The sequence below is a fragment of the Nesoenas mayeri genome (genome assembly GCF_963082525.1).
Source record: "Nesoenas mayeri genome assembly, chromosome: 13".
Classification (NCBI taxonomy): Eukaryota; Metazoa; Chordata; class Aves; order Columbiformes; family Columbidae; genus Nesoenas; species Nesoenas mayeri.
The window spans coordinates 20,489,605-20,769,490 of record NC_137550.1 but is presented as its reverse complement, the minus strand read 5'-3'; the positions used below and the strand labels follow the sequence as shown (position 1 = coordinate 20,769,490).

The following is a 279,886-nucleotide window of genomic DNA, read 5'->3' as shown; positions in this document are numbered from 1 at the left end:
ATATTTTGTATGATATTAGATCCTTTATGAACAGAGACATGTCTTCAGCAAGCGCCATGATCTCGGCACTTCAGACGGTGCTTCTTGCTGAATCTTTTGAGTCACCAATGAAAAAATAAAATATGTTCCTCCGCTTTCTGTTTCACTTTCCACCTGCAGTCAGGCTGAACCGAGCTCTGCCCGGTTGTACTAGTGAGATGCTGCTTTCCCCAGTATGTGTGGCCCAAGTGAGAAGCGCGAGTGCCAGAGCGCCGCGGGGAGCGCCCTGCGCGGCTCTGCGGCACAGCCTGAGCCGGGAGCTAAACCAGCGACAGCTATCTTCACCCACCCACACACACCGCGTGACACTGACGGCACTGGGAGATGCCTATGGCCATCTTACAAAACAACCTTCGGGAAGGTCATCCATCAATAGCTCTCGTCATGTGCCTTTATCCCGAGTGAATGAGGGATTTTGGACACATTCAGAGGCTGCTGACGGGCCATCCTCGGCTCAGGGTCTGATGTCACCCTTGACCTCTGCCTGATTTTCCACAGCCCCATATGCAACACATGGCAGCTCCAGGCAGTCCAAACCGGGACGTTGTGCTATGCCTGACATTAATGACCTTTTCTACCATTTCAGTTGAACATGATGTGGCACCTCGAGGCAGGACTGGAAGCAGACAGGTTAATTTGCAGACAGGTGCAGGCAACTGAGAGCAACATGATAGCAGCAGAAAGGTCCTGGGGATTCTCTGATGAAAGAGAAATATAGGTATTGCCCTCCACAAACTTCTCATTTCACACTCTGGGAGATTTAAACCGTGTCTCTCCAAGTGGTCACGAGCTGGACAAGCCAAAGGAGAGGTACCCAGAGATGTAGTCCCCTCTGAGGCAGCTGAGAGCAAGAGATGTGCTGCTGGAAGTGGGTGGCCTCCTTCTCTCCCACCTCATCATGGGATGAATTAACACCTACACTAATTGTCCTTATGGCAGTCGATGATGAAGACAGGAACATGGGAATGGTACAAACTGCCAAGCAAATCCTGTGACAAGGGGAGATACTTGCTTCCGTTAGAACTCCAGACCTGGCACCTCTGAACATTCGCCCCTGCGGATGCACCGACCCCCTAAAACACATTGTAGAGACCTCCCAGTAAAACACATTGCAGAGACCTCCCGGCCACACGCTGTCGGCACCTGCCGGCGCCGCGGGGCGCCAGGAAGGACGCGCGGGACAGGCTGCGCGGCGCACCAGGGAGACTTGGCATTTCTTCCACAACATCCCAGAAGTGCCTTGGTGAAGGAATGATTCACGGAGAGGCTGGGGCTGCTGCGGAGCTGTCTGTTGTGAACAAAAGGTCCACGCAGCATGAAGGCTTTAGAGACAGTGCCGGTTCAATGTGTTAATTATTGCGAGTGTGCTTCCAAAACCGCGGGGGTACTCCTGGAGTGGGCTGGCTGTGCGACTGTCGCTGCCGATCACCGAACCCCGTGTCAGACGTGTGTCCTGGCAATGGAGCCAGCTCAATGCACGCGCAGTACATCAGGTCTCGGTTACAAAATCAATTCCATATTTTTCAGTGTGCACGTCTGTCCTTGTGTTATATTCTCGAAAGGCAGCACAGGACATGGCAAACTCTAGCGCCTGATGTAGCACAGAGCGGTGAATACATTCTGGAGCAGGGGAGCTGGAAGGAGCAGGATGACAGGAGGTGCCCACACATTACAATACGTGTGTGTTCTGAGAGCAGCCAGGGACTGGGCGCTTGGGCCATTATCCTACAGAAGACACTTTCTGTTTGCCAAAGCTTGCATGTTGCCACTGCTGACCCTTTACTGAAATGCTAGGTATCAGTGGTCCCAAGAACTTGAGCAGAGGTGTATCGGATAATCGTGTTTTTCAATTAACAGAGATGATCAAAGCTGAAGGGTCACCCGCAGGTGTCTGGGGAATGCCACAGTCCCAGCTGAGCACCGGGTGCTGTTCCATGCCCCGTGCAGGGCTCGTGCCAGCCCGACTGTGCCGCCGAACAAAAAGGCTGCAGTTGTGCTTTTCCCTTCGACCAGGAATCTCCGGTGCAGTTAAGGCTTTAGCGCTGCTGGTTCTGAGGCGCTCAGTACGCAGAGCTCCCAGCGCTCCCCACGAAACCCCAAACTGATCAGAACGAGAGGGAGAGGTCTCGTTTCGGAACCGGGGAAGGCAGCGCTGTGTCTGGTTTGGCAGTTCTGCAGGGCTGGAGGGCCCGTCCCCGTCCCCTCCTGCACCTCGAGTGAGGCTCCGTCAGCCCTTCACAAAGCATCGCGGGTATTTTAGAGTCTCACCTATCGGCTGGAAAACAGCAGTACTGTTTACCTGCCCCAAAAGAACATCTCAGCTGTGACTGTCAACAGCAGCTCTTTTTAAGCTGGTTCCCTAAGTGAGCAAGGCTTTTCTAATTATAGCGCCTTTCTGTCCTTGCAGCCCTTCGTTAATAGCCCCCGTCACCTTCAGGAGCCTTTGCTAGCTTCGCTCAGACGTGGCTCCACAGCAAAGCTCTTACAGACACCGAGTCACTGCGAGTGCAGTGCGGTGGTGGTGGCAGTGACAAACGGGTGAGGTCCCCAGTAACGCTGTCGTGAACGGGAAGTGTGGGTGGTGGCAGTGACAAACGGGTGAGGTCCCCAGTAACGCTGTCATGAACGGGAAGCGTGAGCTCAGGACCATCCTGCGGGCTGGCAGCCCGGCAGGAGCTCGAGGGGACGCGGCAGCAGCAGCGGGTGGGCTCTGCAGGGGGAGATGTCAGGATGCTGGTGGGAGAGACGGAAAGGGGTGTGGAATGAACACCAGCAAAGCGACCAGGCGGCAACGCTCAAAACACAGCTTGTTTTCACGGGTTGCTGCCTCCTGGCCCACGTGGTGGGTACTGGAAGCCTTATGGAATTGTTTCTGTTAAGAGGTGAAAATGATGATGTGAGTCAGATCTTTTCTCAGTTCATTCCTTCCTATCTGCAAGTGTCAAAAGTTCTGTTTCTGTAAACACGGCAAAGGTCAGCAATAGCCAGAAGTTTCCACGTTAACAGTTTCCAAGTACACTTTTCTAGCCAGTTCTGTGCCCCTGAGCGCTCTTTTTGTTCTCTTTGTGCATCAGACTTCCAAGGAGTCCTCAGGCTTCCCAGCCACCCTCTGCCTGGAACACGGGGCCAGAGCCGCAAGGCCCTACAGGCACTGGTAGCCAGTTCCCTAGGAAAACATCTTGTCTGCACAGTTATTTCTCGTTCAGGACTTGCACAGCAACATTTCACTTTGGACAGCTGGTTCTACTGCTTATACCGTTGTTACAGAAAGGTGTCTAACGATGTCTCCCACTTAGCAGGATGAGAAGCAGCCACCTCTTCCACGAGCTTTGTCAAGAACTTTGGTTCAACCCCCTCATTAACTGCTATGAACAGTCATTAGTATCTTCTGGTATAACAGCTCTTTTTCCATATGGAAACTTAGATTGTGATTTCTACCGTTCTTCACGAGGTGTGTGAAGGAGGATTCCTCGTTCACTGGAACGCACCTCTCACATCATTACACGGCTGGAGAAACAGTAAGGTGAAAAACTACTTATTTTCCAAAAATGGATCTTTATCATGCTCCGTAGCTGAATTGTGTGTTGGAGCATGCACACAAGTCATAGATAACAGATATCCTCACTTTAGATCATAGTCTACAGCAAAACAAAGCTGAAATGTAAAACCAGCAGAGATTAAAGCCAGAAGGAGACAAGCACATGTTAATAGGAAGAGCAGAAAGCAACAGAAGGTTGTGTTACCTTTACGGGAAAAGAAGAAGAACCAGATCTGAAGAGCTGAAAGCGAGAGGACGTGCTGACTGATTTGCTTCTCGGGTTCCTGAGCAAACTCCAACACGTGCCTAGGTAATTGAGGGGATGGAATGTAAAATTGCTCTTTTTACAGCTGAAGCCTTCATGTTGATGTCATACACCAGAGCCTCTAACATGAAACAACCAGCCACGGTGCCATGCCGGCACTGCTGCCCGCCGGCGCGGGCTGCACTGCACCGCTTCGCACCGGCGCGGGCTGCACTGCACCGCTTCGCGCCGGCACCAGCAGCGGGGCCGAGCTGCGGCGAGCTCCGCAGAGACCCCCTGCTGGGCTCCAGTGACCCCCGGAAACGGTTCCACTCCATGGGAGGCAGGAAGCTCTGAAATGGAAAAGGTGGAAACCTTTATGCTGCTCCTCAAGTCATGCATTTTATGCTGAATTCTGCAGGCCATCAATGAAATCCTGCTTCAGGTGAGAGGAGGTTTTGGAGAAGATTGGTGGCGAGGCTCAGCTGGGTGCAGGGGGCCGAGCTGCAGCTCAGCTTTGTTTCTCTGGTGTGCGGGACACACGCGGCAGGCCAGGGGAAGGGGCAGGACCATAGGGCCGTCGAGAGGGCAGCGCCACGTGTCTGGAGTGTTGACTGTACTGAGAGGTCGCTGTCTGACCAGCCTGAGCGACAGACGCGGCTTGGGCAGGAATCCTGGACCTTTGGGAAGGAAACCAAGGAAAGGAAGCTAAAGCAAAACCAGAATATAGTGTGAATTCTTGGTCAGCACTGAGGGAGAGTTCAGGGGTCGGAGCGAGCCGGGGAGCCACGTGCGGACAGCAGCCACCTGCCCCGCCGAGGCAGCGCTCCTGCGCCTTTCCTGCTTGTTCTGGAAAGCAGAGAGACATCTGTGCAGGGCGGAGCTGAAAGGAGGACGTGAGACCGCTTGAGGGGCTGCGAAGAATGAAAGTGTGCTAATTGAACAGAGTGAGGAACCGTTCCAGCACAGCAACAGGATGGGCAGCAAGAAACCGGTGGCAACGGTGCTGCGTGGGGACAGAGGAACGACAGCACCCGCCGTCTCCAAAGCCTGGGACCTGCTGGTACCACCAAGGCAAAGCACGTAGGAAAATACCGTCATTTCATCAAGTAGCATCTAACTTTGTCACTCGAACTTGCACAGAATTAAAGAGGATTTGAAGCCCGAGAGGACCGGCTTTCCCAGGGGATCGGGCCCCCGCGCGCCGGCCGCAGGGCGCGAGCGCAGCACGAGGTGGCGCCGCTCCCGCGAGGCCGCGCGCGCACCCGGCCGAGCCTGGTGCGGTCACAGCGGGCGTGGTGCGGTCACAGCGGGCGTGGTGCGGTCACACCGGGCCGGGTGCGCTCACACGGAGCCGGGTGCGGTCACCCCGGGCCGGGTGCGCTCACACCGGGCCGGGTGCGCTCACATGGAGCGTGGTGCGGTCACCCCGGGCCGGGTGCGGTCACACGGAGCGTGGTGCGGTCACCCCGGGCCGGGTGCGGTCACACGGAGCGTGGTGCGGTCACACCGTGCGCTGCAGGGCTCCTTGCAGTAAGTGCTGCACGTGCGCGCCCGCCAGCGCTCTCACAAGGCGCTTTTTGGGCAGCTTTCCTGCAGTATTTACTCAACCCGAGAGCGTTTAAATAGCAAATAACGAGCACCGGAGAGCCGGGCCCGGGACCCCCGCCCGCGTGGGAGACGCGCAGCTCGGGCCCCGGCAGCGCCCTGCGGGGATTCACGCGGAAGATCCGCCGGGGAGGAGCCGCGCGGGGAGGGCAAAGGCGCGGGAGTGGGAGCGCGGAACCCGCCCGCGGGGGCACGGCCGGGGGCTCTTGGGAAAACCGGCACAGACACTTGTCCGCACATGCGCTCCGGGGCCTAATTTAAAATCGGAAGCAAGCTCTGCAGGCAGGTGTTTTCTTTCTGCCTGCACGTTGCTGCTTTTCATCAAACAGCCCATCCAGAGGTGTCACACACCGTTTTCTTCAGCCGCCCTCAGCAGGAGATGATGGTCGATAGCGCTTCTGGGATTTTTTCCTTTGCGCAGGTAAAATCATTTTGGTGTAGTACTGAACGTGCAGCTGCTGGAGCTCAGTGGAGACCATGGACACTTGCACCAGTCCTTAGTAGCACGCTGGTTTCTGCTTGCTGTGGCTGAGCTGAAGAAAATGGGTGCTCTGGTTTCAGCTGGCGGTGAAACGCTGCTGTTCTGCAGCTTTCCCGGGCCGGCACTGCCCGCTCTGTGCTGAGCCATCTAGGCAGCGTGTGATGGACCTGTGGGTAGCGGGACGTGCGGCCCGCGGCCTCAAGACAGCAGCCCCTCACCTTAAATAACCCAAATAGTCCTGTGGGCTCGTGTAACCCCCTGGGCCGTGCTGTGCATGGAGTCAGGTGCAAATCCTCCCATGAACGCGCAGCACCACGTGTCATTGCGCTGGGCTTTACCCTCGCGCGCTTTCCTCGTCTGTGGCTGCAGTGATGAACCCCGATGTGTCTCGGGTGTGAGGAGGGCGTTCCCCGCCCGAGGGGAGCAGGTCGAGCCCAAAGCACACAGGGCGCTGTTACGTCTGCCAGAGCTGCTCTGGAAAGCCCGTTCCAGCTGCCGTTGAGTGCCACACTATGGATTCAGCCATGCAGCCAATTCCTCAGCCCTCAAACAGTCCATGTTCTGTTTGCAATGTCTGGAAGTCATGGCTGGCCAACCAAACGGCCGCTGCCCTTCAGAACACACTCCAGGTGTTTTCCTCTGTGGCTGTGGCTGGCACAGCTCTCATAAGGCATTCTGAGGGCATCTCGCAGTTTGAAATGACGCCCGTGCCCTCCTCTGAGGCTGCTCGGTTTGCTGATAGTGGAACAAACAGTCCTGAAATGTTACTGCTTTTTTCCAGTTCTGTATATTTTTTCTGGTCTTTCCAAATATCAGCATAGTGCTGTAATCCTGCTCAGCAGTCCCGGAGTCTGCTCTTAGAGTTTGTGGTGAGAGACGGGTCCATCAGAATGCAAGAACATTTGTGAGTTAGTGCCATTAAAACCAATGCAAGAGACTTAATGGCCCCTTAGTCCCTGCTTTGTTTTTGAACTCTCCACTACCATAATTTGTTTTCCCCTCCGTGGAGCAGTATTTATGCTCCATATTTCATGCATAAAATGCATTCAGTTATCAATTCAGAACAAAAGAAGGCAACATTACCTATGCAAATTCTTTAGCTAAATGCTTTCCTCATGGTTCCCAAAAGGAGAAGGATGAGACCACATGTAGCCACAATGCCCATCTACAAAATGTCTGATCTTTAGTTTTGGCCGTACTCATTGGGTGCGCATCCACTTCCTACGTTACCCTGCTGGCTGTGAGTTTTCCCCTTGCTGCGGCAGTGTGTGCGCCTCGGGCTCAGCAGCACGGCCAGGTGCAGCACCGGCTCCAGAACGTGCTCCAGCGAACGCCCGGAGTGTGGGCTCACAGATCACCTGCTGTCTGGCTGAGGGACGTAACTTAGAGTTTGCAAAGTTTAATGTAAAAATGGTCTAAAATTGGGTTACTGAGGGATTGCTAGCAGCATTCCTAACAGTGGAAATTGGTTTTTTCAGATTCATTCTTCCGGGCTGTTTCCATCTCTTTCATCTCTCCAGAAGACGCTCAGAGGTGTCCGCTGGGGTTCAGCAGGTAAAAGACCAGCGACCTGCAGTGGGAGCGGGGAGCTGGCTCTGTTCTGTGACTTTTTATTCTTTTTCCCATACATTATTTTACTTTTAAACTTCGCCCATAGAAGGTTCCCTGGTCTGTAGGGCTGGGAGGGGCATCTCCCGCACGACCTGTTCCCCGGGCACGACCTGAGGGATTTACACGGTTCCAAAGGTGTTTTAACCTGCCTCGGAAGACTGTTGTGACAACCGCGTGTTTGTTCTTCCGCATATGCAATAAATGTACCTGTCTGTTTGGATGTTCTAAGCAGGGCAGCATCTGCTAGTACCTCTGTGCGTTCAGCTTTGTAATGCAGTTACTCTTCACGCTTTCACGTTTCACACGTCATTTTCAGTTGATGATGATTTGGCTCCGTTGCAGTTCGATTCTGTGCACTAAATGGCTGCTGTTCAGTGGCGCGATGGCTGCGGAGCGTCCGTATCGTCCGCTCTCGGGACGTACACGGGGCGCGCTGCTGTGGCATCTGTTTTGGGTCCCCGTTAGCAGACTGGGGCTCCCAGCATCCCGGGGAACCTGGGAGGGCTCCTGGCTGTTGAACATGTGTCTGAATATCATATACATCAGGTCTTTGAGGAATCCAGTTTGGTCTTGAACCCTGTAGCTTAAGATTCAATAGAACTTGTTGAAAGCTTTTTGGTGGAGAGAGTTGGCAATTGGCAAACTACCTCTTAGAGAGCAGTTCAGGTTTTAAAGCAAAAATGTATCTGCAATAAGAAAAGGAAAAATTGTCAAGGGATTTAAACTTTCTTAAAAATAATGTGATTGTGATTTAAAACAGATCTTTGAACTTGCAACTACCTGGCAAATTTTGTGTGCAAATCCACTTTTGTATATCTTCATACTAATGTGATAATTGACGGAGAACTTTATGGGGAAAACATCCAGAAGGAGCTTTCAATGTTTGTGTAACATGGAGTTCTGTTTAGTTAGGAGAATAGCTGTTCTCAGGCAGATCCTTATTTTGAAGGGAAATTCTGTGGAAGCGACAGGAACACACGCCGTAGAAGCTGTGGTTGCAGAAGGAGGTTCTGTAGGTCGGACGTTCCCGGCTCCTGGAGCAGCGTGGGGAGCTGGGGGGCTGCAGCCGAGGCGCCGCGGGCTGCTCGAGCTGGCCCAGGGGCATGTCGGGCTGGCCCAGGGGCATGTCGGGGTGGCCCAGGGGCATCTTGGGCCGGCCCAGGGGCTGCTCCGAGCCGCTGTCCCGGCGCCTCCTCTGGCCGCGCAGGAGCTGTCGGGGTAGCTCAGAGACCCGGACAGCTGTCCTTGTGAGCGCAGCCCGGAGCTGACGACACGCGCGGCCCCTGGGCCACCTGGCTCACGCCGCAGCCAACACGAGATGAGCAGCCAAGAGATCTGGGCTGTTTTGCCTTTTGTTGAATGTTTCCCACATGGATTCCATGAAAGCACAAGACCATAGAGCATGAGTCCTGTCACAGCGTGATTAGTCTAAGGTTTCTCAAAGGCCTGTCCTTCATTTAGGCCTTGTTTTTTTTCCAGATGAGCTTTCCTCTGCTATTCTGGCAGCATCCACCAGTAGTTTTCTGTATTGACACTTCCTGGTTATTCAACGTGTCAGAACCCTTTGAAAATAGAGTTACCTGTTGTATTAGTGACAGTTTTATGTATTCTATTTGTATACAATGCAGAGGTGCTGGGAAGTGGCTCGGGGCTGGCTCGGGGGCTGCAGCGCAGGACCCCGAGGTGCTGCCCGCGCAGCGCGGGGTGAGGAGCAGCCCCTGGAGTTGTGCAACGCTCCTCGGGCTTGGGATCCGACACCTGGACTTCATTCCGCTCGGCTTCGTCTCCAGTTGCTGATGAAAGACTCATCAGTGCAGCTGGTAGCAGTGAAACGAGCTTTTGTAATCCTTCTTCTCCATAGACGTTTCATGGGAGCAGCAGGTTGAAATGATGCCTGCTCCCGGTCTCTCTGCTATTTTAGTTTAAATGACTTGCATTGTGTTCTTCTGGGCCCTGTCCTGGAAGGCTCCAAGAAGACATTAATTTCCCAGCCAGCTGTGCTGCCTGAGGACAGCCTGGCGCAGCTGCTGGCCGCGAGAGCAGCGCGGCGGCGAGCGGGAGCGCGGACCCGGCGCGGGTGCCGCGGAGCAGCCCGGCTGCACAGCCAGGGCACCGGCGCCTGGGGATGGGTGCTGTCCTCATTTACAAACACACATTTTCATTCCTGGGCTGTATACAAACACTACAGAAACAAACCAGCCTTTGAAAGCAGAATCTGGAGCAGCTGCTGATATGGACTTACCAGCTCAGCACTGTTTGTGTAAGGTCCCCGACAGGCTTATCGCATGGGAGACCGCGCAGGGTGTGCCGGAGGGTGCGTGTCATTTTGGTCACACACAACAGACCCGTTCCTGGCGATGGGCACTATCATGGCTTTACCATATAGGTCATACTGGTCCAGAAAATGCAGCACAGCTCACAAAACATGGCAATAATATGCGGCCTTTAAGGAGATCCGTGCCATGTCTTGGAATTTAAAAAGCAAGCTGTTTGTACCTTACATACTGGATAACCTGAATTCGCTTGTGATCCAGAAATTTACCAGATTACCTAGCAGAGACATCTTGGACCCCAAAATAAGGTCCTAAAATCTTAACTTTTCTGTCAGTGTATCACCCTTATATTGCTTCAGCATAATACCAACAAACCCAGTGTGATTTATCTTCACTCTATGTGTTGGACTAAGGAAAGAAAAACCTTATGGAGCGGCAGTTCCTCGTGCAGGATTTGTAAATCAGATGGTCAGCACACCTCAGGGAGGAGCGTGATGGAGACGCAGGCGCAGCAGCGCTAGATTTGCTGGTGCTGGTACTCCCTGACCAGTTTGGACACATGAAGGTTTATTACATCTTTGAATTAAACTCCAAATGAAGAAACGTAACCTTTTTGTTCCAGATTTCTCAAGTCATCCACTGAGCAAAGACAAGAGTGAGCAACTGGCAAATGATCTCTGGTTGTAGTTACTGGTTTGATGAAGATTTTGGAGATGTCCAGCTGGTAGAAAATGAAAATGGGGGTGCGCCCGATCACCAGCTTTGGAGAACAAGTGCCGGCGCTCCCTGGCCGCGGCGCTGCTGCTGCGCTGGAGCCGGTGAGCGCGGAGCGGCGTGTGCACCGCACGTTGTGAGCCCGCGTGTGCCTGTCACCCTGAGGGTCCTGTGCAGCGTGGGCAGTGTCTGGGCTCTCTGCTGCCTCTGCTCAGCTGCAGCGAGGTGGGGGGAGGTTTGGTGTCCGAAAGGTCCTTCCTGCCACGCGCCGGGGGCTGGAAGAGGAGTTGAACCCAGACGATGGGTTTCTCAGGCAAAAGTGTCATTTGCTGAGCCAGGCTGCAAAATGGGATTGTCGCTGTCACCCCCTTGTTGACGAAGCAGTTGTGCGTGTGAAGGGTGCGGGCACGCTGCTCTCGGTGCTGGGATGGCTGCGAGTGCTGTGGGTCACAGCTGCAGCTGCGGGTGTGGGCAGGGAGGACGCAGCGCCGGGGCGGCCGAGGAGCCCGCGATGGGGGCCCATGGCTGTCCAGAGGAGAGTGCGGAGTCAGAGCGGATCACAGCCTGAACCCAAAATAAAGTCTTACTGTTTTAAAAAGACCAATAATATGATGTTTAATTAGGAATCCAGCCAGCAAAACAGCTGAAGTAGTCTTGTGGCTCAACTAAGTTTTGGTAAAGCCTCAAATAGAACAATTAGTTGGGGCTACTCTCCAAAGAAGATATGAACTGGCTGGAGAGCCAGGATAACAAAAAGTCATCAGAAATCCTATAACCTGTCTATATGACCTATAAAGACAGATAACTGTCTGCAAATATGTAAAATGCTGTTACACAAGGGAATAATCTGTTCTCTGGGCTCATGCTGGATAAGACAAGGAATGATGTGCTTGAACCACAGCACGAGTGATTAAAGCAAGACATAAATTTTTAGAAGTATTGGCAAGAGGCAGTGAAACCATGAGCACAGATTGCCTGGGGTGGTGGCGAAGTCTCCATTGCTGGAGGCCTTCAGAAGCAGGTTGGACGTGCATCTCGCAGGAGCTGCTGGTCTGATCAAAGCTGGTGTAGCAGCGATGGGTGATGTGGTCTCTGACCCGTCTGGGCTCTGTCCCGCTGTTCGCACACCAGTGAGCCCTCTCTTGGTGTGCTGGGGACGTGGGCAGCAGCGTGAGCACATTCTTCTGACCCTTGTGGTGTGGCGAGTGCTGCCAATGTGTGCTGCCAGTGTTTACACATTCTGTAACCGAGAGTGGAGCCTAATGAGTTTCCACTAAGTTATCAGGGATCTTTTCCGTTCATGCATAAGATGTTCCAGATACAACGAAAACAGGATAGCTCAGATGTTTTTATGAAACCTCAAAACCATGGATGTTTTTGCCTTTCTCTACGATTGCAGAGCAGTGTCATTATTCATTTTCTAGACTAGGGTCTTGTCAGCTTGCTTGTCCTTTGCAGTTCTGGGGCATCCCGGGTCTGGCTGCCCCCTTGCAGCAGCGTCGGCACAGGATGGTTTGGTGTTCAGATACCCTCCTATGAGAGCTGTGCGAGAGCAGGAGAGGTTCAATTGAGACCAAGGGTATCAGCGGACAGCACGGAACTAACGTCGTCTTCATGTCATCTTAGTGAGAGAAGACCTGGGCGCGGGTGTAGGAGAATGGGGGCTCCGTTTTATCAACTCTGCCCCGGTCACCTGGTTACAACACAGTGGGATTTACACACTTAGTGACACTAAACCGCTCCGGTCCCTCGGGGTTTGCACGTACGCACCTGGCTGAAGGAAGCCAGGGAGCTCCAGGGGAACAGACCATTCCCGAGCTGGGAATCACAGCGACCGGGCAGGGGACGGTGACACTTCATTTCCCTGCAAGGGAGCAGGTGGGACACCGAGCGCACAGCGCGGGCAGTGCGGACGGACACACGGAACAGCAGTGCTTCGGATGTGGGGGACAACAGTATCGAACTTCCATCCCACCCCCTTCCAAAAGCTGCAGTAAGAGGTAGCATAGCCGAAAATCTCAGTGATAGTAGTGATAATAAAAACCTCAGAGTTGGGACAGATACTTCAAGCATCAATGCAGCCGAACAGAGTGTACTGTGGTAAACGTTGCTGCACTGGGCACTGGCCAAACTGCTTCATTCCAGTGACCTTTGGTTACAACCGATGCCCGCCCTGTAAAAACTAACTAAGAAATAAATAAAGGTTTGCAGTGGTTAGCTGATCAAAGCCATTGTTTGTCACCATGTCCTCAGCAGAAAGCAATGTTACCACCTGCAGACTGGAGATGTTTTTGTGCGAGGTCTGATGGAAACTGATAATTCTGTAGCCCAAGAAGCTGAAGAGGAAGAAACAGATGGATATCAGCGGTTTGGGTTGGGGTTTTTTTCCCACAGTGGTTCTTTGTTATGTTTTTGAGGTTTGACTTTCACGTATCCCATATGAAAATTTTGTAGTGTTAAGCAATAATTATTTGTATAAGAAGCCAGATTGGAAACAGAATTAATTGGTGTCACAACTCTGTCTTGTGTCATTGTTCCAACATGTTCATCTTAGAAGTAGATTCTGTAATTAAACTTCAATCTGAAGCAGGTGTGAAGGAAGAACATTAAGGTGTCAGGGAAACAAAGCGCCTTATATCCAGACACAGTCGTACGCAAAGCAGCGGCTGCTGTATGGGCTGAGTGTCTGAGTCACCGTTACCTCAGTGCCTTGAGAACCAAGGCAGAGAAAATGCTTTGTGCATAAGTGTGCCCTGTTCCTCTTCCAGGAGGAGCAGAAAGGAGGAGGAAGAACAACCGGATTGCCTTTTACAGTGGTGTTTGATGAATTTCTGAATGGGGTTACGCGATATGGTGATGAAAAATACAAAGGGCTGTACCTAATGATTTGCAGTATCCCGTGTCCTCTCTTCTGGGGAGTTTGTGCTGCCAGTCTGTGCTCTTGCGCTGCACTGGAGAACCTTGAAGCGAAGACTGTGTGCTTTTCAACGGGACAGAGCGACAGAGCCTCGCCAGGCCCGCAGACAGTGCTGCTGCGGCTTCTGCGCTGTTCGTACGCGGGGGGTGAAGGAGGGGACCCACAGAAGGAGAAACAGGAGTACTTATCTCTGATGCTGGTGTCCTGAGAGCTTTCACTTGTGCTTTTGCTTTTTATCAAGAAAAAACATGCAGATATGATCCCTGGTGAGATCACCGTGGTCAACATGTCAGAAAAATTCAAAGTCCCTCGTTATCGTCACCTTCCACCCTTGGGCCAGTGCAAAGCTCTGTACCGTGTCCCAGCTGCAAAACGGCCAAGAGCAGTGCGCGGGCAGGACGCACTGGGGAGCGCGGAGGGGACTGCAGTAGCTCCTGCTCTCAGGCAGCTGCGTGCCCTGGGACGTGGCCGGGGCCCGAGCTCTCTGACATTCTGCCTCCACTCTTCCCGCGGTCACGCTCAGAAGTGAGGTGGTGTGTTTTTATCTCAACAGGCAGAGCGCGCAGAGAGGGCGCGATGCGCGCAGGGCTGCGTATGGGGCAGGCACCGTCTGTCCTGCCTCTCGCTCCAGGGCGAGGGACCGCGGACCAGCAGCCGAGCCCTGGGGGGACAGGGGTCAGACCCCAAAACACCTGATCCAAAAGAAGGAAACAGTGGAACTGCAAAGTCAGCATCGCGGTGCCTGTCAGATTTGCACCCACAAGTACCGTATTATAAAGGCAAAGACACACTAGAAGGCAGAGCCAGGAAATTGCAGTGCAAGTCATTTAATAGAGGATGCGAAGAGAAGGTAGCTCCTTCTTTCCTTCCACGCCACCTCACCCGTCCCCCACATACACACATTTCTATCAAGTTTCCAGTTCATTTTTTCAGTGAACAGAAGCTGGTGGATACACGGCATGGGCGGCCGAAGCTGGGAGCGGATGGAACGGGGGACACGGCACCGCGGCGGGAGGACAGCCGAGAGTGACGGTGCCGGGAATGGGGCAGCGGGGGGGACAGCATGGAGTGGTGGGAATCACGGGGTGTCTGTGGGAATCGCAGGGTGTCTGTGGGATGGTGACGGAGCTGTGGGAATCATGGTGTGTCTCTAGGAGTCACGGGGTGTCTGTGGGAATCGCAGGGTGTCTGTGGGAATCACAGTGTGTCTGTGGGACAGTGACGGAGCTGGGGGAGTCACGGTGTGTCTGTGGGAGTCGCGGTGTGTCTGTGGGAATCACAGGGTGTCTGTGGGAATCACAGGGTGTCTGTGGGACAGTGACAGAGCTGGGGGAGTCACGGTGTGTCTGTGGGAGTCGCGGTGTGTCTGTGGGAATCACAGGGTGTCTGTGGGACAGTGACAGAGCTGGGGGAGTCACGGTGTGTCTGTGGGAGTCGCGGTGTGTCTGTGGGAATCACAGGGTGTCTGTGGGACAGTGACGGAGCTGGGGGAGTCACGGTGTGTCTGTGGATCACGGGTGGGACAGCACCGGAGCCGTGGGAATCACAGCGTGTCTCTATGACCGTACCCAGTGCTGTGCAGGAATCTGAGATGGAAAGGAATAAGCTTTTGCCGTAGTTTTTGCCTGAAGCAAGTGAAGCTCTTATCTGAGAGATGTATCACTAGAGAGAATCCTGGAAAGAACAGCCTGTACCGTTAATTGTGTCTCATAGAAGCGTAACGAAATGCAGGGGCTGCGAACTCCAGTCGAGAGGATGCACTTCAGGAACATGCCGGGGATGATGAGCGGCGGGAGGGCAGCCATGGGGACAGGCTGTGGAGAGAGAAGCTGTTCATTTTCAGCACTCCAGATGGGGAAATCAGGACGGGAAGCCCTTCTCAAAGGTGTTGTCCAGTTCCTTGAGCAGCGCTGGCGGCTGGTGCGGGTTTATTTGCGCAGCAGGCAGGCTGTGTGCTCGGCCCGTGCTGGCAGGGTGGCGCAGCTCTGGTTCCGGAGATGGGGAGATGTGGCTCCTGCAGCCGGGGGTGCGGAATGGGGGGAGACACAAAGCGCAGAGGTCGGCTGCTCTGTGCAGTGACTGTTCTCTTGCAGCAGGCAGGTTTTCACCGCCGTGTAGGACATGATTAGGGAACATGGCCATAGCTAGTATAGCTGTGTGGAGATACAAAGCTGGTTAGGATGTCCCCATGAAACATTCACGATAGATTTTGTTTCCCGTAGAAGAGTGTTAATGACTCTGTTAATTATGCAGCGCAGAAGCAGCTTACAGTGATGTATACCCAGAAAATCATGATGGCTGGATGTTGAAATATGTCTTCCCACAATGTTTTTGTAAAAGTCCCATCGATTTGATGAAATTTGTGTTGTGTTTCACTGTTTGCTGAGGAGAGTGACTGTGGTGACTGAGGAGCCTCAGGGGACCATGATGACCCAGGTGACTCCGATTTCTTTCTTGCTGTGTTAGAAGAAAAGAAACTGTACAACGAAACGTGTCCTCTCCACGGCCAGGCACGGTTGGTCAGTCAACCACATACACAGGTTATTAACGTGTAGATACAAACGGGGGATTAGGAACCTCAGGCTTGAGCTGATAGCCTGGGGGAGAGCAGAAGTTCCTCTTACCTTTTGTGTGGTTTGTACCCAGTGGAAATGGCCATTAGTCATTCTCAAAAACTGTTTGATACAAGTAGACTGAGAGTCTTTCCCAGGATTTCAGTGTCTAGATCACGGCAATCATGTTTATCCACTTTTAGAATCCATTTTTCAGTGACTTTTAAGAACTCCTGCCTTGCTGCATTTCCTGCTTTGTCCTGTTTGAGCGTGGGCTGGCGAACACGGCACCCGGGCAGAGAACGAGGCAGAACCACAGCATCTGGGAACAGAAGGAACCCGTGAAATCCCCCGTTCACCCACCTCTGCCCGTAGATAACGTTGTGATGCTCACTGCTGGGCGGCTGATGGATGGATGGGTTTTTCAACCACTTTCAATAAGAGATAATTCCGCTGTCTTAAAAACACATCACTATGAAGAGCTTCCAGACATTCAGCCCTGACGGTCTCCTCGAGAAGAGCAGAGTGTGTCCTACTGTCCACTGTGCAGCTTCAGAGGCTGGAACAAGCCGTCCGCTCTGCCTGGGTTCTCACCTGAGACCCCCCCAAAATCGGGTGTTGTGTCAGAGAATGACGAACGCGCTTCATTTTCTGTGTTATTTAGTTTGCTGAAGATTCTTGGTTTCATTTTGTTCACAGCTTTTGAGTGGTAATTTAGGAAGGGCTGAGAACTGCTGGTTTTCATACTGTAGGTTTTCTTTAGCCATGTCAGTGCATTTCCTTGAAATCCTGCTCCTAGTCTGTGCAGATGGGCAGAGGAGGAATGTCTGTTTATATTTAGACTTGTTCCAGCCATGAAATTAGTAGAATAAACAACGATAGAACTAGAAAGATAAGAGAGATTTTAATTTGGTACAGCCATCATTAATGGTTTATTTGCTTTTTGATCTTGGAACTTGCGCCATCCCTTAATAAATAAAAATGCTCCATCGCAGCTACAAAGAACAATGGGGAAGTGGAAACAGAGCCAGAAGTAGTAGAAACGAAGCAGGCTGGACAGGTATGGAAGTCAAGAGCAATGGGCCACATCAGCACAGCTGGTTGTGCCTGGCGTGGGTGAAAAGCTGCGGATCACACGGGGGCAATGGGCCGTGGGGCTGCCTGTCACCCCGGCGTGTCACCGGCAGCGTCAAACCGAGTACATGGTGCCATGTGGTTGGTAACAGCATCGTCTTCTTGACAAGGGGTTGGAAAGCGCTTCCTCGGCATGACAGAGCTTAACACGGGTGAGCCCTGGCTGTGGACGCGCCCGCTGCGGCCGTCGCTGCCGCGCGGGCCGGGTGAGCCGGGCCCCGCACCCAGCACCGGGCCCCGCACCCAGCGCCGGGCTGTGCCCCGGCCCGGTCGGGACACGGCGCGGGCGCTTGTGCCGCCCTGTGCCGGTACCCGTGCCGAGGGACCTGCCGCTGCCGGCGCTCTCGGCGCTGCGGGTCGCTCGGGCGCTCTCCGCAGGCTCCAGCCCGGTCTCTGTCCCTCCCAGGCAGCGCTTGGCCATCAGTACCGCTCCAGGCCCATCAGTACCGCTCCAGGCCCATCAGTACCGCTCCAGGCCCATCACTGCTATTCTTTTCTTGATTAATGCTCGCGGTCCAGAAGAAGGATGAATTACAATTGCATAACAGAGTTCATTAACTTAAAAGCACGAGCTGGATGAAGCAATGCTATACAGAATAATTCTTTCCCAATAATCTAAGTAACTCTAAAGTTCAAATTCCCTTTCATCATAGAATTTCTCTACCAGCGTTCTCTCATGCGTGCGATTGAACTCCATCCATGGAAGCGGCACAGTTGACACAGCCGGTCCAGGGAATGCAGCACAGCAATGGATTAGTCATGGCCGCATCGTTCCAGGGCTGCGAGGGAGAAGTTACTAAATCAGTCCCTTTGTTCTCTGTGCCTCGGACGGTCTGAGGTGATTTTGGCAGCCGCTCCAGCCTTCGGTTTTCCAGGTCGCCAAAAATCCTGAAGTCTGGTTGATGAATGGGTGCTGTTAGCCCTTGTTGCTACTGAGACACTGGCTCCTATTTCACATTCAGATATTTTTTGAGAGAGTATACAGTAGTGATGATTCCTTTTGTACTATAGCCTTTTTCCCTCTCTTATTTGTACCCTAGCTGCTTCCCAATACAGTTGCCAGCTCTCGGGTGTGGATGACTCAGTTACTGTTTGGGGGTTACGTGCAGTCCCCTTTGCTTTGCACGCCTTGGTATAAAAATGCGACAGGTTTTCCTGAGGAGCAGACAGCAGGATGGCACGGGCGGCGGAGCGCTGGGGCTGCTGGGGCGGCGGGGGCGCCGCGGCCCCTCGCAGGGAGCGCCCGCACCCACCCGCCGCCCGGGACTCTGCTTTCCAAACTGGGGCTTCGAGTATGTGATTGAACATCTGGTAGCAATATGGATAATTGCAGAAGTATCTGGCAATGGAAGCTGTATAATGTCATGCTTGCATGTCACTTAATAGCAGATCTCTCTAGCTACACATGAGCCAGGTGGGGGCCATCAGAGCAAATGCAGGGTGCAAAATCGCAAATGGGAAGAAAGTCCTGATGTCAATTATTTACCAGCAAAGCTCCCCACACAACCATCGGAGCTCTCCGTGGAACTGATGCTCATTATCTGCCAGCTCATGTGCTGAGAGCGAGACCCGCTGGGCTTCTTTACCTTTCTGCCAAAAAATATCCCTTCTCCTGCCGTCCAGTTTCCGACAACTGTAACAGAACAGCCGCGAGTGTGCGCTGCGCCGCTCACCCGCTGCCGAAGAGCCACCCGACTTTGAAATGCCTGATTTTGAAAAGACGTAGCTATTAAAATACCCCCCAAACCGATCAAAACATCTGAACACAGATGTATAGGAAAGGAAGCAGCTGCCTTTGTTTTGGGATTGCGTTGTTGCCCGCACACACCTGGGCTCGGGGCAGAGCGGCTGGTGCAGGAGCCGGGCGGGTGGCGTTTCTCTTCCTGGAAAAGGGTTTTCCTGGGGTTTAAATGTATTTTAGTCTGTGCCCCAGGTGTCCATCAGACCTAAGCACGTGTCTTCTCTGCGCGTTCAGCCGTGCAGGGCGGGATGGAGATGAGAGCGGCACTTTCCCTGACTCCCTGCCCCTTGGCCCAAGCAGGTGCCCTCTGGCTTTTCTTATTTGATTGTCATTGCGAATAATGTCAGAGGGAAGCTGTGGCAGACATTCGTGGGACATCTGAGGCTGGACGCTAGCTGAGCAGTGCTGACCTTCTCAGGCCTCTGAAATTAAGAGGCTGTATATTGGGCAGTTCAAAACCAACTAACCAACCAACTAACTAACCAGCTAACTAACCAACCAACCAACCAGCTAACTAACCAACCAACCAGCTAACCAACTAACCAGCCAACCAACCAACCAACCAACCACAGACAACTCCAAAAGGATGCCTGTGCTAGCAGGCTTGCCACAGTGCTGTGACCATTTCAGCAGCTTTATTTATTACTAGCATTTTGGAAGAAAGGACAGAAGTGTGAGCCAGAGGATGATTAAAGAGTGAGCTGAGGAAGTTTAGACTCCCTCAGAATAAATCTGAGTAATGAACAGCATTTATTATGTCTGGTTAAAGGCAAAATAATAAGGACAAAGGGTAATCCTGTGCTAACAATGAACTGTGAATTTTAGTTTGTACTTGTGAGCCACGGCCACAGAAGATGTCTATTCTTGCTTGCCAGAAGTACTTTCCAAGCCCACGATTTCTTCTCGGGCGAGGGGTGGATGAACACGCCACCAGCGTCCCCAGCTGCGGCCATCGGGATGCACCCGGCGTGGAGCGCAGCTGGTGCTCCCCAGGAAGCGCTCGCTCCCAGCTGAGTTCCTCACTCCGGTACCTGCTCACCCTCTGCCAGCATCACCGCTGCCAGGCGCGGCCCTCAGCTGCCCTTCTGCCTCCCTGGGGACCGCGCTGGCTGCTCTTGCGCTCTGTAAAGCAGCACCCGCCTGAATATTTCTGTCGTGAGACCTCAAAGGTACCTGAGGTCAATTAGAAGTATGGCACGCTCTGCCGTTCAGAGTGGTGTCTTGCTCAGGGGCTTGCAAAGTTTTGTACACTGATTGTTTTGGACAGATGCTCATTCACCACAGAAGTTGGTAGTTGTAAAGAAAGACCAAAAATAAATGAGGCTGGGGTGTAAACTCCCCTCCAGAGAAGTCATAGCTCACCAGGTAACACGGGAAAACCAGACCGGTTTCTTTAACATGCTGCCTGCCCAACAGAAATCTTTTACCATGAAGCCACTGGCACACGGCACCAGCCGTCCCGTCAGCTGCAGGGGAACATCCCTGGTGGCTTTGGAACGCAGCTGCTTCCGCGCTGCAGCGGGGGCTCAGCTCCTGAACAGAGAGCTTCAGTGCTCAACGTCTGGGTGTAATTCCCGAGCTGTGGCAGCTCTGGTCAGATAGCAGAGCTGGCGGCAGAGCAGCCTGAGGTTGGGTTTTGTTAGACAGTGCTCGGGGCAGCGACATCTGCCACGGGACTTGTTTGGGGCTCCCGTGCGGTGCCTGCGTGGCACGTGCCCCGGCTGCGGGCTTGCAGATCACGTTACGGTCACAGGTGTCCAGAACTCAGTCTTCTGTTTGAGTCTCTCTCAAACTGTTTGCCTGCAAATAACATCATGTGTGATCTCGATGGGATTATTATATATGCCTAAGCAGACCGAGTATTTCCCCGTTTGAGTTATTGGATTTGTTTTCCCAGTTCAAACTTTCATCCAGTTTTCAGACCATGACCATATGTTTTCTCTCCCCGTTTTCTCTGACTCGCACTATTACCTACTAAACATACAGCGTGTTTATGTTGGTCAGCAGCTTCAGAACCTGTATGTGGCTCCCATCCTTGCGCAAGTCACTCTGCTTTGCAGGATGATATCTCTCGCCACTGTTCCAAAATACCAACCAAACCGTACAGTTTTATTTATCCTGTTGAATTTACTCATCATTTTGCAGTGACTGCAACCCAGATAAATTACAGTATTTCCTTTGTATTCATTCCTGAGCTTGGGCTGGCTGCTTTTTGCTGTTCCTTTTAGAAGTTTAAGTAGGAATCCAGTAGAAGATTAGAAACTGGATTCCATTTACATCGTTTCCCTGAGCGCAGTAGTATTTCTGATCTAAGAGCAGCAGCCACAGACCCTCTGACCGGAGGAAGACGCTGTTTCTGTTCTCCGCGTGCCTCTCGGCGCCCGCGGGGCTGCACTGCGGGCCCGGCAGGACGCGGCAGGTCCTCGAGCTCGTTACCTGGCTGTTGGGGCAGCGCTGGGACAGCAGCGCTGGGTCAGGCCCCCGAGCATCCCACACCCGTGGGGCTCGTGTCCTCAGAGCGTCTCTGTGATACAGAACAACGGTGGTGCAGTGGGTGGAGGAGAAGGGCTGTTTGATCTGCGCTGGATTGCCAAATGTGTTATTGCTATTGCTGGTCTGTCCCGTGTCTTCTAGAAGGAGGCATGAGCACGTCACCAGCTCGAAGATCACAAAGCTGCTGTATAGCAGATACTTTTAGAAAAAGAATAAACAGATCGAATATCCCTCCTCATCTTGAAGATTAGGAATTCATGGTTTATCATCACGAGACCCTTTTTGTAAGGAAGCTGTGGACAGACTTCCTCTGCCTTCGACCAGAGGAAAGACGTACATATTTTGAACGTTGACTGTTAGCACTCTTGTGTTTGCTGTAGGCGCACGGCCAGATGTGCAGGAGCCTGTGCTGCCCCTGGAGCAGCCTGGCCCGGTTGGTGCTGGGTGAGCTGCAGGACGGGTGGCAGTTCTTGCAGACTGTTGTCTGCAGGGCGCGGCGGGGCCGTGCGAGACCCCCGTCCCTCCCACGCACCGCGCTTCTTCCCCTTTCTGTAGGCAGGAGAAACCGCGTTGCTGGAGAAGCAAGAGCATGGGAATATGGGTCTGACAGCCGTTCCAGCCTGCCTGGCGCTGTCTGAAGTGAACAAGCCGTTGCTCCACTGTTAACTCTGGTTTCCAGCTGCTGGGAGAACCTCAGGGAAGCTTTTCCTGACGGTCCCGTTTCCAGCAGGAACTGTCCTCATTCCACACGCAGAGCTCACAGTCAGCTGGAACTGCGGTTCCATTACATCTAAGGACGATATTGACCCAGGGACTGTGTTGAACAGCAGTGAGATTTTTGCAGAGGGCTCCGCAGGTGTCTGTCTGGAGCAGGGTGCTTGCCCTCCGCACTGCTGAGCTTCAGGAGGCTGAAACCCAACTGCTTTTGAGTTTGGGAAGGGATACACAATTTTCAAGAGAAGTTCAGATCCTATAGAGAGAATGAACATAGTCCGCTGTATGTAGCGCTATTACGTATGTAGCACTATTATGTATGTAGTATGTATGGAAACGCTGTGCTGCTTTCCTTCTCCTTCCATCAGCTTTCAGATGAGAGCAGGGCGGCAGAAGGGCCGCAGAAGGGCGGCAGAAGGGCTGCAGAAGGGCTGCAGAAGGGCTGCAGAAGGGCTGCAGAAGGGCTGCAGAAGGGCCGCAGAAGGGCCGCAGAAGGGCTGCAGAAGGGCTGCAGAAGGGCTGCAGAAGGGCCGCAGAAGGGCCGCAGAAGGGCTGCAGAAGAGCGGCAGAAGGGCCGCAGAAGGGCGGCAGAAGGGCCGCAGAAGGGCTGCAGAAGGGCCGCAGAAGGGCCGCAGAAGGGCTGCAGAAGAGCGGCAGAAGGGCGGCAGAAGGGCCGCAGAAGGGCGGCAGAAGGGCCGCAGAAGGGCCGCAGAAGGGCTGCAGAAGGGCGGCAGAAGGGCGGCAGAAGGGCTGCAGAAGGGCCGCAGAAGGGCCGCAGAAGGGCTGCAGAAGAGCGGCAGAAGGGCCGCAGAAGGGCGGCAGAAGGGCCGCAGAAGGGCCGCAGAAGGGCCGCAGAAGGGCTGCAGAAGGGCGGCAGAAGGGCGGCAGAAGGGCGGCAGAAGGGCCGCAGAAGGGCGGCAGAAGGGCGCAGAGGCATGGGGCTGGAGATGCGCGTTCCTGGAGGGACGCGGCGTTCCTGGCGGCACGGCTGGGCGAGCGTCGTTCCTGGGGTGCCACCCGGGGCTTCTCGCCGGTTCTCATGGCCAGGCTCCATTTTCTCTCTTGTTTACTCAAACAGAGATGTATTTTCTTCCTCCCCTGCCCCGGTCCCGCCGCGCGGCCTTGCTGCGGCCGCGGGCTGCCTTGGCAGGAGCCGCTCGCCGAGCGACGTGCTTGCCAAGGCTGTCTTTATTTAGACGAGGTTTCTGCGGGCTGAGATCTGCAGGAGCGGGGGCTCACAAGGCGGCTGTGCGGCCCCTCCAGTTCCATGGTGAGCTCGGGAAAAGCGCCTTTGACAGTCCTGCCTTCTTTAGCTCCTTCTCTCTGTTTTTTATGGGGAAAACAATCACTTCTGAATAATTTAGCAGTGTAGCAGACACTAAGATGTTCTTTTGCTTTCCTCCTTGCTACCAGGAGAGATGGTGGTCGGGCCAGGACCTGAGCTGGGCCGTGCCGCAGGCGCTCCTTTCCGGGCAGGTGACCTGGGGTTGCTTCCCCCGCTCTGTGTGCGGCGGCAGGCTGAGCGCAGGCGGGGGATGCGCTGAGCGCAGGGGGGGGATGCGCTGAGCGCAGGCGGGGGATGCGCTGAGCGCAGGCAGGGGATGTGCTGAGCGCAGGCGGGGGATGCCCTGAGCGCAGGCAGGGGATGTGCTGAGCGCAGGCGGGGGATGCGCTGAGCGCAGGGGGGGGATGCGCTGAGCGCAGGCGGGGGATGCGCTGAGCGCAGGCGGGGGATGCCCTGAGCGCAGGCGGGGGATGCGCTGAGCGCAGGGGGGGGATGCCCTGAGCGCAGGCGGGGGATGCCCTGAGCGCAGGCGGGGGATGCGCTGAGCGCAGGCGGGGGATGTGCTGAGCGCAGGGGGGGGATGCGCTGAGCGCAGGCGGGGGATGTGCTGAGCGCAGGCGGGGGATGCGCTGAGCACAGGCGGGGGATGCGCTGAGCGCAGGGGGGGGATGTGCTGAGCGCAGGCGGGGGATGTGCTGAGTGCAGGCGGGGGATGTGCTGAGCGCAGGGGGGGGATGCGCTGAGCGCAGAGGGGGGATGCCCTGAGCGCAGGCGGGGGATGCGCTGAGCGCAGGCGGGGGATGTGCTGAGTGCAGGCGGGGGATGTGCTGAGCGCGCCCGCGGTAGCTGGTGCTGTTCCAGCAGGGGCCGGAGTGGAACACATGGGCGCAGAGGCACCAGACCCGCGGGCAGGATGAGATAAGGCAGGTTACAAACCGGCATTAAAACAGCAACAGAAAACAGATTTTCCCAGGCAAGTGGCAAAACCAGGAATGGAGTTTCAGATCCTATGTGTTAAACAAACAACCTTTCCTAAATTTATACCAAATGGGCATAATAGATTGACTCAGGCTTAATATGGTCAAATTCTATCCATATTGGTGGCATTTTCTGGCTAGATGTCAAGCGTAAACCGGGGAGCTGAGATACGAAACCAGCTATGTATCATAGAACACGTTATTTAGCTGGAAGCAGGGCTCGGGGTGTGAGCCCGGCCCTGGGTCTGGGCTGCGGTTCTGGTCAGTCTGTGCGGAGGACGGGAGGAGGGCTGAGCGCAGGTGTTGGTTTCATATCCCCACACAGAGGATTTGGGATAAATATTTCATCGGTTCAGAAAGGTCTTGAGAAATATGCATGATAAAAAGTAGCAGTTAGTTTGAAAGAGATTAACATCTATTTAGAATAGAGTAGGTTTCTTGGGGCTTTCAGCTTGATAAATCCGGATGTCTTTCCTCATTCCTCTGCCGTGCTCACTCAGTCTCTTCCTCTCGCAGAGGTGGGGAATGGCGGCCCTGGACAAAACAGATGGTGTTTGGTCAGATAAGGATTTAAATCGGCCAACTAATGTTGCTGGGATTGCCGCCTATTCCAGGTGCTTATGTGCTGGGGCTATTTTGCGGCAGACAGGTGGCTGTGTCTCTGGAGCAGACCTGCCCGGCGCTGGCCAGCCCGGTGAGCGCGGTGAGCGCGGTGAGCCCCGTCTGCGTGTGCTGCCCGGGGCGGCAGCGCCGGCCCCAACCGCCTCCCCACGCCGTTTGTGTGACGGGCGTTCGCACCAGCAGCGCCTGAACACTGCTGCTCATTCACCGGACACTGGCAGTGTCAGTCATGTCACTGCGGTAAGTCAGAAAGCTGGGACTGGCTGTAAATATAGCATTTTCTCAGCTGCGTGCAGAAGTCAAGGTACAAATGCTATTTTTACCATTAGCTTTGCTGCGACTGAGTTACTGCACCGATTAGGTGCATGATTTTGCTTTTAAATACTCCTAGATGGAGGTTTGTGACATGATGGGTCAGTAGTTTACTGAGGGCCAACCAGACTCACAGACTCGCCTCCGTGTCTCCTGACTCCTCTGGAAACTTAAATATTTGAATTTATAAACAAAACCGCTCTGACGTGGAAATTCTGTGATACAGACGCTGCGGGAACACCCATTGAAAAGGTGAAGTTTGCGTTTGGTATCCCCATGTGTACAAGGAGAGGTCCCATCCACACTGTGCAGCGCGGGCAGTGGCTGCGCAGGGCCAGGAGGGCGTGCGGGCTCCCTGCTTGGTCGCTGTGGGAGGTGTTCCACGCTGCGTGGTCGCTGTGGGAGGTGTTCCACGCTGCGTGGTCGCTGTGGGAGGTGTTCCACCCTGCGTGGTCGGCGTGGGAGGTGTTCCACGCTGCGTGGTCGCTGTGGGAGGTGTTCCACGCTGCGTGGTCGCTGTGGGAGGTGTTCCACCCTGCGTGGTCGGCGTGGGAGGTGTTCCACCCTGCGTGGTCGGTGTGGGAGGTGTTCCACCCTGCGTGGTCGCTGTGGGTGGTGTTCCACCCTGCGTGGTCGGTGTGGGAGGTGTTCCACCCTGCATGGTCGCTGTGGGTGGTGTTCCACCCTGCGTGGTCGGTGTGGGAGGTGTTCCACCCTGCGTGGTCGCTGTGGGTGGTGTTCCACCCTGCGTGGTCGGCGTGGGAGGTGTTCCACCCTGCGTGGTCGGTGTGGGTGGTGTTCCACCCTGCGTGGTGGGCGTGGGAGGTGTTCCACCGAGCCTGCGGGAGCTGGTGCTCTCAGCGGGTGCGTTGGCGCAGTGATGTGATCTGCCCTGACCCGGTGTTGGGGAATGGAGCGTTTTCAGAGTGTGACCTGCAGCCGAAGCTTTTCTGTCCCACGTTTAGTGAATGTGTGACACCTGTCCCTTATGGGACTTCTTCGGGGACTGAAGGGACTGCAGTCACACTGCAGCTTTTCACCTCCAATGGCTCATTAGTAGGTCCTCCTGCCCTTACAAATACACTGTTTTCACAACACTGTTAGGATTTAACTTTGTGCCCCCCTGGGAATAGTCCTGCTCCATCAAAAACACCTGAGGCAGCGAGAATAGCCCCACGCATGCACGTGTACGGACGTACACAAGCAGATACACGACAGCGTTAATTTAATTGCCTTAGGGAAACAGGCTGAAGAAGAGGAGGAAGAAGAAATGTCATTTGACCTTCCCAAGTCAGTGATTTATGAAATAAACAAACATGGAATTAATTTGTTTTGTACTGCAACATGAAAACAAAATGAAATCTATGTGGGAGATTAGATTGAAACACAAACAGGCTTTATAAACCAAACCCAAAACAAACGAGGCAAGCAAAGCCGCAGGCAGAGCGCAGAGCCGGGGCAGGGCCGTGCCGGCGGGACGGCTGCTCGGCGGTGTCCCGCGGCGCGGGGCCCTGTGCCCGCTGTGCCCGCCGTGCCCGCTGTGCCCGCTGTGCCCTCTGTGCCCGCTGTGCCCGCCGTGCCCGCTGTGCCCGCTGTGCCCGCTGTGCCCTCTGTGCCCGCTGTGCCCGCTGTGCCCGCTGTGCCCGCCGTGCCCGCTGTGCCCGCCGTGCCCGCTGTGCCTGCTGTGCCCTCTGTGCCCGCTGTGCCCGCTGTGCCCGCTGTGCCCGCCGTGCCCGCTGTGCCCGCTGTGCCCGCCGTGCCCGGCGCGGTGCTCGCACACACACGGCGCTTCCGGACGCAGCCCCGGGGCTGAACCCTCGCTCTCCTGGTTTGGGGCGTCTCCTCAGCTCTCTGCCGACAGCAGGAGCGCCTGGAGCAGAGAACAGGCAGGAGCCTGGGCTGGCAGGGTGCAGGAGAGGACAGACAGTGTCCCGCGGCTGACGAGGTTCTGACTCGTAATCTGCAGTGCACCTCACGGCTCTGTCTCTCTCCTGTGGTTCTCACATGCTGTTTGTTCTCCTCATAGACCTTTCGCTGACAGGACATATGTTTGCTGACATGGACATTCTTTGCTTTAGCTTTTTGTCTTTTAGCCTGTAAATAGTTTTGAGCAAAAGGCGCTCACACACTGCACGTCTGTGCTGCCCTCTGCCCAGCACATCTGGATGCCGGCAGGGACATCCTCAGCCCTCCTTCCCTCCCACAGCATCCCTGGTGTGCCGGGAAGCCCTTGGGAGCCACCCGTGTGTCACTGGTGAGGCGGGACAGATCCTGTGCCCGCAGCTGGCGGGCTCAGCATCGCGCTTGCAGAAGGCTCTGGCATAATCTTTGCTCTATTTTCACTTCTTCTAGAGCTTATTTACACCTTTGCTTTCCAATGCGAACTGAACATCAAAACCTCTCTGCACAGCAAAAGGCACATGATATGCGTCATTATAAGAGTTTTTTCCACAAAGAGTTCTTAGTGTTATTTGCAGCTTTGAACTACAGAATTTTACTTCAAATAAATTTAAATTTCAGACAAAACTTAAGCTTGTGCCACGTAAGTTATGAATATTCTCATTAGAAAGTCTTGGAAGATTTTTGGGATGATGAAGTCAGTTAAAAAGTGCGGGCATGCAGAACCAGGAGGCTGCACAGCCCGGTTCTCAGTTCTCTGCTCAACAACACGGACCGCAGCGTGTCCTGTTTCCAAACGCACCGCGATTGCTGGACCTCAGGATTGCTCATGCTCTTCTAAATCTAGAACTACATTTGGTGTTAGTTGTGCAATAAGGATTCCTGATCAGTTTTTTAGCAGCTAGAAGTCCAGCAAACTCCTCGCAGCTGGAAGCAGCGCAGGCGCGGCACAGCTGGGAGCCCGCGTGCGGGGGGGAGCAGGGCGGGGGGACGTTCCCTGCGGGGAAGCGCTGCGTCCTGGCTGCTTTTCTTACACCCCTTGGGCAGCGACTGCTGGGTCGCCCTGGGCACGTACCTGCGGTGCGGGGGGCTGCAGCTCGCCGGGTCGAGCTCTGCGGTGGCGGCGGGGGCTCGCCAGCGGCTGCAGTAACAGATCGCAGCAGCTGGCCAGCGCGAGAGCAGGAATGACCTCAGCACTGGCTTTGCAATCGCGAGCTGCTTTAGCTGACTCGAGGGAAGGAAGAGGCGAGGAGGGGTCATGAGAGCGCTCCCAGGGGTCTCTCTCATTTGAAGAAGCGCTGCTTTCGCACAGGGCCAAGGCGAGAGCCGCGGCGCTGGCGCTGGCGCTGGCACGGAGCGCCGGCACATCCATCTTGCGATGAGGCCGGACAGGCAGCAGCTGCCAGCAGAGCCGCGGCCAGCCCCGCGCACAGACCCCGCTCTGCAGGGACGGGGATGAGCTCAAGCCCAGCGCGAGTCAGACCCGGCATTTAGTAAGAGATGATGCTAGAAATACCTGGGGAAAACTTCCCAGCCGCTGATGACAGGCAGAGAAGATCCTGATCCCAGTATGACAAGGGCCAGGCCCAGAGTGCAGCACCAGTAATGACGATTCGCTGGCGCACGAAAGTCTCTCTAGAAAGTCCAGGCCTTGCGGAGAAACTTCCAGCATGGATGAAACCTCAAAATGCTGAAAATTCAGATCAGGGATTGTGAAGTGCTCTCAGTTATTTGTTACCCTCCCTTCACACAAACACAATACTCACTATTTCCTCTATTTAATTGCATTCTTGGGCAGAATTTCAATTGCATTGATTTGTTTTTTCGTCACAAACGAGTAGTTTGTAAACCTTTTGTAAATATCTGCATGGATCGTTACCTTTCACACACGTAGCAGTTCCCGAATTCACACCACGAACTAGAAGCCAGACAGAGAAAGGGGCTGCAGCGGTAAGAGCTGATCTTCGCGCTGTCTGCTGGGTGACGCCTGAAAAGCCCGAAGCCCCTTGTCACACACAGCGGGTTTTGGAGCGTCCCTTGTCTCTTTGTCCTTGTGAACACGTGTATCTGTCAGTTGGCTGCTGAATCCCAACCATAATGAAGTGATTTGCCTTTTTTTTTTAATGCCGCACAGCAGGGCCAGATGTGCACAGGTGTGAGGCTGCCCTGCCGCACACTGTGGCCAGATGTGCACATGTGTGATGCCGTTCTGCCACATACCATGGCCAGATGTGCACAGGTGTGTGTTTGCCCTGCCGCACACTAGGACCAGATGTGCACAGGTGTGGGGCCGTCCTGCTGCACACTAGGGCCAGATGTGCACAAGTGTGTGTTTGCCCTGCCGCACACCAGGTCCAGATGTGCACACGTGTGTGTTTGGCCTGCCGCACACCAGGGCCAGATGTGCACACGTGTGTGTTTGCCCTGCCGCACAGCAGGGCCAGATGTGCACAGGTGTGGGGCCGCCCTGCAGCACACCAGGGCCAGATGTGCACACGTGTGAGGCCGCCCTGTCACACACCAGAGCCAGATGTGCACAGATGTGGGACCGCCCTGCCGCACACCAGGGCCAGATGTGCACAGGTGTGAGGCCGCCCTGCCGCACACCAGGGCCAGATGTGCACAGATGTGAGGCCGCCCTGCCGCACACCAGGGCCAGATGTGCACAGATGTGGGGCCGCCCTGCCGCACAACAGGGCCAGATGTGCACAGGTGTGTGTTTGCCCTGCCGCACACCAGAGCCAGATGTGCACAGGTGTGGGGCCGCCCTGCCGCACACCCGCTGCGGCTCCCCGGCTGCACCCGCGCTCGGGCAGCTCCGGGGGCCAGGAGGCGTTTGGGGGCTGCGTGGTCACACCAGCGCCCTCTCCGGTGACCTGGTCTGCCCTCCCTGTCAGGACCGGTGCCATCGACACCTCTGGCCATGCTGAGAGCCGCCGCTGGCCGCGCTCCCGGGCTCAGGTCTCTGTTTCGTCGTCACACACACATAGCCTTCTACAAAGCATTGGCTCCGTGTCCGTAGGTTCCCTCGCAGGCCCGGCGGCCCCGCCGGGGACTCGGGCCACCTTCATGGTCACAGGAACAGCCAGGCAGCTGCTGCTCTGGAACCGAGTGTCAGTGCCCACTCGGAGGAGGAAAAATCAAGAAGAATGAGCTGCACAATCCTGGCCCGGGCAAGAAACACACAAAGGTTTCCAAGTGGCATTTCTTTTTCCAGGGAAGCTAAATATCAATTACCTACTTTAACTCTGGTTTCTCAGCCGCAATTGCCAGCGGGAATAGTAAGAGTGTGGGTGGGTCCTGCTCCATGGGATCGTGTTCATCAGCAAACACACTCAGAGAGCCAGCACCTGCGCTTGCTGACAATCCTTCTTGTAAGCGTGTTTCTCAGACAATAGCTCGTTCACAATCTTCACTTTTTCTGTGCCCGCTTCATAGAGCAGAACATGCTCCTTATATATTCCCCGCGGCACTGATATCCATCTCCATCAAAACAGTCGCAGAAGAATGAAAGTACAATCAGAGCGCGGGGTAGAATTACAGCACAGCGCCTTGGAGCTGAGCAGTGACAGCTTAATAGACCTGCAGTAAATGAACAGCAAGACAAAAACAATATGCTGTGGGAACCATAAATATGTGATTATGAAATAACAAACCAGGTTTCCCTAAGTGCCAACAACCTTCTGGCATTCCATTTAAAAACTATAAATCTGCCATGGCCCAAGTTAAGTAAATTTCCCTCAGTGTATTAAATTCTTTGTTTACAGGGAGGGTAATTGTACCGACTTCTAGTGCAAATACGAGATGTCCACTGCAGAGCACGTAAAATTAAACAAGGACATTCAATGGAAGGTGACAAGCCCCCTCTGACAGGGCGGGCGCGGGCTGTGCCCGCGGTGCCGCGCACCTGCGCCCGGCCCTGGCGCGGGCAGTGCGGCGCGTTAACGGCTCCGGTCCCTGGTGATGTGGGAAGGATGGATCCTGCTCATGCCAGGTGTGAACTGGTGTTCTTCGGGAGGAGCAAAGTCAGATCCCAGGGACAGGACATAAGGATTTCTGAGTTTTAACCTTGATTCTGACATCGGCTCTTTTATGAGCTTGGAGAAAACAGAACATCACCACGGACACAGGAGGGATCAGAAAGCTCACCAGCCTTACAAGGAAGTTTTGCAGGTTAATTAGGGTTTGTTTTCACAGCACTCTGTGTGTGAAGATGCTAAGAGATACACTGATAAGGAAGTTTACAAAAAGCCACAGATCAAACCGCAGCTGAGAACGCTATTATTAGTTGCAGATTCAGTGGCAGCAACAGGAATGGCTCAGCTACAAGAAAGGAATGGGAATAGTATAGGAAACCAACTGGATTTCCAGTTTCTGAACATGACCCCTCTGTAGGTTGTGAGTGACAGTGTTGAGCATTCGCTTCCACTGTCGGCAGCATCGACTGTTAAGGCTGACGGGTAATTACCAAATGGGCTCTCAAGGAGACTGTGCAACCAGTGCCTGATAGACGCATCTGGATTTGAACTGAGCAGTGGTGAATGGGCTTAATTGTGCTTGGGGAAAGAATGAAAGATGAAAATAACATTGACGTCAATCTCATGGTCCTCAGGAATAATCGCGCAACAGCAGTTGTGGTGACAAGGAGGGCAGAGGGCACGGTCTCCGTCCCGGCGCACGGGACGGGCGGGTGGGCAGCGCGGCTGGAGAGACCCCGGCCACACGGCATCCAGCGCGAGCCGGGATCCTGCCGTGGGCTTCATCCTAAAGGCATCGTGATCCTCTGCACTAGAGGTTTATCCCAGGTGCTCGTATCTTTAAGCAACATTCATGCAAAATCATCTTTATTGAATTTGAATAGTGACAGACAGAAGAACTAAGTTTAAATGAATGGAGTGAACTGAGATAAACCCTGATTCTAGCCTGCGCTTAGTGCGCTTTAAAAATAAAAAAGAGTCAGTGTGCAATAAGTTCTTCCATTAGCTGTACCCCAGTAACTTCATTAGACTGCAAGTGAACTGAGACATATTTCAGGATACATTTCCTTTAAACTCTGTGAAAGTTAAAGAACTCCTGTTTGTTTCACAAGAAACTATGTCCCTAGAACAGTGTAGTTCTGAAAATCTCAAGGAAAACAGGCCGTGATTTGCAGTGCGTCGCGTGCCTGGAGTCAGATGGTGCCGAAGTGCACATGAATTAGCTCAGTGGCGAGAACTGTGGACAGATGGAGGAACCTGCGCTGCAGCTCGTGCAGCGGCAGATCCGCGCACACCTCGGGCCCGGCTGCTGCCGCCGGAGCTGCCTCCGCTCTTCCCGCGGGCCTCGGGGTCTGCGCAGAACGGGTGGGAAGAGCCCAGATGCTAGAATCTTAGCTGTTTATCTGTTTATTTACCTGTCGATATCGCCAAGCGACCTGTCTGTCTGTCTGTCTGTCTACATGGCTGTTGGCTGGCAGCCTGGTGAAAGGATTTCATATTCTTGAGCTGATTTATAATTGCTATGTTTCTTCATTCTTCCAGCGAGGTAAGAGCCTTATTAGCCGCATTAGCCACCGCAACATGTGGAGTGGATCTGGTGACAGGAATCGCAGGCAATGAGCCATTGGCAGTGCGGCAGCCAAATGAGCAACAAATGTAGGAAGCTGTCGCAGAGACCGCGTTTTGGCCCTTCTTCTTCCTTCGCCTGCTCAGAGGCACTGAGCGAATTCCAGCAGCACTGCCAGTACCTTTTGCAACTGTACGAAAAGCGATGGGGCTGTTTCTGTGGAGAGCGCGGGGGGGCCGGTGCTCGGCGTGGCGGCGGCGCTGCGATGGGTCGGCCAGCCCGTGTGTCACCGCGTGTGCACAGTGCCCCGGTTCCAACCAGAAAGACGTTGGGTCAGAGCCCCAGGGCCGCGAACAGAACTGCAGGGGCGAGCCTGTGCTGGGGGCCGCGGGGGCGCGGGGCGCTGCGGGCGGGACGCGGGGCCTGGGCAGTGCTGCTGCCGGGGGCGCGGGGCGCTGCGGGCAGGACGCGGGGCTCGGGCAGTGCTGCTGCCGTGGGCACGGCGCGCTGCGGGCGGGACGCGGGGCTCGGGCAGTGCTGCTGCCGGGGGCGCGGGGCGCTGCGGGCGGGACGCGGGGCTCGGGCAGTGCTGCTGCCGGGGGCGCGGGGCGCTGCGGGCGGGACGCGGGGCTCGGGCAGTGCTGCTGCCGGGGGCGCGGGGCGCTGCGGGCGGGACGCGGGGCTCGGGCAGTGCTGCTGCCGGGGGCGCGGGGCGCTGCGGGCGGGACGCGGGGTTTGGGCAGTGCTGCTGCCGGGGGCGCGGGGCGCTGCGGGCGGGACGCGGGGTTTGGGCAGTGCTGCTGCCGGGGGCACGGCGCGCTGCGGGCGGGACGCGGGGTTTGGGCAGTGCTGCTGCCGGGGGCACGGCGCGCTGCGGGCGGGACGCGGGGCTCGGGCAGTGCTGCTGCCGGGGGCGCGGCGCGCTGCGGGCAGGACGCGGGGCTCGGGCAGTGCCGCTGCTGGGGGCGCGGGGCCAGGCGCTCCATGCGGCTGCGTGGGGAGCTCTGCCTCCTGTGGCCTGACATGCAGGAAAGGGAACTGCCTTCCTCCTTGACAAGGCAGCTTTGGCAGGACAGCAACACCCTACTTATGCTGGGGAGGGCAGGGCTGACATCTGAGGTCTCTCTTCTCCGGTGGGTGTTTGAGTGTCATTCATCCACTTTTTTTTTGTTTTACTTACCATCCTGTTATAGTCTCTGCAGCTGTTGGTCCCCCATGTTTCTCTCAAAACTTTTAATTTCATCCAAAATCAATAAGGTCCCACCCTTAAAAACGACTGGAAGCATTCCCTGAAACTGATTGCTTGTGAAACGTTCTTGCGTGGCTGAGAAGAAGATAGAGCTGGATAAGGAATCACATTTTGCTTTGCCAAGTGAGTCAACACAGCGAAGCCAACAATCAGCCCATAAACACGAGGCAGAACCTGGCACCTCCTTGCAGATAGACAGAGAGATAACAGTATGGAGGCAACATGTCCCATATTACCCAATAGGCAGCTAATATGGATTTGCAATGTCCTTGCTGAGGGATGGAACAAGAGCAGAGAGTTTGTGGAAAAGAGACTTAGTTTGCGGAGAAAAAGATGAATTAGAAATACTACGTTGGCCCGCTCAATACCTTGGAGACACGCTGGGATTCTTCACCTCTCGCGCTGGTGAAAACAACAGATTCCTTTCAGCTCATTGTTGTTCTGAGCTCTTACATCTTTTTCCAAAGAAGAACATGGGTAACGCTTCAATCTTATCTTCAGCACTATTCGTCTGATTCCTCCTTCTGGAAACCAGGTCTCTGGTTCCTCAGGCCTGGCCGCGTTCCACCGCAGAGTACAGATGGCTTGGACCTCGCACAGCCCGCAGAGCCCAGAAGATTGCAGAGGCTCGAAGACACACGGCATCTCGCTCTCAGACTGCCCTTCCCGCCCGTCCTCGTCTCTGTGCTCATCCGTTACACGGAGAGCGAAGCCAGCCAGTTCCAGCTGCCTCCTTGTGTGTCATGCGGCTCGCTGATCTAATAATACTAGATGGGCTTGTGCTTCCAGGTCTGACAGAATTATTTATACATAAACCAGCCTCATTCCTGTTTGTTCAGATCAGTTTTCTCCTTGCACTCGAGTCCAGTTTTATGACAACAGAGTTTTAGGGCTGGAGAACCTTATGAGGTCGCTGGGACACCCGGGGGGACGTTGGCACTGGTGTGTGGCACACGAGTGCGGCCCCGGCACCGGCCCCTGTGCACGGCTGTCCCGTGGGGTGCAGAACACCGCGCTGCGGGTGCGAGGGGAACGGCGGCTCCGGCGCCGAGGGGCGACCACCGCCGGGAGGACAGCGACAGCAGCCTGCGGTTCGTCTCCTTCTTCAGCTGCCAAAAATCGTGCAGCCATTTCCCTTTTCCTGGGGTAAAGTCATTGACATCCAGGGGGAAGGGCACCTGCTTGGCTGCGCTGTGGTCTCTGGGACGTCCACCTTTTGCATTGCTTCTGAACTTGTGGGCTAAAAAGGCTGGAAGCGTCTTGGTTCTGTGTGGGTTGGTTGGTCGGTCGGTTGGTTGGGGTGGTGTTCTTGTTCTTGTTGTTGTGCGGGGATTGTTTTGTTTGCTGTTCTTTGTTGTTGTTGGGGTTTTGTTTGTTTTGGGTTTTGTGTCTTTCTCTGCCACATTAAACCCACGTCTGTTCAGCTCACGCTCAGCAGACAGTGCAGGTGTGAGGTACCGGAGCTCAGTGGGGAGGCAGGACCTGAGCAGGGCAATCTGCTTGAAACAGACGACTCTAGTGTGTTTCTGGCTCAGTGTGTTTGGTTAACACCAAAGGGGGTTGTGTCTGGCAGCGCAGAACCGCTGTGGTGAGCGTGCTGCTGGTGACACGTGCAGAGGAAGGAAGCTCTGAGCAGTCCATTGAAACTCTTGGCTTCCCAGAAAATAGTGTGAACAGGGTTGTCAGACACCTGACCGAGATTCTGCCGCGAGGGAATTCCACTTTCCTTTTAAGCTGTGTTTTCTGCACCGTGGATGTTTCCGCAAGCCTTCTGCTGTGGATCGACCAACAGAGCGCTCGTGCTCCCTGTGGCTGGTTCCCACCCGTAACCCCCCCGAGCCTCCGCTCTCACAAGCTGGTGGGCACGGTGGAGTGGGCGCTGCAGGGGTCACAGAACGTACCAGCCTGAAGGAAATGTCGAGTGTGCCGCGATATGCTGGACCAGCTTTGTTATCTGCCTGGGCTGAACTGCTGCAAGGAAGATCATAGAACAACAGGTTTATATTCTCTGAGGCTCAGTGACAGCTGTCTGTCTGGTGCAAACTAGACCAGAAAGTTTGTATTCAGGTTGACTCCATATAGGTGAGAACATGACGCTGCATCAGTTTATTTTTGCATCTAGATGGAATAAAAGTCATGGAACAGAGTTCATCAGAATGAACAAAGTGCGGCTGTGCCGGAGCTGACAGAGCCGCGAATGCACGGCTGGCTCCGGCCAGCCCGGGGGGCCGCGTCCCGCGGGGAGCCCGGGTGGCAGGAGCGGGTCTGGCGCGGTGGAGGCGGCGGGACGGGCGGCCCCGCGGGGCCGGGAGCGTTCGCAAACCGGCCGCACCGAGACGCCGCCTCTGGTCTCTGCTTCCAAAACAGCGCTTGTATCAAACCAATGGGCTCCTCAGGGGAAAACTGGAACACAACAGAGTGCTAATATATGCAACTACTGAAGGTTTTTCTTGTATACTTGGGAGCTACAATAACAACAACAAGAAAAATGTTGTTATTATTATTAAAGCTGCCAGTTTCTTGATTTTTCAGAAAAATGAGAAATCTGCCAATAATTTAGAAGCACAAAGGACTCCCCAAGTGAACTCGCAACAGCAGTTTATGAAAGCACCCAGAACATCACATGATGAGCAGTAATCAGGTCTGACAAGGAGGCTTTGTACAATATGGTTCCAGTTACAGTTATATAAAATGTTGAAGTCAATAACATCGTTATTGGTTGAGTGAGACACAGACCAACAATCAGCTGCCCCGCTGCATTCTGCTATTTCCTATTCTACAGAAAATTTAAAAACATAAACCTTGAGACCAGTAGGAGGTGTAAGGCGGCTGATACCCACAGCCAGGGGCTGCGGTGGCGGCAGGGCAGTGCTGAGCAGGGACCGTGCCCTTGCATGGCTTTTCCTTGGGGTCTGCAGGTGAAAGCTGAGGGCCCCAGCGGGGTGCTGAGCACCCAGTCCCGGCCAGTGGCTGCAAGGTCCGTGTCTGGTGAACAGATGCCACACCACAAACCCATCATCACAAGCGCCTCTGGTCAACAGCCACGGCCAGTTTAACCGTCCCCGCAGAGGAGCTGGGCTCGGGGCGGCCATGGTGGCTCCGCTGTCACGTCACCGCCCCGGCTGTCACCCCGGCGTCCCCGCGGAGCAGCCGCCCGCTGTCGCTGCCGCCGTGCCCGTGCTGTGGGACAGCTCTCCGGCGGGCTGGCTGGCGATCCACCGCTGTGCTTGGGAGCTGGAGAAAACAGGCGCGGAGGGGAGGTGTCCCTCCACACCTGCGCGTCACAGCCCTTTCACTGCCGATGGCTTTCTTTTCCAGGTCATCTGCATGAGGTTTCCCTTGCCAAATACTTTTCATCTCTACTGTTTCTCCCTTGGGGATGCACTGCTTTATTTTTCCTCGTCATTTATTATACCAGCATGCTTCTTCCTTCCTGCAGGAGCCGGGGCAGTTCTCAGACAGGGCACAGGAGCAGCACAGCCTGGCCAGGCTGGGCTGACCTGCCCAGGACAAGCCCGTGGACATGTCCTGTGTGCCCGTCCGTGCTGGGCTGCAGTGGGACACGGCTGCGGGTCCTGGCCCCACAGCGCGGGTCCTGCCCAGGGCAGGGGCAGCAACGCGGCCACACAGGGAGAGCAGGAGGGACAGACGCTGTCCCTTCCGCAGCTGGCCCTGCTGTGCGAGGGGCACGGGCAGCTCTGCGGGGAGAGCTCTGTGCTCGGGTTCGGCAGGCACGCAGCTCCGGAAGGACTGTAGAGGGGACTCAAGGTGCAGGAGGAATGACTTGAACTTGGGGTGGGAGTGATGCAGGGTATCTTGGTGCAGCATGCACAGACAGATGAAACAACTGACGGTTTGCATTCATGCATTGGGTCACCGGCTTGCTGATGTCTGGATCACAAATTGCAAAGGTTTTCAGAATGAAGGATGGATAAGGGAACTAAAGGGCAAAAATCAGGAAAATCGATTCTCCTTACGTGCATTGTCATGAGGTTTGGGGGACGCACTGTGTGGCGCTGGCTCACCTGTGTTACAGCAGGCTCTGTGACAGCGGATCTGCCCAGCTGTCCCCTGTCACCGCTCTGCACAGGTGTCCCCTGTCACCGCTCTGCACAGCTGTCCCCTGTCACCGCTCTGCACACACACCCTGCAGCACAGACCGGCTCTGCACAGGTGTCCCCTGTCACCGCTCTGCACAGCTGTCCCCTGTCACCGCTCTGCACACACACCCGGCAGCACAGACCGGCTCTGCACAGCTGTCCCCTGTCACCGCTCTGCACACACCCTGCAGCACAGACCGGCTCTGCACAGCTGTCCCCTGTCACCGCTCTGCACACACACCCGGCAGCACAGACCGGCTCTGCACAGCTGTCCCCTGTCACCGCTCTGCACACACACCCGGCAGCACAGACCGGCTCTGCACAACTGTCCCCTGTCACCGCTCTGCACACACCCTGCAGCACAGACCGGCCCTGCCCGAGCGGGTTTTCCGTCCCAGGCCGCAGTCTGTGTGTGCTGCTGCCTACAGATTCAGGAGAGACACAAAGTGCTAGTGCAGGAGTAAGTGTGCCGCACTGCCTCAGCTTTTAACAAAGGTCTAGGGCGCCTTAGACTGCTTCTTCAGCCACATAATAGATTTATGATGAAAGAATGGACTCCTCAGTGTCCAATAAGCAGTGAAAATCTGCTTACGAAGTAAATTGTGTAAAGTCTTACACCTCCAGGCCATTGCATCAGTATTTTTGTGACCTGCACTGTAACACCATCATACAGCTGTGCAGTCACAACACCATGTATGATCTCCCCAGCTCTTCAAACTCTGCCCAAAATGCAGTTGTGTAAGACACGATAAATGGTAGAAATGTGTGTTTCATTAGGCATGAAGTTTCTTAAAGTTCTCGGCACCGCACTGATTGCGTTGAATCAAATGGGCCAAGCACTTCAGTCATTTCCTTAAGCTGCATGAACAGGCTGTTCTGAAAATCTGTCTCCAATTTGTAAGAGAAGGAAAATACATTAGTGATTCTTCGGAGGTGACAGGGATGAATTTGGGCAAGGAGAAGAAAAACATTTCAGGTGACTGTAACTGTTCCAGAAATATTCCCTAAGGCATCTGCTCAGTCCTGTGTTTAGGGCAAGCTTGTTCTGGGAGGTGTGACCAAAGGCACCGAGAGCCGTGCGGTCTGCGCTCCCTGTGCGGTGGCGCTGCCAGCTGCTGAGCAGCCTGGCCGTGGCCTCATGCTGCTCCGGGGCAGGGGCCGGCCGCGGGTCCTGCGCGTGCCCGGAACCCATCGCAGCCATCTCCCGAGCGCTTTCTTCTGCAGAGGGGCCGCTGCTCCGCCAGCTGCCCCTGGCTGGGACCGGGCGTGCGGGGTGACTGCCAGACAGAGCCGCGTCCTCTCACCAGTCTCTGCCACGAACACCATCAAAACGCACAGGGGCAGTGGCGAGGAGCCGGGCAGTTCCCCTCCCCGGAGCACGTGAGGTTTGGGCTTTCTTGGGTAAAAGCAGCATGAGCATTGGACGTCAAGGACAGGTACAGGGAGCATTCAGCAGCCTGTGGTCCTGAGTTGGAAGGATGCAACACCTTGAGCAACAAGAGATGTAAGACGTTCTCGCCTTTCAGAACTGAAATACATGAAAGCCAAAACATTTTCTGCACCCGTCTGCAAAGACAGTTTTTGAAGCCTCTTAACCCGCCCACGTGAGCTCACACGTCTGTCTAACGAGACAAGGCAAAGTTAGCAGTCCAGGATTGACACGAATGGCCAAAACATTTGAAATGTTAAGAAGCTCTGTGTAGCACCGGCAGCCTGAGAACAACACGCTCAGTTAGGTAAGGAGGCGTGTGGGCGGCAGGATGAGGCTGGATGCCCGCGGACTCCTCGTTTCGCTGTGGGTGCTGGCGGGGGCGGCCCCGGGGCCGGCGGCTGTGCCGCTGGGGCACGATGACGCTGCGCTCCCCGCGCTGCCCTGCGCCACGGCGTCCGGAACACGTACAGGGGAGACCTCACCTGCTGCTGTGGGTTTTTCCCCCAAATTACATGGTCTTCATTGCTTCCCTGTCATAATCACATGAGAACAGTAACAAGTTCAAATCCACACAGGCACAAACGCCCGTGGCTGATCACGCTCTGCCACGAGGGGAGCGCGATGCCGCTTGTGCTCGAGATTCTCTTTCAATATTTGCTTCGTTATTCTAAATGCATCACAAGAACAGTTCTTAATTTTCTGATACAGGCTACTGTGGTTGGAAAGGACTCTGTTATTTCAACACTTATGGGACATGAATAAGGAAGGTCTTCTGCAGCTATACCATAAGTAGGTTAATCAGCTCATAGCTGAGGTAGCACAAAAGAAGTAGGACTGTCAAAGTAATACTGTTGGCAACTGGCTAATGGGTTGTGCCTGCAACTTGCCTCAAATGAGTGGGAGCAAAACTGTTGAACTATGTGCTGTCGGCCTGATTCTGCTAGAGATTAGTGGCTGCAAGTGATTGATTCTGCTCCTGGCAAGCTCCACGGGAGCACGATAACATTTGGGCTCCCAAAGGCTGTAGAGTTGTGCTCCTACAGATCACCTGGTGTGGACATCTTTTTCAGGAAACGAAAGGAGCAGTTGTTAATTTTGAGTCTAGGCAGAAGGTTTTAAATGGAATGTCCCTATCTATCTGAAAAAATGTTATTTGCTGAGGTTCTGAGCAGCCAGAGGATTTCATCAGAAAAAGTCTCCCCTTGGTGTCTGATGTATTTGACAGCACTGTAAATAATCGTTTTGGTACTGATCCAGCAAAGCACTTAAGTGAACCCTTAGCGGTAAGCACATGAGTATTTCATACGATCGTGGCCTGGGTTGGGTGGGGGGGCCGCGGGGCCCGGCGGCCCCAGCCCCGCGCGGGCAGGACCGTCCCCAGCAGGGTCCCCAGAGCCCCGGCCACCTTGACCGTAACATCTGAAATATTCCAACGAGAACGATGGTTTCAGTGCTTAGGCTGAAACAGAAACTTTACAGACGAGGTTTGAACAGATCTCTCGCAGCTGGTTTAAAAGCAGCAGTTTTAGGAGCATTTTGTGTGCTGCAGACAGGCACGACGAGCTCGCTGAAGATGTGCGACTGCATAGGAGAGGGAAACAGAACATTGCACGCAATAGGATTTTCTGTCTGTGGTCAAAGTGGCAGAAGAAACGGTGTAATTTCCTCTGACGGCCGCATTCAAGAATAACTAACTGTCCCCGATCTACTGTTTGTTGTACTTGAGCACAGCCTGAAGAGTATTTATAGCTGTTTTCCTGTGGCATGTACAGAGCATGGAACATTTTGAGCCAGATTCTAATACACAGCGCTGCACTGAATAGCCCTGCAATCACCTCCTTGGAGTAAGTTCCTGTGTGTAAGATACTCACACTAACTCTCACCTACCCAGCTGCCAAGACTGCTGCCAAATCCTGCTCCGACATGTTTAAGTCACACAAAGGCGAATACTATAAGGATTCCTAGTTAATACAATTAGAAAAGGCATCCCAAAGGACTCGATTACTAACTTGTATAGTTAGCTCTGTATAGGATTAAATATGTGAGTACTGGGAACCCCTTCAGCCAGCAGAGGCCAGTCCCAGCACATACATCTTTTGCAGGCTGCTGTCACTGGCGTTTCCCTGTTACCAGCTTTCATTTTAACTTCAAGGCAATTCTATCCAGCAGCTAAAATACTGCGCAAGGGTGAGAACCTTTTAAATGTGCAAAGGCTGTGTGGCAATGGCAACCGCACCTTCCCCGGCGTTTGTAACGGGTGCAGTTCCCACCGCAGCACCTGACGGGTGTACGCAGCTACTGCAAGAAACACTCCTGCTGCTCCCCCGTGCTGAGGAGTCAATGCCTGCCTGATCTTTCTAGGGATGAGCAGTTGTACAATGGCTCCGGAGAGCGTTTTGGGCTGTTACAGAACTGATCTAATGCAGCTGCTCGCCAGGCGAGCCTCCCTGCAGTGACCTCCCCGGCTCTCACGGGGACGTGTACGTTCCGGATCAGTAAGATCGAGTCTCTGCAGAGCCAGCTGCCCCGTCCCAGCAAACAGGAGCAGCGTGTGCAGGGGTGGGGGCCGGTCCCTGTGGGGATCCCGGGCCGGGGCTGGGGGGCAGCCAGCAGGTGCTGTAGCCAACACCAGCATCTCGGGAACCGAGCATTTGGTGAGGACTCAACATGGTGAACGCTAATTAGGGCTGAAAGAGCCAAGCTTTAACTTTGTGAGCCTGTAGGTAGCGTTGAAAACAAAGCCAGAAATCCCTCTGGTATCAGCAGTGCAGAACAAGCTACAGAAGGAACGTAGGAAATATTTCTGTAACAGCTGGAGTGGTGTCTGCAACACCGGGTGGGTTTGTCTTGCTGTCAGTAGCACGGTTTCCTGGCTAACATCCTACATTTTCTTTGTAAAGCCCCTTCCTCGAGCAAGCGGGGTCAGTCATGAAGACACGAACACAACTGGGTTGTGAAGGGCAGCGGTACACAGTGTTAGTGCAAATAGTGTCACACTTTGGGATTTAACGGAATTAATTAGTCTCAATATTGACTGTCTTCTTGCGGCTGGCAGCACTAGAGGAAAGCTGGTGCTTTGGCAAGAAGAAAGAAAGAAAGAAGAAAGGAAGGAAGGAAGGAAGGAAGGAAGGAAGGAAGGAAGGAAGGAAGGAAGGAAGGAAGGAAGGAAGGAAGAAGGAGAAGCAAGCTAGTGCGATGGCAAGAAGTAGCTATTCCCTTCTTTTTGCTGGGAGGAGGAGGGCCGGGGCCGGGGGGGCGGGGATGCTGTCATGGGGGTCGTGGGCAGTGCTCGGGTGGGCTCTGAGCTCATGGAGACACCGGCAAACCTGAGTTCCCCATCATTCCGGCAGCTGTTTTGACCGTGCCCCAGGCTCCGCGCGCCCGAGGCCAGCACCGCGCAGCACCGCGCACGGGACAGGGCGGCCGGGGAGGCGGTTTGAGCTCAGGGCGGCAGCGGGTGTCTCATCGCGGCCCCAGCGCAGGGGACAGCGAGGGGACAGCCCAGGGCCGTGCCGGGCCCAGTGCCTCCTGCCCGGGGTGGGAAGGACCCGTTGCGCAGCGATGTTACACACACAGATGGTGTCTTATGCATTCCCATTGTGTTCCCACAGGATCCGCTCCCTCCGCGTCCCCAGCCGAGCCCGCACAGGCACCGTGTCCGGCAGACGCGTCACCGTGTCACCGTGTCCGGCAGACGCGTCACCGTGTCACCGTGTCCGGCAGACGGTGTCACGGGGGCTGAGTGGGGGGAGCAGCCAGGAAAGAGAAAAAAATGGTCAAAAATCGCTAAAACACTGCAGGGCCCTGGGAAGGAAACGGCAAGCTTATTAGGTCAAATGTTAACTGAAATCCCTCATTCTGCTTTTCGCTGTATCCAAGTGATAAATAAATATTTTAACATTCTTTACGATAAACTAAAACATAAATGATTTGGTCTTGTATGAAAACAGTTAGAAAGCAAATATCAGACATTTGTGTTGGTAAACAAGCTCGTATGAGTACAAACAGGACTTATACAACAGAGCTAACATGGAGCTGCTTTTAAGAGTCCCAGAGGATTTATGTCAAGTTTTAATGTATTCTGTTTGGGCAAACTTTTTGTTACTCTGACATTAGTAATCAGTAATGGCCATGTGAAATCATTTCAGTGTCAGCCCCGCGAGGGGTGCAGTGCCGCGCAGCCCAACAGATCCTGATTACACGCTCGGTCCCTGCAGAGCACGTTGAACAAATCCAGCTGGACCGTAACCATCAAGGTTCCCAGCAGTAACTGCGGGAAGTAACAGTTTGCTCCATTTGCTGGGCTATCTCTAGGATGTGCACGGCGAGAAGAACGTGTTCTTTTTAAATATTTCTGGTGGAGAAACCATTTGTAAGATACGTATAGCTTGAATAACAGAATACATGCAAACTGCTTTTTTAAATTAGGAGAAGAGAGAAAAATCTGTTGAAGGTTTTACAAGTGGGCTGCGTTACTGAATGTCCGTTTCGTGTTGCGAGTCGTGCTGTGAGCCGGCCCCACGTTCTGCCCCCCCGCTCGTTACCCGCCGCGCCGGGTTTTGTGCTCTGTTCCACACGCACACATCCCCTGCTTTTCCAGTTGACTTGTGTTCTGCCAAACAGGCCAGGCTACCAGATTAATCAGTATCAAGAGTTTTAATTCTCTATTTAGGTAAGAGAAGCAAATCTCAAACATTGAACTGTATCTTGGTCAGCGTTGTATTTTTCAGATTTTTCTGAACACTTATTACATTAAAAAACAGTGAATGAGTTCTTTCTTAATTACAGTATGATTATTCCTTTTGTTTGTCTGCTGTATCAAGCTGCATTAAAAATCAGTTAAAATATAGATGCAGACTTTTGAGATCACTTTTATAGTTAAAGGAAATGCTATTAAATTCTGTGTATGTAAGAACATGGTTATTTTAATGTGAAAAGTATTTCAATAGATAAACAAAGCGCTATCCCCATGCAGTGCATCTCATCACGTTAATTTCAGCGCAGGTGCGATGGGCTCCCGGCCCGCGCGGGGCACGGGACACGCGGGCTCTGCGTGGCGGTGCCGGCCTGCGCGGCGCGGCGGGCTCGGCCGAAACGGCCCCCGGCCCCATGGGACACTTGGAAGCAGCGGTTTCACTTTGCAGTAAACTTCAGTTTTTGGTACGTGAGCAGTGAGCTCACCTGGCAAATGTAAAAATGTCTTTACGATCTTGGGAGCCAATACAGAGAATAATAGCATGTTTTCTTTAGTTTAACATATTTTTATAGACTATATTAGGTTTAGACATGAATCTAGGGTCTCAATTTTTTTTAAATTAATCAACATGCATTTAGTTTACATCAGTAAACTCCTCATAAAATAAAGGAAAAAGTGATGTTTCTCTTAAAATTATTTGACACATTATTTTATCATCATTTACCATCCCGGGGTCACCTGCGGGAACATCTGCTCCCAGAGCTCCGCTAAACCCATCCATCCTGCGGGGTGTTCCGCCCAGCCATTGTTCTGTAACAAAAGCCACGTGTGCCTCAGTCAGAACACAGCTGGTTTGTGAACAGCCCCTCTTTTCACTCACGGTTAATTTTCGGTGGGGCGGATGGTTCGCGGGGCGCGGGGGAGACGCCGCTCGCACCCGGCACGGCTCGGCCCGGCAGCGGCTCCGCCGCGTCCGACCCGCCGGGCCGGCTGCACCCTCGAAACGCGTTTATCTGATGGAAATGGCGGCACTCTTACATTGGATGTCCCCTGCACTGTCTGATTTTAATATTATTTTACAACAGAAAACAGTGTCTCATCATTCTTGCACTCAGATTTAATGAATAAAACCAAACACCGCTAGAACGCTAGAAGAGAACGCGTCGGTATCTGTGAGACAGCAAAGCGAAACAAAATGCTTTCAGCCCGCCTTAGTTCAGCAATTAACCACAATCAGATGCAGGAATACCTCAGCACCGGCCCCGAGAGCCGCACGACGTCCCGGCAAACAATCCACAACACGTCCTGCAGCTTCGTCCTGCAGCAAAGCTCCGGCGGGGCTCCGAGCAGCGCGGTGCCGGCGCGGCAAGGCTGCCGCTGCTCGCCCGTGCGGTGACCGAACCCACGGCCCTGCTCGCACGCAGGAACAACGCACACATGCAGATTTTGCCTCGTCCTTCCATAAACAACGCATATTGTACTGTGTAAAACGCAGTGCTCGGAACTGAAGATGGAAGCTGAGATTGAGCTTGACTTCTAACCTCTGGAAAGTGGTTTTATGGAGAGGGTTTAATTAAACTAGTAAAGGAACTTTGAAACACTAAAGAAAGTTACATTTTAATATGTGTAAGATAGTAACTGCAAATAAAACATTCTGTGCATTAAAAGTAAAGATTTTCCTTCGTCAACCAGGTATAAAGATTAAAATACGTGAAGCCTTTAAAAAATAGCATGTGCAGCCATGCACACACACACAGAGAAAAGGACACATGAATGCCAGGGAAACAAAATGCTCACAAGATGCCTTTTTCGGGAAATAAATTTTAAAAAAATATATTTACCAGCTTCTTCAAATTTATGTGAAGATCTAATCACAAAATTGCTTCTAAAATAATACGTCTTAACCACATGGACAAGCAGTAAAAGCCGAAGCGTTGTCTCTGTAGGCTGAGAAGGACGGAAGCGGTTTTGCCGTGTTCTCCCGTGCGCCTGTTGTGACCGGCGGCTCCAGATGCAGCGGCCGGCGGCCGCGCGGCCACCGCTCGGGCCGCTGCCAGCGCGCTCGACCCGAGCCGGAGCGCTGCGGTCAAACCCAGCGCTTACACAGCTCCTTGGAATCGCACATCTGAATAACACACTTTTGTTTAAAGCACAAACACATCTGTTTCTTAAGTAATAATAGACTACGTCTCGATCCTCAGCTTTTTTCCATACAGTTCTTGGTACTAATCACGAGAACCCTCCCTTTGATATTTTGCAGAGTCCATATATTCCAGTCCAGAGGCCTGAGAGCTCCTGGAGGATGGAAGAGCAAAGACACTGGAATCTGCATCCACTTGGCGGGTATCTGCATGGATTTGGGGCAACGGCTGATTTTCTGGCCAGAGGTGGGGCATTTGCATTATTTACAGGGGACACCACAATAAGATTCAGTTGCGAATCCTGGGTTTGTGCCTCTAGGTTTTTGCCATAGTTTCTGAAGCGCGGAGCAGCTTTGCAATTCAGCTGGGCCATCGTTACTGCTGCGTAGCTGGCGGGAGCAGCGGGTTTGTACACTCAGCTGTGCCCAGGAAAACATATATATATATATATACTAATGGTACTAATCTTTTAGAAAATCCAGTTAAGCCTTTTATACCAGCTTTTTGAAAAGCGATGCACACAACCTTATTCCCGCAGGAGACGCTTCTTTCACAAGTCTCCCCCACGCTAAGGCTCTTCCCCACGTGGGGACGTGGGGAGCAGTTTGTACCGTGGTGAGCACGTGGCCGCACAGAGTCCTCCGTGTCTCTGCAGGTTTCTGTGCCCGGGCTGCCCGTGTCGCTGCCGCAGGGCTGCAGCTGCTCGCTCCCCAGGCAGCGCGCTGCCATGTGCTGGACCGAGCTCCAGGGTGCGGGCGGGATCGCTGACACCTGCGAGTGTTTGAACAGGGACTCCACACCTATTTCACAGTGTCTCCCTCCATTTTTACCCTTTGAGGGTTTAGCTGAGCTTCTTTATTATTTTAGGGGCTCTATTACTTGTCAGTACAGACCGGCCGGCTTCTCTGCGTCACAGGCAGCATGGAGGACGCTGCCAAATTTTGCTTGGCTGGATTTAGTTTTTATTTTTATCTTCCATGGCTTGTAAAAATGCTTTTAAAAGGCTGGACATGAGTCTTCACTTTCCCGACTGGCTCCACTTCTCCATTTGCAACAAATCATTACTTTTTTTCCCTTTGTGCTGAAAAGGGTTGAAATTAAGGGGCTTGTTTTAACCTATCTTAAATGAGTATCATTCCAGTAATGGGTTCTGTTATTACGGGACCAGTAAGGGGAGCTCAAGTGTTGTTTACGGTAGGTCCTACACTAATGATGTCTGCTGGCTATTTGGTCTCTTTCAAGCTCACCTGCACCCAGAGCAGTGGTGCAGATGCACCAACCTGCTGTTTGTCGCAGGTGGGGAGCGGGGATTGTTGCAAGATGCGGAGCAGAGGAAGGTGGGAGCGAACTCTCCCACTGGGTAAGGAGAGGGCGGCTGGTTCCCTCGGGTGCCAAGTGGAAGGTGCGCAGGTGCTGGGGTCACACAGGTGCCCTTGGCCAGGCCCAGCCGGGGGAAGCTGCTGAGCACCGACTGCACCAGTGCACTGCGAAAAGGAGCGTTTTTCGCCGCTGAATCCGGCTCGGCCGTGTGTCCTCCCGAGCTGCGGGCGAGGGGAAGGCGCCATCCCGGGAACCGGGGCCGGCGCAGCCCCGCTCCGCCCCGCTGGGCCCGGGCGCTCGCCCAGCGCCCGTGGGGGCGGGCGCTGTTCCCCGTCCCGTCCCGTCCCGCTCCGCCCGCGGGGGCCGGCGCGCCTGCGGCGCCGAGCCCAGAAATTGCAGCTCCGCAGCCGCGCAGCGTCTGGGCCGCCCCGCGGGGCTCCGCTGCCGCCGGAGGGGGAGCCGCGGGCAGGGCGGGTGCCGCTTTCCGCCGCGGCGGGGACCGGATTAATCATTGCAGAGCCCTCGGCCGGCGGCGCGGGGCGGGCTCCCCCGCCGCACCTCCTTCCCCCGCAGCCTGCCTGCCGCGCTGCCCCCGCCGCCGCTCACACGGGCCGCACGCAGCTGCTCGCTCCGCCGGCTCCAACTTTTTCCGCCTGTTGCGCGCTCCGAGCGTCGTGCCCGCCGCTCGCGGCCCGCACGGCGCTCCGGCGGGGATGGGCGCCGCGGGGCAGCGCGGCTGGTAGCCCGCTGTGCGGGCGGGCGGCCGGGGGAAGCCTGCCGGCGCTCTCCGCTCCCGCCGTCGCCGCTGTGGCTGCCCCGCGCTCGGCAGGCATGGAGGTGCAGTTGGGGGTCGGCCGCGTCTACCCGCGGGCGGCGGGCAGGACCTTCCGCGGGGCTTTTCAGACCTTCTTCCAGAGCGTCTGCGAGGCGTTCCAGGCGCCGCGGGAGGAGCCGGGCACCAGCCAGCAGCCGCCGGCGTGCGCGCCCTGCCCGCCGAGCCCCCAGCCGCCGCCGGGGTCGCCCGCCTGCCTGCCGCCCCAGGAGCCCCGCGGCGCCGGGAAGGGGGTGCCGGTCGCCGGCCCCGCCATGGGCTCGCCCTTCCCCGGCTCCGGCGAGCTGAGGGAGCTGCTGTGCGAGGCGGGCGCGATGCCGCTGCTGCCGCCGCCCGAGGCCGAAGCGGAGCCCAAAGAGGACCCGCTGGGCGACAGCGCCAAGCAGCTCTGCAGAGCCGTGTCCGCCTCCATGGGCCTGGCCCTGGAGGCGCCCGGGGAGCCGCTGCCCCGCGAGGACTGCATGTTCGCGCTGCCCGCCGCGCCGCCCCGCGCCCCGCGCCCGCCCGCCGACCCGCCGGAGCCGCTGCCCGCCCCGGCCGCCTTCGCGGGCGCCGAGGCCGTGCTGGCCGTCGACGCGCCCGCCGGGCCGGGGCTCTACCGCGGCTCCCCGGGGCCCGCGGCGCGGCCGCCCGCCGGCTTCAGCGTGGCGCCGCCGCCCGCCCGCATCAAGCTGGAGAGCCCGCCGGGGCCGGCGGCGGGCGGCGGCTGGGGCGTTCCGTGCCGCTACGGCGCCGAGATGGCCCCGCCGGGCCCCGCGTCCTCCTGGCCCGCCTTCTTCGCCGATGAGGAGCAGCTGTACGGGCCCTGCGCCGAGCCGCCCGCCGGGCCCTTCGGCTGCGGCCGCGGACCGGCCGCCGACACCGCCGACTTCCCCGCCGACGCCTGGTACCCGGCGGGCCGGGCGCCCTTCGCCGCCCCCGCCTGCATCAAGAGCGAGCTGGGACCCTGGGCCGAGGGCTACGCCGGCGTCTACGGCGACGTCCGGTGAGTACCTGCGTCCCGCCGGCACCCAGCATCCCGCATCCCGCCGGCATCCTGCACCGCGCATCCCGCCGGCGCCCCGCACCCTGCATCCCATCGGCATACCACATCCCACCGGCATCCCGTGCCGGGCATCCCACCGCACCCTGCATCCCTCTGGCACCTCGCACCCCTCCAGCCGCCCCACCGCCTCCCGCAGCTGCCCCGGCAAACGCCGCGGGTCCAGCCCGCCTCTGTCCTGCCTGCTCCCCGCTTGATTCACCTCTCTGCTGCCGGAGCCTTCCCTTTTACCGAAATGCTGTCACTTGTGACTTATTAGGCAAGATTGTGCCAGAAATACTCCCAGTATTCTCCACTGGCCCCTAAAGGTTGAGCGCATTTGTCTAATTTCGTTACGCATCTGTTATCCCTCATCTCTCGGCTGCTGTAAGCGTGCGGGAATCGGGACGCTGCGCTTGAAGCACGGACAGATCTTGAGATCAGGTTAAAATTCTCCCTGCCCCTCGTTCTGCCGTGAGCTGGACAAATGGGCAGTGAGCTGTGCAGAGCAGGCTGCGACTGCTGGATATATAGGCAGAGAAATACCGTGTGTGCTCTGAAGCTCTGCTTTAGGTACAGGCAGAACTTGTGTTTTGAAGTAGAGATAGGAGTACAGCAGAGGAGAGGTTTGTTTGTGAAGGGTTCATTCAAAAGTAATTTTTGCGTGTGGATTAACCCAAGGAAAGGAGATTAACTGTCTCTGAAATAGGTGTACACCATCTAGACCAGTGGGCATACTGCATCATCACCTTTCATCATGGCAAATCACATTGCTGTGTGAGAATCGCTGCAGCGGACAGAAATATGACTGAGAATGTGACTGCAGGAGGGTTTTCCTGCTGGCTCGGAGGCAGCCCCCACCACAAGCGGTTGGTGTGGCCTGCGCCTGGGTTTGCATCCGCGGAGTTCCACGTCCACATGCGAACACTGTGGAATTCTGTCTGGTGGGAGCAAAGATTAAAATTAACAGCTACATTTTCCCTTTAAATTAGCAGAGGGCAAATGCATCACACTTGTGTGTCTGTGCTTGTTTGGTGCTTTAAAATGCTCTCAGCTTTATTCAGGCAATGTAGTGATTATATTCCACACAACAATTTACTTGAGGGTTTTATGAAGGAGGGGAGGGCTTGGCAGAAAAGCTGGGGTAAAAGTAAGGATGGGTCCTAGCGAGTCCAGCGGGCAGTTTGCGCGCCCTGGCTGTGCTCCTCTGGAGCCGGGTGGATCTCTGCCGAAATCAGTGCAGAGTGGGCAGGGATGAGTGGAGTTGGAAAAGCTCAACTGCCCAGGTGCTGGCAATGGAGGAGGCAGGTTTTCAATAGCAGAAGGCTCAGCCGTGCGATGGGTGGTTTGCCCGTGCAACGGAGCCATGTGCCGAAGGGGAATGTCGTGTTGAGAACAGGTTCTGGCTCTTGGGGTGGTCAGCAGGCAGGCTGGACCTGGGCAGCAGGTAAATTTTGCCCAAGTCCAGCCTTAGAGATAAATGATGTTCTGTGGGAAATGCTGTGTCCTCCTCTTCCTCGCAGTTCTGTTCAACGCGTTGTGTCCGCGTCCCCGTGGCACAGCGGCTCCAAAGGGCCGGGGCTCCCACTGGCGAGTGTCTGCAGGATCGGTGGAGCTGGAGCCAGCACAGAGAGCTTCAAATGCCCTCACCTTGTTCCTTGAACTCCGTTGCTTGTACAGCGTTACCCAGCTGCTGCGACCGAGCCATAGACTGATAGTATCTATACCCTGCTCTGGGTTCGGATGCAGTTTTTAAATACTGTAAGGAAAGCAGAACACTCCTTTGTGGTCTGGCTAAAGCCATCTAGGTCAATTGCTGCTAGGTTTATATTTCATCCCAGTGAAGTCTCCATTTACTTTACCATGTGCTGCCTGTTAATTGCCGTGGTGTTTAATTTTCCCCGGGTACGAGCAGTGCCAGCGCAGCAGAGGAGAGGTTTTTTGCAGAGAGGTCCCTCTGCAGCCGCGGCGCTGCCGGCAGCGGTCGTGCTCCAGCTTCCCAGGCAGCAGCGCTTGCGAGGAGAGGGTTGGGGGGGTAAGACGCTTTACTGTAAGGCTCCCTCACCAAAGGGTGGTATGCTTTGGATCTGTGCTCTCCTGCTGGCTTCTAGTGCCAGGTTTAAAATCCTGCCCTGCACAGCATTGCACAGAAAGCTTTGCCCTCTTAGCCTTGGAAGAGTCATCTTGTCGTTTTGCTGAGGGCAGGTCTGTGGGCTCGGTGCAGCCGCGCCAGCCCCAGCCCTGCGCCGAACCCGCGCGCTGCTGCATCGCCGGCAGCTGCAGGCGCAGCAGTGTCGGCCGTTCGAAGGCGTGTGGCTCCTGGCTCTGGTCGCTGCTTTGTGCCAGGGGCTTCGCATCCCTCCCCTCCCAGGAGAACCGCTCTCCACAGCCCCGGCTCTGCCCCAGTGCAGTCCAGGTCTGGTGTAAGTAGGTGTTTTTTAAGGTAGAAACAAACACCCACTCTCCAACATGACTTTAAAGCATGAACAGTTTCTTAATGTTTGGGGAGAGTTATTTACGTTTTCCCTGTCTATAAACTGCTGTCGGTTTGGGTGTTGGGGTGGCTGCTAGAAGAGTTTCCCCCGAAGCTGTGCGAGCCAGGGGCTGGGCGGCTCGCGAGTGGGAGGGCAAGCGCGGGCCTCGCTGGGTCGGGAACGCGGCAGCGCAGCCTCGGAACAAGGGGCGGTGGGACGGGCGCTGCGGCGGCGCCGGCGCGGGCCCCTCGCTGCTGCCGGCCCCGTCCATGTGCGCGGGGCGTTGTCTGGGTATAGAGGCACCCAAACATGACAGAGGAAACAAGGGCATCAATAGAATTTGGTTTAATGTAAAGCTTTTGATATGATGCACCTGGTTGTGCCAGTAATGCTTATTTGTAGTTAGCAAATTAATACAAGCTTTTGTTACACTGTGCACTTGTAGCTGTTAATCTTTGTGCTCTGGTTATCACATAATTATTACCAGCAGTCTTTGAGGTGACTCAATAACCTGTTTTAAGAGTGAGATGCAGCACTTATAGAATATGGCTTGCAAGACCAAAGCACAGCACTGGTAAGGGGCGTAGGTCAGTTTTGTTTAGGCTAAAATGGTCTCAAAGGAGTTATTACTGAAGCAATGGAAACAAAGGTGATAAATTTAGGCAGTAATTGGCTCAGAAAAATCTAGCTGTCCATGTAGCTTCAGACATTTCTCAGTGGCACTTGCTGTTGCTACTGTTACAGGTTTGGTATCGCTGTATTTGCTGGTTCCACCTACCTGCGGGTCCCTTTCCTCGGTTCAGCTGCGATCAGCTTGGGCGAACGCCGTGTGTTTATGTATCTGCCGTAATGGCCAGATAATCTCTCTGTGGCCAGCTATGTAATTGCGATACCGCATGCAGATAATACCTGTAATAATGTCTCTGTACTGAAGGAGGAGATAAGATTCTGATAAAGAGATCAAGGGCGGGTTATTGGGCTGGCAGGTGGGAGGGCAGCGGCTGCTCTCCACGACGGCCCCGTCCCAGGGACTTGGGTTCTGACCCTCAGCTCTTCGCTGCGGGGCCCAAAGCCCTTGGGAAGGGGATGACCCTCCCGCTGCAGTTGTCACCGAGGCCTTTCTGCTCAGGGGAGCTCTGTGTTATGTAAATACTGCTTTTGAAGACAAGCTGTGCGTGGAAGAACGTGGCTCCCGAAGCCGGTCCCTTGGCCAGCTCTGCGATGCGCGCTCGCGGTCTGCAGCTGCTGGTGCGATCGGCAAAGCTCGGGGAGCCGGGACAGTCACTGCTGTGCTGGAGCTTTCTGATGGATCCTGGTAAAGAGAAAGCATTAAAAACAATCTTCCTCATCACCTCTTGACTCTGGTCCCCACTGGCAGGCACGGGAAGGCTGTTTGAAACCCAGAATAAGGCGCCAGTCCTGCACCAGTGCTGTGTGTGGTTCAGAGGACTCAGGACCCCTTTAAATGTCAATTGGTGCATTACCGAGCTGTGACCAGGGGCTGGTCACGGCTTGGGGTCAGGTTGTGAAACAGCGATGTGCTGGGGCCGTGCCAGGAGCGGCCGGGCTGTGCGGTTCTGGAGCCGGGCTCTGCGGGGAGCGGCCGGGCTGTGCGGTTCTGGAGCCGGGCTCTGCGGGGAGCGGCTGGGCTGTGCGGTTCTGGAGCCGGGCTCTGCGGGGAGCGGCCGGGCTGTGCGGTTCTGGAGCCGGGCTCTGCGGGGAGCGGCTGGGCTGTGCGGTTCTGGAGCCGGGCTCTGCGGGGAGCGGCCGGGCTGTGCGGTTCTGGAGCCCGGCTCTGCCGGGAGCGGCCGGGCTGTGCTGTTCTGGAGCCGGGCTCTGTGGGGAGCGGCCGGGCTGTGCTGTTCTGGAGCCCGGCTCTGCCGGGAGCGGCCAGGCTGTGCTGTTCTGGAGCCCGGCTCTGCCGGGAGCGGCCGGGCTGTGCTGTTCTGGAGCCCGGCTCTGCGGGGAGCGGCCGGGCTGTGCGGTTCCGGAGCCGGGCTGTGCGGTTCTGGAGCCCGGCTCTTCCAGGACCGGCTGGGCTGTGCGGTTCTGGAGCCTGGCTCTGCCGGGCTAGTTACCTAGACTCAGCCCACAGGGTGCGAGAGCAGCAAGTGCCACTTTTTTAAAGGCTTTTTAAAGACTTGGTCCAGGGAGCACACTGAAATCCACATCGGGAGCCTGGGTCCTGGTGACATGATGCACTGAGGGACCGGCTGTTTGCCTTTGGAGGCGCCCAGAGCCACGCAGCAGGCGCTCTGGAGCAGAAGGATCTCGGTCCTTGTGTTGACACTGGTGAGCCCTGTGGTGACAGGAGCGCGGTGCTCGGGGCGCTCCCCGGGTTCGCGGTGGCCGGGGCCATGCGGGAGGCGGTGAAGCTCTGTCCCCTCTGCCACTGAACTGGGGTTTACGGCTGCAGCAACGAATGAAGATGGAGGAGCCATCTTCAGTGCTCTTTACTTTCCAACTGGCACCGTGGAACTCGGAGCTGAACGGTGTCGGGGTCTGTGCGTGGTGGGAAGGGAGGGGAAGGGGTGATCCCACCCCTGGTCCTGAACCGGGAGGAAAACTGGAAATGTTGCTGTTTCCTGCAGGAAGAAATTCCAACATTTCCTAAAATGTTGCAAGTTTTTGTGGTCATATGAGAACATTTTGTTTTGGCACGATATAAGCAGTTTCATTCACAGAGTTAACAGGAATTTGTAATATAGAGCAGTATGTCTGTTCTCTGTATTTTTCTGTCATTTATATTAATTACGTTTTTATCTTCGCACTGAGCTTCATTCACGTTTTATGAGCTGCTGATTTACAAATGGCCATCCTGACTCGCCGCGCTGCGCCGTGTGCGCTGCGCAGTGAGCGCTGCGCAGTGAGCGCTGCGCAGTGAGCGCTGCGCCGTGAGCGCTGCGCCGTGTGCGCTGCACAGTGAGCGCTGCGCCGTGAGCGCTGTACAGTGAGCGCTGCGCCGTGTGCGCTGAGCGCTGCCGCGCGCCCAGGCGCCCGCTCCCAGCCCGGCTGCTGTGAAACCGATACTTCCCGCTCGTGATCGCAGGCTAGAATTACAAAGTTAAATATAAAATATAAACATTTTATCATCTACTGGAACATTTTAAAGTTATCAAAGGAGCATTTACTGAAGGGAAACTATTCTGTGGGGGACTTTCTACTTCTAGTAAAAACCACTGTTTGTTTTTCTGAGCTGATCCCGGAGATGTGTGCAGCAGTTGTGTGGCTCTGGCAGCTAAACGCTGGAAGTATGTAGAAAAAATGAAGTTGCTCCTTGCACAGACATCGAGCCCGAGGTCTGGGAGCATCTTTCCCACCGGGATGTTCCCGGCTGGGGCTGCAGCGTTGGCTGGGGCTGCTGTGCCGGTGTCACCGGGGCTTTCCCGCTGTCACCGCCGGTGGCTGGACATGGTGACCTGATCTCCTGTCGAGGTACGCAGCCTGTTACTCCTCAGTTAAGGGACCAGAGTTAATTTAGATGAGCGAGGCTGTTGTAGTGTTTGGGAGCCTGGTGTAGTTGGGAAACAGCCTGACCAGAACTGGCTTTATTTTTTAACAATAGTAGTTGTATGAGCAAGCTCATTAAAATCAAAAGGAGCTGACCCAGTTGTCATGGCGAAGACTTGTGAGGGAGGTTCTTCATCCATATTCCTCGCGCTGTATCCAGCGCTGCCCCTGTGTTCCCCACCAATGTGCCTGTGCTGCTCACCCCCCGGAGGAGCGAATCCTCCCCAGCTCGGGGGGCGCACAGCGAGGGGAGGGGTGCACAGCTGAGGCGCTCGGCTCACCCGCGCGGCGCCTGCAGCGCTGCTGCAACGTGTTTGTGCTTTATTCTGCTTTTAAAATAACCTTCACAACCCCTATTCTTCTCACGAGTATTTTCAAGTGAAGTTCAATGCATCCTCTGACAGTAATCAAAGTATCACCAGTAGCAGTACTCTCTGCTTTGATGGCACTTTCCTTCTGGAGCACGTATGAGCAGCAATTCATTTAGCCTGCGAGCAACCATGCAAAATAGATATTATTCCTTTTCCATAGATGGAGTGAGATGATGACACATCCTCAGAAGCAATAAGACTGATTTGGTGGGACACAGATTAAGTGATTTTGCAGTAGTAGAAATAATCTTAAAAACACAGCCCATCTCTGCGGGTATTTATAGCCGGTGCCCTTTCCCGGCAGCGGGCGCCGGTCCCGCTGGGCGGGAGTTGGATGTCACCTGCTCCGGGCATCTTGGGCATCCGCACAGGGCGAGTGACAGCCCGAGCTCTCCGCAAGGCTGCTGGTGACTTTTGTGTGTGATCAAACAGCAGAATGGAGCACACCGTGATAAATAAGGGGCAGTCCTGGTAAAGAGCGGTGGATAAGCCCGTATGTTTGCTGGGTGGCTGGTTGGTGCTTCCACCGCACTGCTCGACTGTGGGGCTGCTGAGGGGCTGGTGATGCCATGGACCACGTCGAGCTCCTGGGGCTTGCAGGCGAGGTGTCTGCTGCTTCCAGACCAGCTCTGGGAGCAAAGGAGAGGTCTTAAATAAGGCTTAGAAAGTCAGCACAGATCTGCCAGTATTGGGACACCAGTAGCGTTCGTGTGGGGCATCCTGTGCTGCGAGAGCGAGGGAGCGTGGCGGGCAGCGTCCCGCGGGTCCCCGGGGAGCAGCGGGGCACGCGTCACTGTGCGGAATGTGGGGGACCTGGGGTCCGCACCACAGAGAGCTGGAGCCCCTCCAGGACAGGAGCCGCTGCTGGTGTGCTGTGTTGTGATGATCTGTCTTTGACTTGTTGTCAGCCGGTGCCGCGGGGAGGGATGTCCCTGACACCGGCTGCCTGGCCAGGCTGCCAGCACCGCTGCAGAGCTCGGGGCTCAGTTTTGCAGGAGTCTGGGGCTCTGATGTGCCAGAGACTTGTCTGAGGCTGGGGGTGCAGGTTGGGGGTGCAGGCTGGGTGCCCTCTTCCTCCGTGCTGATGTTCTGCCGGGACTGGACGCTGGTGCTGGCTGTGGCTTTGGGAAGAGCCCTGGGGGTCCATCCCACCTTACAACAGCATCTTGGTCTGTGCTGCGGCCGCCACCTCGCTGGGTGTTCCCCCCGAAGTGCCAGAGGGGAGGCTGCAGGTTTCCTGAAGTGCGTTTCCAGAGCCGCTGGGACACGATCGGCTGCCCAGACAAGGTGGGAAACCCTGGGCTTTGCTTCCTCCCCGTGTTCTCGCTGGTCAGGGAGGCCTCATAGGGCTGCTGCTCGTTGTCTTTCCCAGGATGATACTTTACTTCTTTTTCTGGTGTTTTCTCACCAGCCCTTCAGCTGTTTGACTGGTGTTACATATTTTAGCTGCATTTGCTTCTTTGCTGGTTAGAAATGGCAGAAAAAAATGCTTTGACCTTGGCCCGTGTGCTGAGAACAGAGTCCAGGCACAAGGTTTTGTATCAGTAATTTCTGGGGAAGGCTCCTGCCTCCTCCCCCTCCCGCCCGCAGCGGGAGCAGCGCCCGCGCGTTTCCTGATGCGCCTTTGGACGGGCTGTCTCGGCAGCTTCTCCTTACTTTTGTAAAGAGAGAAAAGGAGAAAAGTAATTTGCGTGCAGATCAGGTTAATTGCTTTCATCTGGGTGGCAATTAGGTGCATGAACTGGAAAATGAAATACCGCATGCAAATATCGATCAGATGATCTACATTTTTCTTGGATCCCGTGTGTTTGTGGGCACGCACCACCCTCTGCCCCGGACACCGCGCGTGCGTTTTGTGTGCGCTCTCGTTCAGAGACCGTGTCTGTCCCTCGCCGCGCTGCGTGCAGCAATCCGCCTGCAGGGGAGATGGGGAGGGACGGGCGCTTTGCACCATCCTGCCCCTGGGTGCTGGGCACAGGCACCCCAGGGACACGGGGCTCCTGGAGCCTCTGCACAGGGACATCCCCTCCTCTTGTCACTGCTCAGGGACAGAGCTGAGAGCCCCAGGTCCCTGCGCTCCCTTCCCTGCTGTCTGGCAGCGCTGTCCCTGTGTCTGGGTGGCACGTGTCCCGTTCAGGTCCGGGTCCTGGAGTCGTGGGCCGATCGGGACCATGTCCCCTCCTCGGCTGGCTCTGGGTTTGTCCCTGTGCGTGCTCGTACACTTGGGAGCGTGCGGGGTCGTCCCAGTGAGTTCAGCCTGCCCACACAGATTTAGTTTTCTGGCTTTCAGGTTTTTGCTTTGCTTTTATGTGTCCTCTGGGGTTGGAAAGTCTCTCCCTGATAACACCATCTTCCACTTGCAAAGGAATTTGTTACTTCCCAGTCTGCTCCCAAGTCCCCAGGAACATCTTTAGATGATCAAATTGAGAAAAAATAGCAGCACAGGGATCTTTTCCCCCTTTCTTGTTCACAGCGCAGCCTGTGCCAAACGACAGGTCCTTGATCCGTGGTGAGGGCGGCTGTGTGGGGGAGCGGCGCCCGCAGGATGGAGCATCATCATCCTCCCCTGCAGCCGTGGGACCAGGCTGGGCTGGGGTGGCAGCTGAGAGGGGCCCGGGGACAGCGGTGCTGCCTTCGCTCAGCTCAGCTTGCTGCTTAAAAGCTTGACTTATGGCCTGAGGCCTTATGGCCAGCTGCCCAGGCCCCGGGTATAAGGTGTCACGGGGCAGCGGGACCGTCCCTGTGTGTTCCGGTGAACAGAGGGGACTCCGGCTCCGTGTCCCCTGGGGATCCCCTGGGTCGGCGGTGACACGTTTGCTCCCGGCTCTGTCCCGCGCACCCTCGCCTGTCCAAGCGCTGGGTCAAGGTGGCGCTCGGCCGCGCTGTTCCGAGATGATTATCTTGCTGCATGTTTAAAAGAGAATTCAGAGAACACTGTCAAGGCTAGGAGGCCTAAAATTAGATGTGGCATCTGTGTTTTGGTTTGCAGGCTGGATTAAAACGGTTCCTGGCCGCTCTCGTTCTTCGCCTGCTCAGGAGAGCGGAGCAGGGCTGGAGCAGCGCGCTGGGCTCCTGGCTGACGCACCAGCACCCCGGCGCTCAGCATCGCTGCCCAGCGCGGCCGGCGCCTCCGCGGGTTGCAGCGGTCTGCCCGTGCTTCGGGAGCCCGGGAGCGGCCGCTCCCTGCTGCAGGGCTCTGCCCGCGCTGTTTCCCAAGAAATGCTTTCAGCCGCCAAGCACAGGTCTGGCTGCCCGTGTCTGGTGTCCAGAGGAGCACACCAGCATCGGGGCTCCCTTTCCTGGGCAGATGTGGGCAGCTGTGGGAGGCACAGGCGCGGGCAGGGGGCCCGGCGGTGCGCCCGCCGGCTGCTGCGGGATGCCGAGGAACGCGCCTCTGCTGCCGAGATCAGGGCTAAAAGTGCCAAGAAGACCATAGATATGTGAAACCTTCGTTATAATTTGTGTGTTTACTCTTTATGAGATGACTCAAAGCTTGATCTGCTTTGAGGGCATGGGGATATGATATTCTTGCGTAAGTTGTGAAGTCTCTTCTAGAAAACAAGTGGTTTGCCAGCAGAGTTGAAGAGAAAATTTGCAGAGAGAGCTTATACCCATTTAGGACATAATAAGGAAAAGCATTTTTGTGTGCTTGGAGCTGTGTCTCTGCAAAGGTTTGGTCTTGGTGTGAACATGCCTACAAATAAACCAGTTCTGCCAGAAAGTTCCAGGACCAGCTGAATCACAGAATCATTTCAATTGGAAGAGACTCTCATGATCATTGGGTCCAACTGTAACCTAATTCTAGCACTAAACTATGTCCTTAAGAACCTTTCAAGCTCCTCCAGGGATGGTGGCTCCTGTTGTTTTGCTGCCCGTGCGTCAGGTCTCTGTGCCCACTGTGTGTCCCTCCCGTGTAAGTGCCATTTGCAGTCTTCTCATTTCCCATGCTGGATTCCTCCCTTGTCTTCCTCTTCCCATTTCAACTCTTGCTTCATCCAGTAGAGAAATACAAAAGCAGAATTTGCAGCACCGGTTTCCTTAGCAATAATTCTACTGCCAGATGAACGGGGGAAAATGTGACACGTGTTAAATGTCCGAGTCTGGAACTGAATCCTGACATCCCCCAGCAGCCTGGCTGGGAGCCTGCCTGCCACGGGCTTGTCCTGGTGGCCTGAGCTCTGCGCGTGCTGGGAGGGCTCTGCTCTGCACCCCTGTTCGCACCCCCTTGTTCCTGGGTGGAAGAACCAGGACCGTCACACATGTCCCCAGGAGCTCCCGCAGGACCGGGACCGGGGCGGGGGCTGCGGGACCGGGGCGGGGGCTGCGGGACCGGGGCGGGGGCTGCGGGACCGGGGCAGGGGCTGCGGCGGTGGGACAGCTCACCCGCAGCAAGAGCAACGCGCTGCGAGCGGGGCAGGTGTGGAGCCGAATATCCACTTCCTCATCGCGGAAGAATGTGGCCACTTGTGTTTACCAGAGCCTGTGAAACTCACGGGAGGTCAGTAAAATATAATGGTGGGTGGTTCGCGGGTTTGCGGAGGCTCGGAGGAGCCAAGCTCCCAGCAGAAGTGGCACCTCAGCACAGGAATTCACTGTTGCTAAACCAGCTCTGGAAAGTAGAGAAAATGCAGTTTATTCAACCGGTTCAGTTGAAAGGCTCGTCATTCAAAACAGAGATCTACTCGGGGCTGTGAAAAAGCCGGAAAATGCGGGAGGTTTTCATCCAGCCCAAGTAGAGAATGAGGCATGGGACAGTGGTGTCCCACGGCTATTAAATCTTGGCGTTCCCTTAGAAAATGGCCCATCACAAATAAAATATTAACCTAGAATCTAATAAAGAAGAAATGTGACATACACCATTTCTAAGTTATAGAATGCAAGCTCAAAAGTCATGACAAACTGTAGAACTGCTTCAAAAGGCAATGTGTATTTGTGGAGCAGGAGAAGGCTCTTGCTAATGAAAGAACTGTCACATCCTCTGCAGAGGCATCAACAGCGCCCTGTTAAAATGAAAACGTTCTGCACATTGCAAAGAGAAAATGTGAAGGTAGGGAATGTTACCGAATGCGTTCTTCAGGGAAAATCACTGCAAAGGGAACGTTACCAAATGCGTTCTTCAGGGAAAATCACTGCGAAGGGAACGTTACCAAATGCGTTCTTCAGGGAAAATCACTGCGAAGGGAACGTTACCAAATGCGTTCTTCAGGGAAAATCACTGCAAAGGGAACGTTACCAAATGCGTTCTTCAGGGAAAATCACTGCAAAGGGAACGTTACCAAATGCGTTCTTCAGGGAAAATCACTGCAAAGGGAACGTTACCAAATGCGTTCTTCAGGGAAAATCACTGCCAAAGGCAGATGGAGAAAAGATGGAAACTGATTATTTAAGTAGAGGGGTCCTTGTTGCTGAATTAAATCCCGGTCCCTGGGCTGGTGAAGGGCTGGCGGTGCTGGTCCCGCTGGGGGTCCCTGGGCTGGTGAAGGGGTGGCGGTGCCCGTCCCGCTGGGGGTCCCTGGGCTGGTGAAGGGGTGGCGGTGCCCGTCCCGATGGGGGTCCCTGGGCTGGTGAAGGGGTGGCGGTGCCCGTCCCGATGGGGGTCCCTGGGCTGGTGAAGGGGTGGCAGTGCCCGTCCTGCTGGGGGGTCCCTGGGCTGGTGAAGGGGTGGCGGTGCCCGTCCCGCTGCAGGAGTGTCCCTGAGCACGGCGTTGGCAGCAGCCCCGTCCTGCCAGCCCGTCACCCCCAGCAGCTGTTGTTTCCTGTTTGAGACACCGCGTCACTTGGTGCATTGACCCAGTGATTTGTGGAGATACTGCGGGGGCCAAGCGGCCCGTTCACAAGGTGCTCGGCTGCGCCTGTCACGGGACACGGGTCCGTGCTGGTCGCCTCTGCAGCCTCAGGTGTCCTGCCCGACAGCGTCTCTGGGCAGGAATTGTCCTACAGAGCATTGTGAGCAGGGGCTGCTTGTCTGGTTTATAAATGCAGTGCTGGCGTGGGATCGTGTGCTACAGAAACAGAAGGAGCATCCAGGATGCTGCCAGGATGGCGAGGCAGGGTTCCCCATCCAGAACAGTGGCAAGGTCCCTGGAGACAAAACATATGGATCAAGAGTATCTCATTATTGGTGATTTTCATGTAGTCACATTTTCTTTTTGCCAGCGGAGGAAGTGGACTTGAGAATGGAAGATTATGGTGTGGGTTTACTTTAAAAAACATCAGTCAGGACAGACGGTTTCCTTGGGCAATAAGTAGGGCTCTGTGTGCACCGAGGACACCAAGGGCTTGTCCTTGGAGCTCCAGGTGACTCCGCAGTCGCCAGGAAGACACGGTGCACGGTGCTGATGGCCTCGCCAGGGCTGAACCTCGCTTGTTTTACTCATTTTGCTTTTTGTCCCCTTCATGTTTCATAATCAGGTGAATTCCCTTCTTAAGTAACCTTGCAATACAGTCGTGCTGTCTCTTTTTGTAGATCCTGCTCTGCCTGGGGAAATCAAGTGTCTCATCTTCTCTGGGCTGATTTAAGCTGCGCCCTGAGCTCACTGGCTGGAGATCAAGTTTTGAGGCAGAAGGTTTGGTCTCAGTACTGTATCCACATCGCAGCAGCTGCTGCTGCAGAGGGACCCAGGGGCTGCCTGCGGGACCCAGGGGCTGCCTGCGGGACTCAGGGGCTGCCTGCGGGACTCAGGGGCTGCCTGTGGGACCCAGGGGCCGCCTGTGGTACCCAGGGGCTGCCTGTGGGACCCAGGGGCCGCCTGCGCCTTTGCATTTCAGGGGTACCGCATCTGCCTCCTTTCACCCTTTTAACCTCGTTTTCTGCTGCTTTCTTGGGGATGACTGGAAGGTGGGAGCCAGTGATGGTGGTTGAAATCGGGAGACTCGGCGGGGGTTTGGGTTCTGCCGTGGCCTCTGCTCTCCACCCATCACTAGGTGTGCCGTGGCTGTTGGGGACTGTCCCCAGGGCTGGGACAAACAGCCCCAGTCTCTGGTAGAGATGGGGCTTTGGTTATGGCTGGGACCCAATGTGTGAAAAATAAACTGACCAAATTAGTAAACAGAGCATTTGAAAAGACAAAAGATAATTCGGTTTGGGAGGTTTGAGGAGGGACTCGTGCAGCTGTGCTTGCAGAAGCCGCTGTTGCCCGGGCCGGGAGCAGCCCCGTCACGGGGAGGACCTGCCCCGGGGGGCACTGGCTCTGCCTGCCCTCGCTGCCAGGGATGTTTGCAAAGCCCATTGTCATCTCTCGTGTTTGTTTAAATCCAAAGGAGATCGAGTTCCCTGTGCGTTTACGGCGGGCTGCCCCGCTGCTCACGCTGTGCTCCGCGCTGCTCTCTCCCAGATGCTATCTCACCTCTCCGCCTCCAGCGGTTCTGCATGAAAACAAGACACGGTCAGTTTAGAAACATAGTCAAGGCTATTTAGAAAAAAGGAAATAAATTCAGTGTACAAGGCTGCATGTTTATAGATTAGACTGCTCAAAGCATGTTAACAGATGGGATGCTTTAAAGTTTCCGTGCAGACCTCGTTATCTGGGTCAGCGCAGCTCAGTGACTGTGGAGAGGAGATTCAGTTCAGCTCGTGCTGAAGCCGGTGGCAGCGGAACGGGAACGTGCAGGAGGACCTGAGGCTCCTGCCCGAATGAGCAGTCACGGCGCCGGCTGAACGGGGACCTGCGCCCCGGTGTCCCCCACAGACCCCGCTCCAGGCATCCGCCACGCAGCTCCGGGGATGGGAAGCCAGTTATTTTTGATATTGTACTTGAAAATGTCATGCACAGATTGTGCCCTTTTAAAGGCAACATTTACCACTGATAACATCACAGAATCTCAGAAATAACAGTACTTGAAATGGCTGGACAGGATTCTGTGTCATCCAGGCTTGTGGGCAAGTGCTTATTCAGTTCATGGCTCAGCCTGTCCTTGGCGTGATGGCCAGGCTGCCGATAGCCGTGCCGTTGTGAAGGTGCGGAGCCCCAGGACCTTCCCCGGGGTGAGCGAGCGCGGTGCCGTGCTCCGGCGCCTCCGGCCGTGGCTCCGGGGCGGGACGCGCTGGGCACGCGGCAGCTCCAGGCAGGATTCTCCAAGGCCGTTCCAGCCACGTCCCCGTGTCTGCGCGTCCCCTGCGTTGTGCTTCAGCTGTTTGGATGACACCGCTGAGTCCCAAAGCCAAATCAAATGCAGGAGTGAAGGAGGTGGAAGTTGTGTTTGTTCAGTTACGTCAGACTGATGGAAAACAGGGAGTGTGAGGAATCTGCATCATGGTGAATTCTTAATGAATTAATGTGGCTGAGCAGGCAGCACGGGCTGCAGAGCCGTGCAGATAAGCACAAACACACGTTCTCGTGATGTGTCCTGGGCGTCAGGAGCCCTGGGCAGCTGTGCTTGGCTCCCTCTGGACCATGTGCCGTCTGCTGTTGGGGTGAAAACCCTCTTGATGGGTTAGGAGAAGTGGCTGACTTTTCTCTTATCCGTGGTTGCCCTTGGCTTTCTGGGCATGTTGTGAAATCTCAGCTGTTTGGTTAAATTAACTATTGACAAACAAGTGCTCCTTGCAAAATTGTAGTTCCTACTCTACAGAAATATTTGCGTGTGGCAGGAGGTCAGCAGACTCTTCATTTCCTTAAAGAACCCTCTGAAACAACAGTAAAATTCTTCCTGCAGCCATCAGGGAGATACTGAGGTTGTTTTTCCCCGGCCGCTCTGTGCGCAGCCCTGGCCTTGGCCTTGGGGCCGTGCGCCGGCTGGAATCGGCCCCGACGTCACGGCTGCGCCAGTTGTGTCTGCCCACGCCGCGCTATCTCCTGCTTTGGCTTTCGGACCCGCTGTGACACTTGCCACATATTGTGCAAACTACAGTGGCGTATTCTGGAGCCCCCACGCCACGCTTGGTGCTTGTTTTGGTCAGAGCTCCGTGTTTCTGTGGCTCTGTGGGGTGGGTACGATCAGGAGGTACCGACACAGTGAGAATGTCTGCTGGGAGCAAAGCGCCGAGTGCACGCTCTGGTGCTGGTGCTGGGCCACCCCTGGTCCCGGTGCAGGGACAGAGCAGCTCCTGGCGCCGCTGGTCGCTGGGACCGTCCCGGTGGGTGTCCGGGGCTCTGCCCGGGCAGCTCCCGGTCTGCACGGCCTCCGAAGCCGCCTCTGGCCCATGGCAGCGCCGTCAGCCCTGTGCTTTGAGAACGCCCTTAAAAGGTCACTTGGAAACTGGAAAATAGATTGTTAAAGCTCGCTCTGAGTTGGTCACATTTCAAGTTTTATTTTTCTTACAATTTTCCCTCTAAATACAAGAAAAAGACAAATTGACATATTTTTAAAATCAAGAGTGTTCCTGGGCAAATCCTTCCACTCTGTGGACAGTGTGCTGCTGGTAGTAAAGGCACAGGGGCGAGCTGGAAACATTGCTGGTGCGAAACATCCATCTCCCGACCCGAAGCGTCCATCTCCCAACCTGAAGCGCCCATCTCATGACCCAAAGCGTCCATCTCCCGACCCGAAACGTCCATCTCATGACCCAAAACGTCCATCTCCCAACCTGAAACGCCCATCTCGTGACCCAAAATGTCCATCTCCTGACTCGAAACGCCCATCTCGTGACCCAAAGCGTCCATCTCCTGACCCAAAACGCCCATCTCGTGACCCAAAACATCCATCTCCCAACCCGAAACGCCCATCTCGTGACCCAAAGCGTCCATCTCCTGACTCGAAACATCCATCTCCTGACCCGAAACGTCCATCTCCTGACCCAAAGCATCCATCTCCTGACCTGAAACGCCCATCTCGTGACCCAAAACGTCCATCTCCCGATGCGAGGGGTGCGCGCGCTGCCCAGCGCAAGCCCCTGGCGCAGGAGCGTTACCCGCGGCCCCGCAGCCAGCACCAGCCTTGGCGTGGGCAGCCCCGTGTCCCGCCTGGCCGGGCTGCCCCGCACACAGGCGTTGGGGTTTGCAGGGGCAGCCCCGGTGCCGCGGGGCCGCGCTGCCCAGCACCCCTGTGGGCAGGTGCACCTCTATAGGTACACGTGGGCACAAAGGTATATATGCACTTGCACAGCTCTTCTTGTGGAGAAAGAGCTGTTTAGAAAGCACTCGAGCCTTAATTAGTAACCTACTTTGCAGTTTTAAATAATTACGCCTCAAAAGTACTCCGCGGTCTTCGGGGGGTCCTGCTTCTGTCATTGCAACCGCTGCTGCTGCGAGAGCCACTTTGGCTGATTTCTGATCTGAAATACATAGTGCAAAGAATTGGGAAAGCACAATATGGAAAGCCTTGTAGAAAAAGATAAAATAGCTCCTTTCAAATTTCTGGTTGCGTGGAGAGGAGCAAAAAGGTATCAAGTCGTTAGAGGAAAGGTCTGGTTCTGCTGGAGTCTAAAACGTTGCTGGATATATAAGATTTTTAGCAAAGCTTTTCTATCTGCTGCTGGTTATTTCTCAGTGGTGCCAGCTCTGCGGTGGCTCTGGAGCCGAGGGCTGGGGGTGCGGGTGTCCCGGGCCGGTGGGACCGTGCCGGGGACGCGGGGTGAGGCAGAGAGGGCGGTGTTGCATCTGGCTGAGGTTACGCAGCCCAGCTGGTTGTTCACACAACAGCAACAGCCCCTTAAACTCCGGTGGAGGAGCCTGAAAGCTGCAAGGCTTTGCCCAGGGTTCACAGTAGGGGTTCAGGCCGCCATCGCACGTGGCTGTTTTCTGTTTCGGTGGATTTGGGGTTTATTCATACTGTGGGTACAAACGGGGCTCTTCTGAGCATAAAGATTTTTCCCAAGAAGTCCCAGAATTGTCACATTTGCTCTTGATGTAACTTGATTTCTGAGAGCTCGCCTGCAAGCGTTCGAACAATACCAGAAACCAAGAGCAGATCTAATTTTGACCAAAAAGTTGCAGTGACCTGCTAACTGTTAGAAGCTAATTGCCTCATCTGGTGCTTTGACAAAAAGCCAGTTTTCGCAAATAACTTAAAATGCTATTGCTCCCCATTCTGCCTGGCGTGCGTTGACTTGTAATTCTGATAAGCAGCTCTCCTGCTGCCTTCCGAAAAGGCAGCGTCTCCAACGAGCGTGTCGGCAGGGAGGCGGCAGGACGGGCAGCAGCGCGGGGCTGGGGCTGGGCGTGCGATGGAGGGGGTGTGAGGAGCACGGTCCCGGAGCAGCGCTGGCTCTCGGAGCGTCCCGGTGCTGCGGTTAATGCGGCACTGGCGGGTGAAATCCTCTCCCATGGTCCTGGACCACGGGACCCTCCTCAAGTTGCGCCAGGGGAGGTTGAGGTTGGATCTGGGAACAATTTCTTCCCCAAAGGGCTGTGGGGCATTGGAACAGGCTGCCCAGGGCAGTGCTGGAGTCACCAGCCCTGGAGGGTTGGACAGACGGACATGAGGTTCTCAGGACAGGGATAGAGGGACTTGGTACTGTTAGGTGTACAGGTGGACTTGATGGTTTTAAAAGTCTTTTCCAGCCTGAATGATTCCATGATTCTATGACCAAGTCCCAAGGCCAGAGTGAGGTTTGGCTTAGTCCTTGCTTGCCTCCTTCCTGATCAGTGCTTGGCTTGTCCCATCGCTCAAATTCTGGGGTTGCCATGAGTGTCCTCCCAAGCGCCATCCACTGTGCCCAGCAATAACTCGTCCCAGCCTCGTGTGCTCACCCTTTCCCTTGTTCTCTTCCCGTTTGACGCTGCAGGTTGGACACTGGCCGGGAGCACGTCTTGCCCATTGACTATTACTTTCCGCCTCAGAAGACTTGCCTAATCTGTGGAGATGAAGCCTCTGGGTGCCACTACGGAGCCCTCACCTGCGGGAGCTGCAAGGTCTTCTTCAAACGGGCGGCTGAAGGTAACGCGTGCAGAGTAAAATCAGTCCCAGCCCAGCGCGGGCTTTCTCGGCAACGCGGCTCAAAGGTCGGGTGCTACCGACACCAGTTCTTGCTCATCTGCAGTCAGGTCACTAACGTGTAAGTGCTGGAGGCATTTGCAGCATCACGATATCTGTTCCTCCAGCTGAAAGGTTAAGGGGGAATGAGAGAAGAGTAGTGGGAACAACATCTGGTGGGTTTCTAAGGCCTCTTAAACTAGTAAAGGAGAAAATTCAAGGATAAATTCATTTCTTTGTCGTATGTTTGTCATTCCACGTTGCAGATGGCCCTCAAAAAGTAGCCACACCAGTTTGCCAAAACACAAACCTTTTCAATGACCGATGGTCTTGGTGAAGCGGTGGGACCCCAGAACAGCCAGTTCTGCTTCTCCTCTTGACTCTCAAGGATGCTTTAAGTTTCCATCAGCCCTCCTGTGATCTCAGAGCCACAACTCCAAGTTTAGGGGATGCTTTTCCTCTTCCAGAGGCTCAGTTCTCTCAATACCTGCAAAACCACAGAGCCGTTTGTCCATGGAGAGCCGTGCTCTGACCTCGGTGTCCATGATCTCCCTCCCCAGCCCCTGAGAAGGCAGCAGCTTCTCGCCCAGGCTGGTAGAGCCAGGCTCCCAGGGGTGTCGGAGCCCAGGCGCCCCTCTGGGCAGCAGGGGCTGTGCGCCGCCTTTCCCTGGTCGGCGGGCGCAGGAGGGCCCGGCTGTTCCCGCACCGTCTGGTCTGCCGCTGCAGCTCAGGGTTGCGGTTCCCTGGCAGCACAGTGGGACTCTCCGCTGTGGAAACCCAACTGTCTGCTGATGGAACGTGCCGGTAAATCACACACCTGACTGGTTTTCTGCAGCGATGAACCCAAAAAGCCATCATTCTTCCTCGGTGCTAACGTAATGTATGTGCTGCGCTGGCGCAGCGCTGGGGGTCGGTGTCAGGGCTGTGACCGTGCCCTCCCGCCCCTCCCGGCACCCTCTGTGGAGCGGAGGTCCCGGGCTGGCGGGTGACCTGCCGCTGTCACAGCTCCGCCTCTGGATTGATCCCAGCGTTATCCTGCCTGCTTTTGGAGTCACATTTTCCCTCATTCGTCTCTCATGCCAGGAGTGAGCTTGCCAGCACTGGTTCAGGGGAGGAGTGGCTGTGCCATGGAGGGCAACAGCTTACTGCTGCCAGAATCACACAGCCAAGTCATATTCATAGATAATAAGTTTGGCATATTTTTCTCAAGTAAATAATTTACAGATAAGTCCCTTTGCTGTACACCAATTCTGGATTGGCTTGTGCAGCCAGAGTAAATAACAGATGCTTATTTAAGTCAGCAAGTTATTGTTGATTTATAGTAAGTGGAATCTTGGCTCTCTTGGTCAGATAAAGGGCTGATGAAATACCCCATGTCAGCAGGCGAGTCCCGGTGCTGCTGCTTGTATTGTACACCAGCGTGCGCTCCATCCTGCTGAGCAGGGATGCAGGATGCTGGGGGATGCTGCGGGGTGCTGGGGGATGCTGCAGGATGAGGCAGCTGCTTGCGCTGCTCTTGATCATGTGCTGTGGTGGTGGTCCCTCTCCCAGTTGTGTTATATCATTAATGTAAAGCTTTTAAGCCTGGGGGCGTCACAGGGGTTAGAGGTGCCGGGTTGTGTTAGCGTGGGCAGCAGCACTTTGCCTTTCCCCCGGACGAGACCGTGGAGCGACAGCCTGGGCGTGAGGTTTCATCTGTACCATGAGGTACAAGGATAGAGCCTTTATTCTGGGAAACAGACAATAAATCTGACTCCTTTATAAATACTGGGTGCAGGGCAGCGGTAGGTGATGAGTGCTGCCCTAACTGTACTGAAGACCTTGTGGTTATGTGACACTCGGGGGAGTCACTCCCTCAGAAAGCCTCAGAGAGCCCCAGCTCTTAGGATTTGGTTTATGCACTGAAATACAAGGAGGACGAGGTCCCTGTCCCTGTCCTCATTCAAAAGGCATTTAATGGGTTTTCACATTCACAATCATAAATCTTCCTCCAGACTTAGCACAGATTGCTTTGCTTTCTGGAAGGGAAAGCTACTCTGGGCACAACTCAAGTGACAACAAGCTTTTGGCAAAACACCTTCTCTGGACTGAGCAGCTGATCTTTCTCCTTGAACCATTATTTTCAGTCGAGGCTGGAGAAGTGCTCCTGCCCGGCTCCACTGTGCTCGCGGCAGGTGACGGGCGGGGGGACATTCTGGTGGCAGAAGCGTCTTTCTGGCGGTGTGGGTGGCACAGGAGGGGACACGGGTGTCCCCAGGGAGGGCAGGGCACAGCAGCGTGTTTGGGGCCAGTTAGCGGGGGCTTTGCCGGGACACAGTGTGGTCCCTCTCCCAGGTCCTGGGTTTGTTCCACAAACCGTGTCCACAGCTGGGGACAGCGGTGATGAAGGCGGCGAGTTTCTGCAGTGATTAAAAGGGGGATCTCTGCATCGCTTGGAATTAGGACAAGGTGAGCAAGCAACTTGTTCTCGTGCTGAGCAGCAGAGTCATGAACAGCCATTTGATGACCATTTGTTTCCCTTTTTGTTAATGGCTAACAGCTTAAAATAAACAGTGCCAGCCTATGCGTGTACAGTTAACAGAAAATGAGTTCCTGCCCCAAAGAGTTTATTTTGTGAACCGGGAAGCAGGTGCTCACCATTTCAGCAGAATCACCGTACCGTGACCGTGGGCCCAGCTGTTGGCTGCAGCGTCACAGCTGGCGTTCAGCCCGGCCCATCGCAGGGGTGCAGCTGCCGCAGGCCCCGGGATGGGCCCGTCTGTGCAGGGTGAGCGGGGCTGCGGGGCGGAGGCTCCTGCCTGGTCCCTCTGCTGCCAGATGGGTCCCTGTCCCCGTCCCTTCCCAGCTGTGCTAGAGGTGGCGGATGCTGCTGCACAGCTGGAGGAACACAGCACAGCTGTGTCTGCAGCCAAATCTGGTGCCGCCCTGCTCCCCCCAAGTGGTGCCGGGGGGACAGAGCGGGGTGGGGATGCTGCTGGAGCCTGGGGAGAGCGGGGGCAGGGCTGGGGGTGCTCCTGCTCTTGGCAGGGGAATTGAGAGGGGGCTGTGCCTGACCCTGGGGTGGCCTTAGGGGTCTTGGGCAGTGACTGTGTGCTTTCCCTTGGTTCAGCCATTCATGGGCAGGCTGCACCTTTGTAAAGATCTTGAGCTGCAGTTCAGACCAGGGAGGCGAGCCGGGGAAGGGGCAGGAGCCGGTGCGCGAGGAGAGCGGGAGGGCAGCACCGCAGCCCCGCGGGCTCGGCCGGGGACCGCGCTGGTGCTGGGCTGGGACTGAGCCTCGCCGGCACCGCAGCGCCGGCCGGGTCACACTCATGGTTGTTCTGCTGGACTCTGGAGCAGCCCCCGTCAGACGCTGTCGGACAGGAATCCTGCCGTGCAGCGGGAGGGGAAGGAGGGTCTGATCCCCTTCTGCTCCCCATGCCTGGGAAAGGAGAGCGTCTGCTCCCGTTGGATGTATGCACGGAAAGAGGGCGAGTGGAGAGAGTGTGGCCTCGGCACTCGCTTCCCATAGCACAAAAATAACTCCAAGTAACCCAGTTTCAGCTGAAGTTGTTTATTACTCGTCCTTCTCAATGAACTGTTGAAAGGGAGGCTGGTGCTTGTGTTCTGAGGCTTGTCTGAGTGTCCTTAACACCGATAATGAGCAAAGGGAGGGGATGAGAAGAGCTGCTGATGAGAGCAGTGTTAAAAGGGTTGATGGAGGTCTCACGTGCTGCAGGTAATGCGCTCGTGGCCCATTATGTCTCCAGTCTGAACAGCTCAGGCGCTGGGCGGGTGTAGTGATCAGCTTTTAATAGGCATGACTCTAAGAAGTTCGGGCGTGTAGTATTTTGGCAGCTCTAGTGCAGTCCTGTGCACGGGCAGGGTGATGAGGAGTTGGTTATAACCAGCGCTACGGTGACTGTTCCGCACCCTGCGATGGCTGCGGGGCTTTGCAGCCGCACGGTGTCACCAGCCAGCGCTGGGGGACGGCGGCACCTTCAGGGTTTCCTGCTCGCTGGGGCTGGGGGTGATGGGGAAGCAACAGGTGGTGCCAGGGAGGTCCAGGACGCCAGGCTGATGAAACCTTTGTGCTTCTGATTCTGGTATCTTCAGAAGTTGTGGGTGCGTGTGGGGGAGGTGATAAATCAGTGCACCACACTGGTGCAACTCTTCTCAAAATTGGTACATGAAGCAGTTAGATGCAGCCTCATTCTTCTAATGAATCTCTGGTGACTCTAAAGGGCCATTCCTATATGAATATAGAAAGCAGACACTTGCAGGATGATGAATGAAGGTTAGGCCGGATATAGACGGAGTTCCCATGTAGGCTGGTTCTGCAGAGTCTGAGGCGCACAGCTCTATTATTTACCAAGGCTGGTTTAGTTTGGAACAGGATGAAGAACATCAGATAAATCCTGATCCAGTAAACGTGTTTAGACTTGACAAGAAAACAAATGATGAGTCAGGAAGGAAAGTTCACTCCAGCAAATGAGGCAGTTAAAAATAAAAAGGAGCTGAAATTCGGAGCTCTAAGGGCTGCTCTGGGAACAAATGGAAAGGCAAGTCTGAAATATTGGTTAGTCTGACAATAAGTAACTTCTAGCTCTGCATTTCCTGCCTGCGGCTGCGCAGGGTGTCCCGCACAGGGTGTCCCGCACAGGGACCCCCCGGTCCCGGTTGGCTCCAGCTGCCGGGGCAGCGCTGGGACGGGGCGGCTGGTGCCGCACACCCGCGGCGGCAGAGCCGGGATGGGGCGGCTGGTGCCGCACACCCGCGGCGGCAGAGCCGGGACGGGGCGGCTGGTGCCGCACACCCGCGGCGGCAGCGCTGGAGCCTGCGCACAAACCCAGTTAGTGTTAGTGGGTGGCACAGAGAACAGTTCAGCCCCTGAAGTGCTGCAAAGAGTGGTGGCTGTGGAGGGAAGGCCATTGGGGACCGTGTTCAGCAACGACGGGTAAGTGCGGTGGCAGGCAGATCAAACCGTGTTCTGGGAGAAGAACGGCTCTTCGCAGCAAAAAGCCAACCATGAGACGTGCGGTATTTAAAAAATGAGAACCAAACTATCCATGTTTCATTGCCTTTTAGTGGCTATTTCTTGCCTGCCCTGCGGTGCCACACAGCGGTTTTGCTCCTTGGAGAGCAGCGGGGACAAGAGCGGTGCTGGTTTCCCAAAGGATGCCAACTTCCAACTTAAATTTCCTGGTGGGAGGTGAACTGGGAAGCCAGCGCTGACGTGGCCCCTCCTGTCCCTCCTCCCGTGGTGCCGCTGACCCTGGGGACACTGGGGACGCGAGAGCCCATTGCTCCTGGTGAACCCGGGCTGGCTGGTGCCCAGCACCCATGGGCTGTTTCCTCTGGTGTTTGCAGGTAAACAGAAGTACCTCTGCGCCAGCCGGAACGACTGCACCATCGACAAGTTCCGGAGGAAAAACTGCCCGTCCTGCCGCCTGCGGAAGTGCTACGAGGCGGGGATGACGCTGGGAGGTACGGTCTGAACACCCCGCGCTCCAGCACCCCGGCTCCGCCATCTGAACACCCCGGGCTCCTGGGTCTGAACACCCCGGGGCTCCAGCACCCCGGCTTCTCCATCTGAACACCCCGGGCTCCTGGGTCTGAACACCCCGGGGCTCCTCCATCTGAACACCCCGGGCTCCTCGGCTGGGCTGGGGCAGCCGGGCTAATCTGCAGATAACAAACCTACTTGGCATATTAATAGTCACTAAATGTCTGGAAAAATGAGGCTGATGGAGTGTAATGAGCCTTGGGAAACATTTGCAGGTTTCTAATACCCAGACTGCGAATTTCATTAAGCTTTTGTTTGAGTTTCAGGAAACAGTCTTTTCCTTAATTTAAAACCTTGTTAGTCTGAAAAAATGCAAGCGGCTGGGTGAGCGGGATTCTCACTCACACTGAAGCCTTCAACACAGCAATCCCATTTTAAGAATATTTTTCCCAGGCAGAAAGGGGCATTTTCCTTTATAACATTACAGCCCCAGTATTTTTCTTAGTTGAAGTTGCTTCTCTGTCCTTGGTAAAGATCCTTGTTGCTGTTTTTCCCAAGACTTGCAGCTCCACCAAAATGTGACAATGCCTGTATCCAAAGTCGGAGGTTTTCTGCTCGAAATCTAGAAGCTACAATGTAGATGACCGAGTGGCTCGTGGTTGAGTTCACTTCACCTGAGAATGAGCGAGAAACCACCCTGAAAAACGGGGCAGATGCACCTGCCCCGTGCCGAAATGGCCCCTGACAGCGGAGGGGCGGGGGGGGGTTACCGGGTGCTTTCTCCAGCTCGTTTCCCAGTGTCTGCCCCACCGGTGCTGCCCCAGCCCATCACCCGTCCCTGTCCCAGCCGGTCACCCGTCCCTGCCCCAGCCCCGTCACCCGTCCCCGCCCGCGGGGCTCCCAGCGACCCTCGTGTCGGTGGCCGCTGGTGGCTGTTGGTGGCCATGGTGACCATCCGTGTCCTGCCGGGCGGGCTGGGATGGGCACGCTGTCACCGCCCTGCCCGTGGTGGCGCTGGGCCCGGCGGGGACGGGCGAGGAGCCGGAGCAGCGCCCCGCGCCACCAGCAGCACCAGCGCGCGGCGCCGCCGTCCCCAGCGAGCACGCTCGGATTTTTAAGTGCCTTTTTCTGGTGACATTTCCTTAAGTAAGAGAAGACATACAGCAGCGTAACCTTCTGCAGGACGCACTGACAAAATTAACGCTAATACTGCTAGCCCCCCCCTTTTTTTTTTCTTAAGCTCTTTGGGTCACCCTGACCTGTTCTGCCTGGTCTGGTTTACATTTGTTTTCAATGTCGGTTTAAGGCAATTGTTAGAAACATGCACGCTATGAGTTTGTCCACAGTTATTTCTCCCACAGTAGAGAGGCAGAGCATTTGAAAACCCTTCGAAAATCCCAGCAGTTGTTTTTAACTGCCTGTTAATCAGCAGTCAGCGCAGGGTACAATAGAGCTGCGTGACCAGCAGAGCCGCTCGGTGCGGGGAGCAGGGGGAGGGGGTGACACGCTGAGTACCTGATTTAGGGCTCTCTGCTTTGGCACAGACCGGCAACACGTCGAAGCACTTCATTATTGATTGGGATCACTCTGACCTGCAAGCTGAAATCCATTCAGCAGAATCTTCTCTCCCGACCAACACTGTAAAGCCAAAGAGAGGGGAAAAAAAGTGATAATGCTGGTTTTCTGTGCATGGTTCTGCTGCTGCACGGTCCTGTCTCCCTCAGCACCAGCGCAGGTGCCTGCACGGATCCTGTCCCTGTGGTGCTGCACATGCGGTCACACGGATCCTGTCCCTGTGCTGCTGCACATGCGGTCACACGGATCCTGTCCCTGTGCTGCTGCACATACGATGACACAGATCCTGTCCCTGTGCTGCTGCACATACGATGACACAGATCCTGTCCCTGTGCCACTGCACATGCGGTCACACGGATCCTGTCCCTGTGCTGCTGCACATACGATGACACAGATCCTGTCCCTGTGCCACTGCACATGCGGTCACACGGATCCTGTCCCTGTGCCGCTGCACATACGATGACACAGATCCTGTCCCTGTGCTGCTGCACATACGATGACACAGATCCTGTCCCTGTGCTGCTGCACATGCGGTCACATGGATCCTTCCAGCCCCCGTGCGCACACGGGCACCCAAAGCCCTGCGTCCTTTCCAGTGCATGCGAGGTCCCTCGAGCACCTGCTGCCCGTGCCCAGCTCTGCCCAGGGACTGCTCGTGTGCGTCCGTTCTCAGGGCAAAACCTCCCACATCTGTAACATTCAGTTCGTTCCGCTGGTGGCAGGGCTAGAAAGCTACTGTAGGAGCTGCCAACAGCCTGCGAAAGCCCGAGGCATGAGTCATACCTGTGTTTGGTCCTAATTCAGGTCCGGTTGCTGTGGTTAAAATAGAGCTCATGTCGTAAAAGCCCATTTGATACTGAGGGAAGCGTTTCCAGCAGTGGAGCGGCTAACACATTTTTTGCTGCACAGTTGCAGTGGTTAATTAGGTTCGGTGTTGTGATGGATGTACCTTATTTTTCATCTTGTCTGTCCTTGATTTCCAGCCACTGGATCTTTATTATGGCTTTGCTTGCTCAATTGAGAAAACGACTTGTATTGCATTTCTGTCCCCACGGTGGGGATCTTGGCTGTGGCTTGGTAACTGTTCAGCCTCGTGCCCAGCCACCTGGGCAGAGCTCTTGTCTTCCTCGCTCCAAGGTGCATTGTCTGGTCTTTCCTGTGCTTGTGGCTCCCGTGGCTGGACGTGACTGTCTAACCAGCAGCACCGGTACCTGGGGCTGTGCTGAGGGGCGTCTCCTCCCGCCCGTGGTTCTGTGTCCCCTGGACCTGCTGCCAGCTCCCAGCTCTGTCTGTCCAGCCAAGCTCTGTCTGTCCAGCTACTTTCGGGGGGTTGAGGCTGCCCATGATGGAGTTCCATTTTCAGCGAGCTCAGCTCACTTTTGCAGTTGCTCTGTATAGCTGTTTACAGTGAAATGTAATTTCCTTTAGCAGACTGAGCTTTTCAGCAGACCTTAATCAGTCTGTTCAGTTATCAGTCTTTGATGTCCGTTACTGTTTTCCCATCCTTGCGTTGTCATACAGACCTCGGTAGACTTTAGTAGACATGGTTCATTTTCTTTTTGGAATTCACGTAGATGTTCACTAGCAACGGGCCATGAACAATCATCATAAGAAACAAACTTGATGTTGTTTCAACATTTATAGTTCTTTTTGAGATGTACCACCTGAGCGATTTGAAATCATTCAGCAGTACCATCTGATTTTATATCATTTGAGTTTTTTAATTCATGTGAGCCAGACTAACTCAGATCCCCTGAACATGTATGCTGTGCTAGTTCTGTTGTAATTATCAACTAAAATTATCATGCCAAGAAAGATTGATAGCTTGATAGGATCTGGTTTTGACAAGCCGCATGTTGATGTTCATACCGAATCTAAAGAGCAGACTATAAGTCGAGTCCCGTTTCAGCCCCTGCCGCTCTGCCTGCAGCCGCAGCGGCGCGGGGCGCGGGGGGGCTGGGTCCTGCGGCTGTGCGGAGCGGTTTCCTCCAGCCCCCAGCCCCGCACTCAGGAGCAGCTGGTGCTGGAGCCCAGGGTGCTCCTTCAGCAGCTCCAGCAGCGGGAGCGCGGCCAGGTGACGATGCTGATCGGCTGTCACCTCGTCATCCTCTGTCCTGTGCTCCCTGGACGTTCTCACCGGTGAATATTTTATTGTGAGAACAGCTAATTATGTCCTCTAAGCCTTTTTCCCTCCAGTCGGAGCAGACGCTGTTCCGGGATCCCGGTGTCGCTGTCCCCCCTCACAGCACAGTCACACTTGCTGCGGTGCAGCCTCCTGCCTGCCTGAGCTCACCCCAGAGTTAAAGTACAACAGATGCCTTTAATTTCTATTTATTTCTGGTTTTGTTCCCAGTGGCTGCTGAGTAGTAGGAGCCACCACCAAGCAGGGGTTTTGCACGGGCACTGAACGTAAGGTGGTGTGTGCCTCCGAAGCGTTTCTCATGCAGTACCGCTGGCATTTCGGCGCTCTGTGCAGCAGCTCCCGCGCAGCGCACGCACAGGGCTCCGGGACAGGAGCGGTCCTTGTACCACCCGCCTTCACCGCCCTCGCGCACGGGGCGGCCGGGCTGCGCTGCCAGCCCAGAGCCAGCGTGGCTGCTGCTTGTTCTCCTCGCGCTTCACATCTTTTGGTACTAGATAATTCAATTTTAAGAAAAAAAAAATGTTTAAACCAAACCACGTGTGTGTTCTATACAGCGCTGGTTTGGCTCCATTTGGTCTCTGATTATCCACCGTTGGAAGATACAGTTTGGGGTTTATTTCTTCCTTTAAGCCTCTTCTCCCCGTGCAGCACCCCCACCTCCGAGGGACCGTGCCAAGCGCCGCGGTGAGCTGTGGGCTCTGCCCCAGGTTCCGCGGGCGGGACGGGGCTGGGTGCCCCGGCCGGGCTGAGCGGGGTCCTGCCCGCAGCCCCGCTCCCCGCGCTCTTCCCTTTGCCGCTCTCTCCTCCTTCCTTTACAGAGCAGCCTGTCTCACTTAATTGCTCGTACAGTAGATCACCCAAAGTGCATTACTTAAAGATCAACGTTTTGATTTACAAAGCTGCACTTTAACTTGACATTTTTATGTTTCGCTGCTTATTTTTCTAATTACAGCTGAAAGGAAACTTGAGATAAGTATCATGTAATGAAGGAGCCAAAACCCCAAGGACAATTGGTTTGATGTTATATTCTCAACTTGAATTAAACAATTGGCTTTTGTTCTGTAATTAATTAGGGTTTATTGGAGTCGGTAAGGGGCGAAGGCTGTTCCCGTCTGCGCTCGCCTGCCAACCTGTGCTGTGCTGAGCACCGTCAGGGAGATGTCAGATTGGTGAACACTGACTCCCAAAGAATTCTCAAGTCCCACATCTGAAGCTCTTGGTGTATCTCGCTAGCAGATTAGTGTCTGCAATTAACGCTGAGTGCACAGGAGACACCTCATCCCGATGACGCGGGCACAGTTCCCCGCTCAGCCCCAGTCCCCCAGCCCGTGCTGCTCCCGAAGCGGGTGAGCAGACCCCGGCCACCCCGCCGTGTCTGCTCCTGCCTGGGGGCTGGCTGGGGACACAGCTGGGGCCGCCGTCTGCCGTTACCGTGTGTGTTCCACCGTTGGCCAGCAGAGCGGCTTTGGGAGCCGGGCCGGGCGCTGCGGCAGCGCCAGCAGGGACGAGCCTCATCTGTTTCATCCCGTGTCCGCTCTGGCCTGGGGTGGAACAGTCTGACTTGAGCGTCCAGAGGCAATGCCTTTTTTCCTTGGAACGTGACCTACTGAGGGTATTTGCTTGCGCTGCTTCCCTTTTTAATTGCACCTGAGTAGTTGTGCAAATTGAGTCACCTCTTCTCTCTTTTCCCCAGCTCTTGCACTCCATTTCTGAGTGGGAGTTAGTGTGAGGCCAGTCACGGCTGAGGATGTAAATGATGCTTCTTTTCCATATAAGATGAATGAGCAGATGGGTTTCCCTGTGCTGTGCATCCTCCCTTTTGCCCTTACGTGAGGTCCGCGGTGCCCGGCACTCTGGGCAGCGTGCGCTGACGGAGGAGCTGCTGGTGCCCATCAGGTTCCCTTTCCTGCTAAATATAAGTGATGGAGCTGGAGGCCAAGAAACCTCAAGTTTGTCTGTTTGTTTTACTTTTAAATGTCACACTAAGATGCGTCATTTCCACAGCCCGCAAGCTGAAGAAGCTGGGTAACCTGAAGACACAAGACGAGGCGGAGGCAGCCAGCTCGTCCAGCCCCACGGAGGAGCAGGCGCCCAAGATGGTGATGACGCGCATCGACGGGTACGAGTGCCAGCCCATCTTCCTCAACGTCCTGGAGGCCATTGAGCCCGGCGTGGTGTGTGCCGGCCACGACAACAGCCAGCCCGACTCCTTCTCCAACCTGCTGAGCAGCCTGAACGAGCTCGGGGAGAGGCAGCTGGTCTACGTGGTCAAATGGGCAAAGGCCTTGCCAGGTGAGAGGAGAACTGACTAACGGACTAACTGACTGACTGATGAGCCCGTCCCTTCCCCGGCACTGTCCTCAAGGCCCCGCTTGCATTGCTGGGTGGGTTGGGAGGAGGGGTCCCCAGCCTGTGTCCCCCATCGCTCTGCTCCTCGGGGAGCACCTCCCCGTGCACCCATGTGTAGCATCTCCAGGAAGCAGCCGCGGCAGCCCTGGCTCTGTCTCCTGCGGGTGGCTGGTGGGCGGGAGAGGTGACGGAGTCTGCAGAAAGGGGTGGGCGGGGGTCTGTCCCCGCGGTGCGGACTAGGGGGCTGCTGCTGTCAGCGCTCGGGCTCTCGCTCTGCTCCCGCCCCCGTGCCGGGTTCTGCTCCACGGGCAGGGCCGCGGCCACCAGGCCTGCAGAAGGCTTCTCAAAACCGCCATTAGCCCATCCCGTAACCCACAGGGAGTGGTGATAGTTCCCCCGGGTAACTCAGACGTGTGATATTTCATGATGTGAAAGTGAGATGGGAGAAACTGGGCTGAAAGGAGCTGAGGCTTGAGAAATGGAGGAGACCCTTCCTCACCTTTTCTGTATTTCATAGGCCAATTAATTGTAAAATGGCAAAAGAGAGATATGAAATCCCAAAGAGCTTCTTCCTGGCAGTCAGGTTGCTCTTGTGTGACAGGCTGCTGGAATATATTTATGATGCATTCAGAGTTGTGTTATGGGAGTACATTATGGCTGGAAATTTTCCAGATAGTAATAGCTCTCAGGTGCTGTAAATGAAAACATCCTGGTGACAGATGTGTTTCACCGAATACGCGCCGTGGTTCTGAGCACAGAGGTTTCCAGTCTGTAACACGCCGCCTGTTGTGTGTCGTAATCCTGCCAGGGAATGAGTGAAATTACAGAGGACTGAGAGCACCGTGGGCGCAGCGGGAGCCGCTTCACCGCCCGCAGCCCCGGGCTGGGCGGGGGCTGGTCCCGGCTCCCTGCTCCCGTGTGCAGGTGCTGTGACCAGGGAGGGCACCGAGGCAGAGGAAGTTTGCCACGATGTGCCAGAACCTGGCGATGGGCTGCAGTCAGATGTTTGACGTTCCCAGAAATGTGGCAGCCCCCCTGGAAGCAGCTTCACTGGTGGCCCTAGGGGTGTTAGTCTGCATATGCTTAAATGTAGAGTAGCCCCTTCTATTTCTTATATTCTTGAGTCAGAAAAGGTTCACCTGGCATGTGAAGCCGGGGACAAATGGTGCTTTTTCTGCTGGCTTACCTGTGCCAGACATCAAGACTTTTCCAGAAAAGTACACAGAGATACGGCCAAACCTGACCGGCAATCCGGGGCTGAGGTTGGACAACTGCGGTAGCGCTAATGGAAAGGGAGAGTGCTTTGAAAAACAGTTTTCATCATAACCACCCCCTTATCAAAGGCTTTTACTCTCCTGTGCTGCAGCTGGTGTCTGACCCCGTGTGCGTGGCAGCACTGCGCTGGTGCCCAGCGCGCCAGCAATGGCATCTGGGCAAAACTATCCTGCATCTGGGCGGTCACCATGCTCTGGGCGGTTACAGTATAACCACAAACCCTCCGCAGGGCAGCGGGTCCTGTGTGGAGCCCAGCTCTCCTGTGCGGGCAGGCTGCGGTGGGACGGTGCTGCTGGCTGCCCCCAGCTGCGGCCACGGAGCATCACAACTGGTGCTGGCCTGATCGTTACCATCACATCTGGTGCAGGTCTGACCATTACCATCACATCTGGTGCTGGCCTGACCATTACCATCACATCTGGTGCAGGTCTGACCGTTGACATCACATCTGGTGCTGGTCTGACTGTTGGCATCACATCTGGTGCTGGCCTGATCGTTCCCATCACTGCTGGTGCAGTGAAGGCACAGCCCGTGTGTTTTCCCCAGCTTTTCCCAGCAGCTCCCTCACGTGTGCCGGTGCTGGAATTCAACAGCAATGGCCACAAATTCGCCTCTTAGCCATAGTGCCGATGTTCTGCAGGGAGGCAGCGAGCAGCCGCGTGGTGCTGGTGTGGGGGTGGCTGCGCAGCCCCCGTGCTGGGCAGCAGGTTCTGCTGCAGGTTCTGCTGCAGGTCCTGCAGGTGCCGGGGCTCCCCGGGCGCTGGGCGAGGGACAGGTGGGGGACAGACGTCTCTGCCCAGCGCTGCCCTGCCCTGCACACGCTGTGGCTGCTTTGCTTTTTGGGTAGACATGCAGAATCCTGCCCCCCAGCCAGAGGTGATCTGCTGGCTGTAGTTTATTTAAATTACATTTTGGTTAATGAAGCAGAGGTGTGTTGGGGTCCCAGCCCGTGGGCTGGCTGGGCAGCCTGGCGCTCGGCGGGCGCGGGAGGCAGGTGATGCGGCTGAACGTGCGCAGGGACAGAAGTAATGGAAACAAAACCTGAGCAATTTAAACCAGCGGGATGCAGTTGTTTTTACCAAAACAGAAAGGTCTTCCCGCAGTGCACTGGGAGGCTGGAGGCTGCTAATGAAGGCCGCTGCTGACGAGGTGCGATGGGAGCAGAGCGGAGGGCGGGAGCAGCACAGGCTGCCTGGGCTGGGGGGACAGCGCCTGGGGTGACGCCAGCAGCACATGGCACACATCACATCAGCACATGGCACACATCACATCAGCACATGGCAGTGCTCCCAGGCTCCGTGCACAGCCCCAGGGGCAGCCCAGCGCCTGCTGGAAGCCACCCGGTCCCCAGGCAGGGCGGCAATGTCCCCCTCCCCTCTCCCGGTTAATGAGGCACCAGCATTGGCTTCACTAAGCACAAGCAGCCCTGAGCATCAGTTAAGAGATAAATCAGTGTAAAGGTTTTAGTTTCCAGTGGCTGGTGCTGCTGGGGGGAGCGGGAACTCACACCTGTAACATCTCAGCCTGGTAGTACTGGCGATAAATTAATATTGGTTAATAGGTGATTGTTGACCTTGCATCCTGCAATGAGCATCACCTGTATACCGAGTGATTAGTACACAGCATGGTGTTGCTGCACTTCTTACAGGGAGGCTTCACCGACACCCTAGGAAGAAAACAGCATTAGGTAGGAGTGCTTCTGAATTCTGTGTGCCTGCAGTAGCAATATCAGCCTCTGTCCAGCGGAGAAAATTTACTGTATGGCCCTATGCAATTGAAATTCTGCATAGGAGGAGGTAGAATCAAACTGTGGTTTCCCTGGAAATGAAAGATTAAATAACCACAGCTTGCCAAGGAAGCTGCTGAAACAGAATGAGAAAGTCTGATTAAATCCATGAAATCTGTCCACTTCAAGGTAGGTGGAAGGAGTAGGTCGTTTCCCTTTTCCATATGAATAAATTCAGTGAAGGTGTTAATTTAGCTCAGCACTCAGACACATTAGTTTAAAGATAATTGTAACTGGCAGCAAATGCAAAGCCTTCAGTTTGTCCCCAAAGCTGTCAGGAAACAGTCTGTGACAAACGGTGGGTCTGCAGGACAGGGACGTTGCTGGGGACAGGGACAGGGACGCTGCTGGGGACAGGGACAGGTGTGGCACAGCAGCCACAGCCCTGTGGGTTTCGCAGCTGGCGCAGCTGTGATCGGGAGGACCTGGTTATCAGAGCCATCCCAGTGTGCGTGTCCTGGGTGGCCAAGGTTTGTGGGGCTCCAGGCCATTGCTAGCTTTCCTGTTTCAAATCTGTTGCCTCATACTCTAACTCACCCTTTAACTATAAGGATACAACTGATGGTGCATCCTTTTCCATTCTCTGGACAATAGCATTTCCAGACACAAAATGAGTATTTTTTCATATTAGAAATGCTACTTTACGGTAACGAGATGTTGCTCCGCTGCTGATTCCCAGGAGCTGCCGCTCTGGCACAGCGGTGCGTCAAAAGGGAAGATAACGCATGTGTCTCCAAAGCAGGCTGCCTTGGGACCATTCACAAGGAAAAGGTTGTGCATTGATCTTTTTCAAATCATCACTAATTTAATTTCACTTTTGCTGTGATTCCTTTCTGCAGAAGGCAGCTTCTCTTGGGGCTCTTCAAACCGTGCCCGTACTAACAATTTAACAATGTATTGCGGCATTAGGTTAGTATTTGTTTCCATTTACAGTGACTTTGGCCATAGCTCATCCGAGATGCCCGCGGGGGGAGGTTCCCAGGAAACGATATGTGCCTGATCTCTGAACATCAGTTTTGTTTCAAGGCGTTTCAGCTCAGGAACTGGAAACAGTGATTCCTTTTAGAAAAATCGGCCACTGTATTTCTAGAACTTGTTTTTGTGGACAAGCAGAGAGTGATCTTAAAGTCTTGTAACAACAAAGCCCTTGTGTTCAAGCACCTTTCCTTAAACACTGATAAAGCTTGCACAAATATTTTTTTTCAGCGAGCGTAATTACAAGGTAATGAACGAGCGCAGGCAAACGCTTCCCCTGGCACCGGTGAGGCGCAGCGAGCCCTGAGCGGTGGGCCGGGGGGGGGCGGGGGCCGGTCCCCGCGGGCGGCTCCGGCGCTGGTTTGCCGGGAGCACCGCGGGTCCTGCCACGCGCGGTGGCGCTGGCAGCAGCTCTGCCCTCAGCGCCTCTCGGGCCAAACTCACTGGAAGCTCTTGTGTCTCTTTTGAAGACAGCGCATCTGCTGTCACAAAGACGTTCATGCTAGTGGGATTCCCTTGCCCACGTGGCTCAGAGCGTCTTTCCCGGGCGCGGGTCCCGGCCGTGCCGCGCTGAGCCCGGCCAGCGCCTCCTGCAAACCGCACAGGGTTTGCCCGTCGCTCTGCGCTTCCGTCCGCTGCTTCGTGTCCGCCCTTAACAGAGCTTGGCTGCTAATTCCCGCTGAGGACAAGAAGCCTTTTTCCTTCTAAGAGCAATTTTAAAAGGGAAAACTCCACCTTATGGACTGGGGGGTGAGTGTGTAGCGGAGCGATGGGACGTTCATCCGTGTCGCCGTGCGCCGGTGCGGACCGTTCCCGCGCAGCGCCGGCCGCCGGCTCCTCCGCAAGAGGCTCCAGTTCTCCCCATCTCTGCAGAGACTGAGCCAGGAGGAACGACAGCGGCAGGTCCGGGACGGGAGCTGTCGCTGTGGATGGCCTGGGCCTTCCCAGGCGCTGAATGAATCTCTGACCAAATGTACTGGATAAACAGAAAGTGTTTTGACAGCATGCGGTAGTGTAATTAAATTTGAAACCCCGATTTCGACACGTGCGCGAGAGGAGTGCGATGGGTTCCGTGACGTCCGCAGTCTGCCCAGGTGCCGTGTCTGGACTCGCGCTGCTGCCGGGGCTGGCGCTGGAGCGGCGGCTGAGCCGGCGCTGGAGGTCACCGTGCAGGCCGGTGCGGCGCCATCGCACGCAGCCTTCGGCTTTTCAATCCACTGCATGAAAGATGAAGGGAAAACTTACAAACATGAAGCAAGTTTAGTCAGCAATAAAATGCCATGTGCCCAGTTGCAGTTCACAGCATCCCAGGCAAGAAACAGACGCTTGCCGCAGTGGATCATAATGATATACCAGAGGCGTTAGAATTGCTTTAATATTTGATTGAAATAACATATGACTTTCTTGAAACCAGATTGTCACAGAGGTGCACCAGAACTAACCCAAACAAGTGATAAGCTCAAACAAACCTTATTTCTCAACAAAGGCAAAACCAGGCGACAGAAAGCAATGAGAAACAGGGGTAATCCAAAACAAACCAGCACTCCCATGGCGTTCAGCCTGTTGCAGGTGCTGGTCGGGGTGCTGTTCCTGCAGGTGACACCCCAGAGCGGTGATCCAGCCTGTGCACACACCGACACAGGGAAACGCTCTGGGGGGTGCCTGAACACAGAATCGCTGGCCTGAGGGCCAGGGCTCCCGGGGACGTACCCGCTCCACCAACTACAGATATCTGGAAAAATTACAGTGTTGGGGTGGTGTTTGTGCGTGTCTTGCAAACACGCCTGGGGTTTAGCTGTGCACCGCCACCTGGGAATGCTAATTTGAATTTAATTGATGCTTTTGGTTAGCCTGCGATTCAGCCGAGGTTTTCATATTCATTTTTATAGTAATTAGATAAATGCATTGTGTATTTGACAGAGAAACTGGAGCAGTCTGTAACCCTGTGATGAGACCTCAGGGTTACTCACTGGTTGCTCACATCATCGTGACAAGAGTGCTGCAGGAGAGCTGGGTCTGCACAGACAGCCCTGCTAGCTGCAGCAGCCCAGCACTCCTCTGTAACATCCCCCTTTCCTTTTTCTAACAGGATTTCGCAACCTGCATGTGGATGACCAGATGTCAATAATCCAGTACTCTTGGATGGGCCTGATGGTTTTTGCTATGGGTTGGAGATCTTTCACCAACGTCAATTCCAGGATGCTTTACTTCGCCCCAGATTTGGTCTTCAATGAGTAAGTGCAAAATAGCAATCTAATATTGTGCTCTGTCTGGGTCAGGCTAGATGAGAAATGAGAACGAGACAAGGAATTTGCCTATGAAATGTGCAGCGTGAGTCATGGTGCTCTCAGAGAGCCCAGCAGCGCCCAGGAGGGCCCTGTGCGTCCCCTGCAAGCACCCTGCAGGGATCCCAGGAGCCATCAGGAGAGCTGTGGTGTCCCTGCTGGTCCTTCCTCCTGGTCTGTCAGCCTGGCCGTGGACCAGCAAGGTGGAAATGTGTATTGTAATGTGTATTATAAGTGCCAGGGGGTTCTCTCTGATAACTTAGAGTCGGGGAAGGCTTATTGACATGAAGGCAAAGGAGCTTAAACCCAATAACTGGGCACAGCAGCACGTGAACCCAAACGTGCTGTGAGAGCTGCGAGCTCAGCTCTGTGTCCCCGCGGCCAGCCAGGTTTGGTGACTCGCTGCAGCCTGTCTCAGGATGGCAGGGGGTCGCACAAACCCTGCGGTCCCAGGTGGACCCCGTGGTGACACACGGGCGTTTTGGACAACGTTCCCCTCCTGCACACAGGCCCGTGGCTGCGGGCATTCCCCGAGCAGCGCTGGGCTGGGGCCGTGTCCTGCGCCACGTCACACGACACTGTCGCCTCGAGCCGTGCCTGACGCGTCTCGCCCCACAGGTACCGCATGCACAAGTCCCGCATGTACAGCCAGTGCGTGCGGATGCGGCACCTCTCCCAGGAGTTCGGCTGGCTGCAGATCACGCCGCAGGAGTTCCTCTGCATGAAGGCTCTGCTCTTCTTCAGCATCAGTGAGTGCCGGCTGCTCCGCAGCCCTCGCTGTGCCACGCCGGCCGTGTCCGGTGCTGGCCCTGCGCACGCGCTCCCCGGGGTGGCTGTGGGTGCTCCCCTCTCTGCGGCATTCTGCGCTGCTCACAGACGCGGCGCTGCTGTGGCGAGGAAGCCACGAGCCAGCCCGAGGTGACCCGTCCCGCCGCTGCCGAGCACAGCACCTCCCCGGGGGTGGCTCCTCGGCCTGGCCACTGTCACCACGGGGACCTCTGAGTGTCACCTGCTGAGTGGGAGAGCGGTGCTGCAGTCTGTTCTCTTGCCTGTCTTGTATAACGAGCGCTGAACACGCATCCCTGGGCTAGCAGTAGTCCACTGAGCTGGGCAGGGGCCCACAGCTGGTGGGCAGAACTTTCTTCTTTGGTCTGCGCTCACCACCTCCTCAGCCTTCCTCTTGCTCTTGTGTTCTCTTCACTCTCTGGGTAACCCTTGCTGTTTCTTTACCGTGTTCCAGTTCCAGTGGATGGCCTGAAGAACCAGAAGCTCTTTGATGAACTTCGAATGAATTACATCAAGGAACTCGACCGTATCATTGCTTGCAAGAGGAAGAACCCTACGTCCTGCTCTCGGCGCTTTTACCAGCTCACCAAGGTCCTGGACTCCGTGCATCCTGTAAGAGAGGACAGTGAAATGTCTGTCTATAGACGTAAGAAACAATAAAAAAAGCAGCTCTTTACAGGGAGAATGATCCTTGTCTGGAGATGTTGGTTGTCCCCACCAGTGGAGGTTTCCAAGATGCGGTGGGACAGGGCACGAGGTGGTCTCATCCACGCTCCCTTTCCCAGGAAGGGTTGCACCAGGTGACCTTTCTATGTCCCTTCCAGTGTGAGCTGTTGGATGATTCTGTGGTTCTTTGGGTTGCACTCTTGGCACACCTTTGCCGGGTCAGCATTGCCGTGTGCTCCCAAAGTAAGCGACAGGGAAAAGACATGCTGAGTGTGCTGCGGGTGAGTTATCTGCGCCTGTCACCGCCTGCAGTAACCACTTGGGTTTATGGGCTTCCTTTCTGAGCAATGAAAAGCTCTTTGTAGGCAATACTTCTCCATTGCCAGCCTAGCAGAACAGCTCAAAATCTCAGTGCCCCTAATGAGTCTTCTCTGATTATAGCAGTGAAAACAAATTCTCTGTTTGTGACTTGGTTTTACTGGTGGCACATGAGCTAGATCTGTCCTCTTTCCTGGGCCTCAGCTCCCTGCACGTACAGCTGTAATTCTTAGCGAGTGAGGTGGGCAGCATCTGCACACAGTAAGATGAGCTGCTGTAGGACTGAGGAAGAGCCATTTTTATACGTTTTTGTGGGACTCGGTAATGTCTGACTGTGAGGGATTGTGGCAAAATACGCGGTGTGCTCCCAGGCTGGGCAGCGCCTGGCGCACCCTGGGGACACGAACCCGCGGCTGGGCACGGGCAGGGCAGCGGTGGCCAGAACAGAGCAGGTCCTGGCACGGGCAGGGCAGCGGTGGCCGGAGCAGAGCAGGTCTGGGCGCAGGCAGGGCAGCGGTGGCCGGAGCAGAGCAGGTCCTGGCGCAGGCAGGGCAGCGGTGGCCAGAGCAGAGCAGGTCTGGGCGCAGGCAGGGCAGCGGTGGCCGGAGCAGAGCAGGTCTGGGCGCAGGCAGGGCAGCGGTGGCCAGAGCAGAGCAGGTCCCGGTGCAGCCAGGTCCAGCACCCGCTCCACGCTGCGCTGGGTCCTCCCGGAGAAACTGCTGCCCAGGGGCTTCTCACTGACCAAACGCTCTTCCTTTCGCAGATTGCCAAGGATCTGCACCAGTTTACATTTGACCTTTTGATAAAGGCGCATATGGTGAGCGTGGACTACCCTGAAATGATGGCCGAGATCATCTCTGTGCAGGTTCCCAAGATCCTGTCTGGAAAAGTCAAGCCCATCTACTTCCACGCACAGTGACCTTCCTGAGGGACCCCGGTTGTGCCGCCGCCTCGGCCACGTCCTGCCGGTTATTTCTGCACTACCGCACTGCAGTGCCTTGGGGAATCCCGCCGGCCCAGCGGACGGACGGTGACGGACGGCGACCTGCTGGGATTCCTGAGATGTCTGTTTTTCCTGAGGTACCTCGGAGCTGAGCTGCCCACCACGGCTTCGGCCCAGTCTGGCTGGCCGTGCTGGCACAGGGACGGTGGCAGCGGCACTGTGTCTACATTCTCTTGTTCGTGTGCTTTTCGCAGTGACTTTTAGTGGCCCAGGGCCACGGCAGAAATGCCAGCAATTGTTGGGTTTGGGCTTTTGCTAAAAACAAGACAAGAAGCAGTTGGAACCTAGAAGCTGGAGTGCGGGTTACCTTGCTGGCCTCCCTTGGGACTTCTTATTTGCATTATGGTGCTGGGAAGCAGGTGAATTAAAATACTGCAGTAGAGAACCAGAGCAGAGTTCTGTGGAAGAGGTGAGTTTGCATCCTGATGACCTGGCAGGACCTGCTCTGGGTCGGAAGCTGCCGGGCAGCACCGCGAGCGCAGCGCTGCGGCCCCGCGGACCAGCGTGAACGGTAATTGGCTGATGCAGCGTCACAGGGTCGCCGGCAAAAGGGCTGGAGGTGACCTGCGGAGATGCCCAGCGATGGCGGATGGCTGCTCTTTTCCACCTGGGATGTGTCTCCTACAGCCCGTCAAGTGCCTGACGCCCTCAGACCTCACGCTGTCCCCTTCTGCGGTGGCACCGCGGCCCCTGCCCAGCCCCACACCGGCTCTCCTCCCCTCGGTGTCCGCAGACCTGGCTTTCCAGCTACGGATTTTCATTTGTCACAGCTGTTCTTTCTGCTGCCAGCAGATGCACGTTCCCAGAGCAGAGCAGCAGGACCTGTGAGGCCACGGGACGCTGGTGGTGGGTCCTGTCCCCGGGGAGGTGGCTGTGGCACCTCCCGTGGCACTTCAGGGGTTTGCAAAGGAATCGCCGCCAAGACCTAATGCTTTCCTGAGCGATTCGCGCAGCTCCTGCTAATTGCAGTGCTTGATTGCAGCCCAGGGTGGCACCGCCCCGCGCACGCCGTCCCACACCTGCTGCCCCACGGTCAGAAGGAAACGCAGACTCATCTGATGCTGATGTTCAGATCTGTTTATTTGCTGAGCTCCACTACGTCTACAAGGTGCCCTTATGCCGGCAAGTCGGTGCCAGGGCACGTTTGGTTCTTTGGCGAGCGAGGGTTGTGCCGCTGCGGCACGGAGCGATGCTCGCGGCGCGGAGCGATGCTTGCGGCACAGCCGTGCCCGCCCGGAGCAGCCCCGTGGGCCTCGGCACAGAGCCGAGCCCCGTCAGACGTGTGTGAGACGTCGCACCGCGCTGCCCTGCGTGACAGCAGCTGCTCCTGTTGGTCGGGTGTGTGTAAAAGCGCAGGGAAGGAGGTTTGGGCCGCTGGCGACCGTACGGGCGGTGCAGACAACAGCGCTGGTGCCCCTGCTGCCCGGCGGCTCGGGAGCTGTGTCGCGCTCAGCTCTGCAGGTGATGCCCCACGGTACGTCCGGGTTCTTTGCGAACTCCCAGTAAGAACAAACACTTAATTTTTCCTAATACTTTTCTGTCATGCTATGTGATTTTCATTAAAGGAAGGGGTAGGGAAAAACAACTCGAAACTATTGAAGGAGAGGATCTTTCTTTGTGGTTATTTGTAATGGGTTTTCCTCCCCTGCTGGATACGGCTCTGACCGTGCTCTTCCTCCTGAAATCCCTTTGTATAGGTGGCAGCAAAATCTGTAGATAACCTTCCTGAATGATGGTGTTCTTAATAACTTTTCCTATTTTAGAGGGCAGCGAGCATTTAAAACGTTGATATGATCTACTGATACTTGCAAATGAACCAGTAAAAAAGATCCTGCTGTTGCGTTCTTCTCTTCTTGAACATTTTATGGCTATTAGCAGGATACAATAAATAACCGGGTTGGCAGTGCCCTGATCTCTGTCATCAACAGGAGGATGTTTACGAGCACTCTGAGCAGCTCCTCTGGAGAGCTTTGTGTTCTGCACAGGCTCGTGTCAGTGAGGTTTTCATTAGCTAATGACACTGGAGGTATCCTGCTGGGTAATTTTCTGCTGGGAGTTTGTGAAGAAAGTAAATAAATTAACAAGGATTTGCATGCGCTGATGTGCTGGTGGAAGCCTGGCGCAAACGGGGCGGTGCGTGTGCTGTCTGCGGAGGAGGCTGCGGCTCCGGCACCGCGTTCTCTGCCCCCCCAGCGGCACATACGCTGCTGCCACTTCTTAGTCAAAAGGTGACTTTTTATGATGTTACTGGAGGGATGAGTGGAGGATGTGGGAACCAGGATCACCAGCACCTCTGTGTGTATTTGCTGGGGGGGTTAATGCTGTTGCCTTGTTTATTTTCATGAGCTGCTGCAGGAACTGGGGAAAAAAAGAGACTTAAGAAATACCAAAGTCCAGATCCTGCCATATGTCTTTATACTTTGTGTTTTCTTGTCTACTTTTGCTTTAATGAAGCAGAAGACTGTCACCATCTTCACAATAATGCAGAAGCTGTTGCTGAGGTTTCCCAGCCGCTGTCCCCATCCCCAGTGGTTCCTCCGCTCTGGTTTAGGTAGGAGCTGTCTGGGCTTTTGTGCTGGCTTAACCCGGGTCCTGGCTCAGACCAGCAGCTCCTGCCAAAGGCAGGAGATGAGGAACACGAGTTGCGGTCAGCCCGGGAGCAGCTTTTTTGCACAAACAGGTACAATTTCCTGAGCTACAGGGCACAGGTGAGGTTGTCCTTGGTTATCACTGCTGCCGTGGCGCTGGTGCAGGTGAGGTTGTCCTTGGTTATCACCACTGCCATGGCGCTGGTGCAGGTGAGGTTGTCCTTGGTTATGGCCGCTGCCGCGGTGCTGGGGATGCTGGGCTGGGACCCGAGGTGTCACCTGCCCGCACCGGCTGTCCCTGCAGCCCCTGCACTGTCACTGCACCCACAGAGCTCGCTCCCTGGGTGGTTCACTAACGTATGTTAAACAGATATATAGAGATATATATATATATATGAAGGCATGCCCCATTTTATATTGCTAAAGATGGTATCTATTTAATGCTCTAAGAGAGTTTATTTTCTGATTGCACATTGATTGCAACTAAACATCCTTCAGGAGATGAGTCAGTATGTGCCGATATTAATGGAAACTTTTAATGGAATGATTTTTTCTGGTTGGGTGCAGCCCAGTTTCCAAAGGTCCGTCCGTCAGTGCCATGAACGCAGTGCAGCCTGGCACTGTCTGCTCTCAGGAGCTGCTTCTCCAGCTCTCTTGTAGCTGATTCTGGTTAGACAGGGACAGTATTTGCACCCGAGGGATGACAGTGTCCTTTATTTCCGCCCTCTTCAACTGCACAAAGTGTCCTTGCACTTTCGGGCACAATCCTGGGATTCTGAGCTGGTCGCTGTTTTCTGAGTGTTTCCAAGTTGACTTTTAAGGCACAGAAATCCCTTCTCGACCATGAGGGTGGCCCTGTGCCCAGGCAGCTCACGGGACTTGTGTTCATCCCCGGTGAACCGCAGGGGAACCTGCACTTGGGATGGAAAAGCTGAGTATCTGCCCCACACACACAACCACAGCAAATTCACAGTAAGCTGCTCTCTGTGCCAGGTATTTTGTGTTCCGTGGCAATTTAATGCTGGTTTTATTAGTTAACATGTCTCTGTAATAAAAAGAGTTCTCTATATTGATATATTTTGTTCTCTTTGTAATAAGCCAAAAAGCTCATTGCTGGTGCCTTTTTGCCTGGGAAGGACTCCCAGCGCACAGCTGTGCTCATGGGGTAACGAAGCAGGACGTCTCTGCAGCGGCTTGTTGTGCCGTAGCTCAGTGGAGTTGTGAAGCAAACACTGCGGGATTACCAAAGGAAAACGAACAAGCAGCCGGTGGAATGGGCAGAGACTTCCAGGTGCGACGACGTGGCTCTTTCCCCAGGGGTGCAGTGCCCCGCGCTGGGCTGGCAGAGGCCGTGGCCCCGTCTCGGCGGGACGCGGCTGCACCTGCTCCTCTGCAGGGCGGGCGACAGATTCGAAGCACACACGTAGCATTTTATTATGGTTGCAACCCTGCAGTCTTTTCCAGTCACCTTCCAGAAATGGCAGCGTTTTGCCTAAATTAATAGCATCTGAGGCCAAATTCTGCTCCTAAAGAAGGATGATAGTTGGATTGCTGCCACTGCTCCTTTTTGTTTTAATTGGACTATGATCTGGCCCTGAATGCGCTGGATGAAGAGAACAGAGACCTACCGTGTTGCCTGGGGGATGTTTCTTCTCGTAAGGAAGGGGAGCCAGCCGGCAGCGGGACGGGGACGGGACACGCACATACACACCCGCTTCTGGACCGGTTTAGTCCTGGCCTGGTCCCAGGCAGGTGCTGGGCCTGTGCCGCAGCCCAGACCTGCTCGCTTGGTGTTCGGCTCCTTTTGTACCCTTAAAATCTGCTGTTGTTCTAAGCACAATGAAGGCAGAATCTCGTCTGTTGGGACACTGCTCTACATGTGTATTTGGCTTCTGTTTCAGTATGTGCATGAAAAACGTTATCTGGTGTGATGAATATTAGCTCTCAAAGATGCCAGGGACAGTGGGTCGTTTTCCAGTGGACAAGGCTGTATGTGGGGTTATTCATATAGGCTGTTTTCAGTCAGATTTTGCTAGTAATCACGTCTGAACTGTTTATTCATTTACACATCAATTGACTAATCCTTTCATATATGCCTCTTTGGGTCTTTTAAATTGAATTTCAGTTGATTAATGTATTTCTCAAAGCAAGGAGCTAATAAAGGCCAGTGTCCTCCTCCTTTTGTTGTTGTTTTCAGTATCTTTATGAGCAGTTGTAAATCCATTCTGCTGGAACTTTGTTATAAATTTGACCTGCGCTCTCAGAGTAATAAAAAAGACGGCTTATCATAGCCCGCGTTTCAAATCTAAAGCACAGATGTGAATGCTGCTCAGGGCCAAGATTTCGTTCACCGGGAGACAAATCAAAGAGCATGGGAAGAACATAATATCAGTGCACAAAAGCTGGGGATGTCTGGTGTGCAACTGCCCAGCGGCGGGACAGGCGCCGCTACGGGGAGCAGAATGTGCTCAGCAGCGCAAAACCCCTCCCCGCCTGGAGAAGTGTCACATCAGTCACCTGCAGAGGCTATGATCCTGTTCCTCCATTTGAGCCACGCTTAAAAATGAATGCGTTATTTCCCAAGTTCACCCTTAATCAGCACTGAACAATCCAGCGCTGTTCTCAAGTACCTGTCAGCAGCGTTTAGGCCCAGTGTCCTCCTGTCCTGTCAGCATCCTTTAGACCCAGTGTCCTTCTGTCCCATCAGCATCCTTTAGGCCCAGTGTCCTTCTGTCCCATCAGCATCCTTTAGGCCCAGTGTCCTCCTGTCCCGTCAGCATCCTTTAGGCCCAGTGTCCTTCTGTCCCATCAGCATCCTTTAGGCCCAGTGTCCCTCCGTCAAACTCTCACGCAGCCACTAACATGCCCCGGGACGTTGCGGAGCGGCTGGTCCAGCACGCCCTGGGGGGACAGACTTGTCCTCCAGGTGGCTCTGGGTCTTGCAGCCCATGTCCTGCTGGCTCCAGCCCTGGTGGCTCTGCAGTTTCCCTGAGTCGGATCTTCTGCAGGGGGTGGGTCTGTCCAAAAGGGCGAATTCGCTTCACCTGAACTGGTTTTGCTCCGTCACGTTCCAGCCGTTTCTGCTGCGCGTCATGATCCGCCCACCCCGTGTTCGCCAGGAGCCGGCAGCTCCCCTGAGCGCCCCCAGCCCTGCGTGCAGCCGGCGCGGGCGCAGCGCGGCCCCGAGGGACGGGAGGAGCGCTCGGGCCACGCGCTCCGTGCTCGGCAGCTGTCCCGCTCCGGGGCAGAAACCCGCTTAGTCTGCACGACAGCCACGCAGTTCAGAGAAACAGCACCTTGCAGGGGGAGCGGGACGTGCTGGGGGCCTGAGGGCTGCAGAGCTGCCCTGCTCGCTGGCTTTGTCGTCTGTCTTTGGGTCTCCGCAGTCCCGCCAGCAAACAGCCGCTGTCCCCCGTGGCTCCGGCCCTTCCCGGGCTTTGGGGTGACAAGCGCAGTGGGACCACGTCAGCCGAGCCTGCGGGGCTGCTGGGACACGGCCCCTCTGCCCCTCAGCAGCGGGAGCTGTGCCCGGCAGGGGCATCTGAGCAGCACAAACCAAACCACGCCAGGAATCAATCTTGCTGCCTTTTTTGTTTTTTTTTTTCCCCTGAAAACATCTGTCAAGCAGCCCTAAAATGGCTCCATGCTGCAGAGCCGTTCGCTCGCCTTTGTCCTCACAACAGCCAGTGGGAAATCTTCAAAACATAAAAACTGTTCCATTGCCTAAAGGAGTTGCTGTAAACACATTTTGGCAGTGGTTTGCCTCCCTGGGAGCGCTGCACACACCAACCCAGCTGCACCAGCAACCATCTCCCATCAGCCTGCCAGGTTTATGGGGCCCAGGGTGCACCGACCCCCCCAGGCTGCCCCAGAGCGGGGAGCTGCTCTGCAGGGGGCTATTTCAGAGATGTGGACGGGACACAGCAGGCACAGCTCGAACCCGCCCCCACAGCCCCACGGACACCCACCAGTGCCGAAGCCCCACGCCGCGGGGTCCCCGCTCCTCCAGCCGCAGTCGCAGTGTCACCGTGCCCTCGGGCGGCTCCTCCGTCCCCTCGCCCAGCCGGCCTTGGCCCCGTGGCTGGATCAGCACATGGATGGGGAGAACAACGCTGCACATGCAGCCCTGGCCATGCACGTTGTGCCTCAGGATCCGGCCATCTAGCTGTCCTGTGGCTGACGGTGTCCTAAAGCACCCACTGATCCTGGTCAAAGAACAGAAACAGGGCCAGGACCACCAGCTTTCTGTGGGCCCAGGACTGCAAAGGGCTGTTCAAACACAGCAATTGCAGACTGTGGCTGGAGACGGCTGTTGTTTGTACAGCCCCCGGTGGTAAAGGACTCCCAGCTGTGGGAGGGTGTGCCTGAGACCACAGGGCCTGCTAACGAGCAGGCTGTTTATTAAGAAAGCCCTTTAAATTTAGTTTCCCCAATTTGCACAGCATAAATTTTGCAGCTCCCGCCAGGTCGGGGCAGCGCAAAGCCCAGGCCTGCCCCGCTGCCCGCGGGGAGCCCGGCTGCTCGGTTCCCGCCGCTGCTGCAGTTTGTGTCTGGGCGCCGCTGGCACCGCCGTGTCCCGCGGGGCTGGAGAGGCGGCCACAGCGGCCGCAGGCTCAGGGGTCACGCCGACCCCGCGCCGCACCAGGGCCGCCGGCCAGCGCTGGGCTCCGCTCCTCGCCCCAAACCGCTGCCGCTCCCGGCGGGCGGGCGCCAAGCTGGGCGAGCGGAGCGCGGGCACGCGGCGGGGCCAGGGTGTCCCCGCGGGGCCGGGGTGTCCCCGCAGGGCCAGGGTGTCCCCGCGGGGCCGGGGCAGCGGGGAGGGACCGTGGCGTGCAGGACACGAACAAAAGGTGCTGGAGCTGTGAGGGGATGGGGGTCCTGGGGCAGCGGGAAGGGGTGTACTCCTCCGAGCCTCCATGCCAATGGTAACTTGTTATTAATACGTACGATTTCAGGAGTCTGTGGAACTTCTGCCTTTCGGGAGCTCTCTCCCAGACGGCGACAGAGGCCATGGAAGCAGTTCTTCCAGGAACTTCTGAAAATACAAGGAAAATAAGTACATTGCACCTTTTACTGATTTAAAGCATCTTGTGATTTTTTTAAGCCAACTGCAGGGTTTCTGTTTTGGTGGCCCGACTCTTGATTTATGGATGTATGGGCCAAGTAACGCTCCGGAAGGCTGCCAAGAAAATGTCTGGTGCAGAGAGCTGCTCCTAAATCAGAGCATTCAGCTGGTTAATTGTGCAGAGAGCTGGGCCAGTGAGAATTATGGAGCTTAAAACTGACTCTGATCCTGCAGTAAGTCCCGCGTGGGCGGATTCCTGGGCGCTCGTGGGTCTCTGTGCAGCACATAAATTTAAGATGCCAGTGCTCGACTAAGTACATTTCAATTCTAAATTTACCATATAGATGTGTCTACCGCAGTGTGCCTTTAACCTCCAAACCCCTCCCCGGGGAGGCGCTCAGGGGGCTCAGCCTCCAGCTTTGAATCTTCTTGTTTTCATAGCTTTTCTCTGTATAAACACCTACAAGGTTTTACTTATGCTAGAAAAATATTTTCGTTGCTCAGATGAAATCCAAACGTTTCCGTAAGAAGCAAAACCACGCGGCCGGGCCGGGACAGCGGCAGCGCTGGGACGGTGCCCCGGGGCTCGTTCCAGTCCATAATCCTTTAATACAAGGGCCAACGGAAAAAGAAACCGGTTTCTTTCTCTGAAACTCGGTTGTTCCGAAGGAAGCCACCCCTGGAAGGATTACAGCAAACTTTGCAGAGGAACAGGGAGCCACGAACAAACAGCCCCCCAAACCTCGAGCTGCTGCCTCAGCCGGTGCTGCCGGGGCCCCGGAGCCCGGGTCTGTGCAGGCGGGGACCCCGGGGGCGGCGCAACACCCCCAGCGCTCAACGAACAAACAAAGCACAATTAGACTCGTCTTTCTTTTTAACTCATGGAAACTTTATAAACACTTAGAGTAGCCTACGCTTTACATGACAGACGGCTCTGATGGAGACGGCCAGGGCCCTGCACGGGGCCAACCCCGCGTCCCCGTGTCACTCCATGTCCCCAGCAGTGGGACTGCGCCCCATGGCCCCCGCACCGCCCAGCACCGCCCAGCACAGCCCAGTACATCCCAGTACATCCCAGCACCGCCCAGCACAGCCCCACTGCCGCTGGTCCCAGCCCTCCGCTGTGCACGCAGGAGGAAACCACCACAGGCACACATGACAAATGACTTCAGGAGGTCACAATGAAATCCATTTCTAACAAGCTGTTTCCCTCCATTGTTCACAATGACAGATTGAAAACCAAACTCCCCCACGTTTCTCCCTTCCCACAGACCCGGCTGTCCCACGGGGCGGCGCTGGGCAGGGGACACAAGTGTCACCATCCATGAGCAGCGGGGGGACACAGCAGCCACTGTTCCCAGCAGGACGGGCACTGCAGGTGCCACCAGCAGAGCCACCCCGCTCCCTGGGACCCCGGCACTGCCCAAACCCACAGGCACAGGGGACGGTGCCAGGGAAACGGCGGCCTCTGGGACAGCCAGCCCAGGAGGAGGTGACAAAGCCACCCTGGGAGGCGTCCCCAGCACCCACAGCCGTTCGGGGCCGGTTGGAACCTCTGTCCTGCCCCAGGCCCGCGGGCTCACAGCCTCGCCTGCCCTCAGACACCCGAGCAGAACAGCACAACGCAGTTGGTGCCGCTCGCTCCCCAGGCGCTGGCCAGCGGCGGCTGCAGAACGGCTCACCCGAGCTTCGCAAAGCCCTGAGATGCCAGTGTGTGTTACACAGTCCAGGCATTGATATCACGTTGGTTTTTTAAAGCCACTTTTACATGCCACTGTCCAAGCAGGGGCACAGGAGCGAGCAGCCCGCGGCAGCACCATGGACACGACACGTGTGACCGCAAGGCCAGAGTTACATTCAGCGGCAGAGCAGCCGGGCGCGGGACACGGACAGACGGCGAGTGGCAGGACACAGCGCAGCAGGGACCGCAGTACATCCCCGGGCACAAACACACGGCGAGCGGCAGGACACGGCGCAGCAGGGACCGCAGTACATCCCCGGGCACAAACACACGGCGAGCGGCAGGACATGGCGCAGCAGGGACCGCAGCACATCCCTGGGCACAGACACACGGCGAGCGGCAGGACACAGCACAGCAGGGACCGCGGCACATCCCCGGGCACAGACACACGGCGAGCGGCAGGACACAGCACAGCAGGGACCGTGGCACATCCCCAGCAAACCACACCGGGAAGGGTGGGATGCTTGAGGGATGGAGCACCCAGGATGCAGCTGCCGGGGAGGTTTGGTCACTGGTTTGGGAAGAATGGTCCCAGCACCCATGGAAAATCATTCAAAATGGTGAAGCTGCCTTTGGGCTGGTGAGGGAAGCGGGGAAGGCGCCTGTTGCCTATTTACAGGGAAATGCTACGGCTCGGAATGAGCCCTGGTGTCAGCTGGAACCACAAACAAGCCTGCACTCTTATCAGGGGCCTGGCAGGAGAAACCCTGGCAGACCACAGGGCATCACCTACACAGTCGCTGCTCAGGAAAAGGAGACTGGACATCTCCTGGATTGGAAATCGATCTAACAAGCAAACAAGAAACCGGGCGCCTCTTTGAAAAGCGGTGGGCTTTGGCCTGTATTGGGCAAGTGTCGGCTCCCCATCACCTCCGTGCTGGCCCACCAGAGTCACTCTGGGCACAGAGGCTTCTGGGTGGGCCCAGAGAAGTGGAGCTGGTGGGAGAGCGGCTCACGCGGCGGGAGGAGGAGGAAGAGGAGGATGAGGACGACTAGGCGGATGAGGAGGATGATGGTGACAAGGAGGAAGGCTGCCTGCTGCCTCCTCCCAGCTGCGCTCTCGGAGCCGCTGGCCCACTCAGCAAAGCCGACCCACGGGCAGGGGACACGGCCCCGCGCAGGCAGAGCCCCCGGCACCGCGTCTGCCGGGACGGGGCAGCTGACACCAGGAAGGACATGGAGAGCCGTCTCCAGAGCTGAGCACGAGGGTCCCACAATCCCTGTCCTGCCTTAGCACAAGCAGCATTTCCAGTAACATGCGCTGCTCTCCTACACACTGACAAACACACGATAGCTTATTGAGCGAGGAAAACAACATAAAGGAGGAGCTTCTCATGGGTAGGGGCCAACCCAAACTCCGGTCGCCCTACCCCTGGTCCCGGCACAGGGAGTCAGCCCTCGCGCTTCCAGTCCAGCGTCAGCCCGAGGTCACCCCGGCCAGGGCGCGTGTCCCAGCACGGGAGCAGGACCACGGCCGCTCCCACGCCCGCGGGCACACGAGCGTCGTCCAGCCCGCATGGAGTCGAGGGGTGGCAGATGGGGAAAGTTCAAACAAACGTGTGCGTAGGGTCTTCTCTCCATCTTCATCTCCCTCTCTTCTAATTTCTTGAGCCACTTCTAACAGCATGCTCGGGAATCATCCGGAAAGTTAGCTGCTCTCAGGGGCACTGGAACTGGCAGCGTCTCAGCTGAGACACTTCTGTTCACAAGCACAGAAAATCTTCCGAGTGTCGCTGGGCTGAGGTGGAGACACAGGCTGGAAGAAGAAAACAAGGATGCTCTATGCAACAAATTCACCAGCGATGGCAAAGCCACAAGCAGACAAGCCCTGAGCACTCGTGCAGCTTGGGAAGGGCAGAGCAGCCCATGTGCTGCTGGCCGGAACCCCAGCCCAGGGTGTGAACCCCCTCGTCCTCACCCTTCCTTCCGCAAGGGTCTCCCACGGGAAGGACGTTGCTCCTGATTGCTCTTTGAGGTTCCCTTTTCCTCCACTGCACTCCCGCCACCCATAAATGTTGAATTGATGTCATGTGTGCTTGGTTTATTGTCACAAACACGTACCTTCAGCATCAGCTCTCATCACCTGGGATCCTGCCTTGCGGTGATGGAGAACTGTATTTAAGGAAGCAGAAGGAAACAGGAAAAAAAATTAGCGCAATAAGCTCCAAATCAGACCCACAAACATAAACAGAGGGCTGGGGAACAGGTCAGGGACGTATTTTTCAACATAACAAGTGAACCCACTGTCAGCACTAGCAGAGAACGTTTATCACTGACAGGATAAGCTCACACTTTTGGCAGAGGTTGGGGATCTTTAAAAGCGGGAAGTCGAGCTTATCTGAGCAGATATTACTGCAAATGAAACGTGCTGTCACAAAGCACAAGGGCTGCGACCCAGAGCGCTGTGCCCCAGCCCGGCCCCACGGCTGCGCTGCCCAGGAGCGCCCGTCCCGGCGCAGGCCCCGCGGTGGAGCTGCACCCGCACCTTGTGCGCGACCCACCCTCTGCTCTCACGCCTCTAATCTGCCCAGCCCTCCTCGCATCTCCCAACACCTTATCTCTGCTCCTCACAAAGGCTGAAGGCAAGTACAGCGTGTACTGCGCTGAGATCCACACGCACGATAACACGATCCAGAGATACGTTCGTTGCTTAGCTGATTTACATTCAACTTATTGTCTGTATCTGGATTCTGGATTCGCGTTTCACACTTTGTGCCCCGTGTTGCGCTGCAGCAGCGCCGCTGAGCGCCGCGTCTGCCGGGCAGGAGGGCCGGGCGCCCGAGCCGCAGCGCCCCCGCCAGCCTCACCTGCCGCCCCTGCGCGAAGCCGTCTCAAAGAACTTGGTCCTAGAGGCCACCCTGCAGAGAGAACACGGGAGGTCACTCCAGCTATCTGAAAACGCCATTTGCTGATTACATCTCATCTGTGCCAGGGAAAAGAGCGGTATCAGCGGCGGACGCCGCAGATGGTCACCTTCGAGCGGTGTTTTTCTGCGGAGGCGGCTCCCGGTGCTCCAGCTCCGTTCCCTTCGCCCCCACACCGCCCCGGCCCAGCAGCCCCAGTGTTTTTCTCTGGCTGCTTATTTCCATGCTCCTGCTTATAGTACTACATGCTGGTTTATAAACCCGCATCCGCCAGTTTTTATGGCCTCTCCTTCAGTTTTTATGTGCTTCATATTCAGCTTCGGACTCTCCTCACAGAAAGAAAAGCTTTATCGAGTGACTCCGGGGGGCAAAGGCAAAGCCCGTTCTGCCCCGCGGGTGCTGAACTTCACAGCAGCTTTGCCGGACTAAAAGCACAAGTGCAGGGTTTGGCACGGCAGCTTTCCGGGACTGCCCCAGAGCGGGACCGGCGCGAGCGGCCTGGGCAGCCGCGCCAGGGCAGCCGTGTCCCCCGGCGGGGGACGGGCCCTGCGGGCCGGCAGCTCCGCAGCGCAGGGACGGCACAGGGACACCGCACCGCGTGTCACCGCGGGTGGGGCCCAGGGGTGCAGAGCACAGGGTGAGGGGTGTTAGCACAGACCTGCGGTGCTGCCCCGATGGGTGGCAGGGACCGAAACGCGCCCCTTTGCGGGCTGCACGGTAGCACCCAGGTCGCAGCCCCCACCGAGCCGTCCTGCCTGCTGGGCTCAGCCCCCCTGTATTTAGTCAGCCTTTTTTCTTAATTCCCATTGAAGCCAGCAGAGTTTCTGTCCCTTTAAAATCTGAAAGAAATCTGATGATGAAGCTGAACATCATCCAGCTTCCTTTTGAGAGCTCCAAGCTGGATCCCGTCCTTCCCAGGAAGCGCCGGACTCGAGCGCCCTGCTCAGAGCCGGCCCGGGCTCCCCGCCTCACCCGAGCAACAGCAGAGGGGTGACGGGACCGCTCAGCCCGGGCTGTGCGGGGGAAGGTTCAGGGCTCTGCTCTCCCTGCGTGTGTCTGCGTTTCCCAGGGCAGCTCTCCCCCCAGGCCCTGCCCTCTGCACAGCTTTTCCAACACCTAATCAAACCCGCGCTTGCACCGGGGTCGGCAGGGACACCCATGGGCTCCAGCCATTGTACAGCACCGGAGCTGGAAACCAAAACTGCCGGTAGGTGACACCAGCTCCTGCTGTCCGGGCTGACCCCGTTGCGCCCACACCTGGCACCACCCGCCTGCGAGGACGCTGACTTACACGGATGAAGGCGTCTCCTCCGCTGTCCCTGCGATCAGATCCGGCCTCTGCTCCAGCCGGGGGGGGACAGGAGTCCTGCACGGGGGGTCCGGAGGTCTCACGGGGGGACGCGTTATCACGGGCTTATCGCCATGGGATCGCGGCTTGGGGACACCGTCGCACTCGCCTGCAAGGGTGGGGACCACAAACACTGAGTACGAAGCTTTGGTGGAGCGCTCGATGTTCACAAAGAGGCATTAAACCAGTCCACGAGCTTCATTCTGCCTGCCTGCCTGGCCCAACACCCTCTCTTTGACAGCAGCCAATAGCCAGGATTTGGGGAAAAAGTCCCAGGAAAAGGCAGTTCCCATCCTGCCCGGCACTAACAGGCGCTGACGCTGGACCCTCTGATGACAAACTTCACGGAGTTGTTCACTGCAAAGATGACACTGCCTGGGAATGACAAGTTTTCTTGAACAAACCCTGTGCAGAGCTGCTCTTGCAAAGCCAGAGCAGCCCAGAGCTGCTGTGTCCCAAGCTTTGACCACAGACGGACACACGGCCACCCCCGCTCGCTGCTCTGTCACCAGAGCTCCTGCCTCGGCCGCTTTTCTTCCCCAGGACCCAGCGAACCCCCTGGTTCACTTCACCTCCACGGGGCAGCAACCCTGCCTGCCTGGCCAGCCACGCAGCTCCCAGCCGCCCGAGGGCTGCGCTCCCGCTCCTTTAGACGTTTCCACCGCCAGACAGTCCTGGTTCTCATTAGAAATCAGTCAAAGATGTTTCTCTGTTTGGTGAGATAATTAATTGTTGCAACTACTTAACCAAGGCTTTGTCAACCCCTTAGCTACACATTATTATGTCCCAGTGTGCCAGTTCAAACACCAGCCCTTAACCAGCTCTCTTCTATATTTGCATTTGTAAATTCTGATCATAAATTTTCTCCTCAGTAAGCTGTATAACTCGAAATTCTCAGGAAAAAGCCTGTTTTCTAATCCTTTAGAAAAGGACTTCTTGGTTTCTCCAGCTTTTGAAAATGATCGCCAAACCATGCACATTAGAAGCTCAGACCGCGTCCCAGCACCTTTGCAGCAGCAGCAGACGCACTGTGGCGTTACCACCACCTGCGTGCTGTGTGTGTGCTCAGGGATCAACGCAGCCAGCTTCGCCACGCTCAGGACACGCTGTCAGCACTGCATGTGTGATAATGCAAATCCGTAACACTCAGAAGCGCTAAATGCAGCTGATGTATAAACCAACTTTAAAAGCGATCTTACGCTTCCAAAAGCAGAATTCCACCTACCATTTATGCAACCAATTTAAATTAAGGCAGCAGTGTCAGTCAGACAAATCTGATGTTTGTGCTCCCCAGTCGGGCCGTTTTTCTTTCTCTGCGTTGCACATGGGAGTCATTTGTCAAGCACGCAGCCTGGTTTTCGTTTCCCGACCCCGGGGCTGTGAAGCTGTCAGGGTACGACAGCATCTGAAAAGCACTGGGAAGTGCACAGGAAAAGCTGGCAAATTGCAGAACACAATACAACTTCTATTATGACCTTCGTAGTTCCTAGAACTCAGCATGAAATATCTGTATTAACATAGTGCGCACGGTCCTGCAACTGCTGCAAACGCCCGTCTGCCTCCTCCGCAATGGGCAACGCCAGCTCGGAGCGGGCCCCGCACTAATTGTTTCTGACTGTAATGAATTTCTGAGTAAAGCTTATTACAATACAACTAATAATCATTATTTATATTTAACAACAACAGATGAACTGTTGAAATACGTGTTCCCAGCAAAGCCCTGGTAAGCCAGAGGCTGCATCACGGGGCCCTGACACACAAAACCATCAGCAATCAAAATGTGACTTGAGCCATTTTTCTCGCCCGTGCTGCGGAGAGCACTGACAATGCTGAGCGCTGACGGCCGCTTACGCTGGGTACAAATTGCCTCGGCTTTAACGGCCTTTATATTGCTACTCAAGTGTGAATTTTATGGGTCTGCTGAGCTGGGCTGAGCTCAGTGTGAGCAGAGGCTCAGCTACCGCATGGAAAGCCTGCTCTGCTGCATCTGATGCGCTGGCATCTGGAGAGGAGAGGAGAGGAGAGGAGAGGAGAGGAGAGGAGAGGAGAGGAGAGGAGAGGAGAGGAGAGGAGAGGAGAGGAGAGGAGAGGAGAGGAGAGGAGAGGAGAGGAGAGGAGAGGAGAGGCGGCACCGGCACCCAGCTCTGCAGGCTGCTCCGAAACCCCGCAGCCACCCCAACAAGCACCAGCCCGGTGGGACCCACTGTCTGAGCTAAACGGGAGGACTGGGGAGGCCACGGCTGGACCGAGCCCAGGGGTGCAGGCCCCTGCCCACCCTCCAGCTGGGCTGCGCCCCCGCCCTCGCTGAGCTACCCCAGGGGCTGGAGCTGAGAAGCGCAGCGCCCGCTCCGGCTGGCCCGGCACACCACGTCTGGCCCGGCACACCACGTCTGGCCCAGGCGCCTCGGGCTGTCCCCAGGACGACACAAGCCCTGCTCACCCTCTCTGCCGTGGATCCCCGGCCGCGGAGCGGGTCTCCTGGCCTGCAGCGTGTTGGTCCGCAGGGCCGGGTTGGCCACCAGCCCGTTGGCTGCCTTGCCAGGCTTGGCTGCCCCATCCTGCAGCCTGGCCACCAGCCGTCCCACCTCCGCCTCGGGCCGGCCCTCGCTGGGGGGACGCGGCTCGTCGCCCCCGGGCCAGGGCGCGGGCAGGCGGCTGCGGAGCAGCGGCTTGGGGACCTCGGTTCCACCGCTGCCGTTGGGGGTCTGGCCGTGCCGGTCTCCTGCAGGGCCAAGGACAGACAGACGCAGGTTAGGACGGAGCACTGAGGTGTCCTGGTCTCTGTCCCCGAGCTGTACGGTTCAAGCAGCACCGCGGGACCAGCCGGAGGAGGCGGCTGCTTCGGCAGCCATGGACCTTCCCTCCAAGCACAACGCAAACAGCAAGTGGCTCACGGGAATGCTGAGGAATACAGAAAACAGACACAACGCTGAATGTAACAGAAGATACTTCTGTGTTTCTTTTCAATTTCCAGCGCTCTTGCTCACGAGAGGCTGTGTGCTGTGCTTCCGTGTACCTCCCAAGCCCCTTGGCGTGCCGCAGACCCTGTGCAGGACACAGAGGCGCTGCCATGAAACCGCTGCGCCCTGCAGCCTCGGGCGGCCGGACGCTAACGCTTCTGCTCCCCGTTCCCACAAACATGTAAATGCAAGGCCGCTGCTAACTACTGAGCAGCGTTGTGATTCTAAAGAGCAATTTGAATCAATTATATTTTGCCAGTGCCAAAAAGTACACTTGTAGTATTAAGCCTAAAACATCATCAAAGCTCTGAAAACTGTAACAGCGAAAAAGACTTTTCATTTCTTTGGTGATTATGTGATCTAGGGCACAGCTTACAATGACAATTAAAGCAAATTGGGTGCAGAGAGAAACACAATTTTAAACTGATGTGCCCTTTGCTATGATAATAAGGGCCTTACCATTTCCTTAAAATCAAATGAGCTTAACAGCAGAGTTGTACTTGCTCTGGAAAACCCTATCCCGAGGTCCTGAAAAAGTGCTCGGGTGTTCTTGCTCTGGCTGCACCGTCACCTGCGGCTGAGCCAGCCCCGCTGGGGACACTCTGGGGACGGCTCCGCTCTGGTGAGACGGGCAGTGCCCCCAGCTCCCATCCCACCAGCTCCGCTCCCGCGTCGTGTTTGCAGCACTTTGCATTTCTGCCTCTGATGCTGCAAAACCTTTCCCCTGGGCTTCTCATCTCAAGAACCCGTCCTGGTTTAGCAGAGGGAGAGGCTGCAAGAAACACCCAGAGGGTCTGAGTTGTGAGGTGGTGCAACCCATGTGCGACTATGGTTTTGCTTTCCTTCCGCTGTGCCGTGCCCACGGGAAGGGCCGCCCGCCGCTCTGCCTGCTGCTGCTCTGCTGCTGCTCTGCTGCTGCTCCGCTGCTGCTGGAGGGAGAGCAGGGCAAGCGAGGGAGGGCACGCAAGCAGCTGCACTGACCTCCGCTGTCTTCCACAGAAGCTCCGAAGAAGACGGGTCTTTCCCTCAGAGGGCGTTTGGAGATGGTGATGGGCTTGTGCCGCCGGGCAGCCACCCTGGGAGGGGGCACCGGGGGGGCGGCGGTGTCTTCGGGAGGGCCGGAGTAGATCTGGAAAGGCAGACACGGTCAGACGGCCCCGCCGGCACCGAGGGGCTGTCACCTGTCGCCCCCCAGGGCTGGGACAGCCAGGGCTGCCCAACCCGGCCCCACAAGAGCGACCACTCCAGTCCCCGTCCCCATGTCCTCCAGACCCTCTGGAGGGGGACAGATGGCAACACCACTGCACGTACACCCCCACCGCACCCACACCCCCACCGCACCCGCACCCCCACCGCAGCAACGCCAGCACCAAACTCATTACTGCACCAAATCACAAAAACAGACAAAATGTGCAGGGGCAAATGATCCCCGAGCGATGAAGGAAGCTTTGAAGTGACAGTTTCTAAGAAATATTAAGTTTTCCACACCAGTGAGGCGATATAATCTCCAGAAAGCACCCATACAAACCACCGCATTGTTTGAGATCTAATGCTAAAAACCTTTCGGCTCTTGGCTTACAATGAAGCGTGTGGTACCACAAAATGATCTTGGATGAAATACTGGCATAAAAACAATGCTGCTAAGGAGTTTTATCTCTTTTTCTCACTGGTCATATGGCACCTATTTCGCTTGGTTTGATTTATAGGCTCTTATTCATTATTTTTAAGAGCTGAGAAAGAGTCAGGCTCCCAGGCAGCCTCTTGAAGATCTGAACCACCACATTAAGGACCAGCCCAACTGCTCGTGTGTTTTTCCCGTGGGTACTAATGGAACAATTTCTCCACCACGAGGGTGGCGAGGCGCTGCCCCGGCGCTCTGGAGCGCTCAGCGCCTTGGGAAAGCTGCTCGGGGACGCTGTCCCTGCCCACGGCAGGGCTGGAAATGGCTGATCTCTGAGGTCCCTTCCAGTCCGACCAGTCCATGATTGTGTGAATTTATATCAGGCTTTAAAGAGCAAGTTAATACAGAGGGGGTGGCGGGGGCTGCCGAGGCCACGCTGACAGAACAACACCTTGTCCTTCGTGCTCCCCGGCCGAGGCAGCGTGTGCCGGGGCAAGGACGGGCAGCAGCAGCCGCGCTGTCACCTCCTGTCCTGGGCAGCGCGGGGACGAGGGGGCACCTGACGTGTCCCAGCCCAGCCTGCCCAGGCTTTGGTACAGACGCCAGGCGCTCGGGCTCTGCTCCCGACTGCACCTGCCCAATCTGCACCGAGACAGGGGCAACACCCCCAGAGCAGAGCCCCCCCGAGCTCCAGACCCCCAGCTGCTAGTTCCGGCTGCTTTGCTTTGGCTGCTGGGGGCCAGCGGGGCTGCTGGGGGCCAGCGGGGCTGTTGGGGGCACAGTGGGGGCACAGCAGGGCTGCCGGGGCTGCTGGGGGCCAGTGGGGCTGTTGGGGGCCAGCAGGGCTGTTGGGGGCACAGTGGGGGCACAGCGGGGCTGCCGGGGCTGCTGGGGGCCAGTGGGGCTGTTGGGGGCCAGCAGGGCTGCTGGGGGCCAGCGGGGGCCGTTGGGGGCACAGTGGGGGCACAGCGGGGCTGCCGGTGCTCAGTGCTGGGCTCTCTGCCCTTCGCGGGGCCAGCACACGTTCTCTGCTCCAGAACACCAAGCGCGGTGTGCTCCCCCTGCCCGGATTCAGAGGAATTTGCTGTGACAAAACAGCCCATGATGTAAAAGCAGCAGCTCACGCATTATTAAAATAGCAAAGGATTATCTGCAGCAGGGCAGCGTTTTGGAAACATCAACCTCATTCCTGTATCTTGACAAGAGTCCAATATTGTTTTCCCCATGGATGCTTATACAGGTACCACAAAAAGCTGTTCTGATGAGATGCTTTTCAACATCTGAAACCCATAATAAAACCCACCGCAAACTACTCTGCTTAAGATGGGGGTGCAGCCTCTGCTTTGCTTCTGCCTTCCAAATGAAAACCCAAGTTAAGCAACCTGAAGGTACAAAGATATTGACAGACCCTCATAGTTAGAAGGTTTGTACAGGGAAGACAGTGTTTCCAGAGTTATCAACTTATCTAATTTAACCATGGCACTGAAATATAAGCTGTGGAAACAGGAATTGTCCACAAAGACTTCATGAACAGTTACTTTGTCCTCGGAGTGTTCACAATGCACCGTATGAACCACATCCCGCCCTTCCTCCGGGCTCATTTAGAGTGTTTGCTCATGTGTGAGCTGAAGACACTCTCAACTCCGATGCTGCGCTTACAAGCTCAATCTAATAAATGTCACCAACTTAATCTCATATCTGAAGAAATTAAAAGCAAGCAAAGAGATGTCTGGCTTAATTAAAGCTGTACGTGCAGCCCTCGGAGGCGGCAGTGTCAACGGCGTGTTGACTCAGCGGGGGCGCGGGCTGCGCGCGGGGGGACGGGCGGGGGGTGCAGCGAGTTGAGAGAGCACCCGACACAAACGAGTCACTGTTCTGCTGCGGGAACCTACGACAAGCATTCGCAGAGACCTACGAAGAGCCCGGCTTGTGATCTCCACGAGCTTCTCGCGTGGATGCTCAAAAGCCTCTCTGAGCCCTTTCATCTCGTTTCTCTGGTGGGAACCCCTGCACCACAACCAAGTCCTGCGCACCCCTCTGGTCCCCGCGGGGTTGCTCCCACCCCACAACTGCTTTGGCAAGAACTCTGCTCTCTCAGCTCTGGCCTCATTTCCCCTTCCCAAAAAGGGAGCATCACCTCTGCATGGGGCTGCCCTGTCTGCTGGGGGCACTGCCCCATCGCCCCACAGCCAACAACGCCCTTTAAAGGATGCTTTCCAACTTCCCATCCCTTTAAAGGATGCTTTCCGACTTCCCATCCCTTTAAAGCATGCTTTCCAACTTACTTCCCATCCCTGTAAAGGATGGCTTCCAACTTCCCATGCCTTTAAAGGACACTTTCCAACTTACTTCCCATCCCTTTAAAGGATGCTTTCCAACGTCCCATCCCTGTAAAGGATGGCTTCCAACTGTCTTTTCCCCTAAAACATAAGAGGTTGCTTGTACACTCTGTAACATCAAGCATTATGAACAGCTGAAGGACCAAACTCGCTCCTCCAAAGCCAGTGCTGTTGACAGGAGAGCGATCTGGTCCCTGGAATGCTGATCCAAATGCAAATGCTGCTCAAGTTTTAAATATCGAAATACAACTCTATCATCCTCCGCCACCCTGAAAACTCTAAGCCACTGTATCAGACAGCGCAAGGAGAAAGCACTAATACAGAAGCCAGTGGAATATTCTGGTTTTTCGCCTGTATTAGTAGTTGTAGAGTGTCTCATCATGGACTGTGCCCATTGAAACCAGTTATGCTCTGGTCTGGCTCCTGCCTTCAGCAAAGGAACATGTACAGGCCTGCCTGTCATCTCCAGGCACAGAATAGGTTATTTTTTTCAATAAAGATTCCTCTTGTTTAAAAAGAAAAGCAAAAATCCCTAGCGTCAGAGCTTCTTTCAGAACTAGCTAAAGGGAAGCGCGAGGAACACATCTGCAACACTTTGTGTTTCCTTCCCAAGCATTTCCGAGCAGTGTATTATACAAACCCCGCGGTCCCCGCGGAGACTCCGGCAAAAAGAGCCTGAGCTCCCTCGTTGCCGCAGCAACAGCCGCCGGAGCGATGGAGCCGCCGGAGCGCTGGAGCCGCCGGAGCAGCCCCTACCTTCCCAAAGTGCTCGATGAGGATCTCCACCACGATGTTCTGGAACTTGATGTTCATCATTGCCGCCACGGTGTCCTCCTGGGCCCGCATGAGCGTCGGTCCAAATATCACCCCCATGTTAGACGGGGACATCAGGTTCTCCCGGCTGTGCTCACACACGCTGCGGAGAGGAGGGAAAGAGGAACAGGGCTTGGTTTGGGCTTTTTCAAACAGATCTTCCTTCCAGCAATAGAAAACGATAGTGTAAGGATCAGTCATTCTGTTCTCTTCATTCTGTTTCGGCAGAATTTGTTTCCCAGCTCTCCCAGAGATAAAACATGTCTCTGGCTATGGCACCCGTGTTTGGGAGAGCAACACGCCGACAGCATTTTACGTGTCCCTTCCCACTCCCAGCTCTTCTCACTCTGCATGAAAAGTCATCTGCGCAACACACACACAAAAGGAACCATTTAAACAGGAATATCCTGTTTATCCAGAACCGACTTTTGGTTTTAATTTCTCCTCTGTCTGCAGGAGGAGGACTGAATGTAGGGCACACACTTTGGAGGTTCGGATTAATCTCTGCAGCATCTTCTTTCTGAAAGAGCCCCCGATTTCACGGGGCAGAGCTGGGTCCCCAGCAGCCCTGGAGCTGTGCAGGACCCTGAGGGCCGGGGCAGCACCGGCCGCCCCAGCGCTGGAACGGGGACAGAGGGGCCCTGAGCCCGCGTTTGCCCCGCGCCGCTGCGGTGAGAGAGGTTCCCGTCAGCACACAGGGACAGGGAGCAGGGCTCCAGAGGAGACACCTTACGGAATGAACACAACGACCACAAGTGAGGGTCAGCTTCGCCGGACACGCAGCCCTGCTGCCCGCCAGGAACGGGCTCTGCAGACCGCACACTGCGCACGGGCAGCTGGAGCGGGACGGCGGGCAGGACCCCAGAGACGGCGGGACCCCCCAGAGAGGGCGGGACCCCCCAGAGAGGGTGGGATCCCCCAAAGAGGGGCCCTGGCACCAGGGGCCAAGCACTCGCCTTCGAGTGTCGGGCACGGCGATCCCAGATCGGCCCTGCTTATTTCTGATACGGTTTTAAGAGTCTCCTCCACAGTCCCAGCGCGATCCCTGTCACCCCAAAGCCGTGGCCCCTGCAGGGGGCACAGACTGGCGCGCTCCAGCCCTCGTGCTGCTCGGGGGGCTCAGGACACGGAGTCCACAGAGCTGGAGATAAAGCCAAAGCATGCTGCGTGTTCAGCCCACGGACACGGGTCCCACAGCTGTTCCCAAACACCAGACCTAATGTTCTTGTTAGCTGGAGTGAGAGGTGACAATTTATAGCTCTGTCACCAGAGGGTATTTTCATTTAAAAATTATTTCCTGGTTGCTCTTGTCAGAGCGGGGGTGAAAGTGGCAGCAGAAAGAGAAGCAGCGCTCAGCGCAGCGGGCAGCACGCACAGTCATACCACTCGTGCCCTCCAGACCTACATTCCTAGGGGGACTGTGGTGGATACGGTTTTGCAAACCTGACACAAAAAGAGGCTTGTTCTGCTGATTCCATCATCCCCCTTACTTGGGCTTCAGAGAAAAACATCTGCTTACTTGACAAGGTGTTGTATGAGGAGCTCCAACATCTCTCTGTTCTTGTCAGGCAGTTTATAGACCAGAGCGTGAATGGCTCCCAGCCTGTAATCCAGGTTCTCGGACTCTGGAAAGCGACAACACAAGGGAAAGTTTGTGCCCTCCACTTTCCAAGTAAACACATCAGAGAAAGATAAAGCCAAAGAAAACGTGTGGGAGCTGCTCCTGTGCAGCGTGGGGCTGGCCGGCCCAACCCGCGGGAAAATGAGATCACACAGCAACAGGGTAATCCTTGTGAGGAACAAAATGGAGCGGAGAGAGGCCGGAATGAGGCGGGACCGGGAGCCAGGGCAGCCTGTGCGGGCGGGCACGGCCGGGGCCCCGCACCCGGAGCCTCCGCAGGCGCCTCAGCAGCCCGGGCACACATGGGTGACAGACACAGTAACACAGTGGGAAAATAATAGTGGGGCATCGTCAGAAGCTTAACGTGCAGGTTTCTGAGGTAGGGCAGGGAAGGGATTAACGGTTTTGCACGTACCCAGTCATTGGTTTAACCAGTTCTGAAACTAATAAATCTTGGGCTTGAGTACAATCAGTAGGTGGTGGAAATTTTTTCCTTTCCAGGAAAGAACAAATGTTATTGATTCTCGAGAGGTCCAAAATGAAGGGAAGCGGGAGCTCTGCGCTCCGGCTGGCTGGGGGCGGCAGGGGCGCGCAGGATGCGTCCCCCAGGGCTTGGAGCGTGCCGGCGCTTCCAATCACCCGGACTCTCATGCTGAGGGCAACAAGTGCCTCCCTGTACCCCCCAGTCTCCATCCCAGCGCGCTGGCTCTCAACACGCTCTCAGGATGCAGCCAGTTCAGAGTCATTACAGCTTATTACAAACAGCCACACCAACGGGACAGCCGAGGACCGGCCGCTTTGCACAGGCGATCCTGTCGGTATGGCGATCTTACCTGGGCTAATCCCTGTCACTACCTGTTGCAGCTGAGTCCCAAGAGCTGCAGCAGAAAAACATCTTTATGTGCTGGTAGACACTTTGAATTCGACATCCCAGGGCAAATTTCATGACCCAAAGGGAGCACTTATCTATTTGTGTGACAACAGCACGCCCCATTCTCCCACAGGTTCTAAAATAAATGTATTAACACTACTGAGGAACAATCCTTCCGGGACACTTGTGTTGACTGTGGGTGAGTTGACATCCCCCAGCTCCCGAGGCCCTCCGAGAGCACAGAGCCCTGTTAGAGGGACGAGAACCGCGGCAGCAAAGGAGAGAAGGGAAGAAAACCCGCCACCTCCCCTGCAATGCAGCCCCAGAACAGAGGGTCCCTCCTCTTCCTGTGGGGCTGTGGCCAGACACGCAGTGTGGGGCTGGCAGAGCCGTGCCGGGGATCCAGCCGTACTGGGGGATCCGGCTGTACCAGGGATCCGGCCGTACCGGGGGATCCGGCCGTACCGGGGGATCCGGCCGTACAGGGGGCTCCGGCTGTACCAGGTGATCCGGCCGGACCGGGGGATCCGGCCGTACTGGGGGATCCGGCTGTACCAGGTGATCCGGCCATACTGGGGGATCCGGCCGTACCGGGGGATTCGGCCGTACCGGGGGAGGCAGCGCGGCCGCGGGACTTACTGGCAGCCAGGACCAACTCTTTGTGAAGCTTGTACGTCATGACGGGCTCAGACAGGTTCCTGCGGGGAGCAGAGAGAAGGCTGAGCTCTGCGGGGCAGTGCCCGCGCACCGCTGATGGCAAAGGGGAGACGCCAAAACCTGTTCCTCCCCCAGCACCGCCGCTCCCCGGGGCATCTCCCCCACCAGCAGTAACTGATCGGCCCTCCCCAGGGGATGTGGTGTTTCTACAACGGGCGTATTTCTCAAAAAATAGCTTAAAATTGAAAACTCCATTCCTCTTCCCAAAGCCTCTGCCACTTCGCCCTTTCCAAGCGCCAGACGTCAGCACCTGGCAGCTCGCTGCGCTTTTTGCCCAGAGCAGCCCCAGGCTCCTTAGCCCATGCGGGACAGGCGTGACCTGCAGCGCTACCTGAGATAGAACTTGAGTGAGCTGGTGATTGTCTTGATGTCCCAGTCGCCACTTTGGAGATCCACGTCCCCTGGACACTTTGGATCTGGAGGAAGAACAAAATAGCTTTAAAGCAGGATCCGTTTGGAGGCTGTTCATAAACAGCAGGTGCTCGGGGTTCCTCTGGAGACAAGCGAAGCTCCCGCAGCACAGCAGGAAAGCTGCTGGTTCTCTCTGCTGGGAAAAGCAGGACAACAGTGCCAGTGTCAGCGCTGGGAACGGCCGAGGAGCAGCGCTAACGGGGACAGAGCCAGCAGCAGTTATGTTTAAGCAGTGGTGAAAAGTCAGTGAGGGCATATTCTCTACAGTTTGTTTTTTCCCAGCACAGCCAAGACGGGCAGAAAGGACACACTTAACAGATCCAAGACAAGCTTTCTGATACTCAGAGGAACCCGAGGTCCAGCTCCACGCCCTCCCCTGCAGGCTGTTCTGGAAACATCCTGTCGCTGCCGGGCGAGGAGGCGCAGGACGCGCAGCCACAGCGCCGCGGGGGCACGGGCGAGGAGGCGCAGGACACGCAGCCACAGCGCCACGGGGGCACGGGAGAGGAGGCGCAGGACACGCAGCCACAGCGCCGCGGGGGCACGGGAGAGGAGGCGCAGGACGCGCAGCCACAGCGCCGCGGGGGCACGGGAGAGGAGGCGCAGGACACGCAGCCACAGCGCCGCGGGGGCACGGGCGAGGAGGCGCAGGACGCGCAGCCACAGCGCCGCGGGGGCACGGGCGAGGAGGCGCAGGACGCGCAGCCACAGCGCCGTGGGGGCACGGAGGGAGAAGGACGTGCCTGGGGACGAGGGGCGGCTGGACTCGAGAAACAAGCTGCATGATTTATTTATAAAAAGAAATAGGACTAGAGACAAAAAAATACCTATGTCGTGACTAAAGTTCAGGATGAAATCCTGCAGCAGCAGTTATTTCTGTGTTGTTGGGACTTTCCATCATGAGTTTGTACACAGTGGGGTGGCAAGTGGTCAACCAGACCAATGCCCATAAATAAAACAAAAAACCACTCACTGGTGGGGTTCAGATGAGAAAACCACAGAGCTACTCACAGGGAGGGTGAGAATCAAGAAGCAATAAAAACTTATGCTAAGTAATTAGTCAGCAGCTAGTGTAACTGGATAGCTGTGTGCAGCCGGGGCTCCGCGGGAACGGGGACAGCTACACATCACCACAAACCAGCTGCTTTAACAAACAACAACAATACCAAAAGCAATAGTAAACAATAGTGAAAAACCAGAGTAAAGCCTTTGCATACTGCATTGATACCAGATGTGTGCGCAGGGAGCCGGTGGAGCCCAAGGCACATGGGTACCGGTGCCAGGGCACCTTCTGCAGGGCTTACCGCAGGAACGCGTTCACTGGCTTGTCTGTGTTCACAACAGAAATGCATGCATTAACCAACCCACGTACACACTGCATACAGTGAGGTACCCCGGTCCGTGCAGTGAACACCTTAACCCAGCGGGATGGCGTCCCTGGAGGGGACAGCTCTCGTGACACCCACCAAGGACAAGGGTCCCCCGTGCTGGTCTGGGGGCTGGTTTAGGAGGTGGGACAAGGCAGCTCTCCAGAGCAGCGCGGGCGAGGGCTCGTCTCCCCTTGGCCACCATCCTGCACGCTGGGCCCGCAGCAGGGACGCAGCCCCAGAACCTGACTCCAAAATGCCTGAATAATTTCAGCAGACGATGGGAGAAAGCTCGTCCCCGCTGCTCTAGGCCACTGCCTCGCCTCGTCTCGCGGCTGCTCTCTTCACTTAAAACAGTGAAACAGTTAAACACAGTTTAACGGGAGAGGCACCAGAGCAGGTTGCAGAAAAAAGCCCAGAAAAGGAGGTGAAGTGGGGCCCCGGGGACCAACAGCGGTGCCAGACACTTCTCACCGGGAAACCTGATCCGCTCTGTCCCCGTTAAACGATGGGGAAAGCGGACAGGCTAGCTGCACACAACCATTCATTCTTACCAAAAAAGGCGTTCAGCAGCTTCTGCACCTGGATGTTGCTGCCCACGGTCCGGTACACGCCCTCGGTAGCGAGCCCTGGCGGGGGAAGCGCGTCAGGCGGCGGCGCGGCTCGACGGCGCCCCCTGGCGGCACCGCCACGACCACGGCCACGGCCACCGCCACGGCCACCGCCACCGCCGGGACCCGCAGCGGCCGGGACCCGCACCCCCGGCCCCGCACCCCGGATCTCACCGTGGCCCCCCAGTCCCGCACCCTCGGCCCCGCACCCCGGATCTGACCGTGGCCCCCCAGCCCGCACCCTCAGCCTCACACCCGGCTCCATCCCAGCACCCCCAGCCCTGCACCCCGGATCTGGCCAGGACCCCCAGCCCCACACCCCAGCTCTGTCCCCATCCCCATCCCAGGACCCTCAGCTCCACATCCCAACCAGTGTACATCAGTACACCAGTACAGGTGATGTATACCAGTACAGGTTGATGTACACCAGTACAGGCTATGTAGATCAGTACAGGCTGATGTACATGGATACAGGCCATGTACACCGGTACAGGTGTTGTACACCAACCAGTACAGGCATTTCACAAAAGCCCCCCGCTTCTGTCCTGCTGCTTCCAACAAACACGTGGCTGAATGAGCCGGTGCCCCAGTTAACCCAGTTAACCCTGCCTGTCCCCCAGTACAGGCACACGAGAGCTCTCCTGCCATCGACCCGTGTGCTCAGAGCCGAGTGCGAGAAACTGGCAGATGAAACCAGCGCAAGGGCAGAAATTCAACCCTAACCAGAATCTGGTATAACGACGTTCCAGACGGCGCAGGATTTCTACTCCTCTGACACATGCTGTTCAGCTAACAGCTAAAGTCCCGTGGCACTGACTCTCACCAACTAACTACAGAAAATACAACCTCAGTACGGGGCCGCGAAGCAACGCCACGGCGGCGGCGGCTCCGGGTGCCCGGCGGCAGCGCCTCACCTTTCGTTTCCACTGCGTTGATGCACTTCCGCACGAACTTGAAGCCGACCTCGTTGAGCTCCACTGCGCCAAACACAACACGGGTTACCGGTGCGGGAACCGGCCCGGCCCCGCTCACCCAGCACCGCAGCCCCGGGAAAACACCGGCACTCCCTGCAGCCTACAGGGATTCATTAGTTCCACGTGTTCTCCATTTTTCCTTGCATTTATCTTGAGTTACAGTATTGCTCCCTACCCCCTTTCTCTCTTTAATAATAAAAGCGTACGTCTGTCTTGCCACACGTGAATTTGTATCTGATAAGGAGTTGATTAATCATTTCCAGAGCACTGCAAAATCCAGTCAAAGCTCTTCCACATCACAGGATCGGGTAATTTCTGCTTATCTGCTCGACTGGACTAAAAAGCAAACCCAATGCACTTGATGTGCTGGGAAGAGCAGAACGAGCTCTGGCCAGCGCTGAGCCCGGAGCGCGGCTGCTCCGTCGGCAGCACCGCGGCGCACGTGGGAACACCGGATTGTCTTCCATACACGTATCTCAACCTCTGTAATCACGTTACTGCTCCTGCCAGCGTTCGCAGGATATCTGGAAGGATTGTCTGCGTTATAATGGGAAATATTTTTCTGTTCAGTGCAGACTTTTATGCCAAATTTCTAAATAGTGCTATAGTTTTTTGTTTGGCTTTTGTTTGGTTGGTTGTTGTCTTTTGCTGTTGTTTTTGTGGCTAGTGTTTTGTTTTTTTGAGCAGTTCTAGAGTTGTTTGTGTTTTTCGGGGGGAGGGGACACCCCCACGTGAGGGGACACAGCGGACAGGGTGGCGGGATGGCAGCTCCAGGGACTAAATGCCACCTCTGTTTTCCAATTACAATCTTTGCTAAGGGAAACGTCCCCAATATCTCCCGCTGAGCCTTTTCCCCTTTGTCACTTTGGGATTTAGAGGCACAAACCGAACCCTGCGTCCTGCTGGTTCTGCTAAACGAAACCTGCACACCGCACACGATACATTTCACCGCTTGCAACTCATTCCTATCTGGCCCCGGCAGCCCCGGGAACAGCAGCAGCAGTTACTCACTTTCCTCCTGTTTTGTGATGGGACTGTGGTAGATCTGAACGGGGAGGAAGAAACAAGAACACAATGCGAGTGAGCTGGTGTTTCCTTTCAAAAGAAAATGCAGCGCCCCATAAATCACCCAAGGTCAATCACAGCCAGACGATCTCCCCAAGACATGTCATTTTATAATTAAGCAAGATACCATTATCTACACAATAAACAGGTTGTTGCTGCATTTCACTGGAGCACCTGTTTCCAGGATACAGGTCTCCCCAAAACTGAACAGGGAACTTTGCTTGTCCTTCAGGTGCCCAGTAAACACGCAGCCGGGCAGCCCGGCACGCAGGGGCCGGGGCCTTTCCTTCATTTCATTGCTTTCAAAAATGTAAGTGTCAGGATTAAGTGTCATCCTACACAGAAAAAATGTTGTAATTTTTACTACCAATAAACAGCAGGTGCTGTTCCCAACAGAAAATCAAACATCTGTTCTATATAACAACACACTTCAGCTGGGGGATCCCCAGCCCGGCCACGTGCCCAGCTGGCAGCACCAGTGCTGAGCCCCACAGCCCTGAGCCCCACGGCCCTGAGTCCCACGGCCCTGAGCCCCATAGCCGTGAGCCCCACGGCCCTGAGCCCCATGGCCCTGAGCCCCACAGCTTGACCCTCCTGCCCGGCAGCAGCTGGCACTGCTCTGCGGCGCCACGGGGAAACCAGCTCCTGGTGCAGTCTGTGCCACCAGCAGAGCCACACAGACCCGTCTGTGACCCACAGAACCGCACAGACCCGTGTGTGCCCCACGGAACCGCACAGACCCGTGTGCCCCACGGAACCGCACAGACCCGTGTGTGACCCACGGAACCGCACGGACCTGTCTGTGCCCCACGGAACCGCACAGACCCGTGTGTGCCCCACGGAACCGCACAGACCCGTGTGTGACCCACGGAACCGCACGGACCCGTGTGTGACCCACGGAACCGCACAGCCCCGTGTGCTCCACGGAACCGCACAGACCCGTGTGCTCCACGGAACCGCACAGACCCGTGTGTGACTCACAGAACCACACAGACCCGTGTGTGCCCCCCAGAACCACACAGACTCGTGTGTGACCCACGGAACCGCACAGACCCGTGTGCCCCACGGAACCGCACAGACCCGTGTGCCCCATGGAACCGCACAGACCCATGTGTGACCCACAGAACCGCACAGACCCGTGTGTGACCCACGGAACCGCACGGACCTGTCTGTGCCCCACGGAACCGCACAGACCCGTGTGTGACCCACAGAACCGCACAGACCCGTGTGTGACCCACAGAACCGCACAAACCTGTGTGTGACCCACGGAACCGCACAGCCCCGTGTGCCCCCCAGAACCGCACAGACCCGTGTGTGACCCACGGAACCGCACAGACCCGTGTGCCCCCCAGAACCGCACAGACCCGTGTGTGCCCCCCAGAACCGCACAGCCCCCAGCCGCAGCTCCTTGGGTGAGGGCCGCGCGGGCAGAGCAGGGGCTGAGAGCGGCGGCCGTGCTGCGCGGACCCGCCGGCAGAGGACGCCGCTCGGCAGGGGACGCCGCTCGGCAGGGGACGCCGCTCGGCAGGGGACGCCGCTCGGCAGGGGACGCCGCTCGGCAGCGCTCCCGCACTCACCGGCTCCTTCCCGTCCATGGCCTCCATCCACAGCCTGCGGTTGGCTTCCGACAGCGCCTGCAGCGTGATGGTCCCGGACCTGCGCCGGAAATGAAGCGAGAGGGTTTTTAATGAATGGCAGAGAGCGATTTCACTCGGGTTCACAGGGTTTATCTGTTTCGAGGCCATTTGAACACGAAGCATCTCACCTTTCATTAGTTTCAATGTCAAAACAAAACCTTTTGTCTATGGAGTCCGTCTTTCTTCTTACACAGGATTTCAGGGTCAGGTCTAAGGTGCCCTAGGAGAGAAAACAAAGGCCAAGGTCAGAGGACAGAAGCCCAGGAGACCTGGGGCTCCTCAGCACCCTGTGGCACGGCACAGCACGGCGCAGCACGGTGTGGCACGGTGCAGCACGGTGTGGCACGGCACAGCATGGCATGGCACGGTGCGGCACTGCCCGCAGAGCACCGGCTCCCGGGTGCCCTGCCGCCCAACAGCATCGGCGCCGGGAGCACAGATGGTCCTTCCCCCCATCAACACTCAGAGATCAGAGGCTTCATGAGCCAGGGTTCCTCTCCTCGGCTACAGAATGTTCTAGACTTCATGGCACTACCTGCGAACAAGTGCTGAATATCTCAGCAACAGAACGTGTCTGCAGAGCAGGACCCCTGCGAGAACCGCCCGCGGGAGGCAGGCGCGGGTCTTGGAGCCAGGACCGTGCTTGTCTGTCATCTGACACTCAGTCCCAATTTTCATCGGACTTAATCAGCACTAACAACTATCCATAGCATTCATGGCACAAACAGCTTGACACAAAATACTTTGTAGAAAAGAACACTAAGTGACCCGCTCCAGAGCAGACGCGCTCTGCTGAGCGGCCGGCGCTGCGGGCTGCGCTCGGGCCCTCTGTGTTATGTCCCCTAATGAAGGGGCATTGACTGACTCTACAGCAGAGTCCATTTGTGACGTGACTGTGAGATCTCCAGGACTTGCAGGAGCTCTGAAGAGATGCTCAGGAGACCTTGAAACCAACCAGACCCCCGGGCTGAGCTGCAAACCTGGAACACGCTCATCGCCCCGAGCGGCACTGCTGTGTCTGCCAGAGCTCCGCAGGAGCGCATCGAGCAGGGCCAGGAGAGTGACAAGGAACCTCCTCACAGGTTACGTCCAGCCTCCTCGCAGGTTACGTCCAGCCTCCTCGCAGGTTACGTCCAGCCTCCTCGCAGGTTACGTCCAGCTTCCACGCTGTGCTGACAATCTCGTGGCCGTGTTTTCAGTGTGTGCCGGTTGTTTGGGGTTTTTAAGAGCGCTCTTTAACAGTGGCATTTGAAGCTGTGTGGCAGCTTTGACTCAAACGTGCAGATTACCAGACTGCAAGAGTTCGGGAACAGCACTAATTCACATTTTTACAAGTCCCTGCCCTGTGTTAATGGCCCTCACTAGACGTGTTTACGGCAGAGATGACAACAGATCTCTCTAGTCCATGTTTCAGACATGTCTTTGCCAAGGTCTCTGCCAAGGGCTTCAAAAAGCTATGTTGTATGTGATTGCTGCAGCGTGCACAGGGCTGCCAGGGAGCAGCGCATGAGCTCAGGGGCTGCGGAGCCCCGGGGGACGCGGCTCCGCGGCGGAGGCGGCGGGTGGACCCCGCTGGCCGCACTTGCTGTGCTCCATCATCCCCCGCCCCGGCCCCTCCCAGGAACGGCGGGAACTCCCAGACACATCCTCACTGCTGAAAGCCGAAGCATTTTGTGACAGGAGGGGCGCCCCAAATCACTGCTCTATCGCACAGTTCGGAGCTGCAGCCACTGCCCTCTCCTCCTCTCCTAACGCCGGTAACGAGCTCTGGAAACAGAAATCAAAACCACAAACCAGCGACTGAGCAAACACGCAAAGGCAGAGAATCCTGCTTTTGGAAGCGCTCAGCTGGCAACTCAAGTAATTCCAGTACTTGGAATCACGGCCAGAGGCTCATGTGCAAACCAGGCTGCAGGTTCACTGCCCGTTTGTGTGGATAATGCAAAAATCAGCTTGTCTAGAGAGGCAGAAATTTCACGCTGGACCAAACTCGCAAGTCACCACTGCTCGAATGACACTCGTGTCACACCAACCCGCGTCTCTGCTGCCAGCACAGCCCTCTGCTCGTGAGGGGACCCCAGCACAGCCCTTCTTGGGGACCCCAGCACAGCCCTGCCTGGGGACCCCAGCACAGCCCTCTGCTCATGAGGGGACCCCAGCACAGCCCTCTGCTTGGGGACCCCAGCGCAGCCTTCTGCTCGTGAGGGGACCCCAGCTCCAGACGGTGGCTCCTGCCAGCGGGGCCGTGGCGTTTGTACGTCTGTCTGCTCATGGCAAGAGATGACACGGGGGGACGGGGTGAGACCCGCTGGTTGGGTTGGTGTCTGCGGACATCCCTCCAAGAAACAAACTCACTTGTTTAGCTCCAGGCTTCTGGTCCATGGGCGTCATCCGTAAGGTCTTGGCCTCTTTTTCGTACTGGCAGTAGTATTTCACCCAGGAGATGCCCAGCGCCCCTGCACAGACACAAGGAGATGGAGTCATCGACAGCACAGCCCCACAGCTCCGGGGACCGACACCGCGGGGACACCCCCTCACCAGGGACACCCCTCAGTGGGGACACCCACTCACCAGGGACACCCCTCAGTGGGGACACCCCTCAGTGGGGACACCCCTCAGTGGGGACACCCCCTCACCAGGGACACCCCTCACCAGGGACACCCCTCAGTGGGGACACCCCCCGACCAGGGACACCCCTCACCAGGGACACCCCCTCACCGGGGACACCCCTCAGTGGGGACACCCCTCACCGGGGACACCCCCTCACCAGCATCTCCACCCACAAGGGCCAGGAGGAGAGGAAGGGGGAGGAAGGGGAGAGGGTGCGGAGCCGCCTCCATCGCGCTCCGACACGCCGCTGGTGAAAGGGCGTTTGTGGGACCCTGGTCCCCAGCCAAGCGGGTTTGGCCAAGCGCAGCCCAGCCCGATGCTGGCAGGATCCTACGTGGCCTGAATGTTTGTTTCACATAGACACCACTATTTTCTCCTGCCAATGAAAACTTGGCAGTAAAGACAACAGCATCTTTAAACCACTCTGAAGTTCCTATTTATACCACACTAGACTTATTGTCACTTTTCTTTGTTGTCTTACCTGAACCCCTTTATATTAAATACTTCAGATGATATTTTTCTGTATTTTTTTTAAGTGGCAGTGCCTGGAGGAACAACTCTCTTCATACTCCATTTATAGGGGAAACACAAATGGAGGCGGCAAACAGCCATCAGCATGTAGGGACATGCCACATTTGCTTGTGCGTAAAATTCCTATCCATGTGTTTTCTTTCAAAAGCAGGGTAAACATACATACAAATATATGTATAAATATATTTGCATATATAATCCATAAATGGACCGCTCGCAGAGCAGGTTGTGTGCAGACCGAGGTCACGGCGCTGCACACAGGTCTGTCCCGAGCGCTGGTGCCTGCAGGGCTGTGTGAAGCTACGACGAGCATTTGTAAGGGACCAGACCTGTGTGATCCGATCCCGCTCAGGACCACAGGCAGCGCAGCTCTGCCGCTGGACAACGCTCGGCCGCGCCCACGGACACCGCGCGGCGCTGGGCAGGACACGCGGCTCCCATCAGCGCGGCCAACGCGCGGCCTGCCAGCGCTCCGGCCTCGCCCGCGCTGCAGCAGAGCCATCAGTCTCAGCTAATTGGAGTGCAGGGCAATTAGCTCCTCGCTTACATGGCTCGTGTAGCCCACGAGCAGGCTGGCAGCTCCGGGATCCCGGCGCACAGCCGGCTCGCACCTTCCCTACCGCCTGGAGGGGCAAGCAAAAGCCATTACATTTCTCCTGGGTGTACAGATAGCCCTCGATGGTCGGCTGCCCGGGGAGCTTGCAGGTCAGGGGGGCTTCCTTCATCCTCTTCTTCAGGTCTTCCAGCTCCTCCCGTGTGCTGGAAAAATGATTCCTGGTCTGTTCAGAGACAATACAAAGAAGCACATCTGAACAGGAACAAAGAGCAACCTTCAGGCATCCCTGCTCAAAATCTACCTGCTCTGGCAGAAATTAACCAGTCCCCAATGTACAAAACGTGGAAGCCACTGCACAAATCCACGTGAAAACTCCAGCTCTGAGAACACCGGGCGCTTACAGCGTGATTGAACAGGTAAGGTTCAACACACCGTGCGTGGAATGGTGTTGAGGAGTCACGACTGGGAGGACACTTGTTCTTTCACTGAAAGAACCTTTCAAAGCCAGGTGAGGCCGAGGGGAGCCCCCGAGCTGCTCTTGGCACCACCGATCAGGTCACACGCGTGTTCCACAAACACGGGCGCCGACCCCTCAACAGATCGTGCTACACTGCTGGGCATGGGGTCACTTTTAAAGAGGGTTTTATGGAACACCTCTCAGACCCATTGACAAGCCAGCAGCAAACTCAGCTTGGCACACATTCACGGCTGCTGTCGCACGGGAATGAGGGTCGGCCACGAAAGACTGAGGACAAAAGAAACAGGACGCAGGTATTTCCCCGTGAGTGCACTCAGCCAGCGAGGGGCTCACCGAGGCACCTCGTAATCTGATACCGTTAACATCAAGACTGGGAGCCTTTTTAGAAGATGTGTACAATTTCGATCTCATGAAATTGGAAGAAATTCTAAGGCTTGTTTATGCACAAGGTTAAACGGTATAATTGCAGTAGCCCGCCTTCCAGACAGAGAAAAGCACGACAACAGCACCTGCTGCAGGCTGTCGTGTGCAGGAAAGGAGAAAACACATGTGAACTGAGAGGGAAATAACTTTATCTGCACCTCCCACAACGCAAACACGGACAGTCAGCTCTGCATGGAAAAGCCTTTTCACCAGAGGCGTCTGAACACAGAGGAGAATGGAAGTCACATGCAAAAAGCACTTCATCTGGGCAGGAACTCACATTCTGCAGGCTGAGCTGGAGCTGCTGTTTGTACGGGAGGAAATCCTGCGTGAGCTCCACCGTCAGGTTGTTGTAGGTAAAGAGGCTGTGCAGAAAAGCCAGCACCTGCGAAGGAGAGAAAGGACGCAGATCAAACTTCTGTATTTCTGCTCAGGAAAGACAGACAGGACACAGAGTTTCAGAATTTACATATACAAATATAATGTTTTTCCTTACAATTTCAGAGTGATGCAAGTTTTAGTGCGACTTATCCACCACAGAGCCCCTAAGGCCCCAGTCTACCACCCACACGCTCGTCCTAATAACACCCACCCAGAACGAAAGACCCTGCAGGGAGAACCAGTGCAGCCCGGCTGCTTGTCCCGAGTCCCACCAGACCCCACGCTTGGCCACGTCCGCGCAAGGACGGAGCCACCCGGGACAGGGTCCTCGGGCACCGGCACCGGCTTGTCCCGCGCGGGCAGCCGAGCGGAGCAGAGGACGATGCTCTCCACGGCAGCTCACGCTCACGCACACAAGGCGTGGAGATAACTCATCGCACAGCGTGCAGCCTGCTCCTCAGGACAGAGCCACGCACAGGAGCAACAGGGCTGTGGCCGCACCACGTGCTCCAGCAAACCCCGGTGAGGCGGTTCAGCCGCAGTGACCCACGTGTGCCAGGTCAGCTCCTGCTCCACCGCCACATTCCCCGGGACCACATCCGGCCTGGTAACTCATCCCGTGTGCTGTCAGCAGCCAGCACACCTGAGCACCAACCAGCACGGCCTGCAGGGAAAGGCAGCTCCTACCGGTTCCACGATGCTGAACTTCTTGCTCTCCTGCACTTCCTGGATCTGGTACACATACTCGAGCGAGGACTCAAAGAAGTTGTGTCTCTCTTTGTCCACCTGAAGGTCAGCCTGGAAAAAGAGGGACAGGTGAAAAAAGAAAATACATCCCATCTAGCTTGACAACTTTTGAGTGGTGTTTGTCTGTCAGCCCACAAGTAGCTCTGTCCCTGCCGAAGAAAAGCCTGCCCAAGGTGTCCAGCGCAGGATCTGAACGCTTTGGAGCAGAAGACTGGAGCACTGGCCATGCTTCTCTCTCCTCCGGCTCCCCTTCAGAACCTCGCTCCCCTCTGCAAGCACAAGGCTTTCCCGAAGCACAGCTGTAATTTCAGCACGGGTTCCTCCTCCACCCGCAGCTGGCGAGGACAAGGCCGCGGCCACGGCCACGCTCCGCCCGCGCGCTCGCTGCGACCCACGCCCGCAGTCCCGGCGCCGCAGCAGGGGGCACGGCGCGGCACGCCGCCTTGCCACGGCTTGCACAAAGTTCGCCTTGCAAAGACGCTTGTAGGTTATCTGACAACTGGTTTGGCAGATCTGGTTTGACCCAGCTGCTCTGATGTGGCTGGAGCGGCTGGTGCCTCCCGTCCTGCCTGTTTGCGTGCGGCGGCAGCGCCGAGGGCACCCCCGGGCACCGCCCCGCAGGCTCCGGCACCCACTGCGGGCTGCCAAGAACAGTCCAAACCAGCTGCTTTTCAGCCAGATCAGCTCCCCGGGCCAGTTCAAAGGCTGCCAGGAGAACTGGTCACTACCCCGCACTGTAAGAACAAGTGATGACAACACTTAAAGCCACCACTGCCATTCAACACGCGGAGAACCGTCACCTCAGCCTCCCTGGTCTCATCCACGCGAACAGGCTTTGGGTAGATTTACTTGTTTATCTGTTTCAGCTGGTTACTGGAGGGGATGGTTTTTCAGCCCCTTTTTAAGATCTAGAGCAGCTGGCGATGCTGTTCAGGACCCGATGGGAGAAAACTCCATACGCACCTCCTGTAACTGGGATTCCTTCTTTTTGGAAGATAAATGCAAATGGCGATCCAGCATAGAATAAAACTTCTCACCATCCTTCTCAAACTTCTTCTTTCTTTCCTGTAGATGCAAGAGTTGAAGCAGAACCAGTCATTGGTGTTTTCCAGACACAATCATGTAACACCACCCGGACCTTTTGTGTAATTCAGTATTCTCATGGCAAGTTTCTGGTGGGCCCAACCAGAACAGGCGGCCACCTGCTCTGACTCACAGCTTGTTGCCCACTCTGGATTGAGTTACGCCTCGAACTGAGCTCTGGCAGAATGACAGCAAGCAGCAGCAAGTTAAACACAAACCAGTGTCGAGAATGAGAGCAAAAAGAGACATTTGAGAACAGAACGCAGCGAGAAGCTGCGCTGGGGCCGCGGCTGCGTGCTCCTGCCCTGCTGTGACCACGAGACCGCGGCGCTGCGGCGACCGAGACGCAACCACGAGCAGGTGCCAGTCGACAAACACTCAGATCAGATGGCAAGTGAGCCATCGGTGGTCGCTGAGAGGCACTTAAATCGCTTAAATAAGGAAATTCCAGCGGGGCAGAGGCCTCATGGTCAGGTCCAAGTAGCTGAGGACTGGTGTATACACACTACAGGGCATCTATAGGATGCCCAAATCCTCTGTCTAGCTTTTGAAGCTCAAGAAAGTGGAAAGCAGGGTTATGAAAGGCCAGCCTGCCGTGGAATTACTGGTATCTTTCAAGTTATGTCCTAAAAGCTCTGAAATGCTGCTCTCTTCGCCCCCATTCAGAAATCCACGAACAAGCAAACTCACACCAACGCCACCGCGACGCAGGGCAGACGGACCCTGCCACGCTGGCTGGTATCAGCGATTCTCCTCATGAATTCAGCAGCGACCGCAAAGTTTGAAGCTGCATTTCCTAAATAAAGTATTTTCTCTATCTCCAGGGGGTTCTCCTGCGGAGTTCTGCCTCCCCGTTCCGCCAGCGTGGGCTGCCGGCCTGCCCGAGATGTCCCAGCGGTGGGGCCCCCAGGGGTTCCACGGCGGGACCTCGGGGCGCGGGCACCCAGCCCTGCCCCGCTCAGCCCGCCGCCCCCGCGCCCGCTGCCCCGGCGCCCCTGCAAGGAGAAACGTTATTTTCTGGTGGGCACGCACGGGCAGACACTTGTAGGTTTTTCACTGGAGTACATGCAGCTTGAAAACCTTTTTACCCCAGTAATTACTCATCCAGTCCCACTGAGACCCTGCAATTACAAGAGCCCTGGAGAGCAGTCAGTGTATCCTCTGGTGTCGTCCTCTGCACTATCGGGGATACGGGAACTCTGTTAGCAAATCCACACCTCAAAAACAGAAATCCACATCAAATCCAGAGGAGCAGAGAGTCCCCCGAGAGCGAAACCCGATTTCAGCAGCCCCACCGCTGCGCGGCGATGCCAGGAAGGGCTGCGAAAACAACCCGCCACCCTCGTGACGAACACCCCGAGCAGTCCGCCCCAACCCGCAGCAGCAAGTGTGTTTGCAAAGCAGCGACTACCACGTCTGCAGGGCCACCCTTGTGCGCTGGCTGTGCCGCCACACGCGTCTAGGGCAGGCAGGAGCCTGCTTGCGCGTCTGTGCCCAGGAGCCACCAAAGGCCAAGGCCGCAGCACCGCGGTGACACGCGGCTGCACCGCGAGCTCCCTGCAGCTCACCGGGGACGGCCAAACCGCGACAGGTCCCCACGTCCCCAGTGACGGAAAGGCAGCTCCAAACCCAGCCAGCCAGCCAGAGCTGTCCCAGGGAGGTGGCACACAGGGGACGGTGCCACCTCCGCGGCCGAGGGATCAGGAACGAGGCGGGCACCAGCTGGAACGGCATTTTTGGCACTAAAAGCGGGCCCGCCAATCATCTCCCACTCCGGCTATTTAACATATAACTGAAAAGCAGAGGGATGAACGACAAATCCCTCCTGATTGTCAAGTCAAAGCTTCTAACAGCTTGTTGGCTGCTGAACAGAGCAAGCCAAGAAAACACAGAAAAACCACCCAGACTGAAGCACAATCTGGAAACATGAGCACAAATTAGCTCCTCATGAATATTCAGCACAGGACAGCACCACCTTCCCACTACCACTTGCCAAGTCCAAGAAGCCACCCAACTGCCATGTATTCTCAGCAGGGAAAGCGGGACAGTGTCACCGCAGGCGACGCAGCCACGGGCAGATCTGCCCGCTGCACTTCCCACCCAGTTCTGCCGCAATCTGCTGCATCTGCACTCGCGACACGGAGAAGCGGCAACGAGCGCAGATGGGGACGTGTTCCCCACCACCCCGTAAAGACAGCGCTGAGGGACCCAAACCCCGGGTTGGCGGGGGAATCGCGAAGCGCGGCTGCAGAGCAGCTGGAAGGCGCGATGGCGGCGGGTCCCACACCGCTCCTCCGCCAGCGGCGCGGGGGAGATGAGAACAGAACCGCGTTCCTACGGAACAAACACCTCGTGCCTGAGTGTAACCGACGGGTGGGATGCACCACCAGCTATTAAAAAAAGATAACTCCTAAAAAGTAAAATGCCGTTGGGGCGCGTAGAAAGAGCATTTCTATAAAACCACACTCGATTTAGCCTGGTCTCTTCCCCTCATCCACTGTGTTCTCTCAAATGCTCCCTAAATCTTGCTCCCACAGATATAAAAACAAGTAGAAGTTACTATCCTCCCTTTTTTCTGAAATAATTATGAATGAAACATTAATAACAGAATTAACTATGTGCTTTTAAGAATACACGTTACCTCCTATGTAAGAACTTTTCAAGAAAGTTTCATTCATTCGGCATCCTAGAGCGTAGTGAACGTTCCTCCAGCAGCTTACAATGAGCCCAAACAAGCCTTTCCCCTTCCATGTTCTTGTTTTGCTTTGTGTTTTCATCTTTGGTTTGGGGTTTTTTCTTAAGAAACAAACCCAAAACCATCTCTTTCCGAGTGGAATCAGAATGAAGCGTGAGCTGAGGCGACACGTCAGACCGGAGCCCCCGCGCGCTCTCCCCTCGCGCGGCGCCGCGGTGCCCCCGCGCCTTCCCCGGGCTGAGACACGCTCCAGCCCAGGGGATCCCAGATCCTCTGCTGTTATTCTCGATGTCTCCACATAGAAACGTTCACCAACAAGCCACGGGAGAAGCACCGACCCGCTGGGTCCGTGGTTAACGTGGCTGGGGGGGCTGCGGCGGGTCCGGTGACAGCGGGGCTGTCCCACGGGAGCGCAGGCTCTGAGCGGGGACACCCCCGCACCGGCACACGGGTTAATGCAGACTCAGATGTGTGAGTCAGACGGGCTGGCTGCAACCCAGCCACAGCCACCACAAAGACCCGATTCAAAGGCTCTTCCTATCTGGCTTCAGCATCTTGCAGAGAGAACAGAAAACATCTCACAGAAGGCGACTCTGCCAAAATACGGGAAGCGAAGCAGAGGGCACAAATTCTGTGTGTCATGTCTCCGGTCTGCTCCACAGCCCGGCCCCGGCCTTGTGCTCACTCTGAAACTCGCACCCGCTCCAGGCTGCAGGGTGGCCCCGGAGAAACCGTCACCTCCCCACGTGTCCCGTCGGCGTGGGCTCGCCGCGAACACGGCGGGTGCACCGCGCTCCCCTGCGCCTCCTGCGCCCTGCAGCTCTGCGGGGCCGCGGCACAGCCCTGCTCGCCGAGGAACGGCCGTGTGCCGCGGCGAAGCTGTGCGGGCACCACGAGCCTCGCACTGCTCCTGCCGGGCGGCAGCGCCGCAGCGACAGGCAGGTACGGACCCACAGGCACTGATGCAGGGTATGGACACACGGGCACTGACCCACAGGCACTGACGCAGGGTACGGACCCACAGGCACTGCCCCACGGGCACTGACGCAGGGTACAGACCCACAGGCACTGCCCCACGGGCACTGACGCAGGGTACGGACCCACAGGTACTGACGCAGGGTACGGACCCACAGGCACTGCCCCACAGGCACGGACCTGCAGGCACAGGGCTCTCGAGCAGAGCACACCCTGGCTGCAGACCAAGTCATCCTCACACACCTGAAGGGCCGCTCAAGAGAAAAACAGCCCGAAAGACACTCCAATACCGTCATCTTAACATTTGCAGACTGTTGCCCTCTTGACTTAAGTGCTCCATAAACAAAGAGGAAAATAAGCTTGACCTTGTCCCCACAACTCCTTCCCATGACCATGTGCTGGCCCTGTTGCTAACGCAGACAGATAACGAAGGGGGTTTCTCTCAGTCCTCGGCCCGTCCACATGCTCAGAACACACATGCCGGCTGCAGAACCCGCTGGTGAGCAGACGTGACCCCGTGCCCGGCGGGCAGAGCCGCGGCTGTGCCGCGAGGCGCCCGCGCGCAGCGTGCAGGGGACGCTGGACAGGGAGCTGATCAAGGGTCGTTTCTCAAACGCTGTATTTATTAAACGTCAAAGACTCCAGATGGGTTGGGCTGAGTCCAAACCCCAAGTGTTCTCCAAAACGTCTCCATTTCTGAGCTGGTTCAGGGCCAGCCCTATTTCAAGCTGCTGCGGAGTAACGTGGAACCTGGACTTCTTGATAGCAAACAAAGGAAAAATAATCTTCTCTGCTCAACATGTGCAGGATTTGCTTTTTATAGTTTGTTTCTTTAAAAGTTTGATCCATCTGAAAGACTCATTAGATGGTTTATTTAAATATTTCATACCAAAAGCCCTACGACTGTGATTCGGTTGGGACTGCCGGCCCCTGCTGCTCCAACGCACGCTTATCCACGGGCAGTATCTTATTCTCAGCAGCGCTGAACTAACAAAGGGGAGAAAGGGGGAGAAGCGAGAAGTATCTCCCGATCACCGGTCGGAACCAGCGCTCCTCGCTCGGGATGGAGACGGCGCTGGAATCAGGCCAGGAGAGAACCCAGAGAATTCAGGAAAAGGTTTTGGAGCCTCTTATGATTGAAAAATCAGACTAAAAGTCACGGTACGGGCTGCCTCGTGCCAGCAGCTGAAAGCGGCACCAGACGGGGAGCTGCTGAAAGCACGAACGCAAAATGTAGTACAACAATCGGCTACTTTTTAAAACAAAACAACGCAAACAGATCAAAAAACTGAATTAAAGCATAGTGATAGAAAACACATCTGCTCAAATCTAAACCAAGCAATCAATCAAGCCTTACCTTGGTGAATCCTATTTGCTCCTTCCGAAAGTTTTCCAAAGGTTTGATCAGCAAATCACTAGCGTTTTGTACCTGCGGTGCAAAGCAAGAGACAGTTTAATTACAGGACACAGATTCATTTTCTCCTGAACAGGGCTGAACAGGGCCAGGTGCCAAGAACTCTCAGATTTTAATGTCTCCAACTTGCACATTGATTCTCTGTCTGTACGTGAAGTCACTTAACCCATCCGTATCCACTTTTCCCCATCTGGAATACACAGACAACTGCAGTCACGGCACAGGAGGCCCTGGGACATGCTGTGACAGCTGGGTGTCCCCAGGCTGCCACCAGCCCTGTGCCCCGGGACAGCCCTGCCAGCGACAGCCCCCGTGGCCCAGACTGTCCCCATGGGACACGGGAAGGTGGAGAACCCGTCCCCTGCCCGCATAGGGGACCCGCGCAGGGGGCCCGGTGGCACTGGCCCGGCCAGCAGCCTGGCCCGAGCTCCCGCCGTGCAGGGGCGGAGGGACGCGCAGCCCAGCAGCACCGTCCTGGCGCCGGAGAGCTCCGCACCCCGGCCAGCCTTCGTGTTCTTCCCGGCACTCGGGCGGCCGGAGAAGCCGGGGCTGGCGCCGCGGCCGCAGGGGGAGCACGTGGCTCTGGGGACCTGTGCAACCGGACCCGCCTGCTTGCACTGGCGAAAATAACCTGAAAATACATCTCGCCTCTTCTTCGTTAATCCTGTTTCATCACAGACCCAGGCTGTTAGCGCTCAGACACACCTGGCTGTGCGGAGCAGACCTGCTGTGACGGGCAGGGCCCTGGGACAGCCTGGCACGGGTGGCTGGGACACCGGGGACAATCTCTCCCCCCCAGCACCTCCCTGTGCTGCCCGGGGCCCATGGCAACGGTGCCGTCACCAAACATGGCACAATGTGCAACATTGCCAGTGCTACCAGCTGCCCTCCCACGGGAAGCTTCACACCAGCATACGCGGTGCTGTGAATTAGCATTAGACACAGCGACGAGACTGTAATTATCAGAGCACAGTTCAGGTCACCTTACCATCATGGACCTCTCCAGCTCTACCTCCTGGAGCAGCTCTGCAAACTCCTTAAAGGACTCGGCTGTAAAGAAGAGGAGAGGCTGGTCAGCGGAGCTGGGGTGCGGCACGGGGCCGGGACAAGCCGCAGTACCCGAACCGGCTGCACCCCCGCATCGCCCTCCAAACGCTTGCCCAAAACCGGAGAGGAGGTGGTGCCTTTTGGCAGGAACCGAGCGAGGCAAGGCCATCGGGGTATTTATTTACACACTGGAGGGGAGTGCCTGCTGCCGGGAGGCAGATAACACCTTGGGAAGATGATGTTAATTAGCTTCATTAGAGTTGTACTGCAAAGCCGGTAAGGCAGGTGGCAGGGAAGCGGCAAATGAGGGGAAGGGGCAGCTGCTGGCCCCAGGGAGCGCGGCGGGACGGGCTCTGCGCGCAGGACGGGGCTCCTGTCCCGCCTGGACGGGCCGGCAGCACCAGGACGGCCCCGGCGCCGCTGCCCGGGCTGGGAGGAGCTGGAGGCCCTTCCCAGGGCCAGGGCAAGTCTGTAAATGGAAACAGCCCAGAATGACAAAGGATGTTCAGCAGCAAGAACAAGGTCTGCATACCTAAAGAAGAAAGGCAGCAGGTACAGAAACGGTCACTGACACTGACACCACATTGACAGCCCCGCTCTCTGCCCACCAAAGGAATATGGGACAGGGCGAGATTTGTGGCAGGGCAGCAAATGCCCCCACCAGGAGATCCCCTGCAGCACCGAAACCAGGATACGGCCCCAGGCCGGGCCCTGCGGGAGGTGTGGGGCAGGGCTGGGCAAACACCTGCCCACGCACACGGGGCTGCGAGCCCAGCGCCCGCGGGAGCCGCCCGCCGCTTTGCTGGGCAGGGCTCCCACGGTGCCGCTCGGCACAGTGCTGGGACGGGTCCCGCAGCCCTGCACACCCCCACACTGCCGGCTGTAACCCCAGAGTGGCCCTGCAAAGCCTGCACGGCTCTGCGCGGCGCTGGAGCGCTGCTGCGCCGTGTAAAGACTGCCTGGGAGGGAAGCACAGCACCCCGGAGCGCCGGGCCGCCGGCACAGCCCCGGGCAGAGCGGCACCCCCGGCCCAGCACACCCGGCTTGGCGGGGAACAGACCGGGGTACAGCGAGGCACGTACAGCAACAGCTCGTCCCATGTATCGGATGCTCTGCCTGCAAACCGAGGGCCCTGTGCCCTCTCCCACAGGCGGTGCCGCAGCAGAAACGCCCATCCTCCTGCTCACCGCCAGCCGGAACGCTGCCGAGCGCCAGCACGGGCTGCCGGGGCAGAGCCTTCCCTCTGCGGTTGCTGAGACAGACACAAACGGGAGAAACCACAGCCTCGTGACACGGCCCCTCCGCTGGCAGCATCAAAACACAACCGTCCTGATGAGTCAGGAGCTTCCGAGCTCTTCCCCAGCAAGGGCCTGGGAGCCGGCACCCGCAACGTCCTCGTGGTCATCACGCCGAGCCGCGGGGCTGACACACCGGCTGTCACCGCGCTTACTCAGGACAGTGAAACCTGACATGTGCACAGACACCGGCAGCCTGAGCCAAGAAAGGAGTTGTCGCAAGCAGAAAAACCCAGGCCTGAACTTAGGAGGAAAATGTCAATGCCTAATATTTTCACTAGATTTCTTTTCCCTTGCTCTGCAGGAAGGCTCCAGGCACACGTTTCCCAGCTGCGGTCACAGAGCAAACTCCACCTCTGTCCTCGCACCACGAACACAGGGCTCAGCCTGCACCACGCTGCCCAGCAGCCGTGTGGGGAGCACTGGGGCAGACCCGCATTGCTGGCCTGGGGACGCTGCTGAACCTGGCAGGGCAGAGCAGGGAGGCTGCCTGCACCCATCTGCACCCCTGCCTGCACCCCTGCCTGCACCCCCGCCCGCATCCCTGTCTGCACCCCTGCCTGCACCCATCTGCACCCCCACCCACATCCTTGTCTGCACCCCTGCCTGCACCCATCTGCACCCCTGCCTGCATCCCCTGTCTGCACCCCCGCCCGCATCCCTGTCTGCACCCCTGCCTGCATCCCCTGTCTGCACCCCCGCCCGCATCCCTGTCTGCACCCCTGCCTGCACCCATCTGCACCCCCACCCACATCCCTGTCTGCACCCCTGCCTGCACCCATCTGCACCCCTGCCTGCATCCCCTGTCTGCACCCCCGCCCGCATCCCTGTCTGCAGCCCTGCCTGCATCCCCTGTCTGCACCCATGTGCACCCCTGCCCGCACCCCTGACCCGGGAGCTGCCCGGGAGCGCTCTCTGGCTGCTGCCCGGAGCCAGGAACATCAGCTGCTCCAAAGCAGAGGAGCTGCGGTTCCTGTGCCTGCGAGGCAGGAACAGCCGCCGGACCGTATCGCTGCGTTCCCCTGGGAAGGAGCTGCTGGTGCGGGTGACAGTCGGAGGGACCACAGCAGTGTGGCTGACGACATCCCCAGGGAAAGGTGCTGCTCACGGCCAACACCGTGAACCCAGCGTCTGCGTCCTGACTCACCCTTGCAGCGCCCAAAGCCCCCAGCTGACCTGGGGGTGTCAGCGCTCTGCCCACGCAGAGAGAAAGAAGTGTGCCATTAGTTCTGTTTCCAGATCAAACACGGCCCCTGAAGTACAACAAGAAGTGCCTGTGGATGTTTTGCTTCGTTCCCATATCCTGCACATCGAATGAGCTCCCACGCAGATCTCTGGCATCCCTGGGGAGACGCCAACACCCTGCTGTGGGGTGGGGAGCCGGGAGCCTGGCAGGGCGGCTGGGAGGAACACAGCACAGGCTGGGAAACCGGGGACCGCTTCTCCAAACAGCAAAACAGACATTCCCCAACCAAAACAGAAGTAGGGAAGCACACTCATTTCAGCACGGAGTGTTTCACATGTGCTGTGATCTCCTGTGCTCCTCCACCCACGATCCCACATTCAGCCTCGGCCACTTCCAGCAGTTCTCTGCACAGCCCCACGGCAGCAGCCCCCGCCCGCAGTCCCTGCTCCCACCCGGGACACGGGGGCTTGTCCCCCCAGCCGAGCAGGGACTCTCCTCTCCTTGAGCGGCTCTTTGCTTCAGATCCCGCTGCTCCCAGGAGGAGCATTCATAAGGCAACGGTTTCCCCTCCCTTATTCAGATGTGTTTGGAAATTCAGCACCTCTACTGTTAATTTGGAGGGTGACTCATTTCCAGCGGGTTTCACCTAGAGACTTTCCATAAAGGAAATCGGATTTTGAACGGCAAGTTGCAATCTGTTTCAGATTGCTTTAAATAAAACAACCCCAAGAACAGGCTTCACTTCCTTCCCCTTTCGACCACGGCCGAGAGACCTGACATCAGCAATATCGGCTTTGCCACTGCTCTTCAACAGCAGCCTCACAAACACCTCCTTTTTTGTTCTTATTTTCGGGTGTCTGGCCCCGGAGCAGCCCGGGCGATGCGCTGTGCCCCCGCCACGGGCACCCCAGGGTGCTGTCCCACGGCCAGGGTCACAGCGGGGGCTGGGGGATGCTGTCCCCCCAGCACCCGCACCCCGCACCGGCCGCTCAGCAGCGCTGGCTGGGCCCGGAGCAGGATTCCTTTCGACAGCGCTGGCTTTAGGGCAGTGAGGCCATTCGGTGTAGCGTCTGGTGCAGCTGTGCCACCTGCACAGTTACGTGGGGCTGGCAGGGACCTAAAATGGCTTCAGGATGGCTTATCCCATAGCAGACGTAGGGAGCAGTACGATGCTGGTGCCACAGGTTCCCAAGGCACAGACTGGCCGTTATTTTCCACACAACACATGCAGCGATTCCTTTTTCCCAGCAGTCTGCAGCCTGGTCCCTTTTCCAGGGCAGTGCTGGTGTTGCGGGTGTTTCCAGCAGAGCGAAGGCAGCTCCGGGAGCAGCGCCCGCCCGCTGGGACGGGGCTGGTGCCCGGCGCACCGCGCTGCCAGCGCAGCCGCGGCACGGGGCGCGGGGCTGGCGGGCAGCCCGAGCGCGGCGGCACGGAGCAGCGCTGGAGCTGCGGCAAACAACTCCCACCCGTTATCCGCTGAACTGGGAATGCGAAACTCTACCCATGAAAGTTCACCTTTGGAAAATACACTAGGGAATCACTTCTTTTTTTCCACTGCAAGTAACACGATGCGTGTGCTGTGCAGTGACCGGCACGGGATGCTGTTGGAAAGCCGTCAGCGCAGGCACATTCCTAGAGAAGGAGAGGCCTTCTCATTACTGAGTTTGCATCAAACACTTACCAATATTAATCTCATCATCCGTTAGCGTGTCACCAATAAAGTCGAACTGAAAGGACTGCAAAGTCTGGGAGAACTTCTGTACTGCCGAGGAGTAACCTGGAAGAGGACAGAGCAACAAGGCTGTGTATTTCTGCAACTGTTATACAGAAGGAGCAAGTCTTAGAAATTTAGCCTGAATGGAACAAAACTATAGGGAGGTGGTTAGAAAACCCCACAGGCATCATGAATTCCAGCACTTCAGCAAACATCACGGTGTTAATGACCACTAAAGGCTACAAAGAGCACTTGTTTTGCTTTTCTTTCTCGGTGTTGTTGAAAACGCTTCTACAATAGTGACGGGTGCACCGAACCGCACAAGCAGCCCCTCGATAGCCTCGTGTGCTGCGCACAGGGAGGGACCGCGACGCGCTGCTCCTGCGGGAAACACGCGGCTCCACGGCAGCAGCCGGCACAGCACAGGGCACCAGCCGCATCGCTGCACTCGTTACTCCATTGCAGACCCAGTAACAAAGGAACTATCACCACGGCAGCAAACACGGGTTTTCTGAAACACTGCTACAAAGGGGAGAGAAAAATTTGACAACGCTGAACTGAATGCTGGGGAAAGAAACGAAGTGCTGGTGCGGGATCCCGGCGGGTCCCCAGCTGCTCCGCTCCCCGTCCCCGGGCAGGGGCGCCCGAGCCCGGGGCACACGGGGACAGCCAGGTCCCCGCTTTCCCCTCAAAGGCCTCATTGAGCAGTTTCCTCCCAGGGGTCAAACCTTTGCTCCTGAATGGGCAGATTCAGGCCTGAATGTCGCTTTTTAAGCACAGCTGCCGGGGGGCTGAGCGCGCGCAAATGGGGAACTCCGGCACAGAACGGTGTCATTGATTTGGTGGAAAACCTCAGCAAATAATTCACTCTCAGTCCCCACAGCCTTCACTCCAGGCTGGGGCCGCAGGCTCATCCAGCTGGCGCTCAGGGAATCTTTGTTTGTCCCCACAAACCCTCCTGGCCCCCCCGGGTGCTGCTGACAGCCCCTGCCCGGCCCCTCCTCGCTCCTTGGCCATGGCCATTAGCGGGTGAACCCCCGTCACCCCGTTTAAATGCCCTCCGACCCAGCGCTGGCTCCAGAGCAGCCCCTCCAAAAGCCAGCGGTACCCACGACAGCTCCAGCACCCCCCGGCCGGCACGGCGCTGGATCCGCCACGGCTCCTCCCGCCCCGCGGGGCGTCTGTCCCTCTGCCCGGTGTCCGTCAGACCGCGCTGGCGGTGCCGGGTTTGCAGGCGCCGCGTTTCCATCGCGGTGTCAGCACGTTGTTCAGCCCGGCACCGGAGACGCGGCCTCGGCCAGCTGTGCGCCTCCGGTTTATAGACACAGGAGCAGAGAAGGGCTTGAAAAAGCCAAACACAATATATTTTAAACAGAAGATTAAACAGGAGAAAATCAACCGTATAGCTGATTTAAGTTACGTTTTCGTTTCAAAAGGTTTTCTGGCCTGAAAGTTTATTTGCCAGTTGTCTAGCTGAAGGAAATCCAAGTGGACGTGCTATAAACCACATCTCACATTAGCTTAATAGTGGAAAAAAGAATGAGCGCCCCTTAATTCGTTCAGTGCTGTTTGCTTTTGCCTGGGATGAATAACGTTTTTCATTTTGGGGAGACATCCCCATCCTCGTGTTCAGCAAAGCTGGTGCAGGAAGCCCGTGTGGCAGCAGCGACCCTGGGTGCTCACCGCGCCGTGCCACCGCGCTGCCGGGGCTGCCGGGCCCTCCCTGTCCCACGCCGAGGTGACAACCACCAAGGACATCCCTGGGGGAGCCGCCTGGTGCCCAGCACCAACCCCAGCACAGCAAAACAGCCGTGGAAGTCGCAGGGGTAGGGGAGGAGAGGCCGGTGCGGAGGCAGAGCCAGTGCCTGGCCCGGCTCCCGGGCCGGTAATGGAAAGCAGACTGTACGGACCAGCGCGCCTGGGCCCCGCACACGTACGGAGCCCTGGCTGAACGCCGGCTGCTCGCAGAGCTACAGACGCGCGGGACGGACAGCATCGGGTGCTGCGCCGGCGTTAACCATGGGCTGTTTGGGGGGGAATCAACACGGGGTGACTCGCAGCTGCCTCACTGCAGCAGAGCCCGACGGCGACGGCCACCGACGGAACGGAGGATGCTCGCACCCGGGGACTGTCCCCCTCCCTGCGGGGTCCTGTGTCCCCCAGGGTCCTGCAGCCGGGACAGCACCGGGGCCTGATGTGGAGCACAGAGCATCGCCACGCGCTGCTCAGAGACACCCGGCGAGGAGTCACCCCTTCCCGCGGTGGCACCCGAACAGTGGCATGGTGACACCAAGGGACAGGGATGGGGGGGCTGGAGAGAACGAGCTGAGCTCCCACAGCACGAGCACTGCAAACCAAGGAGGGACACCCCGCAAACCAAGTGGTGACACCCTGCAAACTGAGCAGGGACACCCTGCAAACCCAGCGGGGACACCCTGCAAACCCAGCGGTGACACCCTGCAAACCGAGCGGTGACACCCCGCAAACCGAGCGGGAACACCCTGCAAACCGAGTGGGGACACCCCACAAACCGAGCGGGGACACCCCGCAAACCGAGCGGGAACACCCTGCAAACCGAGCGGTGACACCCCGCAAACCGAGTGGGGACACCCTGCAAACCGAGCGGGAACACCCTGCAAACCGAGCGGTGACACCCTGCAAACCGAGCGGTGACACCCCGCAAACCGAGTGGGGACACCCTGCAAACCGAGCGGGAACACCCTGCAAACCAAGCAGGAACACCCTGCAAACCAAGTGGTGACAACCCGCAAACCAAGGGGGGATGCCCCACAAACACAGGCAAAGCCCCCGCAGCCCCAGCCTGCTCTCTGTGCAGCTCGGCCTGTTTCCATGGAAACGCACCAAACTGAATTCGATCAGGGATCCTCTAGGACCGTTCTTCCTCGCAGCGTCCAGTAAGCGATGCAACGCCTGCAATCTGCAGTCACGACAACCTGCTCCCCTGGGAAGAACGGACCCCCCTGCACAGAGCCCCCCGAGCTGTGCCCGCCGGACGGGGCAGCAGCTCCCGCCGCACCAGGCTCGGTTGGCACACAAAGAACTTTCCGGTTGTGTTTCTGCACGTACAAACACACCTCCAGAGGCTGCAGCATGGAAGGACGTGCCCCACAGCCCAAAGACCTGGCTGAGACCCCCCCTTCAGCCTTTCGCAGCAGCCGTAGTAACCAAAGACTACGAACAAACACTGTTGCTATCTTTGCAAAACCCATGGGCTTCTGAGAAAGCACAGATTGCGACCGGGACGTGGCTGTGCTTCTGCTTTTTCTCCCCAATGCTTAGAACTTAAAACAGAAGGAAACCACTGCGGCAGGACAGAGCCCGCGGGGACACAAGCCAGGGACCACCGCACGCGGCCACCGGGACAAGAGGGTGCGCCCAGAGCACGGAGACGCTGCTTGAGACAGCACAGATGCGCATCTTGAATTGGCTCTGCACTCCTCAGGAGGGCCACGCTTGTTTAGGATCCTATCTGTACAACTGCAACGGTTCCCTGTTGGTGAGAGAGGAAAACACGTCCCTGAGTGCCTGGCAATGGAAGTGGCAGTGACAACCCGCTGGTGACAGCTACGGGGCCAGCAGGAGCAATGTGCCCAGGAGGGCTGTGCGCAGAGCGCCTCGGGGCACAGGGACGTGGCTGTCACAGAGATGCAGGGAAAGCAGTATGAGTTCTAGAAATGAACCATTTTAGAACGCTGAAAACAACAGAACTCTCCCGAGCTGCTGGTTCCCCCGTCCCTGCCCCCAGTGACCAGCGACGGCTCCGCCGTCCACAGGAACACCCCGAACGGTTCCGAGCTCCGGCAGTGCAAGCAAACAGATCCATGTACGGAGGAGACTCATTTTTGGATTTTGCTTTTTTCTTCTCTAGCCTGAGAACAGAAATATCAAAACCAGCCACACGCTCTTTTTTTCTTTCAATTAAACAAACAAAAGACAATAAAAGTTCGTTCTGTACTTCAATAAGAGCATTTTAAGCCAAGGGCAAGTTTTAGGGTAAGGAACTGAACTCTGAAATGCAGTTTTTCAGGGGAACGCTGCCAGACCCTGGCACACGGCAGCTGCGGACGCAGCTCCATTTCTTCCTTCCCAGCACTTGGTGACTATGGGACACGTTCCGTGTCGTCGCGGGTGGGACACACAGCCCACGAGAAGCAGCGCTCTTCCTGCAGCGCGCACGGGGACGGCTGCGACCCGAGGGACCAGAACATCCCACCAAGCCCACACGCGCCACCAGGAACTCAACGCGGTGACCACGGAGCGCGCAGCAGCGCTCCGCACCGCTGAACACAAACCTCTGGTGACTTCTACAGAGGGGGGAAAATAACCTTCCTGTCAGCCTCTGGATGGTTCCAAATCTACACCAGCACCTTGCGAGGCAAACAGCACTCCTGCTGCTCCATACGAGAGAGATGTTACCGCTAGGTAATTAAACAACAACCCAGCACTGCACAGACAGCACCCTGTGCTAACCCACGGCAAGGGGGCTGCGAGCGCCCCCAAGGCTTTCGGGATGCTGCGGGGATTCAGAAGCACCGACACATCTCACAGAGGCCATTTGCACACCCTGGCACGGGTTTGTGTCACAGACGCCATCCGCACACACTGATATAGGTTTGTGTCACAGACGCCATCCGCACACACTGATATGGGTTTGTGTCACAGAGGCCATTGCACACCCTGGCACGGGTTTGTGTCACAGACGCCATCCGCACACACTGATACGGGTTTTCCACTTGCCAGCATGAACTTCTAAAAATAACTGGCTATATTTAGCTGTACTTTACAAATCTCTTGCAAAGGAATTTGCTGAATGTCTAATACCTCTGTTACACACTTATCGCTTCTAATCAGCCCTTTGTTGACTGAGTCTTCCACAAGCTGCGATTTCACCATTGGTCAGTGCAGCCCGGGCTCCATGGAGAAGAGCGCGGCTGTGGTTCAAGTACAAACACATTTTTCGGGAACCTTCTCTACCGAGGGACCTTTTGCTTTGCAAGCTGGTTATTGGCTGCTGTGCCACCACCTAAACTTACAGCCCAACTACTCCCCGCTTCCTGTCCTCAACCTCATCTTTCATCCTCATAAACTCTCCTCCTTGATAAGTCCACAAACTTGTTTGACAAGCTTACTTTATTTATTTAGTAATTAAAAAAAAAAAGACCAACACAGCAATTCTTCCAATTGATCGTGTATTTTTCATGCTTATCTCCCTTACCGACCGAAGGGAAAGTGCCGCAGCCAAGCTGCCACACCGCGGCAAAGCCGGCAGAGCTGGTCACGCTGGCCGCAGCCCAGGGGGTGAATGCTCAGCGCGGCTCTCCCGGCCGCCTCGGGCTCCGCTCCGACCGCTCGCAAAACACACCAAAACAAACCCAAGCGAGCAAGGCTGGAAGGACAACGACACTTTGGGAGGTATTGGTCTGTTTTGGAGAAATCTGGATGCAGGTGACAGGGGTTACAGTTTTGGGGGAGAATGATACGCTCTTTCCCCACCTCTGATTAAGTGAACACTAATTATCCAGCACCACTTTCCTCCCCTAGACCTTCCTAGTGATCGATGCCGTTGATCAGGAAGACGAGCAGGCAGCAAAGCCACCGTTCTCCCAGTGACTGGTTTGTACTGGTCTCCTGGAGAGCGGCACTTGAGCCCATATTTGTAATTTTTTATAAACATTTTCTATGGATTCGTTTCTCATGATGTTTGTCCCGGCAGCGCGGGCCCCCGGCGCAGCCTGTGCCGCACAACCCCCGCTGGCACCTTCACGCTCCCCGCGACAAGAGGTCAAACCACACTGGGAATACCTGAACTCCTCAAAAGGCCATTTCACCTCTGGTATTTTCTGGCCTTTCAAACCGCCCTCGCGGCCCCGCAGAGCTGGAGGGCTCCAGCGACACTGCAAAAAGAGACGAGGCAGCGCGCCCAGAAGGCACGGCCAGCTGACACGGGAGTCCAGAAAGATTAGCAGCCTTGGAAATCGGCAAAAGCGCTGAAACGCATGTTAAGAAATAATGCAACTATAATTTGTCCCAATTGTGTGTGTCATGACATCCATCCGGTACGTCAGAGGGGAAACGATCCAGTTTTACCCCGGGTCACAGACAAGGTGCAGCAGGAAAAGCTCCGCGGCCCCGGCAGAGCGAAGGGGCCGAACGGCGCGGCTGCCCCAGCCCCATCGGAGGTGATTTCACCCCAAACTCGCACACCCGCAATTCCTTCCGGGGCAACCCAGCTCCGGGAAAGCCTGACCATTTAGGAAATTATCACTTTCTGTATTTCGGTTAAGGTGACGCAGAGGAAAACACATTTCACAAGGACCACCTGACTGCAGCACCCAAGGGTGCTGGGAGGTGACACCGCGAGCACCGCGCTGGCACAGCCGGGACAGGGTGCTGCAGCCCAGCTCAGCACCACGCACACCTCCAGGGCCAGACTCGGCCCAACCGCTCACGTGAGCTCTCACAGCAATGACCAATTTTTAGCAAATGCTCAAAGGGCCACAGACACAGAGAAGATTCACCGAGGAGAAAACGCTGGCGCAGCCGCCTGGTCCCCCACGGACCAAAACCCGAGCACGGGGGCCTGGCTGCGGCTCCACCGGCACCAAGTGCAGACCACCTGGTGTGCAAATACAGCCCCCAAAAAGCTGAGTCACAGAAAGCAAATGAATTTTCTCGTTCCCGGGGAGGAGCAGCTGCTGAGCTGGGGCCGACCAGCCCATCTCCCGCGGGCAGCACCAGCACCGCACACGGAGCGGCCGCCCAGCCAGGACAGCCCAGAGCTGCACAAACCCTCGCGGCGCTTCGGCGCCCGGCGCTCCCAGCCCCACCAGCAGCTCCGCGAGCTCTTGGCACGGTGCTCTGGCGTAAGCGCAGGAGAGGGTGTGCTCCAAGAGCCGCGGCTCCCTGCCGCACAAGCAGTACGAACGCAGGAAAACAAACACGAAAACAACAGCCTGTTATCCGGGGCAGAACGTTCGCAGTCCCCACAGAGACATCGCATGATCTGCGGAGCCCCGGGACGCGGCTCCCGCGGCTCTCCGGCAGCCGCCTTCCACAGGGCAGGGCCGGGAGAGCCGGCGCTTGGCAGGCAGCTCGGCGGCACGGCCAGCGGCACGGCCAGGGCTCGCTCCCCGCACGCCATCGCCTCAGAGTTTCCTTCCATGGGGGCGCGGGGAGAAGGGGCAGGAGCCAGATGAGTCACACGCCGCCGAGGGAAGAGTCGCCAGCAGCCCAGGGCGATGCGCACGGGGCAGCGCGGGGAGCCGCATCCCTCCTGCCGCGGGGCCGCGAGCAGCCGCTGAGGGGGACACCGTGCAAATCCAGCACCCCTGGGTGGGTTCACGAGAGCCCCCCCACCTTTGGGCACCTGTGCAGCCCCACATCCCACCACAGCTCGGTGACCCCCGCACCCTGCAGGTCCCCAGTCCGTCACTTGATGCCGCAGGAATACATCATGTCCCCTGTTCTCCATTTTCACAGCTACGTGGTTCAGTAAGATAACAGAATTACTTGTTTTAAAAATATCCAGCCTCAGCACTTCGTAATCAGCCTTGGCTGGAGGAACAGGATAAAGAAAAAAAAAGGAGAGAGAACAGACTGTAAAGAGCAACTTGAATTCTGGGCTTTACTTATTTTTACAAACATTATCTCAGGCTACTCAGCTGCTCTTATTGTGATTCAAACAACTCGTGACTGCACATTCACCTGCGTGGGGATCGCGGTGATAAGAAGGGCGGCCAGACGCACGGGCAGCGCTGGAAGGTTCCGCAGCCCCGGGGTCGCCGCTGCGAGGGGCGCGGGGACAGCGCGGGGGTCTGCGAGCAAAGCTGGGCCGCTGTGAACAGCCCGTTAACACCACCACAACAATGACAACTTTCCAAAAGCTTTTTTTCCTTCATACGTATCAGAAACTCAGAAGGTTGACATGTTTTAAACGTTTGTTTCATGCTTTGTAAGAAAAATAACTGCTGCCCGTGTAATTCCAGCAGTAGTTTCAAAGGCGCTTTCACTTCGGCACGTTCAAGGTCTGCACAGCAGCTCTGCTTGGCTGCAGGGAAGGAGCCTGTCCTTTTCCTATGAACCGCCTGTTCCTCAAGCTGTGCAGGAACTCGTACTTCCCAACGGCAGCGCTGACCCCCGACACCCCTGCCCCGGACTGCCCACCGCAAACCCAGCCCTGGGCACCCCGGTGCGGGTGACAGGGACAGGAGGGGACACGGAGGGGGCGGCTGTGACCAGCAGCAGCCAGCAGCTCTCGGGGGCGCGGGATCCCACCAGCACAGCAAAGCGACGTGCAGGGCGAGCAGATCGATCCAGCCTGAAGCAAAACCAACGGACACCGCAACCGCCCCGCAGCGGGAGCGGCACATCTGTCTGCTCCGCGTCCTTCCTGCTGGCGGCAGGAGATACGGCTCCGGCTGGGCAGGGCTGGCTTTGGGAAGGGTTTTCTGTTCTTTTCTTTTCTATTGTTTCTCAGTTTCTGGTTAAAAGCGTGTCTGGTTTAGATTTGCACCAACTTGGGGCCCTAGATTCTGCGCACGGTGCCTCCAGCCCAGGAAAAGGAGCTGCCCCACGCCTGCCTCCCTGCTCCTGGCCGCCCCCGGTGCTCACCAGGGACGCGGTGCCGCCGGCACACCAGCTGCAGCCCACCGCTGACATACAGACACAGAAACCTGCTTTGCAAGCTGAGCATCGCTTCGGAGCTGCTGCAGCGGACGGGGAACCCGAGTGCAAGTTTTAGTCAAAGGCAGAAACAAAGGCCCACAGAGGGAAAAAAATAAAGGTGATGTGATTTTCTCAGTGGAAGGAATCGCATTTGGTGGATATCGTTATGTACACACCATTAGGCCAAAGACACCAGAGCACTTCCAGTATCACTTCTGTAAATGGTATTGTGTGTTACCAGCACTGCAGAGTTCTGTGGTCTCTCCCACTACACGCAGAGTTGATCTCCCAGCTCAGGGTCTCCATGTGAAGGGGTTCCAGGTGTTCCTGCTGCCGCCGTTGCCATAAGACGGTGCAAAGCACAGTCCGCAGCGCTGCAGCACCGCGACGCTCAGCCGCACACAGGCCCCCAGATCTTCGGAAGACGTTTGCACTGTAGTACCGCGTGTTTCTCTTCTGCAGGGCATCCTGGTTCCCGGCTAAACCACCACATTCTCGACGTCCTTAACTTACTGAGTGTAACTGGTTTAGGTCTAGGAGCTGTCTAGTTCCACGCAACATTACTCTAAAGCAACTGATGGGTTTTAAGCTGGATACAGGTCTAACGCCTCCTCGGACAACTAAAGCGGAGAAGTTAGGAGAAAATTTCACGTTTTCAGCCGTAACCAGAGCCCTTAGTGGATGAAACCCCCAGCGAGGACCGAGACCAGCACGGAGCAGCCCGGTACAAGGAGAATACATTATTGCTAGAGGGGAGTGATGTATTTTCCAGCAAGTCATTTTTCCCCCCACTATGTCCAGCAACAGCTCAGCGCTGGCTGCTGTGCGCAATGTGCTCCGGGAGGACAGGGACGGTGTCCCAGGCCCTGCAGCCCCAGGGAGCCCCTCCCAGCGCCCCCAGCACCGCCGGGAAGCCACGTCCACAGGGAAACACGAGACCCCAGGGATGCTTCGGAGGGAAAGTGCAGGGAAAGTGCAGGGGACGGCCAGCAGGGCTGTGTCTGCGTGTCTCCTCTGAGATCCCTTCCCAGCCTCCTTCACTAGGAAGGTGCCTGATGAGACAGCGGGGACAACACCCATCGAGTCGCTTGCTCCACCTGCAGCTCCAGGCTCAGGTTCCCCCTAAGCCGGTTTAAGAACAAACAGCATCTCCAACTGCAGTGACAGCAAAGAGACCAAGATAATGAAGCCACCGAGACCTTGTTCAGCTGATTACACCCAGCCAGGGCCAATTCTTTGTTTGGAGAGCCATGCCCGCTGGCGTAGGGTCTGATCCTGCACCCACCCATGTCGAGGCTCAGGCACCGACTGATGCAAGGATACAGTCGGCGGAGAAAGGAGAGAACACAGCGATTTTTAGGTCAGATCTGCTCAGCAGCAGCTGCATTGCTGACCCGGGCTCGCGAGCAGCCAGCGGCACCAGAGAGCCTGCTCTGTGAGCCTGGTTCGGGCTCCCGACTCCCCGGGGTATCCTGCGCCACTTCCACGAGACAGAAGGGCTCTGTGCACCCACACGGGCCGTTTCTGTGCACATCTTCATTAACGTGCCATATGCTGGCCCACAACTGAGCTGTCTTTGTGGGATGGGGTATTTTTAACGCAGGCGCGGCGGAGCCGAGCCGGGAGCGCAGAGCTAATGTTTGCTGCAGGGCGGCAGCTCCTCTCGCACCAGGAGAGGGGCACGCGTGGGACACGCTCGCTCCTCCTGCCTCCTTCCCAGAGCCCCAGGTTTGCTCAGGTGTCAGCGAAAACCAGCATCTAGCTCCACCACACTGTAGTAACAAAGCTTTGTCTCTACAGACTTTACACGACCCAGCACCCAGGGTTTCTGCAGGAACCGGGCAGACAGGTCACGCCAGGGCTGCCTCCACCTCATTAAATACCGCGTTCTGCCGTCGCTCTGCTTTCTGCATCCAGAGCATTAAACCCTCCAGCAGCACCTCTAGCAAGGGCACAGAGCCGCTGAGAACAGGTCTGCCATGCTGCGTCCCCACGGACAACGAGCCCGTTCTCACCCGCAGCACCAGCGGCGGCACCTTCCCGGGGTCCCCGTTCTCCCATTCCAGGGCAGAGCCCACGCAGTCCCTGCCGATGCCGCCGTGTGCTCCGCAGGCGCGGGTGACTCTCGGCATCCCGAGTTATCCCTCCAGGACACAGCACCCGTGCTGCCCGGGGGCCAGTAACCAACGTGCAAAGACTGGAGCAATCTGCAAAGCTTTATGCAGCACAGAAATCGAGCTCAAAACCACATGTGCAACGTTTGCATGAGAAGTCAAAGCTCTCCCAGCTTCAAAGACCAGTTTGCACCACGGCAGCACTAACACATTAATGAGAAAAGTCTCACAATGACATTTCTCAAACTCCATTTGATATACAATTGCAAAATAAGATCAAAGACTGGGAGAAATAGATGGTTTTGCATTACCACACACAGACCAGAGCACAGCAAGCAGGAGAGATTACCAAAAAAGTGACATATTGAGCTGCAGAAATCAAATAATGTAAAGCAGCTCTTCTTCGAACAACCGGGAAACAGGAGTACGTGCATTTGTAAAACAAGCAACTCATTCAATGAAAACAGTGCACCTTCCAGCCAGACAGCCCTGGACGCATTTAATATCGTGCATTTGCAATCCCACAGTACTTGAATGACTTGTTTAAAAAAAATTGCACTCAAGTTCACATATTAATTTTCTACATATATAATTATGGTGAACTAATCTACCTGTGAAAGGGCTACAAAAAAGTCAAAAGACATCCAAAAATCTCCATACAGAAGTCACCAAAGTAGCACTGACTAGGTGCTGGACGCCCAGCTTGTGCTGCTGACATGGGAATGTGATACCAGGGGGTTTTCTCTTTTGGCTTCTAGGGGCTGGGAGGCAACCTCAGCTGGCCGGACACGTTCCACACCACCCGCAGCAACCAAGAGAAGAGCAACACAGGCGCTCCTGCTGCCGCAGACAACGCGGACCGCGCGGCTCCTCCCAGCGCAGAGCTCAGGGCCCCGCAGAGCCCCACGAAAAGTCACGCTCCCTTTTTTCCCCTATTACTCGGCAAGCGGAAAATAAAAGACAACTTTGGGCGGTCTCAGGTTTTCGAGTCCAAGTATGGGCTGTGTTTACAGCAGGTCACGTAAAGCCCAGCAGACCCTCCTCTCCCGCAATGAGGAACTGCGTTTCTTTCCTTGGGAGCCTGCACGGGCTCTGCTGCGCTTGCAGAGCCCACGGGGCTGCGTGCGCTCGTGTGCAGCCCCCGCTGCGCCCCCGGCTTCTGCTCCAGCCCCGCGTCAGCTGAAGCCTCTGCCAGCTGGGGACAGCAGGTGCTGGACGTTTCCACAAATCCCAGCAAAATGGGGACTGATCTGCTTTGAATGTTACGTTGGAGTTCGTTCATTAATTAATCAGCGAACGCACAGATGACACCTACATCTGTAAAGCCACCGGCGGCATGTGCTCAGCGCGGTGACTCAATACCTTGGAACGGCGTGGCCAAAGGTTTCACCACGAGCGCGCCTCACCCATTCACCGGGGACGGGACGGACGGGACCTCTGGACAGGTAACAGCCAGTCCAGTCACAACAATCGCCACGATTAACCCTCTACCCTCCATGAAGCAACCTCACCCTCTCTCTGGGTGAGACCATGATGATCACCTTTGCTGCCAAGGGACAGATGCACACACAGTCCCAGGCAACACAGAGTTCCAAATTCCCACCCAAGGTCCCACAGGGACAGAATTCAGGGAGAAAACCCTAGAGATATTTGTTTTAAGTTCCCTGTTAACTGAATGGGCGGGTGAATCCAGGAGCCGGTGGGAGCCCAGGGTGCCAGCCGGTGGGAGCCCAGGGTGCCAGCCGGTGGGAGCCCAGGGTGCCAACCCGTGGGAGCCCAGGGTGCCAGCCCTGCCCGCTGCCTCAGCTGCACCCTTCAAGATGAAAACGGCACAACCACACCCCCGCAGCACTGCAGACCAGAAACAGGGGTTCCGTCAGCGCTGGGGTGCTCCGAGCTTCCTTCTCCCCTTCCTCTGCCAGCCTCACTGCGACGGGTCTGCGGACCCCACCAAACCCCTGCCCCTGCTCCCGGGCAACACCAGGCTTCACAAACACTAACAAGGGAAACATTTAGACCAAAGTGATGGAGAAAAAGTGGAATATTTATGTTAACAAGTAAAGCTTGTTAAAATCACTTTCCTTTCCGTTTTTCTGTTTGGTTTTGGTCTTTTTCCCCCTGGACTGCGCAGAGATTTGGGGATTTTTTTGTAGAACACTTTAGCGTCTCGCAGCCCTGCAACGTCTGTTGTCCCGGTCACACCAGCTTTTGTCTCCACCATTTTCCAGATGGGCAAACATAGGCTATTCCAGCCATGGCCTTGATAACAAGGAAGCTCTGAATTATTCTTAACAAAAGAGCAGCAGCTAAACCTATTAATACCAACTGAAAACCAACCAGCTGCAAGAAGAACAGCGTACGATCAGAGCCTGCCCCGCTGATGTTTTTGTTTGTCGTCACTTGGCCTGGTGGAAGCGCAGCAATCACAGCTGCCGTGCTGTCACACACTTCTAGCCATATTTTAAGTCACATTTCTAAGAGCAGAGAAGATGTAAGAGAGAACACCGGGTGGGTGTATCTGCAGCTCTTGGGGAAAAAAATTCCAAGCAGAAGGGCAGGTCAGTAAAGCGTTAAATACGAGGACTGTGTGGGTTCAGGGGACACAGCCTGGTCCAGGTACCTCTGATGGTCTCCGTCAGTACTTCTGGACAAGTGACTCCATTAAAGTCAAGGCTGAAACCAACATTTCATTGTAAAAAATTCTCACCATGGTTAAAAAAAAAAAAAAAAGAAAAAAAAAAAGAAAGAAAGAATAAAACACACCCAGAACAAAAGGAGGACTGGAGGCTGCTTCGGGATGGAGCCCCTCGGTTCCGGCGGCGGGCCCCCCGGGCGGCCGGTGGCCGGGTGACCCGTGCTCCTCCGGCCACGCTCCACCCATCCTCGGTGAAGCAAGATAACTGAACGTCTTCCCAAACGTGAGATTATTCTCCTTAAACAAAGGCCCGGGAGCGCTGGAGGGGCTGAGCAGCCGGTGCGCTGCGGCGCCAGCCCGGCTCGCCCGGGCGATGGGGACCGACGTGTCCCTGTGGGAACCACCCAGTGACAAACCAGGGGCCAAGCAACCGGGGGCGAGGGCGTGAGCCCCGCGGGAGCGGCCCGGGGCGCGCTGCAGAAACACGGCGGTGTTGGAGGGGGAAAACCGCGGCCAGCCCCGGGCAGCGGCACCGGCCGCTCCGGGCAGCGCCGGGGGAGCCCCCTCCCCGGAGCACCCGCACCGCCCCGCACGGCAGGGCGTTCCCCGGCCCTGCCCGTCCCCCCCGCTCCCCGGGCTGGAGGCCCCCGGCCCGCTCACCCCGGATGGCGGCGATGAGCGCGTTGCCGTCCTTGATCACCTCCTTGATGAATTTGTTGGTCCGCTCCAGCTCCTGCTCGTAGCACTTGAGCCGCTCTCGGAAGTCGGGGCTGTCCAGGTAGCAGTCGCTGAACTCCAGCGGCGGGTGCCCCATGGCTCCGCGGCGCCCGCTCCTCCCGCCGGCTCCGCCGCGCTGCGGGGCGGGCGGCTGCGGCTACGGCGCCCGCCCTCCGCCCCGGGCAGCCCGCGCCGCGGCCATCCCGCCGGGCACCGCCCCCGGCCCAGCCCTGCCCCGGGAGCCTCGCGCGGGCGGAGCTCCCCGCCGGCCGCCCGCCTGCGCGGCACCGGGACCACCGGGACCGCCGGGACCGCCGGGCCCAAGGCGGCGGCGACCCCCGCCCCGCCCGCCCCCCGCTTCCGGCGTTCCCGCTGCTGCCGGGACTTGTAGTTCGGCGGGGCCGGCCCCGGCAGCCTCGGTGCGGGGAGCACGCGGCGCCGCCCGCGGCACGGTCAGCGCTGGGGCCGCGGCCGCGCTCCGCCGGGCGGGGTGTCCGGCGGGGTTGTCATCGCTCCCCGCCCGCCCTCCAGCGCTGCTCCGGCTCCGGCGCCGGGGCGCGGGCGGCGCTCAGCACGTCTCCGGTGCCCGCGTCGTTAACGCTGATGAGCGTGTCTGGGTCCCCCCGGCAGGGAGACGGGGCGGTGCGCACGGAGCCCGCGGACAGGCCGGCGGGCGACGCTGCGGAAGGACTTGTCCGAAATGCCCTCGGACATCGTTAAGAAAACGGTCTCCGTTTAATTACCGGCAGCAGGTTTCGGGGCTGCGGCCTCTCCGCCCGCCTAACGCTCCGAGATTCAGTCTCGTTGCAGCACGAGCCGGCTGGCGCCCCCAGCCCCCGTCCCGGCGGCCCCGCGGCTCCCTCCCGCCCAGCTCCCGGCCGGGCCCGGCTCGGGATCCTTCCCCGGGGTCCCGGGGCAGCCCCGGGGTGCGGGCGGCCCCACGGCCCCGGGCGGCGCGCGGCGACACCGCCCCCTGCCGGCGGGGCGGGGGCGCAGCGGCCCCGCCCGCGTTGCCATGGACGCCTCTGGCGGCGCGTGACGCGTGGGGGCTCGCCGCGCGCGGTGATGACGTGCCCGCGGCCTCCACGTCGCCTGGCCGGCCAAGATGGCGGCGGCGGACGGGAGCGGGGCGGGCGGCGCCGCGGGGCCGCTGGTGAGCGGGCGGCGGGTTCGGGCCGCCCGGGGGCACGGCCCGCCCGGGCCTTCCTCAGCACGGCGGGAGAGGGCCCGGCGGCGCGGCCGGAGCTCCGGGGGCCCCGGGCAGGAGAGAGCCGGGCTGGCGGGGCCGGGCCGCTCGGCCCTCCCGCTCCGGGCCAGGGGCAGGCGGAGCGGGGCTGGGAGGGCGCGGACACGGACACGGACACGGAGCCGCCGCTCCTGCGGCTGCCGCCCGCCCCGGAGTTCGCTGTGGAAGCGGTCGGGCTCTCTGTTCCCGTGTCCGGGTAGCCGGGCGCTTTCACGGAACTGCGGCTGGTTTACCGGCCGCGGGCCGGACGGAGCGCCCGGGGCAGCCGGGGCCGGCGCCGCGCTGCTGGGAACACAAACGGCCTTCCTGCCGCCCGTTACCGCCGTCCGAGCAGGGCCGGGGGCAGAGATGCTGTGCCTGTACGCACCTGCTCAGCTGCCCAGGCTGTGGGCTGCCGCGCTCGTTAACAGCCGTGCTCCGCTGGTGCCTGTGTCATGACGTGCTGGATCTTTGAATTCTGAGCGGGTGTTTTCAGCCTAAACCCCGCTGAAAACAGCCGAAGTGAATAGGAGCCGGTTTGTATTCCTTTCTAAAGCTTTAAAAACCGTGTAGTTTGCAGGTCTGGCGGATGTGTCGATATCTGAAGACATCCCCGTGGAGGGGGAGATCACGGTTCCTGTGGGATCACACTCTCCCGAAGATGATTTCTCCACACTGGATGAGCCCGTTAAGGACACCATTGTGAGTCTGTGCCTCTGTTTGGGGTAAAACGCATGTTTTGGCGACATCTTTGGCTGACTTATGCAAAACCTGTATTTTTGCATAGCTCTGCTTGACTTTGTTGTAATTTGGGGGATTTTTTTTTTCCTCTTAGGATTAGCCATGTAAAATGAGTTCTTGAGGGTCAAAAAATGTCTGAGTAGGAGCCCGAAAGCTTCTCTGTGATCTCAAAATCTTTGCAAGGCTAAAGGCCTCAGATGCAGTTTGGAAGAAAACTGTCCTGGCTAACAGGATTTTTCATTAATTTTCTTTTCCTTGAGGAGCAAATAAATTGTTATTCTTAACCAGATGTTAATGAAGTATACAACGTTGCGGTCGTTAAGGAATGTAGAAAAAGTAGGTGTTTCTTGTTGCAGAGGATGCTGCAGAAATCTCTGGGTTGGATCCTGTCCTGGTTGCTTTACTTCTGTCTTTTAGTTGGGAACGGTAATCTTTAGGCTAGGATAAATTAAAGTGTTACATCTCTATTTCAGATGAGAGATCTGAAGGCTGTTGGGAAGAAATTTGTCCATGTCATGTACCCGAAGAAGAGCAGCGCGCTCCTCAGAGACTGTACGTACAGGAGGATCTCCCAAGTCTTGGGAGGAGGTTTTGCCAACAGGCTTTGCCTGCACTGGAGGAGGAGTGTGGGGGAACAGGGGCTCAGGCGCGTTTGTTCCGTGTTCTTTCCATTGTTGTGGAATGCTGAGTAGCAAACATGAAAAATCAAGTGTTCCCAAAGCTCTTTAAAAGTGGAGTACATGGCAGACTTGAAACAGGTTGTATTATAAAAAGTGGCATAAGATGCTAAATTAGAAAATCGTAAGAAAGTGTAATATGAAAAGTGATACACTGGGAGTTGGAAAAGGTGCAGTATTACTCCCAGGACAATGAAACTGAGCACTGTTCTATGATATTTGTGATTTTATTTTTTCCTTTACTTACAGGGGATCTCTGGGGCCCTTTGGTGCTTTGTGTCTCCCTTGCACTGTAAGTACCCACAGTGGGTAGAGTTGGGGCTTTATAGCCTTTTACATTGGAGAAAGGACAAGTTAAACATTTCTGACTACATGTGTTGAGATAAAGTTCACCTCATCCTTTGTTGGTCTTCTGCCCGTTTAGATTTTCCTATAAAATGTGTTTCTGATACTTCAAGCCCGCCAGGACCTCCCTTCTCCCAACTTAGGATTTCAGGGTGAAGGGTTTGGGGGTTCCTGGCTGTGATGAAGGGGAGCGGCTGTTGTGGGAGCTGGTAGGCGGGAGCTGATGGTGGCCCCCAGGAGCTCCTGCTGCTCCGCTGGTGTGTGCACAGATCCGCCTGGGGCAGCGTGGAAGTGCTGGTGATATCAGCCGGCTCAGGTGCATCTACGCACTCAATGTACAGAAACCATCTAGGAAAGTGTTGGTGAAACTTTGGCAGAAGCAGACAGTGTCATTGAAACGCTGAAATCAATGCATGGTCACTTTCCAGACTTTGTGTTATTAGAGTTATAAGCTTTCCTTGATACTTAAAGTGTTTTATCGTGTACTTCACAGCTTGTTTTGAGAGGTTAAGAAACTTTTGGTACTATCATTTTCATCTTTTAGCCTATTATCTATGGTTTTGTTCTCTCTGTGCTCACACAGGCCTCAAAGCAGGTAAACAAACAGACTGAAATGCCCTCTGTGGCATCACAACCATTTTCCTTTCCTATGCAAAACCGAGGATGGTACTAAGAGTAAGAAAACAGATGAAAAATGATCTGTCTGCACCCCAACTGAGATCAATGTTTTGGGCTCCTATTCTGTCATGTACTCCAAGTCTACCCAAACTCAGCCGTCAGTTGCAAATGACCGTTTTTGTCTGTTCCCTACGGCAGGATGCTGCAGGGGGGCGCAGCGGACAGCAAAGACGACGGAGGGCCCCAGTTTGCTGAGGTCTTTGTCATCATCTGGTTTGGTGCCGTTGTCATCACACTGAACTCAAAGCTTCTCGGAGGAACTATGTGAGTGCTGGTTTATTTAGTCGCAGAGGAGTTTCTGCAAGGCTTTGGTTTGACCGCTTTTTCCCCGTTTCTGTCTCTGCAGCTCGTTCTTCCAGAGCCTGTGCGTGCTGGGTTACTGCGTGCTGCCCCTGACCGTGGCCATGCTGGTGTGCAGGCTGGTGCTGCTGGCCGGCGCCGGCACCGTCAGCTTCATCATCCGGCTCATCGTCGTAGTCGCTATGTTCGCCTGGTCAACATTAGGTGAGCACTTTGCAGTGCTGTGTGCGCTGAGCAGCGCGATGCCTGAGCCTGATCTGCATGCGCTGGGTTGGGAACAGCCCGTGCGTGTTGTGGGTTAAGGCTGCTGAAGTATCACGGAAATAGCTCTTCCAGCCCTTGCGTTGGCAAAGATTCGGCCTCTGCTCCTGGTGATTGTCACCATCATATTCAAATTGCCTTCAGCAGGAGGCTGATCATTTAATCTTAAACGCCATGTGATGCTGATGGGTGTTTCCTGTGATATATGTTATAAATATTATCAGAAAATGCTAATTTCATACAGATGCATCTGCATTATTTCTCTTCTTAATCTGTAAGTCTGACTCTTGTCGCAGAATGTTAATCAGCGTCTATCTTTCTATATGACTTTAAAAAGTTTTAATATCTCATTATAGACCATTGGTATTGCTCTGTTTTCTCTTTCGACATAATTGTAATGCAGATCTAATGGATCTAAGGCTTGCAGTGTTCTCAAGTGTTTGTCTTCTCCGCAGCATCCACAGCGTTCCTGGCAGACAGTCAGCCCCCGAACCGCAAAGCCCTGGTCGTGTACCCCATCTTCCTCTTCTACTTCGTCATCAGCTGGATGATCCTCACCTTCACACCCCAGTGATCTCCCGGCCCAAGAGAAGAGACTCTCTGATACGGACTGGAGTTTTTTCATGAATGCAGCAGTTAATCATTGGCTTTATCTCTTTCTAATTTATATATATATAGATATTGTAAAAAGGCAGGTTATGGGATAAAGCCAGAGAACTGCAAAAATTGGTCGTCTGTGTCCCTCTTTTTGAAAGGTACAGAAGTGCAGCTGCTGAGGGTTTTTTATTTAGCCCTGCTCTTTATTTGCGTTGAATTAAAAAATGTCCACCGTGACAGGGATTATTCTGCCTGAGGAACGGAGTGGGAGATCCTGAAATTCCAAGACGTTGGGTAGATGAAGATGAAGTTACAGGATCGCACAGCATGGCGGAATTCTCGCTCGTGCTTGGGTTCTCACTGAAGATGAAGATGCCTTATGAAATAATAGAACTTCGTTGCTGTTATCTGTTGGGTAGGGAAGAAACGTGTGTGTGTCGTTTTTCATTGGCCTACAGAGTGGTGGAACGCAGATAAAGTGCATCACAGGACTGTGAGCTTTCACTTTGGAACTGCATTTCAGCAAAAATGAGTTTGGTCCAGTTTGCAGTGACCTGGGGCCGGGCAGAAGGGAACCGCCATTGCTCATATTCATGTACTGTGTGTTTCTGATTCTTCCCTTCAGGCTTGAAGAAAGAGTGTTTCAGCCAAATGCCTTCATCGCCGTAGTTACGCTGAGTAGCCCTTGCATCGCGTGAGAGGGAGCGTGTTACACACCTTCCCGTGGGACCACAGGCTAGAGAGGTGACAGTCCTGGAGAGACGGTCAGAGCTGGTTTGCGAGGGGACTTGGCTGGCGGTGCGTACTGAGAACGGAGGATTCTCAACGTTCTGAAACGGCTTGGAGGAAGGAAACACAATGAGGCTGAAGGAGCCGCGCTGGCCTGGAGAGCCGTCTGCAGCGACGCGTGTGCGGTTCGTGTGTCAGCGTAGGGACTGACACCTGGGAGCTGCTTTTTGAGAACTGCAGAAATTGCCCGTGTTGTCCGTGATGCTCAGTGAGCAATCCAAGGGTAGAGCTTCGAAACACCTGGGGGCGAAAACGCTGCTGTCAAAGTGTCACATTTTCTGAAAATGAGCATCGTATTTTCTTTTTCCTATAGCAATGCAAATAGATTTGGAATTGATGTACGTGGGTCCTGCTGAGGTGTAAATATGCCTAATTTATATTTATATATGAAAAGTGCAGTTTCTGCTGTAAACACTAAGTATTTGACAGTTGCGATGGAGGTTTCTTAAATGTGCAGATGGAAAGTACCTTTCTGGGTTTCGGGGGGTGCACCGGGAGGGAAGGACTGGGGGGGGTCGGGGGGGGAAGGACTGTGGGGGGTCGAGGGGGGAAGGACTGGGGGGGGTCGGGGGGGGAAGGACTGAGGGAGTCAGAGGGGGAAGGACTTGGGGGGGTCGGGCGGCGCTGCAGCCGCAGCTCCTGCTTGGTGAGGCTGGGGCTGCTGTGCCGGGGCTGCTGTGCCGGGGCCGCAGGGGAATCCTCCAGCTTCCTGCAATTATTACTGATAGGGAATGCGATTTTTCTTTAAAGCGTGTGGTTTTCCGTTCCTTTAAATATTAGCTGAGCTTTTTGAAGCTGAAAAGAAATATTCAACAGAAGTAGAGAGTAAAGCTATTGATGGCTACAGTGGGAGTCTGAGTCAGGTCTGTCTTTCCCTCTGCAGCAAAAGAATCTAACTACACTTTTAGAGAAATCCTTGGAGTTCTATCTCTAGTGTCTTGGGACTTAAGCTGATACTGTATCTGAAAGATAATTGGAGTAACGTTTAATTGATCCAGTACCTTTTAGGAAAGAAGGAAGATGATTTTTAAAGGAATTAAACCCCCAGTTTTCCCCCTGCTTGTTTTGATTTTGCTGGAAGTCTCATGATGGTTTGTTCGGTATCATCACTCTTGGCTTCTACAAGAGAGAAGAAAATTATTTTTATATTAACTAGATTTACTTTTCAACTGGTCACTCAAGTTTTTAGTTGAGAGATGTTTTTAATCTGAAAGAATAGACAGAAATGTGCTGTTTGTATGATGGTGTGAATGTTTTTGTCTGGTTTTTGACTCGTTGATCCTCCTTCAGTACGGAAAGCATCATCTGGAGCTGTAAAATCCGCAGGTGGGTTTCTGTCACTGAGGATGTAACTCGTGCTGAGGTTTTAGCTGGGAGGATGTGGGTAGGAAACCAGATTTTCTGGGTTTTTGTGCCTCCAGTTGAATAAAGTTCCATGTCTTACGTACGGTGGTGTTTTGATCGTTGTTCAGCAGAGAGCAGAGGACGCGAGTGTCCTCGGCCAGCAGCGGCGGTTGCCGTGGCTCGTGGCCTCGTTCACGTGTTCCGCGGGGCTGCGCGGTGCCGAGCCCTGGAGCCCGCGGCAGCGCTTGTCCGAGGGCGTTTCCAGCAGCGCCGCGGCCAGTCTGGGAGCGCTGCACCAGCAGCGGCTTGGCCCTGCGCTCAAAGATGACCATCTGCGGAAAAACGTAGCGCTTTTCAGAAGGCAAGTGTGATTGCTTAGAACGGCAGAGACAGCGAGTGGTGAGAGTCAGTGGGAATGCGCATCACATTGATTAGTTGAAGATTAACCGTGTTCTGTGACTCCAAAACGTCAAGGAGCCAGAACCGGAATTAGTCCCTCAGCCCAACGCTGAGAAACGTGGCTGTCTTGCCTTTAATGAAGTGGTTTAACTATGCTGTAGAGAAAGCAAATGATTTTCTGATGCATAAACCAGGCTTTCTTCCCTACTAATATATTTTTAATACTGTTTATCAACTGAAGTTGGTGTATGTGTTTGAATCTGAATTTAATTTCAATCTATTTCATACCAATGAAAATAATGTATTGTTTTTAATGTTACGTATGTAAATCAAGCCCCATGGGAAGGTGAGCGGGCAGAGTGCTGCGGGGTGTCGGGAGCAGCCTGTCCCGCGGGGACGCTCCAGAGGAGCCCACCAGCACCTGGACACAGAAAAGGTGTTTTATACAGCCTGGGAGTTTGGGGTGAGTTAAACGAAGGTGGGGCAGAGAAAGGACCAAATCCGCTACTCCTGTGCCTATGGGGTGCGTGGGATTTGGATTTGGATTTGTGTCTGTGCATCGGTGAGTCAGCTGTTGGGAGGAGCCCCGGGTGAGGGTAAATCCCTTTCCCTCTGCCAGCACAGAGTCGCTGCTGCTGCAGGCGCACGTCAGGATTCGCCGTTGGCGCCTGACCGTGCTCTCTGTGCCACGGGTGACAGCGGGGACTGTCCCGCCGGCCCTGCGCCGTGGTGGCAGCAGGGACACGGCCAGCAAGCGCCAGGTTCGGCTGAACGAGGCCACAGTGTCCTGCTGGTCACAAGGGGGCGACACGGCCTCGCAGACCTCCCCCCTTGGCTTGTCCCGTTCCACCCGCGCAGAGGTGGGACCGGCAGCCCCTTGTCCGTGTCAGGTCCATGAGGGCAACAGCCTGTGGGCAGCCCCAGGAGGTGAGTCCTGAGTGTCCAACCTCGGCCGGGGGGACACTCGCGCTGCTGACCGCGGGCACAGCGGCCCCGTCGTTCCCATGGGCAGTGCCGTGCTGTCGGCAGCTGGGGTGTGCACGGCAGGGAACGGGTGCTGGAGAGTCGTGAAGATTTGTTCCAGATTCTATTCTCAATCCTAGCGAGAATAAAAAGCTAGAAACAAATGCATATGCTGTCGCGGAGAGGATAGCTTCCTTATTTCCACTTGGGTTGTTTTCCTCGACCCTTGTCACCCTCTGCCGACGCTGCAGAGCTCAAAGCCGTTTGCTCGCACAGGAAAGCGAACAGGGAGGGTTTTGTTCAGCGTGTTCACGTCTGCCCGTGCCTGGCACCTCGGCACATCTGCCTCCCGAGGCTGCGGCTGCCGAGCTGCTGCTTGTGCTGCAGAGCGCGGCGAGGAGCTGCGTGTCGATGGAGCCCTGGGGACAGCGAGGCAGCCCCGGCCACCCAGACACGGGGGGAACGAGCTGTCCCGGCGCTGCCGCCGTGCCCGTGCCGGAGCCATCGCCGTCTGTCCTGCTGACCTCCTGCCCATCGGCCCCGGCTGCCCCGGGAGCCTGCGGCGGCGGCCCCTGCGCTGCACCGGCTGGAACCGAACCTCCCAGCTGTGCCCGGGGCAAACGCCGCAGCCAGAGCCCGGCAAACCTCGGCTCTTCCCCCAGTGCCGCGGGCAGCGGGAAGAGCATAACGCGAAACACCAGCTCCCTCTACACAGGTAAAAAGAGCTCCCTGTTTTAAGAGAGAAATGAAGAACACAAAACCAGGCTGAGGAAAGGCTGAGCAATGTCCCAGAGCGATTGTGTGGTGTTTGCAGGAGGTGTTAGTGCACAACACATGGGGAACAGTTACAGGACAGGCAGCTATTGCTGGTTACTGCCTGTGCGGTCTGTCCAAGGTGTTTTACAGCACCTGTGACCTGACACCGTTAGCCTAGCCAAGCTTTACGGTGTGCTGCAGCCTCAGAGAGGAGGGTGCAGGGTCACTTTTGTAGCTCTTGGTTGCTTTGGAGCAGGGACCCCGAGCCCGTGGCTCCGGCTCAGCCCTTCGGCGCGGGGCCGAGCGTGGAACGCACTCACCAGGACCAGCCTGGCAGCCCCTGTGGCTGCGGGGGAAGAAAAGAATTCACTGCTAAATAATGATGGTTTTGTGTGCACGAGGGTTTGCGTGGAGTGTTGTCTGAGGCTGCCTCTGGGCTTTGCTGGTGTCCCCAAGGAAGGGCAGCAGCAGCGCGCGGCTCCTGCCCAGCTCGGGGGCTGCAGTGCCACGGGCACGGGACGGGCACTTGCCGTCCCCAGGCGAGAAGTGTCTCTCCTCCTTTGTGCAATCGATGACCTGAAGGCCATCGCTGTGCTGGTGATTCAGGGGTTGCCTGTGAGCTCGGGACGTGGAAAGCTGGGCACGTGGATGGTCCAGCCCCACGCACGAGAGGCGGCTGCGTGGGGGTTTGTCATTCAGAGTTCAGCTTGCCCAGACCTGCCCTGCTCGCAGGGAGCAGAGCGCTGCACCTGGCACAGATTCCTCTGTCCCCTAATTCATCCCCAGCCTCGGCCAGAAATAGGGCTGGGATCTGCCCCAGACAGCAGCTGTTGCTAGAACTATGTGCGAAAATATAGGAGTAGGTCAAATCTAGTTTATTAAATGGCATTGCATTGTACAAACCTGAAAGACAGATGTGTCTCTGCCACTTGTGATTTCTGCTTTTTAGCTGGTGAGCATGCTGGCCATGGCAGGCAGGTGGCCGGGCACCCGCAGGAGCGTGTTCCCTGCACCAGCAGCCGCTGCCGTGTGTCTGTCCGCGTGTGTCTGTCCGCGGAGCCCCTGGGTGCTCCTGCAGCCTCTGCTGAACCGGCTGCTGCTGGGGCTGCCCAGGACTGTCCCTGCCCGTCCCCTGGGGCCAGAGCGCGCCGTGCCTGTGCCCGTGCTGCCCCTGCTCAGCGCGGCGCTGGGCCGGCCTGTGCACTTGCCCCCGGAGCCTCCCTGCCCTTGCTAATTATAAGAGATGCTCACAATTCCTCGTGCTGCCCTGGCGCCGGCCCTCAGGGACAGCGGATTAGCGTCCCAGCCGGGCTCTGGGACGCTCCCATGGGGAAGGCAAAGCTGCTTGTCGCCATTCTGCTTTTACGTGGAAAAATATCTTTTGTGTGTAGAATTATCTTTTAGATGTAAGAATATATTTTATATGTAACATATCTTTTAGATGTAAAGAATGCAGCCTGTAATGTATTTCTTTTTATCTTCAGGCTGCCTATATGAAAACTAGGGCAGAGCAGCAGGTTTTTGCCGGAGTTCTGCCTTGTGTGAGAGCCTGTAGATTCTTCCCAGACACTCTTAGGTGCTTGAGTATAATAGAGTTAGAATCAGTCAGGTACACAGGTCTCAGGAAAAGCCATTTTCCTTCTAAATCACGTGGGTCTATTTGCACTTTGTGTGACTTGTCTACAGCATCTCGAGAGCATTACCACGTCAGCCACGCTCTCGCAAATGCACGTAAATGGAGCGCTTTCCCCGTGCATCACGAGCCCTTGGCACCGCAGGATCGTGAACCTCAACCAGTCGCTTCAAACACAGAGTGCGGGGCGTGGGGTGAGGAGCCACCCGTGCTGGGACACGGGGGTCCCGGTGACCCCGCTGGACGCCCTGCAGCCGGGGGGAGCCGGGACACCCCTCAGCAAGGCTGTGATGTCTGTGTGTTAGTGGAATTCACTGGTGCAATCCTCCTGCTGTTGAAGTCTTCAAGCCCTCTGGCCGACAGCTGAGGGCTCAGAGACCCGTGGGAGTCCCGGTGGCGGGGCAGGAGCGCTCCCAGCTCGTGCTTCGGGAATTCCGCTGGAATGTCACGGACTGCGTGTTTCAGTGATGCCATCTCTCGGTCAGTGAAACTGAGGGGTTCTGCGGGTCTGGGAGGACTCGGCATCTGGAAAGTTTATTTGCTTTCTGTGTGTATACTAAACAAATCGATATTTGTAAAGGCATTCCCGGTATTTACAAACCCGAGCATCCTTCAGGAGAAATGCACAGATTCAGCCCTTACCGGGACCTATGGGGGACTGGGGAGGCCGGGTGGATTCCTGCAGCCGTGGGTGAGGCAAAGGGCCCTTGGGTCCCGAGTCATTCCAGCGCGTGTCCGGGCTGGAAAAATGTACATGGGCTGGGATGGGGACGCATCAGTGGGGCACGAGTGCCACAGGCTGGGGGGGACGTCCCCTCCTCCACCGCAGCCTTTGGAAAGGGACTTGCCAAGGCGGCCCGTGGGACTGCTGGTGGGTTCGTGGCTGCGGGGCAGGGGCTGATGCTGTGGCCCCAGTGGGATGCGGGCGCTGCCCTGCTCACCAGAGCGGTTCCTTGGGACGCGGGCGCTGCCCTGCTCACCAGAGCAGTTCCTTGGGCTGTGAGAGCTGGCGTGTGGGGATTAAGTAATTGCCTAATTGTCCGTCAGAGAGGGCTGGTGCCCCACTGGAAATAGCCCTCCTCTGTTGTTAAACGGGCTCCTTCTTCACGTGCGTGTGTCAAGGCTGATTGCTTTGGATGGGGATCTTTTGTAATCGAGCTTGTACTGGTCAGAACTGTTTGTCCTGCTCACCGTCCCATGGCAGCGCCCGGTGCTGCGTCCCCCGGGGCAGAGCCGCGGTGCCCTGCAGTACCTGTCCGAGAGACAACACGGCTTTTGGTTGAATGGTTTGGTTTAGAACCGGAACTGGAGAGATTAGACTCTCATCTGTTAAAAAAACAATCCATATCTTAACAGTTTTCTCATGTTCCCGAACACGCCATTGGAGACTGGAGCATGCACATTGGGATTATTTTGAATGGGGAACTTTTTAAGGGCAGAGCAGCGGTGGCAGGCGGGCAGGGCGCTCACCGGTGCCCACAGGCCAGCGGGAAGTTGGGAACATGTCCTGCTGCTGTGCCATGGTCCCCTACCTCCGTGGGCTTCTGGGCCAGCTGTGGTGGCGCAGCAGCACCCAGCCCAGCAGGACCTTGGCTGGAGCCCAGTGCTGAGGTCCATGCTGGGACCGGCACTGCAGCCGTGGGGTGGTGTGGGGCAGAGCCCTCACAGCCCCTTGCCTGGGTGCGGGAGGGCTCAGCCCTGGCCCTGGGCCCCGCAGGCCCCTGGTTTTACACCTTCACCACCCTCCTCCGCCCGCCCCCGTGGTGCCACAGCCCTGCCCGGCGCTGCCAGCCCTGCCCCGGCAGCTCCACCCTACTCAATAAAAGGGTCACTGTTCCCAATATGCTAATGAGAATATGCCTGTGCTGCAGCGGCGGCTCCTTCCCCACCTCGGGAAATGCCTGCGCACAGCAGCCCGTGGAAAATCCCCGTGTGTGGGGCTCGCGGGGCTGCCGGTGGCCCCAGCGCTGCCCGTCCCGGGGAGCGGTGCCAGCAGCGGCACTGGCTGCGCCGGCTGGCGAGTCCGCCGGTGTGGATGCTGTGCTGGGTGCCTCGCGCAGCAGCCAGGCTGCAGTGGGGCAGAACAGCGCTGGGGGATCCTCTGGGTGAGGATCTGCTGTGAGAAGAGGCTGTACCTGTTCTCCGAAACACCGGCCCTGTCCCGTGACTTACAGAGATGCTTGTGGCAGTGCTGGGTCTGGCTCGGTGTCCCGGTGTCCGTCCCAGTGCTGGTCACCGCGGGCAGGACGTGGGGCGGGCGGGCGGTCACCACCTGCAAAACGCTCAGTGAGTGCGTACGGGGTGGGGCTTTCGTTAGATTCAGCCTTTTAAAATGAACTGGAGTTTAAAATGTGCTCTCACAGAAGTCTGAAGGTGATAGTGATACATATAGAGTGAGAATTAATAGAAATTGCTTTTGTTTTTCCTGCAGGAGTCTGTGGAGCAGGTACCTTAGAAACGCTGGGCTGGACAAATGCAGCAGTGGAGCCGTGTCCCGGCATCGCTTGCAGAAATAACGGCTTCGGCGCCTGCAGACTTCAGGCGCTTTGCAGGGTGTCCAGTCCCGGGGACCTATTCTTATCAAGGGTGGTATCCTGGTGTGTTAAAGGAGGATCCTAGATTTAAAATTACTTGGATGCTTTTGGGATGACTGGGCAGGAAGAAGCTGCACAAGTATGCAGAAGCCTCTGTGGTTTGTCTTGCAGGCCCTGGGAAGCAGACAGCTTTCTTCTATTTGCATTCACTCTTTTTTTTCCTTCTCTTTTTTTGCTTTGGAGGAAGCGGGAGGAGGCCCTGCTGCCCCTGCTGCCCCTGCTGCCCCTGCTGCCCCTGCTGCCCCTGCTGCCCCTGCTGCCCCTGCTGCCACTGCGGAGCAGCCGCCAGCTGCTGCTGGGGGCCGTGTCTGGCAGCACCGCTCCGGTGGGCTGCGATCGCGGTGCCCGTGCTGTGCATAGCTTCTCACCTTTCCGCGAGCACTGCCCAGGTCTGGGCAGGACAGAGCGCCCTCCGGCCGTCTGCCACAACTGCCTTCCCGATGGCTGTTTGCCACTTCACGTGCTGCCCGTGCTCGCTGGAAGGGGCCATTGCACGTCCCCCCTAAGACACTTGCTAGGAAAGGTGACCCCGGGCAAGTGTCCTGTAGAGGTGACACCGTCTTCCCAGCCCTGGGTGTTTAAAGGAGGAGAAAAGAGGCTGAAGCACAGAGCTGACACTGCACCTCGGTGTCCCAGCCCCACTGCGCTGGCTCAGTAGCACAGGGGACACGGTGGAGGAGCCGCGGGCGGTGCCAAGCCTGGGAGCGATGCCAAACGCTGCTGAGGAATGAGCGAGGGGGAGATGGAAAGAGGCAGCTGGAGCCGGCGCCGGGACCAATGCCACCCACGTGTTGCCGCCAGGACCACGCTGGTGCCGCCTGGGCCATGGTGGTGCTGCTGGTGCCGCCAGTGCCGTGCTGGGGCAGCGCTGCGGATCCGGGGGCCCTGAGCGCAGGTCGGGTTTGCGGGATGCTGCAGGTGGTGGTGGCCAATGGCATCTTCTCCAGGCGAGCGCAGCATCTCTGCCTCTTGCATCCTGGTTGTCTGTGCTCCAGCCCCTGCCTTGTCCCCAGGAGCTGCGACCGCTGTCGCGCTCTGTCGCAGAGAGCACTGGCGAGGCTGGCGCTGCTCCTGCTGTGAGGGAGGTCTGGGGCCCGAGCAGCCCCTTGGCTCAGCAGCGGTGGTGGCTGTGGCTGGAAGGAGCTGCCACACGCCGTGGCATGTCCTGTGCTGGTACTGCCAGGGACCCGGTCCTTCCCACCATGGCCATGGTGCTTTGTTGCCCCTCTGCTCCTCTCCCTGATGCTCGTCCCCCCACCAGCGCCTGGGGGCTGTGTCAGTGCCCCCCGCGTGCGCAGAGCCAGGCGGGCTGAAGGGCACTGGTGACAGGCAGGAACAAGCAGTGACGGTGGCCCCAAGATGCGCAGGGGTGCTCTGCCGAGGTGCTGGTCCCACCTCGGGGGCTGCAGCACCGCATCCTGCTCCCCCGTGCTGACAGCGGGCAGAGCGCCCAGCTGCTGCGCACACCAGCTGCTGGGGATCGCAGTCCCGGCAGAGCCTTGTCCTGGGGCCAGCGGGGCCCCGGGCTGTGCAGGGGCAGGATCGTCCCCTGGGGCATGCGGGGGTCGTCCCCTGGGGCACGTGGAGCCAGACACCAGCGGGGCACTGGGCAGGAGCGGTGCCACAGGCTTGCTGGGCTCCTACCGGTGTCGTGGGGAGCATGGCTCAGCACTTGCCATTGCTTGCTCTGGGTAACCCTGGAAATCACCGGTTGCTGGGAGCTTTGTGCGCCTGCAGGAAGCCTTGCAGCCCTGGGCCCGTGTGCCGGATGGCTGGCACAAACCCCTGTGGCATTGCCTTTTGTTATGGTCCTTCTTGTGAACAAACGCTCAGCTTGCACAAATGTTTGCGAGGGAAGATAAGGAGCTGTGAACAGAGCTGGAGTGACCGGCCAGGCCACACCTGGTGACGGGGGCCCCTGCGTTTTGCCCGCGCTGGGGTGACACTGCAGGTTTGCCAGCGCTGCCGCTGCCTGGGGGTCAGGCTGGCTGTGCCGGAGCACGCAGGAGTTCGTGGTGGGGGCATCTGGGGACAGCAACGTGAGCGCGTGGGTACGGCTTGTCCCTCGGAGGGGACGGCATCGCGAGCGTGTCTGTGACTGCTGCTGGTGAGCTGGAGCAGGGGCCGGAGTGAAAACCTAAACCATCTGGGGTTTGAGTTTCCAACGTCCTACATGTGCCTTTGACAGCGAAACTCCCATTCCTGCTGCTCGGGTGTTCCTGTCCCCCGTCCCGTCCCGCTGCCTGGGAGCGGAGCGCGGCTGCTTTCGAGGCAGGAAGCAAAGCTGGAGCTGTTTAAAACTCGCAATCTTCAGGGAATTTCAATCGCCAGCCAAGCCTGTTCACAACCAACTGCGTAGCGGTGCAGGGTTTGAATCGCTGACCCGCCTCCGCCGCAGCGCTGCCTCCTCCCCGCGCCGGCTCTGCCGCAGCGGCCATGGGGGTGCCGGGGGGGGCTCCCCGCGCCGCGCTCTAGTGGGGCCCCGCGCCGCCCCGCGCCCGGCACACCATGCCGCTGCTGGACTTCTTCTGGGCCTGCTTCAAGAGAGCCAGGGTAAGAACCGGCTGCTGAACGGCGTCCCCGACACCTCCGAGCGTCAGGAGAAGCTGCTGGAAGGGGCGGCGGGGGGGCCAAGCGGGGCTGGGGCTCGTGTGTGGTGTCATCTGCTCCAGAGGGACCAGAGGGACGCCATGCCCGGGCCCCATGCACACGTGAAAGGTTAATTTTGGATGGGCCGTGTGCGGATGGGTTGGTCAGTGTGTCCTGCGCTTGTCGCTGCCCGTCAGCGATGGCACCAGCGTCCCGGAGCCGGCAGCCCTGGCCGAACACGGGTGGGATGTCTGTATGGATGGGGATGTGTGTATGGATATGGAATGTCTGTATGCATGGGGGTGTGTGTATGGGTGTGGGATGTGTGCATGGATGGGGGTGTCTGTATGGGTGTGGGATGTGTGCAGGGATGGGGGTGTCTGTATGGGTGTGGGATGTGTGCAGGGATGGGGGTGTCTGTATGGGTGTGGGATGTGTGCAGGGATGGGGGTGTCTGTATGGGTGTGGGATGTGTGCAGGGATGGGGGTGTCTGTATGGGTGTGGGATGTGTGCAGGGATGGGGGTGTCTGTATGGGTGTGGGATGTGTGCAGAGATGTGGGGTGACAAAAGAGCAGTGAGACCAGAGGCCCTGAGTTTCTACTTTCCTGCAGCAGCGGTTCTCATGGCATCTGGTATTTTTCATTTGGGTTTAATTTCTCATCTGCCACCTTAATAATGTGCAACTCTCTCCGACTGCCCCCATTTGTTGTGTTAAAGCTACAGTACCACAGCCTGTGGGGTGGTAGGTGTGCTGGGCAGATTTTGGAGGTGTTATTAGTGTGGATTTCAGGAGTTTTGGCTGGCAAAAGCAGTAAAATCCCTTTCCAGCCCGTGCTGTGCACCGGGTGCGTCGGGCGAGTGGCTCTGCCGTGGTGACATGGATGTGGAATGCAGGCTGTTCCCCTGGGGTTTCAATGCAAAGCCCAAAATAGTTGAGTCTAAAAATGACATTTGTGAAATTCATTAATAATATTAGTAGCTGTCTTGTCCCTGCTGTCTCCAGAGAGCTTAGCACGTCCCTGCTGCTCACTGGGACCAGCAGAGGAATTTCTTGAAGGATGAGAATGTGCAGGACTCTGTCTGTGGGATTAACACTCTTTCCAGGTTAAATGAGGTGGAGCTGCTGCTGGTGGCAGATTTCACGGGAAAAAGAGGGCATTAGGGCCAGGACAGAACGGCAGGAGAGAAGAGGCCCCCCTTTAGCACAGGGACCCCTTTTCCCTGCCGTGGCCTGGGGGAGCAGCCCCCGCTCAGCGCCGCAGCCCTCGCCCCGCTCGCTGGTCCCGCCGCGTGTGCCGGCTGCACGGCCCGGGCAGAGCTCGGCAGAGCAGACGTGAGGGGCGAGCGCCGCCCTGTCCAAACGCGGCCGGCTCCGATGCTCTGCGGTTCCCCGCGCGCTGCGGGGCGCGGGCACAGGACCAGCACCTGCTCCGGGGCAGGCGCAGCCGCGGGGAGACGGGTCAGCCCCTCTCCCCCAGGGCACCCCCGGCGGAAGGAGAGGGGGGTCCCGGGGCCGTGGGAAAGGCTCCCGCAGAGCCCGACCGCGAGTGGCAGGGGACTGTGAATGTCAAAATCAGAAAGATAACACAATGATTTATCTTCTTTTTTCTTTCTTTTCACAGTGTTTCACGTTGCTGGAAGACAAAAAAGATGCAGGTAAGCGTGACCATGTTTTCTGGGCAGGAATGCCCTTGCTGCGTGGTGGGCAGGGGTCACGAGAAGGAGAGGATCCTCCTCGTGCCGGGCTTCTGGTTTCTCCTGCCAGCAGTGCGCATGTTCCCCGAACTGCTGCTTTTCAAAGGGGCAGCAAATGCAGCCAGTGCAAGGCAGTGCCAGCCGGCCACCCCTTGAGCCCCGGCGGTGCCGAAGGGACCCCAGGACGTGCCCAGCTCCCCCTTGGCCCCATCCTTTCCCTCCCGGCTGCAGATGTGGCTTGGCTGTACGCCGCAATCATCACTGGTGACCAGGGTGACATCCCAGCTGCGGTGTGTGCGCTGGACCCCGCGGATCAGAGCAGCCCCTCGCCAGTGCTGCCGGCGCTGCTGGCACCGGGAGCTGCTCAGCCAGGGCAGCCCAGGCGGCAGCAGCTCCATTCCTTTCTGGTGCCTTTTCAGATCCTCTCCTCTTTGTGGTGAACAACTTCATCCCCTGCAAACAAGCTCATCAGGAGCTGCAGGGCATTTCCGGGGAGGGTTCCTGGCTCGGAGCCCCCCAGCTGGGTGTGATGAGATGTGAACCGGGGGCAGCTCCTGCTGAGCTGTGGTTCTTGCACCAGGGCCCAGGGGCTGCGTCTGCCCCGACCAGCCCTCTGCAAAGCCCGGGGGGAGGCTGGGGGCCGGGGCCACCCTGCCGCGGGGAGCCTGTGGGTGCCGGGCGGGCTGGAGGCTGGCAGTGGTCTGCGGGGCGAGGAGGAGGAGAAGGGGTGCGTCTGAGGGGCTGGGGACCAGGTCTGGGAACAAGGCTGTGGGCTCCCAGACAGGACACAGCACACTGCTCATTTTAAGAGCTGCAGGGTCCTGCTGCCAGACTGGTGTGAAGTGGCACAGCTGGTCCTGGGTGCTGCTCTGCCGGGGGTGGAGAGATGCTCTGGGGCTCGTCCTGTCCTCGTGTTCAGCCATGGACAAACAGCCCTGCTGCCAGACGCGGACCTGCTTGTGGACAAGGTGTGTAGAGGTCCTGCAGTTTATAACTCAGTTAGCTGGTCTAGTGGAGACTCTTTGCTAAGCAACACCCCCAGAAGTAAACCTGGCCCGGTCCTGCTGTCAGACGTGGCTGGAAGTGGAGGGACCCCGGGTGCTGTGCCAGCTCCTCAGCTCTCGGCAGAGCTCACATCGGGTCCCGCAGGCGGTGGCTCTGGAGCAGCAGATCCAGCGGGTGGTGGCTCTGGAGCAGCAGATCCCACGGGTGGTGGCTCCGGAGCAGCAGCAAAGGCGGCAGGAGCGGTGCTGGGCAATGCAAGTTGCTGCCTCCAGGGAGCCCGTGGGATGTGCCGGGATCTGAACAGTTCCCCAACTGGAGGGCACAGAGCCGGCCTCTTGTTTTTCATCCACGTAAGGGCTGGGTGAGCTTCGAGCCGCTGGTGCAAGAGCCTAGGAGCACAGGAAAGCTCTGAGCGACAAAAGGTGCTTTGTGAACAGAGCTCCAGAGGTAATCCTGGGTGGTCTCTCTTGCCCTTTTGTGGGAGAGATTAACAACATGACTATCAAGAGCTTGTTAGAAAGCTTTAAAGAGCCCTGCACGAGGGAAGGGCAGGGAAGACTCTTACAGATCCCATTCACAGCGAGGATTTTGGTGCAAAGTACGAAGCCCAGCGGAGCGTGGCTGGAGCTTTCCCTTTCACGTGGGTTGTGCTGGCTTGGAGCAAGCCCGCTGTCAGTCTGTACCCGCCCTGGGGTGTTTGAAGCTCTGGGAAGAGGCCAGGGCAGTCGCTTGCTGTCCTCTTAGCTGAGCATCCCCAGAACGCGCTCTGACAAATGGGGGTCACTTAAGGAAACATTCAGACAGTGGTCTCGGGAGGTGCCACCCCCTTCCCTGATGATGTTTTAGTCTCTTAGGGGTGGGCAACAAGAGGATCTCAGCTCTTGAGACAACGGCACGAGGCAGGGTTGAGATGGTGCTACGTTTATCCTGGTAAGTGTTGGGGATGTGCCTCTCCCGGCTCCCCCATCGCTCCCAGCACCCGGCTCCCGTCCCTCCCACAGCGCTCCTCTCCCAGGCCAGGTTTCCACGGGTTTCCGAGCCCTCCGCTTCCTCTCCAACCTCCGCTTCCCACGTATTGTTCTGGACAAAGCAGAAAGGAAGGGCTTGCGCAGCCGCGCACGCAGAAACCACGTCCCCGAGTGAATTCCTGCCCACAGCAGCGCCGGGTCTCAGAAGCAGGGTCGGGAGCGGCTCTGCCGCTGTCACTAAGCAGTGGCCTCCCTGAAGTGCCGAGGGACAGGGACGGAGCTGGCGGCTCCCTCCAGCGCAGCGCGCAATGACGATGTCACAGCCTTTCTAAAGGGGCCTTTGCGGCTGGGCATGGTGAAATAACAGAGAAAAGAAGCATGAGGGACTCTGCTGAACTTTTGCCCCTATGTGAAAGAATAAGGTTGTATTTACCCAGCATCTGGATCTCCAGAAATAACCCGCTAAATTTAGCTGTTGTTGATATGTTGTCACAGCTGAGTTATTCTTCTCTCTTTACACGAAAATCTGCTGCACCGGTTCTGTTGGTCTGCAGGACGAGCTCTTTGTTCCTCGTCTGGTGTGTGCTGTGCGCCCGGTGCCCTGTTTGTCAGGAGAACAGGGGGACTGGTCTCTGCTGCTCTGTCACTGCGTGGCCAGGCTGGGCAGCCGGGGCTGCCGGAGGGCGCGTGGCCACGCGGGGACACGCAGGGACCGTCGGTGCCAGGGGGACACCGGCGTGCGGTGGGATGCTGGGCTCCGGAGCACCGAAACTCCAGAGCAGTCGCTGCCTGTTACGCGGTGGAAAACGCGGTCACGGGTCTGGATCCCCATCCAGGGGGTAGGAAATAGAAAAGCTGAACCGAATGTGATTATTAGTGGTTTTGGAGTGACGTGTCTGCATTGCTGCTTCCTCCTCCCTGCCTGTGGGGTCAGTCTGCTGAATCACCCTGAGACACCAACCTCAGTCCCAAAGTACCCTCGGATGGGCTCTGCCACTCTTCTGCTCGTTTTCATAAAGGAAGAGGGTTCTTTCTCAAATATTCTCATTCTCCTTCTGTTACAGCCCCCGTGGCCACACTCCTGGGCCACTCACCCATCACTGGGAATTGAACTCCTGCCTGGTGAGGGTGAAGTGCTCTGTGGTTCGCTCTAAGTAGTTGAAAAGTTTTTAATAGGGTAAAAAGATAATTCCTGAGCAGGAATATTTACACTAAAATCACCCTGCCAGGGCAGCTTCAGAGCAAACAAACAGTTCGTGCTTCTCTCCATCAGAGGTTTTCTCGGGAGCTGGGGACAGCATCTCCTGAGGCTCCAGACACCATCTCCAGCGTTTCCTTTCCAGCCTCCTCAGCGAACCTCGGAGGCTATTTTTGAACTGCTGAGTTCTTTGATATGTATTTATCCATATTGGTTTAATTTCCCTGAGAAATTAGGCTGGTGCTAAAGGCTCTGGGCAGAGCCAAGGCTGCCAGCTCTGACATTTCCCGCTGTCCCCTGCCTGGGGACATTTACGGGTTGGTGGCTCCAACACAACACGCCTGGTGCTGTGCCAGGCGCTGCCGTCCCCGGCGCTGCCCCCGTGACACCCGCACACGTCCCCAGAGCCGCCGGCCTCGTGCTGCTGCTTCCCCGCAGCCCTGCAGAGAACGCTCATAGAAACCCACGGAGCCATGCACGCAATTACAACCTTGGTTAATTAATAGGAACCACCACGGCAGTGATATGGGCATGCACAGGACTCCGCTTTATATCTTGGCCCACAGCAATTTTGGACACTTTTGGGTTGTTCTCGTGTCACCTTTGTGCTCTTTTGGCAAATAGGCAAAGGCTGCCGGATCGGCCCCCCCTTTTCCAGCCCTTCTGCCCCCCCGCTGCTGAGCGCTGTCCCGCCGCGGCCAGCTCCTGAGAAACCAGCTGAAAGCATGAAATCAGAAAAAATACTTTAAAAGAAAATCAAAACCAGCTTGGCCACACTTCAGTTTTTCCAATAAATGATCATGGGGAAATGATTTCTCAGAGGCAAGAGGCCCCTCCAGCCCACGGAACAGGGCCATTTCTTGTCCTTGTTCCTCTTCTGCCTATAAAACCTTCTGTAACTCTGAAACTCAGCGACTGCTGCAGTAACTGGTTCCCATCCCCCAGCTCACCCCCTTCATCCTTCTGGGGCTTTGATTCCAGGGTCTGGAGGCTTTTCCGTTTCCTGTAGCTAACCAAACGCAGATTCCCCCCGAACAGCAGGATCCCATCACCAGCGGAGTGGTTTTATTTGAAGGCTGGCATGGCAGAGCCTTGGCTGAGCGAGGGCTGTCCTGGCGCTGGCCGCGCTGCTGGGCGCTCGGGGCGCAGAGGGTGGGCTGGGAAGAGGCCCCTCTGCCCGCCCTGTGCCCAGCGTGTCGCCAGCGTTTTCCCATGGCAGCAAGAAGTGACGGAAACAGACTGGAAATAAATTGCAGGCAAGAAAGTACATTTGTATCTGCAGCCCCTGGGTAGTTTGCACGAGGCCAAAAGGGTCAAGAGGGAAGTTTTGAGTGTGGTTACTTCCTTGAAAATATGAGAAAATACATTGAAAGCTGAGAGAAAGGGTTGGCTGTACAATGGTTTTGCTCTGGTAAAGCTTTGACATGTGAGCAGCATTAAACATGCAAGGAAAGGTAATGTTTCCTGTGTCTGAAGTAATTCGTCTGTGCTTTTGGAGAGAACTTTGCTGGACGTGGAGGAGGCTCTGGGCTGTGCAACCACGGCCCGGCTGTGCTTTGTAATACTCCTGTGGTTTTCTTTTCAAAGCCTGAGAGGTCAGATGAGAGAAAGAAAGGTGTGAGGTGTTTGCAGGCCAGTCTGATCATGTTGGTTACATCTTCTCTTCTTAACGAAGAGATTCTGAATCTTGCCTGAAACACCCTCAGTGCTGGAACACCAACCCACCCTCGGGAGCGAGCGCGTTCCCAGGTACGCCGGTGCCGTGTGGGGCCGGACCGCTGGTGACTCAGTTTTAGGTGGATGCAGATGAAATGTGGAACACGTGAATCATCTTCACGTTGACCTTGACAGCTGGCGCGGGTGCCGGCGGGAGCCGGGCTGCCTCACGGGCAGCGTGTTGCGGCCGTGGCAGCCCCGGCCCGGCCCAGCGCTGTGCGCCGGGGATGCTGCGGGTCCCGCGGGGAGCGGGGCAGGAGGAGAGTGGAGCCTTGTCCCGGGGCCAGCGGCTTCCTCTGCCGGAGGAACGGCTGTGAGTGTCGGCCGGGGGAGGAAATCAGCGGAAAGGGAGGGGGCGGCCGGAGCGGCGGGGCCGCGGGGCGCGGGGGAGGAGCCGCCGCCGCTCGCCCGTTCGGCCGCGGAGCGATGGGCCGGTGCCGGGCCGGGGGCTCCGGGCGGTCCCTGGGGCTGCGGCTCCGCCGCGCAGCGGCCGCTGCTCCCTGCGGGGGGGGACGGGGACGGGGACGGCGCGGGCGCGCAGGTGAGTGCGGAACGGGACCGTTCTGTCGGGCGCTGGCAGAGCCCCGGCTCCTCTTCCTCCTCTTCCTCCTCTTCCTCGCTCTCCATCTCAGCGGCAGGGAGGGGCGGGGGGACCGGCCTCGCTGTTTGCTCTGGGGGGTCAGCGCGGTCCGGTCCGGGGGGCTGGGCGGCGCGTGCCGCTGGTGCTGGGAAGCGCAGGGGGCAGCAGCCGGGGCTGCGGGGAAGGTGGGCGGCAGGCGAGGCAGGTGGGATGCAGAAGGGATGCAAAAGGCAGAGTGTGGCCTGAAAGCGTGGGCTGAGAGGGACCTGGGGGTTTGCTTCCCTTCTGGTCTAAAATAGCGTGGATTTGGTGGCGTTCTGACCAGGTATCTCTCTGCCTGCAGTCTCAGCGGCTGATGTGGGTGTTCCTGGTGGGGCAGGAGGGACAGCTGGTGTCCACTGATGTCCCCGAGAAAAGCGGCAGTGCCGGGGAGGTTTAATGTGTTTCTGATGGCTCATAAGGATGTGTGTGTGAGGTAGAGCGTGAGCCTTGTCACTTCAGTCCTGCAGGTCCAAACCCTGCTCTGTTTGCCAGCTGCATGCTAGGGACCGGGACAGGACGGGCATGTCCCAATGCTGCTGCGGCCCTCGGTCTCTGTCATTGCTGGTGGAGACGCTGGGAGCGGAGTGGGGGGGCTTCACCCAAAAGCTGAGGGGTGTCTGTCCTGAGCTGACTATCAAAGCAGATCACCCACCCGAGGGGCATGAGGAGAAAAGAACCCCACACTTTTCATAAAAACAGGGGCATTGTTATGTATTTGATAATGTGTTGATGCTTGTATTGGTCTTTTTACTTAGACTGTTAAAATGCTTACAGAATTTTTCTTCGTTTGCAACTCTGGTGCTAAAACTGCCTTGATGTGGCTTTTGAAGATGACTGTGATGCACTGTGTGGATAACAATCTCGAAAGCAATTTATTTTGGGTTGTGTGAAAGAGGAACCGCTGTGGCTCAGTTCCCCAGTCAGCCGCGATGCTCAGTGGAGAATTACATCTTGTACCTGCCCTGAGGCTTGTGTTGGAGGCTTGTTCCTCCTGCTGTTGAACGATCCCTCCAGGAATGGCCCAAAACATGCCAGGGACTGCGGGCCCAGCTGGGCAGGAGGTTCTCTTGGGATGACCCACGCAAGAGCTGGGAGTGCAGCTGCAAGGCCTCTTCAAGGATCACCCACAGCATCTGTAGTTGCTCCCAGGAGCCAGATGTGCCAGTAACGTTTCCAAGAGATTAATCTGCATCTTGTCTCTTTTCACTTGTCTTGGTGAGCTCTGTATGTGCTTCCTGAGGCTGGAGCAGAATGGAGAAAGCACTTTCTTAGACTTGCAAACCAGCACTGCTGTCCCTGGAGCAACAAACCGTCCTGGTTTGCTGCATGTCCCTGTAGCAGTCCTGCAGTAGTTGGCATCGCTCGTGCCTCTGATGGCAAACACGGTGCCATCTCCTCTATTGGGCTGTTCCTCTGCCTGCTATGCCAGAGCCCACGTGTGGACTAGGGGACCCGGGTCTTCCCCATCCCTTTGGTGGCCACGTTTGCACGGAGGGAGGACTAGCAGCAGTCACCTCCCCCCCGATGTAATGGGAGGAGGCTCCGGCATGGGTGGGTGAACCAGAAACAGTTGGGGTAATTGAGCTGCTTGCTGTTTCTCATTGCTCACCAACGTGTTTACCTTCCAGGAGCTGGAGGCTTTTTGCTCTGGTTCGGCAGTGGCCACATAATCTGGATTCCTCAGATAAATTCCTGCTGTTTCTCGGAGATCTGTGGCTGCTGCTTTAATTGCCTAGAGCTCTGGGCCAGACACAGGACCCTTGTTGCACAAAATCAGCTGCCATGAATGATGCTGTTGTGTGTATGTCTCTGAGTTTCCCTTTTCCTCCCTCTCGCCCTCCTCCCTTGGTAGCTGGGGAATTCAGTATGGGTGAAATCCTGCCTGATGTACTTGTGCAGCTGGTGGCACCGGCTCCATCTGCTATTTTGTGTATGCCAGTTAACTTATTTCCCTCGATTTTCCTGTTGTAAACAAGGATATTGAAGCCATCCTCCTCCTCTCAGCTGGAGCCAGCTTGCCCGCGGTGCTGCTGCAGCACCCCCAGGTGCCGTCCTGCAGGGGCCGGGGCTGGCGGATGGGGCAAAGGCAGCTGCTGGGTTATCTGCGCTGCAGAAAGACTCTGAAGTGGGCGGGACCAGGCAGCTCCTGTCCTGCTCGATGGTATTGGAGCCTTGTGTGGGACGCCTGATGCTGAATCCCTCTTTCTAGATGACGCCCCGGTGCCCTGCACAGATCTGTGGACCCAGGTGCTCTGAAGGGCGCAGGCCTGCCCGCGCTGCCCTGCGGGGATTTGCACTGGCAGGTGTGCTGGGGATGCTCTTCTGGGCGGGGGCTGCTCGTGGGGGTCTCACTGGGGACCCCGAGGGCTGCAGTGGCAGCGGGGTGGGTGGCTGCTTTGATAGTGGGGATTGAGAAAAGCAAACAAGGGTGGCCAGATAGAGAAATAAATCCGGCACCCCAAGGTGGGAGAGGGCGGCAAGTGCAGGCTGGGCCCAGCTCTGACATGGGGCTAACCCGGATGAAGCCGCTTCATGTGAAAATGTTGTGGGCTTCTGCTGTTCTCCAACTGGGGCAGTGGAAAAATATGGAACACGAAGAATGCTGTGTTAGCAGAGCAAGAGTCCCCTGAGCATGTGTTTGTGCATAAAATTACCCCGGGACACCCACTTCTGGTTTGTTCTGTTCTGTTGGGTTTTATTTATACACCTGAAAGAAAACTTTAACTTTTTTTTTCCTGTCTATTCTGGTTGCTGGAGGAAGAGCAGTAGGCACTGGCCACCTCGGGCCGGTTCACGGGTTGTGCGGGTTTTCTTTTCGCGGCAGGTGCTCAGCTGGAGCGAAGCTGCTTTTCCCATGCATTCATATGATTTGGTTTTTTTCCCCTTCTTTGAGCTGTTTGCCCGTTTTTTGCCTTTTCCAGGGCGTTTTCCGGCGCCGGGGTGTTGCGGGGCGTGGCCAGCAGAGGGCGCCCTCCCCCGCGGCTGCTCCCGGGAGCGGGGCCGGCCGGGCGGGGCCGGCGCTGCCGCGGGCGGAGCGGGGCTGAGCTCCGCAGGCTCCGGCCGGCCGGGCCCGGGGCAGCGCCCCCTTGCTCCCCTGCCCCCCCGGCTGGTGGCCCTGTCACATCTGGAGCTGCTGTGTCCCCGGGTGCCGGGGAGTGTTTGGTGCAGGGAGCTGCGGGTCCAGCTCAATTAATCAGCCATCAGCACCAGAGCTGTTGGGTGTGTGGCTGGGGGTGACTTCTGTCCCTTTAACCAGCCTCGGGGTGCAGCTGCCGCACGGCCCGGCCAGTGTCCCCGCTGGACCTGGCCCAGAGCAGGGAATGGTTGTCATAAAATCATAGAGTCAGAGAATGTCCTGAGTTGGAAGGACCCACAGGATCATGGAGTCCAACTCCTGTCCCTGCACAGGACACCCCACAGGTCACCCCGTGTGTCTGAGGACGTTGTTCAGTCTCTTCTTGAACACTGTCAGGCTGGGGCCGTGACCCCTCCCTGGGGAGCCTGTTCAGTGTCTGGCACCTCTGGGTGAAGAACCTTTTCCTCATGTCCAGCCGACCCTGCCCGGCACATCTCCCGCCGTTCCCTCGGATTGTCATTGTTCGTGGGAGAGAAAAGCTCAGCCCTGCGCCTCGAGCGCTGGCAGGGGAGGAGGCAGCAGAAGCCGGGCTGCAGCGCAGGCGGGAGGAACGGCTCACCCAAAAATGCCTTCAACTTGGGTCTGTGGCTTGTGCTGTCGGTGCCTGGGCCGGGCCCTGTGCCTGGGCCAGGCTCTGTGCTTGGGCCAGGCTCTGTGCTTGGGCCGGGCTCTGTGCTTGGGCCAGGCTCTGTGCTCAGTGCTCTGCCCAGGTCGGGTCAGGATTCAGCCTGGCATTCCCTGGGTGCACGATGAGGTGGCCCCTCTTGCTCAGCCCTGTCTGCCTGCTGAGCTTGCGGTGCTGTTTGCAGCCCCCTGTAAGGACCTGGCCAAGGTCATTCCTTTGAGCCTGTTACTGGGTTTAGGTCTGGGTGTCCCAAGCAGCAGGTGTCCCCCACCCTCTCTGCTGAGATGACGAGGCAGCTCCGCAGCTGTTCACCCTTCCTGATGTTTTTCCTAGTGTCCAGCCAGCCCAAAAGGGCCTTTGTTGGATTTTTTTCTTGTCCCTTCTCAGTGTCACCCTTTAGGAGCACCCTACTCCCTCTCCCCTTGCTGGAGGTGGTTACTCGGGGCTGGGCAGGCACCTCCACCCCCCGGCAGCCCCGGTTCCTCCTGCCCTGCCCAGGGCAATGTGTCCCAGCCCGTTCCGTCCCTGCTCCCGCTGCTTGGCAGCTCCTGGCGGGTGTGCTGGGCGCAGGCAGCGTTCATCCCTGCGCTGGGCGCCTGTGTGAGCACACGCGTGTGCGCACACACACACACACACGCACGCACACATGGAGTGCCCTGTGCAGGCGGCGGGGCGGCCGGAGGCGAGCCCGCGGGCGCTCTGCCATTTCTCGGCAGTACGCTGGGAACTATTAATATCGCGGGGTGTGAATGCCGTCCATTCATGGGGGTGGCGCGGGGGGAGCGTGCGGTATGCGCCATTTCTGCTCCTCCCAGCATCTGTGTCGGCTTTCCCGGTGCGAGTGTGTGCCCGCGGGGTCTGCGTGGGACCCGCCGTTTCGGTCCTGCCCTCTGTGCTGCCTGTTTATAGCTCAGCGTCTCCGGGAGATTTCCTGCCTCTCTGCCCCCACGCCCTCCCTGTTCCCGCTTTGCATGAGGAAATGGGTGGAAAATGCTTGAAATCCTCCTGTGAGCTGAGTGATTTTTCCACTGGCCATCACCGTGTGGCTGGGGCCGCCGGGCGCTGGTGCCCGTGGCAGCACACACTGTGAGCCGCGCTCCCCACGCTGGGAACGGTGCCACATCTTTCTGCCTCTGTCGCTTTCCCACTCATGTGGCCAGAGTGAAATATCCGTCCAAGCCATCCCCTGGGGTGCTGGTGTGGTGCTCAGCACCCCGGGGCTTTGCACCCATCCTCTGTTTCCAGAGGTTTTGCTCCCCCTCCACCCCGTTCTGTCACCCTCCTGGGTCCTGGGGAGCAGCACTTTGTGGATGTTGGTACTGGGGGGGTTGAGGCTCGTCTGGGTTCCTGATGCTCCGATCCCTCCTGACCCCTCGTCTGCCTGTGGCTCTGTAGCAGGTGCTCGCAGCCTCCAGCCCTCCTTGGTTTAGTTACCACCGATCTCCGCCAGCGCAGGTCACCGGTTGCTCCCTTCGCTGTGGCTGATTGCAGAGCTGGCATCGGCTGCTTGTTCCCCAGCAGCAGGAGCCCTTGACCCCCCGGCCGCCCCTGTCCCTGGCTGGTGAGAGGCTCCTTTGCACAAAGCTCTAGGAAGACTTTCAAGTCCACAAGGGCCTCATTCAGAGGCTTGTGCTGAGTGCCCCTTCCTCCAGAGGCGAGGGCCGTGGCGGGGGGCACAGGGCAGAGGCAGTCTGGAGCTTGGTGGGAGGAGGGTCAGGAGTTTGGGGCTGGGGAAGGAAGGAGAAGTGCATCAAAAGCCTCTTGGACTATGAAAACAATGGAAAAACCCTCTTTTTTTCCCCCCTGATCGTCGTATTGCTTGAGCAATACTCCAACCCCTGCCAGTGACACCAAGAGAAAAGCAAGTTTGTGGCATCCTTACAATGTACTTGGTCTCTCCTGCTTCTCTGGCCATCCCCACACCAAATCACATTGCCCGCCTCTCCTTGCTTTGCATCCATGCTCTGTGTTCGCTGTCCTGCTGTCTGCCTCATGCTCTGACTCCTCTCTGCTTATTCTGCTCTCAGGCTGGTGCTTTTATGCCCTCCAGCGCCTTTGCCTCCCATTTCCCACGAAGTTCCTCCCTCAAGTCCACCTTAAACACTATTTTTTCATCTCAACCCCTCTATTCCAGACCCTATTCCCCATTTTCTTCACCCTCTTGCATACAGTCTGTGGCTGGTCCCATCTGACATCACACGGGCCTGGGATGCAGAAACCAGGCCACAAAACACGTGTGTTCTGTGGGAAGGATCTTCCTCACCCTGTCCTGTCAGGGGAGTAACTACCAGCAAACAACCCTGCAGCATGAGGAGGATTTTTGGGAAATAAGCCCTGCAGGAGCAGCCTCTGCTCCGCTCCCTGCCTTGCTGCAGCTTGCAGCCCTGCTTTTGCCACTTGCTTTGTTTGGTGGGCAGGGAGAGCTGGGGACAGCCGGGCGTCAGCCCAGAAACCGTCCTGGGGCTGGTCTTTGGGGGGAACAGCCCGAGGGACCCTCCGGGGGCTCGGGGCAGTTGCAGCTGTTTGGTGTCCCTGTGCCGGAGCCGCCAGCCCCAGCCCACGCTGCCAGTGCAGCTGGGGCCAGGCCAGGCCCTGCAGCTGCTGCTGCCGGTCTGGAAGCGGAGCGGGGGGGACAGTGCGGACCATGCACGGGGGCTGAGATCGTGCTGGGTTTCATGCGTGTCGTGGCAGCCCCTTTCCCAGGCTGCAGCTGACGTGGCTCCACGGTTTGTCCTGTTCGTGCGTGGCGGAGCCTCGGGAGCTTCAGCCTCGCAGCCGGGAGCTGGGGACCCGCGTTTCGGTTCCCCTTGGCTCCGGAGCGCTGCTGGCGGCTGCTGCGCCGGGGTGTCCCGGTGTCCCGAGTGCTGCTGCTCCGTGTGCCGGCCCTGCGGACCCCGGGGAGCCGCGGCGGGCGGACCCGGGGGCGGGCGGCGGGCGGACCCGGGGGCGGTGGCGGGCGGACCCGGGGGCGGTGGCGGGAGCCGGGCGGGCGGAGCCGGCAGGACCCGCGTCCCGGCCCCGCACCTGCCGAGCTCACACCGACAAGGGCCGGAGCCGCGGCTGGCACTGGCCCGCACCGAGCCCGCCCGCTGCCCGCGGCGGCGCCGAGGGTCCCCCCCGCCCCCCGCTTCATCCTCCTCCTCTTCCTCTCCGCCCGCCGGGACTCGGCAGCTCCCCTCGGACCGCGCGGGTTTGGCGGAGGCGCCGCGCAGCCCGAAGGTAAAGCAGGAACCCGCGGGTCCTCTGGCCGTGTGGCGGTGTATGGGGGGTAGGGTGGGGGTGTGGGGGGACAAGAGGGCAGCAGAGGGGCGGATTTCGGAAGGTCGCGGCCGCGCTGCGCCGCCTGCCCCCCGGCAGGATGCTGCTCAGGCCGCGCTGCCAGGAGCTGCTTCCAGGGGCAGCGAACTGCTGTCGGGGTTCTTTGCTGCTCGGCGCGGGGTGTCCGTGTGTCCATGTGTCCGTGCGAGCTGGCTTTTCTTAGCTGGGGAGGAGAGGCTCGGAGCTGGCACACGGTTCCTGACACACTCGAGCTGTTGGTGGGTCCCCATCATTCCCAGGCTGAGTCACAGCCATGCGTGGGGTGAATCCGGTGGGGCTGGCGGGGAGGCTGATGGCTCCTTCAGCACGTTCACTGCCAGCAGAACTGTTGCTCAACTGGCAGGGGGATGCAAATGGGCTGGCTGGGGGGTTTGGGCTGCCCACGGTGTCTCAGGGCTCCTCTTCAGCGCTCCGCCAGCTGGGATTACTGACGGTGAAATTGGTGGCTGGAGAAGCGCAGATTTGCCGTCTGATCCAGAGAGCCAGTGAGTTCATGGAAAAGCTGCATTGACGTCAGGAGGCTCCGGATCAGGCCCTTGCGCTGTGGTGGGGGGAGGCTGGACTCCGCGTTCTGGATTTCGGTGCCGTGGGCACGTGTTTCCAGTTGATCATTTCTCATGGAGACCTTTGTCTTGGGTAGAAACGGGTTTGCCATGCGTGCGTAGTTTGTCACGTTGAGAACGAGCAGTAATCTGTCAGAGCGTGCTGCCAAGGTGAGAGGCTGTTTTCTCAGGGTTGTTTGATCGTGGCTAAATCAAACACCAGCTCTTTGTGCGTTCGGTTCTGTGGTTTGTGTTTGAGAACGGCTCCTTGCTGCAGAGGAGCCTCTTCTTTTACAGACCCTCGTACAGTCACAGGATGTCGGAGCCCATATGACGTTATTGGCAGAAGTCTGCATTCTTTTCCGTGTGCATACTTCGGTTCTTATCAATGAATGTGCTTTTTCCTCTTCCATTTTAACCGAAGCACGGTTCAGAGAGGCGGCAGCGCTGCGGGCACCGCAGCTCCTGGCAGGGAGCTGGGCTGGGAACTCGGCTCTGTTCAAACCCCGTCAGCCTCTCTCCCTTCTTGCAGGGAGAAAATCAGCCCCCACCTTTGTGCCAAATCCTGATGGTAATTTCCTTATGTGACAAAAATCCAAGTCCCAATGCAGAACAGGTTTCAAACCTGGCTTCTGAGGAGGTGCTTGCATTCACTTCATGTGCTTGTGCTTCCTCCGAGAAATGCTTTTCTAATAAAAGACCAACTGAATAAATCCAATCGTGCTTCTGTTAAGCGTTCCTTGTCTGCATTGCCTCAAATGTCCAAACCCAAACATATGCATGGGACAGGCTGCCAGCAATTTAGTTTTGTAAGAGAACAAAATATGGTTCTGCCTAAGGGTGCTTCAGTACTTCCCCTTGGTTTCTGTACTAATTTCAAAAAGATTTGAAGGTTCTCAAAGCCGATGGAAGCCAAGGAGGGAACAGAAAGGTCGCCCTTTCCCCGAGGGCGCAGCAGCGGCTGCTGTGTGACTGTGAGCAGCAGCGGCTGCTGTGTGACTGTGAGCAGCAGCGGCTGCTGTGTGACTGTGAGCAGCAGCGGCTGCTGTGTGACTGTGAGCAGCAGGGGCAGCTGTGGGAGCTGCGGAACCATCGCCAGCAGAGGAGAATGAGTCCCCTGCCTTAGACCGGTCGTTCCTTGAAGAGCCCCAGACGGTTTGCCTGTTGCAAGGGTTTGCAGACTTGAATTTGCATGTTGCGTGGTTTTTGCAGGGCTTTTGCGTTCAGAGGTCTGTGGGAATTTAATCCTCCAAATACAGGCAGCGTGCCAGTCCAGCCCAGAGGTGCGTCAGGTAACACGGGCGTCTCCTTCCATCTCCACCAGCCTGATAACGGAGACATTGCTCCGTCCCTCTGCCCACCAGATTTGGTGAAGTATCTTGGCAGAGCCCAGGGCTGAAAGCTGAGCGGGTGTTGGGCTGTGCGGGGCTATGGGGGCAGCACGAGGCTGCAGAGCCGGGATGCCGCGGCTCTTGCCTGGCCTCCTGGCCCGTGCTGTGCCCATGCGAGAGCTGCCTGGAGCAGCAGCACCCCGACCCCGGGTGCTGCCACACCGCCCGGGCCAGCCGTGCGGGGAGCTGAGGCACGTGTGGCAGCGGGGATGTCTGCGTGGAGTTTGGGTCGGGTCATCTCAGCTTTCCTTCATCCTCACACCCTTCCTGGATGAGAGGCCGTGCTGGAGGGTGGCTGGAGGCTGCCCGGGTCAGTGGCCACGGCTGGCAGGGATGAGCCATCCCTCGAGCCCTGAGCTGAGCTCGTCCCTCGAGCCCTGAGCCGAGCTTATCCCTGAACCTCTGAGCCGAGCTTATCCCTGAACCCCTGAGCCGAGCTTATCCCTGAACCCCTGAGCCGAGCTCATCCCTCGACCCCTGAGCCAAGCTCATCCTTGAACCTCTGAGCCAAGCTCATCCCTCGAGCCCTGAGCCGAGCTCATCCCTCAAGCCCTGAGCTGAGCTCATCCCTCAAGCCCTGAGCAGAGCTCATCCCTGAACCCCTGAGCCGAGCTCGTCCCTCGAGCCCTGAGCCGAGCTCATCCCTGAACCGCTGAGCCGAGCTCCAGGGAGCAGCGGCAGCGCTGGCAGCACCGGCCACATTCCTGCAAGGCCGGGGGTCTCCCGCCCGGTTAATGATTGAGCCACAATAACCCTTCCTGTTTGAGCCTTTCTGAAAGTCACCTCCGGATAATTATATTAACTTTTCCAAGCTGCCAGGGCCGGGCACAGAAATTTAAAGAGGCAAGGTCTTTTCCTGTGTTGCCAGCAAGAAGTTCTTCTTCCAGTGCAGGAAGCGGTGGCTTGCCGGTTTTCGCTGTCTGTTTGCTTTCTGATTGATTTGGCACGTTGTTTGCAGTGTTCTGTGCTAAGGCTCGCTGGGGGTGCAGAGCCACACTGGCCCGCTCCGTACTCGTCCCCCTGCCTGGTGCTCCCCAGTGGGACCCGGGTGCCAACGCCGAGCCTGTGAGATGCAGCTTCCGCCGGGTGCCGGGGTGTCCAGCCCCTGACCCTGCCTGCTGAGCTGTGACACCCCGGGCGGGTATCTCGCCAACCCGCCGCTCTGCCCCTGCGGTTCGGTTAATCATTGACAGGGTTCCCGCGCCACGTGGGCACGGCCCCGTGCAGCGGTGGAGCTGTTCGTCAAGGCAGTTGAAGGTTCCCTTATCAGAAAAGGGCACTTGTCACCCGTTGCTGGTCACAGGCAGAGTAAACGGTAACGGCTGGCACTGGGAACGGGCTGTGACAGGCGCAGCAGCTTGCAGACCTGCCCCAGGGGCTCAGCCGTCCTGTGGCCCGCTGCACAGCGTCACGTTGCCAGCTTGAGTTCCTTGTGCTGCCCCGTGGCTGAGCTCAACCATCCTGTTCCTTGTCTTCCTGGTGTCCATCTCCTGGGTCCCACTGAGGTGTCCTGGTCTGCGTGACAAATCGCTGCCACTGGTCAGGGGGAACTTGGGGTCACCAAAACCTGGTGGCCAGGCTGTGGTTTGGTGTCACACCTTGTGCACATGAGGTGCAGCTGCTGAGGTGCACGCTGGTCCCTTGCAGAGTCTCTTTGAGCCGGGTCGAGCAGTTGTGTGAGGTTTGGGAGCTAAGCCAGTGGGAAAATGCTCGCTGCTGTGCCTGCCAGCACCATGCTCGGTGCAGGGATGGCAGGAGGAGCTTGGAGTGGTCACTGGGGTGGAGGTAGCGTCACTGGGATGGAGGTAGCGTCACTGGGATGGAGGTAGCGTCACTGGGATGGAGGTAGCGTCACTGGGATGGAGGTAGCGTCACTGGGGTGGAGGTAACGTCACTGGGGTGGAGGTAGCGTCACTGGGATGGAGGTAGCGTCACTGGGGTGGAGGTAGCGTCACTGGGATGGAGGTAGCGTCACTGGGATGGAGGTAGCGTCACTGGGATGGAGGTAGCGTCACTGGGATGGAGGTAGCGTCACTGGGGTGGAGGTAACATCACTGGGATGGAGGTAACGTCAGCCTTGGGGCTGCTTTGCTGTGTGTGGGGTGAGAGCAGGCAGGGTCTCCTGCTGGGATGTCACACTGCTGGCCCCTGGGGCTCAGCGCCGCAGCCAGGGTGTCCCGGGGGTTCCTGCACTTCATCTGGGAGTGCATGGAGTGCAGGGTGTGCGTGTGGCTGCAGAGCCCGTGCCTCCAGGCGCTCCCAGCTGTGCCGTGCGTGCCGGAGCAGCCTCGGGACCGCTGTTCGGAGCTCCACAAGTGATCAATGCCACCGTCGCAGGAGGTGGCTGCACTTGTGGGAGCCTGTGCTGGACTCCGCACAGGTGGCAGTGGGACAGTGTGCATCTGACCTGCAAGCGTGCTGCTGACCAAGTACCATTTATTTGCAAAGGTACACGATGGGGCTTCTATTCTCCATTTCTCCCTCCCCCCCAATTAATTTGACAAGAACACTTTTGCTGCTCCCAAGGGCACAAGTTGGGTTTCTGAATGCGCTTTTGTCTGGTGCAGCACAGAGCAGTCACGCTCTCTCCCCATTCCTTGTAGGACTGGCAACAAAATGCCCCCACCGCACCGTTGTGGGGGCTCCAGCCGCTGGGGGGATGAGGTCAAGCCCACGGCCCCACGGCCGCTGCAGCTGGAAACCAGGTGTTTGTGGAGCCGGGGCAGTAAATGTGCAGCGTGGAGGGATCTATCTCTGCGCTGCCAGCCTGCTGTGCAACTGTGCAGGGGGGACAGGGGGACCAGCGGCCCTGTCCCACACCCAGCGCTTTGCCCCGAGCAGGGAGCAGTGTCCGCAGTGGGGTGGCTGGCAGTGGGGCTGCGGGGGCAGCGCAGGGAGAGGGGAGACAGGACACGGGGGCGGCTGGGGGCCCGTTCCCTCTGCTGCTCCCTGCGAAACTGGAACTGGCCACAGCAGTGGCAGGCGGGGGTGTCACGAGGCTGCGGGACAGGGACGCTCCGCGGTGACTCAGAGCGCACTTGACCTTGTTTCATCACGGCCATTGGGCAAGAGCAGGACGTCTGGGCAGCCAGGGCCGGTGCTCGAGTGCCGTTTCCCAGGCAGGGCGGTGCTCCCCGGTGCTGGACGCAGCGAACCTCCCGGGGAGGGTGGCCCCGGTGAGAGCCCCTGTGGGGATGGGCACCTAACGGCCGTAAGGACCCCGGGGTGAAGTCCTGGGTGAAGCTGCGGTGGTGCCTCCGCAGCAGCGAGAACTTAGGGAGCAGCGGTTCTCACCCAGTGAAAAATAATGGGCTTCTATTAAAAAACCAAAAAGGCTTTGAAGGACTTGAGCATGCCTGAGGTTGCACATGAGAAGAGAGGTGACCGTTACCTGCCGTGTGCCAGAGTGCCCCATTGCCCTGCCTGGGTGCCCTCGTCCCATCCTGTCCCCTGCAGCCCAGGGACCCTTCGCCTGTGATGGGGACAGAGCGTTGTCTTGCTGGGCCGTGGCAGAGCGAGCTTGGCTGTGCCAGCGCTTATCTCCTTGTGGTTCATTCTGCATCCTTGTGCCCATCTCCAAATCTTTTTATCTTCCGTGAGAAATGTTTCTGATTCTGATCTTCTGTTACTAATTTGGGCAGGGAGCATTTCTTGAGGGACAGTTATATGGCCTGATTAGTTTCTATGGTGCACCAGGCATCAGCAGCGGCAGCTCCGCAGAGGAAGGTACTTGAACATCTGCTGTTTGTCTGCCCAGGGCCTCATCGTGCTGGGAGGATGGGTGGGTGCTGTGGCCACCCTGTAACGCTGCTGGGAGCAGGACAGGCACTGCGGAAATGGAGCTGAAGTCCAGGTCAGTGATTTACAAGTGCTGCTGTAGGACGTTGCAGTGTTTCCTCCCCTCCAGCGCAGCACAGGGTCCGCGGCGGGGTCACCCGAGGTGCCAGCTGTGCCCGGCCAGTGTGGGTGTTGGGGATGTGGGGACAAGCAGGTAGGGATGGGCAGCGGCACCAGCCCCCAGGCCCCTGGGCAGCCACGGGGCTCTGTGCTGACACCGCAGCTCCGCATCCCGAGGCCGAGGGCAGCGGGACCCCGGCTGCCCCGCTCCTGCCGCAGCAGTGACAAGCGCACACAGCGGTTCTGCCGGGAAGTTCTTGCTCTTTTGGTTTAGAGGGGCTTTTATTGCTTTTATTTTATGTATCCCAGACACAGTGCAGCAGGGGGATCGCTGGGCCTCCCCCGGTTCATCCAGCCAGGGCTGCATTCCCACATGTGCCTCTTCATGGTGCCGCAGATCCAGCTGCTGGGGATGTCCGTCCTCAAAACTGCTGCTGTCAGCCGGACGGGACATCTCCCGGCTCTGCTGTGTGCTTTGCTCTTCCTTAACTCCTTCCGTGTGGGCATCTCCAGAGGCTTCAGGTACCACAATGCTGACTTGAGCACTGGATGTCCTTGCACAATCCTGCTCTCCTGGACCCTGCGTCCTGCAGAGCTCTCCAGAGCGCTGGGTGCCGCTCTCCGGGAGAACTGCCAGCTCCCGAGGCTCTCGTTCTGCACGGATCAGTGCTGATCACCTCCACAGACAGGGCAAGAAAGCGGGGACTGAGCAGAAGCTGTGTGTTCTCAGGAGGCGGGTGAGCCCTGGCTGCTCCGGCCGCACGCTGCCGCTCCAGCGCAGCGGGAGCTGACCCCGCTGCTTTCCCTTCCCTTCCCACGCCCAGCCCCGCGCACCTCTGCGGCACCGCCGTGCCAGCCCGATGCCTTCAGAACAACAACACAAAACAACTATTCTAGGCATTTTGCAACAGCAGCTGAATTGTATCAAACTACTTTGTGCATCTCAGACTTAAAGCCCTGAGTATACATTTTTGAAGGGGCACGTTTAGGGAGGCGTTGTGGTCCGGTGACAAGGGAAGTGATTCTGCGAGCGCAGGGAGCTGGGCTGCGCTCTTGGCTTTGCTCCCGGCCCTGCTCCGGGAGAGGCGCTGCCGCAGCTTTCTTCTTCCGAGAAGTGGGGCAACAGAGAAGTCAGTTTCTGTGTAAACAGCTTATGACCTGTGACACACGGGGATGCGACCAGGTCCTGCCACCAAGTTCTTTTCTATTGGTCCTGCCGCACTGCTGTTCATCTCCAGCAGCTCTGGCAGTGCCTGGTGCCCTCGGCGGTGCCGGTGCCACCGTGCCGGTGTGTTGGTCCCAGGGCTCTCCCGGGATGCCAGATGCCCTGGGTCTCCGGAGGGACTGGGGAGGGTGAGCTCTGCTCTCGTCTCCTTGCATCTCCTGTCCCTGCTCTGGAGCCTCCTTGACCAGCTGTTCTCAGGCAGCTGCCTCTCTGTGTCCTGCACCTCCCGCATTTCTTCACTTTCTTCTTTCTCGTGTGTTGTGTAGGGCCGTTGGCCTGAAAGCAGCGTTTGTACCCCCTAAGCCTCCATCTGTCGCTGTGTGCCCCCGGCCCGGAGCAGACGCGACGCTGGGGGGCTGGTGTTGCTGGGGGCTGCGGGCTGGCCCGGCACACGCCGCTTTGCCTTTTCCTTGTCAGAAACAGAGTTTGCATTGGGGTTATGGATTTTGGACCATTTTTGCTCAAGCTTTGGTGATGGTGCCAGGACGCAGGGACCTCTGGCCACAGGTGGTTCTCGCATCGCCCCCTGGAGCGCAGACAGCTCCGAAGCCCGCGGTTTGCAGCGGGGGCTGAAACGGTTAAAGCTGCTTTGCAGTGTGATTTAAAAAAAAAAAAGCCATTTCCTTCATGTCCAGAGACAGTTTATTTTCTGGGCATTCTTTGGGATGCAGGGAGGTGCCTTTTCTTTAAGGCATTTCCTGTAAGCAAGTTTATATTTGGACTGAGGAGGGTGGGGAGAGGAGGTGGGTGCTGGGGAGGGGGCCGGTGGCCCCAGCCGAGTGACCTCAGCTTTTGGCTCCTTGTCCTGGATTGTTGGAGGTGGCAGCTGCGGGACGGCCGGGGTGACGAGCGGGGTCCCGGCTGCGTGCGCGGTGCCGGGGACACAAACACCCGTTTGCACAGATGGGTCCGAGCAAACAGAACGGTGTGAAGCTGCCGGTGGAGCAGCAGGCCCTGGTTTACACTAAAGCCTCAGTGTTTAAAAATAGGAGCAAAATCCCATTAGCAAGCCCTGCCTTTGCAATCCCTGCTCGCCCCTGGTTCTTGTGGATCCGCCGGCCTCGCTGCGGGGCAGAGCGCTGCTGGGAACCCACGGAGTCTGGGGCAGAGCAGCTGCCCTGGGCTTGGGGCTGAGCAGCTCTCGTGTTTGTCTTCTCCCTGCTGAGCAGTGACCTGCTAAGACACCGTTAAGTCCTTTTCTAATGTCTGTGGGGTTCTGGGGTTAGCGTTAGGAATTCATGAAGCAGGCAGGTTTATCTTCAGTGTAATTCAGCACTGCTAACCCCAGGAAAGAGCTGCTTTTGCCCAAGAAGTGGTCAACGCCGAGAAAAGTTGACCTGTCAGCCCTTTGCACCCTTTCAGACCATCCCTTCCATCACCTTTGAGAGGATGGAGGTAAGTGCTGCTGGATCTCAAGGCTGAGGCTCATTGCTGGCCACCTCTATCTGTTCCCTTCCCCAAGATGGCTTTGATTTCTGATAAAAACAAAACAAAAAAATCAAGCAAGTGCCATAACACATAAGATAATCAAAATTCACGGTGCTCCTGATGTCTGTCGAGCAGAGTTAACTCTTCTTCCCACTGATATTTGAGCAGAGCTCTGTTTCGTGCCGGGTCCCCGATCCCCCGTGGGCTGGGCTCTCCTCCGAGGCAGTGCTGGGGCTCAAGCAATTCTCCCATTGTTCCCCTTGCCAAGTTTCTTCTCCCCCATTTTGTTTTCTTTTTATTACTGTGATTTCCTAACATCGGAAGAGGCGAGTTATGAAACTGGAGTTATCCAAACACGTCTTGTTTGAAGATAGCGTTTCATCCAGCAGATGCAGCTTCCTGCTCTGTAAATGGTTTTCATTGTTTCTCGTTGGCTCCTGGCCCTGTCTCTGCCGGGGCCACCGGTAATGTTGCTCGGCTCCGGCAACCCCAGGAGCAGTGGTCCTGGCCACGCAATGCTGCTGGCCACGAGGTGGGAGCGCCGGGGTTTTGTGGATGTCCTCTGGCAGTGCCTGGGGCTCGCTGGAGCTGCGTCTTGCGGGGCTCCCGCGGCAGCCCCCGCTGCCCCGGGGTGCTCACACCCCAGTTCGTGGCCGCTCTTCACACTGGACTCTGCCTGGAGGGACTGGTTGGTGCCACTTCTGCTTGAACGCACCCCAGTGCTGGCAGGCTGTTAGCTCTGATTTTGAGTGTTTGATTCGGAAAGCAAAAAGGTATGAATTAAGTTTAACACAGAATGGTTGAATGGGGAACGTGAGTGAAGAAGGCAGCGCTCTGCTTCTTGAATGGCTGCTGCAGATCTGACAGACGCGTTTGCTGGTGAAACAGGAGGCTGCTCTTGCCTCCCGTTGCTGCCTGCTAAGACCGTGGTGGCTGGAACCTGTGTTTTGATGGTGAAAAGCTGGAAATTGCGCTTTGCAGCACAGGTGTGGGTGCTGGGAGCGGGGAGCAGCCTTGTGTGTGTCCCCAGCTGGTACAGCTGTGATGTTTGCTGTTCTCCAAGGCCCCCTTGGGAAAACAAACCTGCACTCTTGGGTTTATTCCTTCTCCAAAGTACTCCTTTAGTTCTGCTCTGTAGGGAAGATGTGAGACGTGGTGCTCGGAGCGAGGACACCTGCCACAAGAGGGACGCGTGCCTTTTCATCCTGGCTGTGGGTGGCACGGTGCTGTCTGTGCCAGGTGTCCCAGCTGTCCCCCAACCCATCTGGGTTCCCTGGGGGTCCCCAGGAGCTCCACACCGCAGAGCCCAGGGGCACTCTGGGCAGGAAGAGCTGCAGGTCCTGGTGCTCGTCCCTGCCTGGCTGCCCTGGGACATGGGAGTGGATCCTGGTCTGCGCGCTCCCCTGCTCCTCTGCTGCTCTGCTCAGGGTGCCTCAGCTCCATGGTGACACCGAGCTGCAGCGGGTGGCACTGGGGGTGCCCTGGCAGTGGCAGGACTGAGTGAGGATGTGCCGGTGTCCGGTGGGCAGCAGCTGCTGCTCAGGCAGGGTGGGAGGTGTGTGAGGTGCCCCTGTCACTCCCTGTCCTGTCCTGTCTGGTTAGTCTCCGGGAGTGATCTCCGTGCTGGCGGCAGGACACGTAGCGCGGGATGGAAGGGATCGGGAAAGAGGAAAGCCAGAGTTTGCTGACCAGCCCAGGCTTCGTGGCACCCGCTGTGCTCGCTGGGCACAGGGCGCTGCTGGCCGTGACCTTGCCCTTGCACAGGGTGCTGCTGGCTGTGACCTTGCCCTTGCACAGGGCGCTGCTGGCCGTGACCTTGCCCTTGCACAGGGCGCTGGGTGCCCGCAGCTGCAGCAGGCTGGCCGGGCTCGGGCAGCAGGAGCTGGTGCTGGATTTGGGGCGGATTCTCTGCTGGCAGAGGCTGTTTGGGGGCGCTGGGTGTGCCCAGAGCTCTCCCCGCTGCGCGGACAGCCGTGGCGGGGGTCACGCCGTCCCCGGGCTGGGGCACAGCCCGGCAGTGGTGCTGCTCTGCCCCTGCTCTCCGCAGCTTCCCCACCTGCTTCAGCAGTATGGATTTTGGTTTAATTATTGTTTTTGCATGAATGGAGCATGTTTTTGTGAATGTTCCTCACGGGATGTGCAGCCGCAGCTGTTTGCTCGTTCGGTGCTGCGGGGCCGTGGCGGAAGCAGCGCCAAGCGCTTGGCAGCGCGCTGCGGTTTGACGTTCTTCCTTCCTGGCCCCTTCTCCGCTGTGCAAACCCCCAGCTCGGCCAGCACCGCAAGGGCAGCCCCTGTTCTGCCCTCAGAGCTGTGTTTGGGCTGGAACCTCTCGTTTTGAGGTGGGACCGAGGTCACCCAGGTCCTGCGAAAGGCGCCCGTGTCTCACGTCTCTGATTTGGCCACATCTGTCAGAGATGGCAAGGGGATAATGAGATCAGAAGTCTCAGTGATTAGCATTTGATAAGGCTCACTGACACTTTGTCTCCATAGAGAGGAGGAAAACATGGTGGATTAGGAACATCTGTGTTGGCAGGACCAGCCCACCCTGGTTGCCCGGGATGGGGTCCTGCCTGGTGGGACCTGCAGCCTCTGAGATCCCATCCCCAGCTGCACGTGCACACAGAGCCCCGGGCTGTCCCTGGGCTCTGCTGCGCTGGCAGCGTCACCTCCCGGGAAGGGGACCCGCTCTCTGGTGGTGCGTGCACCCGCGGAGCAGGAGCTGTGCTGGTGGATGCTCCTGGCAGCATGGAGACAGCGCAGATAAATATAGCTCGGCATTGCGTAAGTCTGTGTGCTGCGGATTATTGAGGTGCTCTTGTTTCTTGGCCAGGCTCCTAAACCCATCGCAGTATCGGGTGATGCACCAGCAGCTCTGACAGTGCTTTCCCCGGTATCTAAGGTGAGCTGCTCCGCTTTGCTCATCTCCTGGGGCCGTCCATGGGCAGGGAACAGGAACAGCTCCTTGTCCAGAGGCGAGAACAGTAATGGCAGGCAGGGCTTGGAGAGGAGGACAAGAAATAAGGGAAAATGAGCACAGGTGATTTCAGCTCGACCTGTCTGATGGTGCTGGGGCAGTGAACCAGCTGAGCAGCAGGCAAGCAGTTGTGCATCCATGCATCTGTACGTCCGTGCGTGCATGCACTTGGACAGAAGCGAGGCAGGGGCTGCTGCGCCAGGGCCGGGTGGCAAGTGGCCATGCTGGCTGGTGTTTGCCCCCAGAGATCCTGAGGTTGAGTGGGACTGCGGCGTGCTGGGCCAGCAAAGGGACAGGGACAGGCTTTCTCAGCCTGCTGTCTCCAAGCAGCTCAGCGCTTGATTTTCTCACCACTCGTGAAAGCCGAGTGTTAATTATGGGCTTCGAGTCCCTTTGGAAAACACGCGCGTGTGAGTCAAAACTTAGCGACTCATAGAAGCAGACATGGCTGAGTTTTAGAAGGATGTGAGCTGATTGATTTACCCCAAATGACGTTAGCCTGCAGCTCTAAGGTAGAAGTTTTCTGAGGCAAAGGTTTCCTTGGAAACATCAACAGGAGAATTGCCATATGCTGGTAGCACATGTGTGAGAAGATACAAACATTGTAAAGTGTCGTTCTGAAAGATGCAGAGATGACTGCCAGGGAAGTTTACATGTGTAAGACGCTGCCATGCAGAGCAGTTGTGTACAGGACGGGGGGAGACGGGGGGCTCTGGGGCGCAGGTAGCGGGGACGATGCCGCCGAGGTCCCTCACCCTGCGACACGCCGGTGCACGGGCTTGGAGCGCTGCGGAGGAATCGCTCCGGCTGGGTTCCCACCAGCTGAGGAGACCCGTGTGAGCACCGTGCAGCCTTTGCTTTGCTCCTCCTGCCCCAAAACGACGGGGAGAGCGGGGCTGCCCCCCGTGCTGTGGGAGAGGTTCCTCCGTGTGGCTGCAGGTGGATGTGCCTGCGTGACTGCCTTTAGGGCAAGGTTTTCCTACCATAACCCCTTGAAAGCATCAGGCATGGGCTGGAACCTCCGCCAGCCCAGTTCCCCTGCGTGAGCCGCTCGTCGGGAGGGGAGTTTGTCTCCCATTAACAGCAGACTGCTCCTTGCGTGTCCCAGCACAGGCAAGACCATTGTGCTCTGGGCAATGCGGTGCTGGGCAAGGAAACCCCGCAGAGGTCTTGCTGTGACAAATCTTTTACTTACACAGGGGCTTTCACATGGAAGGGAAGCTGGGAAAAACATGCCCGTTCCTGCCAAAAGGCGTTGCTTTGCCAGTAACCGGCCTCTGTTTGCTGCTGCTGCAAAGGGCCGGTGTGTTGAATTAGGGCTTCCTGCAGTCTCGAGCCCCTGAGTTCTCCTGGCCCTGGCCTGGGAGCCCTTGCTCTGCTCCCCACCGCGCTGGCTGCAGTGCCGGCACCGGCTCCGCGCTTCGGTGTCGCAGCTTCCGTGTGCCGGGGCGGCTGTGCCGGGGCTGCGAGCTCCTGCGCCGGCACACCGCCGGGGAGGCCAGGCAGGACTCGGTTCGTTAGCAGAACTGAAGAAGAGAGTCATTTTACCGCTATCTGAGAAGGGTTTGCTATTGCTTGCAGCCCCGGTCTGGGATGCAGGACTGTCCTTCGTCCCGTTCCCGCTGGCCATCCCTGGATCCTCGCTCTGCCGTGACCAGGCTCCTCGTCCGTGTCCCGCGGGTTTGCTCGCTTCAGCGCCCCCCAAAAAGCCCCGTTACGCGGAAGGGGCCTCGGTCCAGGCTGTGTGTGGGCTGTGGGGAGGTGTGTCGGGGGAAAGGGGTGCAGGGCAGAGGGACAGAGGTGACAGCACTGGGGACACACAGTGGGGACCAAGCCAGGTGAGCCCCGTCTGCCCTTCCTGTGAGTTTCTTCCATCGGGATACAGTATCTTGACTCAGGTCAGCATATGAGTCTATAACATCGCTTGAAGCCAGCTTTTGCGTCCTGTTTTCTAATATTCTCTGACATTTCCCACATTGCTGACAAGGAGACTTCTGTATTTTTTGTTTTAAATGTTTCTTTGTCTCTTTGCAAAACTGTGACATTCTTTAAAACTGCTTCTCCAGAAGCCCGCTGGCGTGCTCTCTGCAGCGGCTCTGGTTAGCTTCCTGCACAAAAGGCAACCTGGAGCTTGGGCTCCAGCGCCAGCACCATCTCCTTCCAGGGGGAAGGGGGCAGGTTGTGGTATCCTCTTCGTCCTGGTGACCCCGCAGAGCTCAGGTCTGCGCCACTTGGGGCAGCAGCTCCTGGAGCACACGGGGAGCCCCTTGGCCCCGAGGCGAAGGGGACGGTGGCACTGGGACGTTCTCCATGCCGCAGCGGGAGCGGTGGGTTCAGGGACCCTCTCAGGCTCTTCTCTGGACGGCACTTCGGTTTGCTACAGCCCAGGGGACGCCTGGCTGCCTCTGCCGTCGCTCCGGAGCCAGCAGAGCCTCGCTGCTCCCTCCAGTCCCACCTCCAGATGTTGGCTGCTGGAGACCCCGGGGGCGGCTGCTGCTCCTCTGCTGCAGCTGGAGCTCGCGGTCTGGTTTCCTTCTCTGGCGCCACGGCAGTGTTAATGACAGGAAGGTCCGGCCGGGGACAGCGCTGGAAGAGGCTTTTCCTGAGGAGAGCCAGACCAAAATCCCCTTGTCGAGGGGGAGGCTGTTTCAGGGGCAGGACGTGTTTGTGGCACTCGCCTGTGCCCCTGACACCTCGCCCCGGCACCCCTGGTGTGTGTCCCTGCAGGGAGCCAGCCTTGGCCACCACCACCCCGCACCTGCAGCAGCAGCGGGGTTTGGTGTCAGCTGTAAGATGTGCACAGAAAGGCCTTTTTCACTCTAAAATATGGTTGTTATTTGTTACCGCTTGACGAAGTCCACCGCCAGCTTGTTTTTAGCAATACTCTCTTTGCAAAGAGTGCGCTTGCTTTCAGCCCCCAGAGGATCAAGACCTCTGGGTTCAAGGATCCCGTGAAGCGCGGGGTCTGTGTGGTCCCTGGGCAGCGAACGGAGCGTGCGGTGAGCCCAAGGCAGCAGCCCGTGCGGTGAGCCCAGGGCAGCACCCCTGCGGTGAGCCCAGGGCAGCACCCCTGCGGTGAGCCCAGGGCAGCACCCCTGCGGTGAGCCCAGGGCAGCAGCCGTGTGGTGAGCCCAGGGCAGCAGCCCCTGCGGTGAGCCCAGGGCAGCAGCCCCTGCGGTGAGCCCAGGGCAGCAGCCCCTGCGGTGAGCCCAGGGCAGCAGCCCCTGCGGTGAGCCCAGGGCAGCAGCCGTGTGGTGAGCCCAGGGCAGCAGCCCGTGCGGTGAGCCCAGGGCAGCAGCCCCTGCAGCTCGCCAACAGCAGCAGCGCTGCCCGAGCCGGGACTTCCCGGCATCGCTGCGCTGTGAGATCACATTTGGAAGCAGCTCTTGACTCCTCCTGTGTTGGTGGAAGTTCCACACATGGTCGCTGGTAACTGGAATGACCGTGGAGACGCCTCCCCATCTATGAGGCGACCGCTGTCGCTTGTGCGGGTGTTTCCATAGCGCTCCTCTCCAAGGTTTGCTCGCAGATGCATTCACCACCCGCTCCTCTCCAAGGTTTGCAGTTACAGAGAATGTGCTTTCGTTATGGACACTAATCCCGTGTCACCCCAAGCTTCTTGCTTGGGCTGTGCCGTTTCCCTCAGCTCCCATCAGCCCGCCCAGCTCAGACGGGTCCTGCCCGAGCGGAGTGCCAGAGCAGTCCCAGGGCAGGGCGAAGCACTGGTGCGTTGAGCGCAGACCATGAATTGGTAGAAAATTGGGCTATTAAATCCATGTATCTCAGACAGCAGGTGCTCCTTGTCTCGTCCCTGAACTGTCTTCTTCCAAAGCTTTTAGTCCTCTTTGGTATCTCGAAGGACTGGGTGATTTATGCTGGATCAGCCTTAGCTGCCCGAATTCCCAGCCTGGCTCCTGCCCATGAGGACGGCTGTGGTCAGTGCCCTGCACGGCTGCGAGTGGTGGCACCCGCCATGGGCTGCAAACAGCGACCAAGAACAGCTGCTCAGCTGAGCTTTAAGGTCTGGAGGTTGTTTAGTCACCGTCTGGTGGGATGGCAGAGGTGGTTTTGGGGGTCTCCATCAATTTCCCCCTTCCCAGCTCACTGCAGGGCAGTGCCGCTCCCAGAGCCTGGAGCCAATGAACTGCAGCCCGGCAGGAAGGTTCTCCCTGAGCAGCACCTCCCCCCGAGCAGCGTCTCCCCCTGAGCAGCATCTCCCCCTGGGCAGCATCACCTCCTGAGCAGCATCTCCCGCTGGGCAGCATCACCTCCTGAGCAGCATCTCCCCCTGGGCAGCATCTCCCCCTGGGCAGCATCTCCCCCTGAGCAGTATCTCTCCCTGAGCAGCACCTCAGTGTCGCATTTCTCCAGTTGCAATTGAAAGCTGCTGCCCACCTGGCTGGAATGAGCATCGTGTGCATGGCTGCCCACGGCCACCTCGGTGTCCCTGCTCTGGGACACCTCGTGCCCGCTCTCCGCAGGGACCAGCAGTGTCGCCGGCTGCTGGGGGCTGTGCCCTGTCCCCAGTGGGGCAGGGCTGACGGGAGCAGTGAGCCTGCATGCTGTCCTCCCCCAGCCCCCCCGCCGTTCCCCCAGCTCAGCCCTGCGCGCCTGGGGCCATCCCGTCTGCTTCGAGCGAGAGTTGAGATGGCTGGGTCAATGCGAGCACGTTGGATTAGCTCGGAACGATCGTCCCGCGTGGAAAAATTGGCGATGTGCAGCTGAGCGCCGGCGGGAAGGTCCCTGGGCAGCAGTGCCCCTGCGCTGGACGGCCCGGGGGCTGCGGGGGTCAAGGGGGCCGGTGGTCATGCTGATATTTTTTTCTACATTGAATCCACGGTTTCCAGTGAACAAAGCCAGGATTGACACCTTCTGCCATGGTGAGTCTGCTCGGGTCCCAGCTTTGCGTTTCCACCCTGCAGAGGTTTGAGCCAGCACGCGCTCTCTGGGGGAGATGGGAAGGTCTGTGGAGTGACCTTTCTTCTTGTCGGACATTTCTCGAAAACTGTTTCCTTTGCAGTGAGTCAGTTTGCTTTGGCTTTGACGCTGCAGGGTGAGGGAAGGGTTAGGAGGTGTAGTTTGTTTTGTTGTTAAGCTTTTTTTTTCCCCCTTTTCTTACAAAACGGACTAGATTTTGCTTCACCTTTTTTTTCCCCTTGGAATGACCTGTATCTTCTGCTGTGCCAGGAGCGTGCGGGCTGGGCAGCGCTGGGGCCGCCTGTGTTGTGAGCCCCGAGCCCCTGAGAGAAAATCAGGCCCGGTGCTGAGGGTGCGGCTGTGCTGAGAGGAAGGAGAGGGGAAATGGACGTGACAAAGCACAGCCGGGGTTTGGATCATTGTGTGGAGCTTTTCTTCCCAGCCCGCTGCTCCCGGCTTCAGATGCAGTGGGTATGGCGGACCTGACGCCTTTTTCATGCTCCCAGTCAGCCAAGCTGGTGACGGCACGGTGGCTGCGCCACGTGCCAGCTCCTCCCGACCTGCCCTGATGTCCTGAGCCCCAGCCGAAACCCCTGACCCCCCCTGCTGACCCTGACCCTGACCCTGACCCCTCCTGCTGACCCTGCCCCTGACCCTGACCCTGATCCTGACCCTGACCCTGCCCCCTCCTGCTGACCCTCACCCTGCCCCTGCCCCCTCCTGCTGACCCCCTCCCCCGGCAGCGCGGGCAGGGTGACAGTCCTGTCCCAGCACACACACACCTGCATTTGCAGAAGAAACGTCACTTGGCTGCTTTTCGAAACTGAAGTTTTGGGTTTTTTGTCTTTGGCTTTATGCCTTGATTTGTAGTTTTCTCTGGAAGGGCTGCAGGGAGGTGTCCCCGGCCGGGGGGGCCGCTCTGTGCATGACTCGCAAGCTGCCGTTGTTGGCAGGCTGAGGAGTGGGATGAGGCCATCTGCACACGCAGGGCTTCGTGGTGGTACAGACCCGTGCTTTGCAGAAGTGTTTGTGGCACGGGGTGGGATTTCGACAAGCCCAGCGGCTGGCACGTGCGGGTGTGTGCAGAACCACTGGGCGCCTTTGCTCGCAGGGACCGGCTGGCAGTCTGGGCACAGCAAACAGCAGCGGCTGCTGGGCGCGGACGCGGTGCCAGGGGGTGGCCTCGGGGTCCTGCTGCAGCAGGGGATTGCCGATGCAGAAAAAGGAGGAACATTATTGTGCACAGCTGGAGGAATACTTGATTCTGGCTTATTTTTGTATTGCAGCCTTTAAAAAGGGAAGAAAAGAGCCCTTTGTGCCTGTGTTGAGGATTTAGTGCCCCTATCTTCCTGCGAGGACACGTGTCTGGCAGTGCCGGCCATCGGCTCGGGCAGCGCTGGCTCTGGGCTCCGCGTCCCCAGGGGCTCGCAGGACGGCCACCAAGGCCACGGAAGCCTGTGCGTTCCTCAGCTGGGGACCGGAGGGGTTTAGAATCTGTACAACATGTAAAAAGCTGCGGGAAGACCCGGGGTGAATGCTGCTCCATGGGGTTCCTCTGGTGACACACACTGGTGTTTATTCCAAATAAATGCACAGAAATAGGAGGAAATTCCCCCATGTCTTAAGCAAGTAACTCTTTGTAAGGCCTGGCTTTAAAAGCAGAAGGAGCTGAGGACAGCTCGGGAGCAGGCGGTGTGGGAGGGGACCTGCAGCAGGCTGCATGGGCTGCAGCTGTGAGTGTGCATCGGCTGCGGGTGTTGCGTGATGGAGCTGGGAGCACTCTGCGAAGGCGGGAGCTGCCGCTGGTTCTGGCTTTTTGGTGAAACTGTTGTTTTCCTTTGCCTTGACCCTCCTCGGCCTTCGGCAATGGCTTGTGCTGGGTCTCGCTGTCCGTGCCGCGGCAGGAGCAGCACAGGATGCAGCTCTCTGGACTTTACCCTGCAGGTGCGATGTGGGGGTGTGTCATTCTGTCCGTGCTGGCTCCAGCGCTCTGCAAGCAGCAGAAAATGGATTGTTGTTGTTGTCCATGTATAATAACGCATGATGTGGTCCCTCCTCGTTGGGGAGGCGCGGTCACAGCCAGTACCCGCAGTGTCCGATGCCGTGCCGAGGGTGGGAGCTCCGGCACCACCGGCTGAGCTCGAGGGATGGCGTCTGTTAGTCCAAACAAAGTGCGTGTGAGACCCGTGGGATGATCAACAGGAAGACAGCAGTGCAGTTTTAGAAAGGGTGGGATACAGGATGGGCAAGAATTAATTTGCAGACAGGTCACTTGTACCAGCATCACTTATTCCTGCCGGGTGCCTCAGCCTTCTGACTCTTATTTTCCCTGGGAAGCTTCTGGCTGCCCCCTGCACACAGATATGTGTTTGTGGAGGTACAGGCAGCTCGGCAGGGTGAATACCAGCATTAAGAGCCCAGGAAGGGAATAATGGAACTGGTACCAAAGAGAAGACAGTGACTTTTCAGCCCAAGTCTAGACCCAGGCAGAGCTGTTGGCCATCGCGGTGCTGAGGGACCTTCTCTGGGTGATGCATGGGGTGGGCTGGAGCGGAGGCTTCTCTCCCCAGAGCAGGACCGAGTGGTTCCTGTCCTGGCTGTTATTCCTCAGCAGTCAGAGCAGCTGCAAAAGTGCAGGTGCGGGAGGCAAGGAGGACGGATCAGGGTCTTCACCTTCCTGGCCCTTTGTTTCTGTTCCTATCCGTGCCCTTTCCATTCCCTTGTTCCCACCAGACATCTGCTCTGCAGCTGTGGCACTCAAACGTGCTGCGTTTAACCCTCGAGCTGCCGCCGTGCTCCTGCTCCCAGGGCCGGGCTGGAGCCGCGGCGGGGAGGAGGTGACCTGGGGTGGCCAAAGGTGCCAGGAGACCCTGGGCAGCAGAGGGGGCTGTGGGAAGCAGAGGGGGCTGTGGGGAATAGGTGGCTTGCCTGTCCCATGGGACACCCTGCAGGGAACGCCTCACCTGGTGACACACAGACCTGCTCCTGCCTGCTCTGCCGTGCCGCGTGTGCGCAACGCCGCGGCCAGGAGCAGCCGCCGGCCCGGGGACGGCTCCGTCCCCTCTCTGTCACTCACCGTGTCCTGCGGCCACGTCCCACGGCTGGCGTGTCCAGCTGCCTGACTGGCTTCTCCCCAGCAGCTGGGGCACCCCATGTCTCTTGAGCGTGGATGTTGTTTGGTCAACCGCTGCATCTAAAATAACAGCCGTGGGGAGAATGAGACCCTCTGCTGCCGCAGAAAATGCACCTTGGCTCCTCTGCAGGTGACGGTTCAGCTTTGTTGTCCCAGAGGAGTGAACAGTGAAAGGAGGAGTTTTCTCCCCTTTTTGAAGTAAAGAAGGTAGCAAACGTTTGCATTTCACAAAAGCAGGATGAAGCCTCATCTGTTTGGGGCTGATATGACTTCTTTGGTGCTATCTTGCAATCTTTACTGAAGGCAGCAGAGGCTGCAAACACGAACTGAAGTTGCTCGAGGTGCTGTGTGTGCAAGCGGTGCTGCTCGCCGCGGGTCGGCTGCAGCTCCCATCCAGGTGCCAGCCTGCACGGGGAGAAGCCGCGTTTTGGCTGGACGTGTTACAGAACCGAGCTCTGGCATTGCCCTGCACTTTCCCCAGGGTCTTACAGCTGCGCTTCTGCACTGCAAACCACAAGGTCCCACTCACTTTGGGTGCAAAGGGCTGTATTTTGACTTTCTTTACAACAGAATAAAACAGATAGGAGACTGGTTAGGCTCGTTTGCAGAAGAGGAAACCAAAGCTGTCTCATCCAGTTGATAGCGGTGGTTACACGCAGCCCTGGTGCTGAGCTGAGCTGTGAGTGGGGCAGAGATAAGGGGGGTAAAGGGGGAGCTCCATGGAGCCACTGCTGCCCTGGGCTGGGGGACCCTCTGCGTGGAGCCGCTTTTGTTGCCTGGAAACTTTCCTTTGACTACAGAGCAGCGTTTGTCCGGCACCCCGGGCCCTTCCTTCCTCCCCACTGTCCCACCTGCAGCTGCTGCCCGGGGGTCCCAGACTCGCGGGCATGGGGCGCTGGGACGGCCGGGGCGGTGGGGGTACACGCGGTGATCCAGAAACCGAACAGCTTGGGTCTCTCTGCCGCGGGTGGCTTATGCTCGGGTGCCACCCCTGGCCAGCAGCTCCTGTGCTGCCTCTGGGATTGGTGTTACCCCCGGGTTTCCCTCGTGTTCACCTGCACCAGGCAGTGGCTGGCTGGGACGTGGACGGGGCGGGGGGCTCTGGTACCGCCGGGGCTGGCGGTGCCACCATGTGCCATCCCCCTGCGAGGTGCCACCCGCAGGGCAGCGATGCCCTTGGGAGCAGACAGGACATTTCGGGGCCGGAGGTGGTGGAGGCATTTGAACAATTCCTTGTTGGCGACGTAGTGAGGAGCAGTTTCCAAAACTTGTGAGACCTATTTACTGCATGCAGGTTAATTATGGAAACCCGCTGCATCTGGGAGAGCGTCCAACTGCGTCTCTCATTCCTATCCCTGTGCCCTGTCCGTGCTGGCGAGTGGAAATCTCTGCGCTTTGCTGGATGGTGCTGGGAGCAGGCCGGGCTGGAGGCAGATAACTGGTATTTACTGGTGCTGAGTGCCAGACGATGTGTGGATGGGGATGCCTGTGGCATGTGTGGATGGCGATGCCTTTGCTCCTGCTCGCAAAGCCCAGGTTGCTGTGACGGGAAAGGTGCCTTTGGTCAGCACAGCGGGCGGATTTGGCCCTTGGATATGTCTGAGTGATGCCCAGTTCAGAGAGGTGACTGATCCCAGAGAGCTCAGCACTGGCCGTTGCAGCTGGAATTAATTCCCTTGTAACTTCCTGTACACCAGCCGTGCCCCTGTTCCCGTACCTGCAACAGCCGCAAGGTACACGTTTCCATGGGAACTGTTGTTTCAGCTCCTGTTGTTTCACCTTTACAGGCGGGGAAGGCGGTACCCCTGGTTGAGAGCCACGCTGGGATCTTCTGTCATTTCTGTAGGCAAGTGCAGCACCTTATGGACGGGGAAGGGGCGCTGAGCTCCGCTTCTGCACGGGCACTGTTGTAGGCAACAGTTTATTTTAAGGTGGGATGGAAGGAAAATGCAGCAAAAGGAAAAGCAGAGAGCGTGTTTCCGTGGGAGCGTGCAGCGGCGCTCGGAGCTGCCACCCGCGTCTGCCGGGCAGCTGCTCGCAGGGCTTTCCATTAGGTCATGTGTGGGCAATGCTGGATGTGGTTTGCTTTTCACACACTAATTGGCTGTGTGGGACTTTTTACGGGGGATTTGGAACGTTGCTGTGAGAAGCTGGGATGCTGGGCTGGTTTTTGTTTTGGATTTTTAAAGCGAAAGTGCAGAGCCGGGGTTCTGGGAAGTGGCTTTCCTGCCTGTAATTACGTTGACCTCTGGTGTTCCAGCTCGCTCGTTTTAGAGCTTTTATTGCACCTCCCGGGCTTTTCCTCACCCGCGCCTGTTCCAGGGCAGGGCTGGGGTAGCTGTCGCCCCAAAAGCACTCGAGGGAGAGGTGTCGGGTTCCAAGCGTCTCATGGCCAGGAGCCCTTCCCATCGGAACCGCGTGGACGTGCCGTGGGTCTGGGTGCTCCCCACGGGCAGGCCGGTCCAGGAGACGCCACGTGCGCTCACTGTGCTGGAGGGTCAGTGGGGGAAGTTTGTCCTTTATTTTTTCCCCACTTTCATGTTGGTTTTCGTCCTTTTCTTCCACTTTCACCTGCGAGGTGAGAGGCCCTGGCGCGGGGCTGGCGCGGGGCTGGCACGTGGGGGTCGGTTCCTCCGCGCTGGGGCCGGGTGGGTGCTGGGAAGGCAGGATTGATCCTCGTGTTTCCCCGGGAAGCGGCGCTGTGTGTGTGCCTGTCTGCCGGAGCCAGCCCGCCCGCTCCTCCTGCAATACAATTCCGATGGGATCATTTCCGTTGCATTTAAACTGCAGATTGCAAAGATATTAAGTTACTACAAGCTCATGAAAATAATTTACTGACCAGAGGAAGCAACGAGACCCTCTTCCCAGCGCCACTGAGGGGTGGGCGTAGTGTGTCATGAGCCTTTATTAGACATGAGGGTATCTGCACATCTAGATACACAGCTGTGTTGGAAACCCATCTCCATCGCTGCTGCTTGTGGCTCTTCTGCCCAGCTTGAGGCAGCGGAGGGTGCCCGGGGCTTGGAGGGTCCCCAGGCACTGTCCCCGGGGCTTGGAGGATCCACGGGCAGTGTCCCCAGGGCTTGGAGCATCCCCAGGCACTGTCCCTGGGGCTCGGAGGGTCCCCGGGCACTGTCCCCGGGGCTTGGATTGTCCCCAGGCACTGTCCCCGGGGCTTGGAGGATCCCCGGGCAGTGTCCCTGAGGCTCGGAGTGTCCCCAGGCAGTGTCCCCGGGGCTCGGAGCGTCCCCGGGCAGTGTCCCCAGGGCTCGAAGCGTCCCCAGGCACTGTCCCTGGGGCTCGGAGTGTCCCCAGGTAGTGTCCCTGGGGCTCGGGCTGGATCTCCAGCAGAGGCAGCAGGCAGGTTCTTGTGCTGCCCATGGGGGTTTGTGTCCTCTGTCACCTCGTCCTGGCAGTGAAGCTGCCGGGAGGTATCAGGGTGGGCTGGGGACATAGCTCGTAACGGGTGACTCTGTGCATGGAGTCCGGCCATGGCCCAGTGGGGTTCAGCCCCTCTCTGGGTGTTGGGCAGGACTTTCCCTGCCCGTCCTTGTCCTTTCCTGCGCTTCCCTGGGAAAGCGCGTCTGCGGGAAGCGAGGTGGGAGGAGGACGCTGACGCCAGCTCCGGACACGGACGCGGACACGTGGGAACCTTCTCTGTGCCAGCACGTTGGTGTCCCCGCTGGGCTGGGCAGAGTCCCTGCTCTGGGTGCACTTGTTCCCGCTGCGGGGGCTCGAGGGGGACGCAGGACTTGCTGCTGGGGACAGAGCTGGGGACCCGGCTCCAAAGAGGGGCCAGGAGAGGTTTGGTCCCCCCGGCCCCCCCGGCAGCCCCTGTGCTGGGAGGAGGCGCGGGGGGAAGGAAATGTCGTGCTCTGGCTCCTGGTTTCCAGCAGGCGATGGGCAGCAGAGCTCAGTCCTGCGCCGGAGTGTCCTGCCGCAGCCCCGGCTGCTCCCCACGGCGGGTGGCTGTCCCCGCGTGGGCTGCCACAGGGCTCCTCTGCGTCCGCTGGCCGGCTGAGCGGTGCCCATCGTCACCCAGCCATGCGCTTCTGCCAGTTCAGCCCCTGCTCCGTCCCGGGTAAGCCCAGCACGTGGGGGACCGCGGACCAGTCCCTCCCGGGGGTGGCGGGCAGGGGGATCAGGGCATTATGGGACAATAGAGGGCTGGCAGGTTGGTGTTTGTGTTCTTGGCTGGGGACACCCTGAGCTGCAGCCTCTGGCTGTGGTGGCCGCATGGCCAGTGACTGCTGTGGGCAGTTGGGGGGCTGGCATGTCTGCTGGTGGGGCTGAGGGAAGTGCCCATCGTTGGGCCCAGCCTGCCCCTGGATCTGAAGGGATCTGTTCCCCGGGCTGTTCAGATGGAGTCCTGGTAGCCCCGGCGGGCCGGTCGCCGTCCCCGCGGGGGTGCGGGTGCCTGGCAGGGATGCGCTGCTCTGCGGGACAGCGTGACCCGCTCAGGCTCCAGGGCTGAAGTCTCCACTGCAGTTACTGGTTTGGAGCCCCGTGGAGGGCAGGAGGGGGCAGGCCCAGGATTTCTGCTCATGGCACGGTTAAGGACAGCTGCAGTTTGGACGCAGATGCAAATGCTTATTCCAGAACTTCTTCCCAAAACTTCTGTAGTATTTGGGTCCAAGGTTTTGCCTTGGTCCCGTCCTTAACTGAACTGCTTGTTTTGAGCACATTTTTTTTCCCTCCGCTGTAGCTTTGTAATTGGAAATGCAGCCAGAGCTCTGGGCTGAGGCTGTTGGTGGATGGTGATGAAATTGGGGTGTTTCACTGCAATCTGCTCTGGGTGGATCCCCCTTCAGTCCCGTCTGTGCTGGGTGGTGCCTCCGAGAGGGACGGGTGACACCCTGAGACTGCTGTTGCATTTTCTGCTCTTGAGGTCAAATGTTTGGCACCCTCAGCAGCGTGAATCTCGGCAGACCGGCTGCTGACACCCGGCAGCAGCGCCCTTGGCTGCCTGAGCTTTGGGCTGTTTGCCCTCAAGTTCTGTAAGTTTAAGAAATTTCCCAGAAAATAGGGCTGGCTGTTGGATGGGCTCATCTGGGCGACAGCTGAACCGCGTGCGAGGGACGGGACCCGGCCAGGCGGGGACACGGAAAACCGTCAGGGTTTTGGTGCCTGCCAGGGTGAACATGGCTTGAGAGAAGAGGTGCGAGGAGGGGAGAGCAGGGCTGCTTTGGCGGCTTTTCTGGAGGATGTTTGCAAAAGTGACCAGCCCTAAGCTTTGATGAGCTCTGAACTAATTAGGAAAAACAAAGATCTTCCTCTCTTGCCTGGTGAAGTGCTGTGTTTGGTTTAGTGGGTTCAGAAATGCAGTGTTTCATGGCAGGTTGAAGCGGTGTATTGTGTCCCTGTCACTCCTGTGTCACCGGCTGCTCTGTGCCGGGGGCGGCTGAAGCCGGGCAGCTCTGCTCCCCGGGCAGAGACGCTCCATGCACGGGCACCGCTGCCCCCGCAGCCCCCGGGCCCTGCGGCTCCGAACCTGCAGCCGCTTGCTCCTCAGTTTGTGCCCACGGAACACGGGCCCTGCGGGAGCCGGGAGCAGCGGCTGCTGCGGGAGCGTCGCTGTGCCGGGCGGGATGCTGAGCCTGGGTCTGTGCTCTCTTTCAGAAATCGAAGCCAGGAAAGCCTGCGAGTGGCTGCGGGCGGCGGGGTTCCCCCAGTATGCCCAGCTGTACGAAGGTGAGAGCCGCCTCTTCTGCTGCTCCCCATCCCTGCCCTGTATCTCAGCCAGATTGCAAGGGGGCTGCAGGGAGAGCTCACAGAGCGCTGGGAGAGGAGAAGGTTGTTTATGAATTATATGAGCATGTGTTAAAACTTCAAGCGCTGGGACTTGGCCTGGCCAGCCCTGCTGTTCACCCTCCTGCATTCCTGAACTCTTCCCCTTCAGGCTGGGCTGCGGGAGTCCCCGGGGCGGCTGCTGGGCCAGGGACAGGCAGGTTTTGCAGAGCCAGCGGCTCCTCAGCGCTCCAGGGAGGGTTTGCAAGGAATGGGAGCGCAGAGGAGTCAGTGTGGGTAACGTGGGGAGCGTTCCTCCTCCTTCCCTGCGCACACGTCCTGCCCTGCCCCACATGCTGTTTGGCAGCAGGTCTGTGCTTTCCGAGCCCCCAGCAAGCCGTGCCGGAGCAGACGGGTCCCCATGGCGCAGGGGATGCGCAGAGCCCTGGGGGTCCCGCTGTGGCTCTGGGATGGGTCTCTGCTCCTGCTCAGCTGTGTGCTGGTCCCCGCGGGGGGGCCGGGGCGCGGGGCTGGGACAATCACGGGAAGCCGGGTGTCCGCGGGCTGCGGCCGTGGCCATTGTTCAGCCGGGCACTTCCACCGCCCCCCACAACACGTGCGCGGGAACCCGGCTCTTGCCCCCCGGGTGATGGCTTTACAGGCTGCCTGTTTGCCTCAGGTTGCTATTTTAGGGGACAGGCTCCCAACACGGCCACGTGCAGGGACCGGCTGGATTCCGCCAGGGGAGACCCCAGGTGTTGTCCCCAGGCAGTGCTCACAGCCCGGGATGGCAGGAGCGGGTGCTGGGTGCTGCGGTCTGCGAATAAACCAACACTTGTCCCAGCCTCTCTGAGCAAAACTTTCCACATCCTCCAAGTGTTTCATTCTGTTCTTCTCCACAGCTGTCAGGGTTCAGTGTCCCCTTGGTAATTGCACTCGATAGCTGGGCTTAGGCACTCGTGGTTAGTGGTCCAGGTGCTACATCGCTGTCCCAGCAGAGCTGAGCGCACGGAGATGAGCAGGGACGTGGCTGGAGACCTGTGGGCACCTTGCCACCCCCCAGCTCACCTGGAACGGGCACTGCCCCGAGTCCCTGGGCACACACCAGCTCTGGCTGCTCCTGCAGCTCCTGCCCCGGCCCCAGCCAGCGGCTCTGCCCCCGCACACCCAGCCCGTGGCCTTTGAAACATGCAGGGGGATTTGATTTGATGCTAGGTTTACTGTAGCACTATAGTGGTACGACTTTATTGCCCCAGGGGACTTCTTAGCAGCTCCCAGCTCAGCCCAGGGGAGCTGAGGGGCTTTCTTGACCCTGGGGATCCATGTGAGCAGGGAGACATTAACGAGCAATCAGTGCATGTGTGATGTGTGGCCTTGAGGAGCACCCAGCTGTGCCTTGGGCAGGGAGGGAGGTGGCTGCTCTCCCCAAACCACCCTGAGGTGCTGAGGGGAGGAGCAAGGGGGTCCCTGTCCCTGCTGCAGGGGGCAGCTCCAGCTGTGCTCGGCTGGGAGCAGAGCCCCGTGGTGGCACCTGCGTGGGCGTGTGAACGTGCTGCCAAGGGCTGGGCTGGCTTCTGAGCCAGCTCATCTCACTGAGTGCTAAAGCCGGCACAGCACCCATCCCCGCATCCACCCCAGCACCCATCTGGGTGGCAGCTCCCAGTGGCAATGCAATGTCCCAGACCTCCTGGCTTCTTCCAACTCACGTTCACGGCCCAGAATCCTCCCACACCTCTCCCCCCACGCTCCACCCTCAGTGTCTCCTCGCAGCATCCCCTCCCTCGCTCGCGCTGGCCCTGTGGAGCTGCTGCCTCGGGATCGACGCTGATGTTCCTCTTTTCCTTCCCCAGACTCGTTGTTCCCTCTCGACATCGGCGCTGTGAAGAAGGACCACAGCTTCCTGGACCAGGACTCCCTCAAATCCCTGTGCAGGTACCGCTCGGCACCGAGAGGCTGGGATGCACTCGCCTTCGGAATCGGGCAGCGCTGCTGGGTGGTGCCAGGGGAACAATGGTGTTTCTGTTGTGAACGTGTAGAGCTCCTGGAGAACAGAAATATTTCCCAGGAATAATTCTTCTCGTGGTGTGACTTTCGGGCTGTGTTTTAATTTCGCGCTTGGGTAACTGTGCTGTAGAGCTCGGTTGGGGTGGATTGGCCAGAGCTGAACTGTAAAGCAGCAGAGGTGCAGAGAGACCCGGAGCTGCTGTCCCCACTGCCCACGCTGTCCCCTGCCACCGCTGGCTGCCCTGGGGGACACCTCTGGGTGTCCCTGGGGGAGGGAGCCGTGTCTCCCCGGGTGTGTTTGATGTTGCTGTATTTTGCAAGGATGCTTCATGATGTCTCTGAGAATGAAATGGAGTTTGGAAACCGTGTCGCTGCATCAGAATGAAGGGATCTTGCTGGGTCCTTGGTGTAAGGCGGGTTCAGGTCAAAGTGCCTGTGGATGAGATGGTGTTAGTGGATGGAGTTTCCCTCGTTTGTCAGGTGTGAGCCTCCTGTGGAAGAGAGAAAACGCAGCAAGGGGTGTGCTGAGACTGGTGCTGTGCGAGGGGCTCCATGGGAGCTGCATGCTGCTAATTAGTGCTTTGTGCAGGTCATTAGGAGCTGGGGGTGCTCCTGCTGGCAGTTCAGAGCTGGCAGCCTGCGCTGGGATCCGCTTGGCGCAGGTGGGCTGTGCCGCGGGGTCGCTCCGGTTCCCCGCGCAGCCAGCGGCTCCTGCGTCCCCACGCGCTCGCTGGCTCTGGGTGACGGTTGTCACCCGGTACCTGGGAACACAGCCGCATGTTCGCAGCAGGACACGCTGCTGCTGGCCACCGCGGGCTGGACGTGGCTGTGGGAGACGCTGCAGGCGCTGCTGCCGGGGGGCGGCGGGTGTTTGGGGGGACTCACCCAGCTCTGCCAGCATGAGCAAGAGGAAATACCCAAAAGGAGGGACCCCCCTCTGTCCCAGTGTATGTCTGGGAGGGCTGTGTGTCCCTCTGGCACGTGGTGACTCAGCCTACCGTTGGCTTTGGGACACATCATCCTGCCCGTGCCCCCGCGCTGATGCCGTGGTGAGACACGAGCGCTGGTGCGTGCCATCCCTCCCACACACACTGCTGCTGAATGGGACGGAGAGGGACGGGAAGGGCTCTGTCACTTGGTTGTTCTCCCAGCAGAGAGGCTGGGCAGGGGGGGTCCCCTGTGCTGCCAAACAAGAGCTCCTGTTCTCCCTCCCCGTGGTCCCAGCAGGGTGGGAGGGGGCGAGAGGTCTCTGGCCGTCCCTCCCATCTGAGCTTTTGGCTCCCTTTGTCATTGCCCGGCTGGCCGCAGGAGCCTCGGAGATGGTTCTGCTTTAATGACCTGAGCAGGTTGTCCCTGCCTGTGCGGGGTGGCTGGGACACAGCGCAGGAGTGTCCCTGGCTCCCCCGCTGTCTCCGGAGTCTCTGAGGTGGCCCCATGCAATTTTTGCCTAACAAAAGGTTCTAAAAGGACGCTGGCAAATGCAGCTCTCCAGGATGATGAGTCCCCTGGACATGTTCTCCCCGGCACACATGTGCTCCCGTCCCGCTGCCTCTGCCAGCCCCGGTGCCTGTGAGCCTGCCGCAGGGTGCCCTGCAGGACCGCGCTCGCTCGCGTTCAGTGAGGTCGCAAGGGGGGCAGTAGACAAATTTTTGGTAAGATGTCCCTGAGGTTTGTGCTTTGGCTGTGCAGACATGGTACTGGCATGCTTGAACAAAAGTCCTCGTTTTAGTGTTCGTGAAGGTGCTGATTAAAGTGAACTAACTGAAGATTCGTTCGCTTGTATAGAGAAAAATGGAACAGGACTTGAAGCTGTGGGCTAGGGAAAGGGGAAGGGCCTGGCTGGGGCCAGTCCTGCTCTGCGTGTCCCCCGATCCCTGGAGCCGCAGCTGCTGGCTGACAGGTGACAGCAAACAAGGGCGGTCACACAGAAAAGGCAAAAAGAAGAGCCCCGTGGCCCCCTGGGGCCAGGACTGGGGTAAAGCCTCACTTGTTGTCTTGCAGGAGGCTGATGACCCTGAACACTTGTGCCTCCATGAAGCTGGAAGTCCACTTTCAGCGTAAACAGGTATGTGCTGTGCGCTCGTGGGCAGGCGAGGGGCTGGGGAACGTGCGCAGCGGTGGCAGCGATTGGTGTTCAGGGACAACACCCCTGTGCTTGGGCTGCCCCAGGCTCACAACAGCTCCCAGCGCTGCCCGGTTGTTTGTTCCACTGCCACCCAGGACCAGCACGGCCCTGGCGCTGCCCGGCTGACTCGGCGGGCGCCTGCGTTTGCCCTGTGCCCCCGCACAGCCCCGAGGCTCTGGCAGCAGCAGTGGGACCGCAGGAGTTGTCACTGCGCAGCGACAGCCGTGGTGGCTGCGCAGGGCTGAGTCCCTGCAGCCACAGCTTCACCTCGGGGGTTTCTGCTGAGCTGCGCTCAAAGACCCCCCAGCAGCACGTCTTGCAACAATTAATATTGGCATGTTAATAGCAAAAACTCTTCATTTCCATTAATGAATAATCCATTCAAAATGCACACCAGCTTGGTGTTTAGCATATAGAAATCATTCCATGAATGTAACCCTGCTCGTTGTGACTGCCCTGTTTTAGCCTGGGAGGGGATGCTGCCCTGCGTCCCTCGCTGCCCTGCGTCCCTGACGTGGCTGTGGTTTGTGGGGATGTTCTGCAGGGACGTCCCCGCTGCCCGCGAGCTGTCCACGGGTGGCCTGGAGCAGCACTGTCCCTTCCTCTGTGCAGTGTGGCCCTCAGACATGGCAAATTGCTGCTTGGTGCCTCCTGAAGCCCTTCATCACCAAAGAGGACCGGGGTGGGTTTAAGGGGACGTGCTGTGACTGTGCCCTTTGCCGGGGTGCCTGTCCCAGTTGAGCGGGGCGGGAGGACACACAGACCCTCTGGGACTCTGACCGATCCACTGTCCCCTCTTGTCAACCACCTGCAGAATGAAGACTCTGAGGAGGAAGACCTGTGCGCCATCAGCAACCGGTGGGCTTTCCAGAGGGACAGCAAGAGGTGGTCGCGGGTGGGCTCCGTCGACGTCCTCTCGCAGGGCTCCGAGGTGCTGAGCTCCACCATGCCGCTGGCGTCCAGCCGCGAGAGCGTCCTCACCGACCTCAGCACCAACCCAGAGGCCACGTCCCTGCACAGCAGCGGCAGCGCGGGCGGCACGCTGGGCACCGCAGCTGCGCCAGCCGGCCTCCCAGCCCCCATCCACGCCACCGCCGCTGCCATCGCCGCCTCCAGCCACAGCCTGAGCGAACGCTGCCCGCCCGAGCAGCCCTCCAGCCGCGACGGGGGCTCCAAGGAGAAGCTGAAGAAGCGGCGGTCTCGCAGCTTCCTGAAGAGGATCGAGTCACTCCGAAGGAAGGACAAGGAGAAAGCTGGCCCAGATGAGAAAGTGGCCCCACACAGCAGCATCACGGCCACACCAGGATGGGGCACCCTGAAGGCTAATGGGGACCTTGCAGCCGCCAAGGCCAGTTCCCCCAAAAGAGGGATATCTGCCTCTTTCCATGGCAAAAAACACTTCTTCTCGGTATCGTACAGGACTAACCGCTTACTGGGTGCAGGCAGGAGCAAGGTGGGCTCTGACTCGAAACGCAGTGGGGTCTACCTGGAGGACTATGACACGTCGGTGACGGCCAGCGGCGACTGGGCTGCCGAGGACCGCCCGTGCCGGCAGGTGTACCGGGGGGACTGCTTGGTGTACATCCCGCGGGACCACAAGCCGGGCACCTTCCCCAAATCCCTGTCCATTGAAAGCTTGTGTCCCTTGGGCGGCAGCTCCCTGACCCACTGGAAGTCGGGGACTGTGCCCGTGGGGCTGGCGAGAGGCGGCGGCGGCAGCGTGGAGGGCTCATCCTCCCCGCGGGGCTTCACCTGCCGCCGCCGGGGCTCCTGCAGCTCCCTGGGCAGCCGCGTCAGCGTGTACGACAACGTGCCCGAGTTCGGCAGCAGCGAGGATTTCTGCAAGGAGGACGGGGAGGTGACCTACGAGAACCTCGATGACATCCTGCAGCACATGTGGGGGCTGCAGCAGAAGGTGGAGCTCTGGTATAAAGCCATCTCCCCCGACCTGCCTGGGGAGGAAGGGGCTGAGGAGGAGGAGGAGGAGGAGTCGGACTCGGGAGGGGAACCCTCCAACCTGCACTTCGAAGAGCGGTCCATGTCGGATGTTGGCACCTCTGCCAGTGACTTTGACAGCACAGGCACCTCCCTCAACGAGGCCGAGGAAATGGAGATGCGGGAGCGGCGGGACTCGGGGGTGGGAGCGTCACTCACCAGGCCCTGCAGGTGAGCGGGGCTGGGCTGGGGAAGGGTCCTGCACCTGGGGAGTGTGACCCCAGGCACCAGTGTGGGTTGGGGGTTGACCTGCTGGAAAGCAGCATCATAGAGTTGTGGTTGACAACAGGGTGACACGAGCCAGCCATGTGCCCGGTGGCCGATGGTACCTGGGGGTGTGAGGAAGAGTGTGACCAGCAGGTCGAGGTGAATCCTCCCCCTCTGCTCTGCCCTGGGAGGCCCCCTCTGCAGAACGGGGTCCAGTTCTGGGCTCCCCAGTTTAGGAAGGACAAGGAATTACTGGAGAGAGTCCAGCAGAGGGACACAGAGATGCTGAGGGGTCTGGAGCATCTTTGTGCCGAGAAGGCTGAGAGACGGGTCGCTGGTGCACTCTGGTGGCTGCTGCCTGCTGCTGCCTGCTGTGCACAGGCTGCCACCTCTGAGTGGGTTTTCATTTACTAATAGCAGGTCTAGATGAAGGAGGTGCTTGTTTGCAGTGTGCTAGAGCTCTCTTTGGCTTTCCCTAAGAAAACTGCAGCCGTTGCTGAGTTCTGTGACTTCTCTAGCCCTGCTGGGCTGATGCTGGAGGGTGATGTGCCTGCATGCAGGTGTGGAGGGATAAAGACGGGTGGACTTTTCGTTAGCTGGGAATGTCCCTTCTGGGCTTGGGGATGCACTGGAGCAACGGGGCAGGAACAGCATAGACCTGGGAAGAGCTTAACAGGCTCCCAAGAGAGCACCACCGCCTTGGGGTGTCTTTTGTTCTCAGGAACACAGGTGTTGGAGATGTCTCCTTTGCCATGGCATTGCTCTGCATGGTGGTCCTGTGGGCATGTGTCACCCTGAGTGTCTGGGCTCCTGGCTGTGTAACAGCCCTTGAATGAGCTCGAGGTGCAGGGGGAGGTGCTGGTTGATTCAGGGCTGGGAGGACTCGTTAGAGACAAGGCAAAGTGTCACTTGTGCTCTGCCTGGCACCCTGTCACACCGGGTTTGTGAGCACCCGGGGAGGACACAGCACCCCCAGCACTGGGGTCACGGGCGGGGAAGGGCCCTTCCCCGGGGTCTCCAGCTCCACCATCACCAGCCTTTCCCTGCAGAAAGCTGCGCTGGCACAGTTTCCAGAACTCCCACCGGCCCAGCCTGAACTCGGCCTCCCTGGAGATCAACCGCCAGTCCTCTGCGCAGCTCAACCTGCTCCAGAAGTGCTCCCTGCTCCGGCTCACGGCCATCATGGAGAAGTACTCCGTGCCCCACAAGCAAGCCTGGACATGGTGAGCTGGTGGGGAGGAGGGTGGGGATGGTGACCCCATGGGCTGTGCGGGTGCTGCCCCCTAGACCGGGTCCCATAGCCTGGGGCAGCTTCAGTGTGCAAAGTGCTGGAGAGGGAGGAGAAAAGCCGAAACCAAAGCTGCCTTTGCTCTGCGTGCCTGTGGGTGTCTTTGCAAGGGTGAGCGGGGGGCTGATGCTTGAGGTCGTGGCACCATCTGTGTCCAGGAGGGATGCAGGCATTTGTGGGGCATTAAAAATGCTGCAGCAATGTAAGAGCAGGACAGCGGTTTCCTTTCGTAGCCGAGCATTAAAGCGTATTTTGGCTTAATAAATGTGTTGCAGTTCCTGCTCGAAAGCTGCGTCGCTTCCATTTCAAATGTGGCAGAAGCATGTGTGTGCATGTGTGTGTCACCGGGCCCTGCTCCCCTCTGTGCACTGGTGCTAAGGGAGCTGTTTGCTGCACTGACGTCTGTCTGTCCCACCCCGCAGGACTGTGCCCAAGTTCATGAAGCGGAGTAAAGTCCCTGACTACAGGGACAAGATGGTCTTTGGCGTGCCACCCATCGTGAACGTGCAGCGGACGGGGCAGCCGCTGCCGCAGAGCATCCAGCAGGCCATGCGCTACCTGCGCAGCCGGTGCCTGGACCAGGTGATGCCGCCGCTGCACCGCAGCGCTGTCATTTGGGGAAAAAAACGAGCTTTCAGGGGTCCTTTTTGTTTGCCTCTCGTGGCGCTTGGCTGTGGTGAAGCGGGAGGGTGACATTGTCTGTGGGAACGCCGCTCCCACAGGTGTCTCCTCTGGGCTGGGGACCGAGACCTTTGGGGAAGGGGCTTCCTGGCCGGTCCTGCCCACTCTGTGCCCAAGCATCAACCTGCTGTTCCCCGGCAGGTTGGCATCTTCCGCAAGTCCGGGGTGAAGTCCCGGATCCAGGCGCTCCGGCACATGAATGAAACCAGCCCCGACAACGTCAACTACGAGGGGCAGTCGGCGTACGACGTGGCGGACCTGCTGAAGCAGTATTTCCGCGACCTGCCCGAGCCCATCTTCACCAGCAAGCTGACGGACACCTTCCTCCAGATCTACCAGTGTGAGTGCTGGGCTGGGCGTGGGAGCGGGGTCTGCGGGCGGCAGGGGTCTCTCTGTTCCTTTGGACGGGGTGGTGGGGCAGGCGGTGGCCTGCGGGGGCGGACCTGCTGACCATGGTCTTGGCCCTGCGCTGGCAGTCGTGTCGAAGGAGCAGCGGCTGCAGGCGGTGCAAGCGGCCGTGATCCTGATGCCGGACGAGAACCGGGAGGTGCTGCAGACCCTGCTGTACTTCCTGAGCGACATCGCCTCCGCCGAGGAGAACCAGATGACCGCCGGGAACCTGGCCGTCTGCCTGGCCCCCTCCATCTTCCACCTCAATGTGTCCAAGAAGGAGAGCACCTCGCCCAGGTGAGGGCTGGGTTGGCTCCCCAGCCTCCCATCGCCCCTTCCCTGGTGGGATGTGCTGTCACACAGCCCCGTGCTCTGCTGGGCAAGGGGGTCCCCAGTGGTGCCAGCCCTGCCCGCTCCCCTGCAGGGCGATCCACAAGAGGGGCACCACGGGGAAGCCTGACCAGAAGGACCTCAACGAGAACATGGCTGCAACGCAGGGGCTGTCCCACATGATCACCGACTGCAAGAAGCTCTTCCAGGTGGGTGGCTGTGGCATCTCCAGCCCGGTACTGCCCTACCCGGGTGCTGCCAGAGGCAGATACAACCTCGCCGGCAGGGTGCGGGTCCTGAGGAGTCAGTGTGGGTGAGGTAAGGGCCCCCAACCCTCAGCGGGACGGCTGCCGCTGGTCGGCCAGCCCTGGAGCGCAGCTCAGCTGCATCTCGTGGTGCTGAAGGTCACGGGCTGCAGGCCGTGTCCCCGGGGAGGCTGCGTCCACCTGTCACCCCTCCTGGGTGGCATGAGGAGTTGTGGTTTTCTAGCTGCCTGGGACCACTCACCAAGTCCCCGTAGGCTCCATCTGGCTTTCTGAAGATCTGTGTGCTCTTGGCTTGTAGGTCTCCCATGACATCTTGCTCCAGCTGAGCAGCTCCTACATGGCAGCAGATGCTTATCCCCATCCCCTGGCGGACTTCGTGTGTCAGGGGGAGAGCAAGGATTTACACTCCTACTTCGAGCAGAGTGTCCAGAACCTGCTGAAAGAGTCGTCAGAGAAATTCAAGGGGTGGCTGAGCACCCCAGGGCCCCTGAACACAGAGCTCTCCTGCAAAAAGGTAGATGCCACTGTATGGAGGGGGCTTGGAGTCACACAGGGAAACACGTATGGGGTGACCCCTGGGTGCCACAGGTGCTGCAGGCACCTGCCAACCTGCCAGCAACCTTGGCACTTGTTCCCTTGGGTGAGGAGGGATCAGCAGCCCCTTCCCTGGCCAGGGTGGCTGAGAGATGGGCAGCTCTGGGCTGGAGGGTGCTCGGTGCCCAGCAGTCCCGCAGAGACACCGTGTTGTTGTTGGCAGAGGAGCTGTGCCTGCATCCAGCCCTCTCCAGCAGCCAGAGCAGCTGCCATCCCACCTCCGCATACAAGCAGCTGTTCTGGTGCTGCTCCGTGGCAGTGGGAGCCATCGGTAAAGCCACTCGGGGGGTCAGCACTGTGGGAGTCCCATGGACCACCTGATCCCTCTCTTGGCCCATCAGGTCGGGGACGGGCACCCACTGCGCTTGTGGAAGGTGTCCACGGAGGTGGAGGCCCCTCCGGCCACGGTGCTGCACCGGGTGCTGCGGGAGCGTCACCTCTGGGACGAGGACCTGCTGCAGAGCAAGGTGCTGGAGGCGCTGGACAAGAACGTGGAGGTCTACCACTACGTGACGGACAGCATGGCCCCCCACCCGCGCAGGGACTGCGTGGTGCTCCGGTGAGGACAGGGAGGGACCTGGGGTGGTGGGACCTCCCCGGAGGGGTGAGCAGGGGCTGCACGGGGCTGGGCAGCAGGGATGGGACTGAGGGGACCCCTGTGTCCCCAGGCGCTGGCACACGGACCTGCCGCGGGGAGCCTGCCTGCTCATCTCCATCTCAGTGGAGCACGAGAAGCTGCCGGCAGAGGGAGGCGTGAAAGCCGTCGTGCTGACGTCCCAGTACCTGATGGAGCCCAGCGCCATGGGCCGCTCCAGGGTCACCCACATCTGCAGAGCTGACCTCAGGTGAGGAGGGGCCCGCGGGAGGGTGGGGGCAGGAGCTCACCCGCTCGCCCTGCCCCGGGGAAGCGGGGCCAGGCTGGGGACAGCGCCAGTGGCACTCCAGTTGTCATTCTGGGCTGGCACAAGCCAGGTTGGGTCACAGACATTCCCCTATGTCACCACATCACTGTGGCTGGCGGGGGCACACGTTCCCTTTTCTGTCAGATTGCGCTGGTTCAGTGTCTCGTCAGGTGGAGCTACACTGGGTCCCTGTCCTGGAGCACAAAGGGACACCCTGCTCCTTGTGCCCTGCCAGGGTCCCTCCTGCCCACTCACCCCTCCTGTTCCCTCCCCAGGGGCCGGTCTCCCGAGTGGTACAACAGGGTCTTTGGGCACCTCTGTGCCATGGAGCTGGTGAGGATCCGCGACTCCTTCCCTGCCCTGAGTCCCAGCGGCCCCGAGACGAAGATCTGAGGTGCCAGGAGGATGCTCGGTCCTGTCGGACGTGGACTTGCTGGTGGATCCGGAATGGGCTCTCGGGGGGAGTGTGGCAGGGGAGGCAGGGACACATATTTATGTGTGTCCTTGTACCCTGGGCTGGGCATCCCCATCCCACTGTCCCCATGCTGCCTCGGCCGCCCCAGCACAGCAGAAACAAAGCTGTGCAGCCCCTGGTCCCCACCAGAGCGGTTGGGAAGCACAGAGAGGAGCTGGGGGTGACCTCGGGGGACAGGGTGGGGTGCAGCAGGTCCCACTGTGCCAGCTGGAGTGAAGGTGCGTGGGGAGAAGCAGGAGAAGCGAGCAGGGAGGTCGCAGTGCTGTGTTGGGAAGTGAAGGGTGGGCAGCAAGGGGTGTGTGATGTGCGCGGTGTCACCCGGCAGGGACAGCCGGGGGGGCACCAGCAGAACCTGTCAGGTAGTGAGAGAGGTGGCGGTTCTGGGAGCCGAGCAGCTGCACACAGATACAGTGGCAGGAGCCTGTTAAAATTACCTTTGGTGCTGAATTTCATAGGAGAAGAAAAGCCCTCTAGTCCTGTGCCTTGCTCTTACCGGGCTAAAAGCCCTCTCTCGTGCACTGGGCTTTGGTGGGGGTTGGATGAACCATGTTCCAAGCCAAGCCTGTCCCTTCAAACCAGCATCCCCAGCAGCTGGAGGGGCAGGACACGTCTCGAGCCCTGGGGCTGGTTATGCAGAGGCACCATGGGCAGGAGGAGGGACGCGGCGGGTGCTGCAGCTCCCCGGTCCTGCTGCTGTTGGGGCTCCCCTGGCACTGCCCTGGCCCAGTGGGGCGGTGGGACGTGGGGGTGTCCCTGCCCCCCGGCGGTGGAGCTGCCTCCCCAGCGCTGCCCCTGCAGAGACGCCCGTTCCCTCCCCACCCCTCCCTGCTCCTCCGCGGAGCTGACCCGACCTGGTTCCTGCGCTCCAGCAGGGACCCAAGTCAGCAGACCCCGTTCCAACTGGACGGCAGCACGACCCACATGCGGGAGCGACTCCCAGTGTCCGCTTTGCTGTAACACAACCTGTCTGTCTCCTGGTGAAAAAAACAGCAACCCAGCCTCTCGTCTGTGTTTTTATATATATATTTATATATATATATAAATATAACTAACATTTGGGAGAGTGATCTTTCTCCTAATATTTTTTTAAAATGTTTCTTTTGTTCCTATCTATAAATACTTGTACAGTTGGAATATTAATATATAACGCTGGCAGTAGAGCTCAGTGCCAGGTGATGCTCACTTAAAAGACGTGTATTTTGTATTTAAGGGACTTTTGTTTTGTATCATATGCAACTGCAACAGATTGTTTGACTTGGATGGGGGCTGCTCTTCCCATCCATGTAATTAATAAAGTACTAACGATACCTGCTGGCTGCTGAGGAAACCTTCATGCTCAGTGACTCTTCAGCACAGGAGCATCCCCGAGCTGAGCCGCGTGGGCTGTGCCTCAGGAGTGGGGTTCACCTGGGATCCAGCTGTAGCAGGGAGAGCAGCTCCGGGAGAAGATGGGGCTCCGCAGCGAGCGTCCGTGAAGACAACGATGAAGAAGATCTGCTTTGTGATGGCAACTTGCTGGAGCAGATGCTTCTCTCTGCTTTGAACGCCACGATGCAGATGGAGTAGAACGTGCTGGAGTAGGTGAAGACGATGGTGATGAAGGCTGCAAGATTCAAGTGTGGAGAGGAAGAAATCTCACTCTGGGCACAGCCAAAGTGCAAACCTCATGAACCGGGGTTGGTGGTGTGGCTGACAGCAGGACGACTCCCGCTTTTATCACTAGAGGGGGCAGAGACATCTCGGTAGCCCTGGCTGGTCTCACCAGGCAAGCCCATCCCGCCCCACATCATCCCTGTCCCCAGGTCCCATGCTGGCCTTACCCAGGTAGGTGGTGGCCAAGCAGTCACAGGCACTGGGCCACTTCCCAGGTGGGACTGCAGCGGGGAGCAAACCCCGTTCCTCCCGTCGTCGTTCGCAAAGGTCTCTGACAGCGCAGGGGAACAGCGCTGAGGGAGGAGCCCAGCAGCTGGACACCGCAGCACCGCTGCGCTGCTGCTCGCAGCTCTGCAGTGCTGGAACGGGAAAACCATGGCGCGGGATTCCTCCAGGGTCCTGTACTGAGCAGCAGGACCGAACCTTGGAGCACAGCACGGCCAGGCTGCCCATCCAGCCCCGGGCATGCTGCTTGTACTCGCCAAGTGCTCGGGCTCAAAGGCTCCGATGATGAAGAGGCAGGTGTCCATCAGGCCATCTGCACCTGGGAGGGTGGGACCACAAAAGTACCAGCGAGTATAGCCCTTTGCACTGATGCCATGGCCATAAAACCATCACAGCACTGGGCAGCCTTTGGCTTCATGCGTATATATGTATGCATGTAAACACACATGTAAAAGCGCTGCCGGCTGCTCTCTGTGCCCTTGTGGGCAGGGGCTGTGCTGCCCAGGAACCCACCTGCCACCAGCACCCGTGGAAAGGTGGCAGCAGCGTGGGGCGGGCTGGGGACAGGGCGATGCCAGCACAGCCCCCTGTGCCAGCACCCCGGGGCTGCGGGGACAGAGCTGGGCAAGGGGGGTCCCACCCGCCCCGTCCTGCAGCTGCTGGGGACCCTAAACAAGCAACAACCCCCAAGACTGTGCAAAACCGTCTGGAGGCACCTCAGCGCTGTTTGGATCAAAGCCCCGCTCTTAAACCTGCCGCTGTTCAGCACTGCCAGCTGATGAGTACAAGAGTGTTTTCCTCCAACCCATGATTCTCACAAAACAACATTTAAAAATCAATCCCTTATTCAAATCCTTCAAGTTCCATTAACAGGGATTCATGCTTTTTCCCCCTGCATGTTGTTTCAGATCAATCTTTTCAAGCCTTATAAAAGCCAACCCTTACAAGCTTAGCAGAACTCTATATTAGCAAATGATTGCAAAACTGCAACATGAGGCTCATTTCTGCTTAATTATAGATAAAAGGAGATAAAATGATTGCTTATTAGCAAGTCAGGTAGAAAATGTACCGTATTTATAGTGCAAACAGACCAATTACAGAAAGGAAGATGTACAGTTGTCTTTCATTACAGGTGCTTTAAAACACGCATCTGAAGAAAATTACTGATTTTTTTTCATTCTTGTTCCAAAGAGAAGCTGAAGAACTGGCTCCCTGGAGACCACCAGGTCTGGACAGGGATTAACCCCATTCTGGGCTTTACAGAGGAACCAGCACAGCTTTGCTCTTGCTGGTCCTTTGGACCCTGCCAAGCCACCCCTCCCACCCGCAGCTCTGCTCCCGCAGGGCCGGACTTGCCTTGCGAGGCTGCAGGTTGATCTTCACTTCCCTGGGGCTCTGATGGGCACTGGATTAAAGAGCATCTTTGGACATCTGTGCCCTTGGCTGCTTTGGGCAGCCCGAGACTCCTGAACTGCGAGTGCACAGACCGTCGTGTGTAAGTGAGACAGCACAGAGGGCCCAGGACCGGGGAGGAAGGGGACGACGGGGCTGCCTTTAACAGAAAGGTTTGAAGTGCGATGCAGATCCCGCTGGCCAGCCCTGCGCCCGTCTGGCCTGTTCCGCAGCACTGCACAGAGGGACCAGCACCCCGGGGCTCCCGGGGGAAGGTGCTGCTGGAGCAGGGCAGGGAACGGCTCAGGAGGAGCCCCTAACTGTGCGATCAAAGCAAGGGTGCAGGATGCACAAGAGAGGCCAAACAACCCCAAATATAGGCTGAATATTGAGGGGAGGGCGGGAACAGCAGCAGCAATGACATTTGGATCATGCCTGTTTTCTCCAGCTGTGTTACATCAGCAGTAGGGAAAGCAACAGCACATGGGCTGGGAACAGCGCTCAGAGGATGCTCCAGCTCTGCATCCAGTGACAGCCAATATGTCATTTGCCCCATATTTTTTTAAGCAGGAGGACAACCTCCTGCGGATCCTGCGCTGTGGCTGCAGACAGCACAAAAGAATCACACCCTCCAGCGCCCTCGGGCCTTGCTCTGTGCGGGACTGCTGCGGCTGGGGCTCTGCCCAAGGCAGCTCCTGGGGCACATCCGTAGCAAAGACAGGTGTTACCCTGCTTGCAAGTGCAATTCGTTTTGGTGACATCCTATTTCTGCTGGGGCCTGTGACAAATGCAATCCATTCCTGAAAAAACTGAACACCGCCACGTCGCCTCGTAAAGGTAACGTGTGCTGCCATAACAACCACCAGATGAGGAGCTCCCGACGCGCTGCTGCCGCCAGCCCGATCTTTCAGCCACAGCATGGGCAGCATTACGTGCTGGAGGAAGATGCCCGGTTCCCACCGCGCCCCGGAAGGGGCAGCTCCTCCCCGGGTGCTCTCCACAGGGGTGCTGCTTAGAGCAGGTGCCATCCCAGCTCCTTTTACTCCTGCACACGCTGCGAAGCGTGCTCGTGACACCCCCCCATCACATCCTTTACACCAGCACCTTCTCCTTCAGACTGTCCTCAGCTGCTAAAAGCCTCCTACACTTTGCCCACATCTCTTTATTTCTTTCCCTGCACCGCTCCTCTCACAGTTCAGCCTCTTTATCCCACTCTGTATCGCTCTTCAGTCCTCTTTTTTGTACAGCGTTGTATTGCAAGAGCCTCTCCTGCTCCAGCAGCACCGGTGGGACCCTGGCAGCCCCTTGGCTTTCCCAGCTCCATCTCTGCATTGTTTCTCTCCTTCTTTCTAAGTTTTTATTCCCAGCAAGTTTGCAGGGAAGGAGCAGTGCCAGATGCTGCAGGGGTGGCTCTGTCTTCCAGCCAGATAAGAGCTGATGCCACTCGGGCAGCTACGTGGGTCTAACCAACATTTTCTCCTCCTAGAGCCCATCTGGGGGCTGAAATGAAGCTTCCCTCCAGTTTTCTCTGATATTCTCACCAAATGCCTGGGTGTTTCACACTCTAACCCACTCAGCTATTTCTCCTGGGCTCTTCTTGCCACCTCAGCTCCTGCAGCGAGAGGGAGCGATGTGAGGAGCCCATGTGCCTTCAGACAGCAAGGAGCGATGGGCAAACCCCCCCAGGATGACCCCCGTCCTCTGGTGCCCTGCGGCTCTGTGGTAAGGCCCTGATTACAGAAATCCTCCAGAAAGTCCTTCAATAGCATTTCTTAAACACTATGTAACGGTCTCCAGGGCTCGAACAGGGATGGCTGGACCCACCGCGGAGGGGTGTGAGGGGCAGGGGCAGATTCTCCTGCATTAAACATCCTGAGGATTTGGTTTGGCTGTAAATGCACATCCCAGGGACAGGGCCATCCTTGTGCCTCCTCCAGCACGCCCAGTCCCTCTTCATCTCCATGTTTCTTCCCAAACTGTCCAGGATTTTTACTACCAGCCATCAAACCCCTGTTTGTCACCCAGTCTAAGCTTATCACCTTAATTATTTTTATCTCTATAACCAGAAAAACCTAACAGCATCACCCATTCTAGCCCTGTCTGTGATATCTCTATAAAACAAAGCGCCTGCCTGTGAAACCTACTTCTGCCAGGAGCTGTCTCTAGAAATCACAGCCCTGACTCCCTATGCAAAAGCAGTGTTTGCAATAATAATCAAATGTTTAGCAAACATCATTAGAACTAACTTGCCAATGAGCAGAAATAATTTTCAGATAATTGCTTTATGGACAGCCAAGCAGGGAAATTAGGAACAGTATTTTTTCCATGTTAAACAGGGAAACACAAGTAGGGAAACAGAAGCACCAAGGGACAAAAGGAGCTGTTTAAGGCCACACAAAAGGAAGACAGAGGAGAGAAATACCCAGTCTGATCTTACACCCACCTGCTGCTCTGTTGTCCTTGTGCTTCGGCCTGAACCTCCAGCTGGGGGCCCCTCAGCTGTCCCCAGGCTGGGGACCTGGAGCCACAGCCAGCTGTGTCTGCCCCTTGTCCCCCTGCTCTGGCACCCTGTGCACAGAACCGATGGTCACCGCGCTGCTCCTGGGGCAGGACTGAGGCACCCGCACCAGGCTGCCCCCAGGCTCCCGCCCTCAGCCAGCACCAGCCGATGGTATTTTCCCCGCTTCACCCAGCTGTTGGTGTTTTCCCCACTTCATGCAGGTGTTGGCATTTTCCCCCCTTCACCCAAAAGCTGACATTTTCTCCCCCTCAGCCCGCAATGTGCACAAAGCCACCCAGGGATCTTTTCGTCCCCGTCCCCCGCGCAGGTTTCGGGCCGCAGTGCCCTCTAGGGACGGCGGGACCCTCCGCCGGGAGGGGACAGTCAAGCTGCTGGAAGTTTGGGGCGCTGCGGGTAGCGGATTATGCAAATGAGGACATCAGCTTTCACGGCATTCCAAGATTTTTAGTCAAATTTAATTACCGTCCTTCTTCCCCCTCTCTTCTGCCTGTCCCTGATCAAATTAAAACAAACAACCCCCAGCAGAGTGTTTGTGACAGGAATCGTGTTGGAGACTAATTAAAACCTGGCGGTCGCCACCGGGCTGAGCCCGGCAGGCGGCTGTGCCGGTGCGCGGCGGACGCGCGGCGCGCTCGGCGCTGGATGCTCCCGCGCCACCCAAGGGCCGCTAATTAGCCGCACGCCGCTGATCACCCATAACGCCGCGTCTGCCCGCCCAGCCTGCGGCCGGGGGAGGGAGCTGGAGGGGGAAGGTGCGGGTCTCAATTAGCTTCAGCAGTAATTTAAGGGACTCATTACCAAACACATGTGGCATCTCCTCTAGGACGCTGCTGAGCCTGGCAGGGCGAGGTCTGTGGCAGAGCAGGCTGCTGGCACAGCGCAACAGCCGCCTTCCAACTGGGAGAACTGGGGATGCAGCAGAAGCTGGTCTGTCCCTTTTCACTGGGTGGTCCCTGGGGCCGGCCCTGGGCAGCCCCCCTGCCCCAGCCCAGCGTGGGCTCCTCAGTGCTGCCCCCACTTCCCCTCCTGGAGACCCCCAGGTTTGACCCTGGGGAGGAGCAGCCCCAGCTGGCCCCTCTGGGGGTGATGCTGCACCCATCCTTGCTGAGCACCTCCTGCAGCCCCCTGTCCCCAGCTGCCTGGCACAGCCTCCCATGGGAGTGACAGCTCCGCAGCTCCTGTCCCCAGGTACAGGTCACTGCGGGCCTGCACAAAAACCTGGGAGAGCTCTTAACATCTGCCTGTCATCACATTTGCTGATGGAGAATTAGGGCAGGAGGTTCAGGGGTGGATTTCGGAAAGGCTGCAGGGAGCCTCTGCAGGTTGGGCACCCATCAGCTTCCTCCCTGGAGCCCCGGGGCTGGGCAGGAGCCTGCCTGTCACCCCACTGCAGGCACTGTCCCCTCAAACACCGCTGTCCTGGAAACCAGGGCTGCTTGTCTCAGCTGCAGCTCTGCACTGTGCTTGTCTGGGTTTCCTGCTCCAGCTGGGGCCGCAGGTCCCCGGCTCTGACACCTGGGGCACCACGCGCCTCCCTGCCTGGGATGTAGTTCTGCTCTGGTCTCGGGGAGCAGCCAGCAGGGAGCGGTGCTGGTCGGCTCCAGGTTGGGCTGTCCCCTTTGGGACGAACTTCACCGTGCCCAGGGGCACACACACGTGCTGTGGGACGAGAGCTCCGTGCTGGAGCAGCCGATGTCCCTGCTGCCACCCCGGCGCTGTCCCTGAGTCGCTATGGAGCAGTAAGCACCTTCCCCGCTGCAGCAGATTATTTTTTCCCATGAAGAAAATGACTCTTTCCCGTTGTTCCCAGTACCCGTATCTCTGCAATGCTGTTGGGAGCTCCGCAGTGCCCGGTCCATCCAGCTGCGCGGGTACAGCTGGCAGGAGGGGAACAGACAGACAGACAGACAGACAGACGCCACCACCAGAAATAAAGACATTTTCAGGCATTGTGTGGCTGGAGCAACCCATGTGCGAACCGCTGGTGACCCAGCCCCTCAGCAGCCTGTCCCCGTCCTCGGGGACGTCCTTGTTACGGCATCAATGAACTTACTAAATTATTCCTCTTTCATATTGCTGCAAATCAATGGGTCCTAGTGGTGTCATATATAAAAGGCTGGTTTCAGTATTTTAGTTGGGAGAGCCCTCAAGGGGAGCCAGGCTCATTAATTAAATACATTTAATCAATCTGGCCTACAAGGGCACTGGTTATTTATTCATCAGAGGCTGCACAGTGCAAACCGGGTGATCTGAAAGGCAGTAAATAAACATGTAAATGGAAAGCTGAGACAGCAAGAGCTGACTTGTGCCTGGGAGATTTCAAAGCTGGGTCAGATATTAGGGGATCACACATTTAATTTAACAAAATCCAATAAAGAGTGTACCTGCAGTGAACAGCCCCCAAAGACGGGAGCAGAGCAGTGGTGGGAACCCTGTGAGCTCAGGGGTGCCGGGGGGTCCCTGCCCTGTCCCCCACGTCCTGCTGCGATGGGCCAGCTCCGTGTGAGCAGGGACATGGGGGAGCAGCAGCATCGCTCCGCACAGACAGCAGCCATCGGGATGGGTTGTACCCAACCCAGTCTCGTTTTCCTGTGGCTTTACCTGCTCCGCTGCTCAGGAACTTGCAGCATCGTGTTGCTCACATGTTCCTGCAAAGTTATTGTAAATAAGAGCATTATGGGAATTAAAGAGGAAGATTTCAGCCGATGTAAGTGAAAACAAAGGTGGGTGAATATGTCATTTTTCAGCTGATTCTTTGCAGAATTGTTGTCCATTCTGGGAAATGCTGTGGAAGCCAAGCTGGTGATGAAGCAGATGAGCTTCCTCCAGGTCTGCGTAAGCCCTGGTTTTACCGCTCTTGGAAACTACAGTAATTTCAATATCATCTCAAATGCAAAGACTTGCAAATTAGCACTGAATAAAACATTGATGGTCCAAGTGGGGCATTTCTGAATCCCTGATCCATCGGACTTGCTGCTGGAAGAGCTTACATACTCCTGGTTCAGTTCTCACTCCGAGAGATGGATGAACCCGCACGGCTCTGGCATCACCAGAGCTTTTCTGAAGCAAAGCTGGGGGGTTTGGAGGGCTGAGGGCAGTGGGCAATGCCTTTCCAGCACTCTGTGGAGCGTTACCAGCCCCTGCGAATGCTCACGCTGGGGCAGGACGAGCCGCTGGTTGAATCAAGCCCAGCAGTTGGGATTTGGAGCACGTGGCAGCACCGGCCCGGGGGGCAGAGCTGCTGCGGCATCGGGCGGGGAAGGTCAAGGACCTGCGCTGCTCCTCGGGACGAGCAGGGCGAGATGTGGCTCCTCTGCCACCCTGTCCCGTGTCCCCGTGCAGACAGAGATGCTCTCACACAGGGGCGCTGAGCAAGGGTGGTCCAGCGTGGCTGGATGAGGAAGATGAGGAAAACCTGCCAGGATGCAAGCGCAGGAGGAAGAGCATGGCAGGGACACAACTGTGTGGGGACAAAAAAGCAGAGGGAAGCTCGGGCTGGGCTGTCTGGATTTGGGGATGACCCCCCGAGCACAGGAGAGTTTGAGCCGGGGCTTTGCTCTGGCAGCATTTGGCAGCCAGGGTGATGCGGGGGGTGAGCAGGAGCTGCTGGCAATACTGTGGGTGGTCTGGGGAGCCAGGCTTTGCAGGGAAAAAGGTAATTCAAAGTGCAGATGGGTATTGAGGTTGTCAGAGTGCAGGGAGGGGCACTGGATTAGCCTGTTCATCTTAATAAATGAATATGCAAAGCTGGGGAGAATGGTTTTTCCCACCACAGCTCCCTTTCTCTGTGAGAACTTGTCTGACTCGGATGTCACCCTCCACCGAGCTACTTCCTAAAGTCCCTGGACACCCTTAGCCTGAAAACTTTTGTAAACGGGTGGTTTTCCCACATTTTGTGGGTGCTCTGCCCATCGAGCGCCCCTCGAGGGACAAAAAGCCATTGGGACTGCTGCTGTAGAGCTGCGTGGCTCGGGACATGGGGAAGGTGACCCCAGCCTCCTCCTGCTGCTGGCCAGGCTCAGGCTCAGGCCAGGCTCAGGCTCAGGCCCAGGCCCTGGCCCAGGCCAGGCTCAGTCTGGGCTCAGGCTGGGCTCAGGCTCAGTCCGGGCTCAGGCTGGGCTCAGGCTCAGGCTAGGCTCAGGCAGGTCAGCAGAGCTCTCCCCGTCCCTCCCCAGCTCCGCTCCGCTGACACAGCCGCGTCACCAACAGCCCCATCCGCAGGCGACTCAGGGCCCCTGCCCGTACCCCCATCACATCCCCTGGCTGGGCTGGTTCTTGCAGTACCTGGGGTTTCCTCTCCCATTTTCTGGGAAGCTTGAAAGGGAAAACTAACACGAAGAATATAAACTGTTAAATAGTTTCAACCATTAAAAAAAAATTTAAAAAAGGGTTCACTTGCAGGTTTTGGCCAAATATAGTATTTTTCCAAGCTGTTTTCTACATCCACATCCCAGACTCCCAGGGATTCACAACAACCTCATCACTTTTGAGTTAACACAACAAACTTGGCTGCTAGTTGGTGGTTTATTAATACCGGTCTCATTCCCATGGACACATGTCCTATCTAGAAAGAAAATGACTTTATCACATGTCCCAAGTTTCTGGCCAACCCATCCAGTCCCAAGCTCGCCTGGTATAAGTTTGAGAGCATGAGGAACAATAAATGTAATATTTTACACATTTTTTTACTCCAAGGATCTTGAAGCGCAAACACAGCTCCCTGAAGGGTGCCCTGGGCAGGGGTGTGGAGGGGCCGGTCCAGCAGTGGAGCGGGGGCAGCACACACCACCTGCTCCTGCAGCACAGCACAGCCGCTACGTCCCATTACGCAGATGAATAAAACACATTCCTCTAATGCAGTGCATTCCCGAAATACCTGAACAGAAAATCCATACACTTGGAAACGAAAGCATTTGTCCTTTTGCTGTCTTCAGTGTTAGCTGAAGGAGCGTGCGTCTTCTCCAGGGGCTGCGCGCGGGAAGACAGATGGTGAGAGTAACTCTGGTTGTCAGTCCCTGGGGACGTGCAGAGGAATCAGTATTTGGCGTCTGATTTAGCTCTGCTGCCTCCTCGAGTCACCGCTGTCCCCAGCACTGAATGACACATGGGCTTCCGAGGCAGTTAAATTAAACCTCCCTAAAGAGAGGGGTGTGCAATCACCCCTCCCGTGTCAGCTGGCAGCTCCTAATGAAGATCCAGCGCATCTGTGCTCACTGCCCTGAGTTTGAACACCCTCCTGTGGCCTCTCTGCAGGTCAGGATTAACCAGGGGAGGAGGGCGGCTCTGCAGCCCACAGAACCCACATGGGCAGAGCGGGGCCAGCGGGTGGGAACGGGCACCCATGGGGTTCTTGGCTCCTGGAAATGAGGGAGCCTTTGGGGAGCAGCTCCATCTGCAGCGCTGGGCTGCAGATATGCCTGTGCTGGGTGCAGGCAGGGTTATTCCCCTGAGCATGCCAGCTGGGACCGCAGGCGTCCCTCGGCTCCGATGTACCTGAGCATCACACCTGGTGGCAAAAATCCTCTCTCCTCTCAGGCGCGGGATGCCTGAGCCTTGTCACACTGCAGGCCGTGTCCTGGCTGCGTCTTACTCTTGCCAGGATGGTTTGGCTTCCCGCTGCAGCTCTGCTGTTTGTGGGATGAATGCCCATGAACAAGAGGTTCCCAGGAGCTGGGGACAAGCCCAGGGCAGCCCTGCTCAGGGGACTGCGTTTGTCAGCTGGGAGGGGAACACCGAGGAGCAGGAACACTGGAGAGGAGGAAGAGGAGGAGGCAGACATTCCAGGAGAATCCATGTCTGTGAGGAAGCAGAGCGGGGTCCAAGGCAGTAATCCATCCCAGATGAGGCTGGGGAAAGTGCTCCAGCACAGCATGAGTCATTGTGAATGGAGAGGAGAGCAACAGCTCTTTGATAAGAGGCAAAGCAACTTTCTGTGGCTATTTAATCTTCATTTGCTGACTGTGCCAGCTGAAAGCCTTGCACAAGGCTCCCCTGGGGATGTCAGCATCCCAGCCCCTCCCCTGGCTCCCGACCAAGGCTTTGTGTCCTTCCAGGGCACCGGGAGCCGGTGCCCACAGGCTTCTCAGGGTGTGGGGCAGGGGACGACGACTGCCTGCAGGTCAGGCTCAGCTGAGACCGGCTCTGAAGCCTCCAGAGGGTCCTGATCCCAGTGCAGGAAGGACTCACCTCATCCTCATGGCATGAGTGGCTCAAGGTAGAGGAGCTGGACTGATGTTAGGTTGGTATAGGCCCCAAAACTTGTGCCTTTGGGGATGATTATGTCCACTCTCCAGTCTTGTCTCTTGAGTGAATCTCCCCCAATGGTTCAGCACTTTCCTCTGATCCTTCTCATCCTCCTCTGGCGTTCTACCACAAATTCTTGAATTGCGATGCCTCAGACTGCTCCTTCTGACACGGTTCCAGGGCAAAGCAGAGGAGAGCCTGCACTGCACGTCTCAGACTGCCGGCTAGGCAGCCTGGGCAGCGTCTGACCTTCTCTCTCGGGGTGGCATGGAGGACTCGTCCATTGCAATTCTCAGAGCCCGCCTTGCCAGCCATTCCCCTCCTGCTTCTGTGCGCTCGATCATTCCTAAGGGCAGAGCTTCATCTACTCCTGTTGAACCGTGCTTCACTTTTCCCCCAAGACTGTTTCTCCTATTTCTCAATATCATTTCAAATTCAAATCCTATTCCTGTGTCCTTCTTGCTCCATCACATATGCAAAATAAATCGGCAGGCTCTCATTCTATCAGCCGGGCCATTAATGAATGCATGAGCCCGGAGCCAGCGCCCGGCGCCGCTCCGCGCACTGCAGCCGGGCGGGAGGCTGGAGCGCTCCCCCCGGCAGGGCTGGGGCAGCCAGCACCCAGTTCTTCATCGCTTCAGTTTTCCTCTCCCTTGCCCATGAGTGTTTCACCACAGACAACATCAAAATGTACTACAGACAAAATATAGGACAACTCCTGCTTCTCTCTATGCATAAGGGCTGTTGCTCTGTCATAAAAAGAAGTATGACATTAGCTCGACATGATTTTTTTTTCCTGAGAAAAACATGTTGACTGCTTTCCTTGCCTTGTTATCTTCTTTCTGCTTACAAGCTGTTGGGATAATGTGTCCAGTATTTTTCCCATAACAGGGTTAAACCGGCCAATGTGCAGCCACCCGGCTCCTGGCCCCCACCTTGCTGAGTCAGCTGCCCTGTTTTGCCACTGAACAGCAGCAAAATCTTCCAAAAGCCCTCCAGGACAACTGGCCAGAACACTGGAACCACTGGCCCACCTGAGGTTAATGCCATTAAAACCAGCAGACGCAAAGCTCTCTGAAGGAGCAAACACATTAGGGACCCCCGGCCACCCACACAGTGTGGGAGTGGGGACTGGGAATGGGGGGTGGGAGTAGGGGTTGGGAATGGGGGTTACACCCCCGCACTGTTGGGGCGCTGCAGTGGCCGGGCTCATCGGCTTTGGGGGTCTCTGTGTGAGTATGTGTGTGGATCCCACCATGGGGCTGTGTCCAGGTGTGGGTCCCACTGTGGGTCCTGCCGTGTGCCCTGGTGTAGGTCCATGCGTGGGTCCCACCATGGGTCCCATCACGGGTCTGTGCGTGGGTCCGGGTGTGGGTCTGTGCCCGTGTGTGGGGCCGTGCACGGCTCCGTGTATCCGTGTATGGGTCCGTGTCCGGGTCCGTGTCCGTGGTGGCTCCGCGCGCGGGTTCGGTGGCCGCCGCGGGGGGGCAGGCGGAGCCCGCGGGAGGCGCGGCCGCTCGGTCGGCGGCTCCTGCGGGAATCCCGTGTTCGCGGCCTCCGGCTCTTCGGCCCTGGGATAGGAGCGGGTGGAGAGGAGCGAGAGTCGCTGGCTGAGCCGCTGTGCCCAGCGCGGGGGCTCGGGGGGCTCCTGGGGAGCAAGGATCTCATTTGTAAAGTGAGTTCTGACATCAAATCGCTGTGAGGTTAAAAAGGAAATAAATCCCGCTGCAGATGGTGTCTGGAGTGCGGTTTGAAAGGGGTTCGCCCGGTACTTGCCGGGGCAGGGGTAGGCACAGGGGGAGGACAGGTCCCAGCAACGCGGGAGAGCAGGACTGGGCGCAGGACGAGCCCACGCCTGGACCAGGTTACCAAACTGCGCCCAAACTCCCTCCTTCCCAGCTGGGCTTTCCGATTGGATCCTTCCCGTAGCCGGACCCAGGCCGGGGGGATGTCCACGAATGCGGGGTCACAGGACAGACACCTCCGCAGCTCCGGCTTGCAGGCGCTGCCTGGAGTCGGTGTCTGCCGCTGCCAGGAGCATCCTCTGCTGAGCCCGCTCAGCTCCCAGCTCTCGTTTGTTCCCCCGCGTCCCTCCCTCCCGTCTGTGCCACCGGTGACACTGGTGTGCAAGTGGGATCCCGGTTTCGGGGGCGCGGAGCCGGCACTTGCCGGACCTGCAGCCAGCATCCCCGCCTGGGACACGCTGCGGTTGCCAGGGCGATGGTGATGATGTGATAAACAGAGGGAAATGGTGATGACGCCAGCTGGGAAAGGGCAGAATGAATTTTATTTCACGTTTATTGAAGCACAAATTAACATAAGAAACAGCTTCCTTGTGTGCAAACAAGGGCAACTGAGAACCTTTGGGCTGCACGGGTCCTTCTGGGCTCAGAAACCAGGCTTTCGGCAAACACTGCCGAGCCGCTGTTTGAGCCGAGTGCGGGTTTTCCATGGCAATGTCTGTTGACACGGGGAGCAGACAGCAGGGTGGTGGGGACGGCTCTGCTGGGACGTGTGGGGCAGACGTGGCCGCAGCTGGATGCTCGGGCTTTGCAGGAGCTGGGTACCCCCCCGGGATGTGCACAGGGCAGCGGGGAGGGGGGAAGGAGCCACAGGAAAGGTCCATGTCCTCTGCCCAACATGGGAGGAGAGGCCCAGCAGAGGTTGTGACCGATCTTACAGAAGATAAAGGGGAACAATTCTAGACTTTGCAGCTAGTGCCATGTTTGTACAAGCTCCAGTTGTTGGTGTATTTTCGCCTGTTTTTCCCGCCTTCCCTGCGATGTGTCAGGATGGGGGGCTAGGAGACTGGGTTCTGCTCCTCGGGCTGACCCAGTGCCCAGTGCCCAGAGCAGCTTCAGAGGTGGCTCAGGGAGCTGCTGGACATGCTCAGTCCCCACTTTGGGGGATGCTGCAGGAGGGTGGGGGTGCTGGGCTTCAGCGTGGGTCCCTCTGGGAGTGGGGAGCAGTCTGTGTGTCCGGCGGGGTGGGAGCACATCAGGGTAAAATGTGTCTGTGTGTGTTTTCTCCCACTTCTCGGTTTTGCTGCGAAGTCCAACCACAGCAACCTGCTCCAGGTCCTCTGGAGGAGTTACAGCAAATGAGTTTACAGAAGAGCAAGTACCTCAGAGATAATTTCCATCTATAGCTGAAAGTGTCCGCCGCGGGCTCGTTCTCTGTGTGCTCCAGAGAAGCCCCAGCGGCAGCTGTCGCGGTTGGACGGTCTCTGGCAGGAGCTGCGGTCCAGGCGTGGGGAAGGTCTGACAACAGTTAATATTCGACTCACTCACAGATGGAATTGGCGTTCCCTGATTTTCAAAGCCAGGAGGGACCATCTATAATTATCTGGTCTGATCTGCAAGGAGGGGACGGCTGCTCAGAGGAAAGGCCAGTGGAAAAATTAGCCAAGAAATGCTGATTAGCACAAAGTCTTCCCGCGTACCCGTTCTGCGGGACTCCCGCTGTCCTGCTCTCAGGCCATCCTGCCGGGGGTGAAATGAAGAAACCCTCCAGGAAATGTAAAGTGGCTGCAGGAAATACCTGGAACCTTCTGCAGCAGGAAATGGAAGTGGAGAAGGTTGGGGGCAGCAAGGGGCCAGGAAGCTCGCCCATGGAGCATCCGCAGGCTGCGGGGCTGGGAGGCTGGGGACACGAGCAGAAGGTGATTGTGCATGGCTGGTGAAAGAAGAGGGGGGGAAAGATCCTCTACACTCCCTCCCAAAATCCTTGTTCAGATCATTCCCTGATGAGAGGAGAAATTTGCTGCTGGTTGCCACTGTGAATCATCTACAGACAAAATTATCAGTCCTTTGTGTTCCCACCCAGCTGGCAGAGAGCGGACGTCCATCAAGAAACTGAGGCAGAATCCAGAAGACACGGTTATGCACTTTTCCCCCACGCCCCACTTTGCAAGGCTTTTTCCCCAGTATCCCCAGCTCAGCTGCTCCCTTCCCCTCCTCTTGCCATCCTAGTGCATGTCCCACTCTTCTGGCCCCTGTGACCCACTAGAGACCCTCTAGGGAGAAGATACAGGGATGTCCTGGCAGGTGTCTTGGGAGGAAGAGGAGGAGGAGGAGAAGAAGGAGGAGGAGGAGGAGGAGGAGGAGGAGGAGGAGGAGGAGGAGGAGGAGGAGGAGGAGGAGGAGGAGGAGGAGGAGGAGGAGGAGGAGGAGGAGGAGGAGGAGGAGGAGGAGGAGGAGGAGGAGGAGGAGGAGGAGGAGGAGGAGGAGGAGGAGGAGGAGGAGGAGGAGGAGGAGGAGGAGGGCAGTTGCCCTCTGGGCTGGGTGAGGACACAGCGTCTGCTGTCAGGAGCCTGTTCCAAGCTGAGCATCACCCGCTCTCCCCTCTGGTCTCCTCATCAGTGATGAACACATGCACAAAGGGCCACTGCAATGAAATATTTATTTATAACAATCATAATTATTATTCTTTCACCAATTTTCTCTTCCGTGGATGGAGCCTGGCAGAGACTACAGAGCAGGCAAAACTGCTAAAGCAGAAAGTAATAGTGCCCCTAGGACGAATAAAAAGCCTACTTCAAACCAGCAGATGCTGCTGAAAGCCCCAGCGCAGGAAATATCTGCAGAATGAATCGGGAGCTTTATGGAGCTTGGTTTGCAGGTTTTATAAGAAAGTTTCGCCAGCCCAGGAGGGGAAGGGAAAGGAGGAGCAGGGCTGGCACCTCGTGCTGTGGGTGCTGGAGCAGGATGGCACGTGTGGAAGGGACAAATGGCATCACCAACCAGGTACAGCCCAACCGCTGCTGCCGCCCCAGGCCAGAAAACAGAAATAAATCAGGAAAACAAGGTTCCTGTCCCAAAAAGCCTTCGAACTATGCTGGAAAGAGCTCAGGCAATCCAGCAACAGCTGGAACGAAGCATTCCCCCTGTGCTGCCGAGGTTTGGCGCGTGTCTTGTAGTTCCAGGGGTTTTTTTATAGTACGTCATAAAATAATGTTCTATATTCTATATATTTTTATGGCCGGCAGGAGAGCAGTGCAGGGCAGAGGACGGCGGGAGGCGGCGGGAAAGGGTCTCCTGGGGTGGGGGGCTGGTCCAGCCCAACGCGGGCAGGAACGTGGGGTGGGGGGCTGGCCCCAAAAAGAGGGGGCAGGAGCAGAGGAGTGGGGCTGAAGCACCCAGATGTCTGCAGGAGGGATGGGTTGGGATGCAGGGTACCCAAAGCAGACTGACGGGGAGAGAGGAGGTTCCACCCTGGGCAGCTGTGCCTGGGGGGGACACATGGGGAACCCCCCCGCTGTGGGCTGAGAAGAGCCTGTCCTCTCCTGCTGCCAGGCCGAGGACATCCCGGTCTGTTCCATCCACACGCTGGATGCCGCACTGTTAATAGCAGGAGCAGCGTGGGGGTATGCAGCATTTTGACAGGTTGTCTCCGAGCTGCTGGCCGGTCTCACCGTCGCTGTGCTGGTGACAGGGCTGGTGACAGGGCTGGTGACAGCGCTGTGCGGCAGCGAGGATGAGGATGCATGGCGCGAAGGCCTTTGCGGCACGGACAAGCCCTCAGCCCAGCCTGAGGGAGCAGGGGATGGCGTTCCCCAGAGAGACAGCCCCGGTCATCCGGGGTGGGCTGAGGAGCATCAGCCACCCACAGCACCACACCTGAAAATGGATGTTCAGGGGGTAAAATGTTCCTGGGAGTCAGAACAGGGGGCTCTGCTGCGATATCCAGAGCATGAGGACCCAGGTCACGTCTTCCTCACTTCCCCAGCGTCCTCTTCCCTTCATTTGCCCCATGGCTGCTGGCGGTGTCCCCAGCCTGCTCCGTGTCACAGCCCGGCTCTCCGAGGAGGCACCAGGAGCGTTTGGGACCCACAGACACACCGAGGGAACCGGCTGCCGTTCTGGGAAGGGCACGGCACGGGGCCAGTGCCAAACTGGCACCCAGCCCTCGGCTTCAGGATGGGGCTTGTCAGATGTTTCGTTTTTAAGATGTTCACTAACTTTATGGATTCTTTCCTGGCCGAGCGTGGAAACCTGCCTGTGGTCTGCGATGGCGTCTGCGGGCCGGGGCTGCCGGGGCGGGGGCGCGGGCGGCGTGTCAGGACCCGCGGCCCCGTGGGTGGCTGGGTGGGACCTGCGGGTGCCGTGGACCCGAGCCCACCCGCCCAGGTGATGGGTTCTCTTTGGTCCCTGCCCCGGGGGCACCTCCCAGCCTTTGATTTGAGAGGCTTGTCGGGGCGCTTTAGCAGCCTCCAGAGGGTGCGTGTAAACACCGCGATTAAAAAACATCATTCCAGGGGCTGTGTGGAGGCTAAAAATGGCAGAGAGGTGGCCCAGAGAGGAGGGAGCTGCCACAGCAGCAGATACTTCTCTTTTTAATCCCCTGGGAGGTAACAGCGATGGCAAAGAGGTCGGAGCTCGGGGAGCGAGAGGAGGCGAAGGCTGGGGAGGACTCCCCCCAGAAAAGGGTGGAGAGGAGAACGCGTCGCTGTAGGCTCCGTGGAAGATGGTTTGACTGCTCAGCAGGGAAGGAAGGAGCAATTTTTAGATAAAACGATAGGACTGCCCAGACAACCACATTGTTTATTAGTGGGAAAGTTGGAGAATTTCAGAGGGAAGGTGTTATGAAGGTCATTTGTTACGGCTGCCTCTGCAGAGCAGCACCCGCAGCTCTGCGCAGCACCAGCGCTCGCTCCGCCGGCTCCCGGCCGGGCACGCAGCAGCTCCCGGGTGTTCTCCCAGTACAACACGGCTGGGGCAAGAAACGCCCTTTATTCTTTCCTCCCTTCTTTCCAGTTTCTCACCTTTTTCTCCCCACATCCAACATGCCTTTTGTTTTGTAACATATTGACAGGTTCTAAAGTTGAGCCACAACCAGGTGAACTCAGTAGGGAGTGGCAGGGACAGAAAAGTGATTTTGGCTGCTGAGCCACGCGGGTGCATTGCGGGAGCGCGCTGAACCAGCCCCTTTGCTGCAGCTGCCACAGGCGATGCTCTGCCGGTCCCTCCTCGGTTGTCCTGCAGCGGAGGGTCCCACCAAAGCTGCTCGGTAGAGTTCTGCTTAACACAAGGTCCCACCAAAGCTGCTCACTAAAGCTCTGCTTAACGCAGGGTCCCACCAAAGCTGCTCAGTAGAGCTCTGCTTAATGCAGGGTCCCACCAAAGCTGCTCAGTAGAGCTCTGCTTAATGCAGGGTCCCACCAAAGCTGCTCAGTAGAGCTCTGCTGAACACACACCTTACTTCAGACTAGGGCTCACTGGTCCTGTGTGAATCGTACATCCTCAGACCCAGCTCTGGCCCCTCCTCAGGCTCAGCCTTCCCCTCGTCTCTGTCTCTGGGCCCGTGTTTCTCTGTGCAGAGGAGCGGGTGGGTGGTGCGGGGGTCCCCAGCACCCCCAGCACAGAGCCAGCAGAGCCTGCCAGCGCCGGCGGGAGGAGAACGAGCTCCGTCTCTGCGGCCAGCAGTTAATATTCTTCTGGCATGGTGCCCTGCCCGGGGAAGGTGGCAGGCTCTTGCATTTAATATCTTATTTATCTTTCCTTATTGCAGGAATGATGACAGTTTTCATTATTAAGCTGCTAGGTAATAGTCTAGCCTTTGGTGGGAGCTGAATCATCATCCCCTCTTTGCTGACAATTTGATTCAATTACCCAGGAGAGGTGTGACGGGAGGAGGACGAGCAGCGCCCGTCGCTGCCGCAGGGGTACATGGTGCTCGGTGCCGGGGGTCGGAGGATGGCGGGGGGCAGAGCTGGCTGTGTGTGTGCCACCTTGATGGCCGGGGCAGTGGCTGTCCCCCAGCGATGCTCCTGGGGTGGTGGCTGTCCCCCAGCGATGCTCCTGGGGTGGTGGCTGTCTCCCAGTGATGTTCCTGGGGTGGTGGGTGTCCCCCAGTGATGTTCCTGGGGTGGTGGTTGTCTCCCAGTGATGTTCCTGGGGTGGTGGGTGGCCCCCAGCGATGCTCTTTTCTGTCTAACCATATCTATCTTTGTTCCTGCAGCAGGACAGGCTCCCACCCCACGTGTCCCCGGCTATGCGGGTAGCAGGAGGAGGGGACCATGTGGGACATCACGCACAAGGTGATGGGGAGCGTAGGCAGCTGCCATGGAGAGCCACGGCCCCGATCCAGCCCCAGCACCCTGCTCAGCGCCCACACAGTGGTGGCAAAGCCACAGCAGAGGGCTCTCCAGGTTCTCCCTGGCCTTGAACGCGGCTTTCTCCTCCTCAGCCCCACGGGACTGGGAGCCCAGCAGTCCCGAGCGGTGTCTGCTGTGGGCACTGTGGTGCCAGATGGAGGGCACAGAGCAGCCAGCCAAGCGCTGCCCCCCGGACGCTCCCCAGGCAGCGGCTGCAGCGGCTCCGAGGAGGAGAAAACGTGGGATGGTTTGTGGACACCATGAACAAAATGGGGATAAACCAGAGAGAAACGGGCTGGGACATCGCGGTGTTCCTGTGCCTGTGCCGCAGCGCAGGGAAGCAGCTCTGTGACTGCCGCTCGGCCGCGCAAGGAGGCGGCGGTAATGATATATGCAATCAATTAAACATGACCAATTTTTAATTAGATGTATAAACACGCCTAAAGTTAAATGAGGTCTCTTTATAGAGAAAGAATGCAGCACGGTACCATATTAAATGAGAAACTCATGCTGATCCCATGTGGGAGCTTCCCAGATTCACACGTGGAGATGCCTTTGGAATCCAGCCCCTCGCCCCACAGGCCGGGAGTCCCGGCGGTGCGGGCGCTGGCAGGGGCGAGAGGGGCCCGATCCTGCTCCTGCTGGGCCCTCCGCGCAGCGGGGCCGGGTCTCGGTGCTTGCCCAGCTCCTGCTCTGCAGCCTGTCCTGGGCAGCCAGGTGGGCTCTGCTCCCCCCCCTCCCACGTGCACCCCTTGTTATCCTGCTGCCCTTACACAGGAGAAGAAACAGGAGAAAAAAAGTGAACCGGTTTGTAATTATATCTAGTTTGCTTTCATTTAGAGCTAATTCAGCCCACACAAAAGTTATTCTCCATAATAAAAGAAATATATATTTAAAAAAAACCCAGAGATGCATGGCTTCATTAAAAATCTGAAAATGTAGAAACTAAGTAGTGTCTATTTCCACCTTTCCCCTTCTGATTAAAAACTATTTGCATTTCAAAACAAACCATCATTAATTTGGACCAAATGTTACTGGGGCTCCTCTTTCTAGTCAGGATAATTAAGCATGTGGCTCGGCGGTGAGTGACTCCGGCTTCCTACAGAGACTCACATCAGCTCCTTCCTCTGGGCTGAGGTGGCGGCCGAGGGACGCAGCGCCCGGGTGTTGCAGCAGCTCGTTGCACTGATTGCTCGTGGACCAGAGCGCGATTCGGGTCGTGCACCCCCCTCCCATGGCAGGATAGGGGCTCGCTGCTCTGGGGCACTCAGCGGTAACGCTTCCTGAAGGTGAAGCCTGTGCTCAGCATGCACAGCAAAAATTAAGGGCAAGAAATCCCCCAAGGAAGCTTTTAGACCCAAACCTGTAACGATTCCTGCACAGACCTGGAGATCTGGCTGACAGCAGTGGTATTTTGTGCAGGCACAGGGATCTGCTGGCACAAGCTGGAGGCCACGGTAGTTTGAGAAGAATAAAAAAGCCCCAGGAAATCCAGAGTTTATTTGCAGGAAACCCAAACACTTGAAAGAAAGTCACCGCTGAAGGTGAGCGATCTGCCCTCCAGCCGCCCCTCCCTCGCTCCATTTTGCTTAAGCTTTGCAGGATGGGACCCGGGCAGTGCTGGTTGTCCCCACCCCTGTCTCCAGAGCAGGGCACAGCCCTTGGCCCCAGCTTGCCCTTCGCTCTTTCCCTGCATCGCTCTGGTTTTGCTGTGCTGGGCCAGGCAGCACCAGCAGAGGTGGTTGGTTCCGAGCATCCTGCATCCCCCAGCCCTGCATCCCCCAGCCCCGCATCCCCCAGCCCCGCATCCCCCAGCCCCGCATCCCCCAGCCCTCCAGGCCAAAGTGACGAGAGACACATCTGAGAAGCAACGATCCCCAAGAGTCAGACCCTCTGAGATGGCAGGTACAACAAGTGATGCACCATCGCAGTATTTCACATTTTGGTCCCAGGGTGGCTTATCCTGGAAGGTCTCAGTGCGGGAGGACATCTTAAACAAAGCTGGGCAGCCCGAGGACTCACACTGTAAGTGCTTCTCCCTGAGAGGCCCCTCAGCCCCTGGGCTTCAGAACCATAAGGGTTTGCTCCAGAAGCTGTGAACACAGCCCAGAGCCATGAGAACAGTCTAGAATACACCGTGAAGCACTTTGCTCAAGGGCTGCCTGCGCTGCCAAGCACCGAGGACGGGGACATTGCGGCCACCCCGGTACCTCAGTGCAGGACGGAGGATGCTCTGCCACACAACTGCTCCCTCTTCCCACCTGCATTTTGGCTCCTGAAACGTCCTGTGGGCATGCTGACAAACTAATTAGGGATGAAAATTATTTAAAGAGACTTTTCCTTGGTTGCAGTTGCCTCCCGTGTGTATTTACTACTGGTGCTAAGCCTTGGCAGGACCTGCGGGCACCCAGCACCCCACAGCACAGGGTCCCCCCACTCCCGTTCCCCATGGCAGCTCCTGCAGCTGCTTTCCAAGGGATATTGGCCAACATTCCTCTCGAATAACATTCCAGAGATATTTACAAGATATGTACAGAAAATAAATAGATGAAAAGAGGAATTTATTAAAAATAATAAAACCGAGGGGCTGAGGAACGCCTCTCCTGTCTCGCTCCCCTGCTGCGGCTCATGCTGCTGGATCACCCAGCCCAGCACCCGCTGCTGAAACAGCTCGGAAGAGGAGAGAAAAAGCAGACTATTAATTAACAGCAACTGTACAGTTAATGGGGCTTTTTTTCCCTTCCTAAACAATTCATCAAAATGATTTCATTGAAATTTAGCTGATGGGGCGCTAAACGCAGCTGGTCTGTCCTGCTCTGGTTTTTTTCTGTCCTGGCTGGAGCAGAAAGCTGATATTGCAGCCCCGGATTTGGGATTAACTGCACACTTTGGGGATGGAGACAGAGGGAGTGAATAAGTTAGTGCTTCTGCCCCTGCCAGAATGTAGAAGATATAAGGGCTGTAAGTAAAAAGGTTACAATACACAAAACTGACATAATCCTCACCCCTTTCTTTATACACGCTCCTTTATGGCATGTGAGTTCATTTAAATACAGAGCAGAAAATCCTGTTGGGCCAGTTTGGGGACTGTAATAAGGCCAGGCGAGCGAGGGAGGCCAGGGTGGTTATTGGTGATGCCATTACTGGATGTGTGACGTTGTTACCGAGTATGCTTGACAGCCCCCTGAAATGGCCCTGCTTCTGAAAAAAGAGAAAAGGCTGTTAAAGTTTTTAGTGTTTTTTAAAATTGCTCTCATATAGAAAGAGGGAAAACAGCTGTTTACTGCTTTAAGGGCTTGTTTTTTTCTTGGAAGTCACATTGATTTTGGAATTTAAAGATACAGAGAAAGGCCAAACGTAACCTCGAAATCTGCCCTGTATTTCCCAGCGCTCGGCTGGGCACAGGCTCAGCGTTAAGCCTGCGCTCATGTCTCTGCTCAGCGCTAAGTCCGAGCTGTGTCCCCATTAGACCTGCCCAGCGCTGTGCTGGGCCAGGAGATGCTCCTGTATCCGCCTCCTGTGCGCCACGAACACCACTACACGTTCTGGAGACACCAGCGGAGTTCATCCCCAGGCCCAGCCCTCTCTGTCACTGTCACCTGGGGGTGCAGGGACAGGGGACTCACTGGGTCACCTGGATGCCCTGAGAGGTGATGGCTCATGAGACAGAGGCTTCGGCAGCCCAGGAACCCACTGCTCCCTGGAAACCCTCTTGTCCACCCAACCTGCCAGTATTTCCAGAGGATTAGAAAGCTGCTAACCAGCTGAAGCACCATCTCTCAGACCAGACTGTCATTTTCTGCTTTACACCCCTGTCCTGTGTCCCCAGAAGAGGTTGGAGCCACGAGTGTGCCGGGTCCTGTGGCAGGCGCTGGGCTCCCATCGGCATGACAACTGGAGGACAGAATAGGATGTTTTCAATGGGAAGGGACCTACAACGAACATCTAGTCCAACTGCCCGACCCCTTCAGTGCTGGTCAAAAGTTAAAGCGTGTGAAGAGCACTGTCCAAATGTCTCTTAAACACTGAGGGGCCATGGCATGGAGCATCTCTCGGGGAAGCCTGTTCCAGAGAGCTGGGCTGGGAGCTGCAGTCCAGGGAGACGGTGATGGACAAACAAGATCCAGCTGCCAGAGGAGCAAATCCTGGAGCCTCACAGCTTTCCCATCCAGCCATGAAATAATCTGCTGATTTTATTGAAACCAGATCGCTGGCTCCATCCCACGGCCGCTGCTTCGGCGGGTTCGTCACGTCCAGCGGCCCCCGGGAGCTGCCCGGCGAGCAGGGAGGATGACAGAAGAGATGCAGGTTGGCCGGGTTCCCCCGCCACAGCCTTGCCCGTGCTCACAGCATCTACACATATGTTTCCAAAAAAGGTGGATCAAGGCATTGCCAAGATCTGGAGGGGCTGGCTCAGAGCCCGCACGGCTCCCGTGAAGTCCTGCCCGCCGCGGTTTTACCCTTTGGCTTGTCCTTCTCCCTCTAATATTACAATGAGTCCTTTCCTCTCATACCTCTCCAGCTGCCTTCTTTGCGGAGAGTGGGTCTGGTATGTCCTTTCCCTGGTGCTGTGGGGTGCAGGTAAATGCCAGTGGGTTCACCAGCAAAAGTAACCGAACCTGCTGGATTAAGCCTGGAAATACTTGTCCCCATGTAGTGGCACCTGGGGACACGGCAGGCACCGGGGCATCCCTGGGCTGAGGGGGCACAAAGAGGCAAAACTGGATTTCCACCGGTGATATCACAAAGCCCGAGATTTTGGACCCTTTGAAATCAGTGGAGTAGCTAAGCGCTAATGAGCGCTAACGAGGGGCGTTAGTGGTTCATCACCCAGGCTTAATGACTTTCACCTGATCCACATGTTGCAGCACACTTGGTGGTGTTGCTGGAAAGTCTTAAAGGAAAAGATGTGATTCGTTCCCAGCTTTCACAAATCTGCCTTGGGACGGAGCCTCGAGGGGCTGGCTGAGGGCTGGGGGTCCGGGGGGGCTTTGCTGGGTTCCCCGAGGTGGGCACGGATAAAACGGTCCAGCAATGAGAGTGCCCTGGAATGCCCTGCGCGGGCACGGAGCAGCTGTGCTAGAGACCAAACCCCCTCACCTTCCACGTCACCCCTTCGTGCTCCTTTTGCAGAGATTTGGCTGACATTAGCGGAGTGGAGAACTGGAATATACAAATACTAAAGAGCCTGAAGTCATTGTCCTAAAGGGGAGAAGAGCGGTCTGGGGTGGCAGAGCATAGATGCTTTTATTTCAAAATATTACTTAAGAGGTGGTGCTTTTGTTTCGTAACATTCCTTAAAAGGTGTTAAGCTATACAAAGGTGGTTTTGCCTAAACCTTCCGAAGTCCAGAGCAGCACCAAGATGTGCAGGGCCTGTCCTTTATAATCTCAGTGATCCCTCTAATGGGCTCCGTTTACGATCCGCTGAGGGTCTCCTGCTCTGCTGCGGTGTGAGAAGCACGGAGCTGCTCCCGGGGATCCCGCCATCCAGGAACATCCTGAACGTTTTCACAAGGCAGCACATTATCCACCCCACGCCCTTTTCCTCCCTTCTCGCCTCAGATAAACCGTTTCCAAATTATCCCGGGGATATAGCGAAGTAAGAACCCGGGATGACAGGCTGAGCTCCAGGACCGTTTGGCTGCAGCGAGTTAAACATCCATTTCTGGCACTTTTTCCCCCAAAGTCTGATTTTTTTTGAAACAGAGAAAATTAACAAAAACCGGAGCTAGCTGATTTGAACAAAGTGTTTTGATGAATAATATGCCATAATGGGCCAAAACAAGATAAGGAGTTTATCTCATCCCACTGCACATCACATTTCATTCTCGCATCCGCTCCTTTCCAGCCTTCCTGCCCGGGCTGTGATTGGAGAGCCTGTTTTCTTTCATAATCTGCTTCAACTGCTCCAAAACGGAACGTTTTGAGGGCTGTAGAGAAAAAGGTTGTTTTTCCTTCCATCAGTGCCATTCTGTCGAGAGGCTTCGCGGAAGCTGAGGACAATAACTTGTGAAGTTGGGAAATTTCTCTCAAAATGCAAATCTGGTGTCAGTGTGAAATCCCGGTGCAGGGCAGGTCACCGAGGTGACGCGGCAAACGCGGCCCCGCGTGTCCGCATCCTCCCCAGCACCCGAGCTGCTCTGGCAACAGACTGATCGTTTTGTTCCATATTTATTAAATCACCTCTCCTCAGTGTGCTGGCTAGAAAAAACAAAGTGCAAATTGCATGAATGATTGATCACTAAAACCATGTGCCTGTTTACCTTTCATTTTGTATTTTTATACATGAAAAAACTCCACAAGCCCTCTGATGTCTAGAAAAAAGAACTGCAAATGCAAGCGAGGGAAGCTTGCGGGTGCGTCTGCGGGACCAGTCACTCCCAGTCCCGGCGCCGGGGCGGGATGCTGGGACGTCCCAGGGACGCAGGAGCGGCGGCCGGAGCCTGGATCAGCTGCCGCTCTCCGCTCCCCCAGGCGGGGCTGCCATGTGTTTCCACTTAGAAATTAATTACATTTCATATTGGATCCACCTGAGGGTTTTGTGCACTCGCTGTCTCCCTGGGGAAGATGTCCCAAGGCACCGGCTGGTTAGAAGCATCCAGCTTCTCACCCTCAGCAGTGTATGGGGGAAAAACCCCATTTAGACCTGGAGTTAACAGTGGCCTTTAGCTAATGCATCGCTTTGGTGACAGGATTAGGAGCTACCTGAATGCTACCTGGAGGGTGAGCATGTAGCTCTGGTGTTGCTGTGTTGTTTTGACAGTGCCCAAAATCAATGATAAAATAGCCAGGAGACTCTCATAGGTGTTTCTCTGGGGACCAGCATGTTACCAGGTTGGCTTTTGCTTGCATTTCTCTTCCTGGGAGCTGGGGGGTGATAAGGGCGGTAGAAATGAGAATGTGAAATGGGCTGATTTGATATGAGCAACCTGCAAGGCACACGGTGCGAGTGCTGGATGCTCAGCACCTGGCCAAAAGGAGCAGAGGGAAAAAAACATCCCAAATCAATTAAGCAGCCAGAGACATTTGCTCCAGCAGCATTTGTTCAAAAGCCATAAGTAATGTACTTCCCTTGACTTCAGTGATCAATGCTACTTACCCACGTGCACTCCAATTAATAAAACCTTTGTTCCCTTGGCCCAGTTCCACGCTGGCTTTTCAGCATCGTGCACGGAGCAGCGCAGCCCTTCCCGCAGCCTGTGCCAGCACAGCCCGTGCCAGCGCAGCCTGCGCTCTGTGCTGCTGCTCGCCCAGGTCACAGCGGTGGAGAAGGACCTTCCCCGCACTGCCTGGCCCAGGGGAGCCCGTGTGTCTGGACACGACGTGCCCAGGAGTTGCCCTCCACAAGAGCACCCCGAAGGGCTGCCCGGCCAAGCCTGGGGGTTTGATGGAACTGTGCTTGGCGCGTTCCCCAGAGGCTTATTTCACCTGGGTGTCAGGATCGCTTCCCTGCCGATGGACAGTCTGAGCCGTTCAGGGCTTCACAAACCACCTCACCTCCACATCAGCACTTCCCTGTACCCTCCCTGTGCCAGCACCCACGTCCCCAGCCCCAAAGGCCACCAGCAGCACAGCTTGCCAGCCCTGGGATGGGCTGAACGGTGCAGACCAAGCCACACACTGGCAAAAACTGCCGTGGTGTTACGAGCAATTTGCAGACAGGAGGGGCCCAAGCGGCAATTCCTGACTGGAGAGGTGGTTGAGCTCTCCATCTCCCTTCCAGGGGCTGGAGCCTCACTGGTGCCCATTGCTTTCAGCTATGGACAAAGAATCTGAAGCAGCATCATTGCCTAGTGAACAAGCGAGATTTATTTTGAGGTAACACAAATGCTGTTTTGCGACACTGGGATATTTAACCTTGGCCAGGGGAATGATCTTTCTGTTGTATAGCAGAGAATTAATTGTTGCAAAACCCCCAAGAGATCAGACAAGGGGAGGGTTGCCTCAAGGCGAATTCTCCGATTTCCATGGCACCGCGAGCTGCTGGCCCCATCCTGGCCAGGGACCGTGTCTGGCTCCTGTGTCCAGCACCGTGCTGAGTGCTCATTCACCGCTTTCCCGGCTGTTGTGGGGCAAACCGGCTTTTTGTGTCAATCCGTCTGTAGTGAGAAGTCAGCGACTTTCCCTAAGTGAGTTTTTTGTGTATTTTTAATAAAGGTCACTCTGTGTTTACTGGCAAAGGCAATCAATATTGGTTCATTATTTATAAAGGATCCCACTGGTCTGTAACGACCTGTGGTCGGAGCACACGGTGAGTTTTGTTCGCAGCCTCTTCCATGGTTGGAGGGTCCAGCTGCTTCTGCCCATGCCCAGCCTGGGGGGCGCTTGATTTTAAGCCATTTCCTTGTCCCTCATGGCCCGGGATGGGAGGAGCAGGAGCCCAGAGCCCTCACCCCTTCGCTGCTGCCGCCTGGGGACCCACCAGCTCCCTCCATCCCGGGCCCCGGCTGCTCCCTGTGCGGGGACAGCGCTGCCCCTTGCTCCCCCGCAGCCCTGTCACCCCAGCATCCAGCCCCCAAGGCTGCGTGAAAAACCGTGTGCTGTGACCAGGGGAGAGAGGAGAAAAAGAGACCCAAACCCTGATAAATTTGTTTTCAGAGCAAACGAGATGGCTGCTGCTCTGCGCTGCGGCTCTAGTAACCTGGTTCTTCATTACCAGCTGGCTTGGGAAGAATGGCTATTTTTAGGCTCTTAATACCAGTGAAAGAAAAGGAAAAGAAGGAAAAGAAAGGAGAAGGTATAAACCCTGGAATAAACAACTGGGCTGAGTGGGCCTGGGGTGAGCTGTGGGGCACATCTGGACCTGCTCTCCCACTGAACCCCCAGCCCAGGCAAAACCATGGGGCTCCGGGCACCCCCAGCCGCAGGCTGGTGCCTCTGCAGAGGGGGCTTGGGAAGCAGCTCTGGGCTGCATGGGGACACCGGAGTGTGGGGACGTCTCCGTGAGGGTCACACAGGGACCCGAGCTCAGGGGTGGCCAGAGCCTTGTCCTGCTGCAGTGTCACCATCCCCGCTGGGCACAGGCGATGCGTGGGCAGCACAAGAGGGACATCCCAAAAGACAAAGCTTTGCAGCGAGCTCCTGATGCAGCACCATGTGCTGGAGAAACCTCCCCGCCTTTGCCATAGTGTTAATGAGGCAGAGATAATTACAGTAGATGCACATCTGGCCACAGTGTGCGGTTCCTCCTGCTCCAGCAGCCCCCCCAGCGGCTCCAGCCCAGGTGCTCCTCCCCGGAGCCAGCAAAGGGTTCAAAGAGAAGATTTTTCCACTTGTACTATGACTCTTAGTAGCGGGGATGGCTCATCCTTGCTTTCAACAGGGCAGGCGCGGCCCCAGCACTGCCAAACCACAGCGACCTGCAGGCATCTCCCCCTGGCCAGGGCAGCCCCAGTTTTGGGGTGCACGGAGGGGCAGTGAATGCCCTTCAGCTAATGGGGGGCAGCGGCTCAGGAGGTGCTTGTGTCATTAGTGGCGTGGTTGTTTGGGTACAACTAGAGCGTTGTTCCCACAGCGAGCAAGAGCTTCCTTCTGAATGTTGTTATTATGGTTATAATTTGAAGAATAAAACAAACTAGAGGGGAGAGTGAAACTCACGAGTATTTCAGATGGAGAAAAATTAACTGATCGTCTGAAAAACAGGGGGAAAGAGTGTTCCATCTCCCTCTCTTGCCCATGAAGAATAAGGAAAAGACAAAGAAAATCCCACAGACACATCCAGGCTGCTGAACTCACTTTTTCCTTGGGATAAAGTAGTGCCAGAAGAAGAGGTGAGCTGCAGCGGGGCTGCTGGGCGGCCAATTTGCTTTGAGTTCATTGACCTGGAGTTGGGAATCCAAAAGGAAGAGAAGTTTTAAATAAAGCAAGCAAGCTCCATTTGTAGCGTGGGGAGCTGCACGGATCGCGGGGGCAGGAACGAAACACCCCGGCAATGTCACAGCTCTGAAGCCGAGCCCGTCCCGCTGTGCGTCTGGGGTCCCAGAGCTGCGGGAGTCGCTGTCTGCGGGAAGGAGCTCGGGGTCTGGGGTCCCAGAGCTGCAGGAGTCGCTGTCTGCGGGAAGGAGCTCGGGGTCTGGGGTCCCAGAGCTGCAGGAGTCGCTGTCTGCGGGAAGGAGCTCGGGGTCTGGGGTCCCAGAGCTGCGGGAGTCGCTGTCTGCGGGAAGGAGCTCGGGGTCTGGGGTCCCAGAGCTGCAGGAGTCGCTGTCTGCGGGAAGCGGCTCAGGGTCTGGGGTCCCAGAGCTGCGGGACTCACTGTCTGCAGGAAGGAGCTCGGGGTCTGGGGTCCCAGAGCTGCGGGACTCATTGTCTGCGGGAAGGAGCTCGGCCGATGACCCCGAACATCAGTTTGAAATAATCAGCTCGCTTCCCCTTTACCAAACAAAGACCTGGGAGGTTTGCAATGGCGAGACGGATGAATATCCCAGAATGACGTGTCGGGCCGAGCACACGGCTGTGCCTGAGGAAAGCCCAGCTCTCCTCACTGGCGCTCCCCATGAGCTCCCGGCTCTGCTGGGGATGCTCAGGGCTGGATTTGGGTCCCCGCTGGGGCTGCAGCGCGGCCAGAGCGCCCGGCTTCCCTCGCTCTTGGCCCCTCGGGACCCACAGGCCACTTCCCTCACTTCGGGTTGCTTTTCCAGTCGGGTTTTGGCAGAATGAACACCAGTACGAATCTGGGAAATGCTGCTGGGACCTGGCACTGGGCTCTGAGGAGCTGCCCACCAGCAGAGGGCTGGAAGGCAAAAGCCGCAAGAAAGCCAGGCTGGTATTACAGAAAAAGGCAATTTCTGATAAATATTCAGCCCAAGCTGCCTTTGAACCTGCTGTTAATTCCTCCTTGGCCGAGTCTGTGATTGCATGTCTCAAATACCGATGTAAGAATGTATTTGCACAGCATAAACCTGATCTGCATCAACATTTTCCCCTTTGCACTTTGGTCTCATTTCCCCAGGACTCGAGGTCTGAAAAATTCACACTTGTGCAGGATTTGTCACCACGTCAGGCAAAATCTCCCTTTGCGTGCTGGTCCCGGCCTTTAGCAAGGGGAGACCCCAGCCCCCCCAGCCAGAGCCTCTTCCCTGCGGCCTCTTCCTCTGAGTGAGAGATTTTTACAAGGGCACGAACAACGTTTTTACGGCTCTATTACGTGCTGGCTTTTTCCACTGCAGAACGCCTCACCCGGCCCAGGTCCATCGGATAGCGCGTCCCCCGTCACCACGGGGTTCGAGTTCCAGCAGCGCCTGCGACAAAGCTGCTCTGGCCAGCGGCACTCGCCCGTGAGGCTGTGTGACAAAACAATAACAATAATGATGATTAGTAATAATAACAGGAATAATGCAATAGATCTTCCCTAATTTGCACTAAATGACTGGGAGACCGGTTGTGAGTTAATGAAATCTATGGCTTAGCAACCAAGAGAGCAAACACTGGTTTGCACAGCCAGGGCAATTCATCACCAGCTGCACTTTGTTCGCTGATTTTGACAATTGTAGTTTATTCTTAATTATTGATGTTATCTCATAATGTCCCAGTAAATACATGGAAGTCGGTTTTGTAGCAGCAGCGAGGTCTCTGTGGTCTGATGCTGGAGAAATGCTCTGAAGCCTTTGTGGCAGGATTTCCCAGCCCAGGCAGGGACACCGCGGTCCCCAAAGCCCCTGGGGACGGGGGCAGCACCCGAGCCCAGCGCAGGGCACCCCGCAGCGGAGCCCCCAGTGACAGGGCTGGGACACGACAGCAGAAGCCGCTGCCTGCCCTCAGGTAAGGCTGGGCAGCTCTGCTGTGACCAACCACCTCCCAGCAGGCACAAACTGCCTCTGTCCCCCCGGCCCCCTCCCCGTGGTTTCCCCTGGTCCCCCCGCGCATCCTTCCTGCTCCCCAGCCAGAGGTATTTTGCAAACACTAATGCATTAACAAGCTGGCAAGAGCCCCCATGAATATTTCATGTTTAACATGCCCTCGTTTCCTCCTGGTTAATGGATGCTCTCCCCATTATGTCTCCGCTTGTTTGAGCAGGATACCTTTTCAGCGGAACATAAAAGCCGCTCCCCAGTGAGGTGGAGGGAAAACCACTTAGCTTGGGGATCCAACAGACGGGTCCAGCCGCCCGCCCTGGCATGGCGGGCAGATCGGGTTTCCTCTGACAGCTCCTCTTTCCCTCTCTCAGCCCCTTTTTTTGTTTCCGCACCGAATTTTGCTGGCACATACACCCAGAAAGCCTCTCACCCCCCGCAGCTGCTCTCAGGCAGTGGTTTGCTGGGGGATGGTGGTTTGGTGGCTTGGGTGGTGGAGGAGAAAGGCCGGTCCACTAATAAAGGGTGCTGCCCTATGGGGTTTTTTGGACATCGTTCCCTCGGCCCCTCTTTTCTGAGGAACACCTCCTTGGCTCAGCTCTGGATGGGGGCCGTGCTGGTGCCACCACCAGCGAGAGCTGCTGCTGCCCGGATGGGGTGTGACACTCGTGTGGCAGCCAGCAGGCAGCACCGTGTCACCCCAGGCTCTGCAAGACTGATGAGAGAAGATGCATTAGCTGCAATAAAGGCCAAGAAGCGAGGCAAAAAAATGAATTAATGGGACAGGAGGTTTAAAACTTTAAACACAGGCTGAGAGTGGGTCCCAGTTCCTCCCAAATATGTGATTTTAGTGCACAGGTTCATCTTTCAACAGCAAAGCGAGATGCTCGAGGTTCGGCTTCCCAGCGTGCACCCAGGCGCTCGCACAGCAGCCGCATTCCCTGAGATGCCAAATACCTTTTGGTCCCCGGAGCTTCCCCAGCTGGGTGTTCAGGCAGGTGGAGGGGCCGCGGGGAGAGCTGCTGTTGGAAAGACTCTAAAGGAATTGATCCAGCTTTAATGAAATGTTACGTTTCACTTGCAGGGAAATACTTGTTTTGTTCTGGAGCACTAGTTTTTAAAATGTAGGATTGGAGGGTGTTTTAAAAGCAAAGGGTTTTGGAGAGAAAAATTGACACATTTCATTGCTGAAGTGTCAAAGGGAAAAAAAGAAAGTTTGGTTTCAAGATCTCAGGATGACCAAAATGAATGCAGAAAGTACAGAGCTGGTGTAGCTGGCTGACAAAAACTTGTACTCAATGGGATAAGTTTCTATCCCGCAGGCTTCGTTAGCAGCTCGGGTGCTGTGTGACCCCCAGATCCCAGAGTGCGTCCCGTCCACGGGCAGAGGAGCCCGGAGACCCCGGCCCTGCCCCGGAGTGACGCTCTGTCCCACAGCCCACAGGAGCCGAGGCTCCCGCACCCCACCGCTGCCACGGCCGGGACGGGCAGGCGCAGAGCACGACGGCGGCTGCAATTAGTTCTTCCGTTTTTATACAATTATAAATTACATATAGTAGTAATGAAAACAAAGCCCGAGCCAACAGCATGTTCCTGCCAAGCCACCATCGAGGGACTCTGGCTTGAATTAGGTTTCCTCTGGTGCCGGGGCGTTGATAGAGCCCGTGTGTGAGCACGGCGGGAGGGCTGCGGATGCCCCGCGCACGCCGTGGGATCGCACTGGGGCTCCCAGCCCCACCGGCAGCCCCGGCACGAGGATCTGGTAGCGCTGGCAAGTCCCGGGATGCGCGTTTGTGCCGGAGAGCTGGACTCAACACCCGCACAGCTGCTGCCGGAGAGCACCGCACTGCACTGCACACGAGTCGCCATTTGACGGGCAAACGAGCCCCGAGCCGGATCCCACACCCTCCTCATCCTCCCAGCTTCATGGGCACCAGGTGTCCCCAAATGTGGCACCAGAGTGTGTATCCGAGGTGTCCAGCTGTCCTAGCACTGGCTGCCAGCTGGTGCAGGGGTGTCCTGACTGTACTCTGAAATGTCACTGCTGCGGGTCCTGGGAAACCTCTGACAAAATGCACGAGGGCTCTGTAAAGAGCCACGAGTATGGGGTCAAACCCTTCATGCAGGATCCACATGTGGGACCTTCCCAGGCTGGGGACAGTTCAGTGTCCCACGCAAAGGGACAAAGGCACCCCCCTCTTGGTGTGGGTGCATTTTCTGGCATGTATGTCCCCTTGATGTGGGGTGTCCCGGTGGAGGAGCTGGGCAGAGGCTACCCACGTGCTGCAGACCTTGTGGACAATGCAGTGGGTTGGTGGCACCTCCCATCCATGGCTGTCCCCAGGGCTCGATGGCTGACCTTACAAGAGTTTTCCCAGCCTCAAAGCACCAGTCTGGTGCCAGTGGAGACATTCTGGTGTCACCCATCCCAGTGTCACCCATCCCAGTGTCACCCATCCCAGTGTCACTCATCCCCAGCCTGGAACAAGCCACTTGTCTCCAAGAGCCATGTGATGGAGCAAGATCCTGCTGGGCCCTGGGGTCCGATGCAGAGCAGCTCTCTGACGGGTGCTGGTGCAGCATGGGGTGCTCTCTGGGCAGTGTGGAGGGATGGGGTCCCTGTGTCACCCCATAGCTGGTCACCTCCCGGCTCAGCTTGCAGAGAGCCAGGCCCTGTGCCCCCTCTTTGCCCCCTCTCCTGCTCCCCCGTCTCCTTTCCACACTTCCCCCCTGCCGAACCTTTTCCTTTTACATGCAGGATTTTAATCTAATTTTCTCAATGCAAATCTTAACAGGGAAAAACCTTGAAATCGAATCTGCAGAAGTCTCCTTTCACAGTTCAGAGATTTGATTAAATTGCAAGCTTTGTTAATATTTGGTGCGAGGGGGGAGAGAGAGGAGGTGGGGAAGAGAGAGGAGAGAGAAGCGAGTGGATCTGTTGGGGGCGACCGGAGCCTTTTCAAATCATCTGTTTACCCCCGCAGCTAAGGAGCCCATTAGCCAGTGTTCTCCTTTCTAATTCCCCATCCTGCCGTGTCCCGCAGACTGCGCTGTGTTTATTTGGAGAAGAAGAACAAAATTGTTTGTATAATTAGATCTGCTACAAGGGCTGCCCTTGAAGGGTCCCCAGCAGGAAGCTTGTGATTGCAAAGGGCCCCCCCCGCCCCCCGCGACCCCCAACCCCAGCGGCCAACAACAACATGATCCCAGTGGGACGGGCTGCGGGGGCTCTGTGGGGTCTGTGTGCATTCCCTGCCTGCTGCTGCCTGCCCACTCTGCACAGCCCCGGTTGTGCTGCGCTGCCTGGTTCCCACCCGCACCCTGGACCAGGGATGCTCTATTTCATCCCGCACCATGGATGCTCTCACTGCATCCTGGACCATGGATGCTCTTGCTCCATCCCAGACCAGGGATGCTCTCACTGCATCCTGGACCATGGATGCTCTTGCTCCATCCCAGACCAGGGATGCTCTTACTGCATCCTATACCACGGATGCACTCACTTCATCCTGCATCACAGATGCTCTCGCTTCATCCCACATGGGAGATGCTCTTGCTTCATCCCGCACCACAACTGCTCTCACTGTTCCCCAGGTACCAGCTCTGGCAGCACCATGACGAGCCAAAACTGCTGCAATGTGCTCCCAGCACTGCGGGGATGCCAGGCAGGTTCCTCCCGTTCCGCCCATGATCCCAGCACGAGCTGGGAAAAGTGGTTATTTTTGTAGCAGAAGTGGTGAGCAGTGAAGAGGTAAATAAGGTTTGAGTAAGATGGGCTCAGGGCCAGGCATCCCATGCAGAGACCTGATATCTACTTTCATTTCTTTATTCAAAATGTATTTTACTGAAAAAATGAACTTTTTTTTTTCCCCTGTGTGTTTTTTGGTAAATGGAAGAAAGCGCTTGAAAAACTATGTTTTCAGAAAAAGTTTGGCATTAAAACAGAGGTGGTTAGAAAAAAAGTGCTCATTAAGAACAGCTCAACTGAAAAAAAACCAACAAGTTTTCCCCAAGAAACATTGATTTACATGTTAAAAATGAAACATTTTGATTCTCTGTGTGGTGAAAGGCCCCAGCGCCCACCCTTTCCTCCCCCGGCGGAACCACCGCGATCCCCATTCGCCTCTGCAAACCGGGGATGCTGCGAACACAGAGCAGGAGATGTGGGCAGGATTTCCACAGGTACCTTGTCTGCTCTTCCTCTGGAAATGTCAGTAGCTGCCCCACCGGAGGTTTAACTCATGAAAAAAGCAGCTTTTGTAAATATTGCTGCCAAACACAAAGTGTTGTTCCTGTGGTGCAAGGTTTTATGGTATGTTTCTAAACGAGGTTTTCTGGGCAGGGTGATTGACCCACCAGGGAGCCACAACAGACGGGCACAGGATAGGACAAAGGGTGATGGTTTTGGATCAGAAGAGGGCAGATTCAGGCTGGACATGAGGAGGACATTTTTGACACCAAGACAGGTGAGAGCCTGGCCCAGGTTGGCCAGAGAGGTGGTGGCTGAACCATCCCTGGAGACATCCCAGGCCAGGCTGGACGGGGCTCTGAGCACCCTGAGCTGGTGCAGATGTCCCTGTCATGGCAGGGGGGGCACTGGGGAGCTGGGAAGGTCCCTCAAACCCAAACCATCCTGTGATTCTGTGTGAAAACGCAGCTGAGGTGCCAGGAGATGCTCTGCCCATGTTTGGCACATTTAACCACGACATCTTCCACCACCTGACTCCAAACACTTCCTAAATAACCCAAATAAATAAAAAGGCTCACCGGGCTCAGTGCGGATGACTAATTGTGACGTTATCACAGCTCAGAGGCTCCAAACACAGCGTTTCCCACCCGAGCATCCCCTCTGCCGTGGTGGGAGCAGCTGTAGCATCCCAGCTGTAGCTGGGAGCTCATCCTGCCCCAGAGCAGCGTCCCCATGCGCAGGGTGCCCCAGGGCTGCCGGCAGCAGCACCGAGCACCCCGAGGGCAGGAGATGCAGCACCGAGCACCCCGAGGGCAGGAGATGCGGCTGGAGGGAGCAGGAGCGCTCTGCGCCAAACGGTCTCTCCCCTCGTCTCTCTTCCTCCCCGGAGGTGGGTGGAAAGCACAGGCCACGTGAGCGGTTTAATGGAGCAGAACTTGGCTTTAATCTGTTCCCATAAATGTTTACGATCCCCTAATTATTAACATTTAATGCCATATTAATTCATTGATGGGCTTTCATTTTTGTTTTTAATGGCTCGGCAATTTTTGCTCTCCCCTTTTGCTCTTTTGTTCTGCGGAGGAAGAAGAGGCGGCCGCAGGCAGCGGGTTGTGCCGGGACCGCGCCGCCGCCTCTGCTGCTCGGCAGGGACAGCGGCCCCGGGGACACACAGCCGCCCATCCCTGCGCCGGGGGCAGGGCTGCGAGAGGAGAGGGTCCCCCAGCCCGGCAGCCCCCTTACTGGGGGGCAAAATGGGACTGGAAATGCTTGCAAGCCTTGGATTGAGCTGCGGACATGGTGGGAATTGCAGCGGGAGAATCTCGGAGGAAAAGCCCTGGGACAGAGAGCACTCCTGGTTTTTAAATGCTGTTTATTTGAAGTGTCCCGCTGAAATGCTCCCAGCGCTGCCCAGCTAGCACACGTCCCTCCCGCTGTCCCCCGCCTGTTGCTCCGCTGGCTGAGATGTTTATTTAAGTGCCCTGAAAACTTTATCTGGAAATCAGTTCCATTCTCTTTCCCTTGTCCGCCTTTCCACTTTCTTTTCCTCCCATTCATCACGTTGAAAAATGACCCGTTTTCTCTCCCGCGCTGGATGCCTCCTCTTCCTCCTCCTCCTCCTCCTCCTCCTCCTCCTCCTCCCCGCGCTGCCCGCGGCGGGCAGCTCCCTGACAGCGCGGGCTGCCCGCTAATTAATGGTGCTGCCCGCTAATTAATGGTGCTGCTCTGGGGAAGTCACAACTACATCCCCGGGAGGGAGGGGGGTGACAGATGGTCCTTCTCACGCCAGGACGCGGCGCGGTCCCCGGGGCAGCGCTGCGGTGGGGACGGCGGGACCTGCCGGGCCGTGGCACCGCATGGAAGGAGAAGCGGGAGATCCTGGCGCGGGTTTCTCCCGTCCTGGGCCGCGGTGCTGGTCACCACTGAGCATCCTCTCACCTGGCCCCCGCTCCAGCTTCCCACAGCGGGAGAATCAATTAGCTAAAACCAAACCATGAAACAATTATTTGTCCACTTCCCAACCTCATTTGGGAAACATAAAAAGACACACTTACTTCAGGCTGACGTGCGAATGCACATGATGTCTGCGTTTCCATGACTAACTTCATCTGCACAGAGAACCCCCTCCCCTTCCCCCTTCCCACCCTCATCTGCTCCCCACACTGTGCCTGGCCGGTGACAGCAGGGAAAACAGCAGAAAAAAAGGAGAGAAAGACGGGAAAATGCACAAGAGCTGTGGAAAAAAAAATGTGTGGCAGGAGTTGGAAATTTCATTTTCTATGTAGGGCTCTGTCACCTCGGTGTGCAAACTCAGCTCTGTAAAGCCGGGATTAGCAGCTCCGGTGTGCTGGACTGAGCCTGGCCACCCTGTCCCTCCCTGCTCATCACCCCATCACCTTCCTCCCGATGTGACCTCACTTGCCCATGCAAGCCCTTGCTCTGCAGGCTGGGTGCTGCGGTACCACCTGGGGGTCCCTGGCGGTATTTGCCTGGAAAAGGTGCTGTAAAACCTGACAGAGGTAGTAATTTTGTCAGTGACAAGCAGACATCCTTCACCCCAGCCTGTCCTCCCTGCGCTCCCCAGGCTAAGCCTGAGACCCATCCCCACTTCTCCGCTCAGCCTCTCTGCCAGGCATGTATGGATTCTGGCATCAGGGGAAGGATGGGACCAGGGACACCCATGCCCATGGTTAGGCTCCTAAACTGTATAAAATAATAGATACTAGTGGAATTATTTTTAGAAGCTGTGAATTGCTCTTGCACTTGGAAGGAAGCAGAGCTGGGGAGTTGGGGTACGCTCTGCTGGGCACCTGCACGGTGAGCAGCTCTGCCTGAGGGCTCTGCAGACAAGGACCAGGGACTGGAGCTGGGGACAAGGACCAGGGACCAGGGCTGGGAACAAGGACTGGGGACCAGAGCTGGGGACAAGGACCAGGAACTGGGGCTGGAGACGAGGACTGGGGACCGGAGCCAGGTGGGGCAGCCCCTTCTGCAGGGAGTACAGACACAGGCACACTCGTGCCCCATGAACTTGCCTCCCCTGCTCCTGCCCCCAGCACCCCAGCCATGTTCTGGAAAATGCTCCTGGGACTCTCAGTAAACAGAGGCGAAGGCGCAGCCTTCACAGTGAAGGGCAGTGTCAGATCCTGCCCGAGATACCCTGCGTTTGGAAATGCTTTCCTTTCCCTTGATCATACTTTGACTCTTTAACTGCGCTTTTCCTGCAGTTTTTCTCTATGTCAGCAATTAATCTATTGCTCCTAATAAGGAAGCATGAATTTCCTTGCGAAGAAAGTCAATCGGTTGTGTCAAGCGCGAATTGGAGCCCACATGGGATGCGAGCAGTTTGGGGCCCAGAGGCTTCTCAGGGCACACCCGGAGGGTCCCCATGGTCCCCATGGTCCCTACGAGCACGGGAACTGCTTGTGGGATGGAGGTGACCATGTAGGTTATGACTTGGTATTATTATGCAGCAGGTTTTTAGGAATGCAGATGGCTACCTACATAGTTACACATCTATTAGGGCCATTAGATTAATGTATTCTTGCAGCTATTTATCAAACGGGCCCCTACAGACGGAAGAGTTCTAGGGGCTGCAGGCGGCTGCTCTCACCCCCTGTGCCGTCAGCGCTTGCACAGAACACCCCGGCAGGGATGGCTGCTGTCACATCTGGGCCCCTCCAGCTGTGTTCTTTACAGTTAAAAAAAATAACTGTAATTGCTGTTAGACAAAGTTTTATGCAGGGCAGCAGGGAACTCTGTTTTATCTGATCCATCCCTGCTGTCCCACCCTGCGGTCACTCAGAGGGCAGCCAGAGACTGGGGGCGAAAAGCCCCCTGGGATGCCCAGCCCCTGCACCCCAGAGAGGCTCAGCCCTCCCCATCCAGCCACCCGTCACCCAGCAGATCCAGCTCCGCCTGTGCCAGCCACCCCTCCTTTCTCCTCCTTTCCACTCGTGACTGCTGTTACCTCTGGCAGGTCTTGTATCCTGTGGGGTATCCTGGTTTTCCAGCTCTGACTTGCCCATCTACCCATGTGCAGGCAGAGCTGGGGCTGGTTTGCAGAGCTGGGATCCAAGTTCGCTGCATCGTCTCTGCCAAAGGCTGTGGGAGGAAAGAGCAGCTCAGTCTGTGGTGGGACGGGGAGGACGGTCCAGAGCAGGAGAGACTTGGTGCTTGAAGGAAATCAGAGCTCAGCCTTTGCTTCGGTAGGGAACAGAAAAGTCCCCATCACTGGGACCCTCACAAAGGAGCCCCGGTAACAGACACCCACCTGTCCCACGGCAGGGAAAGTTCCCGGGCACGTTGTGGGCACTTGGTGAGGTCACCAGCCATACCCGTCCCTTCTCCTGGAGAGGCACAGGTCACGTTTACGAGGTCTGTGAAGGGTGAGCAGGGGAGTGGAACAAGGACGGAGCCCACTGGTGGGCTGGCTGGCTTCGGGCTCACCTGCTGGCCCCTGGCATCCCCATCAGCGCCCTGGCGTCCCTACCAGCTCCCCAGCATCCCCACCAGATCCCTGGGATCCCCAGCAGCCCCTGGTGTCCCTGCCAGCTCCCCGGTGTCTCTGCTAGCCCTCTGGTGTCCCTACCAGCCCCCCAGCATCCCCATCAGATCCCTGGGATCCCCAGCAGCCCCTGGTGTCCCTGCCAGCTCCCCGGTGTCTCTGCTAGCCCTCTGGTGTCCCTACCAGCCCCCCAGCATCCCCATCAGATCCCTGGGATCCCCAGCAGCCCCTCAGTGTCCCTGCCAGCCCCCAGTGTCCCTGCCAGCCCCTAGTGTCCCTGCCAGTGCAGGCAGCGCTGACAGTGCTGGCCTGTGAGGCGCAGATGCAGCCACTCGACACGCGACGCTCGGCTCCTTCAGCCCCCGCACGAGCCCGCACTCAAAAATGCTGATACCAAGTTTGATACCAAGTCGGCTTTAATGGGAAGATTATTTGCAAGTCTTTTCCTGGCAGCAAGAGCAGCAGCAGCAAAAACAACAGTCTCTCTGCAAAGAGCTGAAAAGCTGCCAGGCAGATTTTCAAGTGAAAAGATGTCAATAAAAGAAAACTCGCCATTTCACAGCCCCCTCCACAGCTCACCAGCAGCTGCAGCAAACGCTGGCACTTTTGTGTTTCTCTTTGCAGAGCTCTGTGCCCATTTCTTGTATCTCGAGTCCACCACCTCTTAAATTCACCATTGAAAGGCACAGCCCGGGGGGGGCAGCAGCTGGAGCCCCCTGAGTCACGCTCAGCACCTGGGGGGGAGCAGGATCAGCCGGCAGGGAGCCCCAGAAAATGGAGCAGCTTGGAGCAGCCCCCCACGGGACTGAGATCCCTTTTCCCGGGGCCAGGAAGAGTCTGCCCCTGCTGCGCTGTCAGGGCAAGCGTTCTCATGGCCAGCACCGCGCCCGCTGAACGGGAAGGTCCTTGTGGTGATTAGATCATGAAAACTAACAAGCCCTCCCACTAAAGTAACAGGACAGCGGTTAATAAATTAGACGTGCTTAGGAACAGCGGGCAGGCTGGAAACAGGATTTCACCCGTGCGTCTCGCGGGGAGGCTGACGGGAAAGCAGAAGGGTGCAAAGCGCTCTCGCAGATGTTCTGTGGTGGCACAAGGTGTCCCCTGGGGAGGGCACGTCCTGGGGAGGGAGGGACAGGAATGGGAAGGACCTTGCCAGGTGCCACTCAGCCCCCTCCCTGCCTTGGGACAGGGCTTTTTCCTGATAAAACCCATAAAGGGACGAGTTTGCTCGAGAAACTGCAATGATGCCTCCAATGCAGCGCTGGGGTGGTGCCACTGCACCAGAGCAACGCGGCAGCGGGGATTTCCTCTGGCTTTCAGGAGAATGCTCATCTGCCTGAGCTGCCCCTTTGCTGGGTGTGAGCTCGGCCCCCCAGCTCTGGGTGTCACCCCACAAGTCCCATCCTCAGCACCTGTGGACAAACCTCATGTGTGCTTGGAACCGGGGGGCACAGCAGATACCCCACAGCCAGGGGCTTTGGAAACCAGACATATTTAAATGAAGTGCTCCAATCTTTATCCTTCCTCGTGATTTAAAAACAAGTGAAAGGTGTCCAGGGAGCATTTAGGAGGATGAGAAACATAAGCGCTAACAGAAAATGCTTCCTATATAGGACAGAATTAACATGAAGGACTCAGCACGTGCGTGAGACAGGGTGCACAGCAGAATCAGCGGTTTGCAGGGGTGACTGGAGCACCCCCCATTCACCAGAGAAGAGACGCTTCTGCTTTGACCTTGAGCATGGTCTGCTGGAAGTTTGCTGTTTAGAAATGCCAAAGCCTCACTTTAGTTTGTTTGGTTCTGCCTCCGCCATGGGGTCACCGCCGCCTGGCCCCGTGCCGCTCAGCACCAGCCCCAGCGTTGGCCATGGGACCCGCCCGGCTCGTGCTCAGGCACCTGACACTGGATGCTGCAAAACACTCGTAATGGAGCTGGGCTGTGGTGCTGGTCCCCAGACGTGACACCCCTCTGCGGCAGGTGATTCTGGGGAAAAGGCCCCCCCGCCCTGCTGGAACATGCACGGGGGGCCGTTTTCAGGCAGATCCCCTGTGTGCTGGTCAGGATCCGTGCGCCGAAATCGGGGTGATCCTGGGAAGAACCCGGTTCAAATGAAAGCGCTCATGGCCATGAACCTGGCAAACAGCATTTGGAGCTCTATAGCAAAAACAAAACAGACCCAGACGGCACATATTTTCTTTCCTTTGAAAGGAAAAACACAAAGTTAAAGGATTTACCCCCTCCCCCCCTTTTTTTAGAGGAATTAAAACAAAAATTCACATCTGGAATGACAACTCCTAACCCTACCCTGTACCCCCCAAATTAATCAGGGCCTGTAATGGAAATGCTGACAGCTCATAACTCCAACCTTTCAAACACAGCTCTGGCATTAACCTGCCCCGGAGCCCTCGCAGAGCGGTGCTGAGCCCAGCACTGAGAGAGACACAGGCAGAGCCCTGGCAGCTGGGGACGGGGTTTGTCCCCTCTGTCCATCCAGGGTCACCGTCACCTCCTTCTTCACCATGGGGCTGCTGCTCTGGGTGCCACGGGCAGCCCCTTGCCTGCTGCTGGCACCCCCGCGCCCCTCACCCCAGCTCGGCCCAGATGGCAGCTGGGTCCCTTGCCAGGGTGCCCACAGTGCTGGTGCGCTGCTGGTGACACTGCTGTCCCCTGGTCCCCATGCCCGCCCAGGACATCCAGGATGACCCTGTCCTGCCACGAGCTGGGGCTTCAGGTGATCCCCCTGCCCGGGGCTCGCTGCCTGCACTAAACCTGACATGTTCTTTCCCTCCAAAGCTGCTGGTCCCTTGCAATTGTTTAAACTTTGGTAGCATTAATGTACAAGCTGTAAAAATAGAACCCGATGCCAAGAGACCCATCTAACACGTCTTTGAACTGCAGGCTGGGCTGACGGCAGCTGCAGGTCGCTCCCTCCGTTCCCTCCCCGGGGTGACCCAGCTGCCGTGGAGCGGGGGGCTCAGCACCCGGCGGGGAGGTGTCAGGATGGGGACATGGATGCGGCGATCCGCAGCCTGCGAGGCATCCCGAGCAGAGGGGGTGGAGGTGAGCACAGCCCGGCCACGCTGCCTGTGTCCCGGGGCTGGCTGCGGTTGGGTTTGGGAGGCAGGAGGTCTGGGAAAGTGGGGTATGGGGGACAAGGGCTGAACAAAAGCTCTGGGGAGGGCAAGGGTTGGTTGCAGCATAGATGCTCCAGCAAACAGCTTGGTTCTCATCATGCCTAAACGTCCTCGTCACTGGGGACAGCGCAGTGACACTGTCACCTGTGGCTGCATGGGGAGCCCTGCGTGGGGAGCAGCCCCCAGCCCCGCGCCAGCAGCTGGAAATAGAAACCTCTATTGTTTTCCCACCTGTCCGAGTTACAAAGGGCCAAATGGATTTTCACGAAATGTTATTAAAAAATGAAAAGGGTTTGGCTTCCGGGCCAAGGCCCCATTTGCCAAGTCAGCCCCAGGCGAAGTTTTATGACTAAGTATGTAATAAAACCCTTTGAAAGAGGGGCTTAGGACCAGAGTCTCCACAGACCCTCTCCACCCCAGGGCAGCACATGGTGGGTTGCGCTGCGTTCAGATCCTGCTCAGTTCTCTTCTGACGGCATTTTTCCATGACAGGGACAAAATCACCCTCCAGACAGACGTGCTGCTCCCTGCGGCGTTACGCTCTCCTGCCGGGAGGTGTCGGGGGGGGACCTGGGCAGCATCGCCGGGGACAGAGGGGACAAAGGGGACAGAGCTCCAGACACGTGCCAGGACAGACCAAGTGGTTTGGGAAGGTCCTCGGGGACTGGACTTGAGCAGGGACAGCTGAACTTGAGATGGATACCAGTGTCACATATATCGTATGTGGCACACACGTGCTCCATAAGCACAGAATTTTCATGTGCAAATCTTAGCTTTGAATAATCTGTAAATAATGTTCTCATTATTTTGCTAGCTCTAATTAGGACAATGGGGGAATAAATTAAATATTTAGGCTGACTCCCAGAGAAACTTCATAGAGCAGAGCAACTCCATAGACTTGAGAACAGTATCCTAACGGGAGTGATGGAAACCCTGAGCCGTTTAAATTTAGACTGAAGGGAGCCCTGGGGGTTAATGCACAGGCCTGGAGTGGCCCGTGGAGGGTAGGGGAGAAGATAAAAAGGCCTTTTCCTTTCCTCTCCGTGCCATTGCAGCGAAGTGCCACAGGGCCGGCTGCAGATTTCGCTTTCCTGCACCATATTGCTGCTCTGGCTGGAATCTTGTGCTTCGCTCTTTTGTGATCGGGGTTTAAATTGGCATTTAACAAGATCACTACAGCAGAGTAATGAGACGTCACGTTAGTGCTGCAAATACCGATCTGCAGCTGAAAACTGTGTGTGTCAATTGATGGCTTTGTTTCCCCAGTTGTCTTGTTAGATGTCAATCACGGGGCTGCACGAGCCCCGCGAGCAGACAGCTCCGAGCGCCAGGGCTGGGGTGTGCGCGAGGGGTGACGGCTGGTGCTGGGAGTTAATTACAGAGGGGGAATGGCAGGAGATGCTGCTGGTCGCTGCGCCGGGGGAGCTGGTGGAGACACCGGCAGCTGAAGGGGCAGCTTTGGGCAAACCTGGGTGCAGGCTGGGCTGGGGCCGGGGCTGCGACAAGGGGACTCAACACCCTTCTCCTTCCCCTTCTCCTTCTCCTTCTCCTTCTCCTTCTCCTTCTCCTTCTCCTTCTCCTTCTCCTTCTCCTTCTCCTTCCCCTTCCCCTTCCCCTTCCCCTTCCCCTTCCCCTTCCCCTTCCCCTTCCCCTTCTCCTTCTCCTTCTCCTTCTCCTTCTCCTTCTCCTCCTTCTCCTTCTCCTTCTCCTTCTCCTTCTCTTCTCCTTCTTCTCCTTCTCCTCTCCTTCTTCTCCTTCTCCTTCTTCTCCTCCTTCTCCTTCTCCTTCTTCTCCTTCTTCTCCTCCTTCTCCTTCTCCTTCTCCTTCTCCTTCTCCTTCTCCTTCTCCTTCTCCTTCTCCTTCTCCTTCTCCTTCTCCTTCCCCTTCCCCTTCCCCTTCCCCTTCCCCTTCTCCTTCCCCTTCTCCACTTCCCCTTCCCCTTCCCCTTCCCCTTTCCTCTTTTTTCCCTAACTGACTGGGAAGAGCACTAGTGGATGGTTGGGAAGTCCTGTGGATGAGCTGTTGGTGGATCCACGGGGATCAGACAGCCGACGGGTTTGTCCTGTGGGAGGATGGCTGCACTGACCAGCTCACCCAGCGCACATTTGCAGAGCTGAATGCATACGCTGAAGCATCTCCTGTCCGTCCACCTCTGCTCGTTCTCCCCTGGGCTCACACCAGCCCATTGCTTTGGTAGGATTTTCGGAGGTCCTGCCTGGGAAGTCCATTGAGCAGGCTGAAGGAGACGTTCCCCTCCTTGGGGACCCCAGGCTGCTTGAGCCACCGCTCAGCGCTTCCCACCCGTGGAGTGGCCCTGCAAAAATGTTTTGAGAAGCAGCAGCAGCAGCAGCAGAGACTTCATCTCTCTAACTCGAAAAATATGTGGGAAAAAATCATTGTGTTAAGATGAAACTGGCAGGGGATGGCAATTCTGCTTCTCAACAATTTCAAAAGCTTGAAATTGATTATTTTTTTCTGCTGGAAACAAAATGTGACCTCCTGTAAGGCCTCGCAGAATGGGATGGTGTCGAAACATCCGTTTCCAAATCAGAAGAATTGGGGTTTTGATTTGTGAGCATCTGCCTCCCTCTCTCCATTCGGAGGTGACCGCAGGGTCTGACCTGTTGAAAATGGCACTGAGATCAATGCAGCTCCAGGAGAGCTCCCGAAACCCTGAGACTCCATCACGAACCGCTCCCCCCAGCTGGCTGTGGCAGGGGGGGCGCGGCTGAAGGAGGGGCGGTGATCCCCCTTGCCATGGCCAGGGGGTGCGGGGGCACACGGCAGCCGCTCCCCCAGCCCAGGGAGAGGGGAAGCGAGTGTTTGGGATTGTTTGGCGCAGAAGGGAACGAGCTGAAGACAATGTCAAGCTCTGTAAATATTTATCAGATGAATGAGAGCAGGGGTTTGAAACGTTAGACAGCTGAGAAATGGCTGTTTTAATAATTCTCCTGATAAATCAAAACTTAGGGTCAGGGGAGGAGGGGAGTTGTTTAGAGATTCGGGGCTTGAGAAGCTGTCCCGGGCTGAGATGGGGCCACAGCCGACGAGCTTGGGCCTTCGTCCTGGGGGACAAGGATGAGGAGCAAAGTGCCTCTTGTCCCTCGGGATGCCAGGGCTGCTGCAGCTCTCTGCTGTCCCCCACGGTCGCGGCACGTGCAGGGCTGTCACAGGGACGCAGAAGGGAAAAATACCAAATTCCCATTGTTTGCACCTAAAATTCACCCTGCAGTCAAGCATAGGGGGAATTTACAAGCAGGGCTCTGGTTCCGCCACTCCCAACATTCAGCTCTCCCTGTTCTCTCCATGAAGCATCCCAAGCTCCATGCTGAGGGGATGCAGGACCAGACTGGTCCCCACCTTGCAATCCTCCCTCTGCATCCCCCTGGACCCCGGGAGCCCAGGATGGGATGCTGGGAGCCCAGGATGGGACGCTGGGGCTGGGGGCCGGGGCTGACTCACGCTTTGGGGGGCACAACCAGCTCCTGGCAGGGACCAGCCCAAACCGCAGCGCTGGGGCTCGGCAGGTGAGTGGGGGGAAGCTCAGCTTCAAGTAGTTTGCTTTCAGATGTGTTTGCAACTTTGGAGCCTGCACGTAGAGTTGATTAATTGCTGAGGATCTTGGAAGGGTTGTTGTTTTTTTTTTTTTTAAGAAAAAAAAAAAAGAAATAGTGTTATTTTAAACAAAACTTTGCAGTTCCCCTTTAAAGGAGACATCTGGGCCCAATGTGGCAGGCAGGGAAGAGGCAGTGAGAGCAGGGATGGTCCCAGGGAGGTGTGCGCACGGGAGAAACACTGTCCCAGGGGGACGTTCACCAGGCAGATCCCCTCTGCTTGCAGAGCTCAGCCCGGGCACAGGGCTCCTCTGCAGCCCCCAGGCGAGAACCCTTCACACACAAAAAGCCATAAGGACATTTATGAACAGTTGTGCTCTGGGTTCACCAGGAACACTCATGTTACTGCCAGGTAGGCAAACAGGAGAAAAATATGGGGGAGATAAACCTTCCCGCCTCAGCTCCTAAAGCATCCTCCGGCTCCCTGGAGTGGGCAGAAACCTCTCATCTGTGCAGGCTGCCCCATCAATGTTCTTTATGGGATGTCTTGGGCCTTTCCCGCAGCATCTGGTAGCAGCGCTGGGAGGGATGGACATTCAGACAAAGTGCAGCTCCGGTCTGGCCCTTTATGGCAGTTCTTAGGCTCCTGTATTATCTTGGATTTGGGGCAAGTTGGAGCACAGCTGAGACAGAGGAATAAAGCAAGGCTTTTTTATTTATTTGTCTTTTAATGCTCTGCCATATTCACCTTTCAGGAAATTCCCGTCTGCCTCCAAGTCGCAAGCGTCTTTCCTGGGCTCTGCGCGCCGGCTCCACATGGTTTCGCTTTCCTCACCAGTAATAATAAATCTGTTAGTGAAAGCGGCTGCGGGAGGTGTCTGCGGGCCCGTGGCAAAGCCTCCATCGCCTGCGCAGGATGTCGGTGTCAGCAGCTTGCAAATCCCGCTCCCCCCGGGGCCAGGGGCTGGGGGCCCGGGACAGGGATGCCTATTGGGACGCATTGCCAAAGGGTTGCTCTGAGGGGGAAAAACTCCTCCAATTAACTTAATTAACAGCCCGATGCCCTGTGCCCAGGCTGCTAGGAGCTCCTGCGCTGGTCACCCAAGCTGGGGACAGCGCGATGTCCCTGCCCGGGGACCGCAGGAGCAGCACGAGCCCCCGCCCAGAACAGCAGCTGAAGGCTTTCCTGGGAATGAGAGGCTGTTGCCCACCTCGGTAGCACCAGCTGCGGGGTCTGGGGAGCCGTCCCCTCCACGGGGGCCTGGGAACACTGAGCGCTGCTGGGCTCTCCTCGTGGTGGATAACTCCTCAGCTCCAGCACTGAGAAACATGGAGCCTCAGTTAACTGAAAGCTACGATTAACTCATGACCCCATGACTCTGGGAAATGGCACTTTAATAAAACTGATAAATAAAATAAGCTTTCTGATAAACATCACTTTTAAAAAATCAACACCATTGTTTTCCCTCCCTCCCGCAGCCCCCGGGCTCAGGTGTGGCCCAAGGGGGCCGGGGGGGCAAAGATGGGGAACAAAACAAGGAGGTTACCGGCTTTTCCTGGCAGAACCCGCCCGTGGTTTGCTTGGAGGCTGGCAGGTGCTCGAGCTGAGGCTGCGGCTCTGAAAAGGGCTCCCTGGATTTGAAGAAGACATTGTTATACTTTATTCATGTAGATCTTGTTGATATCTCATGGAAATGATTTTGGCTGTGCTCATGGTTAAGTCTGGAAGTGCTGAGATAGAAGGGTGAATGCTTTTCTCATGCCAAGCAGAAACTGGAAAACTTCAGGCTGCCAAGCCCCCTCTTTGCTCTCCGTGCCAGCTCTGGCAAGGGCAGCACAGGCTGTGCTGGGCTGGAGTTGCCTTTCTGCACCAGCATCCCCAGAATGGGCTGAACCCTGGCAAAGGCTGGACCCGCACGTCCCCCTGGTGACAGGGTCCCCATCTGCGGTGTCCCAGGTCAGAACCAGCTCTGCGGGGATGCTCGGGGGGTGGCAGGATGGTGACACTGAGTGATGGTGACACCAAGTGATGGTGACACCAAGAAGCGGTGCCTCGGCTCTCCTGGGGGAGCAGGGCACAGGTCCAGCCCATGCTCAGTGATACACAACTCCGACTGCCTTCATCCCCTCCTCCTCCTCTTCCCAGCACCACGGCCCTTTCCTCCCATCTAACGCTCTATTCTCTGGGCTCTCCCAACTGTCCCCTTTCCCAAATCTACACCCCTGTTCCAGTTGAACATCTGGGGTGCTCACGAAGGGCTGATGCAGGAACCAGCCCGTGGCACGGCCCTTCCCTCTGCTCCGAGCCTTGATCCATCTTGCATAACCAGCGAGCTCTGCTGGGGAAAGGAGCTATTTTTATTTCACTTCGTATTCTGACCTGAGTGCATTTCTGCTGGCACAAAACAAATTCCACGTGGAAGATAATTAACGTGGCACAAGAGCTGTGCCGGGAACTACAGAAACACAGCAAAGGAACGAGGCCATTGCCCTGAAGATGCCTTGGAGCAGGAAAACGTTCGCTGACAAGAAAAACCACCATCAGCACTTTTATAAAGGCGTTTGTCCTGCCTTGTGGCAGGAGAGTGACGGAAAGAAGCCACACTCCGAGGGCTATTTTAAGCATCCCTGCAGGTACAGGGGATCACAGGCACGGCTCAGCAGCCCTGCTCCGTACGGACGAGCCTCACACACAGCGCATGGCCCTGCGGCGCTGCTGGGGACGAGACAGCGGCCGTGCCCGGGGACGACGGATCCTGCCGCCCACGGCCCCACCACCGCGCCTAAGAAAGGACCAGCAGCACATAGGAGAAGGCATTTTCTAACAGCACAGATCAATATTTATTGTAATGAAATGGAGAGATTGATAGCAGGAAGGGTGATAATAATAATAATAATAATAAAAAAGTGTAAACTTCTTATTTGTATGTATGGTCCAGGATGAAAAAACCATCCCCAAACAGAGCCTTTGTTGATTTCTTTTACGTTGTAGAAACAGATTCCTCTGATATTCTCCCTTAGATTTTCCCAGGCACCCTGCTGAGATCGTGATGTTTGCCTTGCATCACGAATATTGAGCATGACATGGAAACATGACATCACTTCTGCGGCAGCTGAGGGCGACACCGGGTGAGGGACGCCGGGGGCACGGAGCGGGATCTCGGGGAGGGTGGGGAGAGCCAGCGGCAGGAGCCGGGCAGCCTCGGGTGCTGTGGGGATGGGACTGAGGGTCAGTGTCACTGTCACTGCACCAGGTGCCTGAGCTCCTGCTCCCCAAATTCCTGCTCTTGGCACCTGCCTGCAGAGGGAGAGCAGGGACCAGGCAGGCAGGAGATGCTGGCTTAACAACGCAAGCATTAGTGAGAGTGGAAAGCTTTCTGATTAATCAATAAGTTAAATCGCCGTTCATTAACTCTCCCCAATTCTTGTCTGTCTGTAACGGCAGCCATTAACTAATTGATTCTTCTGGGTACTGTATCTGGGTCTCCGTGGGTGCTGTCTGCAGTGACTCCCGTTGCCTGTCCTGTTCACACCCATCCAGCCGCCTCCAGCCCCTCCAGCAGCACTTCTGAAAATAAACAGGATTTTGGCATCAGGAACCTCACAGCTCGTCCAGGCCGGGACCTGGGTCTGACTCCCAGAACACGCTGATAAATGGCATTTTCGGACCATTCAATGAGCCTCAGCGCACCGAGTCACTAGCACACCCTCCGTCACCGCACCCCGGGTTTGGGGGTTTCCCACCTCCCCCCGGCCTGGCTTCTCTCTTCTCCAATCTCCCAAACCCACCGCCTGGACCTGCACTTCGTGGCGGCGTTTTGTCCTTTACATTTTTCATCCCACTTCAATGTACTCTTCTGCAATGGTATAAAGCTCCAAAGTTCGCTCATTCAAAGAACTTGAAGCTTTTCTCTTTTTCTCTAAGAACAATTACAGCTTCAAACTCCTGCAGTAACTTTCCTCAATGATTGTGATCATGCTCAGGAACTTCTTGAGGGTGAAATGTCTCCCTGCCTTTCTTGCATCAGGCCAGGTCCTCACTCCACTGGCAGTCACAGCTGAAAGCTTCATAAAGCCAGGTTAATCTGATTAAAAACCCGCAGCGTGAAGAGAAGGGGGATTTTATTGTCTTACAAGCATTCCAGCTCATGTGCAGCTTACAAGTGAAAAGGGCTATTTTCCTGCAATCTTGAAGAGGTTCTGAAAGTCAAATGCTTTATTCCTGCTCACACATCACCATTTAAGTGCCAATTTCTTGCTCATCTCCTGAGTCACAGCTTCCCTGGGCCAGGCAGGATTGTGGCAGGAGGTAAATGGTTCCAGAATGTGAGAGTCGACCCGCGAGCTTCTGCACCAGAAGCAGATAGAGGAAGATGTGCAACACATCAGCATCACAGCATCATCTCCTCCAGATGCTCTTCAGGGAAGAGTTGGCATTTATGTTTATTACTGAAGACGATGCCACTGATCCGCATGAGGCACAGCTCCATCGGGTTAGAAATCTCCATCGCTATGTGGTCCGTTTTTCGTATCATTGCACGTATCACTCAGAGCTGCCCCCCGGGCTGACCGCGAGTCCCACAGCACCCAGCTCCCCCGCCGGCCAGCCGAGCTTTGCAAATCCAGCGTTTCCCAAGGCAGCTGCTGGTTTCCCCAGTAACTGGAGTGGCCCCTGAGCCCTGCCCGGGGAGGGAACTGCCAATGGAGCGAGCCTGTGGGACAGACGGAACAGGGGATGAGGAGGAGATGGAACCGAGGATGAAGAGATGGAACAGGGGATGAAGAGATGGAAAAGGTGACAGAGACGACTGGTCACAGAAATGAAATCCAAAGGGCCAGAACAGACAGACTTGGAGCACCTGGAGCAAGATGCTTTTTGCTTTCACAAGGGTGAATCTGAACTGCACAACGTTTTTCTCATCCAGACACTAAAAGAAACCTGGAATGAATCGACTGATATTTGCAGAGACAGTGAGACAATAACATGACAAACTGCTTGTTTCTCTCCCTCTTTCTGCAAAATGAGCCCCGTACTCAGTGAACTCTCCCCAGAGGATGAGGCACCGAGCCGTGTGGGTCGGGTTGTTGGGGCTGCACAGCCCGCACACGGTTTGTGCTGTGAACATGGACCCACACGCTGTTTCTGGTGAAGAGAGGATGAAATTTGTGTCATCCCATGAACAATTCTCTTATCTGTGTTGTCTGCTCAGCATCTAATGAACTAATGAAATATGCAACAATTCAGCTATAGAACAGACCTCACTTTTAAATTAGCACTAATTAGAGATAATTATCTTGGCTGGTTTGATGTTTCTATGTAATGAGCAGGGTTTTTCTTTTGTTAAGAACTGGTGTGGTCAAATATATGAGCGCACACTGAATTTCCACAAGTGCATTTTGTTCCTGGTTTATTTTACTATCTCCAGGAGGTCTGCGCTCCCTTTTGCTGCTGTTTCATCTGGCTGCTTGTCGAGGCCACTTCTAGATGGTGGGGAGGGATGTGCTGTAGCCTCCAGGTAAAAGCATCGCAGCCCCTGCAGCTCCTGCTCTCCCATCCCTGCTCTTGCTGCCCCAAACACGGCGCTGGGCAGGGGGCAGGACCGGTACAGAGCTCCTGCTGGCAGCGGGCGCTTGAGCACCAGCCATGGCACAGGCGCCAAAACCTCCCTGTCCCCATCCCTCTCCTTTTCCTGAGCAGAAGGACCGAGGACAACCCGACAGAGCAGGATGGAGCAACCAGCAAACCTGCTGCGTGACTCCTGCTCCGAACACGAACATATTGAACGCTCCTGGAGCTCTCATCTGTCCTCCTATCGCATAGGTGATGCAGCCGCTTTGTGTAGCCATCTGCCATGTCTCGGGTGCTCTGTCTGTCTGTCTGTCTATCTGTGTGCTGCCTCTGAACACCCTGTCACTGCTGTCTGTACAGTTATCACAGCACGACGCTATCTCTGCATCTCTTGCCCGGGTTTTGTAGAGCACTGAACGTCGCAGTATCAAAGCGATCAATCACACGCAGCCAGATTACCTTTCCTATCCTATAATCAGTAATTTGCCACGGATCCCTCATTTTTCAAGGGAATTTTAACCGCCCGGCTGGTGACAAGCTGCCAGGGCAAAATGCCGTGATGTGTGATAAAATTACACATCCCTCCACTGCAGAGCGAGGCATCCTTCCTTCCATTCTTCCTTCCATCCTTCGTTCCATTCTTCCTTCCATCCTTCCTTCCATCCTTCCTTCCATCCTTCCTTCCCGCTCGTCCTCCCGTGAGCGGGGAGCTTGGGGGGCACAGGGGACGTGGAGCAGGATGTCCTGGCATTGCAGACACCTCCTCAGCCTCTGATCACTACCTAGACCCTGCAAGCAATTCTGCCAGCGCCCGGTTTATGGGCCCGCAATGGGAAAAAGCGAAAGGTGCTCTTTGCGTCTCATTAGTGGGGAAGAGGCGTGAGTCATAAAACCACTTGTGTCTATTGCTGGGTCACAGAACGGCGTGTCACCCCCCAGGCCCCCTGCGGTGACACGGCCCGGCTGAGCCTCGGCGGGGCTGCGTGTCCCTTCCACCCCGGCGTGGGGGGAGCAGCCGACAGCGCGCGCTTTCCCATCGTTTAATTGCAGCGATGCCGCGGTCCCCTGGCACCAGCGGTGGCAGGCAGCCAAGGTAATTATGGCTGAACCGTCCGCTCCGAGTCCCCGAGGAGTCTTTACGAATCATCGGGTACCGGCTGTAGTTCAGGAGAGCGCGGTCTTCGGGGAGCCGCTGTAATTACCGAGATGCTTAAGCCCTCGCGGGCAGCACTTGGTCGTGTGTCCCCTGGCTGCCTTGTCACTGGGGAGGGCTGGCAGGCAGGGACAGCTCCCTTGCCCTCGTGCGGCCAGTGTGGGGACGGGCACAAGGTGCCCAGCACCGGTGCTGCCCCGGGCAGGGTGATGGGAGGCAGCGGGGGCAGGGGGCTGCTGTCACCCCAAAGCCACAAAAGCAGCGGGGGGGCGCTGGGCTGGGAAGGAGCAGAGAGGAGGGGGCTCGACCGTGCACCACCTCACACCCCACCCGCACCGCAACACCCCAACACTCCTTTAACAGCGATTATTTCCCCTTACCATTTATTATGATTAACACTTGGAGGTTGTGTCGGATCAAGCACTGGCTTCTGCTAAACATTTTTATAAACACACGCATAGATATATAAGGAGCATACGTAGATATTTCCCCACCACCACCACCTCCCAGACTTTCTTTCTAGCCCAGTATGGGCCCAAAACAGAACCAGTGCTCAGGGGGGACAGAAGCTGCTCATTTGTGGCTGATGGGAAGAGCATAAAGCTGAGGGGCTGGTTTCTCTGCTGGTAAAATGGAGCCAGTGGAGCTAAAGGTAATTTATATCCACCGGCCCTTCCTCCTGTGTCAGCCTGGTCCCAGTTCCCCAAGGCACGGAAAGGTCTCATAAATCCCCCGAGCTGACAGAGGGCTGTTAGGCTTGGTCAGATCCTGCAGAAACTGAATGTGCCATCTACAGCAGCGCACGCACCCCGTGGCGACAGAAAAACGAGCTTGGCTGGACTTCCACGAAACCGCTCAGCGAGTGACTCGGGGATCCTGTGCCCATCGTAGGGTGCTGGGGGCAGCCGGGGCTCTGCAGAGCAGCTCTGCAAGCGCTGGGAAAGAGAAGCGGGATTTGCAGCCTCTGTGCACACCAGGAAGGGGGAGGTTTGGCTGGGGGAGCTGCAGGAACCCCTGGGACAGCCTCCTTGGCAGCAGCCAGTGCAAGGCAAAGCTGGTTGCCGTGTATCTACCTCAAACCCAAACCTCAGTGCTCTCGTTCAGGAGACCACAGCAACGAGAGACGCGAGAGCACCCGAGCCCCGAGGCACCTTATGGGAAGCACAAGCACTTAGGAGAGGAACACGGCCCTGCGGGGTAAAGCAAAGCCAAGCGGAAGGGCTGGGGCTGCTCAGAGGCTGCGCACAAAGCCAGTGGTTCCTGCCCCTTTATTCATCTCAGACAAACAGCAGAGACACAAGGCTCGGGGCGGGCTGGCCTGCTCCTCCTCAGGTGTGGGTGGGAGGAAGGCTGACGGGCTCGTGGACACGCAGGTGTCAGGCAGCGTTCTCACTGCCAGGAGGTCAGAAGCATCACCAAAACTCAGGCTGCACAGCAGCGTCTTCCTTCTGCTCTTTCTGCCACTGCAGCCATCACACCCGCCACCTCCACTGTGTCCCCTGTCACACAGAGCAGGATTTGCAAGAACAGGCATCTGAAAGCCCCAAAATGCAGCAATTCGCACATCCCCCGGGGCTGCACACCCCCCTCTCCCTGCCCGCCCCCCAGAACTGGCAGAAACCTGGACGTGCCATGAGCTCCGAGCAGCTCCAAGTCCCCTGTGTGGAGCCACCACGGACTCGCCTGGCTGGGGGGACCCTGGGAAGACGGGAATGAGAATGGCTGGGGATGGGACACCAACCCTCCGTTTCTTTCAGTGCACGAGCTTTACACCACAATGAGTCCCCACAGCGTGACTGATTTCCACAGACATGTTCTCCCAGCTCTTTGTGGTCACCGGCAGCTCCTCCCTGCCACCCAGCAGCCCCTCACCGCCGTGTCGGGGCGGTTCCAGGGCACAGCAGGGCTCCAGGAGCCGCCCGCCCGCTTTTCCCTCCTCAGATCAAAGCTACAAGTGTCACCCGCAGCCATAACTGGTAGCAAATCGGTGCTGGTTTGTGTACAGAACGGCTGTCTTGTACCGGCGTTCAGCACCGACAGGCCCCGTGTTGGGATTTGCATTTCAGAAGGAACCTGCAGCCGGGCGCGATGTCGCACGTCTCTGCTCGTCACGTCTGCATCCCGCTCGCAGCGCCGAGCATCGTCCCCACCCTCCCCGCCTGCCGGGCTGCTTGTCCGTGCGCTGTGTCGGTGCCTTGCTGTCCCCTCGCCCCGCTCTGCCCATGCCATCGAGCAGCAACGGGACACAAGTGACCCCTCCTTGGCTTTACAGAGACTTGCAGGGGCTTAATGCCCTGGGTGCATCTTTGATAGCAGGTGATAGGAACTAAACGTGACACAGTGCCTTCATCCCAGCACCTGCAGGTCCTGTTCCAGGGCTGGCAAAACAATAAGCCATGCTGAGCAATGAAAATCCCATCCCAACGCTTTACTGAAGGAAAATAATCAAAGACCAAACTTAGGGATGTGTCTTTCCTCGTCTTGCTGCTTCTTCCACGAGGGAAGATTCCTAGAGGCTTTGGTGGCCCCAGAAAATGTCCCTCCTGCCCACCTGCCCCAGCAGCTCTTGCTGCATGCAAGACAACTCTGCCCAGCGCTACATGCTCATCCTGCCCAGTGCTACATGTTCATCCTGCCCAGCGCTGGGTGCTCATCCTGCCCAGTGCTACGTGCTCATCCTGCGCAGTGCTACATGTTCATCCTGCCCAGCGCTGGGTGCTCACCCTGCACGGCCCCGGCGGTGCCAGGGCAGCAGCTGCAGAGCCAGGCGCGCACATCCTCTCCTGCGCTGGGGCTCTGTAAACAAGTCTGTGCTCCGAGGAGAACTGGCAGCTCTCCCGCTTCCAGTAAACAAGCCGTCAGCTCACCGCATGCCCCCGCCACACACGCTCCGCGCTGCATCCATCTTCCCTGGTCGCTTGGCACATTTTCTCCCAGCCAAGGGGAGATTTGATTTTGTGGAGGAGAGGAAGAGGTTTTCTTAGGTGATCGTTCTCCAAATAGAAACCTTCCCTTTGAGCTGGGCCATCCAGGAGAATAATCTCACTCCCCCAGCCCTGCCTGGAGCAGCACAGCAATGTTATCCTGCAGTTTCCCTTGGCGTCAAAGCCGAAAGCAGGCACATCACCCGGAGTTACCGCCGGCACAGCAGCATGGATATTCACCTCTCGCAGAGTGATAGGAAGTGGAATTGATTGCAAGAGATCAGACACCGCGACTCTCATTAACTTCTGCTAACACCTGAGCACCTGGCAGACACTCGCCTTTTTGGATTATCTCCTGCACATTTCCAGCCCGTAATCCTGGGGCCAGCCCAGCCCTGTTCAGGTCACAGCACACAGCGTTACGGTGCAGCAGCGCAGACCCGCCTGCAGCAGGTTCCCGCTGGTGCAGCCAGCGCCCGGAGCGTGTCGGAGCAGCGCTGCAGATCCGCTCCATGTCCTCCTTCCCCCACCCCGCTTGCCTTTACACAGAGAAGGAGGATGCTCGGCTCCCCCTCAGGAAATGTTTCCCTCTGAGCAGCTGGGAAAGCTGAGGCACAGGCAGCCTGGCTGTCCTTCAGGTGATGACGATGATGTTGGGCTGAACTTGCATGCAGCTCATGGAGGATTCTTAAGGCCTGACCTTTCTGGACTCACCAGAGCCTCTGATGTTCTGAAGCAATGGGTAAAACACCTGCCGACACCAGTGCACGTGGGCAGCGCTGCCTTCCGCACCAACCCCCTGCTGCAGACCCTCCGGGCTGGCCGGGAGCCCCCACATCCCCCCAGCCTACCCCAAAACATGGGCAGGAGCTCAGCGCTGCAGAACCCAATGGAGAGGAGCTTCATAGCACAGAGGAGGCAGGAGCAGAGCAGGACACGGGGAACATGGGCTGGGTTTGCAGGGAAGGGCCTGGGCAGAGCATCACTGCTCCAACCCCAGCACATGGCGGCTATTTCCAGGTGATCAGGGCTATTTCCAGCTCTGCCAGCTCCCTCCTGCCTTGCTCCGAAAGCAGTGACACAACCTTTGGAGAAGGTGGCAGGTGCTCTTTAATCTCACCAATTGACAGCTTTGCTGACAAGAAGCTTTTTTCCCTCCAACCCTTTTGTCTTGCCTTTGTTCTGGTAGGGTTTGATATCCCTCTCCCCGCTGTCACAGCCGCTCCAGGCTGCTCTCCACCTGCCCTGTCACAGCCTCCTTTAGAGGAGCGCCAGCAGGTTAACCTCGTTAAGAGCCTCACATGTCCCTCCTCTCCCAGCTCCCTTGTCCTCTGAAGCCGGGTTGTGATTACAGGGCAGCCGCGGGAGCAGAGCTAACCCAGCCTGCGCAGGGAAGGTGCTCTGTGCAGCCAGCGCATCCCCCCGGGCACGGATCACCCCGAGCTGCTGCTTCCACCCATCCTCCCTCCGGCTGCACCAGAGAAATCAGCTTGGAAATAAGAGAATTGCCCCACTTTTCATTGCCTATTTTTTCCCCTTTCACTCCCTGCACATGCTGCTGTTACTAATTCAGCAAACAAACAAACTTCCCCGGGAGCTGCACCCTCCTGTCCACAATCAAAAGCAAAGCTGAAGTGCAAAGCTTTGCTGTAGATGGAGCTGGGCACGAGTTCCCCGTGTCACCTGGAGCACGGGGAGGGACAGCGAGCAGCTCCAGGCAGGGTGGAGGAGCTGAGGCTGTGGGAACCAGCACCAGCCCAGGGCCCCAGGGGTCAGGATTGGGGCACACTGGAATAGGAAGAAAGCAAGAAAAGAAGAAGGTGCTGGAATACCATAAGAGAGCGATGTATTTTCATTATCCTTACCTACAGATGCCTGCTTTTAAGAAGAAAGCAGCAAATTAGTGTCTTTTAAACAACAGCAGAGGAGACACAGCAAGTAAGTTCCTCCTCCCTTGCTCACAACATCTGTCTCAGATCGCCCTGCTAATTTCAAGTTACTACAAACTGCTTTAATTCCCTGCCAGAGCTTTCAAAAAAAATATTTTAAACCACAGGCTAGCCAGCTCCACAGCCTTAAATTAAACATGTAAGTGAGCAATGAGAACAGGAGTTAACAAGAAAGAAAGGTCAGGCTGTGTTTCACAACGCACACACATGCCTGCCCCGCAGGAAGGAAGATGGGGAGACAGTCCCCTCCGTGGCAGCGTCCCCCACGTGCCCAGCCCCTGGGGGAAGGGACATGAGACCACATGGGCAATAAATGGTGCAAAGCCCACATCCCCCAGCACAGCACCTGGTTTGATCCGGAGGGAGCGCAGAGCTGCAGCAATGCCAGCGACAGCACTCAGGGGACAGGAACCCTGGTGAAGTGAAGTCGGGTGGAGCGTAGGTGCAGATGTTCTCCAAGTGTGCTGGTTCACCAGGGTGGCTGAGAAACAGGACAAAAAGCAGGGAAGTGACCAAAGTTTGGCAGCAAATGCACCTGCAGAAACATTCCCCCGGTCCCTACTCTTTGTCATCTGTTTTGGAAACAAAGGCTGAAAAGTACAGGGGGGCTCAAAGCTCCTGTAAATCAGCATCATTGACTAGAGTAAATTTACACTGATTTATACCTGTGAAAGACTTGCCTGCAGAGGAAAAGCTGTGCTGCTGTCTCCGGACAGGAGCAAGTTGAAGAAAAGCACAACCGGAAAAGCCAGGGTGGAACAACCAATTCTCCCAAGATCTCCCTCCTCATCCTCCCCATTGTGTTCTGGACACAGAGCTCCTGGGCAGAGCGACCCCCTGCTGTCCCCATAGTGGCAGCAGCTCAGAGCCCCCCAAGCAAAGTTCCCCCTCCGCTCCACACAGCCCACGTCCCTTCCTATAGCTGCGATCTGAGGCTTAAATAAATACGTCACTATGTAAATAAATACGAAGTGTGTAGCTTGAGAGGCAGGTTAATGGCTGGGGAAGCAGGGCTTGACCTTGGTGACATTTCAAATTAGTTCTGCTGCGTGGGGATGGAGCTTTGAAGAGATTTGTGCTTGGGCTGGATGTGGAAAGAAACGTTAAAATTCATCATGTGAAGAGGCTCTTCAGAGCTTCCTTCCTCCTGGGGAGAGACCTTCGGCATCCTGGGGTGAACGTTCAAGCCGAGGAGATGCTGGGGAAGGTGGGTACCAGGGATGCTGGGGAAGGTGGGTGCTAGAGGATGCTGGAGAAGGTGGGTACCGGGGGATGCTGGGGAAGGTGGGTACCGGGGGATGCTGGGGAAGGTGGGTACCGGGGGATGCTGGGGAAGGTGGGTACCGGGGGATGCTGGGGAAGGTGGGCAGCCAGATCCTCTCCTGCTTCAGGTGGGTCACTCAGGCATTGGGGCAAATACGTGATATATCCACAAATGTACATTATATAAAGATATGCTTGCATGTGTGTCTCAGATAGATACAGACATATGCATGCACAGAGATAAAATTCCTTAGAAATGGACAGAGAATGTATTACTAGTGCTTAATACATGCACTGAAAGGCAAGTAGATGGCAGAAAAGAATACATTACAAGAACAAAAGGGGTCACTTGTACAGGTCTAACTCAGCCCTCTTGTAAGCGTGTGTCATGATACAGGTTTTAACTGCCCGAGCCCCGGCTGGCCTTCCCGTGGGATCACACCTCCGACACCGGGCAGCCTCCTGCCCGGGCAGGCTCCAGCTCTCAAGCGTGAGGCGCATTAATTCCTTGGTGAATTGATACAACATTTTTTAATGCGGAGGAAAAAATAATGTTTCATGCTCACCATCACAGACAAGGCCCATTGCTCCGTCCCTGGAGGAGAGCTGTCTGTCTGTCCGGAACGGCTGCGCAGGGACGTGGGGCGGGAGCCGAGGGGTGCGGGGATGGGCTGAGGAGAACTTTGGGTGTGCAGAACTTTGGCGGGTGCAGCCACTTGGTCTGCTGACAGCTCTGCAAGACCTTTGCCACTCCACCCAAACAGGGATTATTTCATCCTCTCTGAATGACTTAAGCACTAATAAAAGGCATTAAAAATTAATTTTCCACACTGTCTGTTGGCATTTCTTCCATCCCTGGAACACGCTCAACAAGCAGAACTGATAAGCAAAACCCAGACGACGTCCTCCATGGTCATGCCCCCCCGCGCAGGCACGCTCCCCCAGCCCAGCGCTCGGCATTAGGGGGCAGCTGCGCAATTGCTAACATTCCATCTTTCTCCCTTAAAAGAAGGTGGCAAGATTTCACTGGCAGCTCAGTGATTTGCTCCGGGTGTCAGGCCTGCTTCTCCTTCTCCTCATGGCAAATAACATCTGCAAAAGAAACTTATCCACACGCACAGGCTGCGCTGGGTACAAGTGTCCTCTGCCGTCCCATGCGATTCTGCTCCATCTCCGCAGGGCTGGGGTGACAGCACAGCGAAGGGAGCAGGAGCTGTGGGGATCACAGAGGGGCATGCGAGGGGTTGTTAGGGATGACGGCAGCTCCTCCTGTGGATCAGAACATGTCCAGAAACAACATTTTGAGCAGAATTTCTCCCAAACTGGGGATGAACAAGCTGAGACTGGGGGTCGCAGCCAGCGTTTGGGGTCCCAGTGCCCCAGAGCCCCACTCAGGGCAAGGTGGGCTGGAGGGAGATCTGGCAGAAGGACCATCAGAATGCAGAAGACAACGTGCAGACCCCAAAGTGACCAGCCCCAGTGAAACACCCCAGCCCATCCGTGGGGCTGGTGGGGCGCCTGCTCCTGCAGACACAGGACACCAGGCCGGGGAAGGCACCGGTGCCCCGTTCCCAGCCTCGCCCGCCTCGTTCGCCTCGGATCTACCCAATTACAGCTAATTAGCTTTTCTGCCATAAACCCCTAAGGAGACAATGGAGAAAAGCCTCCTGCTTTTGACAGTAATGAAGTTAAATAGATATTTATTTATCCTTTTATTAGACAAACCAATTATAATTTTACGCTTGAAATGGCTAATTTTTAAATGTGATGTCGAAGCATATGTATATACCAACGTAATATACAGCCAGACCTGGCCTGTAATAATCCTGCCTCATTAACAGCACGGCTAAGCTAGTATTTAAATATACTCTAATGCACCCATTCATAAAATGATAATTAAAAATATGCTGAAATGCAGCTATTAAGACAGAGATCCGGGTTATTTATAGGCTCTGTTTTTAGTTGCGAATGATAAAACCCTGAGTAATTGCTCGGGCTGGTGAAGCTGAGCTTCCCCGGCGCCCTGACCCGCAGGGCTGGGAACGCTGAGGTTGGCATTTCCCAGCGAGCTGCACCCGTGCGGGTGACCGGGTGGGGGACCCACAGCGGGCTGGGCCCCCAGGGCCGCTGCCCCATGGCAGGGCAGCCCGGCGCTTCCCCAGAGCACCCGTGTGCCTTCCTGCTCCTGCGCGACGAGCACCGGCCGGCGGCATCTCTGGAGAGTTCCTGACAAACAGCAGGAAGAGGAGAAAAGATGCTGCAAAGCAAACGCTTGGTGTGCGGGGCTCCTAAAGAAAACACCCCGAGGAGCCTGTGCGTGCACCGTGTGCCGGCCGGGCGCCTGTGTCTCGGAAATAAGAGAAATTATAATTAAGCCACCCTAGTCCCAAATATTTGCAAAGGCCTAATTGGATGCTAAAGGCAACTGGAAATGAAAGGTTTGGGTTTCTCTCAAGAGCACAGTGCTACTGTTCCCTTTCTGCAGGAGCTCACCCTTGGCTGCTCTCCCCAGTGCTGCAGCATCCTGACTCCAGCATCCCCCATCCCCGCAGCATCCCGCCTCCACATCCTCCATCCCCGCAGCATCCCCCATCCCCGCAGCATCCCACCTCCACATCCTCCATCCCCGCAGCATCCCCCATCCCCGCAGCATCCCCCATCCCTAGCCTGAGTAACAAAACTCCAGGTCCCACATTTCCTGCTGTGACCACAGGTTCCAGCTCACACTGGCAATTGTGGCTCTGGTTTCTCCCTGCCTTTCCCTGCCATCTGGACGTGGGGCCGAGTGGCTGGAGACCATCTGACTTCTCAGCCA

General features: G+C 57.0%; 4 protein-coding genes across 7 annotated transcripts; 3 read left to right on the top strand and 1 right to left on the bottom strand.

Annotated features, from left to right (window-relative positions):
- Nucleotides 1–48,466: 48,466 nt before the first annotated feature.
- On the top strand, nucleotides 48,467–88,258 carry AR (androgen receptor; the record flags this gene model as incomplete). Its single annotated transcript, XM_080352668.1, has 8 exons — nucleotides 48,467–49,452; nucleotides 67,509–67,660; nucleotides 73,046–73,162; nucleotides 78,904–79,191; nucleotides 85,374–85,518; nucleotides 86,188–86,318; nucleotides 86,810–86,967; nucleotides 88,103–88,258. The coding sequence occupies 8 exons, from the start codon at nucleotides 48,467–48,469 to the stop codon at nucleotides 88,256–88,258; spliced, it is 2,133 nt and encodes a 710-aa protein (XP_080208794.1).
- An 8,786-nt stretch (nucleotides 88,259–97,044) lies between these two features.
- On the bottom strand, nucleotides 97,045–150,504 carry OPHN1 (oligophrenin 1). Of its 2 annotated transcripts, XM_080352620.1 has the most exons (24): nucleotides 150,185–150,504; nucleotides 136,058–136,153; nucleotides 131,837–131,898; nucleotides 130,792–130,863; nucleotides 125,645–125,746; nucleotides 124,622–124,732; nucleotides 123,834–123,938; nucleotides 122,746–122,875; nucleotides 121,311–121,411; nucleotides 119,084–119,175; nucleotides 118,896–118,974; nucleotides 117,265–117,298; nucleotides 116,194–116,256; nucleotides 115,223–115,297; nucleotides 113,222–113,306; nucleotides 112,813–112,871; nucleotides 111,201–111,306; nucleotides 109,625–109,784; nucleotides 105,890–106,037; nucleotides 104,389–104,670; nucleotides 101,892–102,057; nucleotides 100,544–100,594; nucleotides 99,798–99,848; nucleotides 97,045–99,492 (listed from the first exon to the last, which is right to left on the bottom strand). In XM_080352620.1, exons 1-23 carry the CDS (start codon nucleotides 150,336–150,338, stop codon nucleotides 99,806–99,808), a joined length of 2,376 nt encoding a protein of 791 aa, XP_080208746.1. In that variant the 5' UTR covers nucleotides 150,339–150,504; the 3' UTR covers nucleotides 97,045–99,492; nucleotides 99,798–99,805. The 2 variants fall into 2 exon arrangements, with proteins under 2 accessions (XP_080208746.1, XP_080208747.1); XM_080352621.1 differs by lacking the exons at nucleotides 97,045–99,492; nucleotides 99,798–99,848; nucleotides 100,544–100,594; nucleotides 101,892–102,057 and adding an exon at nucleotides 103,277–103,363.
- An 821-nt stretch (nucleotides 150,505–151,325) lies between these two features.
- YIPF6 (Yip1 domain family member 6) lies at nucleotides 151,326–156,313 on the top strand. Of its 3 annotated transcripts, none has more exons than XR_013922749.1 (8): nucleotides 151,334–151,394; nucleotides 152,040–152,168; nucleotides 152,681–152,759; nucleotides 153,134–153,176; nucleotides 154,046–154,171; nucleotides 154,254–154,411; nucleotides 154,924–155,223; nucleotides 155,306–156,313. XR_013922749.1 is itself a non-coding variant. In XM_080352557.1 (7 exons), the coding sequence occupies exons 1-7, from the start codon at nucleotides 151,347–151,349 to the stop codon at nucleotides 155,040–155,042; spliced, it is 702 nt and encodes a 233-aa protein (XP_080208683.1). In that variant the 5' UTR covers nucleotides 151,326–151,346; the 3' UTR covers nucleotides 155,043–156,313. The 3 variants fall into 3 exon arrangements, 1 of the variants encoding a protein (XP_080208683.1); XR_013922750.1 differs by having other exon boundaries at nucleotides 154,924–155,480; nucleotides 155,691–156,313; XM_080352557.1 differs by having other exon boundaries at nucleotides 151,326–151,394; nucleotides 154,924–156,313.
- Nucleotides 156,314–209,656: 53,343 nt separating this feature from the next.
- On the top strand, nucleotides 209,657–216,826 carry STARD8 (StAR related lipid transfer domain containing 8; the record flags this gene model as incomplete). The annotated part of the gene is made up of 11 exons (XM_080352833.1): nucleotides 209,657–209,720; nucleotides 210,595–211,946; nucleotides 213,032–213,205; nucleotides 213,693–213,852; nucleotides 214,093–214,291; nucleotides 214,428–214,638; nucleotides 214,766–214,880; nucleotides 215,236–215,451; nucleotides 215,873–216,090; nucleotides 216,200–216,376; nucleotides 216,709–216,826. Exons 1-11 carry the CDS (start codon nucleotides 209,664–209,666, stop codon nucleotides 216,824–216,826), a joined length of 2,997 nt encoding a protein of 998 aa, XP_080208959.1. The 5' UTR covers nucleotides 209,657–209,663.
- Between the last annotated feature and the right edge of the window lie 63,060 nt (nucleotides 216,827–279,886).

What these genes read in the sequence shown, in the direction of transcription:
- OPHN1 (XM_080352620.1), bottom strand. Translation starts at nt 150,338, where the DNA reads ATGGGGCACCCGCCGCTGGAGTTCAGCGACTGCTACCTGGACAGCCCC. An exon ending in TCCAGCTCAGCCTGCAGAAT is followed by an intron (nt 122,876 to 123,833) that starts GTGAGTTCCTGC and finishes GTCTCTGAACAG; the next exon opens with ACCAGGAATCATTTTTCCAG. An exon ending in TCTGTACACCCAGGAGAAAT is followed by an intron (nt 121,412 to 122,745) that starts GTAATGGCTTTT and finishes GTGTCTGTGCAG; the next exon opens with GGGCGCTGGGCATCTCCTGG.
- YIPF6 (XM_080352557.1), top strand. Translation starts at nt 151,347, where the DNA reads ATGGCGGCGGCGGACGGGAGCGGGGCGGGCGGCGCCGCGGGGCCGCTG. An exon ending in AGCCCGTTAAGGACACCATT is followed by an intron (nt 152,169 to 152,680) that starts GTGAGTCTGTGC and finishes TCTCTATTTCAG; the next exon opens with ATGAGAGATCTGAAGGCTGT. An exon ending in AAGCTTCTCGGAGGAACTAT is followed by an intron (nt 154,172 to 154,253) that starts GTGAGTGCTGGT and finishes CTGTCTCTGCAG; the next exon opens with CTCGTTCTTCCAGAGCCTGT.